Below are 287216 nucleotides of genomic sequence, written 5' to 3' on the forward strand. Positions count from 1 at the left end.
TGGGGGGAGGGAGGAGGGATAGCATTAGGAGATATGCCTAATGCTAAATGATGAGTTAATGGGTGCAGCACACCAGCATGGCACATGTATACATATGTAACTAACCTGCACATTGTGCACATGTACCCTAAAACTTAAAGTACAAAAAAAAAAAAGATTAAACTATATGCTGCCTATAAGAAACTCACTTTAGCTTTAAGAACTATTGTGTGTGTGTGTGTGTGTGTGTGTGTTTTCTTTCTAATTTGCTCTTGAGATCTCTCTCAAGAGAGTTTATACAGACTCTAGCTCTTTAATGATGGAACTCCAAAGGATTTGGTGATGGATGTTTACATTGTACCTTTCTTAGGATACTTCTTTATTCTGGCAGACAGTCTAATGCCTAAGTGTTTGACCTGTGGTCACGTGTCCCTCTCACAGGAAACTTGTTTATACTGGCAGATGCTCTTGTCTATCCTGTGTTCAGCTTATTCCTGCCAAGACAGCCACTCTCTAGGAGAGCCCTGACCAGGACAGAATTTATTTTACTGTGTGTTGGTTAGGTGAGACACAGAGGAGGCAATGCAACAAAACACAGGAAGTAACAGAAGTAGTTTATTACTTCCTGATCCCAGAGAGAAGAGGAAAGCATGCTTCATAGGACAATGGGAACTGGGGAGCCATCTGGGAGATGCATACACAACCAGTGGGTGGGGAGCAAAAGAGAGAGACATGGACCTGTGGTTTGAGGCATTTATTGGGACCCAGGGTGTTACCCAAGAAGTTTTCCCACAGAGACTTCTAACTGGTAGGTTTAGAGCAATCAGGTATGAGTTCCATGGAGGCAGGTTATCACTTAGAGGTGGTCACTGAATATCTGTATGATCCATGTGGCGTGTAGGGGTCAGTGGTACAAAGCAAGAACATTGTATCTACTGTCCCATAGGGAGGTGGTCACCAGGAGGTGGTTGTATAAGGCAGATACCTGTATCAACCATGATGAGGAACAATAAAGAGATAGATAACTAGAAACTGTTGCAGGGGTGACGGACCCCTGCTTCTAGTATGAGGAAGTACAACCTAGATTTAGAATAAATGCCAAAGAAACACAAAATTATAAGAATTCACTAGAAAGACATACATAGGCCGAAAATGAAGGGATGGAAAAAGATATTCCATGCAAATAACAACCAAAAAAGAGGAAGAGTTGCTATACTAACATCAGACAAAATAGACTTCAAGTCAAAAACTGTCACAAGAGACAAAGAAGTTCATAACATAATGGTAAAGGGATCAAGAGGACATAATAATTGTAAATATATATGTACCTAATATTGGAACACCAAAATATGTAAATCAAATATTAGTGGACATAAATAAATAGACAGTAATATAATAATAGTAGGGACTTGAATACCCTACTTTCAAAACTGGAGAGATCAACCAGACAGATGATTAACAAGGTAATATTGAACCTGAACTACACATTAGACCAAATAGACCGAACAGACATACACAGAACATTCCATCCAACAGTAGCAGAACACACACTCTTCTCAAATGAACTGAAACATTCTCCAGGATAGATCATATGTTAGGACACAAAACATGTCTGAAAAAATTTAAGAAGACTGAAATTATATCAAGTATCATTTCTAACTACCATGTTATGAAACTAGAAATAACAGGAAGAAAACTGGAAAATTAATGAATATGTGGAAATTAAACAACACACTCCCAAAAATCAATGGGTCACAGAAGAAATCAAAAGGGAAGTTAAATATATCTTGAGACAAACAAAAATGGAAATACAACATATTAAAACTTACAGAATACCACAAAAGCAGTTCTAAGCAGGAAGTTTATAGCCATAAACAGCTACATTTAAAAAGAAAGATCTCACAGAAATAGCCTAACATTACACCTTGAGGAGCTAGAAAAAGAATAACTAAAACCAAAGTTAGCAGAAGGAAAGAAATAATAAAGATCAGAGCAGAAATAAATCAAATAGGAAACAGAGAAAGTACAGAAAAAAAATTTAAAAAAACTAATAGTTGGTTTCTCTAAAAAATAAAACCAATAAATTCATAGCCAAAAAGACTCAAATAAATAAAATGAAGATATTACAACGAATGCCTCAGAAATAAAAAGGATCACAAGGTATTATTATGAGCAATTACATGCCACCCAACTGGATAAACTAGGGAAAATGGATGAATCCTAGAAAAATACAACCTACCAACATTGAATCAGAAAGAAATGAAAAGCCTGAACAGACTGATAACAAATATAGAGACTGAAGGAGACATTAAAAACCTCCTGACAAAGAAAAGCCCAGGACCAGATGCCATCATGGCTGAATTTTACCAAACATTCAAAGAAGAATTAATACCAATCCTTTTTAAACTCTTCCAAAAATATAACCAGAAGCAATACTACCAAATACATTTTTATGTTGCCAGCATTACCTTGATAATGAAACAAAAGACAGTGCAAGAAAACTATAGGCCTATATCTCTGATGGGTATAGATGCAAAAATTCTCAATAAAATACTCACATACTGAATTCAACAATAGATCAAAATGATTATACAGCATGACCAAGTTGGATTTATCTGTGGCATGCAAGGCTGATTTAACACATGCAAATCAATCGATGTGACACATCACATTAAAACAATAAAAAATAAAACCACGTGATCATCTCAATTGATGCAGAAAAAGCATGTGACAAAGTTCAATATAATTTCTTGATTATAAGCTCTCAACAATATAAGTATAGAAAGAAATTTCCTCAATATGATAAGGGAAATTTAGGAAAAGCCCATAGCCAACATCATAATCTATGGGGGAAAACAGATAGCTTTCCTCTAAGATTTAAGAAAGATTTCCTCTAAGACAAGGCAAGGATGCCCATTCTCACCACTTGTATTCAAGTAGTACTGGAAGTAACAACAAGAGCAATCAGGCAAGAAAAATAAATAAAAGGCAACTGAACATTGTCGAATTCAGTGTGTGAGTATTTTATTAAGAAGTTTTGCATCTATGCTCATCAGAGATATAAGTCAGAAAGGCAGAAGTAAAATTATTTCTATTTGCAGTTAACATGATCCTATAAGAAGAAAACTCCAAAGATTCCACCAAAAAACTGTTAGAATAAAGGAATTCAGTAAAGTTGCAGAATATAAAATCAACATACAAAAATGGGTTGCATTTTTGTATACCAATAATGACCTATCCAAAAAAAATTTGAGAACACATGATCACATAAAAAAGAAAAAAATACTTAGGAATAAATTTAACCAAGAAAGTGAAAGATTTGTACACTGAAAACTATAAAACATTAATAAAGAAATTGAACACCCAAATAAATGGAAAGATGTATTATGTTCCTGGTACACATACATACAATGGAATATTATTCAGCCTTAAAAAAGATCTTGCCATTAGCCACACATGAATAAACCTGGAGGACATTATGCTAAGTGAAATAAACCACACACAGAAAGAAAAATACAGCATGATCTCGCTTACATGTGGAATGTAAAAAAAAAAAAAAAAAAAGTTGAGTACATACAGACAGAGAATAAAATGGTTACCAGGGGGTTTCTCGGGGTAAGGAGCAAATAGGAGGTAAGTCAAAGGGTACCAAGTTGGAACAATTAATACTGTTAGAGTGTCTGTACTACTCAAAGCAATATACAGTTTTGACATAATCCTTACCAAAATTCCAATGTAATTTTTCAGAGACATGGTAAAAACAATTCTAAAATTCATTTGGAACCACAAAAGACTCCCACAGCAATTGAGAAGAAAAACAGATCCTTGTACCAGATCTTAGTGGAAAAGATTTCAGGTTTTTCCCATGGATTATTATGTTAGCTCTGGGTTTTTCATGAATGGCCTTCATTATGTTGAGCAACTTTTCTTCTGTACCTAAACTGTTGAGAGTTTTTACTAATAAAGTATGTTGGACCCTGTCAGATACATTTTCTGTATCAATAGAGATGACTATGTGGTTTTTATTTTTCATTCTGTTATTGTGATGTATCACATTGATTGATTTACATATGTTGAACATGATTGCCAGCTAGAAAGACCCTGAATAGTCAAAAAATTCTGGGAAAGAAAGACAAAGTTGGAGGCATCATACTTCCTGATTTCAAATTCTTTACAAAAGTATTGCAAGCAAAACCACATAAAAACAGAAACACTGACCAATGGAACAAAACACAGAGCCCAGAAAGAAACCCAAATATATGTGATCAACTAATTTTCAACAAAGACCCAAGAATACACAATGGGGAAAGGATAGTCTCAATAAATGGTGGCAGGAAACCTGGATATCCACATGCAAAAGAATTAAATCAAACCCTTATCATATACCATACACAAACTCAATGCAAAATGGATAAAAGACCTAAATGGGATACCCAAAACCATAAAAGTCCCAGAAGAAAACAAAGGGGGAAAGATTCTTGACAATGGCCTTGGAAATTATTCTTTGGATATCACATCAAAAGCTCAGTCTATAAAAGCAAAAATAAGCCCAAGCTTCTGCACAGCTAAACAAAACAAAACAAAAACCCAGCAAAAAAAAAAAGGCAGCCTACAGATTACAAAAAAAAAAAAAAAAATTGCAAACCATACATTTGATAAGGGGTTGATATTCAAAATATATAAAGAACTTGCAAACTCAAAATGAAAATAATATAAAGAACCCAATTAAAAACTGGGCAAAGAATCTGAATAGACATTTCTCCAAAGACATACAAACGGCTAACAAGGATACAAAAATGTGCTCAACATCGCCAATCATCAGGGAAATGAAAATCAAAACCCCAATGAGATATTGCCTCACACCTGTTGGGATGGTTATAATAAAAAAAGATGAGTAGCAAGTGTTGGTAAGGGTATAGATAAAAGGGAACTTTTGTATACTGTTAGTGGGAATGAAAACTAGTGTAGCCATTACAGAAAACAAGTATTGGAGGTTTCATTAAAAATAGAATTACCATTTGACTCAGAAATCCCTCTGCTTGGTATATACCTGAAGAACACAAAATCAGCACTTTGTAGAGATATCTGCACACCCGTGCTCAATGCAGCATTATTCACAATAGCCATAATATAGAAACAACCCAAATGTCAATGGGTAAATGGATAAACTGTGGCATGTGTATACACATACATACAATGGAATATTAGCCCAAGATGCTGCCAATTGCCACACATGAATGAACCTGGAGAACATTATGCTAAGTGATATAAGCCACACACAGAAAGAAAAATACAGCATGATCTCACTCACTTATACGTAAAATGTAAAAAAAAAAAAAAAAAAAAAGTAGAATAGAGACAGAGAATAAAATGGTCATTACCAGGGGGTTAATAGGAGTGAGGAGCAAATGAGAGGAGGTGAGTCAAAGGATACCAAGTTTGCAGGTATGTAGAATAAGTCTAGAGATTTAATGTACAGCATGAGGAGTATAGTCAATAATATTTTAATGTATTTGGAATTTTTGCTGAGAGAGTATATTTTAAGTTCTATTCCCACAAAAAGAGAGTATGTAAGATGATGGGTCTTTTAATTTGCTTGACTGTAGTAAACATTTCACTGTATATAAAAAACCAGGTTATCATACACACACACACACACACACACACACACACACACACACAAAAACTATGGGCATTTATTACAAATAGGCCTCCCTGCAAGAAATGCTAACGGGACTCTTTCAGGCTTAAATGAACCATAGTAACTCAAAGCCATATGAAGAAATAAAGATCTCTGAAAAAGGGAAATATACAATCATAAAAGTGTTACTATAACTTTGGTTTGTAACTCTTTTTGTTTTCTACATGACTTATGAGACTAATATTTAAAAAATTACTAGTCTGTTTTTAGATACAAAATGCATTAATATGTAATTGTGTGACATCAACAACTGAAAAGTAGTGAAAATAAAGCTTTATAGGGGCAAGTTTTTTGTATGTTGTTAAGCTGTTTTGTATGTATGTTAATTTACAAGTTATAACATTCTATAGAGTGTTATAAGTTGAGGAAGGTAATTGTAATGCCCATGGTAACCAGAAAGTAGGTACAGAATGTCCACAAAGGGAATGAGAAGGGAATTTAAATGTCTCACTACAAAAAAAATTAACTAAACCCAAAAGATGACTAACGTAGGAAATGAGGAACAAAAAGCTATAAGGTATATAGATAACAAGTACCAAAATAATAGAAGTTTCTCTTTATTAGTAGTTACTTTATTATTTATTATTTTTTATTATTATTGAGATGAAGTCTCACTCTGTCGCTCAGGCTGGAATGCAATGGTGCAATCTCGGCTCACTGTAACCTCTGCCTCCTGGGTTCAAGCAATTCTCCTGCCTCAGCCTCTGAGTAGCTGGGATTATAGGCGCCCACCACCACGCCTGCCTAATTTTTGTACTTTGAGTAGAGATGGGGTTTCACCATGTTGGCCAGGCTAGTCTCGAACTCCTGACCTCAAGTGATCTGCCTGCCTTGGCCTACCAAAGTGTTAGGATTACAGGTGTGAGCCACTCCGCCAGCCTATTTGTAGTTACCTTAAATATAAATGTATCAAATCCTCCAATCAAGAGACTCACAGAATGGATTGAAAAAACAAGATCCGGCCGGGCGCGGTGGCTCACGCCTGTAATCCCAGCACTTTGGGAAACCAAAGCGGGCGGATCACGAGGTCAGCACATCGAGACCATCCTGGCTAACACTGTGAAACCGTGTCTCTACTAAAAATACAAAAAATTAGCTGGGCGAGGTGGCGGGCGCCTGTAGTCCCAGCTACTGGGGAGGCTGAGACGGGAGAATGGCATGAACCCGGGAGGGGGAGCTTGCAGTGAGCCAAGATGGCGCCACTGCACTCCAGCCTGGGCGGCAGAGCGAGACTCCGTTTCAAAAACAAAAACAAAAACAAAAAAACAAGATCCAACTCTATGTTGCCTATGAGAAACTCATGTTAACTCCAAGTCACAAATTGGTTGAAAGTGAGAGGACAGAAAAATATATTTCATGCAAGTGGTAACTGAAAGATAGCAAGTAGCTATATTATCAGACAAAATAAAGTTTAAATCAGATGTTTACATGAGACAAAGGAGATTATATATTAATAAAAAGATTCAGTAGAGCAAGATGATATAAAAATTATAAACATTTATCTACCTAATAACAAACCATCAAAATATATAAAGCAAAAATGGACAAAATTGAAGGGAGAAATACAGTTGTATAATAATAGTTGGAGACTTTAGTACCTTACTGTCAGTAATGAATAGTACAACCAGGTAGAAGACAAATAAGGAAGGACCTGAACATCATGATAAGCCAACTAGAGCCGACATATACAGAACACTCTACCCAACAATAACAGAATACATATTAATCTCAAGTGCACATGGGATATTCTCCAGGATGGACTATGTGTTAGTACCCAAATGAAGCCTCAATAGATTGAAAAAAAAAATCATACAAAACCTCTTCTAAAACAAGTTAGAAGTGAATAACAGAGGAAAAATGGGAATATTCACAAATTTGTGGAAATTAAACAGATGTCCTCAAGCAAGAAACAGGTCAAAGATGAAATTACAAGGAAAAATAGAAAATACTTGAGACAAATAGGCCAGGCATGGTAGCTCATGCCTGTAATCCCAGCATGTTGGGAGGCTGAGGCAGGAGGATTGCTTGAGCACAGGAGTTCAATACGAGCCTGGGAAACAGACAGAGTACCGGTCTCTACAAAAAAACAAAAATGAGCCAGGCACAGTGGCGCACACCTGTAGTTCTAGCTACTCGTGAAGCTGAGGTGGGAGGATCACTTGAGCCTAGGAGGTCAAGGCTGCAATGAGCTGATTGTACCACCACACTCCAGCCTGGGTGAGAAGATGAGAGACGAGACCCTGTCTCAAAAAAAAAAAAAAAAAAAAAAGCAACAAATGAAGATGAAAAATAAAAATATAAACACTCATGGGATACAGAAAAAGTAGGAGTAAGGGGGAAAATTTAAAGCTAAATAATACAAAAAGATTGGAAAAACATGCCAAGGAGTCTGGCTAAGCTAGACTTAATTTAAAAAGTTGTATTCATTTCTTTCAAGAAAAAATAGAATATAAAAACAAATTACCAATGTGTTCATTAGAAATGTCATTTGCTGACTCCTTTGTTTGACCAACCTCTATTGAGCAGGTGTGATATGCCTGAGCTTAATGCAGGGTACAATTGGATGTGGTCCAGAGCTAAAGTCATACTTCGTGTCTGCAGCTGCAGCCACATTTACTCTCTTTTAGGCACAGAGGCCACTCTTGCTCTTGGACACAACACAGAAGGGAAGGCAGGTGCTGAGAAGCACTACTTAGCAACTTCAGTGGTGTATCAAGCCCACCAGCAAAAGCACCTGCTATGATCTCAGACCAATACAAGTCCCTGACTACCACAACCACCTGCAAGACGGAGCCCCCATGAGGGGTTACATAGATGCCACATCCTTCCCTGCCCTAGACCTTCTCCAAGAAATCAGGTGGTACCAGAAATCCCAGGAGCCTCAAGAGCCCTTTCCAAATATGGGTTCAGGAAGTTGCTCAAACACTGTAATCTGATCTGCTTCTTTAGATCCTGGCTATTGGGGCTTTGCTTGCTACCTGGTTGGTTTGTTTGAAGACATCAATCTTTATGTTATCCGTACCAAGCACATCTTGCCCAGGACTTTTGGCTGGCATGGTGCTTCTGGAAGACAAGCACTTGGCCTGCAGTCCCAGCATCACACATTATTCATCCTCTTATGGTGATGTGAACACTCAACTTTGCTTTTTCCAAGGACGTTACCAAAGCATATGATGCAAATGGAAAAATGAGCTGAGCCCCCTACTCCCCATTAAAAAGATGTGTATGTAAAGTATTAGTGAGGGAAAAATGTTTGGCAGTTTAAACTGATGGCAACTTAATGGTTTTGTTTTATATATAAACTTCAGTATTTGTTTTCCTATACGTTGTGACTATTGTCTGTCTTCTGTCCTGTTCCAGTAATTTTGATATAAAAAGAACTTATACTACCAAATGAAATATTGCCTATGTGTCATCACTCAGCTCAACTTCCTCACCTCACCAGTACTGTCATATCCGTATCACTGATAAAAATGTTCCCCTTCGGAATATGGAATGGCCTTTATGAGTTCAGTCTCCTCTCAGAATCCTTGTTAAAATTCTACACTAACCCGGAAGATGAGTTCTCAAAACCTGGCCCAAGTCATGCCCCCATGAACTCTACACACTGGCAGGGTTCCCTTTACTACTTGAAATGATGTTTTTTTTTTCAGGTCCTGACATGTGTGAAGATTGCTGTTTTAGTCCATTTTGTGTTGTTTTAACAGAACACCAGAAACTGGGTAGCTTATAAAGAATAAAAGTTGTTGTTGTTTTTTTTAAAACACTTTTGGAGGCTGGAAAATCCAAGATCAAGGGGCCACATGTGGTGACTTCTTGCTATGTCATAACATGGCAGAAGGCATCACATGTGAGAGTGCCCATGAGAGAGCATGAGAGGGCTGAACTTGCTTTTATAACAAAGTCACTGTCTTGATAATGAACCCACTCATGTGATAGAGAAATTAATCCATTCATGATGGCAGAGCACTCATGACCTAATCGCCTCTTTAAGGTTCCACATCTGAGCGCTGTTGCAATAGGAATTAAGTTTCCAACATACGAACTTTGGGGGGACACATTCAAACCATAGCTAATGTGAAACTTCACTCTTTTTGCCCATGATGGGGCCAACTCAACTGCCAGTCTCTGAATTCTCTTTTCTTTTAGAAGTTGTTGTGATGTGATTCTACTGCCTAGATAACTCAGAATGCAGTTCCTGTGTAAAACGCATCACGGGACCCAACTGAAATCATCTCGAGTGTAACCAGGAAACAGAACTCAGGGCAAGAGTGGCCATTATATGCTGAAAAAAGCTAAGGGGTGGGTGTGTGCTATCCTTCAATACCTGAAATGATTTTTCTCTAGAGTATTTAGATATCTGGTGTGTAACTTCTATCCTGGAATGTAACAAAAAAACCCAAGGTTGACAATACTCCAGCTTAGTTCTGGATTCTTAAAACTTCCAGGAGAGGAAGGCTGGGGGTGCATGAAGTCATGCAGGAGCTTTTTGTGGAAAAGCAATTTATTGGGAACTCAACAAACTGGGCTAAGTCATGTCAGCCAGTTGACAGAAGAATAAAAGGCTCAAGGTTTTAAAATTTTCAGAAACGGTCTCACCAGAGTGTTAAAGAAAAATTGATGTTACTATAGTATGAGGAACTCACACACCCCCATCACATCATGGCTGAATCTCCTTTAGGCCTAATTTATCTTTTTGTTTTATGAGTTATAATCTTTCTTGAGGCTCTTTTAAGGAACACAGGTCTTTGATTTTTAATAATACTGGTAAAATATATAATGGTAATAATTATTACCTACTGCTCACTTATTCTGTGCCACGTATTAAGGAACAGACACAGATGAACTGAGACAATTCTTTCAGAAAGGATTGTAGGTAATTACCATTATTATGGTAATGAGGAGACTGAGACATATTAAAGAACTGACTTTCCAAGGTCACAGCCATATGGGAAGAAAGGGAATGAATAATCTAGTGATGTCAATAAGCCATTTAGTAAATTGAGAATCTGCTGGGTCTCATAACATATTGGGGACCCTAAACTCACTTTTATTATTTTACAAGTTAGCTGTATAGAGGTATACTTTATGCAAAGTAGACAAATTTTTAGTATATTTTGATGGGTTCTAAAAACTTATACAGCTCTGTAAAGATCACCAACATTTATATATGGAACATTCCATCATAATAAAAAAATTCCCTTATTCCTCTAACCAGTGTATCCTCACACCCCGCTGCCCCCAGCCTTAGGCAATGAATGGTCCACTTTCTTTCTATCCCTCTAGACTTGATGTCTTTCGTAGAACTTTATATAAATAGGATATAATACAGCTCTACCCTCTTGTGCCTGGCTTCTTTTGCTCCGCACAATCTGAAGATTTATCAATGTTGCTGCATGCATTTGCAGTTTCTTCCTTGTACAGCTGTATTGCATTATATGGTAATATTACTGTTTACATATTTTTCTGCTGATAAATAACCCAATTATTTACAATTTGGGGTTAGTATGAGTAAAGATTCTATGAACATTTGCATATAATTCTTTGTCTTTCTCTGGGGTAAATGCCTAGAATGAAAATTGCTGGTTGTAGGTAAGGTACTGTTATCTTTATAAGGAACTATGAAATGGATTTGTATTGCTATCACACGAACATGCACTTTCTTGCTGACCAAAGCTTTGGACATTGTTTCTAGTATTTATTGGCTAACTATATATCTTTAGTGAAATATCTATTTTAATGTTTTCCTTTTTTTTTGGTCCATTATAACTGCATTTTCTGTACTATAAACATTGTTTTTTTTTCCTTTAAGAGACAGAAAGTCTTGCTCGGTCACCCAGGATGGAGTACAGTGGCATGATCACAGCTCACCACAGCCTCAAATTCCTGGGCACAAGCAATCCTCCCACCTCAGCCTCCCAAGTAGCTAGGACTAGGACTACAGGCATGTGCCACTATGCTTGGTTAATTTTATTTTTTGTAGAGATAGGCTCTTGTTATGTTGTGCAGGATGGTCCTGAACTCCTGGCTTCAAGCAATCCTCCTGCCTTGGCCTCCCAAAGTGCTGGGATTACACAGGTGAGCCACCATATCCGGTCAGTTTCTTTTGTTTTCTATCATAAATTTTGTACTTTTAGCGATTTTGTTTGGATCTGTGATTTATTTTGAGTAAGTTTTAAATCATGTTGTAAAGATCAAGTTGCATTTACAATATACAAGTATCATTATTGATACAGTTTGCCTGTGTCCCCACCTAAAATCTCATCTTGAATTGTAATCCCCATAATCCCCACGTGTTAGAGGTAGGACCAGCTGGAGGTAAATGGATCATGGGGGATAGTTTTCCCCATGCTGTTCTTGTGATAGCAACTGAGTCTCATGAGATCTGATGGTTTTATAGCATCTGGCATTTGCCCTGCTGCACTCACTCCGCTGCCCTGTAAAAAAGATGCCTGCTTCTTTGCCTTCTGCCATGATCATAAGTTTCCTGAGGCCTCCCCAGCCATGCAGAACTGAGAGTCAATTAAACCTCTTTCCTTTACAAATTACCCAGTCTTGGGGATTTCTTCACACCAGTGAGAGAATGGAGTAATACAATTATCTCAGCATCATTTTTTTTTTTTTTTTTTTGAGACGGAGTCTTGCTCTGTCACCCAGGCTGGAGTGCAGTGGCGTGATCTTGGCTCACTGCAAGCTCTCCCTCCTGGGTTCACGCCATTCTCTTGCCTCTGCCTCCTGAGCAGCTGGGACTACAGGCGCCCGCCACCACACCTGGCTAATTTTTTGTATTTTTAGTAGAGATGGGTTTTCACCGTGTTAGCCAGGATGGTCTTGATCTCCTGACCTTGTGATCCGCCTGCCTCGGCCTCCGAAAGTGCTGGGATGACAGGCGTGAGCCACTGCGCCCAGCGGCATCATTTTTGAAAACAATCATCATTTTCCCATCAAATTACCCTGGAACATTTGTCAAAAAACAACTGATGATGTTCAGTTACAACTCAGAGAAATAGCAGGCAAGAGCACTGCTTCTATTCATAAAACAAGAAAATAGTTGGGAAGACTTTAACTTTTCTTCAATGCACCAAATATCTGAAGCCACAGGGCAAAAAGCTATCTGGAAAACTAGGTGGTTGTAGAGAGAAACAAAGATCCAAGCAGTTTTTTAACTGAGAGAAAGAATGCCAAATGCCATATAAAGTGACTCCAGTGGGAAAACTAGACAACATGCAGTATCAGGTAGGTAACTGTGGCAGAGAGATAAAAACTATAATAAAATTACAATGCTAAAAATGAAAAACACAGTACCATAAATGAAGAATGCCTTCCAAAGGTCCATTATTATACTCAACACTGCTAGGAAAGAATCAGTGATGTTGAAGATATATATATATATATTTGCTTGTGTATTTGTGTGTGAGAGACACACATAGAAAAAAAGAGAGAGAGAAATATATTGGTTGACACTGGCTTCTTTGAAAAAAGGCAGTTTAGTAACAATGGCCTTTACTAGACAGACATGTTAGAAGGCAGCAGGAGAAAGGGAATGTGGTATCAGATATTTTCTGTAAAAGGTTTGTTATTAATATTCATGTGGCAAATTGTAGCTGATGTCAAAGTAGTTATAAAGCAAGGGGAACACAATTCTTTTACAGCAATGTTGAGGTCTAAGAAACATAAAACAAATACCTGGTAAGTACCATGCATATATACATACATAAACAATCAATAACTCACAAAACATTCACATATTTGCAACACTGCTTTTCAGTTTATGCAGTTTATTTTTTGTTCTTTTTAAGCTTTTTATTATAGTGAATGTCTTATATTTCATTAAAAGTTTTGATATTATATGTGAAACAACAGTTCTGATAAAGCAATATCTAGATAAAGGCTATTACTTACCTTTCTCAAATTGATAGATTTTCTCCTTGTAACAAGCTCTGATATAAAATATGATAATTTGTTGAAAACTTTTACACATTCAAAACTAAATTATCATATATTTAATGAGACTTTGGGTGTGTATGTGTGAGTGTGTGTCTGTGTGTGTGAAGAATTTCCTATATTTGTTAAAATGTCAGATTTCTTATGATATTACCTGTCTGATGAGGAAGACTTTGGGGATAAAAGCCATGGTCATTCAGGATGCTGTCCGAGATTTGTCCTATGTGACTTTTCTGACATACACTGAGTTCAGATGTCCTGAAAAATCATACTCCTAAGTTTTATTATGTGAGGGTTGTTGAGTTTCTGTCAGTATCAAGTATACCCAAACCTTTAGAAGTTCAGCAGGGAACACATTTATTTCCTCACTGCAAGAAGTCCAACTGTGTACAGGGAGGAGAAAACTCCATGCCACAGGATCCTTCTCTGACCCGGGTTCCTACCATCTTGTACTTTCCATCATCAGAGCCTGAGTCCCAAGGTTTTCCTCCATTCCATTCTAATGAGGGATAGAAGAAAATATTGAGAATTTGACTGATGTATTTAAGACCTGTCACTGACCCCATATTCCACTAGCTAGAGGGTAACAATATGACCCCGTTTAGATGAGAGAGTGGTTGAGAAATTTAGGCCAGGTGTGGCATGAGGGAGAAGTGAAAATGATTACTAGTGAACATTTCAATAGTTATTATACGACATATAGGGATTACCTCTGTGTAGGTTAAAATGAGGGTTGACATGGCAGAAGAATTTCCCACATCCATTAACTTCATTTCTTGTTTGTTTTAATATACTATGAGGTCTCTATCTTGAATGTATTTTCTGCTGTACTGACTTTTCATTAAAGTTTATCACACACTTATTATATTCTAGCTTTTGTCATTGTGTGATTTCTCTGATGGTGAATGAGTTTTGATTGTTGGCACAAAGTTTTCACATTTTTATTACTTTCTCAGAGCTTTTCTGCAGCGTGAGTTTTCTGAGGAGTGAGTTCGCAAGAGTATTTTCCATATTCATTATGTTTATAGGGTTTCTTTGCTGTGTGAGTTCTGTATATCCATAGAAGACTGGGCTCTGGCTGAAAGAATGCCCATATAAAATAGATTTCAACAATTTATCTTCTATTCTTTGATATTTGGTGGAGGCTGAAATTGTAGAGGAAATTCCAGTGCTCACTATGTTAACAGTTCTCTCCTGTGTGTTCATTTATGTATTGTGAGGTTTGATTTCCAGCTCAGAGTTTTTTCGTATTCTTTATATGCATACATTTAATCCCCTGGGTGGGCTTTCTGATGTTCTCTAAGGCTTGATTTTTGACTGAAAGTTCTCCCACATTTATCACATTTATAGGGTTTCTCCCCTGTGTGAGTTCTCTGATGTACTCTGAGATTGGATTTCTGACTGAAAGCTTCCCCACACTGATTACAATTATATGGTTTCTCCCCGGTGTGAGTTCGCTGATGTTTTCTTAGGACTGACTTCTCACTGAAAGCTTTTCCACATTCATTACATTCATAGGGCTTCTCCCCAGTGTGAGTTCTCTGATGCCCTCTGAGATTTGATTTCTGCCTGAATGTTTTTCCACACTCCTCACATTGATAGGGTTTCTCCCCAGTATGAGTTCTGTGATGTACTCTGAGGTTTGATTTCTGACTGAAAGCTTCCCCACAATGATTACATTTATAGGGTTTTTCCCCTGTGTGAATTCTATGATGTCCTCTGAGTTGTGATTTCTGACCGAAAGCTTTTCCACACTGATTACATTTGTAGGGCTTCTCCCCTGTGTGTGTTCTATGATGTTTCCTCAGGCCTGACTTCAGTTTGAAAGCTTTCCCACATTCATCACATTTATATGGTCTTTCCCCTGTGTGAGTTCTTCGGTGATTCCTTAGGCCTGACATATGGCTGAAAGATTTCCCGCATTCATTACATTCAAAAGGTTTCTCCCCTGTGTGAGTTCTCTGATGCACTATGAGGATTGACTTATAGTTAAAAGATTTCCCACATTCATGACATTCGAATGGTTTCTCCCCTGTGTGGGTTCTCTGGTGTATTCTTAGGCCTGACTTTGCACTGAAAGCTTTATCACATCCATCACATTTGTATGGTTTCTCTCCCGTGTGAGTTCTCTGATGTTTTCTTAGGCGTGACTTCTCACTGAAGGCTTTCCCGCACTCAGGACATTCATAGGGTTTCTCCCCTGTGTGACTTTTCTGAGGCCAAATCAAGTGTGAATTCATAGAGCAGGATTTCCCACATTCATTATACTCATAGGGTTTTGCCCTTATGTGAACCTTCTGATGTACACTGAAAGTTGACTGGTAGCTGAATGTCTCTGTACATGGGTGATAATCAGAGTATTTATCTGTTGCATGAGTTCTCTGATGCACTGGGAGGGTTGAATTACGGTTGAAACTTTTTCCATATTCAAAGGGTTTCACCCCTATATGAACTCTATGATGTTCTCTAATGTGTGACTTTTGGCTGAAGGATTTCCCTCCTGTGAGAGTTTTGTGAGTGATTCTACAGAAACAATTTCCAGTATCATTAAACTCATAGTGACTCTTCTCTGGATTCATGTTCTGAGGAATAATAAAGGTTGATTTATCATATTTGTTTTCCCCAAATTTATTGAAATTGTAAGATTTTCCTTTTGGGTGGGTACTGTTAGATGTAACAAGGGCAGCCTTTTCAAGAAAAGCTTTTCTACTTTCATTATATTCAAAATCTTGCCCCAGAGTCTGAATTGTCTGATGTTGAATAACTTCCTCCTTATGATGGAGGGTTTTCACAATTTTACTATAAGCGAAAGATTTCTCTTGAGTGTTAGTTCTGCCATCCTTAATACTGATGAGCCATTTGTCACAAACATTACGCTCATGAGCCTTTTCTTTTGAATACTGACAGTGTGGGGCCATCAGGCTGAGCCCCTGGCAAGCAGACCCCGCAATGTCACATTTACAAGGCATCATTCTTGCACGAAAAATGTTTATGTCTCGATTATGTGGTTTTCCTGAAATTTCTTGCTCTGTAGTCAATAATTTATTGGTGAATAAAACTTGCAACAAATGTTTGCCTTGATTTTCTGGGCTCTTCTCTGAGATTTCATCAGGTTGGGAGTCTTCTAAAAATGATAAAATTAAACAAACTTTATGATATTTAACACATTTCTTATGGAATGGGACATATATGTATATATATGCCCTATTATGTATTTGATTCCTTAGTTTCTGGCTCAGTTTCTCAACAATAAAGTAATTTCAAGTACATATTCCCCATATTCCCTTTTTAGCTTAAATTTTTTTTTGTAGTAGAAAAAGAAATGGGAAATGAATATATATACATATTTGGCATCTTAAAATAGAATTTTCAAAACTGAATAGAGAAGAGGATATAAATCAACAAAATGACTGAGAATGGTGTATACGTAAGAGCATTGGATCCTGGGAACAGGAAAATCAGAGAATGGGATGAATAAAAAAAGATTACCAACATGAAGTAGATAACAACAACAAAAATCAATGGATTAGTGGTTTTATCTGAGACAGGGTTTGCCGTAGGGAGTAACGCTAGTCTAGATTCTTATACAAATATAAATTACAATGGTAGGATAATCATTAGCCTGCAATAGTTCAGTTGGAGCTCCATTTCCATTCTACACATCACAAAAGAAATTTATAATGACACCAATTTCCTCATGTTAAAAGAAATACTACTATAGACAACATTTTAATTCTGTCTGCATTATCATCAAAGGAACACACATGTGTAAGTGGAAATGTAAAATTGATGGGAGTTAAAGTCATTTTTCCACCTAGACTGGATTCACTGCTCTGCCCTAGCTCTGGTGACTTGGTTTATTATGTCAGGGTTGTTCAATAGTGAATCTTTTTTTTTTTTTTTTCTTTTTTTTGAGATAGAGTCTTGCTCTGTCGCCCAGGCTGGAGTATAGTGGCGTGATCTTGGCTCACTGCAACTTCTGCCTCCTGGGTTCAAGTGATTCTCCTGTCTCAGCCTCCCGAGTAGCTGGGATTACAGGCATGTGCCACCATGCCCGGCTAATTTTTGTATTTTTAGTAGATACAGGGTTTTGCCATGTTGGCCAGGCTGGTCTCGAACTCCTGATCTCAGGTGATCCACCTGTCTTGGCCTCCCAAAGTGCTAGGATTACAGGCATGAGCCACCACATCCGGCCAATAGTGAATCTTTTTAGATCATCAAATCTTAACTTTTGTCTTTTCAGTTTGCTCACTCATTTCCCTAAAACCAGCTTTGTCTTTGTCCAATCCTTAATTCTGCTTTCAATCTACTTTTTAACATTGCTAGTTTTTATTGACTATGTGAACCTTACGGATCATATATTTTAACCTGGACTTAGAAACTTTACACATATCCTTTATATTTATTTATCATAGATTTCCTGTGTATATTTGACTGCTATTGCCCTACTGCTACCCGCATTCCATGCAAAAATGTCAGCCTTGTGCTAAAAATATTCCAAGGCCTTAAATATACTGCCTTAGTGCCCTAACAGATATTCAGGAAAAGAAGGTTTTACACTAACTGTAGGCTCATTACATGTTGTAGCTCTCACTGCAACAGCCCACAGTCTTTTCTGCTCTAGTCTTGACAGGATATCACCAGTAAATAGTATATTTTCAGCAATAATCTTATATTCTTTCTCTGAATCACTCTGCTTTTTAGCCTTAGACCTATGTAGACTCTAGATGTCCTTCAGGCAATGCAAAGCATTTCCCAAATTACACACACATACAAAAGGCTTCTTGTGTCTTCCCACAAATATAAGGAACATTTATTTAAAATCTGAAAGTAGTTACTGTCTATAGTATTCATTTTAACAAGGAATATATGGATAGTACTCATATATCTGACACTCATGATTTTTTAAGAAAAAATTATCATCATTCAAATTAGGAAGCATTTTAAAACTTACGGCACGTGCATGGTTAAATGGCATTTTCTCTTTCTTAGTTGTACGTCAAATAATAGTTCACTTTTTTTTTTTTTTTTCTTGAGACAGAGTCCTTGATCTGTCACCCAGGCTGGAGTGCAGTGGTGCGATCTCGGCTCACTGCAAGCTTCACCTCCCGGGTTCACACCATTCTCAGCCTCCTGAGTAGCTGGGACTACAGGTGCCCACCACCATACCCGGCTAATTTTTTGTGTTTTTAGTAGAGATGGGGTTTCACCATGTTAGCCAGGATGGTCTCGATCTTCTGACCTCGTGATCTGCCCACCTTAGCCTTCCAAAGTGCTGGGATTACAGGCGTAAGCCACCGCGCCTGGCCAATAGTTCACTTTTTAATCAACAGCATTAATTATTTTATTCAGCTTTGTTCTCCTTTCCAAAATATAACCTTCGTTCTGATATACTTTATATCTCTCTGTAATTTATATGAAGACAGTGACTGTTAAAAAGCAGTGTGCCTCAAAATTACCTCCTCTTTCCTACACAAGTGCTCAGACTCAATGCTAACCTACACCTGATTATTCAAAAGTCTCAGAAATTTGACTGGGGTGTTTGCATTTAGGGATCATGTTTTTTGAATGAATCAATATGAAACACCTCTCCCGAGTGGCTTTGAAGTTAATACACAATATTATTAAAAATACTTACATGTTATATTGCATGGACTCAATATATAGAAGAGTAAAGCAGAGACCATTCTTTTTAGTGGGTTATAATCCAGGTGGGAATGGAGCACATTCATAGCTATGTGCTCTCTGGCACAGTGTTTCATTTTCTTTTAACACATCTATCAAGTAGGTTGTGAGTTTACAAAAAGAAGAGATAAGGCATACACTAAAGTATTTCAAACTATACCACAGAAGTAGGAATTTAAATCAAAACTTTGAGTAATAGTGCTTTCCCCCTTTTTCGAATTGAGACTATTTTATTCAGTTATTTTTATTGCAAGAACCGCTTTTGGCTTTAAAATTTATACTAATATAGTCTTATTTTTATTACATCTTTTGCTTTGCTTAGTTTTCTTTGAAAACTTTTTCACTTTTAAAAACAAGTACATAAGACTAATATAAGACTAAAAGTTTTTCTAAGCACTGCTTTATCTATATCCCAAAGGTTCTAATATGCATGTTTTTTATCTTTGAAATTTTCTGGATATTAGACAATTTTGATTTTCATTTACTCTTTGATTAAATATGTTTTTAAAGATATATATTCCTTATTGAGTTTAAGATAGACTTTAATTCTTCTTACATTGTTTGCAATTTGCAGTTTTACTGGACAATAATATCTTTGTGGATTTATTCATTTTTGCACAAAATACTTTTATATTTTGTCAGGGTCCCATGGTCATTTTAAAAAGGGTTCATTCTGTTTCCAGAGCAGAGTTGTGAAAGACACATCAGATTCATTTTTATAAAATATGTTATTTATAACTTCTAGAGCAGGAGTCAGTAAACTTTTTCTGTAAAAGGCCAGAGAGTAAATGTTTTCCACTGGGCTGATCATGTGGTCTCTGTTGTAACTACTCAATTCTACCTCGTAGCATGAGCACATAAATGAATAGCTATGGCTGTGTTCTAGAAAAATATTTCCTGACCAAAATAGGCAGCAGGTAGAATTTCACCTGTGTCCTCATTTGCTGAGCACTAGTCTAGGAACTCAGTTGTGATCCACTGGCTCTGGTATGAAATCAAAGAGGTAAATTAAAGTCTATGTGACCTAATATGTTTCCATTTTTCCTCAGAACACTTGCAGTTTTTTGTTTTATGACACCTGATGAAAATTTAGTGCACAAATATTCAAAACTCTTAAATATATTTTAAAGTTCTCTACTTTTAAAATATCCTTTTAAAACTGTCTATTTTAGCATTATCAAAATGCCCTTTCTCTTCTCTGTTTTTTGACCTGAATTTAACTTTAGTGTTATTGAGTTTACAAACAGAAGAGATAAAGTATAGGGTAAAGTATTCCAAGATTACGCTATAGAGGTAGGAATTTAAAGCAAATAAACACTGAATTATTTTAGTTTATTGCCTTAGCAATTCATAACCGTATTTTGAACTTCTCAAATTATTTTTAAAATATACCTCTTTAACAAAATCTAATAGCATTTTCTCTTAATAGGTGAATTTAATCCACTTAACATTAGTTGATATGGCAAATATGTTTGTCTTACTCTACGTTATGCCAGGGATCTGCATAGCTTTTGTGTAGATAAGAGTTGATTCATAGACCAATAACAGGAGCTGAAATTGTGGCAATAATCAATAGCTTACCAACCAAAAAGAGTCCAGGACCAGACAGATTCACAGCCGAATTCTACCAGAGATACAAGGAGGAACTGGTACCATTCCTTCTGAAACTATTCCAATCAACAGAAAAAGAGGGAGTCCTCCCTAACTCATTTTATGAGGCCAGCATCATCCTGATACCAAAGCCAGGCAGAGACACAACCAAAAAAGAGAATTTTAGACCAATATCCTTGATGAACATTGATGCAAAAATCCTCAATAAAATACTGGCAAACCGAATCCAGCAGCACATCAAAAAGCTTATCCACCATGATCAAGTGGGCTTCATCCCTGGGATGCAAGGCTGGTTCAATATACGCAAATCAATAAATGTGATCCAGCATATAAACAGAACCAAAGACAAAAACCACATGATTATCTCAATAGATGCAGAAAAGGCCTTTGACAAAATTCAACAACCCTTCATGCTAAAAACTCTCAATAAATTAGGTATTGATGGGACATATCTCAAAATAATAAGAGCTATCTATGACAAACCCACAGCCAATATCATACTGAATGGGCAAAAACTGGAAGCATTCCCTTTGAAAACTGGCACAAGACAAGGATGACCTCTCTCACCACTCCTATTCAACATAGTGTTGGAAGTTCTGGCCAGGGCAATTAGGCAGGAGAAGGAAATAAAGGGTATTCAATTAGGAAAAGAGGAAGTCAAATTGTCCCTGTTTGCAGACGACATGATTGTATATCTAGAAAACCCCATTGTCTCAGCCCAAAATCTCCTTAAGCTGATAAGCAACTTCAGCAAAGTCTCAGGATACAAAATCAATGTACAAAAATCACAAGCATTCTTATACACCAATAACAGACAAACAGAGAGCCAAATCATGAGTGAACTCCCATTCACAACTGCTTCAAAGAGAATAAAATACCTAGGAATCCAACTTACAAGGGATGTGAAGGACCTCTTCAAGGAGAACTACAAACCACTGCTCAAGGAAATAAAAGAGGATACAAACAAATGGAAGAACATTCCATGCTCATGGGTAGGAAGAATCAATATGGTGAAAATGGCCATACTGCCCAAGGTCATTTATAGATTCAATGCCATCCCCATCAAGCTACCAATGACTTTCTTCACAGAATTGGAAAAAACTACTTTAAAGTTCATATGGAACCAAAAAAGAGCCCGCATCGCCAAGTCAATCCTAAGCAAAAAGAACAAAGCTGGAGGCATCACACTACCTGACTTCAAACCATACTACAAGGCTACAGTAACCAAAACAGCATGGTACTGGTACCAAAACAGAGATATAGATCAATGGAACAGAACAGAGCCCTCAGAAATAACGCCGCATATCTACAACTATCTGATCTTTGACAAACCTGAGAAAAACAAGCAATGGGGAAAGGATTCCCTATTTAATAAATGGTGCTGGGAAAACTGGCTAGCCATATGTAGAAAGCTGAAACTGGATCCCTTCCTTACACCTTATACAAAAATCAATTCAAGATGGATTAAAGACTTAAACGTTAGACCTGAAACCATCAAAACCCTAGAAGAAAACCTAGGCATTACCATTCAGGACATAGGCATGGGCAAGGATTTCATGTCTAAAACACCAAAAGCAATGGCAACAAAAGCCAAAATTGACAAATGGGATCTAATTAAACTAAAGAGCTTCTGCACAGCAAAAGAAACTACCATCAGAGTGAACAGACAACCTACAAAATGGGAGAAAATTTTCGCAACCTACTCATCTGACAAAGGGCTAATATCCAGAATCTACAAAGAACTCAAATTTACAAGAAAAAAACAACCCCATCAAAAAGTGGGCAAAGGACATGAACAGACACTTCTCAAAAGAAGACATTTATGCAGCCAAAAGACACATGAAAAAATGCTCACCATCACTGGCCATCAGAGAAATGCAAATCAAAACCACAATGAGATACCATCTCACACCAGTTAGAATGGCAATCATTAAAAAGTCAGGAAACAACAGGTGCTGGAGAGGATGTGGAGAAATAGGAACACTTTTACACTGTTGGTGGGACTGTAAACTAGTTCAACCATTGTGGAAGTCAGTGTGGCAATTCCTCAGGGATCTAGAACTAGAAATACCATTTGAGCCAGCCATCCCATTACTGGGTATATACCCAAAGGACTATAAATCATGCTGTTATAAAGACACATGCACATGTATGTTTATTGTGGCATTATTCACAATAGCAAAGACTTGGAACCAACCCAAATGTCCAACAATGATAGACTGGATTAAGAAAATGTGGCACATATACACCATGGAATACTATGCAGCCATTAAAAATGATGAGTTCATGTCCTTTGTAGGGACATGGATGAAATTGGAAATCATCATTCTCAGTAAACTATCGCAAGAACAAAAAACCAAACACCGCATATTCTCACTCATAGGTGGGAATTGAACAATGAGAACACATGGACACAGGAAGGGGAACATCACACTCTGGGGACTGTTGTGGGGTTGGGGGAGGGGGAAGGGATAGCTTTGGGAGATATACCTAATGCTAGATGATGAGTTAGTGGGTGCAGCGCACCAGCATGGCACATGTATACATATGTACTAACCTGCACATTGTGCACATGTACCCTAAAACTTAAAGTATAATAATAATAAAATAAATAAGTAAATAAATAAATAAATAAAAGAGTTGATTCAGCAGGCCTGAGACTGCTACTCTTAGAAAGGCTTTCTTGTAAGGTTTGCCCTTGGCTGGCATCTAGAAACAAGATTCTCATAACTGCCGAGGGGCTCACCGTGCCAGCCCTGCACAAACAATATGATAGGGAACACCAGTTTTCCATCTCACAGTCTGTAATTTTGGCAGATGCTAGACAGAGGGTGTCTACATGATTAGCCCACAATAAAAACCCTGGGCACCAGTTCTGGGTAGACAACATTTTACATATGTTTTCAAAATTCATTGTTTAGGAAACTGTGCTTGGGGAACTATCTGAACTCTCAGAAGCTTGTAGCTTGTTTCCTACGAACTTTGCCCCATGCACCTTTTATCTCTGCTGATTTTTGTTTGTATTTTTTCAGTGTATAAATTTTAACCATTATTATGACTATACGCTGAGTTGTGTGAGTACTCCTAGTGAATCAGAGAACCTTCTTCTTGTTGAATTCAGTAACTCACCTGGGGAGTTCCTGCTTAGAAATCCTTTCTCTTTCTCTAATAACCATGGATCTTCTCCTTGTTCCAATGTGAAGATCAGTTCTGGTTTTGTAAAGCAGTAGCCTATAAATGGGAAACAATTTAGCATTTGCATTAGTTGCATAGGTTCTACTGTTTCTGAATGTGAAGAAGGTACAGCTTCAGAAGGGGCATATTCAGGGTGCTCACTGGACCTTCCTTGGGGAAGTAACCACAAAAAACATTTTCTTTCTTTTCTTACTTTTTTTTTTAGAGACAGGGTCCCTATGTCACTCAGGCTGAAGTGCAGTGGTGCCACCATGGCTCACTGCAGCCTCAAACTCCTGGGCTCAGGTAATCCTTCTGCCTCAGCCTCCTGAGTAGCTGGGACTACAGGTGTGCACCACCATACCCGGCTAATTTTTTAAAGTTTTTTTGTAAAGATAGAGTCGAATTCCTGGCCTCAAGCAATCGTCTCACCCTGGCCTCCCAAAGTACGGTGGCATAAGCCACTGTACCTGGCCAAAAAACATTTTCTTATTCTCATAAATGATCAATCTCCTTGAACCCCTGAACTGCACACCTAAGTAACATAAAATTCTAAAATGGCCAATGTCTTGGTTATTGAGGAAGAGATTTCATAAGGACTTCCATATCTGGCTGTAACAGGGTAAAAGGAACTGATTTCCATAACAGACAACTAAAAAACCAAACAAAATATAAAAAATGGTAATTAGGTTTTAGCCAAGAGGCAGTGCAGACAGGGATCCTTGAAAGTAGAGAAACAATGAGGTGAGCCCTATGATTATCACAGGCTACTTGTGAGAGAGTTGCCAAACCAGAGCGGAAAAAGAATACCAAAACAGAGCCTGGCAGACTTGGCAAGCTGATGTGACAAAATTGGATGTTTAAGGAAGCCCTGGCAACTAGAATTTGTGGGAGTAAATGCCAGCGAAGAAAGAGCTATACTGATATAAAATGTTGGAGATCTGCAGAAGGGTCTCCTGAGTACTGACCTGTATAAGCATATAAGAGAATCACTCAAGGTTAGGAAAAGACCAGTGAAAAAGAATAGGCTGAAAAATCACTACAGCATACACAAAGGCAGGAAGTTTATATCATCACCAACCAGGGTAGAAAACCTCCTAATTAATGACCAACAGGGTAGAATAACCAGAACGGTACTGCTTTAGTAGAGGGGCCAAATTAGTTCTAAAGTGAGCTCTGAATCCAACACAACAAAGCTTAAAGTGTACCTTGAAATGATCGAACTAATTCCAAGTAACTTAACTACATCCCAGAAAAGGCTCAGAAATATGTAAAAGAATACAACAAAATCTAGCAACTCACAATGTAAAATTCACAATATCTAGCACCCAACACAAAATTACTAGGTATGAACAGAAGCAGTGATACAAGACTCTTATCAAGGAGAAAAATCAATCAGTAACAACCAAATAAGAAATGGCCCATATGGCCAGGCACAGTGACACCTGTAATCCCAGTTTTTTGGGAGGGTGGGGCAGGAGGACTGCCTGAAGCTGGGAGTTCAAGACCAGCCTGGGCAACACATAGAGAGACTGGAAAATAATAAACAGAGTTATCTGTGACCTGTGGTTAAATAAATTTGTAGTCTAACATATATGTAATCAGCATTCCAGAAGAAAAAAAGGAAAGGGAGAGAAAATTCTGATGCAACAGTGGCCAAAATTTCCTAATTTTAATGACCTATATAAACCCTCAGATCCAAGAAGCTAAATAAATGCCAAGAGGAAACATAAAATCACACCAATGTACATTATAATCAAATTGCTAAAACCTGCTGAAAAAAAGAAAATTTTATGTAGACAGAAAAAGACATAATATATGCAGAAGAACAAAGAGAATTAAAGCTGACTTCTTGTTAGAAATTTTACAGTCTGGAAGACAGTGAAGTGATACTTTTAAAGTACTTAAAGAAAAAAAATCAACTTAAAATTTTATACTTGGCAAAGATAAGATGTTTCAGACCAAAAAAAAAAAAAAAAAGCTGAAACAATTTATCAGCAACTGATGTGTATTACGAGAAATGTTAAATTTTCCAGACAGAAGAAAAATGGTACTATGAAAATTTCTGATTTATATAAAAAAATTTATAGAGATAAAGAGCACCATAAACTGGAAAAAAGAGGATGAAAACAAAATATACTTTTCTCATTCTTGGAATTCTTTTCTTTAAATAGAACATTATCTTTCAAGTTATCTTTTTAGACAATATTATTTATTATGGGTTTTATAATATATAAATAGCACATATAAAGAGAAATTCTGCATAATGATAAAGGGAATAATTAATCAAGAGGATATAACAATCACAAATGTTTTTCCATTTTATAACACTACTTCAAAATACATAAAGCAAATCCTGATGAAACTGGAAGAATAACCAAATCCACAATTGTAGCTGGACAGTAAAACTCCTTTCTCAATAATTTATAGAAGTAGATTACAAGTAAATAAGAAGAAGTACAGAAGAGTTGAAGAATATTATCAACCAACATGACCTCCATTTACAGAACACCGATCCAAAAGGAAAACACATTATTTTCAAATACATATGAAACATTTAACCAGGATAAATCATAAGATGGGCCCTGAAACAAGTTTAAATAAACTTTAAAAGGATTAAAAAATCTTGCTCTCCAAATAGGAATTGAGAAAGCAATAATAGTAAAAAAAATTTCAAAGAGCCAAAAATTTAAAATAAAAAAGCCATATTCTAGTAGAAATATGGAGTAGAGGTACTTTCTCCTATCTTTTCTGGCATGTATAGCTAAAAACTATGGATATTATATATTTAAAAACATAAGATGCTGAAAGGTAGAGAGAAGACAGCAGATTGTTCAAGGACTTCAGGACTCAAGGAATGACAATGATGAGTTCCCCGCACTTCTCTTTGGCCTCATATATTCCAAATTAGAAGCTGGAGAAGCTGGCAACAAACAACATGAATGTGGAGATGGAAAAACAAGACAAAACATAAAACCCAAAGCTTGTGCTCTCAAGCCAGAGGTTCAGGAAAGAGGCAGCCTAACAAGATTGAAAACTTTTAGACAACGACTGTTCTTAATTCAGCCAAACACAAAATAAAAAATATGTTCTCCACTTCTACTGCTGCCATGAAAGGACAAGTGGGGAACTCAAATGTCTGTGCTCACCAGGCTGTAAGAAGGCTCCCTTACTGTTCCACCAGGGTCATGTGAGAGAGGGCTGACGGGGCTGAGACATGTCTCCAAGCCAGGCAGTGACAAGGTCCCCTGCCCCCCAGTGTCAGTAGAAGCCCCATGGGGAGCAGTAATGAGGCACTCCAGATCCTACCATGCAGGGTGTTATCAGTGAAGGCATAATGGGGATGCTGAACCACCACTACCATTCAGCAGTAATGACAATCCCTCCTCCTCTAGGTGCCGACAGAGGCTGAGTAGGAAACCTGGACTTTCAGCCCACCTTTTAATAATAAGGCAGCACCCCCCAACCTCCCCTGCCACAGTGGTGTCAGAGAATGCCTGCTACATGAGAAGATTTAAATCAGACACAGATCTTATAATTTCCAAATAGGTTCAATCTAAAATCACTTGTCATACCAAGATCTAAGACAACTTCAACTTGATTGAGCAAAGACAATCAATAGATGCCAACACTGAGATGGCATGGAAGTTAAAAATATCTGATAAAGACTTTAAATAAGCCATCATATAAATGTTTAAACAAACAATAAGAAACATGAAACAAAAATAGAAAGTCTCAGCAAAGAAAGAGAAGATATATGAAGTAGGTATTTTAGAGTTGAAAAATAACTAAATACTCAGTGGATGGGTTCAACAGCAGAATGAAGAGGACAGAGGAAATAATCCATGAATTTTAATATAGAAGAGCAGAAATTACCCAATCTGAACAACAGACAGAAAACAGACTAACGCCACAGGGACCTGTGAGACTATAACATAATATCTAACAATTGTGTCATAGAAGTTTCAGAAGGAGGGGAGAAAAGGGAGAAAGGGAGGGGCTGAAAAGTCTAAAAAGAAATGATAGCTTACCAAGTTAGTGACTGCCATGAGTTAAGGGATAGTAAAAGGAGTTGGGCTGACTTTATATAAAGGGGTAGGACAAAGCTCTTTGTGGTGACTGAATAGTTCTGTTGACTTGACTGTAGTGGTGGTTACACCAATCTATATATGTGATAAATAACACAGAACTATACACTTGTTGTGCCAATGTCAACTTCCTGATACTGACATTGTACTACAGTTGCATAAGATGTATCTCTCAGAATGTTGAAACATTTAGGATTTAAAAATTGCTGTCTTTAGGCTGGGCGCCGTGGCTCACACCTGTAATCCCAGCACTTTGGGAGGCCGAGACGGGCGGATCACGAGGTCTGGAGATTGAGACCATCCTGGCTAACATGGTGAAACTCTCTCTCTACTAAAAATACAAAAAAAAAATTAGCTGGACATGGTGGCAGGCGTCTGTAGTCCCAGCTACTCAGGAGGCTGAGGCAGGAGAATGGCATGAACCCAGGAGGTGGAGGTTGCAGTGAGCTGAGATAGTGCCACTGCACTCCAGCCTGGACGACAGAGTGAGACTCTGTCTCAAAAAAAAAAAAAAAATTGCTGTCTTCTTGGCAGACTGACATGTAACATCACTCTGTTACCAATAATTTTCTGTGCTCTGAAGTCTGTTTTATCTGATATTAACATAGCCAATCCTGCTTTTTTATGATTAATGTTCCATGGTATACCTTCTTCTGTTCTTTTACTTTCAATCTACCTATTATTTTTTAAGTGAATTTCTTGTAGATGGCATACATTTAGGTGAATTTTAAAAACCAACTCTTTCAATCTGTCTTTTAATTAGTATATTTAGACCATTTAACGTAATTTTTGATAAGCTGCCATTTTATTTGTTTTTTTTGTTCCCTTGAATTTTTATTCATTTTTCCCTGATCTTCTCTCTTGAACATTTTTTTTAGAATTCCATTTTTTACTTATCTATTTTTCTGTAATATTTTTGAGTATACCATTTAATGTAGTTTTTTTAGTGGTTACTCTATATATTAAATTATACACATATTACCACAGTTCACTGTGACAAGTGTCAATATTTTGCTGGTTGAGGTGGAGTGTAAAGATGAAGGGACTCTAAGTCCCTTATCTGCTTCCTGTTTATAATATGATAATCTTAACTATTTCATCTATATACATTGAGAAGCACATCAGAGAATGTTCAATTTTTCCCTTCAACCATCAAACAAAATTAGAAAACTCAAGAGGGAAGGCAGGCATATTGTATCTACCAGCATTTTTACTCTTTGCATTGTTCTTTCTTCTTTCCTGATGCTTGAAAGATTCCTTTTATGATTTCTGTTCCAAGAACTTCCTTCCTTCCATTCTTTCGGGGTAGGTATGCTGGCAATAAACTCTTAGTTTCCCTTCATCTGAGAATGTCTCAATTTTCCCTTCATTTCCAAGAGATATTTACGCTGGATAAAGAGTTGTGATAACAATTCTTTTCTTTCAGCACTTGAAAAATGTGTTCTCTGTGGTTTCTAATAAGAAATCCACTTGTATTCAAATTCTTTTTCCCCAGAAGTAATATATTGTTTCCCTTTAGTTGCTTGTCAGATTTTTTTCTTTATCTTTAGTTGTCAGAAGTTTCATAATTATGCTTCTTGGCATGAATTCCTTTGGGTTTATCCTGTATAGAATTTACTCAGCTTCTTGAATCTCTAGGATTATGTCCTTTGCCACATTTGTGAAAATTTTAGCCATTATTTCTTTGAATTTTTTTTTTAGCCTTTTCTTATGGGATTCAAATTACACAAACGTTAGAGATTTTCTTGTAGTTTCTGGGGTTCTGTTCATTTTTATTCAGTCTAGTTTTTTCTCTGTAAAGAATGACTCATTTCTATTGTTCTGTCATAAAGTTCAGCAATTCTTCTCTCCGTCTTCTCTCTTCTGCTGCTGTGCACATGTAATGATTTTTTAAAAAGTTTTAGAGTAACTTTAGATTTACAGAAAAGTTGCAAGGATGGAAAGAATTCTTGTATACCTAGCAACCAATTTCCCTCGCTATTAACAACTGAAACTACCAGTTTTCTCATATAACATCAGAAATTCCGATGGCAGTTTTTTCATAACTAATAATACTGATACATTATGAAATAAAGTCCACACTTTATTCAGAGCTCCTTTTTACCTAATGTCTTTTTCCTGTTCTATAGCTTCATCCAAGATCCCACATTACATTCAGTCATCCTGTCTCTGTAGGCTCCTGTAAACTATAAGTGTTTTGTGGTATTTTGGGTCACCTTGACAGTTTAAAGGACATTGTAGAATGTTCTTCAGTTTTGGTTTATCTGATGTTTTCCTCATAACTAAAGTGGGGTTATGTATTCCTCAGAGAAAGACCACAGAGGTAAAGTGTCTACCATTCTCATCACATCTCATCAAGGGAATATGCCATCAACAGACTTATCACTGACGATAACTTTGATCACCTGGTGGAGGTAATGGATGCCAGGATTTTCCATTATAGTTATTCCTTTTCTCCAGTATGCATACTATACTTTTTAGAAGACTGTCACCAGGCACAGTCCACTACAGCAGAGGAGAATTATGCTCCACTTCCTTGAAGAGGAGTAACTACATAAATTATTAGGAATTTTTCTATTTGGGAGATTTTCTATTCTCTCTTATTTATTCAATTATTTATATCAATATGGACTCACGAGTTTTTCATACTTTGGGTTATGAACCAATACTATGTTGTTTATTTTATTACTCAAACTGTTGCAATTTTGGCTACTGGGAGATCTTTCAGTTGGCTCCCCTGTTCTTTGACGTATCCCCTGCTATGGTTTGGGTATGGTTTGTCCCCATCAAAATACATGTTAAAATTTGATCCTTAATGCAGTGTTGAGAGGTGGGGCATAGTGGGAGGTGTTCGGTCACGGGGCTGGATCCCTCATGAAAAGATTAATGCCCTCTGACATGGTTTGGCTGTGTCCCCACCCAAATCTCATCTTGAATTGTAGTTCCCATAATCCCCACGTCATGGGACGGACCAGGTGGAGAAAACTGAATCATAGGGACGGTTTCCCCCATCCTATTCTCGTGATAGTGAGTTAGTTCTCACGTGAGCTGATGGTTTTATAATGGGCTTCCCCCTTCACTGGGCACTCATTCTCTCTCCTGCTGCCCTGTGAAGAGGTGCCTTCCACTATAATTGCAAGTTTCCTAAGGCCTCCCCAACTATGTGAAACTGTGAGTCAATTAAACTTCTTTCCTTTATATATTACCCAGTCTCAGGTATTTCTTCATAGCAGCATAAGAATGGACTAATACACCATTCAATGGGCGTGAGTTCTTGCTCTCACAGGAATGTACTAGTTCCTGTGACAGTGAGTTATTTAGAGATTCCTCAGTTTCACACTCTTGCTTCCATGCAATTTCTTTGCACATGCTTGCTCCCCTTCCACTTTCTGCCATGAGTTGAAGCAGCATGACGTCCTCACCCGATGAAGCTGTCCAATTTGGGACTTCCCAGCCACCAGAATTGTGAGCTAAATAAATGTTTTTTCTTTAAAAATCACCTAGTCTCACTTGTTATGTTACGGCAACACAAAACAGACTAAGAGAGAAAATTGGTACCAAGGAGTGGGTTGTTGCTTTACAAACACCTGAAAATGCGGAAGTAGCTTTGGAACTGGGTAATGGGTAGTGGCTGGAAAAATTTGGAGGGGCAGGCCAGTATTGCCATGAATGGAGCGTTAAGGGTGATTCTACTGAGGCTCAGATGAAGACAGGAAAACAAAGGAAACTTTCAGACTTCTTACAAATTGGTTAAATGGTTGTGAACAAAATGCTGCTAGAAATATGACAGTAGAGACCATTCTGCTAAGATCTCAGATGGAAATGAGGAAGCATTATTAGGAACTGGAAAAAAGGCCATCCTTTTTACACAGTAGCAAAGAAGGTGGCTGTATTGTCTCCATGCCTCAGGGCTTTATGGAAGGCAGAACTTAAGAGTGGTGAACTAGTATAACTGGTGGAAGAACCTTCTAGGCAGCAAAGTGCTCAAGAAGTGGCATGGTTACTTTTAACAGCTTATGCTGGAGTTATACTAGCAAAGGGATAATCTAAAGATGGAATTTATAATTTAAAAGGAAGCAAAGTAGAAGGATTTGGAAAATTTGCAGCCTGGCCGTGTGGAAGAGAATGAAGGAGAATTTTTAGAAAAGATATCCATTGATGTGGCTGAGCAACTGCTTGCTAAAGAGATTAGAATAAGCAAAAGGTCAAAACAATGGGAAAAAGACCCTGAAGTCATTTTGAATATCTTCAAGTTGCTTCTCCCATTCCAGGCCCAGAAGCCTAAGAAGGCAGAATAGTTTCAGGGGAAAGGGCCAGGCTGCTGCACTTGGGACACCTTGAGACACAGCTTCCTGCATCCTAGCTGCTTCAGCTGAAACAGCCATGGGGTCAAGTGGCTCCAGTAAGGCTTGTGCTGCATAAGCCTTACATCCCCTGGCTTATGTCTAGAGGGCATGAGCAGTAAGCCTTGGGGTCCGTGTAGTGTTAATTTTGCAGGCTTGCAGAATGCTAGAGCCATGGAGGTGTGTGTTACTCCACTGAGATTTCAACGTATGTATGAAAAACCCTATAGGCCCAGGCAGAGACTTGTTGCAGGGGCAGAGCCACTGCAGAGACCCTCTGCTAGGGCAAGGCCAAGCAAAAATTTGGGTTAGGTCTACTGCAGAGTCTCCACTAAGGCAATGCCTAGTGGAGCTTCAGGATTAGGGCCACTGCTAGGACCCCAAAATTGTAGAGCCACCAGTAGCATGCAATCTCAGTCTTGAAAAGCTGCAGGCATTTGCCTTCAGCCTGTGAGAGCAGCAATGTAAGCTGGGCAGAGAGAAGCCATGAGAGTGGAGCTATCCAAGGGCTTGGAAGGCTACTCCTCACACCAGTGTGCTGAGGATGTGGGACATGGAGTCAAAGGAGACTATTCTGGAGCTTTCAAATTTAATGTCTGCCCTGCTGGGTTTCAGACCTTATGCCTATTCCACCATTGTATCTTGGAAGTAAAAAACTTTTTTTTTTTTTTTTTTGAGACCAAGTCTTGCTCTGTTGCCCAGGCTGGAGTGCAATGGTCTGATCTCAGCTCACTGCAATCTCCACCTCCCGGATTCAAGCGCTTCTCCTGCCTCAGCCTCCCGCGTAGCTGAGACTATAGGCGCATGCCACATCTGGCTAATTTTTGTATTTTTAGTAGAGACGGGGTTTCACTATGTTGGTCTTGAACTCCTGACCTCAGGTGATCCACCCACCTTGGCCTCCCAAAGTGCTGGGATTATAGGTGTGAGCCACCATGCCTGCCCAATAACTTATTTTTGATTTTACAGGCTTGTAGCTGGACTTTGGACTTTTAAGGTGGTGCTAGAAAAACTTAAGGCTTTTGGGACTAGTGGGATGGAATATTATATTTTGTATATGAGAAGGACATGAGTTTTGGGGAGCTAGGGGCAGAATGGTATGGTTTGGGTGTGGTTCATCCCTGCAAAAACTCAAGGTGAAATTTGATCCCCAATGTAGCAGTGTTGGGAGGTGGGGCTTAGTGGGAGATGTTTGGGTCATGGGAGTAGATCCCTCATGAACAGATTAATGCCCTCCCAAAGGGTTGAGTTCTCACTCTCATAGGAATAGATTATTTCTTGTGAGAACGGGTTGTTAAAGAGCCTGGTTTCTCTCTTGCTTCCTCTTTTGCCATGTGATCTCTTTGCACATGGCCCCTCCCCTTCCACTTCCCACCATAAGTTGAAGCAGTATGATGCCCTCATTAGATGCAGCTGCCCAATCCTGGATTTTCCAGCCACCAGAATTGTGAGCGAAACAAACTTTTCTTTATAAATTACCCAGTCTCAGGTATTCTGTTCTAGCAACACAAACTGGACTGAGACACTCCCATAGTTTTGTTTTTTGAGCAATTTCCTTACTTTCTGGTTCTACAAGATGCCCCACACTCATCTTGTACATTTCTCGCCTAGCCCTTAGAATCAACCATTTTCCCAAGGAATCTTGGTTCCTTTACTTGGTGAATGGTACTAGACACTACTTACAGGTCTATTTGAGCTTTCTATCTCTTCATGATTCAGTTTTGGTAGATTATGTACTTCAAGTAATTTGTCTCTTTCATTTAGGTTAATTTGTTGTTCACAGCATTCCTTTATAATCAGTTTTATTTCTGTAGAATTGCTAATACTGTCCCCATTTTCATTTCTGAGTTTAGTAATTTGAGTCTTCCCTTTTTTTCTGAACTGATCTAGTTAAAAGTTTATCAATTTTGTTGGTTTTTTAAAAAAGAACTTTGGTTTCATTGATTTTCTCTATTGTTTTTCTATTCTTTCATTATCTCTCTTCTAATCTCTACTATTGTTTCCTTTTGCTAGGTTTAGGTTTAGTTTGCTCTTTCTTTAGTTTCTTAAGACGTGAAGTTAGGTTATTATTTGAGATCTTTCTTCTTCCTTAATGTATGCGTTTATAGCTATACATTTCCATCTTATTGTTGGTTTTACTGCATCCAGAAGGTACGCTATGTTGTATTTTCATCTCTCTCAAGGTATTTTCTAATTTGTCTTATGATTTTTTGACCCCTTGGTAGTTAAAGAGTTTGTTAATTTTTCACATATTTGTAACATTTCTAGTCTTCCTTCTGTTATTCATTTTCACGTAGCTGGAACTACTGGCACATGCCACCATGATGCCTGGCTCATTTTTATATTTTTTTGTAGAGACAGAATCTCCCTATGTTGCCCAGGTTGGTCTTGAGCTCCTGGGTTCAAGTGATCCGTCCACCTTGGCCTTTCAAAGTGTTGGGATTATAGGTGTTAGCCTCTGTGCCCTGCCTTTTTCTTTTATGTGCACTTAACACTTAAATTAACCTCTGATTATTGCTTTAGCTGCATTTCACAAATTTCTTGTACTTTCGTTTTCAAAAAATTATACTGAGAATTTTTCTTTGACTCATGTGTTGACAAGTGTGTTGGTTATTTCCAAATATTTGGAAATGCTCCTGCTATCTTTCTGTATTTGATTTCTGGTATGGTTTGAAAGCACACTTTTTATGATTTCTGTACTTTTTCATTTGTTAAAGTGTGCTTTATGGCCTAGAATGTCTCTTTGGATGAATGTTTTACATGCACTTGAGAAGAATGTATATTTTTCTATTGCTGTAGTCTAAAAATGTCAGTAGATCCAAGTTGGCTGACACTGCTGTTCAGGTCATTTATATCCTCAGCAATTTTCTGCCTGCTTGATCTACCAATACTGACAGAGCGGTGTTTAAATCTCCCTATTTTAATTGTAGATTTGTGTATTTCTCTTTTTAGTTCTATCAGTTTTTTACCTCATATAATTTGAAGCTGTTTTTAACTGCATAAATGTCTAGGGCTGTTATGTTTTCTTAGAGAATTGAGCCATTTATTACTATGTAATATTCTTCCATCCTTGATGATCTTCCATGTTGTGAAGTCTGCTTTGTCTGAAATTAATAGTTATTTCAATTTTGATTAGTGTTAGCCTGATGTATTTTTCTTTTCTTTTTTTTTTTTTTTGAGACAGAGTCTTGCTCTTGTTGCCCAGGCTGGAGTGCAGTGGAGTGATCTTGGCTCACTGCAACCTCCGTCTCCGGGGTTCAAGTGATTCTCCTGCCTCAGCCTCCCAAGTAGCTGGAATTACAGGCACCCACCACCACGCCTGGCTAATTTTTGTATTTTTAGTAGAGATGGGGTTTCACCATGTTGGCCAGGCTGGTCTTGAACTCCTGACCTCGTGATCCACCTACCTCGGCCTCCCAAAGTGCTGGGATTACAGTCGTGAGCCACAGCGCCTGGCCTATCCAGGCAACTTTTTACTGTCAGTTGGTAGGAAGAGTCCTGGCTTACCACTAGGCCTCATCTGAAATCACCCCATTAGAGAGCTAGAGGAGTACTCTGATACTCTAGAACCAGGGTGGAAGTCAGTTTTTGGTGATGGAAGAGAGCTGCAGTTTTTTTCCATAGTGTTTAGCTAGGGTAGGGCAGTTGTCTAAAATTTTCTGTCTTTCTGGGTGGTTGCTTTCCTGTTCTTTTGTCTAGAGGAAGCAGGCTTTACTTGGGACTTTTTTTTTTTTTTTTTTTTTGTCTGTACCAATTGGTGTTTCAGGCTGATACATTAGGCAAAAATAAAACTGAGAAAGAGGTGTCATTTCTTGGGTTCCAATGTCCCTAGCTTGTCTGTGTCCTTCTCTCACTGTTCAAAGTCTTCTTATGTGTTTTGTATATAATGTCTAGTGGTTTTAGCTGTACTTAAAGGGAGGAACAGGAAGAAGTATCTGTAATCAATCTTATCTGGAACCATCAGTCTCTAAAACTTTCACATTTAAGAACTACCTTTTAAATTTAGTGTAATCTTTCAATATGCAAAACGTATGTAGTTCAAAAATCCAAATTGTATAAAAAGGTATATTAAAAGTCTCACTTCCATTCCTGCTCTAATCACTCACCCCCCCCACCTGCTAAATTTTATTACTTTCTGATTTTTCTCCCAGTGTTTCATTTTTGCAAATATCAACAGTTACGTATATTCTTCTCTCTTTCCTTACTCAAAGATGGCTTCCTATGCACACCATTCTACTGCTTCTTTTGACTTAATATTTACTGAGTATCACTCCTTATTTGTATACAGGCTCTTGTCCATTTTATAGTTGCATAGTCTTCATTTGTGTGTAGAAGTAACACACTTTTAGCCAATTAGTCAATGATGTACATTTGGGTTGTTGATATTCTATTGCTCTTACAAACAATGCTGCAATGAATAACCTTGTGTATATATCATTTTGTGTTTATGCAGGTATTGTTGCTGAGTACTGTATATGTTGCTGAGTAAAAATTAATGCACCTGTAATTTCTTTTAGTGCCAAAAAATTACATTTCTTAGCAGATATGGTTGATTACTATTTTATTTAAAGCCCTCAATGACTACTTATTGCTTTAAACCCAGAATATGGCCTCAATAATATATATTCACTTGGTCCACTTCCACATCTTGTACCATATTCCTTCTTGCTTTCTTTGTTCCAGGTGTACTGGTTCTTTTTCAGGTCTCTGTACTCACTATCTTTTCTTCTACTAGGGGTCTTTGTGCTTGTTCTTTTCTCTGCTTGGAGTGTTTATATTTCCTTATTTAGCTTATTCCTAGACATCCTTAGAGTTTTTCTCAAGCAACACTTATCTTTTCCTTTGAATTTGAAAATTTTCTTTGAAAAAGTAAAAAAGAGAGTTCAGTGAACCCCTCCCCTCATGTATCCTTCACCCAGCTTCAAAAAAATTACAATTTTTTTTAACAGAAAGGTTTTCTTAACCTCAGAAACTCTTCAAATCACCCTATGAAAATTAAGGCTGTGCTATTGAATAACTTGAGAACTGCACTGGTGTCTATCAAAAAGTGGATATTAATTAAACAGTTGTTAAGTTTTAATTGCATTTCTTCATACAGTCTCATACTATATGAATGAGTGTTCAATCAAAGAAGAAATATGTCTTCTAGACATAAATAAGAGACACGTCTTAGTAACCCGATATGCAATTTGCATGTTGCAGCTAAAGCAGTGCTGAATTTTTTATGGCACTAAATGTGTACGTTAGAAAAGAGAAAAAGTCTCAAATTAATAGTGCATGATCTCACATTAAAAAGCTAGACAAAGAGCACAATAATCCTAACAGAAGCAAAAGTAAAAAGTTAAGAGTAGAAATCAACTAAATTAAAACCAAAAAAACAAAAGAGAAAGATCAATGAGAGAAAAAGCTGGTTGGCTGAAAAGAGCAGTAACCTTGTAAAACCTGTAGGAAGAGTGAACAAAAAAATAAAAGAGCAAGAAGACAGAAATGACCAATATAAAGAATAAAACAGGTCTATAAATACAGATCCTGAAGACATCAAAATGATAATAATGGAATGGTCTGAACATCTTTACACATATGAATGTGACAACTGAGATAAAATGGACTCATTGTTAGAAAAGCAAAAATACCACAATTCACCTAATAGAAATAATTTGAATATCCATATATATGACTTAAATAAATTGATTTGTAAAACTTCCCAAAAAGAAGTCTCTAGGCCCAGATGGTTTCACTAGATAACTCTATCAAACATTTAATGAAGAATAAACACCACTTCTATACAACCTCTTCCAGAAAATTGGAAGGAACACTTTCCAACTAATTTTATGAGGCCAGACTTATGCTGATATGAAAACCAGACAAAGGCAGTACAAAACTACAGACCAATTTCTCTCATAAATGCAAAACTACTTAACAAAATATTAGCAAATAGAATCAAACAATAAATAAAAAGAATTCTATGACATTACCAAGTAAGGTTTATTCCAAGTATATAAGGCTGGTTCAATATTTGAAAACTAGTCAACAAAGTCTATTACATTAATGGAGTAATGAAGAAAAACCATGTAATCACAGCAGTATATACATAAAAAGTATTTGACAAGATTCAATATCCATTCATAATCAATATTCTCAGAAAACTAGGAATACAGAAGAAGTTCCACCATTTGATGAAGAATATCTACAAAAGATCATTTGGTGAAAGACTAGATGTTTTCCCCTTAAGGTTGGGAACAAGGCAAGGATGACTACTCTTACCACTCTTATTCTACACAGTACTAGAAGTCCTATCCAGTGTAATACAACAAGAAAAGGAAATAAAAAGCATACAGATTAGAAAGGAAAGTAGTAAACTGACCCTATACATATATGACATGATAGCTTATGTTAAAAAATGCCAAGGAATCTACAAAAAGCCTCCCTAGAAAGTTCAGCAAGATCTCAGCATAAAAGAACAAACATACAAAAATCAATTACATTTCTATAAACTAGCAACCTTTGTAAGCAAACAGAAATTTAAAACACAATGCCATTAACAATTACTCAACCAAATGAAATACTGAGGTATAAATATAACATGTACAGGACTTTTATACTGAAAATCACAAAACACTGAAGCAAGAAATCAAGATCTAAGTAAATGGAGAAATATATTGTGTTTATGGATTATAAGCCTCAAGACTCAAAACAGTAAAGATGTTAACTGTCACAAAATTGATAATTTATAGCTTTAATTCCTATCAAACACCCAGTAAGATTTTAACATAATGATATTATTACAATATGTATATGCAAAGGTGAAGTAACTAGAATAGTTAAAACAATATTGAAAAAGAAATATAATGTGGGAATATAATAGTCTCATACAAGTACAGCCAACTGATTTTTGACACAGGTGAAAAAGCTATTCAATGAAGGGTAATGGTGTTGCATGGAGCAAATGGATATCCATAGGCAAAAACAAACAAAAAAAGATCTCAACTTACACTTCATGCCCTATACAAAAATTTACTCAAAATGTACCATAATTAAAATGTAAAATATATTACACAATTTTTAAAAATAGGAGAAAACCTTTGGTCCAAAGACTTAGTGAAGAGTTCTTAGATAGGACAACATTTTTACAAAACTGATAAACTGGACTTCATCAAAATTAAAAACTTATGCTCTACAAAACACCCCATGAAGAGGATGAAAAGACAAGTTACAGACTGGTATAAAAATGTGCAAACCACACATCTGACAAAGAAACTCATATCTAGACTATCTAAATTCTCAAAAGTCAATGGTAAAACACACAAACTTCCAATTAAAAAATGGACAAAAGCCATGAACAGACATTTTACTAAGGATACACAGATGGCATGTGAACACATGAAAAGATATTTGATTATCAGTAGCCATTAGGGAAATGCAAATTAGGATCACTATGAGATATTGCTATACACCTGTTCAACGACTAATACATAAAATAGCAACAATGCCTAGTACCAGAAAGGATAGGGAATAACTGGATCCCTCATACATTGCTGGTGGAAATGCAAAATGGTACAGCAACTCTGGGAAATAGTTTGGCACTTTCTTAAAGAATAAAACATAACTTACCATACAATCCAACAATCACACTCCATGGCACTTATCCCAGAAAAACTTATGTTCACAAAAAATCTGAACATGAATGTTCACATCAACTTTATAATAGCCCCAAAATGGAAACAACCAAAATGTCCTTTAATAGGTGAATGGCTAAACAATGATATTCATACAGTGAAATACTACGTAGCTATAAAAGGAATGAACTACGGATACACTACAACTTGGATCTCAAGAGCATTACGCTGAGTGAAAAAGCCAGTCTCAACACGTCAAATACTGTATGATTCCACTTATATAACAGTCTCAAAATGACAAAATTATAGAGCTAGCAGATTAGTAGTCAGCAGAGATCAGGAACAATGTGAGAGACAGCATGGGTGTGACTATGAATGAGTAGCACCAAAGAGATCTTTGTGGTGATAGAGCAGTTCTGAATTGTAACTGTGGTGGTTACATCAATCTCCACATGTGATAAAATGGCACAGAGCTATTCACACACATTGTACCAGTGTCTATTTACTGGTGTTGATAGTGTATTATAGTTATAAAACATGTAACCTTTGGGGTAAGCTAAAGTGAGGACACAATTTTTGCTAATTCCCATAAATCTATAATTATTTCAATATAAAAAAGGTTTCTTAAAATATATGCAAAAAATCAAAAACTGAAAACATTTTCTCTTTAAAAAGAGAAGCAAGAGATGGCAAGAAAAAGTCTGTAAAACATATATCTAATAAAGGTCTGAACTTCTTCAACTAAACAAACAAAAATACTAAAAACTAAACGAAACAAAAATGAGCTAAAGATTTGACTGGTCACTTAAAGAAGATTTATGAATCGCTAAAAAGCACATAAAAAGAGGTTCAATGTTGTTAGTCATCAGGAAAATGCAAATTAAAACCCAACTAGAACTGTTAAAAACAGCAAAATTTTCCAAATAATGGTAACCAAAGAGTAATGAGAACTCACAGACACTGTTCATGAAAATGAAAAACTGTGGAGCCAGTTTGAAAACATTTGGCAGTTTCTCATAAAGTTACAGACAGATAAACTTACCAAAGACCTGGCAAGCTCACTCCTAGGTACTTATACAAGAGAAATGAAAACATATGTTGACACAAAGACTTGTATGTGAAAGTTCATAGCAGCTTTACTCAGAAAAGCACCAACTGGGAAAAAATTCCGTATGTTGACCAACTGATAAAGGATAATAAATTGCAGTATATACCCACAAAGCGGCACTACTTAGGATAAAATAATTAACCACTTATACACACATGTGCATGAGTTTCAAAAGCATTATACTAAAGAAAAGCCAGACAAAAGGGAGTATATAATTTATGATTCCATTTATATGAAATTTGAGAAAAGGCAAAATTATTGCAATAGAAAGCAGACTAGTAGTTGCCAGGGGTTGTGGAGGAAGGGATGGAGGGAGGGGACTCACTGCAAAGGGCTACAAAGAATCTTCTGGGGGGTGATAAAAATATTCCAAACCATGATTTGGATTGTGGTAATCAATGTATACATTTTTCAAAACTCATTGATTTGTACACTGAAAGGTGCTGAATTTTATTTTCTGTTAAGTATACCTCAATAAAAGTGACTAATATAAAAAAGGAAAACCAGAATTGCACTGTAGAGGGAGTCACATGGTACGGTATGGAGAGAGAGAAAGAGAGGAGAAACAGAACTGCACTCTGGAGGGAACCCCATGGTAAGCTGTGCTCACCCACTGAGACGAGGTGGCTGTAGTTCTCCAGCATCACATCTCTGTACAGGGTCCTCTCAACAGGGCCCATGTGCTGCCACTCCTCCTGGCTGAATTCCACAGTCACGTCCTGGAATGACACTGATGCCTGTAACAGCGCATTTCTAATTAATCTGAGTGTTCAGAATCAAGGAAAGGAAAACGTTTTCGGAAACTAACTCATTATGTTTACTGTTGAGAATTTAAAACAAAATGCTATAAGGGATTCTTATTAAGGCCCTAATTCTGCCTTACTTTTGAAATGCATAATTAGCACACATATTTGTTCTCATGCTCTTATTTGTATTTATTTTACAATCATACACATACATTGTTACTTAATATACTGAGGAAGCTTAGTACCCTTTTAGGTAAAATTATTATAAATAGGATTCCTGCATACGTTTCCCATGGTGCGATCTCGGCTCACTGCAACCTCCGCATTCCTGGGTTCAAGCAATTCCCCTGCCTCAGCCTCCCAAGTAGCTGGAATTACAGGTGCATGCCACCACACCTAGTTTTTTGTATTTTAGTAGAGATGGGGTTTCACCATGTTGGCCAGGATGGTCTCGATCTCCTTACCTCATGATCCGCCCACCTTGGCCTCCCAAAGTGCTGGGATTACAGGCGTGGGCCATAGTGCCCAGCTGGGAAGTGAATCTTTACAAGAATGAAAATCTGTTCATTATTATCTCGTGCAGCTGTACACAGAGATGCAGCATGATACATAACACAAAAAGCTCAGAAAAAAGAATAAAAAGAAACGAACAAAGTCTCCAAGAAATATGAAATTATGTAAAATGGCCAAACCTAAGAATAATTGATGTTTCTGAGGGAGAAAAGAAAACAAAAAGTCTAGAAAACTTATTTGAGGAAATAACTGAGGAAAACTTCACTGACCTGGCTAGATATTTACATATCCCAATCCAAGAAGGTCAAAGAACTCTTGGAAAATCCACTGCAAAAAGATCTTCACCAAAGCATATAGTCATCAGGCTGTCTAAAGCCAACATGAAGGACAAAATTCTAAGAGCACTAAGATAAAAGCATCAGGTAACCTATAAAGGAAAACTTAACAGACTAACAGCAGACTTCTCAGCAGAAACCTCACAAGAAAGAAGGGATTGGGGGTCCTATCTCCAACCTCTTTAAACAGAGTACCTGTCAGCTAAGGATTCTGCATCCAGCAAAACTAAGTTTCATCAATGAAATAAAGTTATTTCAGACAAATGCATGCTGAGGGACTTTGTCGTTACCAAACCAGCACTATGAGAAATGCTAAAAAGAGTTCTAAACCTTGAAACAAAAGTTTGATATGCACCAAAACAGAACCTCTTGAAAGCTTAAAACTCACAGGACCTATAAACCAATAATTCAATGAAAAAAGCAAACTAGGTAGCAATGTGATGAAGAGAACAGTATCTCACATCTCAATATTAACATTGAATGTAAATGGCCTAAATGCTCCACTTAAAAGATACAGAATGGCAAAACAGATTTTAAAAAAATCACAAACCAAATATCTGCTGTCTTCAACAGACTCACCAAACATAGAAGGATTCATATAAACTCAAGGTAAAGGGAAGGAAAAAAATATTCCATGCAAATGGAAACCAAAAGCAAGCAGGAGTAGCTATTCTTATATCAGACAAAACGGACTTCAAAGAAAATCAGTAAAAAAAAGACAAAGAAGGTCACCATATGATGATAAAAGGATCAATCCAACAAGAAGATATTACAATCCCAAATTTATATGCACTTAACACTGGAGGTCCCAGTTTCACAAAACAATTACTACTAACCTAAGAAATGAGATAGACAGCAATACAATAATAGTGGGAAACTTCAATAGACCACTGACAGTACTAGACAGATCAAGACAGAAAGCCAACAAAGAAACAATCGACTTAAACAACACACTAGAACAAACGAACTTAACAGATATTTACAAAATGCTCTCCAAGAACTGCAGAATATACATTCTTCTCATCAGCACACGGGACATTCTCAAAGACAGATCATATGATAGGCCACAAAACAAGTCTCAATACATTTTTAAAAATCGAAATCATATCAAGTATCTACTCAGATCACAGCAGAATAAAACTAGGGATGAACTCTAAAAGGAACCTTTAAAACTATAAAAATACATGGAAATGAAATAATCTGCTCCTGAATGATTTCTGGGTTAACAATAAAATCAAGATAGAAATTTACAAATTCAATGAATGATAATTACACAAATTATCAAAACCTCTGGGATATAGCAAAGCAGTGCTAAGAGAAAAGTTTATAGTGTTAAATGCCTATATCAAAAAGCCTGAAAGAGCACAAATTGACAACCTATTGCCATACCTCAAGGCACCAGAGAAACAGGAACTAAACCCAAAGCTAGCAGGACAAAAGAAATAAAGATCAAAGTAGAACTAAATGAAATTCAAACAAAAAAACCCCAAAATATCAATGAAACAAAAAAGCTGGTTCCTGAAAAGCTAAAACTGATAGACCTTCAGCTAGATTGACCAAGAAAAGAAAGAAGATCCAAATAAGTTCAATTAGAAATGAAACTGGAAACATTACAACCGACACCACAGAAATACAAAAGATCTTTCAAGACTACTATGAACGCCTTCATGTGCACAAACTAGAAAACCTGGAGGAAATGGATAAATTCTTGCAAACATACAACACTCCTAGATTAAATCAGGAAGAAACTGAAACCCTGAATAGACTACAAGTAGAGAGATTAAATCAGTAATTTAAAAATTTGAAAATTGCCAACAACAACAAAAAGCCTGGGACCAGATGGATTCACAGCTGAATTCTACCAGATATTTAAAGAAGAACTGGTCCCAATCCTGCAGAAACTATTCCACAAGATTGCAAAAGAGGGAATCCTCCCTAAATCATTCTATGAAGCCAGTATCACCCTGATAGCAAAACCAGGAAAGGACACAACAAAAAAGGAAACAACAGACCAATATCCCTGATGAACATAGATGCAAAAATCCTCAACAAAACACTAGCTAACTGAATACAATAGCACATTAAAAATCACATCATGATTAGGTAGGTTTCACCTCAGGGATGCAGGGATGGTTTAACATATGCAAGTAAATAAATGTGATACATCATGTAAACATAACTAAAAACAAAAATCATATAATCATCTCAGTAGATGCAGAAAAAACATTTGACAAAATCTAGTGTACCTTTATAAAAGCTCTCAACAAACTACGCATAGAGGGGACTTACCTCAAAATAATAAAAGCCATATGTGACAAGCCCACAGCCAACACCATATTGAATGGGGAAAGTTGAAAGCACTCCCCCTGAGAACAGAAACAAGACAAGGATGCCCGCTTTCACCACTCCTGTTCAACATAGTTCTGGAAGTCCTAGCCAGAGCAATTAGTCAAGAGAAAGAAATAAAGGGCATCCAAATTGGAAAAGAAAAAGTCAAACTACTGCTGTTTGTAGATGATATGATCATATACCTAGAAAATCCAAGACTCCTCCAAAAGACTCCTAGATTTGATAAATGAATTCAGTAAAGTCTCAGGGTACAAAATCAATGTAAACAAATCAGCAGCAATGCTATACCAACAACAACCAAGCTAAGAATCAAATCAAGAACTCAATTTCTTTTACAACAGCTGCAAAAACAAAATAACACCACCACCACCAAAAAAACAACCTAATAATATACTTAACCAAGGAGGTGAAAGATCTCTACAAGAACTACATAACACTGCTGAAAGAAATCACAGGTGACACAGACAAATGGAACACATCCCATGCTCATGGATTGGAAGAATCAATATTGTGAAAATGACCATTCTGCCCAAAGCAATCTACAGGTTCAATGCAATTCTCATCAAAATACCAACATCTTTTACATAATTAGAAAAAACAATCCTAAAATTCATACGGAATAAAAAAGAGCCCGAATAGTCAAAGCAATCCTGAGCAAAAAGAACAAATCTGGAGGCACCACAATACCAGACTTCAAATTATACTACAAGGCTATAATTCCCAAAACAGTATGGTACTGGTATAAAGGCAGGCACACAGACCAATGGAACAGAATAGAGAACCCAGAAATATAAAGCCAAATATGTACAGTCAACAACTGATCTTCGACAAAGCATACAAAAACACAAACGGGGGAATGGACATCCTATTTCAGCAATCCCCAACCTTTTTGGCACCAGGAACTGGTTTCCTGGAAGACAATTTTTCCATGGACCAGCGGTGGTGGGGTGGGGATGGTTTCAAGATTAAACTGATCCACTTCAGATCATCAGGCATTAGTTAGATTCTCATAAGAAGCACCCAATCTAGATCCCTTGCATGTGCAGTTCACAATAGGGTTCCCTCTCCTATGAGAATCTGATGCTGCTGATCTGACAGGAGGTAGAGCTCAGGTGGTAATGCTTACTAGCCTGCTGCTTACCTCCTGCTGTGCCCTTCCATTCCTAACAGACCACGTGGCCCTGTGGATTGGGGACTCCTGTCCTATTTAATAAATGGTGCTGGTAAAAGTGGCAAGCCACATGCAGAATAATGAAACTGGATCCTATCTCTCACTTTATACAAATATCAACTCAAGATGGATCAAAGACTTAAATCTGTGACCTGAAACCATAGAAATTCTAGAAGACAACATTTGGAAAACTCTTCTAGACATCAGCCTAGGCCACGAACTCGTGACTAATACCCCAAAAGCAAACGCTACAAAAACAAAAATAAATTAACTGGACCTAACTAAATTAAAAAGCTTCTACACAGCAAAAGAAATAATTACCAGAGTAAACAGCCAACCCACAGAATGGGAGAAAATATTTACAAACTAGACATCTGACAAAGTATCCAGAATTTACAAGGAACTCAAATAAACCAGCAAGAAAAAAAATCCCATAAAAAAGTGGACAAAGGACATGAATTGTCATTTCTCAAAAGAAGATATACAAATGTCCAATAAACACATGAAAAAAAAATGCTCAACATCGCTAATCATCAGGGAAATGCAAATTGAAACCACCATGAGATACCACTTTACTCCTGCAAGAATGGCCCTTTTTAAAAAGTCAAAACACAATGGATATTTGCATGGATGTGAAGAAAAGGGAATGCTTATACGCTGCTGGTAGGAATGTAAATTAGGACAACCTCTATGGAAAAAGTATGGAGATTCCTTAAAGAACTAAAAGTAGATCTACCATTCGATCTAGCAATCCCACTACTGGGTATCTACCCAAAGGAAAAGAAGTCATCATAAATGAAAAAGAAACCAGCACACGTTTGTAGCAGCACGATTCACAATTGCAAAGATGTGGAACCAACCTAAGTGCCCATGAACTGAGTGGATAAAGAAAATGTGGTACCTATACACCATGGAATACTACTCAGCCATAAAAAGGAATGAAATAATGTCTTTTGCAGCAACTTGGATGGAGCTGGAGGCTGTTATTCTAAGTATCACAGGAGTAGAAAACCAAACCGTACGTTCTCACTTATAAGTGGGAGCTAAGTTATGAGTATGCAAAGGCATACAGAGTGACATAATGGACTTTAGAGACCAAGAAGGGGAGGGTGGGAGGCTAGGGAAAGGTGCTAGGGATAAAAAACTACCTATAAGGCACAATGTACACTACTTGTCAGACCACGGGTGAACTAAAATCTCAGAATTCACCACTATATAATTCATCCATGTAACAAGAAACCACTTGTACCCCAAAAGCTATTGAAATAAAACATTTTAAAGAAATGTTTTAAAGTATAAAGAAAAGACAGCATTTATTATGATTATTTTAGTCTTGCTCTTTCATTTTAGTTAAGGCCTGTCTTGACTTCTTTTAGACCCTGGGTAGTAAAATACATAAAATAAAATGTAAAAGTAAAATGTTCAGAATCTTAGTTGAAAATTTCAAATACGTTTTGTATTAAAATTGAAAAATCTTTCCAGTTTTAGTAAACATACAATATTATGAAAACTTTTGCATCTTAATAAATATATCTAAGTAAAGTGCTAAGTAAGTAGGCAAGTTGCATCTTCAGTGTTAAAGTATATTAGCACAAGGATGGTAAAGCGGTGTGAAAATTATAAATTTTTATAATTTGTGTATGCAAGGTGGTTTTTAAAATAAAATATCTTAGTATCTCATTTTATTTTTCTCTTGGTTTATACCTTGTCTCTCTGTACATCTATAACTTAATGCATACTGACAAAGAAAAATCTTGTTTGATAATGGTTAACCAACAATAAACATTTACTAAATCTAAAAAAAAATAAAAAAAGTAAATGATTACAATTTTCTATGAAAATGTAATGACAAAAATTATATTGAAAAAGTACAACTCCAGTATAAGCTTATAAGAAGCTGACTAATGAACTAATACATTTATTCAATAATCAAAATCTTCACACAAAAAGTCTTCGCAAGGTCCAAATTCATAGGTGAGTTTCATAAAATCTACATATAACACAATGTTCTCATTTTTCTAAATTATTAGAAAAGAAGAAACAAGAAAAAGTGCCCCATTTCCTTTCATGAGACAACCATGATACCCTAACTGAACAGGGAAACAGGAAAGTATAGTTTAATCCAATTTGTGAACACAGAAATAAAAATCCTAAATTATTACCATAAAGTGCTAGGAAAACATGTAAGAAGCAACTTACTACACTCATTAGCAACTAGGGTCTATACAGGAATTCAAGTTACTTTTAGAAAATCCATTATATTATTCACAATATTTACAGATTCAAGGACACAGCTATAGATTTATTCTGATACATAAAAAGTATTTAATATAATTCATGTGCATTCATGACTAACATGACATCTTGGCAAACTGGTAACTGGAGGGAACCTACTAACCCTGACAAAGCTGACAGCAGAGTTCATGGTGAAACTGTATATATTTTCCCTCAAGATTTACTTATCTATTTCTCCTTTTCCATTTAATGCAAGGGCCTATCTAAACCTCATAAAATCCATTACAATACAAAGTGGGGAATGAATAAAAAGCTTACCTGAAATGTGTTCATTTTCTGTGGCTCTTGGGAGAGTATAGAGAACTGTAAAGCCTCAGCTGGGGGGACAGAAAGAGGATGTCACACGGTCTCGCCTACCTCACAGCTCCTAGATTAGCCTCCCCAAATCTCAGCAACCCAGTTGGAGAGCAGCCTTCCTAAGGTAACAGGGCCCTTCAGGCCTTGAAAAGGCATGAGAAGCACCACGTAGAGGTGGCACTGTCTACGACAACTCTGAAATAATTATGGGGCTTAAACTGCTGTTTTTTATTGAGTGAACATAAACTTTTCCCAATTGATTTAACAATGCACATGTGCTTCTAACACACACACAAAAATAAAGACAATACAGGATTAGTTGAATTAAAGTACACCACAGGGTAAGACACTATTCTTTCATTAAAATTAACCTAGCAGGTACTGTGGTTCAAGCCTGTAACCCCAGCACTTCGGGAGGCCAAAGAGGGAGGACAGCTTGAGCTCAGGAGTTCAAGACCAACCTGGGCAACATGGCATGACCTTGTCTCTACAGAAAATAAAAACTTAAAAAATTAGCCAGGTGTGGTGGCATGCGCCTGTGGTCCCTGCTACTTGGGAGGCTGAGGCAGGAGGATCACTTGAGCCCAGGAGGTAGAGGCTGCAGTGAGCCATGTTTGTGCCACTGCACTCCTGCCTGGACAACAGGATGAGACTCTGTCTCCAAAACACAAAATTAACTTAGCAGAAAAATATTCAGTGTGCATCATTTAACTATTTTTCTTAGTAATATTATTTACCCTTGGTATAGACAATCCACAGAAAGTCTTATAAAAGAGATGAGATACTTTAAGGCAAAGAGTTTTAGATGTTTTAACTGGGATGTATTTCTCAAAAGGCCCTTTGGATAAGATGCTTTTGGTGACTCACCTGTGAAAGAATGAACGGAACTGTTTTCCTCCTGGCTCTACCACAAACGAGGGATCCCCGGAAACTCACTGAACCTTTCATGCCCAATGTCTTTAAAGCTTTCAAAAGAATCAGAAGTAGATAGCCACGGAAAACCCTTCATGTATCATCATGCATGGGATTCTATGAGGTAGGGACAAAGTCTCCAGTGTCACATATGTTAACAGCAGTATGGCATCTGTAAAGAGTGGAGAACAAAGCGACTGGGGGCTACTTTGGGATCTGGGGACAGAATCTCCGGTTACCCCTACCCTCAGACCTATGCAATGATGTGGCCTTTCCTGAGCAGCCTGTCCCTGGCCACCACCTAGCCCATTTTGCTCTTCTCAAAGCTGGCCCAAACCACCCACTGTCACCCATTGTGTGGTGGCTTCTGGAGGCTTCACCAAGTCTGGCTCATTCTGGGAAGGAGGATCAAGAACTGCTTCTGACCATACACATCTAGGATCTGCTCCTCTGTGGGCTCTTCTGCCTCTGCTCTGAAGCTCGGGAGGGAGGCCTAGGTCTGAGAGGTGTTCTCTTCCAGGTAAAACTGTTCACAGAGACCCCTGCTTCCCACCTCGCAAGGGCTGCTCTGTTCAAGGAGCCTGCGACCTGACCTGAGAAACCATGTTAGTGGCAAAAATCTGACTCTTAGAATTCTTTACATCAGACTTAAAAGAGAGACACCCTGACAATGCAGAAGGGGCCAGGAACCTGTCTGACCCAAGAGATCTGAAGACACACCAGAAATCCAGACTACATTTGACACATGGTAAGATTCCATCTACATCCACTCCCTGAGTATTTGGGGACATGACATTCTGCTAAGTGCTGTGAAGGCTGCAATGCTGGTTTTAGGCAGGTGTGATATTAGCGCCTGAAACGGGAAATAAATCACACCTGCCTTTGAACCCCAGCTCCCTCACTGCTAGCTTGTGACCTGAGCCTCAGTTATATTTAATGCAGATGTGGTTGTGAGGTATACATAGGCACCCAACGAATGGAACAAAGTGTCTTCTAAATATAACAGCAGCAGTCCGCTCATGGCTTAGTAGCCTACAGTCGGCTGTTTGCTTTACAGGTGGTGACTTAAAGTTTTAAACCAACGCCATGAAGCAGTCATTATTAATACCCTCACTTTCAGATGAGAAACCTGACTCTCATCCACGTCCCTACATTCGCCTCGGCTTCCAGTTGACAGAGATGGAACTTACCCGGGTTTTTCCAGCTCCAGAGCTCGGGGTCTCGATGCAGACCCACCGTCCGGGGATTTCGGGCACGTTGTCGCCCGCGTTACAAATGCGCTTTCCCCACCCCCGCCGCCGCTCGCGCCGGGCTCCGGTCCCGCACACCGCGGCCCGCACCCGGCACCTGCTCCGGACCAACGCTCAGCCTCAGCCGCCCCGGGAGCCAGCGGCCGAAGTCCCTCTCCAGCGGCCGGGAAGGCCGAGGGCCCGCCCGGTCGCATCCACTGACACAGGGGGCGGGGATCCCACAAACTTCCCGCTTCCTCTCCCGCTTCCGGGCACAAACGCTGTCCTCCCGCCCCAGCTGCGCCCCCTCTACTTTCCGAGCCGACCCCCGAGCTTCCCAAACCGCTTCCCGGGAGTCTCGAGAACCCAAATGAGGAGGCGGGGCTCTGGCTGCACAGGCGCAGAAGGAGCCCAGGAGCCCCATCCCAGAGTGCTGCGCGGCGAACCAGACTCATTCAGGACTACATTTCCCATAAGCTCTTGCGTCCGCCTTCGACGTGACTCCTCACGTTTCGGCGATTCAGAATTGGCGGGGATGGAGTTTTTATGAAGTCTCCCGCTCAGGCTCTCCAAGAACAGGGAGAAGTTAAAGGTTAAAACTTAAACGCTACTGACAAATACAAAGAGTAGCCCTCCATTGGTTCCCGGTTGAACCAACATTTTTTTTTTCCGTAAGACTTTCGGAGACAATTGGGAAGCTGAATATGGATTGGGAATTGCAAATATTGAAAAAAAGTACCATTACTTTTGTGAACTGTGAAAAAAAATTAAGAATTTTGTAGAAATTTTTTTTTTAAAAAAAGGGATCACTACTGAAGTATTTAGCATTGAAATGATATAACTTTGAATTTACTTTACAATTTTATACATTTTCAACCTGGAACCTCCACCTTGTCTCTTTACAGCCTACCCGACCCATTGACCTGTGAGCCCTGTCCTGGCGCCCCCAGGCGTGAGGGTTCTAAGGCGGGTCGAGCCCGGTGCTGCAGGTGTTAGAGAAAAGCTTTTGGTTTTTATCCCTTAACATTGCTTCTTGCCGAATTCTCTTATTGATTCAACATATTTAAATTTAATGTTAATTATCTTAGGTTTCCATGCGCATTAACGAATTTTCTTGCTTTTTGCTGATTGTTTTTTATTTCCGTAGGTTATTGGGGAACAGATGGTGTTTGGTTACATGAGTAAGTTCTTTAGTGGCGATTTGTGAGATTTTGGTGCACCCATCACCTGAGCAGTATACACTGCACCCCATTTGTAGTCTTTTATCCCTTGCCCCGCTGCCCTCCGCCATTCCCCGCCAAGTCCCCAAAGCCCATTGTGTTATTCTTATGCCTTTGCATTCTCATAGCTTAGCTCCCACTTATGAGTGAGAACTACGATGTTTGGTTTTTCCACTCCTGAGTTACTTCACTTAGAATAATAGTCTCCAATCTCATTCAGGTCGCTGCAAATGCCATTAATTCATTCCTTTTTATGGCTAAGTAGTATATCATCAGATACATACCACAGTTTCTTTATCCAGTTGTTGATTGATGGGTATTTGGGTTGGTTCCACGTTTTTGCAATCGCAAATTGTGCTGCTATAACCATGCATGTGCAAGTATCTTTTTCATATAATGACTTCTTTTCCTCTGGGTAGATACCCAGTAGTGGGATTGCTGGATCCAATGGTAGTTCTACTTTTAGTTCTTTAAAGAATCTCCACACTGTTTTCCATTGTGGTTGTACTAGTTTACATTCCCACCGGCAGTGTAGAAGTTTTCCCTGTTCACTGCAGCCATGCCAGCATCAACTATTTTTTGATTTTTTGATTATGGCCATTCTTGCAGGAGTAAGGTGGTTTTGATTTGGATTTCTCTTATCATTAGTGATGTTGAGCATTTTTTCATATGTTTGTTGGCCATTTGTATATCTTTTTTGAGAATTGTCTATTCATGTCCTTAGCCCACTTTTTGATGGGATTGTTTGTTTTTTTTCTTTGATGAGATTGATTTGTTTGAGTTCGTAGTAGATTCTGGATATTAGTCCTTTGTCAGATATATAGATTGTGAAGATTTTCTCCCACTCTCTGGGCAAAGTGAACAGCTGAGTAAAGATTAAAGGTGAGCTGCGAGGTGTTGTTACCTCAGAGGGTGCTCTGCAGAAGAGTATATCCATGAGCTACTTGAACTCTTTAAATCAAAACAAAAGGAAAAAAGTTTATTCTAAGCAAGTTTATTTCTTGTCTGATGGTTATTAGATGGGAGAACATTGCCAGATCTAAGCTACCAACCTCAAAAATGTTTTCAAAAACAAATGGTTATTGAACATCACATTTTACAGAGATTCTGCTCCCTTTCTCCCGCCCTCCCCAGAGAGAGCAGTCCTGCATGCGAATGATCAAAGGTCAGTCTTAGGACAACAATGAGAAAACAAGCTATTTAGATAAACTCCTCTACATTCCCTTGTTATTTGCTTTTTACTATTAACTCAAGGTAAGAGGATCAGGCTGCCTTCAGCCATAACCCTTTCCTAAAGCTTTTGCAAAACCTTCTGGCCTTCCAAGAAGGTTTGCCCAGTTCTTTGTAGGACAGATGATTGATAGATGTAAAGTAATTCATGAGTAACCCTGCTTAGCAGGGTTAGAGGAATCCCAGGGATACATAGACTGGCAGCTGTTTCCACCTTAAAACCAACAGAATTGTCTAAGTTGCAGATGATGTAAGACAGAACAATTTTTATGATGTGATCATGAAGATGTGAAAAATAGGGGCTGTAAGAAGGACCATTCTTTATACACGTGCATTCCTTATCAAGCCAACAACTGACTATGGGGAATGTTTTACAACCTCAGAGACCTGCGCCTGCCATGCTGCTCTGCACAGCAGCCACTGGGGGGCTCTCTTGACCGCAGTTTTTTAAGCTAGTGCCCTATATAGAAGGGTAAGTTTTTGTGAAAAGATTAACATTTGCTCACTATCACATGGGTTTTACATATTCAAGCTTGACGTACTTGTAAAGTTCCCATCTGCCTACCAGCTAGGTGTCAGACATTACATGTGGTAGGCACTTGAGGATTTACTGAATGACTTTAAATCCACACTGGGCCTGTGTGTGTGCTGCCTTTTATGAGTGTGAAGGTGACAACACTGCCTCTTTTCATGATGCCCTTGGCTGAGATGACCATCATTCTTGTGACTAAAACTGGGCTGTACATTTCTATGGGCACAGTAGGTAGCAGAAGTATCTGACCTATGATTGTGATATGGCCTCTTGCTCTGCCTGATCAAGCAAAGTCTCTGTAGAACATAAGAATAAAAGGCACTTACTTTCTGGTCAAAACCAGAAGAAACCTGTCATTCCTAAGAGTTCTTATTACAGCACTCAAACTAAGCTAAATCAAAGGCCAGTGCTCTATTTTGCAGATTTACATAGAAAGACTTGAAAGTTATGCTGATATTGACATTTGTCCAACCAAACTAGAAGAGGATTGTCTTGTCACCCATTTATCTTGCTGTGGAGCGATGACCATGAGGTTGCAGGGAGTGTGAAAAACTGCAGGCTCTCTGAGAACATTTAATCTGATGACATGTGAGTTTGTAAGGTTTTTGTGAACTTTCTGATAATTTTTCAATATTTTTTTGCTCCCATAAACTTAACACTTTAAGAAATATTTTTAAAGGTTACATTGTGCAGATGATGGAAATGGACATGAAAACCACATCTTTCTATTAGCTTTAGAATAACAGTTCATAGTTTTCATTGTTCATTGGTAGGTCTTGGTAAATTGCTCTTGTAATAATCTGCTCATAAATTGAAAAGTATTTTTCTGGTGATTTTTGGCAGTTATCTTCCAAGTATACTACCAGAACATAATAGTACAGTAAATATCTTTATGGCTTTCTAGAGGCCGTCTGCAAGTTCCAGTCTCTCTTTAAGGTGCACATGTCTGGCCTTTGAAATAATTGGCCGCTGACAGGTCTAGGGCCTCTAGACTGTGAAAAATGTGTAGCTTCACCCTGAGTCATACATTGTGCATTTGCTCTTGCTGGTGTTTCCGCTGCCTTTATCTGAAGATCTGTTTTATAGAAACCTTGACATACAGAATAGCCACAGATCCCTGTGCCCCTATCCCCTCCCCCAGGAGTGTTGCCTGTGTTTAGAGATTGGGCTGATGAGTTAGAAGCTCTCCTCAGGCAGTCTGAGAAACATTGCATTGCTGGACATCACCCAATGCTCACCTCACTCAAGAGCTTCCTAGGGCACTCATACAACCACAACAGCACTTTGGGGTCCTTGAGTTACCTATGAGAGTGCAATAAATCTTGCTGAGTCAGGGGGTTGCTCACAGATGGCACCAACTGGACACAGAAACATGAGCTTCATGGGGTCTTTCTTCCAGTCTGGCCTCATGACTGCTGTAAAGGGAAGGGCCTTGGAGCTGGTAGGCAGGGTGAGCCAGGGAGGCATTTTTAGCAAAGGCTCTCAGAGTGCCCACTGGACAGTGAGAATGGCTTTGTGGGTGACGCTTAGGAAAATATGAAGGAACACCTCATATGAAGATCAAGATCGTGACAGGCAGTGGCGCGAGGTTTTGTTTGTTTGTTTGTTTGTTTTACATTTGCCTGTAGGTAAGACTGTCATTCAGAATGTATGCAGCCACAGAAGTGGAGCCTGATGGCTAAGTAGAAATCTCTGCCAGCTGTGCTCCCCACAGGAATAGCCTCAGCAGTGGACCTGTGGTGAGGAGAGAGTCCGTGCTTGGCGGAGGGAGAGCACAGCAGCTGTGGGACTTTGCACTGAACTCAGTGCTGCCTTGTTGTAGCAGAAAGCAAAACAAGGTTGCACTCATCTGATGCCTCCACCCACGGAGGAAACATTTACACTAGTGCCCACCCACGGAGGGAACATTTACACTAGTGCCCACCCACGGAGGGAACATTTACACTAGTGCCCACCCACAGAGGAAACATTTACACTAGTGCTAGCCAGAAGGGAATTGTTTATCCCAGTGGTTGGAACTTGAGTTGTGGAAAGCCTGGCTACTGCAGGATAAAGTACTCGGGGTCCTTAATAAACCTGAAAGGCTGTCTAAGCCACAAGGACTGCAACTCTTAGGCAAGTCCTAGTGCTGTGCCGCGCTTGGAGCCAGTGTATTTGGGGGCATGTGACCTAGAGAAACAGCAGCTAGGGCAGCTATGGAGTGCTTGCCCACCCCTCCTCCAACCCTAGACAGTGCAGCTCGCAGCTCTGACAGAGACCTCTTTCTTCCGCTTGAGGAGAGGAGAGAGGAGAGGACTTTGTCTTGCATCTTGGATACTAGCTTACAGTAGGAGGGGGCACTGGTCAGAGTCATGAGACCCCCCTTTCAGGTCTCAGCTTTGGGATAACATCTCTAGACAAACTCTGGGCTACAAGGGAACCTGCTTCCTTGAAGGGAAGGACTCAGTAATGGCAGGATTCTTCACTATCTGACTAAAGAGCCCTTGGGCCTTGAATAATCAGCAGTGGTAACCAGGTAGTACATGCCATGGGCCTCGAGTGAGACTCAGAGATGTGCTGGCATCAGGTGTGACCCCGCACATTCCCAGCTGTGGTGTCTGTGAGGAGAGACTCCCTCTGCTTGAGAAAAGCCGAAGGCAGAGTAAAGAGGATTTTTCTGGAGCTTAGACACCAGCTCAGCTACAGTGGAGAAGAGCACCCAGTGGACTGTTGGAGTCCCTGATTCAGGCCTTGGCTCTTAGATGGCATCTCTGGACTTAGCCTGGGCCAGAGGGGAGCCCACTGTCCTGAAGAGTGAGTTCCAGGCCAGACAGCATTCACCACAAGCTGACTGAGAGCCCTGAGGCATTAAGTGAACATCAGTGGTGAGCTGGCAGTAATCCGCATGAGACTGTGATGACGTCGTAGGTGGGAACAGACTACCCTGCCTGGGGAGAGGGGAGGGGAGAGTGGGAAGGGATTTGCCGGGTGGATTCAGTGCCAGCTCAGCGATGGTAGAACAGAACACCAGGTAGATTTATAAGGTTTATGACTGAGAGCCCTGGCTCTCAGACAGCACCTTTGAATGCATCTAGGGACCAGGGGAGCTTACTGCACTGAAGGGAAGGACAGAAGCCTGGCTGGCTTCACTACCTGCTAATTGGAGAGCCCTGGGGCCTTGAGTGAAATAGGTGGCAGCTGGGTTGTTGTTACAGTGGGGGTCTTGGGCAGTCACAGCGCTGTGCCGGCTTCAGGTCTGACCCAGTGCTGTCCCAGTGGTGGTGGCTACAGGGGTGTTGTATTGCTCCTCTCCCAACTCCAGGCAGCCTAGCACAAAGAGAGAGAGACTTCATTTGTGGGAAAGTAAGGGAAGAAGTCAGTCTCTGCCTGCTAATCCAGACAATTCCTCCAGGTCTGATCCAAGACCACCAATGTGGTGCCTCCACAAGTCTGCAAAAACCAATGACATTCTTCACAGAAATAGAAATTTAAAAATGAATCCTAAAATGTATATACAACTACAAAAGACTCAGAATATCCAAAGCTACCCTGAGCAAAAAACAAACAAAACTGGAGGAATCACATTATCTTATTTCAAATTATACCGTACAGCTATGGTAACCAGAACAGCATGGCACTGGCATAAAAACAGACACATAGACCAATGGAACAGAATAGAAAACCCAGAAACCGATTCATACATCTGCAGTGAACTCATTTTCAACAAAGGTGCCGAGAACATACAATGGGGAAATGACAGTCTCGCCAATAAGTGGTGCTGGGAAAACTGGATATCCATATGCAGAAGAATGAAACTAGACCTCTATTTCTCATCTTATGCAAACATAAAATCAAAGTGGATTAAAGATTTAAATCTTGGCTGGTGCAGAGGCTCACGCCTGTAATCCCAGCACTTTGGGAGGCTGAGAGAGGAGGATTGCTTGAGCCCAGAAGTTCAAGACCAGCCTGGGAAACACAGTGAGTTTCTGTCTCTATTTCTTAAAAAAAAAATTTTAAAAAAGATTTAAATCAAAGACCTCAAATATAAAACTAAAATAAAACATTGGGAAAACTCTCCAGGATATTGGACTGGGCAAATATTTCTTGAATAATATTTTATAAGCACAGGCAGCCAAAGCAAAAATGGGCAAATTGGGTCACATCAAGTTAAAAAGCTTCTGCACAGCAAAAGAAACAATCAGCAAAGTGAAGAGACAACCCACAGAATGGGGGAAGATATTTGAAAACTATCTGACAAGGGATTAATTACCAGAATGTTTAAGAAGCTTAAATAACTCAGTAGAAAAAAATCTAATCATCTGATTTTTAAAATGGGCAAAATATCTGAATACACATTTCTCAAAAGAAGACACATTAGCAAGGCATGGGGGCATGTGCCTGTAGTTTCAGCTGTTTGGGAGAATTAAGGGCAAAAATTACCTGAGCCCAGGAGGTTGAGGCTGCAATGAACTGTGATTGTGCCACTGCACTCCAACCTGAGTGACAAAGTGAGATCCTGTTTCAAAAATAAAAAAGGCATACACATGGGAAATAGGTATATGAAAAGATACTCAACATCAACATCATTGATTGTCAGAGAAATGCAAATCAAAATTACAGTGAGGGATCATCTCACCCCATTTAAAATGGCTTTTATTCAAAAGACAGGCAATAGCAAATGCTGGTGAGGATATAGAGAAGAGGTAACCATCGTACACTGTTAGTGGGAATGTAATTTAGTACAACCACTATAGAGAACAGTTTGGAGGTTCTCAAAACTAAAAATAGAGCTACCATATGATCCAGCAATCCCACTGCTGGGTATATACCTAAGAGAAAGGAAATCAGTATTATCAAAGAGATACTTGCACTCTCATGGATATTGCAGCACTGTTCACAACAGCCAAGATTTGGAAGCATCCCGAGTGTCCATCAACAGATGAGTAGCCAAAGAAAATGTACATATACACAATGGAGTACTTACTATTCAACCATAAAAGAGAATGAGATCCTGTTATTTGCAGCAACATGGATGGAAATGTTAAGTGAAATAAGCGAAGCAAGAAAGACAAACTTCACATGTTTTCACTTATTTGTGGGAGCTAAAGTAGAATTGTTGGCAGAGGCTAGTAAAGGTAGTATGGGGGATGGGGGGTAAAGAGTAATGGTTAATAGGCACACACACATAGTTAGAAAGAATAAATAAGGTCCAGTATTTGATAGCAAAACAGGTTGACTACTGTCAATAATTATTTAATCGTACATTTTATAGTGCCTAAAATAGTATAATTGAATTATTTGTAAAACAAAGGATAAATGCTTGAGGTGTGATGGATACTTCATTTACCCTACAGTTACACATTGTAGGCCTGTATCAAAATATTTTATATACCCCATAAATACATACACCTACAGTGTACCAACAAATTTTTTAGAAGACTGTCATTCAGAATTACCACACTGTATATTTACAAGTGAAGCGAGGCTTCTTGTGACTAAGAAGAGACTAGTGATGGTTTGTTTCTGTTGAAATGGCTGCTAAATTACCACTTTGCTAATAGTATATAAACTGAGTTGTCATGGTGATATTGCTAATAGCCATTTTAGCAAAGGACATAACAGCAAATGAATTTGAAACAAATAGGTGTACTTTGAAAGTTGAAGAAGCTAGTGTGCCTTTAATCACTACAGTTTTCGTCACTGTATAAACTGGTTTCTTGAAGGAAGCAAAATTCATAATTATGAACACTTAGCTCTGCTATAATGGCAGCTAAATTGTTCTCAAAACCTGCAACTAATCTGGCGGCGGTGGGTGGCTCTAGCTCTAGTTACAAGGTCAGAAAATACACAGGGAAATGTGCAGGTTTCCATAGATGTGAGCTCCAGAAGCAGTGGTGGCAGAGGCCAGCTCCAAGATGCCCAGTTCTACACAATGCTATTTGTGAACGCAGAAGCACCAGGAACTATGCTCCAAACAGTAGCAATGTTCATGATCTTTGGAAATTGAAAAACATTACAACAAAGTACTTAACATACATTTATCTTGTCCCTCTGTTGATTATTTATAATGGTCTCTTTTTGACTGTAAATTGAACCATTTAAAAATTAGCGTCTATCAGATTTTTCTTAAAACTTTTTGACATCTATTTGTCTTTTTAGAATATATTTTCTTTCAGGAACATTACTAATTATCAGGGAAATGCAAACGAAAACCACAATGTGATACGACCTTGCTCCTGCAGGAATGGCCATAATTTAAAAATAAAAAAAAAAAAATACATGTTGGCTTGGATTTGGTGAAAAGGGAACACTTTTACACTGCTGATGGGAATGTGAACTAGTACAACCACTATGGAAAACGGTGTGGGGATTCTTTGAAGAACTAAAAGTAGAACTGCTATTCAACCCAGCAATCTCTCACTACTGGGTATCTACCCAAAGGAAAATAAGTTATGAAAAAGACACATGCACAAGCATGCTAATAGCAGCACAATTTGCAATTGCAAAAATATGGAGTCAGCCTAAATGCCCATCAATTAATGGTGAGCAAAAGAAAATATAGAATATATGCACCACGGAATACTGCTGAGCCATAAAATGGAATGAAATAATGGCCTTTGCAGCAACTTGGATGGAGCTGGCGGCCATTATTCAAAGTGAAGTAACTCAGGAATGGAAAACCAAATATCATATGTTCTCACTTATAGGTGGGAGCTAAGCTATGAGGATGCAAAGGCATAAGAATGATATAGTGGACTTTGGGGACTTGGGGAGGAAGGTCGGGAGGGGGTTGAAGGATAAAAGATTACATATTGGGTACAGTGTACACTGCTCAGGTGGTAGGTGCACCAGAAGCTCCTAAATCATCCCTAAACAACTTATCCATGTAAGCAAAAACCACCTGTACCTCAAAAACTATTGAAATAAAATTAAAAACCATTATTGGTAAACAAATATATATATATGCATATGTACATATACACATACATACACACACATATATTTGTTTATATATAAATATATAAAACGTATATATATATATTTTATATATATATACACATTTAATTCAAACTGAGCAGCTCCTATTCAGAAAATTTGCTGTTCCTGTAAAGGGTATGCTATTCAGCCATTTAAAAAACAACAAAAACTGAGAAGATATATCTGTAGGCATAATGGTTTTCTTCGATAACTAAGCCTCTATTAATAAACATGATGATTCTATAAAACACTATATTTTACACAATTAAAATATGTTTTTGGAAAAACATAAAAGAGTTTATGAAGTGCATATATTCCTATAGTAAATTAAGTCCTGATTAGCTGATTATTAAAACATTATCTGACTTACATTTCTATAGCCTTATGGTTATATGAATAAGAAATTAATGCTGGAAGGAGATTTAGTCAGGTTTTCAGTTAAACAAATGAGAAAACAACATATCTGCTTATATCTTAACTACTCTTCATACCAGAGAACATCAAGCATTTGTTGACTTAGCCAGTGGATAAAACATTAAAATTTTAAAACCAAGAAACCAAATGTGTTGTTCAGGTATTGATTATTTTTATACAATTAAGTCTTTACTTAATTTCACAGTAAGGAATTACTGTGAAAGTGGTAAGATTACTCTAGTTTTATATTTATTTAAACATTTGACAAAGTGCTGGATACAGTGGCTCATGTCTGTAATACTAGCACTTTGGGAGGCCAAGGTGGGAGTATCACTTGATCACAGGAGTTTAAGGCCAGCCTGGGCAAAAAGTGAGACCCTATCTCCACAAAAAGAACTAAAAAAAAAAAAAAAAAAAAAATCCCAGCTCAGTGACATGAGCCTGTAGTCCCAGCTACTTGAAAGGCTTAGGTGAATGGATCACTTGAGGCTGGGAGTTTGAGTCTGCTGTGAGCTAGGATCATGCCACTGCACTTTAGCCTGGGTGACAGAGCAAGACCCTGTCTCTTAAAATTTAAAAAAAAAATGAGAAAACACCTTTGGCCAGGGCAGCTGAATAATCATGTGGTAGAGGGCTGCTCCCAGCCTGTTCTTCTCTCAGTGCATTCAACTCATCCCCACATTCTCTTCTGACCAGGGTGACAGATGCTGAACACCTTAGAGTTTCATTTCCAACTCGGGAGAAACATTGTGTGGTATGGTTTGGCTGTGTCCCACCCAAATCTCATCTTGAATTCCCACATGTTATGGGAGGGACCCAGTGGGAGTTAACTGAATAATGGAGACAGGTCTTTCCTGTGTTGTTCTCATGATAGTGAATAAGTCTCATGAGATCTGATGGTATTATAAGAGGGAGTTTCCCTACACAAGCTCGTCTGTTTGCCTGCTGCCATCCTTGTAAGACATGACTTGCTCCTCCTTGCCTTTTGCAGTGATTGTGAGGTCTCCCCAGCCATGTGGAACTGTAAGTCCAATAAACCTCTTTCTTTTGTAAATTGACCAGTCTTGGGTATGTCTTCATCAGCAGTGTGAAAACAGACTAATACAGTAAATTGATACCAGTAGAGTGGGGTGCTACTGAAAAGAAACCCGAAAATATGGAAGCAACTTTGGAACTGGGTAACAGGCAGAGGTTGGAACAGTTTGGAGGACTCAGAAGAAGACAGGAAAATATGGGAACGTTTGGAACTCTCTAGAGACTTCTTTAACGGCTTTGACCAAAATGTTGATAATGATATGGACAATCCAGGCTGAGGTGGTCTCAGATGGAGATGAGGAACTTGTTGGGAACTGGAGCAAAAGTGACTCTTGTTATGTTTTAGCAAAGAGACTGGCAGTATTTTCGCCCCACCCTAGAGATTTCTGGAACTTTGAACTTGAGAGAAATGATTTAGGGTATCTGGCAGAAGAAACTTCCAAGCAGCAAAGCATTCAAGATGTGTCTTGGGTGTTGCTAAAGGCATTCTGTTTTAAAAGGGACACAGAGCATAAAAGTTTGGAAAATTTGCAGCCTGACAATGTGATAGAAAAGAAAATCCCATTTTCTGAGGAGAAATTCAAGCCACCTGCAGAAATTTGCATAAGTAATGAGGAGCCAAATGTAAGTCACCAAGACAACAGGGAAAATGTCTCCAGGGCATGTCAGAGACCTTTGTGGCAGCCCCTCCCATCACAGGCCTGGAGGTTTAAGAGGAAAAATTGTTTTGTGGGCTGTGCCCGGGGTTCCTCAGCTGTGTGCAGTCTAGGAACTTGGCGCCCTGTGTCCCAGCTGCTCCTGCCATGACTAAAAGGGGCCAAAATACAGCTTGGGCTGTTGCTTCAGAGGGTGGAAGCCCCAAGCCTTGGAAGCTTTTATGTGGTGTCGAGCCTGCAGGTGCACAGAAGTCAAGAATTGAAGTTTGGGAACCTCCACCTAGATTTCAGAAGATGTATGGAAAGGCCTGGATGACCAAGCAAAAGTTTGCTGCTGGGGTGGGGCCCTCATGGAGAACCTCTGCTAGGGCAGTGTGGAAGGGAAATGTGGGGTCGGAGCCCCCATACAGAGTCGCTACCTGGGCACCGCCTTGTGGAGCTATGAGAAGAGGGCCACCATCCTTCAGACCCCAGAATGGTAGATCCACTGACAGCCTGCACCGTGTGCCTGGAAAAACCCCACTCAATGCCAGCCCATGAAGGCAGCTAGGAGGGGGGGTTATACCCTGCAAAGCCACAAGGGCAGAGCTGCCCAAACCATGGGAACCCATGTCTTGCATCAGCAAGACCTGGATGTGAGACATGGAGTCAAAGGAGATCACTCTGGAGCTTTAAGATTTGACTGCCCTGCTGGATTTCGGACTTGCCTGGGGCCTGTAGCCCCTTTGTTTTGGCCAATTTCTCCCATTTGGAATGACTGTATTTATCCAATGCCTGTACCCCCATTGTATCTAGGAAGTAACTAATTTGCTTTGGATTTTACAGGCTGATAGGCAGAAGGGACTTGCCTTGTCTCAGATGAGACTTTGGACTGTGGACTTGTGAGTTAATGCTGAAATGAGTTAAGACTTTAGGGAACTGTTGGGAAGGCATGATTGGTTTTGAAATGTGAGGACATGAGATTTGGGAGGGACCAGGACAGAATGATATGGTTTGGCTGTGTTCACACCCAAATCTCATCTTGAATTTCCACGTGTTGTGGGAGGGACCTGGTGGGAAGTAATTGAATAATAGAGGCAGGTCTTTCCCATGCTGTTCTTGTGATAGTGAATAAGTCTCATGAGATCTGACAGTATTATAAGGAGTTTCCCTATACAAGCTTTTCTCTGCCTGCTGCCATCCACATAAGACATGACTTGCTCCTTCTTGCCTTCTGCCGTGATTGTGAGGCCTCCCCAGCCATGTGGAACTGTGAATCCAGTAAACCTCTTTCTTTTGTAAATTGCCCTGTCTCGGGTATTTATGCTTTATCAGCATAAATGCTTTATCAGCAGCATGAAAACAGACTAATACACTGTGCAAGTCCAACACCCTACCAAAAGGCATATCATAAAACGGGTTTAGTCTAGCCAAGATGTCTCTCTTTGATCTTTCCGCTTTCCTAAGTTTAAAGAGTTTTACTGCCCTGTAATAGTGACGACTAGTAAATGGCATCCACCGTTTCTCTCATCTGATCACTATTGTGGTGCTCTGTGAGTGAGCATGGAGTCTGAGTTGTGCAGCTGCACTAAGGGAACTCTGAAGAATGAGCCCTATATCATCAGCATGGGTGCATTAGAGGCTGTCACCTTTCTGCTTGTCCCAAACTTGGGGTGCTGGATGCAGAATGGACTGCAAGCAGCTGTGTCCTGTTTGGACATTAGTGTAGGAATCCAACTGCATAGCCTTCATTTGTTTCAAAGCAGAATTTAGAGCCATTCTAGTAGCTCACTGTGATATTTTTAAATAAATGGAGAAAAATTTTATTAACTGACTTAACAAAAAAACACTGCCTATTAAACTCATATAGTATTGTTTAGAGAGTATCTACAAAATTCTAACCTCGATGTTTTCTTGCAAAAGAAGTGGAAATAAGTAGAGAGACTCTCTCAAAGAATCGCTGAGAAACACAAAATATTCATAAGTAGTATAAGATTTACTTATGTGCATTTTTGAAGATTATACAATAATCAATTTGCATCAGGCTTTCCAATTTAGGAATACTGATAGGATTTCCCTGTAGGGGGAGTTTTCACATAAATTTTGAAGAAATCATTAAAACTGAAAACTTTCCTGTATTTTGTAGTCTACTGGAGTTCCAATCCAGTGTGCTTTCTTATATTTATAAGGCCAGTCTACAATGTGTGTTATCATAGGTCTTGGAGCAAATATCACGTAAATGAAGGCATTTCTGCATTCTATACATTCATAGGTTTTATTTCAGAAACGAGTTCTTGTCTTCATGTGGAACTGGAACAACTGACGACCCTACCACATGTTTGTATTTATAAGGGTTTTCTCCCTTGAATCCTTTCATGTTTTCAAAGAAATGAAAAAGCTGAAGGCTTGACTATGTTTCTTAAGATTATGTAGTTTTTCTACGTATTAAAATTCAACTATGCCTTTGAAAAGATGTGGGAAAATCAAGTTCATTAACACGTTTTTTACATTCATTATTTTTTCCAATACAAGTTTTTCTAAGTTTTCAAAGAGAACTGGGAAAGTTGAATGCTTTCTTGTGTTTCTTTCATCGATAGGGTTCTGTACAGTGTGAGTTCTTTTATGTGTTCTAATAAACTAGAGCATATGACGGCTTTACCACATTTCTTACATGAGAATAATGTTTTTGAAGATAGCCCAGTTGACTAACATTGTCCTGTGTTGGTTTTGTTGTGTTTCTCCTTCCCCAGGCTTGAGTTGGGAAACCAGTTCTCCCACTTCATTAATAATGATGTCGATGTTCCTGGCAGTGTTTATACCAAATGCTACTTTGACCTTTGCGCCTTGGCACACGACAGTAGCCTATATTTGCCATTTTGTCTTCTTGACATAGAAAGAGCATGGGAACTGAAGGTAAGGCTATGAAGGTACTAAGTGGGCTTTCAGTCAAACACCAATGCCAACATCTGCAACTAGATCATATTAAGAAGTGATTAGAAAAATGAAAAGCTTCAAAATTAACATACTGAAGAGCTTATTAACCTTTTTGGCATGTAGTTTATGGTTTATACAAAGATTCACATTATTTAAAAGTTATAGATATCATCTCTTCTGTAACCATAATTCAGAATATTTTAATCAAGTTTAATTCATCCTTAATGGTTTTCCTTTTGAACTGCTACCCTTTCAAATAATCATACATAAGTGATTTCTTGCAGTTGTATTCCTAATATCTACATATATAATGCACTTAACATTCTTTACTATTTGTTATCATTTAGTTTGCAAATTTATATCATTTTCTACTGTAATATACCACAGTGCAGTGAGTCCCATGAGTTTGTTAGACAAAGCATTAGTGCCTAAGCCAAGAGACCTGCACTTAGACTGTATAAGGTATGTGTGTCTCAAGTACTGGATGCAGGAAGTACATGGGATTCTACCGGAAATGATAACTTTTATGGGGCAAAGTAATATTTATGGTTTGTGACTTTCGGTGAGTACACAGCAAAATTACTCACAACTGACATGGATGAACATTTAAAATAGGCATTTTCGGTAGTAGCTGGGAAGTATTTTGAAATAATACATTTTCTACCATAATTAATGTCCAAGTGAAGTAACACCTTTTGATGCTTTAGTCATTAGACTTATTTGACATTCCAATGCAGTCCAGCACATACCTGCTTCATTAAAATTTGCTTTGAGTATATAATAACTACTACAGATTGGGTAGAATTTGAATACATTCATAAACTAACTTTTGCAAAAGTGTGCATTCATTATGTTTAAGGAACAAGTGCACAGGTAACAGATGATACTGCTGTTAGAAGACTGTCACAATACTGTGACATCTTTAGGAGCCCAATTTTTAAATAACTTAATAAAACAAGTTCCCCCTTTGCTCCAGCAATCTAATTATAGCCCTTAAAGGAGACTACCTTAGAGAGTTGACAGAACTTGGCATTGTAAACCTCAGCCAAAATAGCTGTTACTGAACTATCTAAGGGAGTCTGCATGTGTGGCTTATCATCAATGGTGATTGTTACAGGTTGGAATCCTTTTTGAAATTGTACCTCTTTTCTATTTGATTGTCTTTCTTAGGTTGTTTCAAGGTTGGAAGACAAAGACTTCTATGGTACTGCCAACAAAAGGAAAAGGTCTTTGAGTTCTGATGATTTAATTGATCTTCAGTGCCTTAAGGCCATCCTCTCCTGAAGGAAGAAGTGAGGGGTTATATAACATCTGAACCCCTCATCAAAAAAGACAGGAAAATATCACCTTTCCTGCTGAAGAACTAGAAAAGTACTTTCAAAAGAAGAAACACCTACAATTCAAGTTAACTCAAGGACAACTAGGATTGCACTTCATAGAAAAGAATGGGACCTTGTCAATGCAACAACACACTCTTACACTCTTCTGTCCCTTTTAATGTAAAGAGAGTTATAAAAACCACTCCAAAGTGAAGGCTCCTATGTGAGCTGATAGCAGTGAACTATGTAAGGGTTTAAAACAATGGTTTAAATTTTTAGATTTTAAAGATAACTTTTCTGTTTCTTTTATATTTTTCTTTCCCCCAATATTGCTGCATATGCATTTAGCATCATATTACCATTAAAACATAGGACTCTTAACAACTCATAAAGCCACTAGGAGCAGATGCAGCATTGTCAGGTACTGAAGGGGCTCTTCCTTCCTACTCTTAGAATCGAAGCTACTAGTTACTGGCAATCATTTTAAGCAAAAGCTTCTGGATAACATTTGCCATTCATATCCTCTGTAAGCACTTCTTATTAGCAGTTAGCATGTTTGGGGTCATAAAAAGAGAAAATATTGGTTATTGATTATCTACTTTTATTAGGGTCTGTGGTGTATTTCTTGTGAACTATAATGGTTCTCATTTGCTGATAAATTTTCTTATTTTTTAAATAAAGGTATTAAAAGATGTTTTCATAGTGCCAAGCAACATGGTGATCCAGTGGTAATAAAAAATGATAAAACATGAGGTGTCCTGAAAGTTTCAGGACAGTTTTTAGCTTTAACATAGTATGCTTGTGCCCTCCAGAGCACTGAAGCATACATATGCAGGCTATAAACCTTTACAAAATATAATTTGAAATTTTAATTGTATTTCTTCTTTTTTTTTTTAAATAGATGTTGTCTCAGTATGTTACCCAATGTACAGTGCAATGATTATTCAGAGGCACAGTCATAGCATACCACAGCCTGGAAATCCTGGCCTCAAGCAATCCTCCCATGTCAGCCTACCAAGCAGCTGGGACTATAGGTGTGTACCACCACCTCTGGCTTCATTTTGCAGAATTTGAATATTAAGCATTTAACTTTTTGTCTCATCAATATCTGCTATCGTCAAGAAGGACTGAAACAAAAAATTAAAGGTTAATATTCAGGAGCTAGGCATGCCTGTAGTCCCAGCTACTCATAAGGCTTAAATGGCAGGATCACTTGAGGCCTAGCATTGGAGGCTGCAGTGCGCTGTGATTGTGCCTGGAAATAGCCATTGCACTCCAGCCTTGGCAACATACTGAGACCCTGTCACTCTAAAAAATGGCAAAACTAAATAAAGGTAAAAGAAATATAACAAACCTTTCAGTGATGCTTTGTAAATATTTGTAGCATTGATACTTCTACAAGTATCAAAGCTTAAAATTACACTAAGCCTTTTGGAATTGTTGTATTTTTATAAAGTGCCCTTTTCTCTTTTGAAGTAGTTCTTTGCAGGGCTTTCATCTGCATTGATCACCCAAAATTATTTTCTCTAGATGTGATACAGAATAGGATCAGTTTTAATGCACATGTAACAAATTTGAAGGAACTGGACCTTAATAGTAGTAGATGATCTAATACATTTTATTATCCCGCATGTTAACCTGGAGGCAGGTATCATATTTTATGTCCATAAACCTTAGGAACCTTACCTCCTAAAAAAATTATCATTTATGGAGTGCAGAGCTTAGAGATTGAAGTATTGACTGCAGTTTTATTTTCAAAAGGTAAATGCTACAATTTATGTGGTTTTTATTTCTCATGTTTACATTAAAAGAAAACCTAATAAACTTTTAATTAAAATGTGACTAGTGGGCCGAGCACAGTGGCTCACACCTGTAATCCTAGCACTTTGGGAGGCCAAGGCAGGTAGTTCAGAAGGTCGGGAGTTCAAGACCAGCCTGGTCAACGTGGTGAAACCTCATCTCTACTAAAAATACAGAAATTAGCTGGGTGTGGTGGCACACACCTGTAATCCCAGCTACTTTGGAGGCTGAGGCAGGAGAATTGCTTGAACCTGAGGGGCGGAGGTTGCAGTGAGCCAAGATCGCGCCACTGCACTCCAGCCTGGGCGACAGAGTGAGACTCTGTCTCAAAAAAAAAAAAAATTGTGACTAGTATGTTTTTAACTCTTCTATTCACATAGTGTTACATCTCTGCGTAACTTAAATGATTCAAGTCAGTCTTGATATGTCTTAAAGCATTTTTATAAGTTGCCTGGACTATTCACAAATTGGTTTAATCCATGCCTCTATGTAAGACATAATATTTGTTTTTTCTGGCTTAAGCTCTTTTCAATTTTAAGATAATTTATTACACTTAAAATCACTCTCTGGCCACAATACTTAGTGGCATAGCGTATTAGATGGCATCTTTGAATAGTTGGTTATTGTGTCTGAGAGGAAAAAGCATGTTAGAATATAAAATTAGGTCAATACACCAAAGAGAAAGGATTCCCAGGAATAGTGTAGAATTAGAACAAGGGTGTTTGAGGTTTTCAAACAGTTACACAGAAAAAAAGTGGAAGTACAGAAAGTAGAATTAAAGTTGTTGTACAGAGGGTGGCTCAGACCACATAATTTGACTTTAGCACACTGCTTTCAAGCTTACCTTTTAGTTAAAAATATATCAAATCACTGTTAGTTTTTTTTTTTTAGAACTAAGAGTCTAGCCACTTAGCTTCAGTGATTCTCACTAAATCCTAATAATATTGGTATATTTTCATCTACTTTAATTCTTTAGTACCTAAGGTAAAATCTTTAAATAACTCATCACCTCATCTTGATAAACTGCAGACTAGAATCAGTGATCTGATTTAGAAGAAAAAGTCTATCATGAATCCCTGTTTATAAGATGCTTTGCACCATGTAATATGCAATAACTAAGTAGAGATCCTGACATACATGAGTGGTCAAAGGTTTAAAAAACTAGTTTGGGAGAGGGGCACTGGACATAAATCCATGACTTCAAGAGTAAGTCAGGGCCAGGTGTGGTGGCTCATGCCTGTAATGCCAGCACTTTGGGAGGGTGAGGTGGGCAGATTACTTGAGTCCAGCAGTTCAACACCAGCCTGGCCAAGGTAGCAAAACCCCATCTCTACTAAAAATACAAAAATTAGCCAAGCTTGGTGGCATCTGCCGATGTTCCTAGCTCCTTGGGAGGCTGATTCATGAAAGTCGCTTGAGCCTGGGAGGCAGACGTTGCAGTGAGCAGTGAGCATGCCTGCGCTCCACCCTGGGTGACAGAGCGAGACCTTGTCTCACACACACACACAAAAGAGTAAGTCAGTAGAATAAGGACCACTAACATTGCTCTCCCCTTTGGCTTGAATTCTAGAAGGCAATACAGTCATTTTGATACATGGAAAATTGGGTCAATTTAGAATAAGAATATAAACGTGACTGAAAGTGGGCAGGTTCTCTGACAAATGTTTGGGGTATGGAAACTAAGTTTCTAGTAGGGTGGTAACTATGGCAGTTTTCTTAGAGTTTGATATCTGGGAAAGATTTGTTGTCTAACACAAGACTATGAAAAAGATTATCTGACTACCAAAGCTCAAATTTACTTTCATTTTTAGGGTTATTTCCACTTTTGTAATACAGACACCAGTGAAATTTTTAACTCTGGTATTGTGTGAACTAAAACTTTTACCTCTTCATTACAAGGAAAAGACAATAGATCACTACCCATCAATACAAAAGAACAAGCTACTAAAACATGGATGACCTGGACCTGTGACGGACTAAATGGCACTGTGTTTGACTCGTGGATCTGACACAAACTAAGTGGGTCTGGATAATTCATGGACACTCTGAGGTCCAATCTCTTAATGGTTTCAAATGAGTCACAAGTAGATGACCATAAACACCTTTCGTGAACCATCACGGTGGAATTCTGTGAGGTTAAGATATCAAGACTAGCGTGACTAGTGTCACGTGGTTATGGACAGGTGTGAGAGCAGTGCAGTGTCTTTCAAGAGTGGGAGTTGTTTAGAGATGGAGGAAACAGGATTTCCACCCTCTGCCTGCTTACCTCTTACCCCTAGACCTCCCCACAAGCTCTCCTTTGAAGTGGCCTCCTGTCTCCCCTTGGTCTTCTCAAAGCTGGTCCAGGCATTCCACTGTCACAGACTCTAGTGGTTTCTGGAGATAATGACATCACCAGATCCAGCTCATTCTGGCGGGTGGATCAAGCACTGTTTCTGGCTATGCTCCGTCCTGTCTGGGCTTTTCTGCCTCTGCTGGGAAGCTCTGGAGAGTGGTAAGGTCAGAGGGGTGTTCTCTTTCTAGGAAAGATTCCTGTTCCCAGTGGCCCCCTGCTTCCTAATTCACAAGAGCTGCTTTGCTCTACAGTGAAATTATTTCTTGGGAGCTGGGACCAGGGCCTGGGAAACAAATTTTAGGGACACAAACCTGGCCCTCTGGAATTCAATACATTGGACTGAAAACATAGACAGCTTGGTAGTGCCAGAGTGGCTAGGCGCCTTCGTGTGACCCAACGGATCTGACCAGACACTACCAGAAAGCCTAAAATATATCTGACACAAGGTAAGGTTCTACCCACATTCACTTCCCATTATTTCCCTGTGTATTTTGGGTCATGTCACTTTGCTCAGTGCTGTAAAGACCGCAGGGCTGGTTTTAGGCAGGTGTGATATTCGACAGCACCTGAGACCGGAAATAAATCACACCTGCCCTTGAACCTAAATTTCCTCACTGCTAGCTTGTGACGTGGGCGCACTGTTCCTCCAACCTGAACCTCGGTTGTTATTTTTAATGCAGACGGTTATGCCGGCCTCATAGAGTACTTGTGAGGTTTAGGTGAGTCATCCAATGAAAAGAACAAAGTGTCTTCTAAATACAATAGCAGCTGTCACTTACTCAGGGTTTAGTAACTGCACTTGGCTGTTTGCTTTACAGCCAAGTGTATGATTTACCTAAGTTTCAAAACAACGCCATGAAGCAGGCATTAACACCCTCATTTTCAGGCGAGAAACCTCTTACCCGGTTCCCGCCCTCGCCCCCCGCTTACAGGTAATAAAGCTGGAATTTATGCAGCTCTTTCGGTCTCCACAGCTCGGGGTCTTGCCACAGACACAGCGCCCACGAGTTCTGGCACTTTGGTCAACGTTTATAAACGGGCTCTCCTCTGCCGCCGCGGGCATGCGCTTTCCCCAAGGTTCGCACTGAACACCTGTTCCTAAAGGGGGCGCAGCTCCACCTGCGTCCCCGGGACCTCTAGCGTGAGGGGGTCGATCCTGGGGTCCCCCCGGGCTTCCCGTTCTCACCCTCTGAATCACAAGCCCCATTCTCACTAGAAGTTGACAGGCTGTGGGGAGACCTGGTTTCCCCGCGTCCCACTTCAGGTGAGCACCTTCCCCGCCCGCGACACCCAAGGGCCCCGGGACCACCTCTCAGCCTTAGCTAGGCGTGAAGCAGCGAGCTAAGCTTGCACATGCGCAGACGTCATCCAGAAGACCCTTTCCTAGAGTGTGGCGCGCGAGCCATTCGGATTTAAGACTACGTTTCCCAGAAACCTCCACGCCACGACTTACTTCGCAGCGTTTTCTCTATTGGATGATTGGAAGATGTTCCTGACTGCCTCGCCTGGCCAGGTTCTGCCAGAGCCCCTAGAGGTTATGGGTTAAATTTGAACTTTGCTGCCGAATACGGTGCGTGGTCCTCCATCAAATCCCGATTGGAAAAAACAGCTGCCAAACACGTTGGAAACAATTTGGGAAATGTGAATGTGTACTGGCAATTATAAATATTAAAGAACATTGCCGTTATTCTTAACTGTTAAGTGGAGTTATATTGGAAAATACTAGTTTTTATAAAGACATGCACAGGGAAGCATTTAACATTGAAAGGATAGTTAATTCACTTTACAATTTTTCAGCAAAAACTAACAAAGCGAATATGGCAAAAGGTTAACTTTTCTTAAATCAAGGACATGCATGGCTATAGATAGATGCTCATTTTACCGTTTCCTACGTTTCTGTGTGCTTAAACATTTTTCAATACAAAGGAAGAAAGAAAGAAAAACAAGGATCCTCCCTCCATCAGTTTGCCTTTTCAACTCAAAGCAGCCCCTAGACGTTAAGGTACATACAAATATGTCTTGGGAATAAGGCTGTGAAATGTGAATGAAATACTTGCACACGGAGCACAGCATTACTATAAAAGAATAGTACCTGTGACCCTGACCAACAGGGTTTCAGGAAAGGGGAACAAAAGAAACAAAAACCAAAAAATACGCACAACGCAAAATAAGAAAAAAATGGCTATGGCCGGGCGCTGTGGCTCACGCCTGTAATCCCAACACTTTGGGAGGCCGAGGCGGGCGGATTGCCTGAGTTCAGAAGTTCGCGACCAGCCTGTGCAACACGGTGAAACCACGTCTCTACTAAAATACAAAAAATTAGCGGGGTGTGGTGGCGGGCGCCTGCAGTCCCAGCTACTCCGGAGGCTGAGGCAGGAGAATTGCTTGAACTCGGAACTCCGACTCAAAAAAAAAAAAAAAAAAAAAAAAAAAAAAGAAGAAGAAGAAAAGAAAAAAGAAAAAAAAATGGCTATCAGGCAAATCATGGATCTCCCAGAGATGTCCCTACTTAAACTTTACATGAGCACCTGTTGATTTTTTTAACCAAACCAGGGAAATACGGTCATAATATCATAGGAACATCTTTTTACTAAATTATACATATTGAGCATGTATCTGCTCAATATTATTCCGTAACATCAATAATTTCTTCCGTGAGATGATAAATTTAAATAGTGGCACCTATTCACCCAAGGGTTGGTCACAAAGTCAGTGCGATCCCCGTGAACACACCCGTGAAGCTTTGCTTCCCAGCAACTTTCCTGGGGGCCGCGGGCGAAGGAACACCCCCAGATGCCGCTGCGCAGGGACAGGGGACGCGCCCAGACGTAGAGGCCCTGACCTCTGAATCTTGGCGGGGCACCCAGGAGCCCGGCTTCGGGGTGCTTAGCGGGGCGAAGCCGCCCCCGGACCCGCGTGGCTCCAGCCTCCTGGGGGTACCTGGCAGAGGGGGCTGCAGCGAGCGCCCTGCCGCGCCGCTTCCTCCGCGCGTCTCCCGCCTGGCTCCGCCAAGACTGGGGGCTTCCCCATAGGCCCGCGTCCGAGCGCGTCCTCAGGCTTCGCTCCGCGAGATCTGGGGGCCCCGTGGGCTGGGGTTCGGGCGGGGTCCGTTCCTTGCGGTCCGCGGTCTTGAAGCAATTTCCCGGCAAAGTCCCGGGACAGCGGGAAAGAAACTGGTCTCCCTGCCTGGGGTCGTTCCCGGTGGATGTGCCTCTTCATCAGACGGAATTTTCCGTCTGTGCAAAAATGAAGCTTACTCGGTATCATGTGTGCTTTTTGGGGGGAAGGACAAAAAAATATATTTTCTATAAACAACTTAATTGGCTTATTAATACTCAAATACCCTGCTTCTGTTTTATTAAATACAGTCTTCCATATAAAAATCCTTGAACTCGTAAAGACTAAAGGTAACAGTATAATAAACAGTCAACCCAACCATATTTGTTCGCTTTGTAGTAAGCTTGGCAACTTGGCAACTTGTTAACTTGTTATTTTATTCTCCTTAAGTTCTGTACTGAAAAAGGCTGTTAAGCCTAGTTTCGCTCTTGTTGCCCAAGCTGGAGTGCAATGCTGCGATCTCAGCTCACTGCAACCTCTGCTTCCCGGGTTCAAGAGATTCTCCTGCCTTAGCCTCCCCAGTGGCTAGGATTACAGGCGCGCGCCACCACGCCCGGCTAATTGTTTGTATTTTTAGTAGAGACAGGGTTTCACCATGTTGGCCAGTCTGGTCTCCAACTCCTGACCTCAGGTGATCCGCCTGTCTTGGCCTCCCAAAGTGCTGGGATTACAGGCGTGAGCCACCGCGTCCGGACTCCCTTGCTTATTATTTAAAGTAAATACATTTAAACGTTTCTTTAAAAAATTTAGACACTGCAAATTTGATTATAGCAGTGCATAAAGCTATAATGTAGCTCCCCCTCCTAATATCCAGCCCACCTCCCAAGTACGACCAATTGTCCACTGATGCCTAACTCTGCACTTTAGGCTACAGCAAACAATGCATTTTTAAAAACATGGTTACAACTTCTTTACAATTTTCTTTTAACATGTAAAATTGTCTCCTAATCGAGTTATCTGATCAGGCTATAGAGAAGGAAATCTTTCTGTTCCTTAACTACATTGTAGGGAATATCATGTTTATTTAATCAATTCTTTGTGATGGATGTTTGTTTCCAGTTTTCACTATTATAAATAATATGTGGCAAATAGCATTGTTCATGCATCTTTTGATATTTGTGAGATTATTTCTTTGCACAAGAGCCAAAATGATAGAATTGTGCAGTTAAAATGTGTACAAATGAACATGTAACAGATGCTAACAGGGAGTCCTCAAAGAGGCTTGTATCAGTTTATGCTGTTTCCTCACATCCACTCCAACACCAGATAGCAAGCATTTTTGGTAACCGATTTATAGAAATGCTTAAGGTTAAACATCAAATGGTGCACCATAAATTTCTTTTAAAAAAAGAAAAACACAATGCTTAAAGAATTACTATTCATGTTTTAATGGAAAGAAAGTGGTCCAAACATATATTCATTCAACAGACACTTATTGAAAACCTGCTGTGTGACAGGCATCATTGTAGATGCTGGCATAATAACAAGGAATAAAAGAGATAAAAATCCTCACTTTGGCATAGTCAATTGTTAAGAAACAATGGGATACTTAGGCCGGGCGCAGTGGCTCACGCCTATAATCCCAGCACTTTGGGAGGCTTAGGCGGGCAGATCACGAGGTCAAGAGATCGAGACCATCCTGGCTAACACGGTGAAACCCTGTCTCCACTAAAAAAACAAAAACAACAACAACAAAAAATTAGCCGTGCCTGGTGGCGGGCGCCTGTAGTCCCAGCTACTCGGGAGGCTGAGGCAGGAGAATGGCGTGAACCCAGAAGGCAGAGCTTGCGGTGAGCCCAGATCGCGCCACTGCACTCCAGCCTGGGCGACAGAGCAAGACTCCGTCTCAAAAACAAACAAAAAAAGAAACAATGGGACACTTAAAGGCATCTAATAAAAGGGACTTTTACAAAGCCTGGGCAGAGTTGGTGAGACGCCCTGTGACTAGTGACAGTGAAGTCATTATCACCGCCAGGGTTGATGTGAGGGGAAGGAAATGTTACCAGAGCCTGGCAAAAAAGACCATCCCAACAAGAGCTATGGCCTTAAAAAGAGGAACATTGTTAGATTTGTTTCGCTCTTTTGGAGCAATTGTAATAAGCTTATGTTTAATTTCAGTTTCCAACTGTTTTTAGCTAATATGTAGTATGGTTGATATTTATGTGTTGACTTTGCATTCTGTGATCTTGCTTAACTCACTTATTCGTTTTAGGATTTTTTTTTGTTTTTTGTAGATTCCTTGGGATTTTCTGTGTAGACAAACATGCAATCTGTAAATAAGGATAGACTTATTTTTTCCTTTCCAATTTGTATGCCTTTTCTTTTCTTACATTACTGTAATGGCCAGGATTCCCAGTACTATGTTGAATAGTAGTGGGGAGCTTTTTTGGAGCAACTGTAAATAACATTATGTTTTTTATTTCAGTTTCCAATTGTTTTTGGCTAATACGTAATATGGTTGATATTTATGTGTTGGCTTTGCATTTTGTGATCCTGCTAAACCCACTTATTAGTTTTAAGATTTTTTTTTTTTAGATTCCTTGGGATTTTCTATCTAGACAACCATGCAATCTGCAAATAAGGATAGATTTATTTTTTCTTTCCAATTTGTATAGCTTTTCTTTTCTTACATTATTGTAATGGCCAGGATTCCCAGTACTATGTTGAATAGCAGTGGGGAGATCAGACACACTTGCCTTGGTCCTGATTTTAGGGGAAAAGCATTGAGACTTTAGCCATCAAGTGTGATGCTAGCTTTAGTTAATTTGTGGTTCCTCGTTTTTTAGGTTGAGAAAGTTTTCTTCTAGCTCTAGTTTTCTGAGAGTTATTATTATAAATGGATGTTTGATCTGGTCAAATGCTTTTGCCGCATCAACTGATATGATCCTGTGGTGTTTTATTTTTTCTTTAGTCTGTCAAAATTGCAGATAACATTGGTTGATTTTCAAATATTGAACCAGCCTTGCATTTGCTGAATAAACCACACCTAGTTGTAGTGTATCTTTCTTTTTATGTATTAATAGCTATGATTTACTGATATTTGTTGTAAACTTTGTGTCCATGTTCAGAAGAAGAATTGGTCTATAGTTTTCCTTCTTTGTACTGTCTTTGGCTTTGATATCAGCATAATGTTGGCTTTGTAAAATAAGCTGGGAAGTGTTCTCTCCACTTTTGTTTTCTGGAATAATTTATGTAAAACTGATGTCATTTCATCTTTAAAAGTTTGGTATAATTACCCAAGGAAGACATCTATGCCTGGAGATTTCCTTTTCAGCATGTTTTAAACTATGAATTCCATTTCTTTAATATAAAACTACTTAAATTATCTATTTTATAGTTGGTGAGTCTTCTTCGTGTTTTTCAAGCAATTAGAACATTTAAGTTATTGAATTTTGGATAGACTTGTTCATATTATTCACTTATTAAGCTTTTAATGTCTGTAGGTTCTATAGTTAGAACCCCTGTTTTCTGCCTAACGTTGGTAATTTACATCTTCTCTTCATCTTTGTCAATCTTGCTAGATGTTTATCAATTTTATTTATCTCTTCCAAAACCCCCCACAACTTTTGGGTTGATTTCCTCTTTTGTTTTTATGTTTTCAATTTTCTTGATTCCTCTTATCTTTATCATTTCCTTTCTTCTTCTAGCTTTTAGTTTATTTTGCTTCCCTTTTTCTGTCTTGTGGTAGAAACTTACATTGTTAATTTGAGACTTTTCCTTTTCTAATATAAACATTTAATGTTCTAAATTTCTTATAAGCACAGCTTTAGGTGCATCCAATAGATATTATGTTGTAAATGATACAAATTGTGAATGGATGAGTGATCAACCAATAGCTCTGCTGGTAATTGATTTACTTTTCTTCAATAAAGTTGCATAAACCAATGGAAAAAAATTAAAGACTATAATCCATTTTGTGTTAATTTTTGTGTATGATATGGAACATGTAGTAAGGCTTGAACTTTTTTTCCTCTACAAATATCTAATTGTTCCATCATTATTTATGGAAAAGACTATCCTTCCCTTGCTGAGGTATCTTGGCACCTCTGTAGAAAATCAGTTGTTCAGACCATAAATGTTCATTTTCTGTTTCTGGACTTCATATTCTCCTCCATTTATTTATATGTCCATTCTTATGCCAATATCACACTATCGTAAATACTGTAGTTTTATATTAATTATTTAAATAAAATGTAAATCCTCTAGCTTTGTTTTATTTCATAAAGTTGTTTTGGTTATTTACGTCTTCTGCATTTCCACATAAATGTTAAGCCTTCCTTGTTAATTTACACAAGAGCTTGGATTGTATAAAATGAACTATTTTGGAAGTATGAGTGTGTGTGTGTGTGTGTGTGTGTGTGTGTATACTCATTGTAATAACATATAATCAGAAATCTAAAAAATAATATTAGGAAATAATATTTTTAATACAAGTGTTCAGGCTTTCAATAGTTAACTATTTAATATTTATATAGATTGAGGTGACTAAAGAATGTGTTCACCAAAAAAGGCCTAAATTCATTAAGACAGTCTCTGTGAAAAAGGGATGTTAAAGGTTATGAGAAAAGTTACTAGATCTGCATTTTTAAAATAAAAATGACTTTCTGAGATATTGGACAGAAGCAGCTTTAGTTATTTGGAGGTCGAGCATACATGTCTACTATGATTCACCATAAAGCCATATTAGCAGCCATTGGCCAGTACATTTCGCATTATTTCCTTTTGCATATTTCATATGATAAATTCCTTTTAAGTTTGAGCACCAATAAAAAATTAGGCATTTCTTTTTTAAAATAGTAGGCTTCCTTTAATCAGGTATTTTGAATTATCTTTTGATTCTCTTTTCCATTGTAAATTAGCAAATTACAGAGATTATATTAATTTATTATAAATGTACTCCCATTTTATTTAAAAAGGTGATAGTATTATACATTTTAATCTCTAATCACTGTAAACTATGGAAATATCAAGCCTCTAATTGAAAATATTCCTGAAAGCATCAGTAGGAAAGAATCAATCTCTTGGTCTCAGTCATGTAGCAAGAGCATTCCATGATTGTTTTAACTGCATGCTTACATATTTTAGTTACGTCTTATTGTAAAATGTCAATGCCATTATAGAAATTTCAAATTTAAAAAGTACATCTTGTCCTTGGACACTGTGGCCTCAAAAGACTAGCTGAAGTTTTTCTTCACCTTAATTATCATTGCTGAACTTGTAGGAGGGGTGGTTTAAATGTGTCAGTGACTTAAAACGAGAATTCTCTCTTTGATTTGGATAATCCATGAAAACTAGTGATGTTACCTTGTTCATGAAGGAACAATGCAGAGAAGACACCACACTGGCTGTCATGAGAAGAATGGACAATAGGAGATGAAGAATGAAAAGACAGAATTCTGCAAGACAACAGTTGCAGTAAAGTTGTTTAGTTTCTTTGCATTGCCACATTAAAAAAAGGAAAGACAAAGCAGCTAGACATCGAAACAAAACTAAACACGAAACACCAAGGACAATATATTTTTTAAAAACATGGTGACAGGATGTTTTCATGAATCCCAAAATATGGGGTGTGGAGACAAGCCACCTGACTACAAGTGACATCTTGTGTAGGAGGAAGCAAGGAAAGCATTGGTGGGATGATTCCAGAACAGCAGCTCTAAAAGGAGGGGTTTGTTTTCTCCAATACCAGTAGGGCTCAAGGGGCTTGTGTAAGATAAGCTGAAGGGGATGGAGCAGTGTAGCTCCTCTGAAATCACCTGCCAGGGATCCCTTTTAGGGCAGGGACCTACACTGAAGAGAGACTGCTTCTAGTGGAATGAAAATCAAGCAGGATAGGGACAACAAAGGTGACAGAGAGAGAAGGTTTAGACTAAAGGGACGGAGGAGAATAAAGGCAGAACATCTCAGAAAGCCAAGTTGACATATTTTTGAGCCCTAGACACAACCAATAGAAGGGAGCTCTGTGAAGTTTGAAAGGCTTTTCACACCTCTTTCAGAAAATTCAGAAACCTTCACATCTCTTTCTGAAAGTTCAGAAAAACTAACGACATAAAAAATAAAAGTCCTTCCTACTACACATAGAAATCTTTGGAAACAAAACAATAAACAAGCATAGCAAAACTCTGAAAAGATACATGGAAGAAGATGGGCTGTCCAGAGACATCAAGAGTTGATGAACTGCAGGGTGATGAGTTCTCTGTTTCCTTCTGCTTCTCATATGCCATGGACAGGGCACTACAGAAACCTCCAACCCAGAACTACCAATAGGCACAGACAATGAAACAAAAGCCTTAAGAAAAGTGTGTTCTCTTTAGCCAAAGGTCTTGGAATGGATGGGCTATGAATAGAAAAGCTTTTAGCAATATCAGCCCTACACCAGCCAAACACCAACAGAAAAGCTGTACTACCCTCTACCCTGTGGAAGCAAGCAAGGGAACTCTGATTTCCCAATCTGGTGGTATTGGCAGGGCCGAGCACAGAGCTAATCTTGCATCCTCTGCCTGGCAGAAGTGGGTGGCAGGAGGAGCTGAGATTCCATGCCTTGCCTGGAAGCAGACAGTGCTCTGATTCCCCCACAGGGGTAGTGTCAGTGGGGTCAAACAGTGAGCTGAGCCTTCACCCCCACCCAGCAGCAATGAAATTTGACAATGCAGTAAAAGGCAGAGCTGGTTACAATGAGGCTTCACCCCTCCAGGCCCTGTCATGAAGGTCCATTGGGTGCTGACCCTTCACCTCCACTTGGCAACAACAAGGCAGAATAGAGTGTCATAAGGAAGGGTAGCTGATGTTTTGCTTCTCCCCTTTCCTGATATCAACAATATGCAGAGCCAAGCTGACCCTCCACTCCTACTCATAGCAACAAGGTGGTGTGAGTCAGCCTTCCACCTTTCCTACCTTCCCTCCCACCCCACAACCCCGAAGGCAGTGGAGCCAGTCAGGGAGCTGGTCACATAGTCACACTCAGAGGCAACAAGGTGGTGTGAGTCAGCGTCCCACTTTGACCAGGAAGATGACTGTGGGATGAAGAAGGACTTGAACTTTCACCCCACCCATCTGCAACAATGCAGTGTGAGTCAGTGCCCCATTTTTACCAGGATGGTTTGGAGGAGTCTATTAGGAAGCTGAACAAACACACCCACCTGACCCTGGCACTATACCCACTTAAAAAAGGTTAACTAGGATTCATGGTCTCATAATATAGAAAATATCTGGGATACAATTTAAAAAATGCTTGACATGCCAAGAATCAGAAAAATCCCACAGAAATGAGAAAAAAAATAACAGACACTAACACCAAGATAAATCAGATAGGGTATTATCTAACAAGTGTTTTCAGGCAACTATCAAATGCCTCAACAAGCAATTGCAATTTTAAAAAAGATTAAATGGATTAAATTTAAAAAAGATTAAATAGAATTCACAGTCTCATAATATAGAAAATATCTGGGATACAATTAAAAAAATGCCAAGAATCGGAAAAATCCTACAGAAACAAGAAAAAAATAACAGATACTAACACCAAGAGAAATCAGATAGAGTATTATCTAACAAGGGTTTTCGGGCAGCTATCAAATGCTTCAACAAGCAATTGCGATTTTTTTGGAGTAAAAAAATAGAAAATTTCACCAAAGAAACAAAAATTACAAAAAGAAACCAAATACAAGTTAGAGAACTGAAAAATATGATAACCACAATAAAAAGCCTGCTGGATATGCTCAATAGTATAGTGGACATAAAAGAGGATAAAATCAATGAACCTGAAGACAGATCAATAAAATTTACCCAATGTGAGCAGCAGAAAAAAAGGTAAGAAAAGAGAACAATTACAGCATGTCAGGGATCTATAAGACAATAACTAAAGGGTTAACATTTGTGTTAACAGAGATCCAGTAGGAGAGAGAGGCACTGAAAAAGTGTCTGAAAAAATAAAGGCTGAAATGTCTCAAATTTGGGAAAAGACATAAATCTACAGATTGAAGAATCTGAGTGATTCCCAAACATGGTAAGCCCAAAGACATTGATGCCAAGACACATAATAATTAAGTTTCTGGAAACAAAAAAAAACAAAGAAAAAAGTCTTGAAAGCATCAGAGAGAAACAACACATTACTTGCAGAGCCTCAATTTAAATAACTTATTTTTCCTTCCTTCCTTCCTTCCCCTTCCTTCCTTCCTTCCTCTTTCTTTCTTTCTTCCTTTCTTTTCTTAGACAGAGACAGAGTCTCACTCTGTGGCCTAGTCTGGAGGGCACTGGTGCAATCATGGCTTACTTCAGCCTCAACCTCCCAGGCTCAAGTGATCCTCTAGCCTCAGCCTCCCAAGCAGCTGGGACCACAGGCACATGCCACCATGCCCAACTAAGTTTTGTATTTTTTGTAGGGACAGGGTCTCCCTATGTTGCCCAGGCTGGTCTTGAACTCCTGGGCTCAAGTGATCCTCTTGCTTCAGCCTCCCAAAGTGCTGGGATTATAGGCATCAGCTATCACACCTGGCCCAACATTTTCAATCTGAAACCCTGGAGCTGGAAGAAAGTAGAAAGCAATTTTTAAGTACAGAAAAAAAAAAAAAAAAGAACTGTCAACCCAGAATTCTACATCCAGTGAAAATATCCTTTAAGAATGAGGCCAGACACAATAGCTCACAAGTTGAAACTTAAGACAGGAAAGAGCATCAAAAATGAGTAAAAATAAGGGCAAATATGACAGACTATCCAACCTCTCATGAGTTTCTTAAATGATAATTGAGTGTTAAAGCAAAAACTCTACACCTAATATGGTGTTCAATGTATATGGAGGAAATGCCACAGAAATTTTATTTTAAAAGTGGAGAGAGTAAAGGGGTGTAAATGTAGAAAAGGTTGTTAAACCACACTAGAATTGGTTAAACATCAGTACTAGTAGACTGTGATGAGTTACATATGTGTATTGTTATACCTAGAGCAACCACTCAGAAAACTATCCAAAGCTGTATGATCAAAAACACTATAAGCCTGGGCATGGTGGCTCATGCCTGTAATCCCAGGACTTTGGGAGGCCGAGGCAGGTGGATCGCCTGAGGTCAGGAGTTGGAGACAAGCTTGGCCAACATGGAGAAACCTCATCTCTACTAAAAATACAAAAATTAGCTGGGCGTAGTGACATGTCCCTGTAATCCCAGCTACTCAGGAGGCTGAGGCAGGAGAATCGCTTGAACCTGGGAGGTGGAGGTTGCAGTGAGCCAGGATGCGTCACTGCACTCCAGCCTGGGCAACAAGAGCAAACTCCCTCTCGAAAAAAAAAAAAAAAACTATAAATAAAACAAAATAGAATCCTAATAAATATGCAAATAACCCACAGAGAGGGAAGAAATGAGACATATGAACAAGAAACACAGGAAACTGGCCGGATGCGGTGGCTCACACCTGTAATCCCAGCATTTTGGGAGGCCAAGATGGGCAGATTACCTGAGGCCAGGAGTTTGAGATCAGCCTGGCCAACATGGTGAAACCCCGTCTTTACTAAAAATACAAAAATTAGCCAGGTGTGGTGGCACACGCCTGTAATCCCAGCTACTCGGGAGGCTGAGGCAGGAGAATTGCTTGAACCCAGGTGCTCCAGCCTGGGCAACAAGAGCAAGACTCCATTGCAAAAAAGAAAGGAAGGAAGGAAGGAAGGAAGGAAGGAAGGAAGGAAGGAAGGAAGGAAGGAAGAAAGAAAGAAAGATACGAAACCAACAGCAAGCAAATAACAAAATGGCAGACTTCAGCCCTCATATATCAGAATTGCTACAAGGCAATTCTTCAAGTGGTCTACGTACAGTAATTAAAAGACAGAGATTGGCAGAGTGGACTAAAAAACAAAAAACCAAACATGATACAACATTATGCTGGATCTACAAAAACTCACTTGAAATACAATGACATAGGTAGACTGAAAATGAAAAGTAAACTAGTTCAACCATTGTGGAAGTCAGTGTGGCGATTCCTCAGGGATCTAGAACTAGAAACACCATTTGACCCAGCCATCCCATTAATGGGTATATACCCAAAGGATTATAAATCATGCTACTATAAAGACACTTGCACACGTATGTTTATTGCAGCGCTATTCACAATAGCAAAGACTTGGAACCAACCTAAATGTCCAACAATGATAGACTGGATTAAGAAAATGTGGCACATATACACCATGGAATACTATGCAGCCATAAAATATGACGAGTTCATGTCCTTTGCAGGGACATGGATGAAGCTGGAAACCATCATTCTCAGCAAACTATTGCAAAGACAAAAAACCAAACACCACATGTTCTCACTCATAGGTGGGAATTGAACAATGAGAACACATGGACACAGGAAGGGGAACATCACACACCAGGGCCTGTTGTGGGGTGGGGGGAGGGGGGAGGGATAGCATTTGGAGATATACCTAATGTTAAATGACGAGTTACTGGGTGCAGCACACCAACATGGCACATGTATATGTATGTAACTAACATGCATGTTGTGCACATGTACCCTAAAACTTACAGTATAATAAAAAAAGAAAAAAAAAAAGAAAATGAAAAGCATTAAAATAAATGTACCATGCAAATATTAACTTAAAAGTAGAAGTCGCTATATTAATACTAATACAGTAGACCTCAGAGCAAAGAATTACTGGAGCAAAGAGGGACATTACATAATGATTTTTAAAAATTAATTTACTATGAAGACAAAATGGTTTTACATGTGTACACACCAAGAGCAGAGCCTTAAAATGCATAAACCAAAACCAATAAAGCTGAAAGAAGAAATCAACAAATCCACAATTGTAAGTTGGACTTCAACACTCTTCTCAGCAATTGATAAAACTACTAGACATAATTTTAAAAGTTATAATAATCAAAAAATGGAGTGAATAATATAAAAACAAATTAAGAGTGTGTTTGATTATGAGAAATGTCATTTGCAGACTCCTTCCTTTGGCAGACCTTGATTGGGCAGGTTTGATGTGCCTGAGCTTAATGCAGGATGCACTTGGATGTGGTCAAGAGCTAGTCTGGACTTTGTGTCTGCAGCTGTGGCCACTTTGCCCTCCTTCAGACTCTGAGGCCACTTTTGCTCTCAGAGGCACACAGAAGAGACATCGGGCGCATGGTAAGCACTGCTCAGCAGCCTCAGTGGGGCACCAAGCACATTAGCAAAAGCATCTGTCATGAATTCCAGGCCTCTGAAAGTCACTGACCACCATAACCATCGGCCAGATGGATCCCACAACTGGGGAACACATAGATGCCACATAATTCCCGGCCCTGGACTGTCTCTCTCCATGAAATCAGGTGATAACAGAAATCCCAGGAGCTTCTGATCCTCAAGAGCTTTTTCCAAAACTGGTCTGGAAAGTCATCCAACATCTGCAGCCAAGCCTGTGCTTCCAGGGCTTTGCAAAACTGTGAGGCCTGCCTGGTCAGTCTGTTTGACGCAAAGCAGGAATTTCTCTACACTATGCACCGCAAAGCTTATTTCTTTCTACATTACTCCTCCTGCCATGCATCATAAGCCCACTCCCTTCACCAAGCGAAATGCTGTCTTCTCTGGACGCTCAGTAGCACCCTTCCTAAAATGCAGCTTTCAGGACTGGACATGAAATTCCAGACATGACACCAGGAAGCAGGCATTCACGCCACCATCTCTTTCTCTATCCAGCCATTTAATGCCATTATTGCAAACTTTTGGGGTGCCCAAGTCAGGTTGTTAATAATACTGAAATTACTGGTATCCCAAAACTAATTTTTTTTTTTTTTGAGATGGAGTTTTGCTCTTGTTGCCTAGGCTGGAGTGACATGGCACCATCTTGGCTCACTGCGATCTCCGCCTCCCGGGTTCAAGCGATTCTCCTGCCTCAGCCTCCCGAGTAGCTGGGATTACAGGCATGCGCCACCACGTCCGGCTAATTCTTTGTATTTTTAGTAGAGACAGGGTTTCTCCACGTTGGTCAGGCTGGTCTCGAACTACCGATCTCAGGTGATCCGCCCGCCTTGGCCTCCCAAAGTGCTTGGATTAGAGGCGTGAGCCACCGCGCCCAGCCCCAAAACTAAGATTTTTAAAGAGTACTTATTAATTTCATCTTTATCCTGTACTTGGGTCATATATATGTATGTGTGTGTGTGTATATGTGTATATATATGTTTAAATAAAATTTAACTGATACGTATATTTAATCTCAACAAAGAGCTTTACATTTATACACAATATGTTTCATTCTACTAGTTTTAAACTTTCTAGAGTTTGGAAGTCCTTTTCTTCCTGTCTCTTTTTAAAAATCCAAATTCTTTTATTCAGAGTATACACCCTCTGTCATGGGCATCTGCTGCTCTTGCCTCCCTGGTGAAGCCGTCCTGGTTTTCTTGTGGAACATCATCCTTCACATAGCAATCCATGTGCTGTGGCTGGGCTGACCATCCTCCACATCCCGAGGCAGGCGTGTGACCCAGGCAGGGCCAAGTAGCACCAGCCTGGCACTTTCCTCCAAGGAGGATACAGGGATGAGCCTGGCGGGGGGTGTGTGCAACGCAGAGGACAGCAGGTCCCGCAGGGGAAGAGATGAAGTGCTGATGACGCTCTGTGAGCCCTGCGTCCAGCCAGGCCTGTGCCACCCAGGTCTTCCTCTCATATAAGCAGTTCAACAATGGTTTCTGCCCCTTTCAGCTGACAGACTTGTCTAACAGAGCATCTCTCCAATTCTGTCACTGCAGCTTCAACCATCATTTTCTTACAGGATGGGCTGGTGGTGACAAGGGGTCCAGGGGGTTTGTTCCAGGGCTGTGTTTCCCTAGCAAGGATAGTTTTTGTGTTTCATGTGTGTTTGGGCGGCTTAGTGGGGTGCAATGGATTTGTGTGTGTTCGCGTGTTAATTAAAGTACCCTCCAGCCTCCTGCCAGTGTCACCACCACCATACTCATTCAAATGACTGAAAAGAATCATTGGGAGATCCAGTCAAGGACACGGCTAGATTATTTGCCACTAGAAACCCAATGCAAATGGGCAGTAACTAACAGTATTTTATTTAACTGTGCCTTAGCCACCTTTTATCCAGGTCCTATTGCTGGTTTGGATGTAAAATGTTACAGCTCTGTGGAAAACAGTTTGGCAGTTCCTTAAAAAGTTAAATGCAGAATTACCATATGATCCAGCAATTCCACTCAGATATTTGTATACCAGTGTTCACAGCAACATTATTCATAATAGCCCAAAGGTGGGAACAACCGAAATGTGCATCAACTGATGAATGGATAAACCAAATGTGGCATATGCACACAATAGAACATTACTCCACCTGAAAAAACAAGATTCTGATACATGTAAAACATGAATGAACCTTGAAAATATTATGCTAAGTGAAAGAAGCCAGACACAAAAGGATAAATACTGTATTCCACTTATATGAGGTACCTAGAATTGGCAAATTCATAGAGGCAGAAAGTAGAATAGAGGTTACCAGAGAGTGGGGATTGGAGGATGCGGAGTTATTGCTCTTTGGGTACAGGGCTTCTGTTTGGAATGAGAATTAAAAAATCTGTGGAAATGAATAAATGGGATGTTTGCACAACTTTCTGAGTGTATTTAATGCCACTGAATTGTACACTTAAAATAATACATTTATATTATGTATATTTTACCACAGAAAATGGAAAAAAAATTTTTGTTTTGCAGACACCAGTACTTCCTCTTAAATACTTTAGCATGCGTATATTTGTTCAATATTTGTTTACAACATTTTAATGTAACATTTACATATAATGAAATGCACAGATCTTGAGTGTACATTCTTTGAATTTTGACAGATGTATATACTTGTATAACTCAAATCCTTATCAAGATACAGAATGTTACCATCACCCAGGTGATGTTCCCTCATGGCCCTTCCCCGTGAAATGCTCTGTTAAGTCTTTTTTTTTTTTTTTTGAGATGGAGTCTTGCTCTGTCACCTGGGCTGGAGTGCAGTGGTGTGATCTCGGCTCACTGCAGTCTCTGCCTCCCGCGTTCAAGCAATTCTCTGCCTCAGCCTCCCGAGTACCTGGGATTACAGGTGCCCACCACCACGCCTGGCTAATTTTTGTATTTTTAGTGGAGACGGGGTTTCACCATCTTGGCCAGGCTGGTCTTGGTGATCCACCCGCCTCGGCCTCCCAAAATGCTGGCATTACAGGCGTGAGCCACCGTGCCCGGCCTCTGTTAAGATTTTTAAGAGCAGAATCAAGAAATTGAAGGATTTGCTGTTATTCCTACCTGCATTGGACTTGACCTGGGTGTTGGGTGAGTAGCAATCTGTTACTGTTTCTCTATGTGGACGATGAGGAAAGGGTTGAGAAATCCAGCGAAAGGACACTTCTGTTAATAGCTCAATCTGCTGCCCATGGTTGGGAAAAGGGGAGTATGCGGTGGTGGTTGTGGGGCAATCAGGGGGGCTATAGGGAACAAGTGTTCTGATTCTGAGCAGAACTACTCTGCTCTCAGTAAAGCTGTCATGATAGAACACTGCCCCTGGGTATATGCCCTTGTTGTCCATCCCTTTTTTAGTTCTTAGCAAAGCCGTCTTCCTATTTCTCTTGGGAATGTTCACAGCAGCATTATTAATAATAGCCCAAAGGTGGGAACAACCGAAATGTGCATCAACAGATGAATGGATAAACAAAATGTGGCATATGCACACAATGGAACATTACTCCACCTGCTGTGGAGTTCACGCTGCTGTGAACATTAGTATACAAATATCTGAGTGGAATTGCTGGGAATGGTAAATTGGAGCCAACAGTTCACATCCTCATGAAGGTTCGGTGTGACTGTCATGCGTGGACCACCCTGGAGTCCAGCTGGGCAGTGACCCTTCCTCACGCCTTTGCTGTGTGATGGACCGGCTGAGCAGCGTCAGTGCGGATCTTAGGAACATCAGTTCCCAAATGGGAGACATGCCTTTACCAAGTTATCTGAGGCTCCTGTTTCACACTCTCTTCCTCCTCCTCCTTCTCCTTTATGAGTTCTTTAATTTTTTTTCTTGAACTATATTCTTCTGAATCTGTTATCTTATGAGAATTATGCATCTTAATTTTTTTAAATTGAGATAATAAAGCCCAAGAAGAAATAACTTTTTTCAAGCACCTCTAAGAAATATATCTGGCTTATATCATTCGTGAACATTTAAAAATGCACATACAGGAATGTGCATGTCTGTATTTTTAACAATTGTACTAAATTATTCAAACTGTCCTACAAATTGCTTTTTTTTTTTTTAACCTGAAAAGTATAATTCATGGCAGGACTCTATTTCTTCTGCCACAATATGATCAATAGGGTTTCAGACAGTGACTCTCATAACACCCTCGGAGCGCTCACTCTCTTTTTAAAGAGTTTATTCTTTTCAAAGTCGTGTGGATTAATTCCAGTATGTCAAGTCAAACTTTGGCTATAAAATGACATGGTTGACCAAGAAAAACACTTATGTGCTCACAATTTTCCATCCAGTGGCTTCTGAACATTTAAGACTACCTGCCCCTGACCAAGTCCTGTTTTGAAAATAGCTTAAACAATCTATTCAAGAAATCATACTGAGCCTTTTCTTTACTGGGGGATGGGCAGAAAAGAATTAGAACACACAACAAAGCAAGGAAGAGAAACTTTGAACTTTCTTATCATATCAAAAGCAGCAAATTCCAACTCATAGTTAAAAAATAGGAGGCTATCTGATCATTAAAAAGTCAGGAAACAACAGGTGCTGGAGAGGATGTAGAGAAACAGGAACACTTTTACACTGTTGGTGGGACTATAAACTAGTTCAACCATTGTAGAAAACAGTGTGGCAATTCCTCAGGGATCTAGAACTAGAAATACCATCTTGACTCAGCCATCCCATTACTGGGTATATACCCAAAGGATTATAAATTATGCTGCTATAAAGACAAATGTACATGTACGTTTATTGCAGCACTATTCACAATAGCAAAGACTTGGAACCAACCCAAATGTCCATCAATGATAGACTGGATTAAGAAAATGTGGCACATATACACCATGGAATACTATGCAGCCATAAAAAATGATGAGTTCAAGGCCGGGCGCAGTGGCTCACGCCTGTAATCCCAGCACTTTGGGAGGCCGAGGTGGGTGGATCACGAGGTCAGGAGATCGAGACCATCCTGGCTAGCACGGTGAAACCCCTTCTCTACTAAAAATACAAAAAATTAGCCGGGAGCGGTGGCGGGCGCCTGTAGTCCCAGCTACTCGGGAGGCTGAGGCGGGAGAATGCCGTGAACCCGGGAGGCGGAGCTTGCAGTGAGCGGAGATCGCGCCACTGCACTCCAGCCTGGGTGACAGAGCGAGACTCCGTCTCAAAAAAAAAAAAAAAAAAAAATGATGAGTTCATGTCCTCTGTAGGGACATGGATGAAGCTGGAAACCATCATTCTGAGCAAACTATCACAAGGACAGAAAACCAAACACCGCATGTTCTCACTCATAGGTGGGAATTGAACAATGAGAACACATGGACACAGGGCGGGGAACATCACACACTGGGGCCTGTTGTGGGATGGGAAGAGGGGGGAAGGATAGCATTAGGAGAAATACCTAATGTAAATGACGAGTTGATGGGTGCAGCACACCAACATGGCACATGTATACATATGTAACAAACCTGCACGTTGTGCACATGTACCCTAGAACTTAAAGCATAAAAAAAAAAAGAACCTCCATGCTCAATATCTGATCATCCTCCATATCTGATCAGGGCTTCATCCTCCACCATCTCCCAGGTAGTGTCTCAACACCCCAGCCTGTTTTCAGCAAGAATCCTGTTAGGTCAGTTAAGCCAGAATCTTTCCTTACTCTTGAAGTTTCCTCTTAGTAATTTTCAATCCACTGACCCCCACCCTACTCCTTGGCAATAAATTCCCACTTACCCAAACTGTATTCAGAGTTGAGCCCAATCTCTCTCCCTCGCTGTAAAATGCTATTGCATTGGTCCCTGTATCTATTCTGATGATCTTGAAAAAGTCAGCCTTACCATCCTTGAACAAGTGTCATTGAAAAATCTTTAACAAGAGGACATGCTTTCTTTTTCTATTTATTATTATTTTTTAGAGTCAGGGCTCACTCTATTGCCCAGGCTGGAGTGCAGTGGTGTGACCATAGCACACTGTACCCTCAAACTCCTGGGCTCAAGAGACCCTCCTGCCTCAGCCTCCTGAGTAGCTGGGACTATATGCACCATCATACCTGGCTAATTTTAAAAATTTTTATAGAGGCAAGGTCTTGCTACGTTGCCCAAGCAGGCTTCAAACTCCTGAGCTCAAGCGATTCTCCTACCTTGGCCACCCAAGGTGCTGGGATTATAGGTGTGAGCTACCACATCTAGCTCAGGACACACTTTCTGTTATGACTATGAGAAATAAATTTGTGAGGGAGTTCCAATATTTTTAAAGAGCTCTGTGGTTGCTCTTCTGTATAGGTCAGAAATTACAGTGGGAACTGCTGCCACTGAATGGGATTCTTAAGTATAAGGAGAGTAACTGGATCCCAGGATGGCAGGGGCCAAGTGGCAGCATTTAATCACCAAAGACAAGGTGAACATGGTTACTGTAATGGACAGTAAAGTCAAAACTGTAGTTAGAAAGTCCGATTTACAGAGACTTATGGCATTAGCTAGCTGGTCATAGTATCCATAGAAATAAAAGAGATGGAAAGCCTACTAAATTCTTATCTGTTCTGTATAAAAAGAAGAATCAAGTGAATAAAAGTCTAACTCGAATCAAAAAAACGGAGTCACAGCTCCTGAATCAATTCCAAGACTTGGGCCAGTTTGCAGACCCATATCTCCTTAAATAATGAGGAGGCTGTGTCCCCACTGCATTACCAAAATTGTATACTGTTCATTTTTCTCTCAGCCTTCCCCAAAGGGACCTATAGCACTTTACCAAGTTGACTGTGCATTGGGGAAAAGGGAATAATCAGACTTTGGGGGAATTACTGGACATTGGTTCTGAACTCAGACTCAGGGTACCCCAGGAAAACTAATGCATCACTCTGGTTCACAAGTGAGAGTAGGGGCTTAGGGAGGTTAGGTGATCAATGGAGTTTTAGTTTAGGTCTGTCTTGCAGTGGGTCGTCTTGTTATCTCTGTAGCTGCAGAATAATTGGAATAGACATACTCAACAATTAGCAGAATCCCTACACTGGTTTCCTGACCTGAAGAGTGAGGGCAATTACGCTATAAAGTGGAAGCCACTTACCTGCCTCTATCTAGAAAAACAGCAAACCAAAAACAATACTGCATTCTTGTAGAGCTTGCAGAGATTAGTACCACCATCAAGGACTTGAAGGATGCAGAGGTGGTACTTTTTATCACATTCCCATTCTACTCCCCTATTTAGCCTGTGAAGAAAACAGATAGATCTTGGAGAATGAGAGTAAATTACTGGAAACTTAATCAGGTGGGGACATCAATTTCAGCTGCTGTTCCAAATGTGGTTTCATAGCTTGAGTAAATTAATACATCCCCTGGTACCTGGTATGCACTTACTGATCTGGCAGATACTTTTTTTCCTGATGTCTGTTAGTAGAGACCACCAGAAACAGTTTGGTTTCAGGTGGCAAGCTCGCAATACACCTTCGTTGTCCTACCTCAGGTGTATGCCAACTCTCCAGCCCTATGTCATAATTTAATCTGAAGGGATCTTAATTGCCTTTCCCTTCTATATCAATCGCACTGGTCCATTACATTGATGACATAATGCTGACTGGAAGCAGTAAGAAGTAGCAACTATTCTAGACTTACTACTAAGACATTTGCATGTCAGAGGGTGGAAAATAAATCCTATAAAAATTCAAGGGCCTTTCACTTCAGCGAAATTTCTAGGAGTCTAGTGGTCGAGATATCCCTTCTAAAGTGAAGAATAAGTTGTTGCATCTAGCCCCTTGTACAACCAAAAAAAGAGGCATAACACCATTAGGCCCTCTTTGGATTTTAGAGGCAACATATTCCTCAATTGAGTGTGTTACTCTCTGACCTATTTGCCAAGTGACCCAAAAAGCTGCTAGTTTTAAGCCCAGGATAAAAGCAGGCTCTGCAACAGGTCCAGGCTGCTGTGCAAGCTGCTCTCCCACTTGGGCTTTATGTTTCAGGAGATCCAATGGTGCTTGAAGTGTCAGTGGCAGATAGGGATACTATCTGAAGCCACTGGCAGGCCTCTACAGGCAAATCAGTGTGGACCCTAGAACTGTGGAGCATGCCATCTTCCGCTGATAACTACTCTCCTTTTCAGAAGCAGTTTTGGCTTGCTCCTGGGACTTAGTGGAGACTGCTCAAGCATGGGCCACCTAGCTACCCTGCAACCTGAGCTTTCCATCATACATTGGGCATTGTCTGATCCACCAAGCCATAAAGTTAGGCGTGCAGAACAGCACTCCAACATCACATGAAGTGGTATACAGTTGGTCCTCTGTATCCTCTGTGTGGAGCCTGGGCCACATGGGTCTCCCAGATGTGCTCTGAAGTCACTGTCAAAAGTCATGGGCACTGGAGAGTTTCATGTGCCTGACGCTACGGAAGATACCAAATTCTACATTTGCCTCCAATGGGCACAAATGTCAGTTTCCATCAAGCTCCACCCTGTCCAGGTGACTCCTGTTGTGGCTCTTTTCATATCATCTCCCCTTCTCCCACAAGTGCCACCAACAGGCAAAGGTGGGGAGCTGGGTTTGGAGACGCTGGTCTGACCCTTAGGTGAAATCCTCTCCCCTGATGTTGCAGGAGAATGGGTGCTCAGATGGAGAATCAGCACTCTTCTCAGGATTGGAAGGTGCTGTGGCTGGGGGAGTCTGCATTATGTTCTGGGCTGTGAGCTTTTCCAGAATTCCACTCCACAGGCACACGTCTGCTGTGTATGCATTTCTTGATATAAATCAGAAGTCCCTGAGTTCTCTGCTCTTGAATGTCTATGTAACGTGTCTAGCCCCATCTGAGGATGCTGGAAGTCGAGTCTGTTAGGAGGCCCCTGAATATGTGCTTGTCCCGGTGGTGCTCCAGGAGGTTGCCTAACCCCTCATTTCTCTTTTGTTCTGTGTTTCTTGCTCTAGGCTATTGCTCCATTTTCTGTAGGTCACCTCCTGCCACCTCTTCTCCAGGGTGATGCTGTTTGCAACACACAGTTCCTTGTCTTGGTTTCCTAAGCATCTTATTTCTGAAGGTGAGATATTGGCTGTAACAATTAAACTATTATTACAAGCTTGGGGATAACACTAGGTCCTTAAGAAAAGAATAAAATCAAACCTGAGCTTCAGATAAGGATCACAGGATTAATGCCTGCCTTGTACCGGACAATAGGGATAAAGACCAGTTGCCTCCACAAGTGACTCTCCTCAGGTCCCAGCCAGCTGACAACTGCATGCACTGATTATCTCTTTCTTTCCTTTTCTTTAACTGCATACAGGTTTCCAGGCCTTTGCTCACCCTGAAGGAGTCTCTGTTGCAAAAAATTGAGGTGAAATTCACATAATATAAAATGAGCCAATTTAAAACACACATTTCAGAGGCATTTAGTATCTTCACAAGGTTGTGACAAACATCACCTGTAGTTCTAAAATATTTTCTTCACATCAAAGGAGACCAAACCCCGTACCCATCAAGCAGTCACTCGCTGTTCCCTCCTACCCCAGCCCCTGGTACCCACCAATCTGCTTTGTGTTTCTATGAATTTACCTATCTTGGACGTTCCATATAATTGGAACCATACCACAACATATGACCTTCAATTTCTGCCTTCTTTCACTTGTCATAATGTTTTCTGGATTCATCTACATTGTCAATGAAGTATCAATACCTCATTTCTTTTTAAAAATTGTGGCAAAATATACCTAACAAAAATTTATCATTTTAACCATTTCCTTTTTTCTTTTCTTTGAGACACAGTCTCCCTCTATTGCCCAGGCTGCAGTTCAGGGGCACAATCTTGGCTCACTGCAACCTCTGCCTCCCGGGCTCAAGCGATTCTCATGCCTCAGCCTCCCGAGTAGCTGGGATTTCAGGCATGCACCACCATGCCCGGCTAATTTTTGTATTTTTAGTAGAGATGGGGTTTTACCATGTTGGCCAGGCTGGTCTCGAACTTCTGACCTCAGGTGATCCACCCACCTGGGCCTCCCAAAGTGTTCCACCCACCTGGGCCTCCCAAAGTGCTGGGATTACAGGCGTGAGCCACCGCGCCTGGCCCATTTTAATCATTTCCAAGTGTACACGGTTCTGTAATATTTAAGTACATTCTCATTTTGGGACAACCGTCACCACTGTCCATCTCCAGAACTTTTTCACCTTCCCAAACTGAAACTCCAAGTCCATTATAGACTTTCCACTCCCTGTCCCCCAAATCCCTGATAACCACCATTCTACTTTCTGTCTGCCCGATTGTGAGTATTCTAGGTACCTCCTATAAGTCGAATCATATAGTATTTTTCCTTTTATGACTGAGTTATTTAACTTACTATAATGTTTTCAAGGTTCATCCATGTGCCAAAATTTCCTTCTTTTTAAAGTGAGCTGAGATCACGCCACTGCACTCAAGCCTAGGTGACAGAGTGAGACTCCATCTCAAAAAAAAAATTATAGTTATCCTTGTAGGTATGATGTGGTACCTCACTGTGGTCTTGATTTGCATTTCCCTAATAAGTAAGGATGCTAAATATCTTTTCATGTGCTTGTTGACTATTTGTATATCTTTAGAGAAATGTCTAAGTCCTTTACCCATATTTTAATCTTTTTGTTGTTTAGTTGTAACATTTCTTCCAGATATTGGACCTAGGAGCTCTCTTTAAAGATCTTGGACCATAGGTACTATATTGGTTCATTTTCTGTTACTTATATCAGAATACCTGAAACCAGGTAATTTATAAATAAAATGAATGTATTTCTTCCAGTTATGGAGGCTGAGAAATCCAAGGTTAAGGGACTGCCTCTGGTATTCCTGTCTCTTCTCCTTTTTCCACTAAAGGCCTGGTTGCCTTGACTGCTTCCAAGAGACTGGCAGGGAAAAGCAGTCTAACCATCCACAAATGTTAGCTAGATGGTAAACCTCCAACTCTCAATAATGAACCTGCCTACTGAGGGAAACACAGCCAACTCCAAATATAATGGGATTTTCTTGTGTTGTTTGTTTGTTTGAGACAGGGTCTTCCTCTGTCTCCCAGGCTGGGGTGCAGTGGCACCGTCTTGGTTCACTGTAGCCTCAACCTCCCGGGCTGACGTGATCCTCCTACCTTAGCCTCCTGAGTAGCTGGGACTATAGGTGTGTGCCACCACATCCCGCTAATTTTTTATTTTTAGTAGAGATGAGGTTTTGCCACGTTGCCCAGGCTGGTCTCAAACTCCTGGGCTTAAGCAATCCTCTGACCTTGACCTCCCAAAGTGCTGGGATTACAGGCGTGAGCCATTGTACCAGGCCAAAATTAGTTCAGACCAGATCAGATTGTCCTATTTAATAGCCTTTACTCTGAGATATTGGTTAAGCTCACAGAGCTGGGTCCCAGGCAAACTAACTGAGTCTAAGCCCCAGGGTGGTGGCACCTGCCCCAACCTCTGCATTGCCCAACCCTCACAGAGGCAGGAAATTCCTCCTTCCTGATGCTGCAATCAGTCCTAGTCAGTTTCAGAATCGGGGGTCATATGCAGATTACAAAAGGCCATCTTCAAAGAAGCTGCTTATAGATTTCATGAAGTTTCTTAGGAAGTAAAACTTTCTGACTTATAGACAGCAAATGGCTTCCAAGAAGAATAGTACTGCTCACATAATAGTGCAGTATGAGCTGGGTGCAATGGCTCACGCCTGTAATCCCAGCACCTTGGAAGGCCGAGGCGGGGGGATCACCTGAGGTCAGGAGTTCGAGACCAGCCTGATCAACATGGAGAAACCCCATCTCTACTAAAAATACAAAAAATTAGCCAGGCATGGTGGTGCATGCCTGTCATCTCAGCTACTCGGGAGGCTGAGACAGGAGAATCACTTGAACCTGGGAGGCAGAGATTGCAGTGAGCTGAGATCGCACCATTGCACTCCAGTCTGGGCAACAAGAGCAAAACTCTGTCTCAAACAAAACAAAACAAAACAAACACTGCAGTATAACCTGAAATGGGGTATACAAGCATCTTTTCACCCATGATAGGCCACTCCTTACAAGAAATCCCATTATTCATTTTAAAAAAGAAATGGCAGCCAGGTGTGGTGGCTCATGCCTGTAATCTCAGCACTTTGGGAGGCTGAGGCAGGCAGATCATGAGGTCAGGGGTCATGAGATCAGGAGTTCAAGACCAGCCTGGCCAACCTGGTGAAACCCCGTCTTTACTAAAAATACAAAAATTAGCTGGGCATGGTGGTGTGCGCCTGTAATCCCAGCTACTCAGGAGGCTGAGGCAGGAGAACTGCTTGAACCAGGGAGGCAGAGGTTGCAGTGAGCCAAGATCAGGCCACAGCACTCCAGCCTGGGCAACAGAGCAAGACTCCGTCTCGGGGTGGAAAAAAAAAAGAAATGGCTATGTTACAGTTTTGACAGTAAATAATTTGTAAGTCATTACTCTCATATGATGAAAACATCTACTGTCCTATAATTGAAAAAAAACTTTTTTTTTTTTTTTTTTTGAGACAGAGACTCTCTCTGTTGCCCAAGCTGGAGTGCAGTGGTGCAATCTTGGCTCACTACAGCCTCTGCCTCCCAGATTCAAGCAATTCTCCTGCCTCAGCCTCCCGAGTAACTGGGACTACAGATGTGCACCACCACGCCTGGCTAATTTTTGTATTTTTAGTAGAGACGAGGTTTCATTATGTTGGCCAGGCTGGTCTCAAACTCCTGACCTAAGGAGATCCTCCCACCTCGGCCTCCCAAAGCGCTGGGATTACAGACGTGAGCCGCTGCGCCCAGCCTGATAAAAAAACTTTATGGAAGGTTTTTTAAGGTTCCTAGGGCTGGTTATTGCTGGAAATCATAAACAAAGTGACCATTTAAGTATAAGAATCATCTGTATATCTAGCCTAGCCAACGTGGTGAAACATCGTCTCTACTAAAAATACAAAAATTAGCTGGGCGTGGGGCATGGTGGCACACACCTGTAATCCCAGCTACTTGGGAGGCTGAGGCAGGAGAATGGCTTGAACCAGGGAGGTGGAGGTTGCAGTGACCAAGATCGCGCCATTGCACCCCAGCCTGGGCAAACTCTGTCTCAAAAAAAAAAAAAAAAAAAAGAAACATCTGAATTTGACTTTTAAAATTATGACTATATATCATAATTCAATCAATAAATATGTTAAATGATTTTTTTCTATGAAGGATAAAGTAATATTTTCCCTAAAACCAATCATAAGAAGAAAAGTACTTCCTTTAGTGCAAAGTTATAACATAGGCCAGTGGTTCTCAAAGTGTGGCACAGGCAACCCTGGAGAATCCCCAAATCTTTTTTTAGGAGAACGGTCTATGAGGTCAAAAGTATTCTCAAAATAATACTGGGGCCGAGCGCAGTGGCTCACACCTGTAATCCCAGCACTTTGGGAGGCCGAGGCAGGCGGATCACTGGAGGTCAGGATCCCTGACCAACTTGGTGAAGCCCTGTCTCTACTAAAAATACAAAAATTAGCCAGGTGTGGTGGCAAACACCTATAATCCCAGCTATTTGGGAGGCTGAGGCAGGAGAATTGCTTGAACCTGGGAGGTGGAAGTTGCAGTGAGCTGAGATCACGTGAGTGTGCTCCAGACTGGGCAAGAGTGAATCTCCATCTCAAAAAAAAAAAAAAAAAAAGATACTGGGAATGACTTGTCTAATTTACTTTCATTGTCTCATGAGTGTAGACAATGAGTAGAGCTTTGCTGAGCCTGTAAGATACATAGAATTACATATATACAATTGAATCCTGTGTCTTCTGTTAAGGCAGAAAAAATTCTTTGCAAAATTGTAAAACAATGTCATTCTTCTCACTATAACTTTTTTCTTTTGGAAATTCTTTTGTGAAGTTATTTTTTGCATAACTGTTATTTATGTTAACATTTTTATTGTATTCATGTAAACATTATTTTATATATTTTAATTTTAAGTTAGCCTACAGTAAAATTGACTTTTCTTGTGTACAGTTCTATCAGTTTATTATTATTATTATTATTATTATTATTATTATTATTATTTTGAAACAGGGTCTCACTGTCACCCAGGCTGAAGTACACTGGCATGATCACAGCTCACTGCAGCCTCCCCCTCCTGGGTTCCAGCGATCCTCCCACCTCAGGATCCGAAGTAGCTGCGATTACAAGCATGCACCATCACACCGGGCTAATTTTTCTATTTTTTGTAGAGATGGGGTTTTGCCATGTTGCCCACGCTGGTCTTAAAACTCCTTGGCTCAAGTGATCCTCCAGCCTCGGCCTCCCAAAGTCCTGGGATTACAGGCATAAGCCACCATGACTGGCCAGTTCCTGAAGTTTTAAAAAACACAGATTCATATAGCCACTGCTTCAATGCAGATACAAAAGAGCTCTATCACCCTAAGAAACTCCCTCATGCTGCTCCCTTAAGGCCACATTCTCCCACTAACTCCTGGCAACCACCGATTTGTTGCCTAACATTTATAGTTGCATCTTTTTGAGGTTGTCATAAATGAAATAATACAATATGTAAACCTTTGAGACGGGCTTCTTTCACTCAGAATGTTACCTTTGAGATCAATCAAGTTGCTGGGTCCCTTTTTTTGCCGGGTAGTCTTCCATTCACTGTATGGATGTACCAAAGATTACTTACTCATTTACCAGTGGGAGAAGTTTTCAGTGTTTCCAGTTTGGGGGTATTACAAACAAAGCTTTATGAAACACCGCTATACAAGTTTTCATGTGACCATAACTTTTCTTTTTTTTAATTTTATGTTGGTTTTTTTTTTTTTTTTTTTTTTTTGAGACAGAGTCTAGCTCTGTCGCCCAGGCTGGAGTGCAGTGGCGCAATCTCGGCTCACTGCAAGCTCCGCCTCCTGGGTTCATACCATTCTCCTGCCTCAGCCTCCCGAGTAGCTGTGACTACAGGCGCCCGCCACCACACCCGGCTAATTTTTTGTATTTTTAGTAGAGAGGGGGTTTCACCGTGTTCGCCAGGATGGTCTCGATCTCCTGACCTTGTGATCCACCTGCCTCGGCCTCCCAAAGTGCTGGGATTACAGGCATGAGCCTCCGCACCCGGCCATAACTTTTCATTTGCTAAGGTAAATACCTAGGAGTGGGACTGGTGGGTCATATAGTAAGTATATGTTTAACTTTATAAAAGGCTGCCAAGTGTTCTTCCAGAGTGACTGCGTCATTCTCCATTCCCACCAGAAATGTGTGCAAGTTCTAGTTACTCCACATTCTCCACATCACTTGGTCAGGTCAGTTTTTCTATTTTAGCTGATGGTGTGGTGTCTCACTATGGTTTTTTTGGTTTGTTTTTTGGGAGGCAAGGTCTCACTCTGTCACCCAGGCAGGGGTGCAGTGGTGCTATCATAGCTCACTACAACTTCAATCTCCAGGGCTCAAGTAATCCTCTCACTTCAGCCTCCCAAGTAGCTGGGACTACAGCGGTATGCCACCTATTTTTTATTTTTAGTAGAGACATGCCCAGCTATTTTTGATTTTTAGTAGAGACAGGGTCTCACTATGTTGGCCAGGCTGGTCTGGAACTCCTGAGCTCAAGCAATCCTCCTGCCTCAGCTTCCCAAAATGCTGGCATTACAGGCATGAGCCACTGTCCCCAGCCTCACTATGGTTTTAATTTGCACTTCCTGATAGCTAATGATGTTGAAAATATTTTCTTGTGCTTATTTTCCATCGATATAACTTCTTTGATGAAGTATCTGCTCAAGTCTTTTACCCATTTTTTACTTAAACTCTGTTTTCCTTCTGTTGAGTTTTGAGAGGTCTTTATATACTCTGAATACTAGTCTTTGTCAGATAAGTGATTTCTCAACATTTTCTCCAAGTCTGTGGTGTGTATTTTTATTCTCTTCACAGTGTATTTTGCAGAGCATGGGTTTTAAATTTTATGAATCCAATTTGTCATGTTTTTTAGTGGATCAGGCATTTGACATCATATCTAAGAACTTTTTGTCTAACTTCAGTTCATGAAAATTTTCTTCTGTTTTCTTTTTTAAATATTATGCTTTGAATTTTAACATTTACGTGTAAAATCAATTTTTAGTTAGTCTGTGTATAAGGTGAAATTTAGGTCAAGGTTCATTTTTTTGCAGGATGACTAATTATCCCAACACTGGTTTTGGAAAGACTGTCCTTTCTCCTTTGAATTACTTTTGCACCTCTGTCAAAAATCAATTGGTCATCACCTCATACCCATCAGAATGACTACTGTAAAACAAAACAAAAAACAGAAAATAATGAGTGTTGGTGTCAGAGGCATTTGAGCCAGAGCAACTCCATCTTGAATAGGAGCTGGGTAAAATAAGGCTGAGACCTGCTGGGCTGCATTCCCAGGAGGTTGGGCATTCTGAGTCACAGGATGAGATACAAGGTCAGCACAAGATACAAGTCACAAAGACCTTGCTGATAAAACAAGTTGCAGTAAAGAAGCCGGCCAAAACCCACCAAAACCAAGATGGTGATGACAGTGACCTCTGGTGGTCCTCACTGCTCATTTTACACTAATTATAACGCATTAGCATGCTAAGAGACACTCCCACCAGCACCATGACCATTTACAAATGCCATGGCAATGTCAGGAAGTTACTCTATATGGTCTAAAAAAGGGAGGAACTCTCATTTCTGGGAACTGCCCACCCCTTTCCCAGAAAACTCATGAATAATCCACCCCTTGTTTAGCATATCATCAAGAAATAACTATAAGTATACTCCAGTCAAGCAGCCCATGCCGCTGCTCTGCCTATGGAGTAGCCATTCTTTATTCCCTTACTTTTTTTTTTCTTTTTTGAGACTGAGTCTTGCTCTGTCACCTAGGCTGGAGTGCTGGAGTACAGTGGCGCGATCTTGGCTCACTGCAACCTCTGCCTCCTGGGTTCAAGCAATTCTCCTGCTTCAGCCTCCCAAGCAGCTGGGACTACAGACATGCGCCACTATGCCCAGCTAATTTTTGTATTTTTATGAGAGGCAGGGTTTCACCATGTTGGCCAGGCTGGTCTCGAACTCCTGACCTCATGATCCACCCGCCTCGGCCTCCCAAAGTGCTGGGATGACAGGCATGAGCCACCGTGCCCGGCCTATTCCTCTACTTTCTTAATAAACTTGCTTTCACTTTACTCTATGGACTTGTGTGAATTCTTTCTTGGGAGAGGTCCAAGAACCCTCTCTTGGGCTCTGGGTCAGGACCCCTTTTTGGTAACACTGCTGAGAATATGGAGAAACTGAAACTCTTGAGCACTGTTGTCATGAGAATGTAAAATGGTGTAGCCACTAAGGTAAACAGTATGGTGGCGCCTCAAAAAATTAAAGAGAGAATTACACTATGATCCAGCAATTCTACTTCTGGGTGTATATTAATAATAATGTATGCTAAATAACATATACTACTAATAATAACCAAACTTGATTTATCCTGCTATACTCACCAACACAGAGTACTTCAGACACCAGACGTGTATGGGGTTCTCCCCACACACCAAGTAAGTAACCACCTCTGCAGCATGGACACCAACTGGGTGTCCTCTAATTCAATTCAATTCTGACACTATCTACCTGGAGAGAGCATCAGATCCCACAGGTTGAGTGCTCAGTCCACAAGACTGCCCCCCACTTCCTATGCCAATTGCAAGCCCCAGGTTGCTTTACCTGCACTTCTTACTGACTGGCTATAAATGGGGGATCCCCACCTCTGGTCCGATTAATTTGCTAGAGTGGCTCACAGAACTCAGGAAGACACTTAACTTTTAACTTACATTTACCAGTTTATTATAAAGAATATTACAAAGGGTATTGATGAAAAGATGCCTAGGGTAAGAGATGAAAATAGACGTGGAGCTTTTATATCCTCCCAGGCATGCCACCCTCCAGGAACTTTCATGAGTTCAACTATTCAGAAACTTCCCACACCCTGTCATTTGCAGTTTTTATAGAAGCTTTGTTAGGTAGGCATAATTGATTAAACCATTGACCGCTGGTGATCAACTTAACCTTGAGCCCCTTTTTCCTCTCTAAAGGATGGGGCTAGGGCCAAAAGTCCCAACCGTCTAATCATTTCTGGTGACCAGCCCCCATCCTGAAGCTACCTAGGAGCTGCCAGCCATCTGGCAACTCATTAGCACACAAAAAGACATCACTTTGGAGATTCCAAGGATCTTAGGAGTTGTATGCCAGGAAATTGGAACAAAGACCAAATATATATTTCACAGTACAACAATACCCAAAAGAATTGAAAGCAGGGAATCGAACAGATATTTGTATACCCATGTTCATAGCAGCATTATTCACAATAGCCAAAAGGTAGAAGGAACCCAAGTGTCCATGCATGAATGAATGGATAAACAAGATGTTGTATACACAAACGAGAGAATATTATTCAGTGTTAAAAAGGAAAGAATTTCTGACAAATGGATGAACCTTGAGGACATTACATTAAGTGAAATAAGCCAGTCACAAATACTATATGATTACTTATATGAGGTACCTAACATAGTCAAGCTTATAGAAAGAGAAAGTAGAATGCGGGTTGCCAGGAGCTGGGGAAAGGAGAAAGGGGCAGTTGTTGTTTAACGGAAATCGAGTTTGTTTTGCAAGACGAAAAAGTTCTGGAAATTAGTTGCACAACAATATGAATATATTAAACCATACTGAACTGTATGCTTAAAAATGGTTACGATGGTAAATTTATGTTACATGTAGTTTACCGCAATTTAAAACAATCAATTGGCCATATTTGTGAGGATCTATGTGTGGGTCCCATTCTGTTCCATTGATCTATATGTCTAAGTCTTCTCCAATACCACACTGCCTTGATTTCTGTAACTTGATAGTGTCTTTTTGTGTGTGTGTGTGTGTAAGACAGAGTTTCACTCTTGGTCGCCCAGGCTAGAGTGCAATGGCATAATCTCAGCTCCCTGCAACCTCCATCTCCCGGGTTCAAGCGATTCTCCTGTCTCAGCCTCCCGACTAGCTGGGATTACAGGAGCCTGCCACCACACCCGGCTAATTTTTGTATTTTTAGTAGAGATGGGGTTTCACCATGTTGGCCAGGCTGGTCTCGAACTCTTGACCTCAGGTGATCTGCCCACCTTGGCCTCCCAAAGTGCTGGGATTACAGGTGTGAGCCACCGTGCCCGGCCTTGATAGTGTCTTAAAATTGAACATTGCTTATTTTTTATCTGGGGGAAGGGGGTGAGGTAAGATGGATAGCTATAAACAGAACTACTAGTATTGGAAATATATTCTTAAATAAACACAATGGACACAGTCTGATAAGCTTTATGCTGAGAAAGATGGGGACATGTTATATTTCTCTGTTTTCCAGTGCCCAGGCCAGTGCCTAACTACCATTGAGTAAGCACTCAATAAATGGTTTTTTTTGTTTTTGAGACAGGGTATTGCTGCGTTGCCCATGCTGGAGTGCAGTGGTGCAATCATGGCTCGCTGCAGCCTCCAGTTCCTGGGCTCAAGTGATCCTCCTGTCCAGGCTGGTCTTGAACTCCTGGGTTCAAGCTATCCTCCTGCTTCAGCCTCCCAAAGTGCTGGGATTACAGCACTTGAGTGCCCAGGCACTCAGTAAATTTTTGACAAAGGAATGAAGATATAACTTTCTTCACCCATTGCAGCCTAAAATGCAAGAGAAGCTCTGGGATATTAAAATGAGAAACAGTCTTGGAAAAAAATTAATTTGAGCACACAGAATATTTTCCAGTGTGCACTACAAAAAACATGTAGTCAAAAATATCCATAGAAGTGTTGCTTAGAATGGGGCAAAAGCCCAAGGGAAAACCCACCCTCACAGGGTTAATGAGAATTACAAGCCAGGCTTTAGGCTTGTATTGTAGTCAGGCATCAACCAGCATGCACTGGTGTGCTCTGACTCATTTCCCTGCAGCTGCTAACTAATCGAGGGTCATGCAGCACACTGACCACCTGCTCCCCCATTGCTCCCATAGATAGAATCTGACACTGGACATTTTACCCAAGAATTGCTTAAGGTGTTTTTCAGATCCTGAATTCCAGCAGAATGGCTGATGCCAACCGTCTGAAAACCCCTACCAAGAAAACGACTCAGCATCTCCTGGTCCCATGACTTCACTCCCCACTTCTCAACCAGTCAGCAATCCCCATACTTTAGCCCATCACCTGTCCAGACCCCTTAAAATCCCCATCCCCAAACCTCTCAGGGAGGCAGATTTGAAGTTTCCTCTCGTCTTGTCTTCTCATTCGGCTGCCCTACAGTTATTCAACTCTTTCTCTGCTGCAATCTCCACTGTTCTGGTGCATTGGTTTGTTACCATGCAACAGGCAATCGAACCTGGTGGTCCTATAACCATATTAAAATGAAACTGAGAAATAAATAAATAAATGTGAAACAGAGAGGTGTGACTTAGAAATTGTACACATTGGGTGTCACAACTTCCCTATACTTTGTGTTTTCATACTGACCTTGTTCACACTAATAAAGTGCCAACCTTGACTGACTGACTGTGATTCTGATGATGAGGAGGAAGAGGAGGAGAATAGGGATATGGTAAGAAGATTTTAAACCATTCTCTTTTCTCATCTTCCAAGTATTTACAAGTGGCTCAATTTTTCCAAGTATTCCTTTCTTTCTACAGAACTTCCATTAAAATAAAAAACAATTCTAAATCAAGCCTTATGGACAAGAATTAATGGTTCTCCCTAATATATCCCAAATCGGTGTGTCACTTGGGCAAGTCACCTCTCTCCCAGATTCTTATTTGTCCTACACGTAACTGGGGTTTTGCAACAGATGTTACTCTTCCTTCTCCTTTCCAGGTCTGTTAGAAACTTTATTAGGAAAGCCTGAAAGTAAAATCTGTACTGTTTACATCCAGAGAAAAGTTTATACTGACTAAATAATTTCCTCAAATCTGGTCACCTTTCTATGGGAAAATTCCTCATCTTAACAATGTTTCATGCATAAAGTCATCTGGCCTCTTAACTGCATTGTTGGATATTTTTAAGACCAAAAGCTTGCTAAACCCAAAACAGCAAAAGCATTCAGCTGAAAATAAAGTGAAAAGCCACATATGTCTTAGAGGGAGAAAACAGTGCTAATGATTTTAGGCCTTAATAGTTTCAAGATCCCGATTGGCTGCTCTGAAAAGCCATCTTTGCATTGTTCCTTGTCCAGCTCCTTGCTCGCCGCGGCTGCCTCCACCGCAGACTCTGGCAGCTTTATCGCCAGAGTCCCTGAACTCTCGTTTTCTTTTTAATCCCCTGCATCAGATCACCGGCGTGCCCCACCATGTCAGATGCAGCTGTAGACACCAGCTCTGAAATCATTGCCAAGGACTTAAAGGAGAAGAAGGAAGTTGTGAAAGAGGCGGAAAATGGAAGAGACGCCCCTGCTAACGGGAATGCTAATGAGGAAAATGGGGAGCAGGAGGCTGACAAGGAGGTAGATGAAGAAGGGGAAGAAAGTGGGGAGGAAGAGGAGGAGGAAAAAGAAGGTGATGGTGAGGAAGAGGATGGAGATGAAGAGGAAGCTGAGTCTGCTACAGGCAAGCGGGCAGCTGAAGATGATGAGGATGATGATGTCGATACCAAGAAGCAGAAGACCGACAAGGATGACTAGACAGCAAAAAAGGAAAAGTTAAACTAAAAAAAAAAGGCCGCCATGACCTATTCACCCTCCATTTCCTGTCTCAGAATCTAAACGTAGTCACCTTCCAGTATAGCTCGGTACCCCCCCACCATGGGCAGTGCCACCCACAGATGACACACACTCTCCACCACCCAACCTAAACCGTAAGAATTTGCAACAGGGGAGGAAAAAACAACCAAAACTTCCAAGGCCCTGCTTTTTTTCTTTTTTCTTTTTTTTGAGGCAGAGTCTTGCTCTGTCACCCAGGCTGGAGTGCAGTGGTGCGATCTCGGCTCACTGCAAGTTCCTCCTCCCGGGTTCATGCCATTCTCCTGCCTCAGCCTCCCGAGTAGCTGGGACTACAGGCGCCCGCCACGACACCCGGCTGATTTTTTGTATTTTTAGCAGAGATGGGGTTTCACAGTGTTAGCCAGTATGGTCTCGATCTCCTGACCTCGTGATCCACCCACCTCGGCCTCCCAAAGTGCTGGGATTACAGGCGTGAGCCATCGCGCCCGGCCTGCTTTTTTTCTTAAAAGTACTTTAAAAAAAGAAATTTGCTTGTATTTTTAATTTACATTTTATATTTTTGTACATATTGTTAGGGTCAGCCACCTTTAATGATCTCGGATGACCAAACCAGCCTTCGGACCGTTCTCCGTCCTACTTCTGACTTTACTTGTGGTGTGACCATGTTCATTATAATCTCAAAGGAGGAAAAAAAAAAAAACTTGTAAAAAAAGGGCCAGGCGCGGTGGCTCACGCCTGTAATCCCAGCACTTTGGGAGGCCGAGGCGGGCGGATCACGAGGTCAGGAGATGGAGACCATCCTGGCTAACACGGTGAAACCCCATCTATACTAAAAATACAAAAAATTAGCTGGGCGCGGTGGCGGGCGCCTGTAGTCCCAGCTACTCGGCAGGCTGAGGCAGGAGAATGGCATGAACCCGGGAGGCGGAGCTTGCAGTGAGCCGAGATCGCGCCACTGCACTCCGGCCTGGGCAACAGAGCAAGACTCTGTCTCAAAAAAAAAAAAAAAAAAAAAAAGATTGTTTTTCTGTTGTCATTTTTGCTTTTCTTACAAGTTTTTTTTTTGTTTTTGTTTTGTTTTGTTTTTTTTTTTTGAGAGTTAGTCTCGCTCTTTCTCCCAGGCGGGAGTGCAGTGGCGCGATCTCGGCTCACTGCAAGCTCTGCCTCCCGGGTTCAAGCCATTATCCTGCCTCAGCCTCCCCAGTAGCTGGGACTACAGGCGCCCGCCACTACACCCGGCTAATTTTTTGTATTTTTAGTAGAGACGGGGTTTCACCGTGTTAGCGAGGATGGTCTCCATCTCCTGACCTCGTGATCCGCCCACCTCAGCCTCCCAAAGTGCTGGGATTACAGGTGTGACCCACCACGCCCAGCCCTGAAAAACAATCTTATTCCCACCATTGCAGTAACTTTTTTGTGTATGTACTTAGCTGTACTATAAGTAGTTGGTTTATATGATTTGGTTAAAAAGGCCGGCTGGCATGGCGGCTCACGCCTGTAATCCCAGCACTTTGAGAGGCCGAGGCGGGCAGATCATCTGAGGTTGGGAGTTCAAGACCAGCCTGACCAACATGGGGAAACCCTATCACTACTAAAAATACAAAAAATCAGCCGGGCGTGGTGGCTCATGCCTGTAATCCCAGCTACTGGAGAGGCTGAGGCAGGAGAATCGCTTCAACCCGGGAGTCGGAGGTTGTGGTGAGCCAGGATCCGCCATCGCACTGCAGCTTGGGCAAGAGTGAAACTCCGTCTCGAAAAAAAAAAAAAAAAAAAAAAACTAACTAAAAAACAGGCCAGGCGCAGTGGCTCACACCTGTAATCTCAGGCCTTTTTTTTTTCTGGGAGGCTAAGGCGGGCAGATCATGAGGTCGGGAGTTCGAGACCAGCCTGGCCAACATGGCGAAACCCCGTCTCTACTAAAAATACAAAAAATTGGCTGGGCGTAGTGGCGGGCGCCTGTAATCCCAGCTACTCGGGAGGCGGACATTGCAGTGAGCCGAGATCGTGCCACTGCACTCCAGCCCGGGCGACAGAGTGAGTTTCCATCTCAAAAACAAAAAGGCCAGAGATAAAAGGCTTCTTTTTTTTCCTTTTATTTTTTTGAGATGGAGTCTCGCTCTGTTGCCCAGGCTGGAGTGCAGTGGCACGATCTTGGCTCACTGCAACCTCCACTTCCCGGGTTCAAGCGATTCTCCTGCCTCAGCCTCTGGAGTAGCTGGAATTACAGGCGTATGCCATCACGCCTGGCTAATTTTTGTATTTTTAGTAGAGACGGGGTTTCACCATGTTGGCCAGGCTGGTCTCAAACTCCTGACCTCATGATCTGCCCACCTCAGCCTCCCAATGTGCTGGGGTTACAGGCGTGAGCCACTGCGCCCGGCCTTTTTTTTCCGTTTTTTTGTTTATAAAGTTGCTGGGGTTTTTTTTGGCCTGTTTGATATATGCATGAAACAATGTTGTCCAACAATAAACAGGAATTTTATTTTGCTGAGTTGTTCTTAAAAAAATAGTTGCAATATACCAGAGAGAAAATAAACAAGTAGGCTTTCAAAAATATCAAGGTTATTGGTATTTAAAATCAAACTATGGCTAGGCACGGTGGCTCACACCTGTAATCCCAGCTCTCTTGGGAGGCTGAGAAGGGAGGATCACTTCAGGCCAGAAGTTCGAGACCAGCCTGGCCAACATGGTGAAACCCCGTCTCTACTAAAAATACAAAAACTAGCCAGGTGTGGTGGTGCACATCTGTAATCCCAGCTACTTGGGAGGCTGAGGCAGGAGAACCACTTGAACCTGGGAGGCGGAGGTTGCAGTGAGCCGAGATCACACCACTGCACTACAGTCTGGGTGACAGAGTGAGACTCCATTTCAAAAAATTTTAAAAATAAAATCAAACCATTAGAGTAGTTCAGACCTTCCCCTAACACTTGCAGGGCCCAGACTAAGAATGCAAAAGAAGGCCCAAATATCCTATATCCAGGTATTTAAGTTGCAAATCGAATTAAACTGTCAGAGAAAACATGCTCTATCTTCCTAGCTTGACAAATGCGCCCTTCTAAAACATTAAGCTTTTTTTTTTGGCGGGGGGTTGGAGGGGACGGAGCCTTGCTCTGATGATGCCCAAGCTGGAGTGCAGTGGCATGTTCTTGGCTCGCTGCAACCTCCACCCCCGCAATTCAAGCAATTCTCCTGCCTCCGCCTCCCAAGTAGCAGGATTACAGGCATGGGCCACCACACCTAGCTAATTTTTGTAATTTTTTAGTAGAGACAGAGTTTCACCATTTTGACCAGGCTGGTGTCAGACTCGCAACCTCAGGTGATCTGCCCACCTCAGCTTCCCAAAGTGCGGGGATTACAGAACATTAAACTTTTAAAATTGGTTTAAAGCTCTATTTCTCCTAAGGTAAAAAAATGGAGCTAGTGCAATGGTGTGCACCTATAAACTCAGCTACCCAAGAGGCTGAGGCAGAAGGATTGCTTGGCTCAAGAGTTTGAGACCAGCCTGGGCAACACAGCGAGACCTTGTCTCAAAAAAAAAAAAAAGGCAAAATGTCAAGATAATTGAGTGTGATTATGGTTGAATGTGTCCGGATGCTCTGATGATAAGCTGGTGATTAGGGGACGAGTAATAAAATAAAATACATATTGCATTATTATTATTTTTTTGGGCCTTCACTTATGTTATTTTATTTTCCAAGACGGAGTCTCACGCTGTCACCCAGGCTGGAGTGCAGTGGCGCGATCTCGGCTCACTGCAACCTCCGCCTCCTGGGTTCAGGCAATTCTCCTGCCTCAGTCTCCTGATTATCTGGGATTACAGGCATGCATCACCATGCCAGGCTAATTTTTGTATTTTTAGTAGAGACGGGGTTTCACCATGTTGGCCAGGCTGGTGTCCAACTCCTGACCTCATGATCTGCCCGCCTTGGCCTCCCAAGGTGCTGGGATTACAGGCGTGAGCCACCGCGCCCGGCCCACTTATGTTATTATAATTGAAATCCGCACATAATTTATGCTCTACTGACGGTATAGATGCTTGTTACATCTAGTCCTACATACATACAAATGTAAGAATAGCATGCATCATTCAGTGTTAGAAAATGTTTCTCAGGTGCTATACGCAACTGTGGTGAATACCAAAGTGATTTAAGTACCTCAGGAATCAGAATTGGAATGTGAAAAGAACACGAATGCTCAGCATACCAATATTTCAATTAGGCAAGAGCTAATTGCTTTCATGCTAACCACGTGTAAGGATTTGGCAGGCAATTATGTTTTTTTCTTTCTTAAGTGCTTCCTCCTCTGGAATCCTTCCTCTAATTGGAACAGTATCTGCTTTGACATCAGTGGCATACAACCCACAAACTCTCATGACCTTTGTATGCAGGTGCCTTGTGTGTTGGGAGCATAGGTCAAGAGATATCCCTTGGTGAGCAGTGTTGCACATAAGCGTTGGTGTTTAGGGCTTTAGGTCATGCTGTGCCAGCACAGGGCATGGGGTCCTGAGAGACGAAAGCACCATTTGCCTGTAACAAAGCAACATAGGTATTGGGGTGCATAAAATGTGTCGGGGTGCCAGGGTTCACAGCAGGGTCCCTCTTGCCTGGGTCTAAAGGAGATATTGCTGCACTTCATAAACAAAACATTTGTACTAATTATGCCAAGAAAATTCTTTGTTCAACCTGATTCTACCCCTTTTAGGTATCCAATATAATAAATTACAACTCCATAGTATTAAATTAATGTCTTCTTAAAGTAGAATCATAAGAACAGTAGAGAAATATAGTAATAAGGGAAACAATAAATTGGGGTCCTGTTCACTAGCAAATCGTGCCTGCTCTTTGTTGAAAATGTGAAAATTAAGGTAAATAGCATTATTTTCTAAAGCACGTACACAGGGTAGAGCTGTTGTAATTGTGTTTTTGTTTTTTTGCATTTCAAAAAGTCTCCTAGGCCGGGCACCGTGGCTCATACCTGTAATCCCAGCACTCTGGGAGGCCAAGGCGGGCAGATCACCTGAGGTCAAGAGTTCGAGACCAGCCTGGCCAACATGGTGAAACCCCGTCTCTACTAAAAATCACCCATTTTCCTTAGTTCATTCAACAGTGGGATTCCTGTGGACTTATGTTTTCTAGTTTTGTGGGGGAAAATCAGAACTACTTTCCCAGAGGAAGTGAAAGTTAAGCTGAGACTTAAGGAGGTGGCATTCAGCCAGGTGAAGGGCAGTAATCCAGGTAAAGTATCGAACCATATATCCCCCCAGTTCTCAGTAGTGCTCAGGGGACATTCCCATTAGTGATGATTCATGTGGCAGTGAGCAGGAGAAGCAGCTGACTGCCACGTAGGACAACTGCTGTTTTACTCCTAGCTATCTCTCTTGCCCAAGCAGTAGTATACAAGTGGGCATGTCATATATTAAAAAATATATATTCAATATATACAAATATGTATCATATATTATTTATATTATATATATCTATAGGTATCCATCTATCTATCTAGGAAACAACATAAGAAATGTAAGAGCTGGTCCCTTGCATTGGAGAAGTTTATACAGCAGTGAAGGATATAAACAGGAGAATCAGACTTAGGGAAAGTGAATAAGGAAAAAACATCACGAAATGCCAGGTAAGTGAGTGACCTGCATCATACTTGCACTTAAAGCTTCGTCTCTTCACTCCCTGAACAACCAGTGAAACAGAAAGCAAGGATAGGGGAACTGGCTAACAGCTGGTTTTGATGTCTTGTCCCAAGAACTCCTTTCTGGCCTGGCGCAATGGCTCACGCCTGTAATCCCAGCACTTTGGAGACTAAGGCGGGCGGATCACTTGAGGCCAGGAGTTCGAGACCAGTCTGGCCAACATGGTGAACCCTGTCTCCACAAAAAGTACAAAAATTAGCCAGGCATGATGGCGCACACCTGTAGTCCCAACTACTCAGGAGGCTAAGGCATAAGAATCACTTGAACCTGGAAGGCGGATTTGCAGTGAGCTGAGATTGTGCCACTGTACTCCAGCCTGGATGGCAGAGTAAGACTCTGTCTCTGGGAAAAAAAAAAAGAAGTTCTTTCTGATATCCGGAACGCCTTCCGTCAAAAAGAAAAACACCACCAAAAGAAACCAGTCACCCCATTACAGTGTGCAGGTAAAGAGCACTGAGTTAGACTTCTTCCTCCAAGGGCTGGTCCCAAGCTGCAACCTGGACACTCCTATAGCTAGATGCCTGCGGTGTGCAGCGGCTCCCCAGCCCGAGGCCTTTGCGGAGGCTGGGCTCATCCCACTCACCTAGACCTGGTGAAGGGGGAAGGGAGGAGGGCCAAAGGTGTGGGGCAAGGGAGGGTGAGGAGAAAGAAGGAAGACAGAGACTACAGCACTCCATGGTCAATGGCATAAAAGAGGGCCGGCTACCTGTTGTCAGGGCCACTATCACAACCTCCTGCTACTCCCATGCATGGGAGGGGCAGGGCTGGGCCTGGGTGCTACCTGGGAGGGGCATCCATCCATAATCTGGATCCAGGCCCCACCTGTGCCCCTTCCCTTCTGGAACTCCCACCCTCACCCGCTTCTCTCTGCTGGGTTCAGTCTTTCCGTCGGGGAAACCTGTGGCACTGTTTGTCTAGGTAAAATCAGGGCCCCGGCTTTATTCTGGGAAGCTCTGAATAATAATTACTAGGGAGAAGAGGGAGGAAGCAACGCGGTAAATCAAGAAAGGACTGGGCGCTGATGAGGTCCCCGCCACTGTGTTGTCACTGAGCTGTTGTGGTGCTGCTGTCAGCGCACCCGGGCCCACCTAAACCTTTCCATTTCTTACCTACATTTGGTCTCATTCATTCGCATCTAGAAATGTATTCAAATGAAAAACAATCCAGGATATATGCATACGTTAATTTTCAGGGATGTTTAGCAAGGCTATTTGTGGTAGAAAAATTGGAAGCTACATAAATAACTAACAATAGGCGACTGATTCTAAATCATGGAAATTCGTTTAGTAAAACTTTTTTTTTTTGAGACAGAGTCTAGCTCTGTGACCTGGGCTGGAGTGCAGTGGTGCAATCTCGGCTCACTGCAACCTCTGCCTCCCGGGTTCAAGTGATTCTCCTACCTTAGCCTCCCAAGTAGCTGGGATTACAGGCGCCCACCACCACGCCCAGCTATTTTTTGTATTTTTAGTAGAGACGGAGTTTCACTGTGTTGGCCAGGCTGGTCTCAAACTCCTGACCTCATGATCCACCCGCCTCAGCCTCCCAAAGTGCTGGGATCACAAGCATGAGCCACCGTGCCCGACCAGAAATTTTTTTTTAGACAGGGTCTCACTCTTTGCCCAGAATGCAGCACAGTGGCATGATCATGACTCACTACAGTCTCCAGTTCCTGGAATCAACCAATCCTCCTGCCTCAGCTTCCTGAGTAGCTGGGATTACAGATTCATACCACCACCCTTGGCGTGTGTGTGTGTGTGTGTGTGTGTGTGTGTGTGTGTGTGTGTAGATGGGGGTCTGTGTTGCCCAGGCTGGTCTTGAACTCCTGGGCTGAAGCCACCCTTGCGCCTCGGTCTCCTGAAGTGCTGGGATTGTACGTATGGGCCACCACACCCAGCCTTTTGGTAGAATTTATTGCGCACATTTAAAGTCATTTTATGGGAGAATATTTATGATTGACAGAAAATGCTCACTATAGGCCAGGTGCGGTGGCTCACGCTTATAATCCCAGCACTTTGGGAGGCCGAGGCAGGTGGATAACTTGAGTCAGGAGTTCAACGCCAGCCTGGCCAACATGGTGAAAGCCTGTCTGTACTAAAGATACAAAAATTAGCTGGGCGAGGTGGCCTGTGCCTGTAGTCCCAGCTACTTGGGAAGCTTGGGAAGCTGAGGGGGGAGAATTGCTTCAACTCCGGAGGCGGAGGTTGCAGTCAGCTGGGATCATACCACTGCACTCCAGCTGGGCAACAGAGGGAGGCTCCATCTCAAAAAAAAAAAAAAAGCCCACTATATATTGAGTAAGGAGAAAGCAGTTTACAAAACAGGTTTTGGCGGGCTTCAGAAGAAAACAGGGAGACATAATATGGATGGGCAGAGACAGGAAAGTGGTATCTCTAGGTAGCTGGCTGCTAGGAATAAATTTTATGCCGTGTTATTTTTGCAAAGATAAGAGACAAAAGGATATGTTTTAAATTGCGGGGGTGGTCAGCAGTTCACTCACCGGTGCTGTGGGCTTTGTTCCCTCCCTGGAAAGGGACGGAGAATTCCACATCCAGAGGGAGCCCTGCCGTCCATGGTTCTGAGCTTGAAGTCACCAGGACTTCTTTCAAACTTGTGTGCCGAGGAGACTCCCTTGTTGGCCTCAGTTCCCAGGCTGAACTCAGCAGCTCAGCCCATGAAAACTTCTGTATTGAGACAAAGGAAAGGATCTGTCAGAAAGCAACACCTATTGTCCTGAACTTGACACTAAGAAAGAGGACAAGTGATAAAGAAACTGAAGACAAGTGGTAGAGAGAGGTGTAACATTCCAGCCCCTCAACCTAGAAATGTTAGTAGAATCAACAACAGCTTAACAGACCAAGAGTCAGAATCCCCCAATGAAGATTCTTCATAAGAAAAAAGAAAGAAGACAGGGATATAACTCATCAGCAGCTGCAGGGCAGGCCATGCAAGACGGGGGAAAGAACAAAAATTTTCCAAAAAATCAAAATTGGAACTCTGAACTTTTCAGGTCCCAGCTTACTTTTTAAATCTCAAGCTAATCAGAACTTTGCCAGGGCCAAATGTAGTGAACCTCCATCACCAAGTGTTCTTCCCAAACCACCAAGCTGTTTCCTTTAATTCTTCCGATAAGGCAATAATGACATTTTAACTTAAAACCTTACTTAAAGTACAGGTACAAAATAAGATAAAGTACTAATGTTTACATTTAGCTATGTTTACAGATAGTTGTCAACTGGTCTAAAACAAATACACCAAGGGATTAATGTATTAGTGTAGAACTGTTAATTAGTATAAAAAATAAAATTGACTTCATCTCATTTGTTTTATGTGTTGGGTGCACTGTGATGTAATGATAGCATCAGTGCAACTTAAAGTAACTAAATTAATAATTGTACTAATTATTAAGGGTTCTCAAATGAGTTTTTTTTTTTTTTTTGAGACAGAGTCTTGCTCTGTCACCCAGGCAGAAGTGCAGTGGTGCAATCTTGGCTCACTGCAACCTCTGCCTCCTGGGTTCAGGCGATTCTCCTGCCTCAGCCTCCTGAGTCGCTGGGATTAAAGGCGTGTACCACTACGCCCAGCTAATTTTTATATTTTTTGTAGAGACGGGGTTTCACCATGTTGGCCTGGTCTCAAACTCCTGACCTCAAGTGATCCGCCTGCCTTGGCCTCCCAGAGTGCTGAGATCACAGGCATGCGCCACTACACCCAGCCTCAAATGAGTAACTTTTAAGTGAAACCATTCAAGTTTAGATTTGGGGACTAGCAAGGGCATCAACTTTTTCTACTGAATGTTGGGGGAAAATAGTAATATAAGATTATTATTCATGGATAATAGATTGCTGAAAGTGAATCAGATTGTAAACATCTAGCTAAGACACAGGATTAAGAAGTAGGTAAACTTCTGAAAGTTCAGTATACTAGAAGCACTCAAACCAGTAATATGCCAACAACCTGATGCACTGCCAAAAGAAAATGTGAAGTTTTCCTAATAGTTGTATTTTAGTACAGTGGTGAAACTGGAAAGGGCACTTGGGGTTTATTAGAACGAGGCAGAGTATACCCCAATGTCCCTTTCTCTAAATGCAGTGGATAGGTGTCTGCCAACAAATACACCAAAACCTTTTTTTTTTTTTTTTGAGATGGAGTCTCCCTCTGTTGCCCAGGCTGGAGTGCAGGGGCACGATCTCTGCTCTCTGCAAGCTCTGCCTCCTGGGTTCATGCCATTCTCCTGCCTCAGCCTCCCGAGTAGCTGGGACTACAGGCGCCCACCACCATGCCCGGCTAATTTTTTGTATTTTTAGTAGAGACGGGGTTTCACCATGTTAGCCAGGATGGTTTCGATCTCCTGACCTCATGATCCGCCCGCCTCGGCCTCCCAAAATGCTGGGATTACAGGCGTGAGCCACCGCGCCCAGCCCAAAACCATTTTTAAAAAAATAAAACATCATTTAACGGTCACTCAATAGCTTTCAAAATACATTTTTATGGCTGGGCACAGTGGCTCACGCCTGTAATCCCAGCACTTTGGGAGGCCGAGGCAGGCGGATCCAGGGTCAGGAGTTCGAGACCAGCCTGACCAACATGATGAAACCCCATCTCTACTAAAAATACAAAAATTAGCCAGGCACAGTGGCACATGCCTGTAATCCCAGCTTACTCAGGAGGCTGAGGGAGGAGAATCGCTTGAACCCAGGAGGCAGAGATTGCAGTGAGCCAAGATCTCGCTACTGCACTCCAGCCCAGGCAACAGAGCGAGACTCCATCTCAAAAACAAAACATTTTTATATTATGGCACTGCCTAAGCTATTCTGATAGTAATACGACCTCATCATTTCTGCAAAGCTTGCCTTGGGGAGAGGAAGCTTGCTTTGGAGAGTTGTATAATGTGAAAGTTTTAAGTAACTAGGGAAGAAAGAGCCATGTAAATACATGTAATAAACTTGTAGCATATGTAAAGTTTTCTTGGCCTTTATCCTACAAAAACAGAATATTTTAGTATGAATTTGCTGAACATAAAAGAGTGTGGACTTTTTTTTTTTATAGTATGGTCTAATTTTAAAGGTCCAAAATAATTTTTTTTTTTTTAAATCACTTTATTCTGGCCGAGTGTGGTGGCTCACGCCTGTATGTAATCCCAGCACTTTGGGAGGCTGAGGCGGGCAGATCACGAGGTCAGGAGATCGAGACCATCCTGGCTAACACGGTGAAAGCCTGTCTCTACTAAAAATACAAAAATTAGCCAGACATGGTGGCACATGCCTATAGTCCCAGCTACTCGGGAGGCTGAGGCAGGAGAATTGCTTGAACCCGGGAGGCAGAGGTTGCAGAGAGCCGAGATCACGCCACTACACTCTAGCATGGGCAACAGAGCCAGACTCCGTCTCAAAAACACAAACAAAAAAAAGAACTTTATCTTAAACTAAAGTCTGTTGCCAGGCACAGTGGCTCACACCTCTAATCCCAGCACTTTGGGAGGCCAAGGCGGGCAGATCACTTGAGGTCAGGAGTTTGAGACCAGCCTTGCCAACATAGTGAAACCCCATCTCTATTTTTTTTTTTAGATGGAGTCTCGCTCTGTCACCCAGGCTGGATTGGAGTGCAGTGGCACAATCTTGGCTCACTGCAACCTCTGCCTCCCAGGTTCAAGCAATTCTCCTGCCTCAGCCTCCCAACTAGCTGGGATCACAGGCGCCCACAACCACGCCCAGCTAATTTTCGTATTTTTAGTAGAGACGGGGTTTCACCATGTTGGCTAGGCTGGTCTCAAACTCCTGACCTCATGATCCACCCGCCTTGGCCTCCCAAAGTGCTGGGATTACAGGTGTGAGCCACTGCACCCGGCTGATAATTTGCATTTTTAACTGCTTCCCAGGTGATGCTGATGCTGATGGTCCAGGAACCACACTTCCAAGAATCACGGAAACAAAGCCTATATTCAACAACAAAATTTGCATAATTCTGTCTCCCTTTTATCTCAAACAACAGCTTAAAGGAAAGAAAATAGATTAAGTATCATCCAGAATACATATAATGTCATTTTATTTAATTCTCACAACACTCTACAACATAATTGTTACATCATTTTGTGGAGGAGGATGTTACATCTCAGAAATTAAGCAACTCCTCAACATTATACAGTAAGGAAGGGGTGAACAAATGTGTTTGACTTCAAAATCTACATTCTCTGTTATACCTTGTTGCTTCTAACGATGTTTAGCCAGCATAATTGTATTAGCCCAGAATTTTAACTTCATTCTACTTTCTATGTCGTGGTCTGTCTTCTACTTAGTTGTAGTCTATTTTAAAATTTTTGTTATAAACTGGTTCAAATTATCTAAAGAAGGCCAGGCACGGTGGCTCACGCCTGTAATCCCAGCACTTTGGGAGGCCGAGGCAGGCGGATCACGAGGTCAGGAGATCGAGACCATCCTGGATAACACGGTGAAACCTCGTCTCTACTAAAAAAATCCAAAAAAATAGCCGGGCCTGGTGGCAGGTGCCTGTAGTCCCAGCTACTCGGGAGGCTGAGGCAGGAGAATGGCGTGAACCCGGGAGGCGGAGTTTGCAGTGAGCCGAGATCACGCCACTGCACTCCAGCCTGGGCGACAGAGCGAGACTCCGTCTCAAAAAAAAAAAAAAATTATAACTTGGGGGAAGTGTAAACCACACTAACCACATGACAAAAGACATTACGAAGAAACACATCTTACTGCTCACCGGTAGCACAGGTCACTGTTCCTTAGGAACCGGTCCACCATATTCTCCACTCGCACAAACCAGCTGGGCACTGCTTTGTAAACGAGGGGAGTGTCTCTCACATCGCCAAGTACTAACCAATAACCATATCACATACCTCTAATACATATAAATTCAATTCTCTCACTCTCCTGTATAAACACAGAACCCCATCTCTCTATCAGAGACACATATACTACATTCCCAGAATATATAACCCTAATAACCACTCACTGAAAAATACAAGCACATAGCTCCACAAAACATTCATCCAAACTGCCATGCCCTTGAACACACACACACACTCAATACTCATGGAGTTCCCTGCATGCCCTAAGTATACCTGCGATTAGCTAACACGCCACAAATATGCAAACATGCCACCTCATATCCCCAAATACACATCCAGTCCCACAATACCTGCACATATGTAATCACACCTCTAAATGCTCACACAGAAGTAACTCCTCCATTTTCCAAGACACAGAATCATACAAAGTCCACCTCACAACTGCACACATTCATTCTACCAGTCCCCCAATAGTCATGGATCTGCCCTCACACATTGAAATGGCCATACACAACCCCTGAAAATCGTGAAAAGAAACACACACAATGATGCAACATATCCTAAGCACACAAATGGTCTTCCTACATTCCCCAAATATGTAAACCACAGTGTACATCCACAAAAATAGACACAAGCACTTTCTCTATTATTGCCCACATGCACAACAAGGTAATTCTTCCAGATCTGCCAAACATTAGACAAATACAAATCCCCAACATTCATTTCAGAAAACTTATGGAAAATACATCTTCACAACCCAAATCACAAATATCGAACCCCAATTCTTCTTGTATACACATATTACACCTCATATCCTCCAAATATAAACACTCACACCTACACACTCTCACAAAAGCAGTTATGAATAGTTATGAATGACCTTCTTTACTTTTCCTTTTTTTTTTTGAGATGGAGTCTCGCTCCTGCCTTGAAGTGCAGTGGCGTGATCTCCTCTCACTGCAGCCTCTGCCTCCTGGGTTCAAGCAATTCTCCTGTCTCATCCTCCCGAGTAGCTGGGACTACAAGTGCATGCCACCACGCCTGGCTAATTTTTGTATTTTTAGTACAGATGGCGTTTCGCCAAGTTGGCCAGGCTGGTCTTGAACTCCTGACCTGAAGTGATCCGCCCACCTCAGCCTCCCAAAGTGCTGGGATTACAGGCATGAGCCACCATGCCCAGCCCAATTATGACCTTCTTTAATCTGCAATCTCCACACAGACACCACCAACCCACACAGGTGAATACATATTAGATTCTCACGAATTAAATACGCAACAAATTCCAAACTAAGCATTCATATAAACACATTTTCACATACACACAGCCACCCCCACAAATCTCACACCCCCCAAAATGCAAAACAAATCTTTCTCACATTCTCAAGTACACACACTGACCAACTGCCCAGGACACACACGTGTGTGCAGTAAATTTTAGATATAATACATGTGTAGTCTACAATTTACAAATAATAATATACACTACTTTTTATTTAAATTCCACATAAGTAAGCGATTCTCATAGAAGCTTTTCTTGACTTTGGCCACACTCTTGCTTCCACAACCAACTTGTGCTACCAAGTGAACAGACTATGAGTAAAGGCCTCTTCTTCCACTTTGCAGCTGCTCATATCATTGACAAACGAGCATATTAGAGCATGCATGCTGGCTGATCATTCTGATTAAGGCAACAAGCTTCACAACTCACTCAATGAGGTCGTCCGTGAGAACTTCACTGATTTTACGAGGACAGGAGCTACTTCTTTGCTGAAATGCATCACGGTTTCAACTGCTGAGGTTTTCCGCAACCTTTTGCATTGTTTGGAATGTGAGCAGCACGGCCGAGACAAACTTTGGGGTTCCCACTGCATTGTTAAACCTCCCCCTTCACTTCAAGGCCAGGTGAGCAAGGGAAAGGAGCGCGGCCTGGGCGTCCCGCAGGGCCCCGCTAAGGACCGCTCCCGCCTTGAGCGCAGCCACAGGCCCTCTCTGGCCACAAGGATGGGGTCGCCCCGCAGACACTGGTGACCAGCGGAAGCATGACCAGGAGGCGATTACCTTCTAATCACAAATAACTTTATTTTTAGGTAACACCACGGAGGACGCCATGAGAGCTAAGGCCGTTGGGTAACCGCCCTTTCCGCTCGCGCTGCGTCGTCTCCCTGCCCCGAACCACCGGCAACCGATGCTGGGAGCGGTTGAGGGCGGCCGGCTGCGCGCTGGAACCCCGCCCGCCTCGAGGCTCCTACACAGGCGCGCGGGGCAGGCGTGGAGCCCGCCCTGGGAGGGCCCCGCAGGAGATGGGGAAATGGAGGGACGCCTCACCAGGGCGCTTCCTGGGGCCAGGCGACGCCTTCTCCTTGGAGCCTCCAAGACCGTCCCTCCTAGAAACGAGAGAGTCTGACCGGGCGCGGTGGCTCACGCCTGTAATCCCAGCACTTTTGGAGGCCGAGGCGGGTGGATCACCTGAGGTCGGGGGTTCGAGACCAGCCTGGCCAATATGGTGCAATCCCGTCTCTACCAAAAATACAAAAATTAGCCAGGCGTGGTGGCGCGCACTTGTAGTCCCAGTTACTTGGGAGGCTGAGGCAGAATTGCTTGAACCCAGGAGGCGGAGGCTGCAGTGAGAGGAGATCACACCACTGCACTTCAAGGTGGGAGCAAGACTCTATCTCAAAAAAAAAAAAAAAAAAAAACTGGTACAGAAGCAACTCACTGACTTGAGTTTGTAGTAGCTTCAGAACAAACTTTCATCATCAGATCCTTTCTGCTCATTTGCAGGATTCCTACCGTCTGTCTCCACATGATGACGCTGAAGAGCCTTCACGTCTATGACGGCCTAGGGCCTCAAGTGCAGAGACTGACAGCTCTGCCAGACACAGCATGGAGCCGCCATTCCTCTACTGTTCAGTGATTGGGTGGAAGAGCATCTGTCCTCTGAACAGGGGATCCAAGCCCTGAGATGATGTTTCTCAGCAGTCAGTGTGGCCCAGGACTTTCTGTGGGCATGCTCAGAGAGCAGGGGCCAGAGGACTTTTAGCCACCACCTTCTATGGCCAGTCTTCACAAATTACCTTTGGCTAATTTGATTGTCTCTCCTCCTGGGGTCTAGGACTTCAAACACATACAGAAGCGATTGCAGAATTGAAACAAGACACTTCCACAATATACTTTTTGTATCAGTGGCTCAGAAAAAGACTCATTCAAATCCTGTATCAAAGCCATGTGTGAGCATCTTGAGAAAGCATTGACTGACTAACTTGACAAGGGAGGAAGCAAACAAGAATTCTGCCCTTCTTCAGTGCCTGAGTGTGATATTTTGCCTCAACATCCCTCTTAGATGAAGTTACTGATTGAAAATCATTTAAGTTTTTGCCCCGTGATAAAAGATCGCGTCCTCAGAAAGATCTCCAAAGCATTTACTGTTTGTTTGGTTTGGTTTTGGTAAGTTTACCATGATTTTGCTTGAATTGCTCTCCGTTGATCTTCTCAGCTAAGATCGAGGTAGAGTTGCACAGCAGAAGAGGGCTGCATGTAAGGAGGCAGCTCTGTCTCGGAGGACAAAAGGCCTGGGAGCATCCAGACAGGCAGTCACTGTGTGGAGGACACTCCCCTCCCAGTGGCCACTGTGGAGGCATTTCATAGAAATGCTCGCTGGACCATTCAGTTTTAGAGTTGGGACAAAACCGAGAACTCATGAGGATATTGGATAGGAGTTAGGAAATGACTTTTTCCCACAACCCAGGCAAGGAGGGGAGAACCCTGGGCTTGAGACTTGCAATCCACTGCCTGCCCCTGCAGTGTGGCCTGTTACGTTTTCTGCAACTCTGCCTTCTTGAGTCCAAATGTCTTCGAAAGGGGCAAATGCTTCTTAAGTGCCAACAGGGTGTGTTTCAGTGAATGTTCACAGTGTGCACTGGTCCGGCTGAAGGCCTCTTCCCTTCCCCAACACCCACCCATCAGTGCAAAAGACTGCTGCCCAGCAGGGAGTGACATCTGTGTCTCAGATTTTCTTGCTGTGCTCTGAGTACTCACTCCTCATCTCCTTTGGCCAGTTTCCTAACACTCCCCTTGTTCACAACACAGAACATGAGTGCTCTTTCCTGTCATTCTGACGCTGATAAACAGCAATTCTGTGTGAAAATGAGAATGAAGATTTTTTTAAAGACAGGCTACAATAATTCCCATGCTGAGAACCACATGTGATGACACTTGTGATGAAGATGAGGACAGCAATGAGCTGAGAGACTCCAGCCAGGATTCACACATGCGAGGGGATGCATGAGAATGGGGATGGGACATTGGTGGTTAGCATCCTTGCTTGTCTCAGAATGGACGTGGGTTGTGGATTTCTAACTCCTGGAGAAACCAGAGTTCTAGGAATTGTAAGCCACTTTATGTTAGGAAAGAAAAAGACGGTGTTCTGCTCTCCTGTCCCTTAAAACTGTGCGTACTGCCACTAAACCTGGAAGCTGAGAACAGTATAATGGCTACTCCTGACTTCCTTTCATCAAATCAGCCTGCTATTGTTTTCTGCAATGGTTGTGGTGCAGAATCTTTTTGTGGTGCAGCCAAGATTCACACTTGAGTCTCCTTACTGCAAGTTTGCACTCTCACAGTGGAGAGTTAACAATAATTGCCTAATATGTTACACTTTTTTGGGAAGAGTTACCAGATAAAGTGCAAGATCCCAGTGAAATGTGAATAGCACAGATAAAGGACAGATTTTTTTTGTAAAAGTGTACTGTAAATGTCATATGGATCATAATTATAGTAAAAACTAATTCACTGTTTATCTTCAATTCAAATTCCACTTGGTATTCTTTATTCATACTTGCTAAATCTGGCCACTATGTTCTTTCATGTATTTTTAATTTTAAAAAACAGTCCAACATCTCATTCTAGCAATTTACCTACAGAAATAAAGAGAGGAACCACATTACTGGGACAAATACAGTCACTGCAAATATCAGAAGAATACTAGAACATATTAATATATTAATTTTTACCCCCAAAAAACTGAAAATATTTTTAGACAGCAAAAATAGCTTCATTATGCTTTTGATTGCATAATATATCTCTGGAAAGATGAAAAAGAATCAGGTAACACCTATTTCCTCCAGGAAAGAAAATGTGGTGGCCAGAGAAAAGAGGTGGGAGGAAGGCTGGTCATTGCCTATTCCACTGTGCACAATTTGAATTTGGAACCATGCAAAAGTATTGCTTAGTTAAGTTAAAATCATGTAAAAGATACAAAATAAACATTTAACACCAGCACAATATGCTGGGAAACAAAATGAAAGGATTTCTGGTCTCGGTGCTGTAGGTCACATAGCCACTCTTTCCTGGACTGAGTCTTCCTAAGAAAGGGGACGGGAAGTAAGGCTGGCCTACTGGTGTGGACAGATTCCAGCAACATACATGACCTGGGGGCACAAGGACTGCTTCCTAAACAATGATGAGCACACAGCCACCTAATAGCCTGGATCAGCTGAGGCCATTCTGATTTCAAACACTCAGTCCCCTTGCCTTCCTAAGAACCCCTGTGTTTCTCAGACTGAAAACGTGTTCTGAATTTTGTTAAGTAAGTGTGGCCCCTGTTGAAATTCATCAAGAGTGGGAAAGAGCCAAAGTGGGAAGGAGCATGGGTTGATTGGCACAAAAGTAGGTCTGTTGATAAAGAATGGAAGTAAAGGGGACATCAGGTAGAAGCTTTTGCTGTGAGTCAGAAGGACAATTTAAAAGTTGCCTAAAGAGGCGCACACTGTCTGTGTTGCTGCCATCCAGTTGGATGGCAACCAACTGAACCAAGGGAACCTCAGGTTCTTGCCTACTGGCCAGAGCCCTTCACAGAATGTCCCCCACCCCCGCCAAGCCCGGCTGCCCACTGCCCCTCCCCCTCTGCAGAATGTCTGGGGTCCTGTGTTCCAAACCTGTTTATATGCAAATTATCCCTGCTCCACTTGGACTCAGGAGGATCTGCTGAGTCAGGTCACTCTCTGGGTCCTGCCCTTGACTTTTTTCATTGCGGAAGCTGCCAGACAGTGGTGGTCAGTGCCCAGCCTGAGGGGATGGCTTCAAATGGAGGTGAGCCTGTAGGGATGGGGCATTATCCTAGTCTGCCTTGCCTCAACTCCTTGGGAATTCAAATTTGAACTGTCCCTGGGGACAGCTTATAGGGCTGATGTTGAGGGAGCACTGGATGTCCCCAAGGACATCACACCTGGGGATGGCCATGGCACCCTGAGTCTGTGGTTAGGGAGGAGGGCTCCTTAGAGGCGGACCAAGATGCCTGGGGGAATACACCGTGTAGTGGAAAGGATGGAGAGGATGGCTTGATCCTTTCTAGAGGGGGACAGGTCACGTCATTGTGTTTGTAGGGAGTGGTGGGATCGTGTTGTGCTGGTGGCCCAGGGAGAATGACGGGCAAGCCTGAGCCCTGTGCCGTGTCTTCAGGCACCTGGAAGGTGCCCTTCCATAGTGTTTAGAGGGATTTGGACTGGAGTTTTCTAGTTCTTAGAGAGGAGTGGGGAGAAGTGGTCTCAGCCAGAAAACTGTTGGGTGGGTTGGCTGTGACAGAGCATGTAGTGACAGCCTCTGGGTGGGCAAGGCTGGGGGCCACTGTAACTGCCACAGCCCAGAGCCTCTCAGCTTCCTCCCCAGAGATGGCTTCTCCGTCAGTTCAGGTAGCTGTTGGCTTTGATTTAACAGGGGTGGGGGCAGAATGGGGAAGTTCAGGCAACACAGGGCCTGGGTTTCCTGAGTTGTTCTGAATTGTTTGCCCTTTGGTGGAAGCTCAGGTCTTCAGACCCACTTCCTCTCGTCAGCTAGCTCGTGGCCCGTCCTCTGTACTTTGTGTTACTGTGGAGGTGAAGAATTTGCTCCTGTTCCATTTATACTACCTCATGAACGGGCGACAGGTGTGGATTCTTGCTGGTTCTCAGTGGAAGGCTCTGAAAAGGCTGGTTTCCTTTTCAGTAGAGGAAGGAGAGTAGCGCACAAATAGGAAGACAGTCCTATTATTATTATTATTCAAACTAGGATGTGTGTCCTGACTGATGAGGTGCATGCGCTGTATCCCTTATTCCCCTTGGCTAGAGACTGCATGAGGTCCTAGTGAACAGGGATGAGTTCCAGACAACTCTGCCTCACCTGGCCTGTGGCCCAAGAACCCCTGGTTCTTCGTTGGTCCCTATGTTCAGTTACTGGGAGCTCAAAGGAGAAGGACCAGAGATGGGCTCCCTGTCCCACTATTTAGTGTAACATGACTAGCAGCTGTGAAAATCCCTGGCCGGGCGCGGTGGCTCACGCCTGTAATCCCAGCACTTTGGGAGACCAAGGCATGTGGATCACGAGGTCAAGGAGTTCAAGACCAGCCTGACCAATATGGTGAAACCCCGTCTCTACTAAAAATACAAAAATTGGCTGGGCATGGTGGCGGGAGCCTGTAATCCCAGCTACTCAGGAGGCTGAGGCAGGAGAAGTGCTTGAACCTGGGAGGCAGAGGTTGCAGTGAGCTGAGATCGCACCACTGCACTCCAGCCTGGGTGACAGAGCGAGACTCCGTCTCAAAAAAAAAAAAAAAGAAAAAAAAGAAAATCCCTAGACACCTCCCCTGATAGCCCTGCTGCTCACCATTTGCTGGCTGTGTTCTAGTCATGTGCAGCTGTTGCTGGCTACACAATGACAATATCTCAGGGGACTCCACCACTGCTTCTCAGATCTGCTCCCTGGGAACTGAGCTTCCTGAGTGGCAGCTGGGACCACTGAGCACTGAGGAATGGGTGGCCTGAATCTGACCCCTATTTAACACTTGTGTGGGTGGTGCCAGGACAATCACTTGCATGCTGGGCGTTATGTGTTATGGGTTATCTTCAGGGTTCCTAGGGCGCTGGCTTGGGCGAGTTTCCATCCAGTGGTTTTTTTTTTTTTTTTTTTTTTTTTTTTTTTTTTTTTTTTGAGACGGAGTCTCGCTCTGTCACCCGGGCTGGAATGAAGTGGCACGATCTCGGCTCACTGCAGCCTCTGCCTCCTCGGTTCAAGCAATTCTCCTGTCTCAGCCTCCTGAGTAGCTGCGATTACAGGCACGCATCATCAGCTAATTTTTGTATTTTAGTAGAGATGGGGTTTCACCACGTTGGCCAGACTGGTCTTCAACTCCTGACCTCAGGTGATCCACCCGCCTGGGCCTCCCAAAGTGCTGGGATGACAGGCATGAACCAGCATGCCCGGCCTATCCAGTGGTTTTCTTTTGTTGTGTTGAGCTAGGAAAGAAAGGGGTTTACAAGAGCTTCAGGGAAAGGAAGACTGAAGAGGAGATGGGGCCATAATATTCGGAAACTTCTGGTTTCCTGTCGGCCTTCTGAATGCCGAGCACTGCCCTGGGGTAGGCCCCTCACCTGCTGCTGAGCACACTGAGAGCCACCAAGCCACCGAGAGACTCATCCCTGACCCACGGCTTGGGAGATGCCTGTGAGGCTGGTGCAGTCTGCCAGGGACACCCGAGGGAGACCCTCAGAGACAGCAAAGGCTTGGCTGTTTCTTCTTGGCAGACAAGGGTCAGGGAGTCTTGGTGACTGGCGCCAGGCTCTCTAGTGGAGCGACTCTGCCGTGGAGGAACAGAGCATCTGATGCACACTCAGGGACACTTGCAAGCTGCAGAGTTTCCCTGTCACATGCCCTCAGCTGTTGGGACTCCCCTGATTCCCCAGTGACTAGAGTGGACCTGGAGACGCCAGCTCATTCACCTCTTTCCTTTGTCTCCACAGCATACCCAGTGCTGGGACCCGGCGTGACCGTGAACCCTGGCACCTCCCTGTCTGTGTTCACGGCTCTGCCCTTTGCCACACCCTCTCCCGGCCCAACACACAGGCCGCCCCTCGTGACTGCAGTGGTTCCTCCAGCCGGCCCTCTGGTGCTCTCTGCCTTCCCCAGCACCCCTCTAGTGGCAGGACAGGATGGCCGCGGCCCAAGTGGGGCTGGGGCTTCCAACGTCTTTGTCCAGATGAGGACAGAAGTGGGGCCTGTGAAGCCCCCTCAGGCACAGACCTTGATCCTAACTCAGGCCCCCCTCGTCTGGCAGGCTCCAGGCACCCTCTGTGGAGGTGTCATGTGTCCACCTCCCCTACTCCTGGCAGCTGCTCCTGGGGTGCCCGTTACCTCTGCCCAGGTGGTTGGGGGCACCCAGGCCTGTGAGGGAGGCTGGTCCCATGGCCTTCCTCTTCCACCACCACCACCGGCTGCCCAGGTGGCCCCCATCGTGTCCCCAGGGAACGCTGGGCCATGGCCACAAGGGGCTCATGGAGAGGGCAGCCTGGCTCCCTCCCAGGCCAAGGCCCGGCCGGACGACTCCTGTAAACCCAAGAGTGTCTATGAGAACTTCCGACTCTGGCAGCACTACAAGCCCCTGGCCCGGAGGCACCTTCCCCAGAGTCCTGACACTGAAGCGCTTTCCTGCTTCCTCATGTGAGTGTCCTCGGGGCGCCGGAGCTTGTCCTGCAGCTCACTCATAAAGAGGCTGCTGGATGGACAGGAGGTCACACTGTTCAGGGGAGCTTGCAGGGCGGTTGTGAGGGTGATGGGTTGTGCTATGGGAAGGTACATTTTCAGCAACATTAATCTGGCTGTGGCTCAGGACAGACTGTCAGGGGCCTCATGTCAACTGCCTGTCACTGTCCCGTGAGTCCAGCCAATCCTTAATTTTTTTTTTTTTTTTTGAGATGGACTTTCACTCTTGTTGCCCAGGCTGGAGTGCAATGGCGCGATCTCAGCTCATCACAACCTCCGCCTCCTGGGTTCAAGTGATTCTGCTGCCTCAGCTTCCTGAGTAGTTGGGATTACAGGCATGTGCCACCATGCCTGGCTAATTTTGTATTCGTAGAGATGGGGTTTCTCCATGTTGGTCAGGCTGGTCTTGAACTCCCGACCTCAGTTGATCTGCCCGCCTCAGCCTCTCAAAGTGCTGAGATTACAGGCATGAGCCATCATGCCCCGCCCCAATACTTACTTTCTTTTCTTTTCTTTTCTTTTTTTTTTTTTTTTTGAGATGGAGTCTCACTCTGTCGCCCAGGGTGGAGAGCAGTGGCGTGATCTCGGCTCACTGCAAGCTCTACCTCCCAGGTTCACGTCATTCTCCTGCCTCAGGCTCCCGAGTAGCTGGGACTACAGGTGCCCGCCACCATGCCCGGCTAATTTTTTTGTATTTTTAGTAGAGACGGGGTTTCACCATGTTAGCCAGGATGCTCTCAATCTCCTGCCCTGGTGATTCTCCCGCCTCGGCCTCCCAAAGTGCTGCGATTGCAGGCATGACCCACCGTGCCCGGCTTTTACTTTCAATAATTTTCACAACCATGTTTACAGAAGACCCAGGTCAGAGAGGGTTCTTGGTGTGACGTGAGCCACGGTTTGGGTTTAGGTCTTTTTTGTTTGTTTGTTTGAGATGGAGTCTCGCACTGTCACCCAGGCTGGAGTGCAATGGTGCGATCTTGGCTCACCGCAACCTCTGCCTCCTGGGTTCAAGCAATTCTCCTGCCTCAGCCTCCCAAGTACCTGGGATTACAGGTGCCCGCCACCATGCCCGGCTAATTTTTTTGTATTTTTTAGTAGAGACGGGGTTTCACTATGTTAAGCAGGCTGGTCTTGAACTCCTGGCCTTGTGATCCACCCGCCTCAGCCTCCCAAAGTGCTGGGATTGCAGACGTGAGCCACCGCACCCACCCTGGGTTTAGGTCTTTGAGTGTACACCCCAGTGCCTTCCCTCGAACTGAGTGTCAATGGCCAGGGGCACATCACATGGGGCTGGGGGGAGGAGCTGCAGGGCCCAGCAGAAACCTGGCACACACCCACTCTTCTGCCGCGGTCCAGTTAGCACAGCGGTGGTGGAGCCTGCACAGGGGGATGGTCTTGGGACCCGCACTAGGGTCGATGCTGGGCAGGTATTAGCATCTTCACCGTCAATCCCCCCTAGAAAAAAGGACAATGGTGCTTCATTCAGAGGATGGCAAAGAGATGACTTGAACTCACATATGACATACGTAGCACAGTGCCTGGCACATACTATGACACATTACATGACAGCAATTAGGATTACTGTCCCCATTACTACCATTATCAGGACTAGGCCATCTAGGAGAGTGCTCCCCAAAGCCACGGGCTCCAGTGATAGCTCTGAGTGCACCACGAGCCCAGCAGCCCAGAGCCGTGGACTGTGGTGACTGTGAGGCAGCAACATCAGCATCTGGGAGAGTTTGTGGTTTCATTCCCAGTCCCTGCCTCTCTCCACCCCACGGCACCTCTGTGACCCTTTGTTTCCCGCTGATGAGCAAACAGGAGCTTGAGCATATCCACCGTGCAACACACTGGCCGTTCCCCTAGGGGAGTCCCCTGCCTGGGGTGTAGGTGAAGGCGGTCCCGTCTTCCTCCCCAACAGTCTCGCTGCCCCCACACCCTGGAACTGGTTGCATCCCCCCTTGGAGCGGAGTCCCGGTGCACTGGGGACCCTGATTCTTGGAGTGTAGCCGCCCCGGGCTCACAGGCCTTTGCCTTGGCTCCTGTGGGAATGTGGGAAGCTGTGCCTGGCTGCTTGCAGTGGCTTGGACACCGCTCTGCTTTGGTTCTGGACATGTGCTCCTGCTCCTCAAGCTCCAGGACCCTGAGGCTGTGTCCCCAGGGGCTGCCTTGCTCCAGAGTCCCCAGGAAGCTGGTTAAATGCTCAGTCCTGTGGCCCAGGAACCTGCACTTTAACCCTCGCTCCCAGGTCATTCTGTGTGCATGGTGTCTCAGTCAGCTCAGGCTCTGCCGTAACGAATCCCATAGACTGGGTGCTTTATCAAGACACATTCATGTCTCCCAGTTCCAGAGGCCAGAAGTCCCAGATCAAGGTGACAGCGGATTGGGTGTCTGGTCAGGGCCCTCTTCCTGGCTGGAGAGAGCTGCCTCTGGCTGTGTGCTCTTGTGGCTGAGAGCAAGAGCCCTGGTGTCTCCTCCTGCCCTTATCAGAGCTCGGATTCCATGACTGGGACCCACGCTCATGACCTGCTCTAACCCTGATTGCCTCCAAATACTGACACACTGGCACTGAGGGCTTCAACACAGGAATGTTGGGGACACACATGTTCCACCCATAGCACTGAGTTCACTTGTCAACATCATAACACCGAGGACTTGAGGGGCAGTCGGAGAGGCCACTCAGTGGCTTCTGTTGATGTTGGATCTTGGGGGTGTGTCCTGGAGGCTGAGGAGCCCACATGGGGGAGAACAGGACAGGGACAGATGGCAGGACAGGTGTGGGGAGGACAGGAGCCAGGTGTTGGGACCAGGTGGGCCCGGGATGGAGGGTGGGCTTACAGACTGGGACTGACTGCACTGGTTTACAGCCCAGTTCTCCGATCCCTGGCCCGGCGGAAGCCCACCATGACGCTGGAGGAGGGACTGTGGCGGGCCATGCGGGAATGGCAGCACACGAGCAACTTTGACCGGATGATTTTCTACGAGATGGCGGCAAAGTGAGTCTGGGGTCCTGGGGGCAGGGCCCGTGTGGCGGGGTGAGAGTGAATGACAGAGGCCCGGTGGCCGTGGTGGCTTCTCAGCGTGGAGCATGAGGAGGGTGTGGACAAACACAGGACGCCCTGGGCCCCTGGCTCCCTCAGGAAGCTGCTCCTGCCACCTAGAGTGCTCTGGGGTCTCTGTCCCGCCCTCTTGGGAAGCACCCCCTGCCTGGCCTGGGGCCAACCGCTGCCTTGACACTGGGGGTCATGGCGGGAGCAGCCAGCATCGCAGCCCAAAGGGGGTCTCCTCCAGCTGTGGGGATGGGAAGAAGGGGCGCTAGTGACTAAAGACAGAGTGGGGGGCAGGCTCCTCACAGCAGTGGCCGGAAGTCGGTTTTCTCCCATCCCAGCCTGGCCAGGGAGTTGGGTCAGGGGAGACCTGTACCTGGGACACCATGAGACCCCTCTCTGGCCTGACTGCCTTTGCTCCTGGGCAGAACCGTCCGTGAAGACAGACAGACAGCAGCCTCAGGGGAAACGGGCCCTGTCCTCTGGGCTCAGCTTTTGCTTCCTCCTGACCAGGGGTCTCCCGGGCCTCGTGTCCCTGGGTTATCCTTCAGGGGCCCACAGTCCCAGCCTCAGGACTCCTGCATCTGGGCATCATCCCTGACGCCTTCTGCCATCAACCCCACCCCCGGCCAGCTGATACCTGGAGGAGGGGTTCCCGGGACCCTCCTGGACCTCGTGGCCCTGACTTGAGTCAGGAAGCCCCATTGATGCCATGGGCTCTGCAGGGGCCGGGTGAGGGAGGGTGAGCCCAGAACTCTGGGAGCAGCTCCCTCCTGGGACTGGGGGATGGGTCCCAGTGAGGGCCTAGACAGCCCGCCGGAGGCACTCCCTCCCATCCCTGCCCTCGGCTGCTGCCTGGTCCTGGGGGGAGGGGGCCTGGACCCTCTCAGCACAGCCTGGGCCTCCTTCACCCCCAGGTTCCTGGAGTTTGAGGCTGAGGAGGAGATGCAGATTCAGAAATCGCAGTGGATGAAGGGGCCCCAGAGCCTGCCTCCTCCAGCCCCGCCGAGGCTTGAACCTCGAGGACCCCCTGCCCCTGAGGTGGTCAAGCAGCCAGGTACAGCTTCCCACATTCCCACAGGAGCCATGGCAAAGGCCAAAGGGGCCAAGGGAGGCCACTGTCCCCACATCCCATGCTTCCCTTCAAGAGGGGGATTTGCTCCCTCCAACAGGACAGCTTCCGGGACTGTATGTTGGGTATTGACCAGGTCAATACCTACTTCATGGGTGGCCCGTGATCACGAAGCAGGGTATTGACCGGGCCAAGTTTCCTACTTTCTCTCTCCCCTTGCCTGTCCAAAACTCCACATATGCTCTGCCCAGGAAGCAGAGATGAGCCGGGAGAGTACACGGCATATCGGTGGCTCCAAACTTCCTCCCAAGCGATGCTGTCTCAGATGTGCCCCTCCTGCGGCGTCTCCTCCGGGGCGCTGTGGTTCAGGTGGTCCTGACCCAGCTGGGACCCACTTCACATCCCCAAGCCCTGCCCTCCCCTGTGTGGTGCAGGCAGGAGGAGCGGCCCTCACCACACCCATCCTCCTCCCTCTCTGCCTCAGTGTACCTTCCCAGCAAGGATGGCCCCAAGGCCCCGACTGCCTGCCTGCCACCACCCAGGCCCCAGAGGCCAGCGGAGACCAAGGCCCACCTGCCACCACCCAGGCCCCCGAGGCCAGCAGAGACCAAGGTCCCTGAGGAGATCCCCCCTGAAGTGGTGCAGGAGTATGTGGACATCATGGAGGAGCTGCTGGGGTCTCACCCTGGGGACACAGGGGAGCCTGAGGGACAACGGGAAAAGGGCAAAGTGGAGCAGCCGCAGGAAGAGGACGGGATGACCTCAGACCCGGGCCTCCTGAGCTACATTGACAAGCTGTGTTCCCAGGAAGACTTTGTCACCAAGGTGGGCTTGCCTGGAGTGCTGTGGTCTGTAGGATTCCAGGGGGTGGCACTTCCAGGTCCTTGGAATTAAGCTCTGTTCCTTAGCTACTCAGTAGTATGTGTATTTCCATGGATTTGAGTGTCTGTGTATGTGACTGTGTGTGTCTGTGTGTTGCTGTGTGTTTGTGTCTGTGATTTGTTACTGTGTCTTTGTGTGTCTGTGTGGGTGTGGGTGTGAGTCTGGAGTGTGTATGTTACCTGTGTCTGTCTTTTCCTGTGTTGTACATGGGTCTGTGTGTCTGTGTGTGGTTTGTGTGTCTCTGTATGTGTGTATGCTATGAGGTCTGTGGTCTGTGCGTGTAGCTGGTGGTCGCCATGATATGAAACAGCCCCAGGAGGGTGGGAATGGGGCCCTCCCTGCTTTCTGCATCTCCTCCGGGTGTCCTTGGCTCCAGGTTACTCCCTCCCCAGGAAGTTCACACCTTCTTCCTTCTGTTTCCAGGTGGAGGCCGTCATTCACCCCCGATTCCTGGAAGAATTGCTTTCCCCAGATCCACAGATGGATTTCTTGGCCCTAAGCCAGGAGCTGGAGCAGGAGGAAGGACTCACCCTTGCCCAGGTAGAGCAGCAGAGGGAGGGGAACCCAGGTACTCCAGGGGCAGGAGGGACCCGGCACACAAGGCCCACCCGACTGTCTAAGCCCACCCTGCTGGGGATGTTCAGCTTCTTGGGGAGCCACTCCGGGGTGGGAAGATGCAGGTTCAGAGGGAGTAGGATGGAGAGGAGCCAGGGAGGGGAGTCAGGATGCAAGCTGCAGTGAGGCCCAACGGGATGCCCGGCAGAGCCACACCCTCTCTCTTTGACATGAAGCCCAGCTGCCTCAGGCTTCCCTGCCTCCCACCCAAGTGCCCTGGTCTCCACCATTCTGGGCCCTGCTCACACCTGGGGCAGCGCCAGTAAGTGCCCCCTTTCCTTCCGCAGCTAGTGGAGAAGCGCCTCCTGTCCTTGAAGGAGAAAGGGTGCGGGAGGGCAGCCCCTCGACATGGCACGGCCAGGTTGGACTCAAGTCCTTCTGAGTTTGCAGCTGGCCAAGAAGCAGCGAGAGAGGTCCCTGACCCCCAACAAAGGGTCAGCGTGGAAACCTCCCCACCCCAGACGGCTGCCCAGGACCCTCAGGGACAGGGCAGAGTGCGCACTGGCATGGCCAGGTCCGAAGACCCTGCTGTGCTTTTGGGATGTCAGGACTCCCCCAGGCTGAAGGCTGTCCGGCCAACCTCTCCTCCCCAGGACCACAGACCCACCTGCCCCGGCCTGGGGACCAAGGACGCCTTGGGTCTCCCTGGAGAGTCTCCTGTCAAGGAGTCACATGGGCTGGCTAAGGGGTCAAGTGAGGAGACGGAACTCCCTGGCATGGTCTATGTCGTGGGTTCCCACCACAGGCTGAGGCCCTGGAGGCTGTCCCAGAGCCCTGTCCCTTCCTCGGGCCTTCTCAGCCCAGGAGGGAGAGGACCCCAGGGAGCTCTTCAATCTCCATCTGCTCAGAAAAGAGGCCTCAGCCCATCACCTTCTCCTGCCAGCAAGTCCAAGAAGCGACCTCTCTTTGGAAGCCCATCCCCTGCTGAAAAGACACCGCACCCAGGGCCTGGGCTCAGGGTCTCTGGGGAGCAATCCCTGGCTTGGGGGCTGGGTGGCCCCTCACAGTCTCAAAAGAGAAAGGGTGACCCCTTGGCCTCCAGGAGGAAGAAGAAGCGGCATTGTAGCCAGTAGGGGCCGCCATGGGGCAGACTCTCTGATGCCAGTCCCCAAAAGTGGGGCTCTGAAGTCTCGGACCCTCATGGCACCCGGTGCCCCAAAGCAAAGGCTGCTTCTCCTCCAGTGCTGATCTTGCTGGGCCTTAGCTTTGGAGGGTAGGGGAAGGAGGGGAGGGAGAAGGTGGCTGAACGGGGAGGGCAGGAAGGGAGGGCCTGGGGGGTGGGAAGCAGTGCCTTGGGGGCCTTGTGTGTAAATGTGAATAAATGTAGTTGTTTTGGAAAATGCTCTCAGGGCTGCTGCCTCTGCCCTTGGCGTTGTGCTGCTTTGTGGAGGGTGTCTGTGAGGCCTCAGGGCTGAGGAACTGGGAGAGGCCAGGCACTGGGAACCCACAGGGGCTGGCCCCACTCTTTTCTCCTGTTATAGGGGGCCCCTTCAGATGCTCTGGGGACTGACAGATGCTGAGGAAGCCCTGATCCCTCCCACCATCCACTCACAAGGCCCCGCCTGCTTTAGGGAGGCTTCTCGGGGCCTCCCATCATTATCAGTATCCCTGGAAAATCCTGGGATGGAGAGAGCTGGCTGGCTTTTTTTCTGCTCGGTGGGAGCTGAGGAGAAGGCAGCTGCCTGCAACATGGACATGGGGAGAGGCGGCTGCTCCTGCTTAACCCTCATCAGGAAGAGCACGGGCACTGGGCTGAGGGGAGACGTTGAGGTGACCGTCCACATGGGTGTGTTTGGGATATGATGAGGGGCGCAGAGCAGGGGCCTGTTTCTGGGCAGGAGAGAGTCTTGTCCAACTGGCTGAAGCAGATGCTCCTTGCTGTGGCCACATGGAATGGCCTCAGGGGCCCTCAGGGTCTTGCATGGAGCTCCCCCAACAGCTATGATTCCCTTCCCATATGATGACTGAACTCGTGTGGAATTGATGTAGACACAGATTTACATTGGCATCTAAAACAGTTCCCTCCCAACACACCATCACCAACGGGAACAAGCATGACCAGCCTGCCAGGCGCAAGGTGGGTGTGTCTGCTGGTCCCAGGGCCAGGAGAAGCTGGGGCCCAGGCCGAGAGGGGCCGAGGGTCAGTCGCCCTTCTGCCAGGCACAGACCCCAAGGGCAGAGCAGGGGCTGCCTGGGATGTGGCACTGGCTGTCTGGAAGTGCCCTGAGAGTCGGGGGCCAGGTGTTCACTGAAGGGAGACTTCTGGAGTCTATGAGTGAGATGAGGACTGCATCAGGAGAGGGACTGAGGCTGGGGAGGATACTCTGCTTTTTCCCAGGTTGTCCTGTCCTCCCCATCTCTGCTGAACTCCCCTCACCCCATGTGGCCGACCTCTGCCCCCCTTACCCCTAACCCACCTCTCAGAATCTCAGATCCCAGCATGGACAGGACCCAGCACCTGCCCTGGTTCCCTCCTGGCCAACACCTTCTTCTCCACAGTCTGAGTTCTGATTCCTCTCCAGGGCCCTTGTTGGCTCAGGACCGCTGTGACTGCCAGAGCACTGGTCCCAGCACTGCCTGCATGCAGAGCTGTGGTCATGGTGCTGGGAGTTGGCCCAGCAGCAGAAGCTGATGGGGCAAAGCTCTCTGGTATATGGCGGCCTGGTCCCTCTGCCAAGTGACAAAGGGAGCCATGTTTGGGTTCTCTCTGGCCCCATCTGCCCACAGAACACAGCAGTCAGCCAGACAGATGCCTCTCTGCCCCATCCCTTCTGCTGCATGTGGGCAGTGTCGGAGGCCTGCCACCCGCTTTCGCCTTTGGGAAGGAGAGTTTATCTTGGCAGGGCTTCCCCAGCTGAGGGCACAACAGGCCCTTGGGGAAAATGTGGGGAGTGAAGAGTCACTGGTGGGTGATGTGGGCAGCTCCCGTGACTCCTCTACATTCAGGGCCATCCTCAGGAGACAAGGTAACACCTCCCCTTTGCAGGGTTTAGGAATGTTAAGTGAGCCGTGTTTGAAGGGAATGTGGTCCGTACTCTGGCGTGTGTGGGTGCTCAGCCAACTTCCTCACCTAAGTGTGAAAGTGATACCTTGGTTTAGTGACACCTCGGGGCTTCTGCTGGTTTACCCCACTAGCTGTTTCCTGCCCCACTGTCCCTGTCCTTGTTTTGGCTGAGCCATTTCCAAGAGGCAGAACCTATGCTTCCTTCACCTCTGTGTCCCGCCTGAGCCCTACAATCTGCCCCTAAATGGGCACAGTGGGGCTGACTGGGGGACTCTGATGGACTTAACATGTGTCCCCCCCGCCCAGTTCCTGTGGTGAAGCCCTAACTCCTAACGTGATGGTATTTGGAGATGGGGCCTTTGGGAGTTATTCAGGGTTAGAAGAGAACATGAGGGTGGGGCCCTAATGATGGGATTAGGGCCATGGTAAGAAGCAGAGATCCCAGCACTCTCTCTCTCTCCCTGACATGAGGACACAGTGAGAAGGCAGCCGTCTGCAAGCCAGGAAGAGAGCCCTCACCAGAACCTCACCTTGCTGTGACCCTAACGTCAGACTTCCAGCCTCCAGACTGACAAATACATTTTGTTTCTTAATACGCACCGCCTCCCCCACCCACCAAGTCTAGGACACTTTGTCCTAGCAGCCCTATGTGACTAGGACAAGGTCCATCATCTCAGGAACTTCCTTCCTGACTGGTATCTGGAAACTGTATCAGAGCCATGGGAAAGAATGAAGAAAGGCTCGGCTCTTTACGACTGTCAGCACACCTCCACCCCAAGTGCAGTGTATCACACGTGAACCAGTACTGCTGTGGGACACAGTGCAAGGGAATCTGTAAACACCCATGACATCGTCATATCCACACTTGGGGAAGCCAAGCAGCTTGCTCACAGCAGGTGCTGGGGGTATGCTGAGGCTCTCGGTGGGTTTGGCCTCCCTGCTCACGCAGCCAGGTCACTCTCTGGGAGCCAGTGCAGTTGGGGCGGCCCCGGGCAGGTTTGCCTCCAGAAACCACTCCCTTCACCACTGGACGACAGATCCCTGAAGAAGCCATGGCCTCCTGAGAAACTCCATCTGACAATGTGAGCAAGGCCGGCCCCCGTTAGTAAACATGCAGTGCTTTCTGACAGCTACCAGGATGGACTTGCTCCAGGTGGCTGCCCTTTTGTAGCTGCACTTTGATTCTAACTTCAGCATCCCATGATGTCCTTCAGGTCTTGGTGCCCTGGGCAATGTTAGTGAGAGTCACCTGGTTTGGGGGATCTGGGCCAGGCTGCCCCCTCCTGGCCAATCGGCTGATACCCGGCCAGGGCTGCCAGAGTCATTGTCACTGAGTCCCTGACCATTACTGGGTGCAGACTCTCAACAGTGGCCCCCACCCTGGCACATCCCCTGTGAGGGAGCTGATACGCTGGGTTTTACTGAATTCTGAGTTATGATGTCATTGAGCATGCTTTGTCTGCACACTTGTGCCCTTTGAGCTCATTTTAGGCAAATGTATCCGGACTAAGGTTGTATTTACCGATGGTTCATTTTCCGTCCTCATCTCAGTCCTCGGAAGGATGAATTCCACCTCTCAGGCCATGGTCCTTCCTCAGAGTTTCCTTTGTCTTAGTTCATTCCAAAGATCATGTTGTAGGGACGTTTATCACGTATACGGTATTTGCATAAACTGTATGAGCGATTAAAAGATATTCTCTGACATTAAACACAAACAACACAGAAATCTCACGGGTGACGATAGGATCACAAGATTCCTAATAAATGTAAGTGGATGGTTACTCAAGGTAAATCCCTTCATCCCCTTGCCCTTCATTAGAATAGACAGAAACTGACTGTATACAGGCTTTATTTACTCCTTTATAATGTGCCAAAATAAAACCCCAAGGCACAAATCACACAAACCAAGTCATGCCACTGGGACCATCGTGTGTCATCTGAGCTAGCTGGGCCATGCCAACTCCTACTCCATCTTCTGCTTTTCCCTGCATTCCTCACGAATGGGAGCTTCTGTGTGAGCATTCATAAGACATCCTGCATTCACGTCCACTGATGTGTTTTCTTTTTTAAAAAACTATGCACATTTTATTAGGAATGTTTCAACCACATAGAAAACATATAATAGAAACCAATATAGACACCACATAGACGTGGGCCATGTTAACATTCTACCGTTTGCTCATTTTTTAAATAAAACCTTTATGAAGACATTCACATAGCATGCTTTCACTCATTGAAATTGTACAATTTGGGTTTTTCATAGAATTTGCAACCATCACCACATTAAATATATTTATAGAATTTGCAACCATCACTGCATTAAGTCTACTTATAGAAATTGCAAGCATCATCACTATAAACTTTAGAACATTTTTATCACCTCAAAAAGAAAACCCCTAGGCTGGGTGCAGTGGCTCACGCCTGTAATCCCAACACTTTGGGAGGCCGAGGTGAGTGAATCACTTGAGGTGAAGAGTTCGAGACCAGCCTGGCCAACATGGTGAAACCCCGCCTCTACTAAAAATACAAAAATCAGCTGGGCATGGTGGCACACATGTGATCCCAGCTACATGAGAGGCTGAAGCAGGAGAATCGCTTGAACCGGAGAGGCGGAGGTTGCAGTGAGCCAAGATTGTGCCGCTGCACTCCAGCCTGGGTGACAGAGTGAGACTCCATCTCAAAAAATGAAGAAGAAAAAAAACCCCTTGTCCTTTAGCTATCACTCCCTGCCCCCCACCGATCTACATCCTAGGCCTACATAACCACGAACTGACTTTCTATATAGCTTTACATGCTCTGGACTTGCATATGAATGGAATCATACAATGTATGTCTTTCACACCTGTCTTATTTTACTTTAAATATTTCCAAGGTTCATCCATGTTTTTAGCATCTATCATTACATCAAACCTTTTTATTGCTGAATAATATTCCATTGGTGGATATCCTGAAACTTATTCATTCATCAGGTGATGAACATTTGGGTTGTTTTCACTTTTTGGCTACTGTGAATTATATATATATGTAATATATATATAATTACATATATATTATATATATTATATATATAATATATATAAAATAAAGAAAAAGAAAAAAGAAAAAAATATATATATTATATATAAAATAAAAAGAAAATATATATTTTATTTATATATATATATTTTTAAATCCTTTACAGGATATAATTTGCAGAAATAGTCTCCCGTTAAGTATATTCTTACTTCTTAATCTTTAGAAATTTTTCATCTTCCAAAACTAAAGTTCTGTACATATTAAACACTAATCCCACCACCACCACTCCCACTCCCAGCTCTTGGCAACCACTACTGTGATTTTGACTACTTTAAATACTTCATATGAAAAAAAAAAATCTGTCTTTTTGTGATTGGCTTATTTCACTTAGCATAATGTTCTTGAGGTTCACCCATGTTCTATCTAGCATGTGACATGGTTTCCTTCTTTCTGAAGGCTGCTTAGTCTTTATATATATTTACACAAATACACATATATACACCATATTTTATCCTTTCATCCACCAAAGTTATTTCGATTGCTTTTATCTCTTGGCTATTGTGAATAATGCTGCAATAAACATGGGTGTGCAAATATCTTTTTGAGATCCTGCCTTTAATTCTTTAGGTTATATACTGAGAAGTAAGATTGTTGAATAGTATGGTAATTCTATTTTTCGTTTTTAAACAACCTTCATACTATTTTTCATCACTGGGCACAGAGTCTCAAGAGTGGCCACCACCCTAGCACATCCCCTGTGAGGGACCTGATGAGCTGTTTTACTGAATTCTGAGTTATGATGTCATCAAGGATACTTTGTGCACACAACTGTGCCCTTTGAACTTATGTTAGGCAAATGTATTGAGACTAAGGCTGTCCTAATGCTGGTTCATTTCTCATCTTCATCCCAGTCCTCTGAAGGACCAATTCCATCTCTCCTGCCATAGTCCTTCCTTCTAATGTTCTTTGAAATGTATTACTTCATTCCAAAGATCACGACTAGGGACTTGTATTGGATGTATCTGTAGAAGTGTATTTGGGATTAAAAGACATTCTGTGACAGCAAATACAACAGACAAATGCCCAAGATGAATACAGGATCAGTAAGTTCCTAAAACCAGTCCTAAAGGGATTGCTCATGGTAAATTTATCGTCTCTTCCAATCTGTTCATGTGAACATGTTCAAATACAGATTCACTCATTAATGCACAGAAGGAGTCTTGAACGAGTTATGTTACAAGCCAGCTTATACCATGGGATCCTGCATGGGTCATTAGAACCAGCTAGGTGATACCAGGGCATTCTCCATCCTTCTATCCCACTGCCCTTTAATGAACACTAACTCTGGCTTTGTTGGATCCCTGTGTGCTGGCCTAGAAAGTAATGAGCACTGAGGACTCAGAAAATTCCCACTATTTCTGTCTCTGTGAGCTTCTCCAGCGGCCTGAGGGCCATATTTTCAGGGTATTTTTTACTTGCCACTCTACAAGTGCAAAAGACTGACAACCACTACATAAAGTTAATATTTGAAAAGTTTGCTCCAATGATACTTGAACAACCTATACAATGTAACTAAACAAGTGTAATTGAATTTTAATCTAATGTGTCTATAGTATAAGCTTTAATTACATAAAAATGGGAAGGAAAGGAAAGTTCTCAAACATTTGGAAATTGAAGTGCATTCTTCTAAATAGCTCATGAGTTATAATCTTGGGGGAAATTAAAAATAATAAAGACCTAAATATAAATAAAACATATAAAACATGGTAAGATACAGATAAAGCATTGTGAAGAGGGAAATAATCAGCGTTAGAAGCATATATTAGAAAAGAAGAAAAGTCTCACATCAATAATTTAAGCTTTCACCTAAAGAAACCAGAAAAAGAGCAAAATAAAATCAGAGCACGCAGAGGACAGGAAATAATAGGTAAAAGATGAAATCAATAAAATTGAAAAGAGAAAATCAATACAATTTAATTTTTTTTTTTTTTTGAGATGGAGTCTCACCATGCCTAGGCTGGAGTGCAATGGTGTGATCTTGGCTCACTGCAACCTCCGCTTCCTGGGTTCAAGCCATTCTCCTGCCACAGGTAGCTGGGACTACAGGTGCACGCCACCACACCCGGCTAATTTTTGGATTTTTAGAAGAGATGAGGTTTCACCATGTTGGCCAGGCTGGTCTCAAACTTCTGACCTCAAGGGATCCACCTGCTTTGGCCTCCCAGAGTGCTGGGATTACAGGCTTGAGCTACCGCATCTGGCTTAAAATTGTTTTTTAATACAATCAGTAAAATTCATAATCTTCTGATGCTAAAATAATAGAGTAGATTCAAGTTAAGAACGCCAGCAATGTGCGGTGGCTCACGCCTGTAATCCCAGCATTTTGGGAGGCCGAGGCGGGTGGATCACGAGGTCAGGAGATCGAAACCATCCTGGCTGACATGGTGAAACCCCGTTTCTACTAGAAATACAAAAAAAATTAGCCGGACGTGGTAGTGGGCTCCTATAGTCCCAGCTACTCGGGAGGCTGAGGCCAGAGAATGGTATGAACCCAGGACGCTGAGCTTGCAGTGAGCAGAGATCGCGCCACTGCACTCCAGCCTGGGCAACAGAGCGAGACTCCGTCTCAAAAAAAAAAAAAACAAAAAAACAAAAAAATGATGCCAGCAATGAAAGAGGAGATATAACCACAGATCCCGTAGTCATTTAAGAGATAATAAAATAACATACTAACAACTATATGCACACTCATATTAAAAAATATTAAAAACTAACATGGGCCTGGCACGGTGGCTCACGCCTGTAATCCCAGCACTTTGGGAGGCCGAGGTGGGTGGATCACTTGAGGTCGGGAGTTCGAGACCAGCCTGACCAACATGGAGAAACCGTCCCTACTAAAAATACAATATTAGCTGGGTGTGGTGGTGCAAGCCTGTAATCCCAGCTAATCGGGAGACTGAGGCAGGAGAATCGCTTGAACCCAGGAGGCGGAGGTTGCAGTGAGCTGAGATTGCGCCATTGCACTCCAGCCAGACTATGACTATAGTCCTAGCTACTTGGGAGGCTGAGGTGGGAAAATGGCTACAGCCCGGGAGGTAGAGGCTGCAGTGAGCCATGATTGTTCCACTGCTCTCCAGCCTTGGTAACAGAGCAAGACCCTACCCTGTCAAAAAAAAAAAAAAAGGTTATTTACATATCTTAAAATTATCTTCTAAAACATTTGTTTTTTTTTTTTTTTTTTTTTTTTTTTTTTTTTTTTTTGAAACAAACACTCTCTCTGTTACCCAGGCTGTAGTGCAGTGGTGTGATCTCAGCTCACTGCAACCTCCGCCTCCTGGGGTCAAGCAATTCTCCTGCCTCAGCCTCCTGAGTAGCTGGGATTACAGGCATGTGCCACTACGTCTGGCTAATTTTTGTATTTTTAGTAGTGACAGAGTTTCACCGTGTTAGCCAGGATGGTCTCGATCTCCTGACCTTGTGATCCGCCGTCTTGGCCTCCCAAAGTGCTGGGATTACAGGTGTGAGCCACCGCGACCAGCCTTCTTCATTCTTTTCACGGTTATATTTGACTCCATCATGTGTTATTCAATCCATTTCCTATGCTTGAATGTCCAAGCAACTTCCAATATTTTGCAACTATAAATAACGCTGACAAGTAATCATGTGCACCTGTAATTCGTATCACTGGAGGTGACTCTTTTTTTTCCTTCTTGAGATGGAGTTTCGCTGTTGTTGCCCAGGCTGGAGTGCAATGGCATGATCTCGGCTCACCGCAGCCTCCGCCTCCTGGGTTCAGGACCTCAGCATCCCGAGTAGCTGGGATTACAGGCATGCGACACCACGCCTGGCTAATTTTGTATTTTTAGTAGAGATGGGGTTTCTCCATGTTGGTCAGGCTGGTCTTGAACTGCCGACCTCGTGTTGGCCTCCCAAAGTGCTGGGATTACAGGCATGAGCCACAGCTCCCGGCCCAGTTTCCCTTTGTTGCCCAGGCTGGAATGTAGTGACATGATCTCAGCTCACTGCAACCTCTGCCTCCCAGGTTCAAGCAATTCTCATACCTCAGCCTCCTGAGTAGCTGGGAATACAGGCAACTGCCACCACACCTGGCTCATTTTTTGTATTTTAGTTGAGACAGGGTTTCACTATGTTGCCCAAGCTGGTCTCGAACTCCTGAGCTCAGGCAATCCGCCCATCTGGGCCTGCCAAAGTGCTAGGATTACAGACGTGGGCCACTGCATGCGGCCTGGAGGTGACTCTTAAGGGATAAATTCTTATTTATCCCTGCGCTTGCTTGCTGTGTCAACAGGTATGTGTATATATAATTTAATTAAATACTGCCAACTTCCCTCTATAGGACTTAAAACATTTTGCATTCCCACCAACAATGTATGAAAATGCCTGTTTCTCCACAGTCTTATCCGTAGAGAGTACGGTTAAGCTTTTAAGTTTTTGACAATCTGATGGGTGAGAAATGGTATCTCAGTGTAGTTGTAATTTACGTTTCTCTTACCATGAGTGAAGTTGAACGAACATCTTTTCATATGTTTATACATCTTTTGGTAAAGAGTCTGTGCATGACTTTTGCCCACTTTTCTATAGGATTTCTAATCTTTTCCCCTCAATTTTTAAAACATTTACAAAGTAAGGATTAACCCCTTTTTTTTTCTTTTTTTTTGGAGACGGAGTTTCACTCTTGTTGCCCAGGCTGGAGTGCAATGGCACGACCTGAGCTCACTGCAACCTCCGCCTCCCTGGTTCAAGCAATTCTCCTGCCTCGGACTCCCGAGTAGCTGGGATTACAGATGTGGACCATCACGCCTGGCTGATTTTCGTATTTTTTGTAAAGATAGGGTTTCACCATGTTTGTCAGGCAAGTCTCAAATTCCTGACCTCAGGTGATCCGCCCTCCTCAGCCTCCCAAAGTGCTGGGATTACAGGCGTGAGCCACCATGCCCGGCCTCAGGATTAACCCTTTATCAGTGAAGTATGGTGATTTACATGTTGATAAAGATTTTTTGTAGTCATTTGTCTTTTGATGTTACGGTACACTTTGTCCATGCAAACGTTTTTTGGTATTTGTAGACATTATTTATTAATCCTTTACTGGCTCTGGATTTAGAATTAGAAAGCCTCTCCCTATACCAGGTTAAAGATTATTTCATCCAAGTTTTCTTCTAGCATGTTTCTAGTATCTAGCATGTTTCTTCTAGCAATGTGAAAAAATAAAATTTCTTCACCTAAGTAACTTATCTCAGACTTAATTCTAGAATGTCTTCACTACCCCATTTATAAAATGGATATAATGACAACTGTCCAAACTGGTTTTCAGTATTACCAGAGAGATCAAATGAAAACACAAGCACAACTGCTTTGTAATAGTTAAGAAGTGCTCTGCAAATATAATTTACATGTGACTCAAAACAAGCAGTCAGGAGGTGAAGGGCCAAGTCACTCACCATGGGCTGATCCTCATCAGTGGGATTGGGAAGCAGGTAAAGAATACAGTGCCGAGGAGAAAGGGCTTCCTCCCCCACACATCAGACAGGGCACCAATGAGTGGGGCACTCAAAAAAGAGAGCAGGCCCTGGAGAAGAAACCAAAGCAAAGGTTAGTTTTATAATCTGATCCCTCAATTACCTGTAATTCATATTTTCTAAATGCATTAGCTCTAATTCATTGTACTGCCCCCAAAACAGAATAATACTTTGAAACATTAAATACAAACTACAACTAAAAAAATAAAATTAGGCCTGGCGTGGTGGCTCATGCCTGTAATCCCAGCACTTTGGAAGGCCAAGGTGGGTGGATCACTTGAGGTCAGGAGTTCAAGACCAGTCTGGCCAACATGGTGAAACCTCGTCTCTACTAAAAATACAAAATTACAAAAAATTAGCCGGGCGTGGCGGCAGACGCCTGTAATCCCAGCTACTCAGGTGGCTGAGGCAGGAGAATCACTTGAACCCGAGAGGCAGAGGCTGCAGTGAACCAAGATCACGCCTTTGTACTCTAGGCTGGGCAACAAGAGCAAAACTGTTGTCTAATTAAAATAAAATCTAAAATAAAATTATAACCAAAAATGTAAATGTTCTATCAGAAAGGGAAGGAAGAAGTAAAAAAGCTTGTTTTCCAGAAGAAATTAGAAAAGAGCGATGACATGATATATATATACCCACATTTGACCCTTAAGACGAACACACACCAAGCATACGGGAAGAAGCTAGAAATTTGAATCACTTTAATAAATATATATGGCATATCAATTCTGCACAAAACTGCATTAACTGGTACAATGACACCCAAATGAATGTACACCATATACTATCCCCAGGGCCTCACAGGGATAAAGAAGAGGAGTGTACATATGCTTAATGATCAAAAGAAAACTAGATTCTTTGTCAACTTTGTCAAAGTAAAGTTCTGCCTGATGAGTTTAGGAAGAAGGAGATAATCCAACCTGAACAACAACTACAGTTGAAACTAAGGGGAAGAGAATCTGACATAGATAACACCACACAGAAGCAAAGGAAGTCAAGGAACTCACATTCACTGCTTGCCCACTATTTGCCAGTCACTCTGTTGGCTGGCCACCTTCATTTCAATGCTACAGATAAGCAGCAGGGTGGGGAGAGCAGGGATGGACAAGAGTAGAAAAATGCTGATGAATAATGAAATAGGTGATGAGTACACAGGTATTCATCACACTATTCTTTTGTGTATCTGAATTTTCATGATACATCTTAAAAATTCCTCAGCACATCACATAAATAGGACACTCCAAAACCCGGCTCCTGACACACATCCTCTGCTGTGGCTGCATGCGATACTTCCAGTTTTCTGGACATACAATGTTCCTGCGTGCCAACAGGCCTTTGCACGCACATCCATCCCACACTTGGAGCCTGGAAACTGCTAGTGATTCTTCCCAACCCTGGGAGAGAAGCACCTCCTCCTCTATCTAGTCTCTTAGCTCTTCTATTATAATTTCAGCACTCCATTAAATCACTTGTTATTTGTCTACCTTCTCTGCTGGATTCGAAATTGAGAATAAGGTCAGAAGGATGACATTTCTTCTTATCTCTGTACCCGTGGTGCCTATCACAGGGCCTGGTAAACACTGGTTTTCAAATACGTTTGGTGAATTGAATAGAACTTTTCAGAGAAAATCAACTTACAGAAGTCTCCAAGTTCACATAATTGGAAAGAAAAAGGAACAGATTCCAATCCCCTATCAGCCACCAACTGATTAACCCAGGACAGCAGACATAGGTAAACTGATAAGAGGAGGGACTCAAAGTGAAGCAGCTTCATTGTCTGGGGAAATACCTGCAGTTCATCATCTTGCACCAAGAAGATTAAGGACATGGGCACACATGGGTGGGTGAAGGAGGGGAAAGTTTAATAGGCAAATGAAAGAAGAGAGCTTCCTCGTACAAAAGAATGATTATTATTAATACTTTATATAAAAGAAGCTGTGGGTAAGTTTAGCTTCAGGCATAGCTAGATGGACACAGGGAAGGACTTGTTCATATAGTGTCATCTGGGTTCTCTCACCAATTCTTAGTAAGGTGTCTCAATGTAGTAAGCAGGACAGTTTTTGCAATCGTAGGCTTACTACAAGTTAAGTAACCCCAGTAGACTGAGAAAATCGCAATACCTCTAGCAGAAAATTCCTCTGGAGAAATATCACTGATCTAGTTTGGATCATTTGCCCATTGTCCATGCAACTAGTTTAAATCTCTACACAGCCAACCCTCTGTATATGGAGGCTCCGTATCTGTAGATTCATCCATCATGGATGAAAAATATTTGGAAGAAAACAATTAAAAATAAGAACACAACAATAAAAAATACAAATTAAAAAATACAGTTTAACAACTATTTACACAGTATTAGGTATTATAAGTCATCTAGAGATGAATTAAGAGTATAAGAAGACTGAGAATGAGTGGCCTAACAGGTAGAAAGAAAACTATGCTAGGTCAAGTGAAGAAAGCAAGTAAAGAAAGCCTTTTAAGAATGAAAAAGGGGCCAGGCATGGTGGCTCACGCCTGTAATCCCAGCACGCTGGGAGGTTGAGGCGGGCGGATCACCTGAGGTCAGGAGTTCAAGACCAGCCTGGCCATGGTGAAACCCCGTCTCTACTAAAAATACAAAATTAGCCGGGCATGGTGGTGCGCACCTCTAATCCCAGCTACTCGGGAGGCTAAGGCAGGAGAATCGCTTGAACCCAGGAGGCGGAGGTTGCAGTGAGCTGAGATCGTGCCATTGCACTCCAGCCTGGGCAACAAGAGCAAAACTCCATCTCAAAAAAAAAAAAAAAAAAAAAAAAAAAAAAAAAAAAAAAAGAAGGAAAAAGGTTCGGAATAATTCTGGTGGAAAAGTGAGTGTGGAAGTCTACTTGTAATGAATGTAAGATAGCATGGCAAAGAAAGAAATGGGGTAGTAGCCTGAGGAGAAAAGGAAAAGAGGTTTTGTTTTTAGATTGGAGAACTAGAATGCTTGTATGCTGGTAGGAATAATTTAGAGGGAAAGTTTAAAATACTGGGGAAAAAAGGCATAACTGCTGAATTCTTGAGAATGGATGAGATATGTGAAGAAGCTGGCTTTAGCAAGGAACAAGGACAGTTCATCCTTAGAAACAGGAGAGGAAGTAGAGTATATGAGAACAGATACATGTAGGTGGATAGTAGATGTGGTGATGGGAGACTGAAATTTCTCTTTGCATTGCTTCTATTTATTTAGTGACACAGTTAAGGTCATTAGATGGTGGAAAAGGTATTGCCTACAGACAGAGTAGCTGGAGAATTAAATTTTCAAGCGTTGGGGTTTAGCCAACCAAGTGTGACAGAGTAAAAAGAGGGCATGCTTTATATGCAAAGCAGTAATTATAATGATTGACCACAGAATTTAAGCCAAGAAAGATGCAAGTGAGGATACAGGGGTAGGGGTGACAGTGAAAGGCAGGTAGGATGGGTTTTCAGTGCTGATATACTGAGCTGTAGTAAAAAATAGAGTAAGCTAGAATGGTAAGGAGGTAGTGGTTGAATACTAGGATATATAGAGAAACAATATGTATAATGGTTAGAGTTTGGATGCTGGAAGCAATACTTTTTGGGATAAAATTCTGGTTTGAGCAATTGCAGCTGTGAAACAATGGGCAAATTATCTTTCTCTCTCAATTTACTTACCTATGAAAGGGAATAATGAGTACCTATCCCTTAGAAAGTTTGCCATTATTAATACTGTGTAATGGTTAGAGTTATTGTAAGTGAATGGCTAACAGGGTGGAGTGAAATAGATCAAGGAACTGAAAGACCACTATTATTGGAAGGATAATCTGTGTGGATACTGAAACCACCAAGAAATAAGACAGGTCTTTGCCAGACACAGTGGCTCACGCCTGTAATCCCAGCACTTTGGGAGGCCGAGGTGGGAGGATCACGAGGTCAAGAGTTTGAGACCAGCCTGGCCAACATGGTGAAACCCCGTCTCTACTAAAAATACAAAAATTAGCCAGGTGTGGTGGTGTGTGCCTGTAATCTCAGCTACTTGGGAGTCTGAGGCAGGAGAATCACTTGAACCCGGACAGCGGGGAGTTGCAGCAAGCCGAGATCGCACCACTGCACCCCAGCCTAGGCGACAGGGTGGGACTCCGTCTCAAAAAAAAAAAAAAGACAAGTCTTGAATATTGCTAAAATTTCCTATTCAGCCACTGGTAGGATTATATTGTTGCACATTAGTGGTAAACACAAATTACCTAAATTTGGTCATAATAGTTGTTAAAAACAAAATTTTTAAAGTATTGATTTTAAAACTATTTAAGTTTAATGTAGAATATTTTTTGCCAAATTTAAAATTTTACCCTAATTGTTATTTCACAATTTTTTCTTTTATATTTGTAGAATATACTTCAACAACAGCAACAAAAGGTTTCTCAACAATCTAGAATTGTTCAGAGTGAGACTGAAAAGTTGTATTAGCAGTTCATAAAGGTCTGTTGTATGTGGCAACACAATACATTGTTATAAAGCATAATGTATTTATGGAAGTAGAAGGTAGTTCTTTCCAAGTTTATGAGAAAAAACATTTCAGATTTTTAACTACTTTCCATTTTGAATTCATTGTTTCTTTCCAAGTTTATGAGAAAAAACATTTCAGATTTTTAACTACTTTCCATTCTGAATTCGTTGTTTCTGATGTAAGTAATAAATGTATTTTTACTTTAGGATTCTAATGGTTTTGTGAGGATTATTCCAAACTAAAGAGTGGCAAATTGGGAATTTTATTTAGAGATGTACTTATGCATAAACTCTGTATGCTACTAATACTTTAGTCATAGTTCTCTGTTTTAACTGGAAACAGAAAGTCTGTAAATCATGTCCAGGTTGTGTTTCACTTGTTTATGTATCCAGTGTTTGTTAAATAATAAAAAGTACCCAAATGGGAGGATGTCTCTGGCACACCCAGCTAATTTTGCATTTTTAGTAAAGACAGGGTTTCTCGATGTTGGTCAGGCTGGTCTCAAACTCCCAACCTCAGGTGATCCGCCCACCTCGGCCTCCCAAAGTGCTGGGATTACAGGCATGAGCCACCGTGCCCGACCTACCCTGACTTTTTTTTTACGCAATGTGTCCTTCTGAACACTGTAGACCAAGCCCCAGAAGCTGCACCTGTGGGAAAGGCTGTATTTGTTATCTGTAGTCAGTCCAGGGGGATCCGAGGGCCACAGTGGCTGCCAGTGTGGGACAGAGCGAGGGGGCAAGCCCAGAGTGTTCAGCCATGGCTGAGCTGCACACCAGCACCATGGTAGCCATCCCACCAATATGCCACATGGCCTGGCCTGCCCGGCAAGCTGCTCAGTGGCCCTGCGCATTGTGTACCGTCTCAAGGGCTGCAGGAAGGCCAAGTTACTGGCTGTATGAGAGTAGTACCCCAGGAGCTCCTCAAAGACCTAGTGCCAGGACGAGTGTCCCTGGTGATGGAACGTTCAGAGGAGCTCAACAACGACCTAAACCCCTTTACTCCTCTTACAAGGTATCCGGATTCCTGATTATGCCTTTATGCAAGACTTGGCCAAGATGTATGAGCATCCTCTTGCTCTCACTAGTGCCAACCTCAGCTCCCAGGACAGTTCTCTGAATGCCATGGAGTTATAAGACCTCTGGCCTCAGTTGTCCTTGGTCATTGATGGGGGACAAGCTAGGGATAGCCAGATCCCTGAGTGTTACCTTGGCTCAACTGTGGTTGACTTATCTGTGCATAGAAAGTTTGGCATCATTCGTCCAGGCTGTGTCCTGGAAAGTACTACAGCCTTTCTTCAACAGAGGTATGGGTTGCACCCCTCATGTGCATCCTACTTGTGAAACTCAGGAAGCAGGAAGGCCCATGGCCTGGTGCTGGACACTCTGTGTCCGTCCACTGATAATTGCCAAGCCCTCATTTGCAGAAGCCACTGGAGCTCCTGCAGTAGTCTGACTTTTTTTCTTTTTTCTGAGACAGAGTTTCGTTCTTGTTGCCCAGGCTGGAGTGCAATGGCACGATCTCGGCTCACTGCAACCTCCGTCTCCCAGGTTCAAGCAATTCTCCTGCCTCAGCCTCCCAAGTAGCTGGGGTTACAGGCATGCACCACCACAACCGGCTAATTTTGCATTTTTAGTAGAGACAGGGTTTCTCCATGTTGGTCAGGCTGGTCTCAAACTCCCAACCTCAGGTGATCAGCCCACCTCGGCCTCCCAAAGTGCTGGGATTACAGGCATGAGCCACTGCGTCTGACCTAGCCTGACTTTTTTTTAATGCAATGTGTCTTTCTGAACACTGTAGACCAATCCCCAGAAGCTGCACCTGTGGGAAAGGCTATATTTAATATTTGTAGTCTCATATATCAGCCAAAAGCTGAACGGAGAGATTAACAACATTCCTAGGTGGCATTATTCTAATAAGTTTATTTTTTTAATTGAAAAGTAATTTAAATAGCAGATGTAGAATCTAATGAGAGCCTCCTCTCTGCTGGGTGGTAGCATTCAAAATGGTTCAGACCAGCTACAAGTGCCAACGCTGTTTAAAAAGTCTCAGGTGACCAAAGGCATGGGTTGGCCTCCTGAAGCTGGAACCAGGTAGAGCCACGGGCCAAACACTCTCTCCTCTGAACCAGTGGAGCTAGTGGTATCAAATACTGTAATTGCTGGTGGGGAGAGCAGTCATTTTGATCTAACGCTGGGACGTCGGCTCAGTTGGTGGGGGTGGTCCAAATTAAAGAATATTGAGAAATAAATCTCCACTATCCTTTTCAGCCAGGGACTTTTTTCTTATTTATTCATAAATTAAGTTGTAGTTATACCTATAACACTTTTATCTAAGTCCAGTGTTCTCAGTAGCCTTTGGTCTATTTATGTGTACTAAGTGTTCAACATAATTACTGTTGGGCATTTGAACTCGGCTTTAGTAAAAAGACATACAGCTATAAAAAAAAAAGTACCCAAATGATAAAAAATAAATAAAATGCCGTTTTACATATAAATATCCTCAAATTATTTTTGAAAACAGGCAAATAATAAATATGATTTATTAATATTTAACATTATTTATTATATGAATGTTTTTTAAGAGCTATGAAAATAACGAATTACAATGGCTAAATTCAGCACATTACTAGGGCATAATTTTTTTTTTTTTTTTTGAGACGGAGTCTCGCTCCGTCGCCCAGGCTGGAGTGCAGTGGCGCAATCTCAGCTCACTGCAACCTCCATCTCCCAGGTTCAAGTGATTCTCTTTCCTCAGCCTCCCCAGTAGCTGGGACTACAGGGGACTGCCACCACGCCCAGCTAATTTTTTGTATTTTTGGTAGAGATGGGGTTTCACCATGTTAAGCCAGGATGGTCTCGATCTCCTGATCTCGTGATCCGCCTGCCTTGGCCTCCCAAAGTGCTGGGATTACAGGCGTGAGCCACCGCATGCAGCCTTGGGAATAATTTTAAGTATGTTGTTCAGTACAATGTATAATTATGCATAGATTGACATTATCTAAACTGGAAAGCACAAATTAGACCCTATACTCATATGCTTTACTATAAGAGACTAAAAAATACTATTATACTTTAAACCCCTATTTAACTCTTTTCCTATTTAGAGAAAACAAGTGCAGCTCACTGCCAGCATTCATATGATTTTACATACACACACTCTTTGAGGCTGAAGCAAATATGATTGATTTTTCAATGTGAAAATAAAATATAAAAAGTGTTCTTGGAGTTATTTCTAAACAGAACTAACATCAGAATCACCTGAATCATCAGAATTGTCTATTTCAAAAAACTGGATTCATCAAATGAATCTTCAGCCGGTAACTGTTCGAGAACAATGTTAACATCACAGGTAGAAGTGCTGCGTTTTCTAGGATTTGACATTTTCAGTGATAGAGTGTTACTATAGTTTGTAACTGGAAACACCACTACTAAAAACAGAATACAGGCCAGGCGCAGTGGCTCATGCCTGTGATTGCAAGACTGTGGGAGGCCAAGGCGGGCAGATCACTTGAGGTCAGCAGTTCGAGACCAGCCTGGCCAACATGGTGAAACCCCATCTCTACTAAAATTACAAAAATGAGCTGAGCGTAGTGGTGGGCACCTGAAATCCCAGCTACTCAGAAAACTAAGGCAGGAGAATCGCTCGAACCCGGGAGATGGAGGTTGCAGTAGGCTGAGATCGCACCACTGCACTCCAGCCTGGGCAACAGAGTGAGACTCCATCTCAAAAAAAAAAAAATTATTTAAAAGAATGAGGAACAGTCAGGCGCGGTGGTTCACGCCTGTAATCCCAGCACTTTGGGAGGCCAAGGCAGGCAGATCACGAGGTCAAGAGATCGAGACCATCCTGACCAACATGGTGAAATCCTGTCTCTACTAAAAATACAAAAATCAGTTGGGCGTGGTGGTGCATGCCTGTAGTCCCAGCTACTGGGGAGGCTGAGGCAGGAGAATTGCTTGAACCCAGGAGGCGGATGCTGCAGTGAGCCGAGATCTCACCACACTGCACTCCAGCCTGGTGACAGAGCGAGACTCCATCTCAAAAAAAATAAATAAATAAATAAAGAATGAGGAAAAAGAATGCTATCAATAGAATGATGTCTTTTGTTTCCAAAGTCTATATACTAAAGCAATGCAAAAATAATAATAAAAGCAACATGTTTTGTGGCAAAGTTATCTTGGAGTAAATGCAGCACCGCTGGTGAGTATTCTCGGTGCAAACAGGAAAACGGTTTAAAGCCGTTTTTATATATATCATATTAAAATCGACATAATGAATTAAGACTAATTAAATCAAGTGGCTGAGTTATTACAAAGCCATGGCCAGTGTTACCAGCTTGGCTTCCTTCTTCCTCAGATATACTTCTTTTTAGTACACCTAAAAAGAAGATGGTAGCAATTGCCCACTTTATTCTGTTGATAGGCAGAGAAGTTAAAAGTTACATAATAATTAAGCCCTTTTGTGTACACAATAATAAAAATGAAGTTAGGCCTATAGAGTATTCACACTGCTATTTGCCAGTAAACCATTCTATGCCTTATGTATTTGTGTAGTATTTTAAAGTGACTTTTAATAACCCAGCTAAAAATTTAGATTTCAGTCTCCAGAACAAATAGTATTTGTTTCCCAAAGTCCCACTAAAACTTCCAGAGTTAAACTACCAAGGATTCCTGACTTTGGTTCATTACAAACCACATAAAAATTTTTTCTTACCTTTACACCTTGAATGAGACCATTCATGAGGAATGTGTGTTGAGAAAATGTTTCATGTAGAACCTACAAAAAGCAAACAAACATCAAGACAAATTCAAATTTCAGTTAAAGGAAAAATTTTCTGCCTCTCTTAATGGCATGCTACATAAATGAGCCCTGCAATGAAACATTATAAAATATCAATTAAAAAAAAATAAAAATAAACAAACTGTGGTACATCCAGACTATCACTAAAAAGAAATGAGCTACCAAGCCACTAAAAAACATGGAGGAACCTCAAATGCACATAGTTAAGTGAAACAAACCAATCTGAAAAGGCTACATATTGTATTGTATAATTCCAAGTATATGACATTCTGGAAAAGGTAAAACTATGGAAACGATAAAAAGATCAGTGGTGGCCAGGGACTGTGAAGGAGGGAGGGATGAATAGGCAGAGCACAGGGGATTTTTAGGGCAATGAAAATGCTTTGTATGATACTATGATGGTGGATACATGCATTATATATTTATCAAAACTCAGCATATAGAATACCAAGAGTGAAACCTAAACTACAGAATTTGGGTGATAACAGTATGTCAATGTAAGTTCATCAAATAAAACAAATGTACCCCTTTAGAAAGGAATGTCCATAGTAAAAAAATAAAAAGGGGGGGGGTATGCATATGTAGGGGAAGGGATACAGGGGAAATCTCTGTACCTTCCTCTCAATTTTGCTGTGAACCTTAAATGACTCTTTAAAAAATTAAGTCTTTAAAAAACGGAAATTAAAATCTACTCACAAATTATTTCCAACCTTTCCTCTAACAACATTATTTTTAAGGTTTAGAAAAAGTTTGTCATCTCAGCTACTGACATTTGAACTCTACTTGCCTGTACTGAAGAAAAAGAAAAGCAAATGAAGGACACCAAATATTTCAAGTGAAATACCAAAGTTATAAGAAAAAATCTTCCAAAAATAATAAATGTAAGTCACAGAGATACAGAAATTTTCTTTAAAGAATATAAAGACTAGAACTGTTGAATAACTTGATTTGTCACATGCATCACAAAAACATGGTAAAATGCAAAACAAAAACGTATTTTTAAAAAATGCTTATCGGATCATGTCAACTTTTTTTTTCTTTTGGAGATGGAGTCTCACTCTGTCGCCCAGGCTGGAGTGCAGTGGTGCAATCTCAGCTCACTGCAACCCCCGCCTCTCAGGTTCAAGCGATTCTCCTGCCTCATCCTCCCGAGTAGCTGGGACTACAGGAACCTGCCACCACGCCCAGCTAATTTTTGTATTTTTGGTAGAGGTGGAGTTTCACCATATTGGCCAGGCTGGTCTTGAACTCCTGACCTTGTGATCCATCCACCTTGGCCTCCCAAAGTGTTGGGATTACAGGCGTGAGCCACCGCTCCCGGCCTGATCATGTCCATTATTAACCCATTGTCTCTCAGTCCCACATTCTCCCTTCTATACTCTATCAGATCAGAGATAAGAGACTATGGACATTCCTCTGACTCCCTTTCCCGACAGGCTTCCTCTTAGTTTCTTTCAGTGGGAAATACAGGGTGGAGTGAGTGCTGGTCAACACTGCACCAACACCTCCAGGGTTCTCTCATGCTGTCAAAGGAGCAGCAGTGCTGATCCTTCCCTGCCCCCACCTCAAACCTCACCCTCTCGACCTCAGACCACTGCTAGAATTCTACATGGAAAATGATGCAAACCTGCATTCCCTTTGTACAGGTGATGCAGTTTAGGAATAAGAGATCATCATTTTAATTTGGCAAAACCGTATCTATGGATGAATGACAAAATACATACTTAATGAGTTGCACACTAAATAGATCTCATGTAATTTCTGACCACATGGGCCCATTTCTGAGCAATCAAGCTACCATGCAGGCAATTCCTCTAAAAATGTTCAATCCATGCTTTTAAAAACTTTTCTACTGTTTTCTACCCACCCTCCCCCAAAAAAGGAAACAGTGAAATCTTACTAAAGAAAAAAGTAAAACAAGTCAGTAATAATTTTAAAAGGCTAACCTTCATAAAATAAAGCAGTTGTAAATAAAACAGATATATTCTACTCAGGCTTATGATAAAGTTTAAAAACCAAAATAAAGTCTGTAAATAATTTAGCTACAAAAGGCAACAAATGTTATCAGAATAAAGTAAACCTAATAATAAAAGGTGTATTAAATATCTCAGAGAAGATCAAAGCTTTCATTTTTAACATCTCTATATGAAAAAAAACTCAAGCTTAGCCAGGCACAGTGGCATACACCTGTAATCCTAGCTACTGAGGAAGCTGAAGTGGGAAGATTGCCTTGAGCCCGGAAGATCAAGTCTACAGTGAGCTATGATTGCACCACTGCACTCTAGCCTGGGCAACAGAGCAAGACCTTGTATCTATCTATCTATGTAAATAAATAAATAAAAATAACTCAAGGAAAATATCCCCTTTAAGTATTCTTGAGAAGGACTACAGTAAACATAAAATAAAATGGCGTTTTCCTGAAAAAAATAGGAAACATTTTACAAGAAAAAAAATGACACTTGCTTATCACTTTTAAAACAGTAACTATAAAGTTTTAAGAAATGAACTGTCTTCCAGTACAACAAAGCTTAGAAATATCTACATGTAATAAACATACACAGAGCTGTGTTTCTCCACTTGCACAGATATAACAGAAAAAACATGAAATTAAATTTACAGCATTCCTAGAAAGCCAAGAATCATAAGGCGCTTCTGGATGATACAGAACAGATGAGAAAAGACTGACAACAAAAAAAGAGCTGAAGAAAAGTAGCACTTGAAGGTGAAATAGAAGACCTTGAAGAAGTTCATTTTCCAGAACCCAGAAAGAAACCTCCCAAATCAGAGGAGTAGGAAAAAATAGCCATAAATGAAAGGGTACTAAAAGGTCACAAAGTAAGCTCCCTGGTGTCTTCCTCTCAAAGCTGCTGACCTACAGATATGGCACCAGGATAACAATCACAAGCATAGTTCTCTGAAAACTGTGGGACTTCTAAGTGGGATACTTGCAGGATTGAATGGAATGAGATTCAAAAAGGACGGTGCCCCAGATCTCTTATGGCTGCCAAAAGTGCACAAAGTCCTATGACCACATAATCCTATAGAGTACTTCAGTACTCTAGAATATCCACACTTTCACAGAGCAAGAGTGCCTATAACCAGTCCCTGCATTAAATTTTAGGGAATAAGGCTTTCCACCTGGGCTGAAGAACTACACTCTAGTAACCACAGGTATCTAGACTACAGGTGGAAAACTGGCTACAGCCTGACTGTAAACTTGAAACAGCCTTTGCAAAATTATGACTGAGACAGTGAAAGATCTAACTTAACCGACTCCATCTTACTTCTAACCTCCAAGCTGTCCTTGCTCATTCCTGGGCATAGCATGAACTTTGGGAGAAACTTAGTTTATAGTTTTTTAAAACAAAGACAGTAATAGCCCTTTCCCAAAGCAGACCTCCTTCTTGCCTGGAGACTAGACTGCCTTTGTAGGACCAACATTAGCCACAAGATTAGAAATTATGGTTTACGAATCAGGTAGCTAGAGGCTACAGGATTCTGACCCTCCCCAAACTGCTCCTAATATCACTGCTTGAGATATTTTGCAGACCCTGCACGTAATGGATCAGCTGGCACCACCCAGATCGATAAACTGGCTCATCTGATCTTGTGGCCCCAACTCAAGAACTGACTCAACTCAAGAAGACAGCTTCAACGCCCCATGATTTCATCCATGACCAATTCTGTAGTGTGGCTCATTTTCCTCAAGATTGCCTTAGTCTAAGCCTTTTTTATGTCTCCATATATTTTATAATCAGCTCTTCAATAGCCACAAAATAACTTGCGAAGAATTTTGATTATGATTGCATTGACCACAGAATAATTGGGAAAGAACAGACATACTGTCTTTTTGTTGTTGTTTGATTCAAAGTCTCACTCTGTCACCAGGCTCAGGTGCAGTGGCACGATCTCGGCTCACCACAACCTCCACCTCCCGGGTTCAAGCGATTCTCCTGCCTCAGCCTCCCGAGTAGCTGGGATTACAGGAGTGAGTCACCATGCCTGGTTAATTTAGTAGAGATGGGGTTTCGCCGAGGTTGATCTTGAACAAAATAGGGAAACAGATGTCATTAGACAAATACCACAGTAAAAACTGTTGCAGACAAGCATTTATGGATGCTAAAATTAGTAGGACAACAGAAAAGGAACAAGATATCTGGATAGTCTCAAAGTATTTCTCCACAACATACTCACTTGAGACCAGGAGTTCAAGACCAGCCTCGCTGAAACCCCGTATTTATTATTTAAAAAAAAAAAAAAAAAGCCAGTTGTGGTGGCACACGCCTGTAGTCCCAGCTACTCAGGAGGTCGGGGCAGGAGAATCACTTGAACCCAGGAGGCAGAGGTTGCAGTGAGCTGAGATCTAGCCACTGCACCCCAGCCTGGGCAACAGAGTGAGACTCTCAATCAAAGAATAAAAAAAAAAAAAAAAAAAAAGCAGAAAACAATATGTCCATTCTTCCACAATCAATCTATAGTCAATGCAATCATAATCAAAATTCTTAGCAGATTATTTTGTGGGTATTGAAGAGCTGATTATAAAATATATATATACAGACATAAAAAAGGCTTAGACCAAGGCAATCTTGAGGAAAATGAACCACACTAAGGAATTTATACAAGATATTATGGCTGGGCACAGTGGCTCACACCTGCAATCCCAGCACTTTGGGAAACTGAGGCAGGCAGATAACCTGAGGTCAGGAGTTCGAGACCAGCCTGGCCAACATGGTGAAACCCAGTATCTACTAAAAATACAAAAATTAGCCAGGCATGGTGGTGCATGCCTGTTATTCCAGCTACTCAGGAGGCTAAAGCAGGAGAATCACTTGAACCCAGAAGGCAGAGGTTGCAGTGAGCCGAGATCGCACCACTGCACTCCAGCCTGGGTGATAGAGTGAGACTCCATTGCTCCCCCCCCGGCCAAAAAAAACATATTACTATAGAAGTTAACACAGGATGGTGTTGGCACAAGGAAATATAGCTCAACAGAATACTAAAAAATTTAGAAACAAACCCATATATGGACGGTTGTCTCATTTATGACAAAAGTGACACAGTACAGTGGGGAAAGAAGAATTTTTTCAATAAATGATGCTGGTTCAACTATATATTCTTCTGCAACCAAAGTGAATACTGACCCCCTACCAAACACAGTGATCTTTTTGGATGATAGGACTACATGAGAACAATAAACCAATTAAGGTTTGTGGTAGAAAAAGTTGTCTTAAACAGGATTTTTTAAAAACACTAACCATAAGCAAAAATAAATTCAACTACATAAAAACTTAAATTCAATTAAAATTAGTGTCATCCAAAGGCATTAAGAGAACAGAAAGGCCCTGGCATTGAAGAATTCAGGTGAAGATGCTGCCATTCTTGAACTCTGAAAGCCAAACTAGAATCTTCAGAGCAGCCTCAGTCTTAAAATTCAAGCTTCTTTTTCCTACTTTTTATTTCAGTGATATTTAGGACACTCTATATTTCATAAGAGTTATGATCTAACTGGCTCTATAAGCCCAAGTATAAAAATCCTTACCACCTAGCAAGAGACCCACAGAACTAGTCAGTAGTAAGACTGAGGTCACATATTGGAAAAAATATACTAGACCAGGGTTATACACAGGGACCATCCAGCGATAGAGATGTTGCTGGCAAGTAACCATAGTGGTGGGTGACCACTAGCGAAAAGGGCTGAAGAGACCTCAGAAGGTTATCCGGGTTATCTGGGTAGACCTGTGTCTTTTTCCATGCCCGAGGGTCACGACGTCACTATGCAGGGCACACGTGGCTTGGTTTAAAAAGGTCACCTTAATCTTAGCAAATGTAATAAATCATTTTTTAGATCCTGAAATTTATAATAAAAATACTTTACCTACCCTGAAAAAAAAAAAAAAAGAGAGAGAGAGAACAGAAAGGCAATCCCAGGCTGGGCATTCTGGCTCACATCTGTAATCCCAGCACTTTGGGAAGTCAAGGCAGGCAGATCACTTGAGGTCAGGAGTTCAAGATCAGCCTGCCCAACATGGTGAAACCCCATCTCTACTAAAAATACAAAAATTAGCCAGGCTTGGTGGCACGCGCCTGTATTCCAAACTACTTGGGAGGCTGAGGCAGGGGAACTGCTTGAACCCGGGAGGCAGAGGTTGCAGTGAACCGATATCGCACCACTGCACACTCCAGCCTAGGCAACAAGAGCAAGACTCCATCTCGAAAAAAAAAAAAAAAAAGGAAGAAAGACAATCCAAGAATAAGGAAAAGATATCAATAATAAGTATATGTGTGCGTATAGAGACGAACGTACACATGAAAAAAATTGTACCTAGAATATATAAAGAACTCCTACAAATAAGAAAAAGGGACACAACCCAATTTTTTAAAAACTGATGAAACACATGAACTGACACTTAACAAAAAGATATTCACACGGCCAATAAATATATGTTATACGTAAAGGGGGTTAACTTCATTGGTCGTTAGGAATATGCAAATTAAGACCATAATGTACCTACCAGAATTCAAATTGCTGGTGAAGACATGGAGTCTGCCTGGCTGAAGAGTAAATTGTTCACCCACTCTGGAAAACTTTTAGCACTACATAGTGATGCTGAACACAACCATGCAATTTTACTCCCAGATATATACTCCAAGAAACACGTATACATGTTCACCAAAAGATATATACAAGAAATATTACAACAGCAATATTTGTAATAGGCAAAAACCGGAAACCCAAATGTCCAACACCAGAATGGATTTGTGTCAATAGACTCCAGGACCATCTCTAAGTTCAGCAATTTGCTAAGAGGATTCCAGGACTCTGAAACTGTTATACTTACAGTTTATTACAGCAAAAGGACACAAAGCAAAATCAGCAAAGGCAAAAGGGACATCAGGCAAAGTCTGGAGGAAGCCAGGTGCATGCTTCTAAGAGTCCTCTCCCAGTGGAGTCACACATAAAGCATTTAATCCCTCCAGCAATAAACTGTAACAATGGCCAGGCACAGTGGCTCAAGCACTTTGGGAGTCCGAAGCGGGTGAATCACTTGAGGCCAGGAGTTTGAGACCAGTCTGGCCAACATGGCGAAACCCCATCTCTACTAAAAATACAAAAACTAGCCGGGACTCGGGAGGCTGAGGCAGGAGAATCACTTGAACCCAGGAGGCGGAGCTGCTGTGAGCCGAGATAGCGCAACTACACTCCAGCCTGGGCAACAGAGCCAGGCTCTGTCTCGGAGGAAAAGAAAAGAAAAAGAGAAACTATAACAACATTATGTGAAGTGTTGTCGGCTATGGAAGCTCACAAAAGCCTAGGAGTCCAGGGTTTTTCTTGGTGGGTGATCTTCAAGGCACACAATGAATGACCAGCTACCAAAGCTCTCTAGTTCACGAGAAGGAAAGGTGTTCACCATAAATAATGCTGTTTGCACAAACTGGAACAGTCAAGTTCAAAGATTCAATCACACAAAACGCAAAATATTCCAAGAGCTCAATTCTGGCCTGTCAAGGAACAGTCACAGAAAATGGTCCTCTTGGGAACATGAAAGACTTGAGCAACTTGGGCCTGCTGAATTAATCCTTTCCTGCCCAAGATAACAGAAAATCATATGTGGTTATGTAAGAATACACTATACAACAATGAAATGTTGCTACATACAACATGGATTACTCTCATAAACGTACTAAGCCAAAAAAGCCAGACAACAAAGAGTATACATTGTATGATTCCACTTATATAATATTAAACACACAAACACAAAGGCCAAACTGTCATATTAGAAATGTGACAAGGACAGAAATTACTTAGGATTGTTTCTGGGAGTGTAGCATAGTACTGGATATATAAGTGTACTTACTGTACAAAAATTCATCAAGCTGTGTATTTATCATTTGTACATCTTTCTGTACACATTATACTTCCATTAAAAGCTTACACAAAAAGGTATCTGGTTCCTATTTTATTTTAGCCATGAGGAAACTTTAGGAAAATATATCATTCTATAGAATCATATTTTCCTCAGATCAAACTCCTAACACAGCTCAAAATCCTATAATTTTATATTGCGAGGGTAGGAGAACAGCTTTCCTATTTTCTGGTTTTTAGGACAATCAGGGAAATACAGAAATTGAAAAGTGCATAAAGTATTGAGATATCAGCTAATCCACTGGTTTTTCTAACTATATTACTCAGAAATATTATAGGAACCCTCTAATGGTTTGATTTGAATTTCTTTCATTTATTTATTTTTTAATTTTAACTTTAATTTTTTTGAGACAGAGTCTCACTCTGCTGCCCAGGCTGGAGTGCAATGGCATGATATCGGCTCACCACAATCACTGCTTCCTGGGTTCAAGCGATTCTCCTTTCTCAGCCTCCCAAGTAGCTGGGACTACAGGCACATGCCACCATGCCTGGCTACTTTTTATATCTTTAGTAGAGACAGGGATTCACTATGTTGGCCAGGCTAATCTCGAACTCCTGACCTCGTGATCTGCCCACCTCAGCCTCCCAAAGTGCTGAGATTACAGGCGTGAGCCACCACGCCTGGCCTTGAATTTATTTAAAAAAAAAAAAAGTATTATAAACCCAGTATCTACAAGAAAAAAAAAATTGTCAGACTTCTCACATTTGACATGACAGTATAAAAAGATTAACAAATTATCTTTCAGTACAGCTGTATAAACCTATTTCAGTGCTCTGGAATTCAACCAAAGGCATAAAACAAACTGGGAGCATTTATTTATTAAGTTACTGAACTTCAGGCAGAAATGGTGGTTTTCAGTTTTGAGCTGCTACCAGACTCCTGCCCTTCCCCCAACGCCAGCTCTGTGGGTATTAGTTTAAGCAGGGCATGCTGCTGCCTGAGAGGACTCGTTGGATTTGGAGTGTTGTCAAGTTAACGGGGCAAACACGGAAGACTAGTGGCAGACTGGTGGATTAGGCCAGGGATGTAACAGGTAGTTGTAGGAGGTGAGACAGCCACAAGAAGCTTGAAAAGCTCTCCCCAAATTGGTTGACTCTAGACGATACACACACATATAAGAGACTGGAACACACTCAAGCCACTCATACATCCTTGGCCATCAGAAGCTGCACATACAGAGATTTCAAGAGAATCTGGCAGAGAGCAAAAGCCAGGGAAGAATTGAAAATGGCCTGAAGTAAGAATGCACTTCCAGCTCACATACAGATCCATTAGCAGAGAGCTGAAAGTTTACTGGCTCGAGGTGTTTAACTATAATCTCTTACCAATCTGACTGATCCCTAAATAATGGAGACAGAGAACCCAAGGAAGCCAAGCTTAAAAATAAAAATAAAAACTGAAAAGAGACATCAGCAGCTGCATACTGTAGAGACTTCACAGATTTAGTCCAAGCAAGTTACTAAACAAGCAAAACAAAAACAACCTTCAAGGTGAGAAAAAAATCAAAATCCATGGCCAAGTGTAGTGGCACATGCCTGTAATCCCAATGCTTTGGGAAGCTGAGGTGAGAAGACTGTCTGAGGCGAGGAGGAGTTCAAGACCAGCCTGGACAACATAGCAAGGCCCCATCCCTAAAATAAAAACAAAAGGCCGGGTGCAGTGGCTCACGCCAGTAATCCCAGCACTTTGGGAGGCTGAGGCGGGCGGATCACGAGGTCAGGAGATCGAGACCATCCTGGCTAACACGGTGAAACCCTGTCTCTACTAAAAATACAAAAAAAAAAAAAAAAAAGAGCCAGGCATGGTGGCGGGCGCCTATAATCCCAGCTACTCGGGAGGCTGAGGCAGGAGAATCGCTCGAATCCAGGAGGCGGAAGTTGCAGTGAGCCAAGATCGCGCCACTGCACTCCAGCCTGGGCAACAGAGAGAGACTGTCTCAAAAAAAAAAAGAAAAAGAAAAAAAAGTTAAAGCTTTAGCCAAGCGTGGTGGTGCACAACTGTAGTCTTAGCTACTCAGGAGGCTGAAGCAGGACAATTGCTTGAGCCCAGAAGTTTGAGGTTGCAGTGAGCTATTATTGTGCCACTATATTTCAGCCTAGGCAACAGGGCAAGACCCTGTCTCTTAAAAAAAAAAATCCAAAATTGCAAAACTATATTATCTAAATATACAGGTTTTAACAAAAAATGATTGCAATATGCAAAGAAACAAGAACATATAACTCACTCAGGTAAAAAAAGGGAGTCAACAGGAGGAGTCTCTGAGTGTTCCCAGATGTTGAATATTGCAGATGAAAACTTCAAAGCAGATACTATAAATATGTTCAAAGAACTAAACGAACCCATGTTTAAAGAATTAGAAGAGACCAGGTGTGGTGGCTCACACCTGTAATCCCAGCACTTTTGGAGACTGAGGCAAGAGGACTGCCTGAGCCCAGGAGTTTGAGACCAGCCTAGACAACATAGTGAGACCCCACTCGTAAAAAAAAAAAAAAAAAAAAGAATTAAAGGAAAGTATGGGACAGGTGTGGTGGCTTACGCCTATAATCTCAGCACTTTGGGAGGCCAGCCGAGGCAGGCAGATCACTTGAGGTGAGGAGTTCGAGACCAGCCTGGCCAATATGGTGAAACCCTGTCTCTACTAAAAATACAAAAATTAGTCGGACGTGGTGGCACACACCTATAGTCCCAGCTACTCGGGAGGCTGAGAATCGCCTGAAACCAGGAGGTGGAGGTTGCAGTGAGCCGAGATCATGCCACTGCACTCCAGCCTGAGTGACAGAGAAAGACTGCGTCTCCAAAAAAAAAAAAGTATGTGAATCACTCAGTGAATAGGAAATTTCAAATAGAATATAAAAATTATAAAAAAGAAATGTGGAAATGCTGCAGTTAAAAATTTGGTAATCAAAATCAACAATCCACTAAAGTGACAACACAGACAATTTAAGATGAACAAAGAAAGAAACAGTAACCTTGAAGACAAATAAATAGAAATTATTCAAACAAAAGCTTAGAAAACAATTGGCAAAAAAATAAAAATAAATAAACAGCTCCTCAGAGATGTATGAGACATTATCAAGTGTGAAACACTTACCTATGACCAGGCACGGTGGCTCATGCCTGTAATCCCAGCACTCTGGGAGGCCGAGGCGGGCGGATCAGGAGGTCAGGAGTTCGAGACCAGCCTGGCCAACATGGTGAAACCCCCTGTCTCTACTAAAAATACAAAAATTAGCCGGGCGTGGTGGCACACGCCTGTAATTCCAGCTACTCGGGAGACTGAGGCAGGAGAATTGCTTGAACCCAGGAGGCGGAGGATGCAGGGAGCTGAGATCACGCCACTGAACTCTAGCCTGGGTGACAGAGCAAGACTCTGTCGGGGGGGTGGGGTGGGAACTTACCTATAAGGAGAGTCTCAAAAGGAGTAAAGAGACAGTAAAAATATTTGAAGAAATAATGGTCAAAAACTTCCCAAACGTGATGAAAAGCATTAATCTACAGAAACAAGAAGCTCAACAAACCCCAAGTAAAATAAACAAAAAAGACATTCACACCTACACACATTATAGCATAGTCAAACTATCACAGAGTTGGGTTTTTTTGTTTGTTTGTTTGTTTGTTTTTGAGAAAGAGTTTTGCACTCGTTGCCCAGGCTGGAGTGCAATGACACGATCTTGGCTCACTGCAACCTCCATCCCCCAGGTTCAAGCAATTCTCCTGCCTCAGCCTTCCGAGTAGCTGGGATTACAGGCGTGCACCACCATGCCCAGTTAATTTTGTATTTTTAGTACAGACGGGGTTTCACCATGTTGGTCAGGGTGGTCTCGAACTCCCATCCTCAAGCGATCCACCTGCCTCAGCCTCCCAAAGTGCTGGGATTACAGGCGTGAGCCTCCGCGCCCAGCCTAAAGTTTCACTTTTAAAAGATGAAATGAGTTTTAGAGATGGATGGTGGTGACAGATACCCAACATAATGAAATGTATCTAATACTACTGAACTGTATACTTCAAAACAGTGAAAATGGTAAGTTTGTTATGTGTATTTTACCATAATTTTTTTAAATGGGAAAAAAAGTGATTTGGTTTATCTATATTCATATTAAAAATGTGTCCTGAAAAAACACATGTATTTGTTCAAAGAATATATTTATTAAGCACCGACTATATCCCAGGCAGCACTATGCAAACAGTGAGGAAAATTAGAATCTCATGAAACTCAAAATGGGACTAATTATCCTCATTAACTAATAACTAATAACCTACTATAGGTTTCCTACTATGAAGGAAAAACTACTGTAATAAGAAAAAAAGGATTAAGGATGCAGGCAATTTTTAAGTCCCGTGTTCCACCCAAGTTATACTTTTAATGAATAAAACTGTATTTTTTTTTTTTTTTTTGAGATGGAGTTTTGCTTTGGTTGTCCAGGCTGGAATGCAATGGCACGATCTCAGCTCACTGCAACCTCCACCTTCTGGGTTCAAGCAATTCTCCTGCCTCAGAATCCTGAGTAGCTGGGATTACAGGCATGCGCCACCATGCCCAGCTAATTTTGTATTTTTAGTAGAGACAGGGTTTCTCCATGTTGGTCAGGCTGGTCTCGAACTCCCGACCTCAGGTGATCCACCAGCCTTGGCCTCCAAAAGTGCTGGGATTACAGGCGTGAGCCACCGCATCAGGCCTCAAACTGTATTTTAACTGTGCCAGAAGAATTAAAAACTTTAAAAGGTTCACAACAAAGTCTTATGTAAGGCTAACAGGCTAACAGCCACCCTCTAAAGTTCTCTGCTGTCTAAACCTTATTTAAGAACAAAGATTATCCGTACCCAGAGGGATTCTTTAGTAAGGCAAAATGATGATTAGGAAGAGTTAAGCTCCAATTTTTTTTTTTAATTTTTGTTTTTTTAGAGATGGGGTCTTGCTATGTTGCCCAGGCTAGACTTGAACTCCTGAGCTCAAGCAATCCTCCTGCCTCAGCTTACTGAATAGCTGGGCCTAAAGGCATATGCTACTGTACCCCGCCCATCAATAATTTTTAAAGAATAATTAAGACAACTGAAACTTAACTCCAGTTTAAAATATTTTATTAAAATTAAGTGTTAAATAGTTGTAAGCCACCTAAGATCTGCCCCCGCCATCTTTTCTTTGGCATCTCTCTTCCTTCTAACTACATCATAGATGAAACGTACAAGTTCTTGCTAAGATATTCAATACCACCTCTGAAGAAATGGCTATAGATAAGCTACGAAAAACTGAAATTTAGACATTCCTACAATTATTACTCATTGTTACAAAGTACTCACCAATCTGCTATTTACTATGTTCTTAAGTCAAAGACCATTAACATCCTCCTAAAGAAGTTACAGACTTCAACAATGCTCTGCAATTTCCTGTAGGACAGGACCCTATGAGTCCATGGCCTGTTATGAACCCAGCCACACAGAGCAGCAGGCGAGCGAGCATTACCACCTGAGTTCTGCCTCCTGTCAGATCAGCAGCGGCATTAGATTCTCATAGGGGTGCAAACCCTACTCTGAACTGCGCATGTGAGGGGTCTAAGTTGCGCTCATTATGAGAATCTAACTAATAATGCCTGATGGTCTGAGGTGGAACAGTTTCATCCTGAAACCATCCCCCAACCAACCCAATTCTGTGGAAACATTGTCTTCCACGAAACCAGTCCCTAGTGCTAAAAAAGTTTGGGAGTTGCTGCTGTAGAGTATCTTAAAGATCTTCCTAAACATATACAGTTCATTTGTATAACAGCACCCCCAAGTTTACTTCAATAGGAGTGCAGTGCTACCCAGGAATATTTAAAGAGGTGTTTTGTGTTACATGTGGTTCAGAAACCACAATGGAAAAAAAAAAAAAAAAAAAACCAATGAAACAAGCTGTTTTAAATCACTATCAAGAGCTACTCCCAAACACGTATCTAGACATACACAGTGATACATGCCTAAGAACTTATCTCTTTCTCTTACAAAACACAAACCCAGTTCAGCAATACTTACAGTCAACATTGGAGTTGTCAAAAGGCCCCACGCAAAGAATTCAAGGAAGATGACAATAGCAGCATGGTACACACTTGGTGGGCCAAAGCCTTGTAGCTAAAAAAGAAAGTTATTATGAAAATTAGCAAAGAAATATAAGAAATCTATTATCTTAAAATGGTATAGAAAAAAATGTGTAAAAATGTGTAAAAAAATTTAGGGCCTACCTCTGTCATTTAAAATAAAACTTCATTCTGTGTTATCCTTGATGCCTTCACTTTCCCTAATAAGGGAAGATGCTAAGATTATAGACTTTCGCTTGGGCGCGGTGGCTCAAGCTTGTAATCTCAGCACTTTGGGAGGCCAAGGCGGGCAGATCACAAGGTCAGGAGTTCAAGACCAGCATGGTTAACATAGTGAAACCCCACCTCTACTAAAAAATACAAAAATTAGCCAGGCATGGTGGCGGGCTACTTGGTCCCAGCTACTCGGGAGGCTGAGGCAGGAGAATTGCTTGAACCCGGGTGCCGGAGCTTGCAGTGAGCCGAAATCCCGCCACTGCACTCCAACCTGGGCGACATAGCAAGATTCCATCTTGAAAGAAAAAAAGATTATAGACTTTCGATCTATCCCATCGACGCAAATCACTGGAGCTTTAGTAGAAAATCAACTGGATCTTCAAGAAACTAAGTTTCCAAGATCTGACTGCTCTGTCCCTTACGAATTACGTGTTCCTTAGCAACTTAACTTCTCTAGGGCTGAAGTTTCTTTACCGACATAATAAGAGAGATGGGTATGGGCATCACATGCTCAAAGGCCTGAGGGGCAGCTCGGATGACTTTAAATCAGTATGGAATATCTTGAGATATCCCAATTCTAGAGATGTTTAGAAGCAGAGGATGAAAAGTGTGCAATAATGTCTTTGCACGCTCTTATTTATCATCTCTCCCACAGATTACTGCAATGACCTGTTAACCCTGCCTTGACTCGTTTTCCCTGTCCCCTCCAAACTTGTGGTGACATTACACTCAGAGTGAACTTTTTAAAAATACAAATCTTATTCCATCACTCCTGTGGAAAACTGCGAAAACAAGGAACTGCAAAAACAAAGAGCTACAAATTGCTCTCATTCCTGTACACACACATTTTCACAATATGACTTTGCTGCCAATTCCATCAAAAGGTTCAATCTGTTTCTCCATGTCCCTAGATCAAAGCTGGTTTGACAACTTCCTCTAACCAACAGTCAGGTGAAGACAAAACATGGATTTCTGAACCTAGATTGCCAAAGATCAAGACTACCACAAGGAGAAATATCTTCCTGCCACAGGCATATGAGAGGATAAGAAACTCTCCCTATCAAGGCCTCACAGACAAACCAGTTAACAGCCATCACCAACTGTCAGACATAGGAGCCAGGCCATCTTAGACGACCCAATTACAATCAGGCCTGCAGGTCACTGCAGAAGCATGAGACACACCGAGAGAAATCAGTGAAGAACTCTCGCTGAGTTCCACTCAAACCCCTAACCCAAAGAATAGTAATAAATGGTTGTTGTTTTAAGCCATTAAGTATAAGGGTTGTTTCTTAATTAGTTTTTTTTTTTTTTTTTTTTTTTTTTTTGAGATGAAGTCTCGCTTTGTTGCCCAGGCTGGAGTGCAGTGGCGTGATCTCAGCTTACCGCAAAGTGCTGGGATTACAGGTATGAGCCCCCATACCCGGCCCACATTCTTTTTAATAGCTAACTACTCAGTATCTCATTGTATGAATGTGCCATAATTTTAACCAATCGAATATTGATAGGAGTACATGGAATTTTCACTTATTTAAAACTGCTGCAATTAACTTTTTAAATTTTGGAATATTAAACCTACAGAAAAGTTGCAAAAACCAAGAGTTCCTGTATATCCTTCACCCAGCTTCCCCAAATGTTAAAATCTTCTATAACCATGGCATAATTATCTAAACCAGGAAATTAGCATTGCTACAAAACTTTAATCTACATATCTTATTTGAATTTTGCCATTTTTCCCATTTTCTTTTTCTGGTTCAGAATCTAATCAAAGATTTAACACTGCATTTAGTTCTCACATTTCTTTAGGCTCTTCCAATCTAAGTCAGTTCCCAAGACTTTTATTTTTTTACTTTCATGATCTTGATACTTTCAGGGAATACTAGTATACTCTTCACCAATAATTTTATAGAGTGTCCCTCAATTTGAATTAATCTAATATTCTCTCATGATTAGATTGAGGTTATACATTTTATTTTATAAAAATATGTCACATCTCATAAAATTCACCATTTTCAAGTGCACACAAGTCAGCGGTTTTTGGAATATTCACAAGATTATACAACCATCACCACTATCTAACTCCAGAACATGTTTATCACCCCCCAAAAGAAGCCCTACACCTATTAGGAGACATTCTTCATTTCCTTCTCCCCCTACTTCCCCTCAGAACCACTAATCTACTTTCTGTCTCTATGGATTTGCCTATTCTGGGATCATACATAAATAGAATCCATAAATGGAATCACACAACATGTAGCCTTTTGTGTCTAGCTTCTTCCAATCAGCATATTTTCAAGGTTCATCCATGTTGTAGCATGTGTCAGTATTTCATTCAATTTTATAGCTAAATGATATTCCACTGCATCGATATACTGCATTTTGTTTATCCATTCATCAGTTCATAGACACTTGGGTTGTTTCCATCTTTGGCTATTATGAATAATGCTGCTATAAACATTGATGTACAAGTTTTTGTATGAACATGTTTCCAGTTCCCCTGGCTATACACATAAGGGTGAAAATGGTGGGACTATTAATATCCTTTTATTAGCATTCTAGGATAAATTTCTAGAAGTGAAGTTGCAGGGCCAAAGAATATACACATTCTAATTTAGAATCCAATTATAATTTTAAGGTTTCACTAATTAGGAGTCAAAAAAATACTTCATCTTATGTCACCTAATCAACTATCTCTAACATATAAAAGGCTTCTAAAAATGTTAAGAAAAAGACTAACAGCCCAATAAAAAGATTGGCAAGAAATATGAACCAGTTCACTGAAATCAAATGTCCCTTAGTAGCCTCACTTGTATTAAGAAACATGCAAAATTAAGCTAAATTCAAACACAAGTTCTCAGTATCAGACATTAAAAATTCAAAAATTCAAACGTTTGTAAACTATTGATGAAGCAACTGAAAAGAAACACAAACTGCAAATAGGAATGAAAAATGGTACACCACTATGGAAGAAAATTCAGCAACATCTAGACAAATTATATATTTACCCTTTGAAGCAACAATTCTACTTTATCCTTAAACTATGAGGTGCCATATGCACAAAGCTAAAACACTGTAACAGCAAAACTTAACTCTGGGCCAGGGGAAGTGGCTCACACCTATAATCACAGCACTTTGGGAGGCTGAGGCAGGCGGATCACTTGAGGTCAGGAGTTCATGACAAGCCTGGCCATCATGGTGAAACCCCATCTCTACTAAAAATACAAAAATTAGCAAGGCTTGGTGGTGGGTGCCTGTAATCCCAGCTACTAGGGAGGCTGAGGTAGGAGAATGGCTTGAACCTGGGAGGAGGAGGTTGCAGTGAGCCAAGATCACGCCATTGCACTCCAGCCTGGGCAACAAGCACGAAACTCTGTCTCAAAAAAAAAAAAACATCGGCTAACGAATGAAGAAAGGAATAATTAACTTAGAATCCTGCCACTTCACAGCCTTACTGAAATAGTGAATCTAGGCCATGACCATTAACGGCCACTGAAATCACTGGGTAAAAGCTGACAAGGTACAAGGGAATAATCAAACTGATAACACCTGAAACCTGATCAATCATAACATCACAGACAGAGATCATTTGCCACATGATGTAATACAACAAAAAAATACCACCACTTAAGAAGTATTCTTTGAAAAAACAAAGTGAAACAAAAAACCTGGATTCAATGCAGTCAAGACATAAACCAGTATACAGAAAATGCAGGTAAAACAAGATTGGCCTTGTTGCAGTAGGGTGATGAATATGGGGAGGTATTCCTAATAATATGTAAAGGTAACCACAAAAAAAGCTTTAAACAGATTGCTAAAAAGAAAAGAACTTACAGTCTCATTAACAATTTAAAAAAAGAACAACTTACAGTCTCCTTAACAATTCTGGAGGATACCTGTCCTGCCATATCCTAAGACTGCATAATAATTTTTTAATTTTTTGCCAGGTGCGGTGGCTCATGCCTGTAATCCCAGCACTTTGGGAGGCCGAGGCAGGCATTTCAGGACCAGCCTGGCCAACATGGCAAAACCCCATCTCTACTAAAAATACAAAAATTAGCCAGGCGTGACGGCAAGTGCCTGTAATCCTAGCTGCTCAGGAGGCTGAGGCAGGAGAACCACTGGAACCCAGGAGGCGGAGGCTGCAGTGAGCCAAGATCACACCACTGCACTCCAGCCTGGGGGACAGAGTGAGACTCCATCTCAAATAATAATAATTTTAAAATTTTTGCTAATTTGATTTTTTTAATGGTTATCTAATTTTATTTTGTATTTCCCTTACTCCCAATGAAGCTGAGCTTCTTTCCCATGATTAGGAATTTGCATTTCTTTTTCTGTGAACTGCCTATTCATCTTCTGTCAATTTTTTATTGGTGACTTTAATCTTTCATATTGATTTATAGGACCCCTTTAGAATCAATATTAAAAACATTTATACAATGCAACATCAAATTATCATTCTCAGCCAGGAGCGGTGGTGTGCACCTGTAGTCCCAGCTATTTGGAAGGATCACCTGAGCCTAGGAGTTCAAGTCCAGCCTGGGCAACACAGCAAGAACCCCATCTCTTAGGGGGGAAAAAAAATAGGCCCAGTGCAGTAGCTCATGCCAGTAATCCTGGCACTCTGTGAGGCTCAGGCGGCAGGTGGGAGATTTACTTGAGGCTAGGAGTTCAAGACCAGTATAGACAACACAGTGAGACTCGATCTCTCCAAAAAATTTAAAAATTAACCAGGCATGGTGACATGTGTCTGTAGTACCACCTCCTCAGGAGACTGAGGCAGGAAGATCGCTGGAGCGCAGGAGTTTAAGGCTACAATGAGCTATGACTGCACCACTGCACTCTAGCCTGGGCCACAAAGTGAGACTCCAGTCTCGTTTAGGAAAAAAAAAAAAGCCATCGTCCTCACCTACCGGCATCAATACTCTCTAAAAATAAAAGGCACAAATACACAAATCAACAATAGCTGGAGACTTCAATACCCATTTTCAGTAACTGATAGAACAATTAGAAGATCAGCAAGAAATAGAAGACTTCAGTAACACTGTACACTAACTAAACCTAACAGACATTTATTGAACACTCTTCCCAACAAGATATAAATCCTCAAGTGCACATGAGAAGACTGTAAAACAAGTTTGAATAAATTTAAAAGGAGTTAATTTATACAAACTATGTTCTTGACCACACAGAATGAAATTAGATATCATTAACTTAAGAAAATTTGGAAAATTCATGAATATTAAAATATTTAAACATACTCCTAAATAACAGATAAAAGAAATCACAAGGAAAGTTACAAAACTTTCATTTGAACAAAAATGAAAATGTAACACCCCAGTTGAATGCAGCTTAAAGCAGCGCTTAACAGAAAGTGTACAGCTATAGATGTGTGGTTATAAAAGATCTCAAATCAATAATTTAACTTTCCACCGTAAGAAACTAGAAGAGAGCAAACTAAACTCAAAGCAAGGAAAGAAAGATCAGAGCAGATACAAACGTGATACAGAATAGAAAAGCAATGCAGAAAAATCAACAAAATCAGGCCGGGTGCAGTGTGAGCCTAGCACTTTGGGGGGTCAAGGCGGGCAGAACACTTGAACCCAGGAGTTAAGACCAGCTTGGGCAACATGGTGAAACCCTGTCTCTACTAAAAATACAAAAAAGAAAAAGTTTACCCAAGCATGGTGGCACATACACCTATAGTCCCAGCTATTTGGGAGGCTGCAGTGGGAGAATCGCCTGAGTCCAGGAAGTTGAGGGTGCAATGAGCCATCATCATACCACTGTACTCCAGTCTGGGAGAAGGGAGTGAAACCTTGCCTTAAAAAACAAAAGGAGGCCGGGCGCAGTGGCCTGTAATCCCAGCACTTTGGGAGGCTGAGGCAGGTGGATCACGAGGTCAGGAGGTCGAGACCATCCTGGCTAACAGGGTAAAACCCCATCTCTACTAAAAATTAAAAATAAAAAAAATTAGCCAGGCGTGGTGGCGGATGCCTGTAGTCCCAGCTACTTGGGAGGCTGAGGCAGGAGAATCGCTTGAACCCAGGAGGCAGGGGAGCTTGCAGTGAGCAGAGATCGTGCCACTGCAATCCAGCCTGGGTGACAGAGCGAGACTCCGTCTCAAAAAACAAAAAACAAAAAAAAAAAACAGAAAAAGGAAAGGGAAGAGAAAATCAACAAAACCAAAATTGATTTAATGAAAATATCAAACTAATGGACAAACCAAGAAAACAGAAGACCTGAATTACTAATACCAGAAATGAAACAGAAGATAATAATGGTCAACCTTACAGAAACAGGATTATAAGGGAGTCTCATAGACAATTAGCCAACAAACTGGATAAATGAAACAAAATGGACAAACTCCTAGAAACACATAACCTACTAAAAATGAATCATGAAGAAACAGAAAATATAAATAGACCTATAACTAGTAAGGAGACTGAATCAGTAATCAAAAACCTCCCAGAATTCCAGCAGAGTTAAAGAATTAAACCTCTTCCCAAGACATGAAGAGGAGAGAGCACTTTCTAACTCACTCTCTGAAGCCAGCATTACAGTAGTTGCCCCCTTATCCAAGGGGGATACATTCCAAGATCCCTAGTGGATGCCTCGAAAAGTACCAAACCCTATACAGCTGTTCCTCGACTTACAAAGGGGTTACGTCTCAATAAACCGACTGTAAGTTGAAAATATACTAACTTGAAAGTCGCTTTAGACTTATGATATATTCAACCTACGATGGGCTTATCCAGACAACCCAATCGTAAGTAGAGGTGCATACTCAATGCATATTGCTTTTGCATGAAGGTAAAGTTGAAAAATCTGAAGTCCAACCATCAAATTTGGGACCATCTGTATATACTGTTTTTTCCTACACACACCTATGATTGAGTTTAATTTTTAATTAGGCACAGTCCTCTTGTGCTTTTGGTCATTATTAAATAAAATAAGGGCTACTTGAACACAAGCACTGTGATACTGCAGTCCATCCGATAACTGATGGCTGACTGACTAACAGATGGGCAGCATATAGAGTGTAAATGCTGGACGAAGGAATGGAGCAAGATGGCAAAATATTTCATCACACTACTCAGAATGTGACGTGTAACTTAAAACTTACGAATTTTTATTTCTGGAATTTTCCATTTAGGATTATCAAACCTCAGCCCACTTCGGGTAACTGAAACCATGGAAAGCAAAACCACAGAGAGCAAAATCACAGATCAGGGAGTACTGCCATACTCTAAAAAAGCCAGACAAAGACACTACAAGAAAACTATAGAGCCAGGCACAGTGGCTCATGCCTGTAATCCCAGCACTTTGGGAGGCCGAGGCGGGTGGATCACAAGGTCAAGAGTTCGACACCAGCCTGGCCAACATAGTGAAACCACGCCTCTTCCAAGAATACAAAAATTAGCTGGGTGTGGTAGTGCGTGCCTGTAATCTCAGCTACTCAGGTGATGGAGGCCAGAAAATTGCTTGAATCTGGGAGGCGGAGGTTGCAGTGAGCTGAGATCATGCCACTGCACTCTAGCCTGGGTGACAGAGCAAGACTCCATCTCAAAAAAAAAAAAAAAAGAAAACTACAGACCAATTTTCCTTATGCACATTGATGCAAAAATCCTTAACAAAATATTGGCAAACCAAATTCAACAGTTTATTAAGCAGTTTATTATGGTTATACACCATAACCAAGGACTTATTCTAAGAATGTAATAACAGTTCACCTATGAAAACCAATCAATGTAATACAACACATTAAAATAAAGAGGAAAAACCCACATAATCATCTTAATTGATGCAGTAAAAGCATCTGACAAAATTCAACACACTTTCATAATAAAAACACTTAGAAAGCTAAGAAAAGAATAAAATTATCTCAAATAATAAAGGCCAAATATGAAAAACCCATACTTCACATCATATTCAATGGGGAAAGGCTGGAAAAAGGCTGGAAACTTTTCCTCTAAGATCAGAAACAAGACAAAGATGCATACTTTCCCCACTTCTATTCAGTATAATACAATACTGGAAATTCTAGCCAGAGTAATACGGCAAGAAAAAGAAAGAAAAGGCATCCAAACTGGAAATGAAGAAGTAAAATTATCTCTGTTCGCTGATGACAAGATCTCATAAGACCCTAAAAATTCCACACACAAAAAACCTGTTACAACTAATAAATGAATTTAACAAAGTTACAAGATACAAAATCAACATTAAAAATCAGCTGCATTTCTATACACTAAAGATTAACAATGTTAAAATGAAACTTAAAAAATTCAAATTGGGCTGAGTGCAGTGGCTCACACCTGTAATCCTAATGTTTTGGGAGGCCAAGGCAGGAAGACAGCATGAGCTCAGGAATTTGAGGCCCTCCCAGGCGACATAGTGAGACTTTGTCTCTACTAATAATCAAAAAACGGCTGGGCGCAGTGGCTCACTCCTGTAATCCCAGCATTTTGGGAAGCCGAGGCAGGCAGATCATGTGAGGTTGGGAGTTTGAGGTCAGCCTGACCAACATGGTGAAAACCTGTCTCTACTAACAATACAAAATTAGCTGGGTGTGGTGGTGCCTGCCTGTAATCCCAGCTACATGGGAGTCTGAGGCAGAAGAATCGCTTGAACCCAGGAGGTGGGGGTTGTGGTGAGCCGAGATTGTGCCACTGCACTCCAGCCTGCAACGACAGTGAAACTGTGTTTCAAAAAATAATAATAATCAAAAAACTTAGCCAGACGTGCTGGCGCACACCTGTGGTCCCATCTACTCAGGAGGCTGAGGTGGGAGGATCACTTGAAACTGGGAGTTCAAGTTTGCAGTGAGCTATGATCACCCCACTACACTCCAGCCTGGGCAAGAGTGACACCCAGCCTCAAAAAAAAAAAAAAAAAAAATTCAAGTTGCAATAGCATCATAAAGAATAAGATACTTAGGAATAAATTTAACCAAGAAGGTGAATGACCTCTATGCTTAAAACTGTAAGACACTGCTGAAAGAAATTAAAGAAGGTATAAATAAACATAAAGACATCCCATGTTCATGGATTTAAAGATTTAATATAGTTAAGGTATCACTGTTACCAAAAGTGATCTGCAGATTCAATGCCAGTCCTATCAAAATCCCAATGATGCTTTTTGCAAGAAGAGAAAACTCCATCCTAAAATTTATATAGAATCTTAAGGGACCCCCAATAGCCAAAACAATCTTGAAAAAGAAAAAAAATTATCTCACACTTTCTGAATTCAGAACTTACTATAAACATATGGCAATCAAAACAGTGTGGTTCTGGCATAAAAACAGACATGTAGACCAACAGAATAAAAAGCCCAAGTGGGCATGGTGGTGTGTGCCTGTATTTCTACCCACTGAGGAAGCTTAGACAGGAGAATCACTTGAGCCCAGGAGTTCAAGTCCAGTCTGGGCAACATGGCAAAGCCCAGTCTTTTTTTTTTTTTTTTTTTTTGAGACGGAGTCTCGCTCTGTCGCCCAGGCTGGAGTGCAGTGGCGTGATTTCCGCTCACTGCAAGCGTGGTCCACCTCCCGGGTTCATGCCATTCTCCTGCCTCAGCCTCCCGAGTATCTGGGACTACAGACGCCCGCCACCATGCCCGGCTAATTTTTTGTATTTTTAGTAGAGACGGGGTTTCACCATGTTAGCCAGGATAGTCTCGATCTCCTGACCTCGTGATCTGCCCGCCTCAGCCTTCCAAAGTCCTGGGATTACAGGCATGAGCCACTGCGCCCGGCCTAGTCTTTTAAAAAAATAAATTAAAAGCCTGGAAATAAAAAGCCCAGAAGTAAATACATATATGTCACAAATGATAATGCAACAAGGGTACCAAGGCCATTTAATAAGAAAGGAAGGACAGTCTTTCAGCAAATGGTGATGGAAAAACTGGATATCCACATTAAAAAGAACGAAGTTGGATCGCTACCCTAAACCATATATAAAAGTTAATTCAAAATGGACCAAAAATCTAAACATAAAAGCAAAACCTATGAAACCCTTAGAAGAAAACATGGAGGAAGGCTTCCTGGTATTGGATTTGACAATGACTTCTTGGATATGGCACCAAAAGAACAGCCAACAAAAGAAAAAATACATAAAAATCAAACTTCATCAAAATGAAAAACCTTCATATATCAAAGGATACTATCAAGACAGTGAAAAGGCAATCTACAGAATGGCACAAAATGCATGCAAATCACATATCTGATAAGAGATTAATACCTAGAATATATAATAAACTTTTTCAACTCACAGACAAAATAACAACTCAATTAAAAACAGGCAAGGAAACTGAATAGACCTCTCTAAAAGAGATACACAAATGGCCAAGAAGCACATGAAAAGATACACATAGGCCGGGCGCGGTGGCTCATGTATGTATGTAACCCCAGCACTTTGGGAGGCTGAGGCAGACAGATCACTTGAGATCAGGAATTTGAAACCACCCTGGCCAACATGGTGAAACCCTGTCTCTAGTAAAAATACAAAAATTAGCCAGGCATGGTGGCGCATGCCTGTGTTCCTAGCTACTCTGGGGGCTGAAGCAGGAGAACTGCTTGAATCCGGGAGGCGGAGTTTGCAGTGAGCCAAGATTGCACCACTGCACTCCTGCCTAAGAGACAGACCAAAAATCTGTCCCCCAAAAAAACAAAAAAGAGAAAGAAAAAAGAAAAGATACACATCACTTATCATTAGGGAAATGCAAATCAAAACCATGAGGTATCACCATATACTCATTAGGATGGCTACTGTCTTAATCTGTTTTGTGCTGCTGTAACAGGATACTTGAGACTGGGTAGTTTATAAATAACAGACATTTATTTTCCCACAGTTTTGGACGCAGGGAAGTCCAAAACAAGGTATTAGCATCTGGGGTGGACAGTCTTACAGCATCCTCACAAAGCAGAAGGTGGAAGGGCAAAAGCGGGTGAGCCCTCTCCCACAAGCCTTTTTAATAGCAGCATTAATCCATTGATAATGGTGTAGCCCTCATGACATAAACCCTTCCCAAAAGGCGCCACCTCCCAATTACTCCTGCACTGGGAATTAAGTTCCCAACACATGAATTTTGGGAGACACATTCAGACTACAGTAGCTGTGATTTTTTTCTTAAATAAGAAATTAAGTGCTGGCAAGGACATGAAGAAATTAGAAGCCTTGCACACTGTTGGTAGGAATGTAAAATGGTGCAGCCCCTATGGAAAACGGTTTGGCAGGTACTCAAAAAATTAAAAATAGAATTACTCCATGACCCAGCAATTCCACTTTTGGCTATCTATTCAAAAGAAACAACAGCAGGGACTTGAACAGATTTTTATATACCCAAATTCACAGAATTCTCTCACAACAGCCAAACCGTAGAAGCAACCCAAGTGTTCAACTTATGAATGTTTAAACAAAATATGGTACATGTATACAATGGAATATCATTCAACCTTAAAAAAAAAAAGGAGACTGACTGTCACAACATGGATGAACATTAAGGACGTTGTAGTAAGTGAAATAAGCCAGTCACGGCTGGTAACGGTGGCTCATGCCTGTAATCCCAGCACTTTGGGAGGCCGAGGTGGGTGGATCACCTTAGGTCAGGAGTTTGAGACCAGCGTGGCCAACATGGTGCAAACCCGTCTCTACTAAAATACAAAAAAATTAGCCAGGCGTGGTGGCGGGTGCCTGTAATCCCAGCTACTTGGGAGGCTGAGTCAAGAGAATCACTTGAACCCGGCAGGCGGAGGTTGCAGTGAGCCGAGATCGCGCCACTGCACTCCAGCCTGGGCAACAAGAGTGAAATGGAAATGGAAAGGAAAAGAAAGGAGCCAGTCACAAAAAATCAAATATGGCATAATTTCACTTATATGAGGTACCCACAGTAATTAAATTCATAGACAGTAAGTAGAATAGTGACTACCAGGGGCTAGGGAGTTATTGCTTAATGGGCACAGAGTTCAGTTTGGGATGATGAAAAAATTCTAGAGACAGACAGTGGTAATGAGTACACAACAATGTGAATGTACTTAATGCTATTGAACTGAAACTTTAAAAACTATGTTATGCATATAAACTAAAATAAAAATAAGTAACTCAAACTACATCATGCATTAAAAATAAAATGCAAAACTATTAGCTTCTAGAGGATTATTAGGAGAAAATATAAGTGAACTTGGTCACATGGTTTCAAGATGAGTCTGTAGGTACAAGACTAAAGTCATGCCACATGCAAGAAAAAGTTGATATATTGGACTTCACTAAAATTAAAAACCTCTGCTCTGCAAAAGACACTGGTAAGTGAATGAAAAGATAAGCCACAGATTGGAAGAAAGTATCTGCAACAATCTTATCTGATAAAGAACTTAAGAACATAGAAAGCGCCCTTACAAGTCACTAATACAACAAACCAATTAAAAAATGGGCAAATGATCTGAGAAAAGGGAGAGATGGAGAGTGACATTAATGGATAGATATAGGGACTCTTTTTGGGGAGATGAAAATGTTCTAGAATTAGATAGTGATAGTTCTACAACACCGTGAATATATATTAAAAAACCAAACTGTATACTTTTAAAATGATGAACTGTATGGTACGTGAATGTATCTCAATTTTTAAAATGCAATAGAGAGAAAAGAGAGCAGAGATTCTTTTTCTGCCTCTGGAATACTTTAACTGTATGTGAAGCCTAGAACTGTCAGAGGCATGTGAACCAGAGCGACTCCATCTTGAATAGGAGCTGGGTAAATGAGACTGAAACCTACTGGGCTGTATTCCCAGACAGTTAAGGAATTCTAACTCAAAGGATGAAGATAGGGAGGACAAGATACAGGTCATAAAGACCTTGCTGATAAAGCAGGTTACAGTAAAGAAGCTGGCTAAAACCCACCAAAAACAAGACAGAAATGAGAGTGATCTCTGGTCATCGTCACTGCTATACTCCCACCAGTGCCATGACAGTTTACAAATGTCATGGCAACGTCAGGAAGTTACCCTATAGGTCTAAAAAGGGGAGGCATGAATAATCCACCCCTTGTTTAGCATATAATCAAGAAATAGCCATAAAAATGGGCACCAGCAGCCCTCGGGGCTGCTCTGTCTATGGAGTAGCCATTCTTTTGTTCCTCTACTTTCCTAATAAACTTGCTTTCACTTTAGGGACTTGCCCTGAATTCTTTCTTGTTCGAGGTCTATCCAGGAATCCTCTCTTGGAGTCTGGATTGGGACCCCTTTCCTGTAACTGAACTATGGCAGCCATCTTGAGACCATGAGAGCCAGACAAATCAACACACCGAAGATGGAAAGAACCTGGTCCTTGACGCAAAATCAAGGACCAATCCTGGAACTGTCTTTCCATCAGATTTCTTGTTAAATGAGGTAATAAATCCCGATCGTCAACAAGAAAAAGGGGGAGGGGTGACAGGACCGCAACAGTCTCCTCAAAGATGATATACAGATGGCAAATATGCCTATAAAAAGATGTTCATTGCTGGGCGCAGTGGCTCACGCCTGTAATCCCAGGACTTTGGGAGGCCCAGGTCTTGATCACCTGAGGTCAGGAGTTCAAGACCAGCCTGGCCAACACAGTGAAACCCCATCTCTACTAAAAATACAAAAAAATTTGCTGGTTGTGGTGGCGGACGCCTGTAATCCCAGCTACTTGGGAGGCTGAGGCAGGAGAAAATGCTTGAAATTGGAAGGCGGAGGTTGCAGTGAGCCAAGATCACGCCACTGCACTCCACCCTGGGTGACAGAGTGAGACTCTGTTTCAAAAACAACAACAAAAAAATTAGCCTGTGTTTGAGGGTCCTCTTTTCTATTGCAGTTGACCCCACATGAAAGAGCGAAACTCCGTCTCAAAAAAAAAAAAAAAAAAAAAAGAAAAAGATGTTCATTATGTGTCACTGTCATTTTAAAATGCAAATTAAAACAACAAGAGTGTTAGAATGATGGATCTGAAATGCATATTGCTAAATGAAAGAAGCAAGTCTGAAAGGCTACAAACTGTAAGATACCATTTAAAGGGCATTCCGGAAAAAGCAAACCTATAGATAGTACCAGATCAGTGGTAGCTGGAGTTGGAGGGTAGGGTTAAATGGATGAAGCAGAGGACACTTTCAGGTAGTAAAATTGTTCTGTATGATATTTTAATGATAGGTAAACGGCACCACGCATTTTTCAAAACCAGCAGAACTTCAGAGAACAAGAGTGAGCCTCAGTACATGTTAACTTTTAGAAAACATTTCAGAGGTGGAGAATCCCAGGATGGAATGCAGAATGTAGCAAAAGAATCTAATTGCAGTACAAACACATGAAACAACCTCACTAAAGGGGGTATGGGGAAAGGCAGTGATCCAAGTAACTCTGGGAAATAGTGGAGTCTTTTTTTTTTTTTTTTTTTTTCATTTGGAAGCTGGAATTTTATCATAGGCAACAAATATTATCAGTTGTTTTTTTTTTTTCCTTTAAGACTGGAGGCAAAAAAAGTTGCGCATAAATGAAACTGGCTCAATTTCCCCATAGAAATTATGTGTACAGGTCTTTGAATAAACATAGAAACTGACCCTTCCAGTTTTAAAACCTAAAACTTATATTTGTCTCCAATGAGTTCTTTCCTCAGGCAACGGACTGAAACTCACCAAATCACCATTTGACAATGAGACCCCAGACACCTCTTTCCCCTCATAGGTCAGGACTGCTTCCTTATCCTTTTTCTAATTGCTGTTTTCCTCACACATAGTTACATTCCTTTTTTCGGTACATAAACTCCCCAGTTTTAGTTGGTCGAGGAGGCAGATTCGAAACTGATCTCCCATTCTCTTCAGTAGGCAACACCTAAATAAAAAGGCAAAATTTTTCTCTGGCCGGGCGCAGTGGCTCTGGGTGTAATCCCAGAACTTTGGGAGGCCTAGACGGGCGGATCACTTGAGGTCATGAGTTTGAGACCAGCCTGGCCAACATGGGGAAACCCCCCATCTCTACTAAAAATACAAAATTAGCCAGGCATGGTGGCACACACCTGTAATCCCAGCTACTCGGGAGGCTGAGGCAGGAGAATCGCATGAACCCAGGAGACAGAGGTTGTAGTGAGCTGAGATCGCACCATTGCACTCCAGCCTGGGCAACAAAAGCGAAACTCCATCTCAAAAAAAAAAAAAAAAAAAAAAAAAAAAAAAAAAGGCTTTTTCCCTGGCAATACTCAACTCAGTGATTGGCTTTCTGTGTGGCGAGAAACAGGACCTAGATCGACCACCTGGCATTTCTGTAACTTAAACACTGTTATGCTATAGTTGAAAGTTGTACCCCATGGAAATAAAGATTAACAATTCTGGAACCATGTATGCTGTGATTGACCAATTAAATAAACTGGATGGCAGATGGTGGGAGCCAGGTTTCTCACTGCTGGAGTGGAAGGTTACAAATAAACAAGAGAAGGAAGCAAGAATGATCCATGTAATCATGGATTAGAGTTGGGCACATCATTATGAACTCATTTTTAACTTCATATAGATACAGATGGTCACAAATGGAAATACTTACAAATGTGTGTATTATATACACCTGTTTCCTCACTGTATCAGCTGAAAGAGCCTGAAAGAAACTACACCCTAGAAACTCAACAGCAATAAGCGTATCTAGTGTGACACATCTTGGTTTCAAATGCCATTCTCAAATAAAAGAAACCAGGGCTCCTTGGAGAAACAGCTAATTCTGGGACTAGAGTGGGAAATATGTAAGAGGAGCGTGGAGTATCTTGTAATCCCAGAATATAAGCATGGCAGGCCAGGTCTCACTAACTCAGGCCCCCAAAACAACTGTTTCTGTACAGACTGAGTAGTTAAGTTAAATGTTAAAAGCTGAAAGAGCCGGCCGGGCACAATGGCTCACATCTGTAATCCTAGCCACTCTGGGAGGCCAAGGTGGGCGGATCACCTGAAGTCAGGAGTTCGAAACCAGCCTGGCCAAAATGGTGAAACCCCATCTCTACTAAAAATACAAAAATATTAGCTGGGTGTGGTGGCAGGTGCCTGTAATCCCAGCTACTTTGGAGGCTGAGGCAGGAAAATCGCTTGAACGCAGGAGGCGGAGGTTGCAGTGAGCCAAGACTGCCCCACTGCACTCCAGCCTCAGTGACAGAGCAGAGCAAGACTCCATCTCGGAGGGCGCGACGGGGGGGAGGGGAAGAGCCAGTACCCTTATGCAAAGGCTGGAATTTAACAAAAGCCCACCAAGAGTTTTGCCTAGGCCTTTCCTGGGCCTTAAAGCATGACAAAATAATGAAGGAATTCTTAAGGCCCATTTAGGATTAAACAAGTTTTACTGTGGGTCTAAAGAAACTTCCCAGGCCTCCACAAACAAGTTTATTGGGGTGTGAAGGAACTCCCAAACCTCCGTGATTTAGCAGGAGACAAGATAACGGTAATCACTCCAGCACCTGGACCCATTTAGATTAAGTAAATTTACTGAGGCTCCAGAGGAAGGTCTTCAAGACTCAGACCTTAGTTATGGACCAAAAGAAGTTAATCATTAAGATGAATGCACACTTACAGGTAGACATATAACTTAGAAGGTATATAAGCTACGGAAACTTTGTAATATTGAGTTGGCCTGGTGATAATTTCCAGGTATTATCCCTGTAACCCATTGCAGAAATAAAAACTTTCTTCCTCCCCAGTTCATCTGCATCTCATTATTGGGCCTTAAGAAGTAGCAGCCCAACTCTCAGTTTGGTCCAGGAACATAAGTGTTTTAAAAAAAAAACAAAGATAGGGTTATATATGTCAAAGCACTCCCAATGGCCAAAGCTAGAACAATTTGAACAAGAAAATAAAGCAATATTGGATTTGGGGATAATCCAAAGTACAAAATAAATATCTATGAGTTCATACTGATAAAATGATTAAATAGAAAAGAACAAGCAAATCTCCCATGCAGAGGAATTCCAAATAATTTATGCAGACACTCTGCCCCCAAGTAGGTGGAATATAACTACTCATTCTGAAAGTGTGGGCTGCACATAGTGACTTCCTTCCAAAGTGTACAGTATAGAAACGGGTAAAAGAGCAACTTTACAGTGGAGAAATATGATAAACAGTATCTCAGCCAGGTGATCAAGCTTAACATCAACAGTGGCACATACTGTTGATATGATATAATGAAAATGGTACTTCATCTCTATGGGCTTCTTCCCAAACACCCATAATTCCACTCTAATCATGAGAAAAACATCAAGATTAATCTCAATTGAGAGACATTCTACAAAACACCTGATGAGTCCTCCTCAAGACTGTCCAGGACATCAGAAACAAGGAGCGCCTAGGAAACTGTCACAGTCCACAGGAGCCCAAGAAGACACAACAACTAAATGTAATGTAGTAGCATGAGATACTGGAACAGAAAAAGAACATTCAGTAAAATACAAGAAATCTCAGTAAAGTATGTATGGACTTTAGGGTTTTTTTCTTTGGCAGTGGATTTTTTTTTTCTTTTTTTTTCCAAACACTCTCCCAAGTAGCTGGGACTACAGGCACACACCACCATGCCTGGTAATTTTTGCTTGTTTGAAGAGCGATGCCCAAGCTAGTCTTGAACTCCTGGTCTCAAGTGATCCTCTGGCCTCACCGTCCCAAAGTAGTGGGATTACAGGTGTGAGCCACCATGCCTGGCTGCTTTTAGCTGATAATAGTGCATGGACATTGGCTCATTAATTTTGACAAATGTACCATGCCAATGTAAAATGTTAATAATAAGGGAATATGGGTATGGAGTATAGGAAAACTCTATGCTATCTGCAATTTTTCTGTGGATATAAAACTATTCTATAAAAAAGTTTTATTTTAAAAAATAAATGGACAAGAATATAAAAACATCCTGAAGGAGAAAAAGAAAGGGACAGAGGAAAAATTAGTACTATTAAATGTTAGAGGCCAGGCACGGTGGCTCACGCCTATAATCCCAGCACTTTGAGAGGCCGAGGCAGGTGGATCACCTGAGGTCAGGAGTTCAAAACCAGCCTGACCAACATGGAGAAACCCCATCTCTACTAAAAATACAAAATTAGCTGGGCGTGGTGGCGCATGCCTGTAATCCTGGCTACTTGGGAGTCTGAGGCAGGAGAACTGCTTGAACCTGGGAGGCAGAGGTTGTGGTAAGACGAGTTCCTGCCAGTGCACTCCAGCCTGGGCAAGGAGAGCGAAACTCCGTCTCAAAAAAGAAAAAAAATACATTAGAGCAGGGGTTAGCTAACTACAGCCCACAGTCCAAATCTAGTCCACTGCTTATTTTTTATAAAGTTTCACTGATACTTAGCAATGCTCGTTCATTTACATATTGTCTGTCTATGGCTGCTTTTGTGCTATACTGGCATAGCTGAGTAACATATGGCCAAAAAAACCCTATAACATTTATTACCAGGTCCTTTACAAAAAAAAGTTTGCCAACCCCACCCCACTTTGTTTTCATTTTACTTTAATTTTTTGGAGACAGAGTCTCCCCATCTGTTGCCCAGGCTGGAGTGCAATGGTGCAATCTCACCTCACTGCAACCTCCGCCTCCCGGGTTCAAGACATTTTCATGCCTCAGCCTTCCCAGTAGCTGAAACTACAGGTGCGTGCCACCACAGCTGGCTAATTTTTGTATTTTAGTAGAGATGGGGTTTCAGTATTTTGCCTAGGCTGGTCTCAAACTCCTGAGCTCAGGCAATCCGTCTGCCTCGGCCTCCCAAAATGCTAGGATTACAGGTGTGAGCCACTGCGCCTGGCGCCAACTCCACTTTGAATAAATAGAACCCAATGCAGAGTTCACAAATACCAATTATATGGGTATATCACAAATATACTCATATAATTTATTATCTGAGCAGCTGCTGATATCCCATGACTTGCCTGAGCAGAGGCAGGTACTTCACTGCCATATCCCTATAGCTTCTTTTCCATTTAGCACACATCCTCCTCCTATAATACACAACTCTTTCAAAGACAGGCTCTAGTAATATTTCTCTAAACGTATCCTGAACTCAGAGATAACAGACATTTGTTGTGGCAGAAAAGGCTGGCTTCCTACACTGCCCACTCCTCAGCTACTCAGGAGGCTGAGGAGGATCGCTTGCTAACATCTTCTCAGTTTTGTTCATGTTCCATTAACTGCATGCTTAAGCTGACCATGGTCACCATCTTGAGACTGCAGGCCAGAGAGCTCACTAGGTCCTGGAGATGAATCTAATTCAACCATAATAATTCCATGATTTAAGACAGGAATGAGCTACATGGCCCAACTGTGGTCAATGAGATATAAGGGAAGACATGTGGGAGGGCTTGTGAACGGCTTTTCACTCTCTAAGGGACGCATAACAAAACAGTTTACTTCCAATTTGGGGGCACTGCTGTGTAATGATATGCTACAGTTGCTCAGTCATCTTGAGACCACAAGGGGTCAATCCTGAAGATCAAAAGCCAGCACACTGGGGAGAGCAAATAAGAATATAATGAGTCCAGGTCCTCAGCAATATCATTAAGCTGCTGTGCTAAGCACTCTATTCCTGGAGTTCTTATGTGCAATAATAAATCCCCTTATTATCAAATACATCATGTATAGGCATTTTGCACAATGCTAACTTATTTAAAATGAAATATTCAAGTTTTATTTTTATGAGCAAGTTAAGAAATCAAGAATATAACTGTCTAAACTGTTGACTCTACTGTACTTCTAAACAACAAAAAAAATTATTCTAAAATATATTCAAATTGAAAACTAGTGCTCCCTAATTTGAACATACTGCCACAAGGCCAAGCATGGTGGTTCATCCCCGTAATCCCAGCACTTTGGGAGGCTGAGGCGGGTGGATTACTTGAGGTCAGGAATTCAAGACCAGCCTGGCCAACATGGTGAAACCCCCTCTCTACTAAAAATATAAAAATTAGCCAGGTGTGGTGGTGCACGCCTGTAGTCCCAGCTACTCGGGAGGCTGAGGCAGCAGAATCACCTGAACCCAGGAGGTGGAAGTTGCAGTGAGCCAAGATCACGCCACTGCACTCCAGCCTAGGCGACAGAGCAAGACACCGTCTCAAAAAAAAAAAAAAAAACAAAAAAAGTACTGCCACAAGACTCATAGTCATTTCTGTATTAGTAATGAAGACATATATTAAAAAGTATGTTTCACTGTAAGCTGCCAATATCTTCATAATTCACATATTTGCTATTTTTTGCCTATATCACTTATAGCTATCTGGTTAGTAAAATGTTCCATCTAAAAAATTACTTATCTGGGCCAGACACAGTGGCTCACACCTGTAATCCCAGCACTTTGGGAGGCAAAGGAGCTCAGGACTTCAAGACCAGCCTCGGAAATGTAGTAAAACCCCATCTCTACTAAAAATACAAAAATTAGCTGGGCCTGGTGGCACATGCCTGTGGTCCCAGCTATTCAGGAGGCTGAGGTGAGAGGAACACTTGAGCCTGGGAGGTGGAGACTGCAGTGAGCCGAAATCCTGCCACCACACGCTAACCTGGGTGACAGAGCGAGACTTCATCTTGAAAAAAAAAAAAATTCTTTATCTGAAAGTTTTTACATAAACATAAGGATGTAGAAGATGAACCATTTTAAAAACCAAACAAATGACTATATACTTGAAGACTTTGCAATTTCTCCCCCTACCTAATAATAATATTGGAATACAAGCAGAAAAAAGAATTTTACTGGTTATCTCTCCAGATAAAATAACTTTTCTATAAAAATTATAAAAATTTTCTCAGCACTGTATTAAATGGTTGAATAAATGGCATGCCTATCTCATTGGACAGACCAAGCAGCATTCATTAAATATTTACAAAATAACTGCTTTTCACAACTTTTCAAACAATTTATTAACCACAACCCAAATTAATGCAAACTAAGAGGCCAAGAACTGTTTTTGTAAATATTCTTATCTCTACCAAGATTTTTTTTTATTTTTTTGTGGGTACATAGTAGGTGTATATGTCCAACATTCTATAAGAGTGAAAATACTCAACTCCAAACGATTCATTCACTCAACAAACATTTGTTAACCTTGACTATACCAGCTAGGTGTTGGGGACAATGGTGAGAAACAGGATACAGTCCTTGCTCTCATTTCACGGAATGTAAAATTATAAATGGAAATATACGCTCTGAAGGAAAAGGACAGAGGTTATTGAGTATATTACAAAGACCCCTGAGCAATATCTGGGCAAAAAGTATAATTATCCTATAACAGCAGCAACAATAGCAGCAACAGATATTATGCGGGGCCCTAACCAAAGCACATTATATATACATACCTTCATTTTATCCTCACTACAACCTTTGAGATAGGAACTATTATTATCCCGATTTCATAGATGACAAACTCAGATGCAGAGAATTTAAGCAACTTTCCCAACTCACATAGTAAGTGCATGAACTGGTATTCCACCAAGATAGTCACACACCTCCAGAGTATGTGCTACTAACCACTGTAATACATTACTTTTCTTATACAGCCCAAATGTTTCCACAAATAGAATCAGTACATACATATGGCAGCCAGCCTGCATTGCAGCAACCTGAGTAAGTGACAGGAGTCAAATGTAGCTAGTTCCTCAGGCAAAGCAAAGCGTAGACCTTCACTTGACCACTAACCCTGTTCCCCACACTAAGGAGTTCTAACCTGCTACTGTGTACTTGAGCAAAAGGGCAGTCTCTACCAACCCCTTCGCCTACTTTCTCAATATGACCCAAAAAGTTCAGATGAACTAGGCACCTGGCTTTTCTCAATCAATCAGGTCATCTGCTGTCCATCAAAAAAAGATAAGGTTGGAAGCTGTTCCCACACATGATGGCCAACTCAAAGATCACAATACACAGTAAATATCAGCAACTTGAAAGCAAAAGGAGATAGACTGTCATTTCCCCTGGACATGCAGTGTCATGGCTGTTCCTCCTCCTTGGCTCTGCCTGCTTTCTAATTCCACATGGATGGCCAAGAAGAGTTCAGAGGTTAATGGACAGACAAGATAACCACCTCAGTAAGAGAATTAATCACTAGCTTTTCATGAGATAATTTTTAGAAGGGGGTGGTAGCAGCATGTTATTAGTCCCAGACACAAAATGTGACCATTCCTATAAAGTAAAATCTAGATAAGATGCCTTAATTGGGAGGAAATACTAAAGATGATCATTGTGTAATCTTAACTTAAAATTGCTTTTAAGCCGGGTGTGGTGGCTCATGCCTGTGATCCCAGCACTTTGGGAGGCAGATCACAAGGTCAAGAGATCGGGATCATCCTGGCCAACATGGTGAAACCCCGTCTCTACTAAAAATACAAAAATTAGCTGGGCATGGTGGCGGGCGCCTGTAGTCCCAGCTACTTGGGAGACTGAGGCAGGAGAATCACTTGAACCCAGGAGGCGGAGGTTGCAGTAAGCCGAGATCACACCACTGCACTCCAGCCTGGCAACAGAGTGAGACTCCATCTCAAAAAAAAAAAAAAAATGCTTTTAAATACAAAGAAAATACCCCCACTACACTGCAATCTTTCAGTTCAACTGAAGATCTTGGGACAGATATCACACATTTAACAACAGCTATAATCTTCCTCAAAGGCAGTCTAAGGAGTCATGAGAAGTCAGGGTGGAGCCACAGTTAAGAGAAGGTACAAGGCATGTATAGTCTGAATGCTGAAAATAGGAAGCCCACCACTAGGAAGGATCAAGAACAAGTATCAATAATAAGGATGAACAGCATGTATCACGAGAGCAAAATATCAGAAATGTCAGCATTCCCAAGAGTTTCTTTAGAGTATCACTTCTCCCACCCCTCAATCTCCTGCTCTCTTTCAATCTTATGGGCTCAGTTGACACTACAACTTTGATACAAATAACCAGTGTCTCTACCTCCAACATCTCTCCCTGATTCCTCTCTCTAGATTTTCTCACCATCCAGCCTCAAAAACACATGTCAGGAAAAAATAAAGGGGGTGAGGGGGAGGCGCAATGGTTCATGCCTGTAATCCCAACACGTTGGGAAGCCAAGGCAGGAGGATCATTGGAGCCCAGGGGTTCAAGACCAGCCTGGGCAATTTAGTGAGACCTTGTCTCTACAAAAAAAAAAAAATTTTTTTTGACATAGGGTCTCGCTCTGTTGCCCAGGCTGGAGTGCAGTGGCGCAATCTCGGCTCACTGCAACCTCGTTCAAGGGATTTTCTGCCTCAGCCTCCCAAGTAGCTGGGACTACACGTGCCCACTACCACACCTGGCTAATTTTTTGTATATTTAGTAGAGACGGAGTTTCACTATGTTGGCCAGGCTGGTCTCAAACTCCTGAACAGAGGCAATCCGCCCGCCTCAGCCTCCCAAAGTGCTAGGATTACAGGCCTGAGCCCCGACACCTGGCCAAAATATTTTTTAAAGAGTTCACATCCAAGTGCAGTTAGCACTCTCAAAATCAACAAAACCAAAAGAAAACTAATCATAGTAATTAATTTCTCCTCCTGACTTCTCTAGTGATAGTACTGTACTGATTTTTTACCTGATTACATTTTCTCATTCCCCAAAATTCAATCTGCTTCTAGCTCCTCTACTAGTTCCTTAACATCTCTCACATTAATCACTTTCCTTTTTCCTTTTTTTTTTTTTTTTTTTAAGACAGAGTCTCGCTCTGTTGCACAGGCTGGAGTGCAGTGGCCTGATCACAGCTCACTGCAGCCTCAACCTCCCAGGCTCAAGTGATCCTTCTGCCTCCCAAGCAGCTGGGACTACAGACACACACCACCAAGCTCAGCCTCTTTTTTTTTTTTGGTAGAGACATTAGGCTGGTATCAAATTCTGGGGCTCCAGCAATCCTCCTGCATCTGCCTCCCAAAGTACTGGAATTATAGGTGTGAGCTACCACATCCAGCCAATCTTTTTCCACTAGGTCAAGACCCTGGTCCAGAAGCTCTTTTCTCCCAAGGTTTTGCCTCCTTATCAATCACTTAACTCTTGTGTCTCTCCACACTCAGGCACTGCATCAGATAAATCTTCCTGAAGAACAATCATGAGCATAGTTTCTCATTGTTCCCATGATCAAACTTGTCTAAACTTGTGAAGAAAGGAAGTAATAAGCTATGCATAGTTACACAGGCAGCCTTTGAATTGAGGTACTCCTAATTCCTAGAGACCGTGCTCTTCATCAACCAGCCTTGCATGTATCAGTACTACCCGACACTTTCCAGCCACTATCAAAAAAAGTTGTTTCATGGTCTGTGACATAAAGGAGAAGGAAAGAAAAGAAATTTAACAAAGTATTACATATTTCAAAACATAAATGTTCAGGCATGTCTACATTAGACAAAAATCAAAGCAGTCACATGTGCACATCCATATATGGGATCAACATGTGTCCTCAGGCACGCATATCATACTGGGTAGCCCGTTCTTTCATCTTCCTAAGCTGAGCTCACTAATCCTCCCCCAATAAGATTAAAAATGAATGGACTGTCTTGATGCAGCTTCAACTATCATCTCCAAACAAAAAATGCTCACAAACATATCCCTCTCTAAATGACGTCTCAGCTACTTTTACCGACTAGAAAATAATGACTTAGATGTCCTGGCAACACCTTCAATTCAACATATGAAAAGCACCTTACTCTACAAACAGCCTTTCCTTCCAACCATTCCAATTTCTATTCATGGATCCTGGTTACAGGGTTAGTCTGTATGACACTTTCCATTATGCCTGTTTCCCTTATGAGCGGGGTAAACATTTATCACACAAACGAGAACCTTTTTTTTTCTTTGAGATGGAGTCTTGCTCTGTTGCCCAGGCTGGAGTGCAGTGGCGCGATCTCGGCTCACTGCAAGCTCCGCCTCCTGGGTTCACACCATTCTCCTGCCTCAGCCTTTTGAGTAGCTGGGACTACAGGTGCCTGCCAACGCGCCCGGCTAATTTTTTGTATTTTTAGTAGAGATGGGGTTTCACTGTGTTAGCCAGGATGGTCTCAATCTCTTGACCTCGTGATCCACCCACCTCGGCCTCCCAAAGTGCTGGGATTACAGGCATGAGCCCCTGCACCCAGCCAAGACACTTTTAAGAGTAAAAGAGGGGTCAGGCATGGTGGCTAATGCCTGTAATCCCAGCACTTTGGGAGGCCGAGGTGGGAGCACTGCCTAAGGCCAAGAGTTTGAGACTAGCCTGGGCAACATAGTGAGACCCCATCTCTGCAAAAAAAACAACAAATTAGCCAGGCATGGTGGTGCACACCTATAGTCCTAGCTACTCCAGAGGCTGAGGTGAGAGAATCACTTAAGCCCAGGAGTTTGAGGCTAAAGTGAGCCATTATCGTACCACTGCACTCCAGCCTGGGCAACAGGGCAAGACCTTGTCTCAAGTAAATAAGGAATAAAAGGGGGTCCTTTTTAAGAATTAAGCACAGGCTGGGCACGGAGGTTCACACCTGTAATCCCAGCACTTTGGGAGGCCAAGGTGGGCAGAACACTTGAGGTCAGGAGTTTAAGACCAGCCTGGCCAACACGGTGAAGCCTCGTCCCTACTGAAAAAAATATATATATACACAAAAATTAGCTAGGGGTGATGGTGTATGCTTGTAGTCCCAGCTACTTGGGAGGCTGAGGCAAGAGAATCACTTGAACACGGGAGGCGGAGGTTGCAGCGAGCTGAGATCCCGCCACTGCACTCCAGCCTGGGCAACAGAATGAGACTCTGTATCAAAAAAAAAAAACCAGAATTAAGTGCAGACAAAAGGCATAAATTGAGATGTCTGATCACCCTACTTATGAAGAGCACACATAATATGGAAAAAATTCTCAAGTAGAAGCAAGGAAACCTGAGTTCTATTCCTGGCTCTGCTGCTAACTATTAATAGCTTCCTGTCTTTAACCAATTTTCTGGCCTTTAGTGCTCTCATACATATACTGAGAAAACTAGGACTGGCGTCTAAGGCCCCTTATAGCCTCTAGTGCATATATATCTGAAAGCAGGATCAACTCACACAAAAGGGGGATCCTTAGACAGGCAATGAGGAAGGACGGAAGATAGGTCAGAAAACAAGAAAGAGCTTGAGGCAACCCAAACACTCAGGACCAGGAAGTCTGTGAGGCAACGGTGTGTCTAACTTCCAGTAGTCATGTATCCTTTCCACTGGTCTTTTTATTTTTTTTCTTTTGGCTTTGTAACTCATACATGTTTAGTAGAAAACGTATAAATGAAAATAAAGAAACAGGCAAGAAATTATATTAAAATCAACAAAAATCTCAATATCAGCAATGATCACTAGTGTTTTAAAGTTTGGTATAAACCCTTCCAGACATTTTTCCATGCAAATATATAAATGTATTTTTAATGTGATAAAAGTTGTGTAGCCGATTTACATAAAAATAAATTCACCATATTCATATCAATAGGCATATAGTCATTTCATCACTTTTAACGGCAGCTTAGTACTCCACCTAATGTATGTGCCACAACTGTTTCACCAAGTCCCTTTTAAATTACAATCTTTCATGAATATATACAATTAGTACATACATATTTTACAAATATACCTCTGTGGTCTTGTCCCAATAGTGCCTTACAGTAAGTTCCTTGAAGAGTGACTGCCAGGTCAATGGGTATGGGCTTTTTTTTAGTGTACATTAACTGGCCTCCATAAGCTTCCCACCCAAGGAGTATATAACAAAAGAATGGTAATTTAAGAACTGAAGATTTCTCCAAAGCAGTATTCAAGATGCCTAAAGCTAAAAATAATCTTCACATTTCACCACACAACATTTTATGACTCTTTTTTCATGACCCATGATACTCACATGTATCTGGCTGACTAATAATTTAAAATATAAAGCCACTATTTTTCTTCAGGGAACATATTACCATGCTACAGATCTTAAATGAAGTTTCTGTACTTCTATTGCATCACAGTATAAAGAGATATTCTACATTACGTGCAAAAGATACTTTCATTAATTACTTAAGTACTTCAAAGATCTATGCACAAAGAACTACTAATATATAAAATTCATACTTTTGCTATTTTTAAATTGAAGCAATTAGTCAGATGAATAGTAATTACCAAGAAGCACATTATCCACAGAATTTTAAGTTTTTCTTCAGATCTCCTCGTGGCTTGACCTAATTTAACAATAGACAATGTAGAGCAGGGGAGCTATTTAGGCACGGAGTGACTACATGACAATGCCTAACTCTGTGACAGTACACAAATGACAACAAAAAACAATGCTCAGACAACTCAGGAGTCTTCTTCCTACCTCTACTCTTGAATACGAAAAACAAAATTGCCTATATAGGCAACATAAGGAACTAAGCTGTCAAATAAAAATTAGATTTGAGAACAGAGATGAGGAAAGTCCCAGCTCCATTGTTCAGTCAGCCTGGTCACTTTCAGCAAGTCAATTTATCTCCATGCACTGATGTTTCTCACCATTAAATCATGCACTGCTCTATCACCTACTTCAAAACTATCATGAGAATTGATGAGTCATAGTCAATAAAAGAGTATCACATTCCTTAGAACATTCATTAGAATATTCATGAATTCTAAAAAAAAAAATAGCAAAACCAGGTGAGATACACTCAATTAAGAAGATTAAATTTAAAAGGCAGGAAAACATCCAGGTTTTTAGGTGCTTAGTTATTCTGCCTCATTGGAAAGGTCTAATACTGTATATAAACAATATTAATATGATTTCTAGTAGAACAGTACATTTCAAAAGAAGTAAGTGCAGAAAGGGACGTGGGAAGCATAGGAAAATGAAGATGGTGAGGGAAAAAACTTTTTTACATCATACATAGTGCCTTTCCTAGGAAGTGCCCCTTCCCACCCACCTTAATGAATGTCACAGTAGACATGAGAGTGTTCTCCACAAAAATATTAAAAGGATGGCCCAGGGCTGATGCGAAAGGAAAGAAAAGGTAGAAAACCACCGAATATGGGGCAAAATAGTAATATTCATATTGAAATACTGATTTTGTAAGAGGAAGAAACTTTTAAGCCAGAGAGAAGACAACTGTTAATGTAAAATTAATATAAATGGATAGTAGAAAAAAAAGTCTGAAAAGCTAAGTTTTTCATCCATCTCAAGAAAGAGCCACAAAATCAATCTTTAACAAAGTGGAAAAAAAAATAGTTAACAGTAATCAAAATTACCCTTCTGCTTTATACAACCAAGACACACTGGATGCCAGGCAATGAAGGACAGAGATCCCTGAAAATCAGGAAAGAAAAGATGTGCTGTACTATTATCCCAGCTTACTGCCTGATACAGATTCTAGGCCTCTGCTCTGGTAGGAAGAACCCAGACAAAGCCTGGAGGACAACTTTCTGAGTTGACATGAAAGTGAGAGCTAATGGAGATCAAGGCAGAACAGAGTAATGGAGGGAAGAGAGACAGAGGGAAGCCCAGAGATCTGCAGAAGATCCACTTCAAGAATTCAGCAGGGTACTGATAAGCACATGCATGTGACGTAACTATCAAAAACCAGGGAAAAAACATCTGAACAGTATACAGATCTGGCCAGATGTCACTCTGAGCCTATGCATGTTTCCACCATCTAACCTTAAAAAACTTTTTTCACTCACATAGTGCTGAGTACAAAATCAGGAAAACCTTGCCTGAGTAGTGGAGAATAATTAGTCCTACAATGAGCACTGCTCCAAATGTGCCTAATAAGATAACTGCAGATTAGACAATGCAGAAAAACGATACAAACACATGATATGTTCTATACATACATGCAATTAAGAAAGTGATTTCATTTATAACAGCATCTAAAAGAAAAAAAAATACCTAAAAATAAATTTAACCCAGGAGGTGAAAGACTCATACACTGAAAACTACAAATCGTTACCGAAAACAAATTTCACCTAAATAAAGACATTTATGTCCACAGGAAGGAAGACTTACTATCACTAAGCTATCAATACTATTCAATGTGATTTACAGATTCAATACAATCCCTATCAAATTCCCAAAGACTTTCCTGCAGAAATGGAAAAGCCCAGGAGTTTAAGATTACAGTGAGCCATGACTACACCACTGCACCCCAGCCTGGGCAACACAGCAAGACCTTCTCTCAAAAAAATAAGTAAAGAAAAACAAGGAGGTCCTTATTCAGAATTCAGGATCACCTCAAATTCATATGGAATTGCAAAGAACACCAAACAGCCAAAACAGTCTTGAAAAATTACAAAATTGGAAAACACACACTTCCTGATTTCAAAACTACAAAGCTACAGTGATCAAAACAGTGTGGGACTTGCTTAAAGATAGACATACACCAATGGAACAGAATGGAAACTCCAGAAATAAGCCATGTATGGCCAACTGATTTTGAGCAAGGGTGCCATAAAAGAATGGTCTCTTGAACAAATGCTGTTAGAGCAACTAATTTTTGGCATGTGAAAGAGTAAAGCTGGACCCCTACTTCACACCATATATTAAAATTAACTCAAAGGGATTAATGGCCTACACATAAGAGCTAAAAACATAAAAGAGATAAATCTTGGATTTGGTAATAGATTCTTATATATGACACTAAAAATACTAGAAAAGAGAGAGAGAGAAGTTGGGCTTTCTCAAACCACAAACTTTTAAAATGAACCAAAGACCTATCATTAGGCTTAAAACTATAAAACTTAGAAGAAAACACAGGGCAAAAGCTTCATAGTATGAATTTGGCAATGACTTCTTGGATATGACAACAAAAACCCAGGCAACAAAGTCAAAATAGATACACTGGACTTTATCAGAATTTAAAACTTATGTGCATCAAAGGACGCAATCAGCAGAGTCAAAAGGTAACCTACGGAATGGGAGAAAATTTGCAAATCAACTACCTGCAAGGGAGTGTCTCAGTCTATTTTGTGCTGCTATAATAGAATACCACAGACTGAGTAATTTATAATGAAATGAAATTTACTGGCTCACAGTTCTGGAGGAGGAGAAGTTCAAGAGAGAGGGAACAGCATCTGGCCAGTGCCTTCTCACTGCGTTATCCCAAGGGAGAAGGCAGAAAGACAAAAAAGAGACAAAGGGGAGCCAAACTCATTATTTTATAAGGAACCTACTACCAGGATAACAAAACTCACTGCATTAATCCATTAATTAAGGGCAGGGCCCTCACAGCCTAATCACTTCTTAAAGTTCCCACTATTTTTTTTTTTTTAACCATTTTCTTCAATAGCCCTGACAGTCCCACCTCTTAATACTATTACAATGGCAATTAAGTTTCAAAGTGAGACATTCCCACCATAGCAGGGAGTTAATATCCAGAATATATGTATAAAGAATTTTACAACTCAACAATAAAACAAAACGCAAATAACCCAATTTAAAAATGGGCAAAGAGGCCAGGAATGGTGGCTCATGCCTGTAATCCCCGCACTTTGGGAGGCCAAGGCGGGTATATCACTTGAGCCCAGGAGTTTGAGACCACCCTGGGTAACATGACAAAACTGCAGCTCTACAAAAAATACAAAAATTAGCTGGGCCTGCTCGTGTGCGCCTGTACTCTCAGCTACTCGGGAGGCTGAGGTGGGAGGATCGCCTGAGCCTGGGGAGGTCGAGGCTCCACTGAGCCGTGATCATGCCACTGCACTCCAGCCTGAGCAACAGAGAGAGAGAGACCATGTCTCCAAAAAAAAAAAAGGAAAATTTGACACACGGCACACATGGACAAACCTGGAGGACATTATGCAAGATGAAATAAGTCAATCACAAAAAGATAAGGATGAATATGGTATGATTCCATGTATATGAGGTATCTAAAGTAAGTCAAACACATAGAAACAAAGGAGAATGGTGGTTGTCAGGGAATGGGAGGGTGGCAAAAAATGGAAAGTTGTTGTTTCATGGGTATAGAATTTGTTTTGAAAGAAGAAGTTCTGGAAATTGGCTGCAGAACAATGTGAATATACTTACACTACTGAAGTCTACACTTAAGAATGGTTAAGATGGTAACTTCTTTGCTATGTGTATTTTACCACAATTAAACAATTTTTAAAAAATCAACCGTATTTCTATATGCTGGCAACAAACAATTGTGAATTTAAATTTTAAAAAATTACATTTATGTAATGATACCATTTACAATAACGTCAAGAAATATGAAACGGAATAATCTGACAAAAGATGGGAAAGACATGTCAACTGAAAACTACAAAACTCAGCTGAAAGAAATTACAGATCTAAAATAAATGGAGAGATACTACATTCATGCATCAGAAGACTTGATCAATTCTTTCCAAACAGATCTTCACGGCAAAAGAATACCAATAACAATCCCAAAAGGCTTTCTTGTGGAAACTGCCAGGCTAATTCTAAAATGCAAAGACCCAGAATCACTAAAACAACTTTAAAAAATAACAAGATTGGGGGACTGTTAGTTTTCAAGTCTTATGAACCTCCAGTAATCAAGACTGCAGGGTACTGATGTAAAGACAAATAGATCAAAGGAACAGAATAAAGAGTTCAGAGACTGACTAATATATGGACAATTGATTTTTGACAAAGATGCAAAAGTAGACCAAGCACGGTGGCTCACACCCTTAATCCCAGCACTCTGGGAGGCCAAGATGGGTGGATAACGAGGTCAGGAGTTCGAGACCAGCCTGGCCAACATGGTAAAACCCTGTCTCTATTAAAAATACAAAAATTAGCCAGGTGTGGTGGCATGCGCCTGTAATCCCAGCTACTCAGGAGGCTGAGGCAGGAGAATCGCTTGAACCTGGGAAGTGGAGGTTGCAGTGAGCCGAGATTGCGCCACTGCACTCCAGCATGGGCGATGGGACAAGACGCCATCTCAAAAAAAAAAAAAAAAAAGATGTAAAAGCTATTCAATGAATAAAAACATATTTTTCAGCAAATGAACAACTGTTCATAAACAAATAATTTCCATCCTTATTTTGCACCATATAAAAATGTAATCAAAATTAAACACAAACCCAATTGTAAAATCTAAAACTATAAAGCTTCCATAAACATAGAAGGAAGGCCAAGCACAATGACTCACACCTGTAATCCCAGACTTTGGGAGGCCGAGGTGGATGGATATTAAGGTCAGGAGACTGAACTCATGCCTGTAATCCCAGCACTTTGGTAGGCCGAGGCAGGTGGATCACGAGGTCAGGAGATTGAAACCATCCTGGCTAGCGCGGTGAAACCCCGCCTCTACTAAAACTGCAACTCTACTAAAAATACAAAAAATTAGCCAGGCATGGTGGCGGATGCCTGTAGTCCCAGCTACTCGGGAGGCTGAGGCAGGAGAATCGCTGGAACCCGGGAGGCAGAGATTGCAGTGAGCTGGAGATTGCAGTGGGCAGAGATTGTGCTACTACACTCCAGCCTGGGCGACAGAGAAAGAGACTCCGTCTAAAAAAAAAGAAAAAATAGAAGGAAATTCCTATGATTTGGGATTAGGCAACAATTTCTTAAATATGAAACCAAAACCCTGATCTATAAAAGAGCAAATTGATAAATTTCATCAAAATTTAAAATTCCTGTTCTTCAAGACACTGCTGAGAGAATGAAAAGATGGACCACGGCCTAGAGAGAATGTATTTGCAAATCATTTGACGAGGGACTTGCATCCCAAATATATAACGAATTCTCAAAACTCAATTACAAGAAAACAACCAACCAACAACAACAACAAAAAATAGGCAAAAGACAAGAACAGACACTTTGCCAAAAGGGATATACAGAAGACATATAAGCTTAGGGAAGTTGGGCACATGGCTCACACCTGTAATCCCAGCACTTTGGGAGGCTGAGGCAGGCGGACGACTTGAATCCAGGAGTTCAAGACCAGTCTGGGCAACATAGTAAGACCCCATCTCTATAAAAAATTAAAAAATTAGCTGGGTATGGTGGCATACGCCTGTAGTCCCAGTTACTCGAGAGGCTGAGGTGGGAGAATTACCTGCTCCCAGGAGGTCAAGGCTGCAATGAGCCAAGATCACGCCACCGCACTCCAGCCTGGGCAACCAAAGTGAGACTCTGCCGGAGGAGGAAAAAAAAAAAAAACTTATGGAAAGATACTGAATGCCACTAGCCATAGGGAAGCACAAATTAAAAGAACAATGAGACATCACTAAAGACCAATTGGAAGGGCTAAAATTGGTCAGGTGTTGGTAAGGATATGGATGAACTAGAATTATCATACAGTGCTAGCTGCAATGTACAACTGTACAATTACTTTTAAAATAATTAGTTTGGCAATTTATTTTATTTTATTATTTTTTTAAAGACAGAGTCTTACCATGTTGCCCAGGCTGGTCTCAAATCCCTGGGCTCAGGCAATCCTCCTGCCTCGGCCTCCCAAAGTGCTGGGATTACAGGTGTGAGCCACCATGCCCAGCCAACAGTTTCTTAAAAAGTTAAATACATCTACCATATGACCCAGCCATTTCACTCCTATTTACTTTTAAAAAAGTGTATTCTGTACAAAGATTGGCACACAGATGTTCACAGCAGCTTTATTTGTAATAGCCAATAACTGGTGAGAAGCCGAAAGTCCATCAACAAGGGAATGTACAAATCGTGGTTCATCCACAAATGGACTACTACTCAGTAATTAAAAAGAATGAACTACCGATTTACATAACACTGATAAATCTCAAAATAATTTATGCTGAACTTTTTAAAAGCCAAAGAGGAGAATATGCTGTATTTATAAAATAACAACAACAAAAAAAAGCTAGAAAATTCAAACCAGCTGGGGGCAGTGGCTCACACCTGTAATCCCAGCACTTTGGGAGGCCGAGGCGGGCGGATGGTCTGAGGTCGGGAGTTTGAGACCAGCCTGACCAACATGGAGAAACCCCGTCTCTACTAAAAATACAAAATTAGCCTGGCATGGTGGCGCATGCCTGTAATCCCAACTACTTGGGAGGCTGAGGCAGGAGAATCACTTGAACCCAGGAGGCGGAGATTGTGGTGAGCCGTTATCACGCCATTGCACTCCAGCCTGGGCAACAAGAGTGAAACTCCATCTCAAAAAAAAAAAAAGGGGGAAGAAAATTCAAGCCAATATATAGTGACAGAGTAGATAAATTATCGCCTGGAAATGGAGGTGTAGAGGGAGGTAAAAAGAAACATTTGAGGGTGATGAATATGTTTACTATCTTGATTATGATAATGGTTTCACAGGTGTATAGACATGTCACAACACAAAACTGTGCACTCCAAACACATACAGTTTATTTTATGTCAATTAAACTGAATAAGGTTGTTTAAAAAAGACAAGCAAATACAAAGCTAACTATAAAAAAGTCAGACTAATGCTGGGCACAGTGGCTCACACCTGCAATCCCAATGCTTTGGGAGGCCAAGGCAGGAGGATTCTTTGAAGCCAGGAGTTCGAGACCAGCCTGGACAACAAAGCAAGAGCACATCTCTACAAATAAAAATTTAAAAATTAGCCAGGCATGATGGGACGTACGTGTAGTCCCAGCTACCAGGAGGCTGAGGCAGGAAGATCACTTGAGCCCTGGAGTTCCCGGGTGCACTGAGCCATAATCACACCACTGCACTCCAGCCTGGATGAAACAGTAAGACTCTTGTCTCAAAAATAAATAAATAAATACACATTAAGAATAGATTTCTCTCCAATTCTCACAGAACAATGCTCTTGCTATGCCATAACCTCTTTCTCCATAGCATATCTAAGATTTCATAACCACTTGTGAAAGTTCTATGACATGCTGAACTGGAGGAAGGGAAGAGGAAAAGGGGAAGAGAGAACACATGTAAGAAACTGAGAAATTTCTTTTTTTTTTTTTTTGAGAAAGAGTCTCGCTCTGTCGCCCAGGCTGGAGTGCAGTGGCACGATCTCCGCTCACTGCAAGCGTGGTCCACCTCCCAGATTCACGCCATTCTCCTGCCTCAGCCTCCCAAGTAGCTGGGACTACAGGCACCCACCACCACGCCTGGCTAATTTTTTTGTATTTTTAGTAGAGACAGGGTTTCACCGCGTCAGCCAGGATGGTCTCAATCTCCTGACCTCGTGATCCGCCTGCCTCAGCCTCCATAAGTGCTGGGATTATAGGCGTAAGCCACCGCGTCCAGCTGAAACTGAGAAATTTCAAAAATGCTTCCATAGGGTAATAAAGCATGTTTACGTGTATACAGCCAAAAGGATACCTAACAGTAAGAAAAAATTAATGTATTCCTGTTACGTAGAGGAGGTTGTATGCACTTTTACCATTACCATTGAATACTTTTCTGGATATTCTAGTTCATTTAACATCAAAATAAGATATAAAATTATCAACACATGCAATATTTGTGAATATTTATCCAGAAGATCCTGCAAAATTAAATATTTTTTGAAAGACAAAGCACAAGTTATCAATGCAGAGTACCAGCCAGGCATGGTGGCTCATGCCTATAATCCCAGCACTCTTGAGAGGCTGAGGCTGGAGGATTACTTGAGGCCAGGAGTTCAAGACAAGCCTGGACAACACAGTGAGACCCAATCTCTACAAAAAAATTTAAAAACTAGCCAGGCATAGTGCCACGTGCCTATAGTCCTTGCTACTAGGGAGGCTGAGGCAGGAGGATCATTTGAACCCAGGAGTTTAAGGTTACAGCAAGCTATGATTGTGCGCCACTGCACTCCAGCCTGGATGACAGAGTGAGGCCTCACCTCTTAAAAAAAAAAAAAAAAAAAAAAAGGGCCAGGCGCAGTGGCTCACGCCTGTAATTCCAGCACTTTGGGAGGCCAAGGCAGGTGGATCGCCTGAGGTCAGGAGTTCAAGACCAGCCTGGCCAACATGGTGCAACCCCATCTCTACTAAAAATACAAAATTATCCGGGCATGGTGGCACATGCCTGTAATCCCAGCTACATGGGAGGCTGAGGCAGGAGAATCACTTGAACCCGGCAGGCAGAGGCTGTAGTGAGCCAAGATCACACCATTGCACTCCAGCCTGGGCAACAACAGTGAAACTCCGTCTCAAAAAAAAAAGGAAATGCACACCAAGAATCCCTACAGAAGGTGAAAAGAGCCTACGAGGTCATTATTCACAGCTTTATGCCAACTAATTTGACATTTTAGATAAAATGGGCAAATTCCCAACAAAACACAACTTACTGAAACTGACAGAACTAAAAATCAAACAGAAAACCTACGCTGTTCTAGAATTAATCTCCAAAAGGCCAAGAACTATAAAGTTCTAGAACTGTATTACCAATCTTACACAAATTCTTCCACAGAATAGAAAACCAAACTATCCAATTTGTTTTTAAGGCAGATAGCATTTGGATATCTGTCTCCTCCAAATCTCATGTTGAAATGTGACCCCCAGTGTTGGAGGTGGGGCCTAGTGGCAGCTGTTTGGGTCATGGGGGCTGATCTCTTCTCAGTTGTTTGGTGTCCTTCTCACAGTAATGAGTGAGTCCTCGCTCCATTAGTTACCACAAGATGTGATTGGTTTTGTTTATTGTTTGTTTTTGAGACAGAGTCTCACTCTGTCACCCAGGGTGGAGTGCAGTGGTGCCTCCCAGTTTCAAACAATTCTCCTGTCTCAGCCTCCCAGGTAGCTAGGACTACAGGCATGCACCATCACACCCGGCTAATTTTTGTATTTTTAGTAGAGACGGGGTTTCACTATGTTGGCCACGCTGGTCTCCAGCTGACCTTAAGTGATCCACCGCACGCGGCCAAGATCTCATTGCTAAAAGGAGCCTGGCACCTCCTCCCCTCTCTCTCTTGCTCCCTCCCCCACACTTGATAAGCTGCTTCCCCTTCGCCTTCTGTCCTGATTGCAAGCTTTCTGAGGCCCTCACCAGAAGCAGATGCTGGTGCTAAGCTTCCTGTACAGCCTAAAGAACCACTTTTCTTGATAAATTCCCCAGTCTCAGGTATTCTCAGGTATTCCTTTACAGCAACGCAAACAGCTAACACACACCTCCTTTTTTTTTTTTTTTTGGAGATGGAGTCTCGCTCTGTCGCCAGGCTGGAGTGCAGTCTGTCGCCAGGCTGGAGTGCAGTGGCACGATCTCGGCTCACTGCAACCTCCGCCTCCCAGGTTCAAGCGATTCTCCTGCCTCAGCCTCCTGAGTAGCTGGGACTACAGGCGCCTGCCACCATGCCCAGCTAACTTTTGTATTTTTATAGAGACAGGATTTCACCATGTTGGCCAGGATGGTCTTGATCTCTTGACCTTGTGATCCGCCCACGTCGGCCTCCCAAAGTGCTGGGATTACAGGTGTGAGCCACCGTGCCCGGCGACACACCTCCCTTTTCTAGAAGGAAATGATCTCTTGGAGTAAATACTTGATTCTCTTTTATTTTTCAGATTATGACATCTCTCTGCCAGTATCTTTTTCTGGTCAATATATCTCTTTGCCAAATAAGGTAGAAAAAAGTTGTCAGGCCAAGCATCATGGCTCTAACCTATAATCCCAAAACTGGGAGGCTGAGACAGGAGGATCATTTGAGCCCAGGAGTTTGAGACCAGCTTGGGAAACAGAGGAAGACTCCATCTCTACAAAAAATAAATTAAAAAAAAAAAAAAAGCCAGGCATGGTGGCACATATCTGTTGTCCCAGCTACTCAGGAGGCTGAGGTGAGAGGACTGCTTGAGCCCAAGAATTTAAGGCTGCAGTGAGCCATGACTGGCCATTGCAGCCTGGATGACAGCAAGACCCTATCTCAAAAAAAAAAACACAGAAAACAAAAAAGAAAAAAGTTATCAGCTGGACAATCTTCCCTGTGATTACTAGTAGCATCTAAGAACCTGAAATCATGAGTGTCATTGAAACCAAGCTGTAAGGAAATTCCAACACATTAAAATGAAATCAATTCATATAGGGGCTATAGGACACAGCACCCGGAGGTGACATTAGAAACTGCAAACAGGAAAAACACATAATTCAGGGGTACTAGCATATGATACAAACATATATGATTAAAAGCATTCACTGTTCTCCCAACGTCCACACACTCAGAAAAACACTGCTACCTGCTCATGCTAGCCTTCTCACTATCTACAGCAAACACCAAGAAAACTCAGTATTCATCACAATTAACATCAACTCCATGCGTTCTCAGAGAGGAGGAAAGACCAGGCAGGAATCTACCTGTGCCCAAAATTAGGTTACCATCAGGATCCAACGGAGAAAGAACTGGGGAATAAACTGAGTCTAGGTTTCTTTGAGTAAACATCCCTCACAAGTTTCTGCTCTTAAGCACACAAATTTAGCAACTTTAATTTCTAGGTTGGGGTCTAGTTCCTGTCAACACTAGGAAATGGGAGACAACTACTTTTATCACGGTCAGATCACCTATAGATTGTGATCATTCAATCATACATGCAAAGAATATTACAAAATACTAACAACATTAGTATGTATTAAGGGGCTTACTAGATGCCAAGTTGCAGCAACCCTCACAACCCTCTGAGGTAAATGCCATTATTAATCAGGAGTTACGTTAACTTATCGAACTGTGGAAACTGGGATTTCAAGCATGCTCGTCTAATCACTATACTAATAATGCTTCAACCTGCCAATTTATTTTTTATTCTGTAAGCCATAAGGAGCCAATGAAAAAAATTAAGGACAGCAGTAATGATCATCTTTACATGCTAGAACACACTACTCAGCCACGTGCAAGGTGGACTGACGCTGGGGTGAACAAGGGTCTTGAAAGAGATAGTCAAAGTCTGGGTCAAAAATGCTGAGGAAATTCTGAGCATAAGAATGCATAGGAGAGGATAAAAACCTAAAATCTGTATCTAATAAACTTAGCTAGACTTTCTGATTGTTTTAAGTATGGGAAGGGATGAAGGAAGCTACCTCGCAGGTTACTAGCTGGGCCACTGGTTAGTAATTACTGTCCATCAATTCATGAGACAGGAGGAGGAACTGGTGCTTTAGTTTTGTGTAGCAAGCAGGAAGAGGACAAGTCTACTTAACGCGAATCAAAATGAGAGCAAGCAATTATACAGAATTTCTCTCCCTCGACAAGATAAGCTTCTCATATTACAGAGATCTTAACTTTGAAATGCTTTTCAAAATAGGGAGTCACTTGGGCTGGGAGGGGACTTCAACTAAGTCCTCATTTTACAGAGGAGGCACTGAGGGGCAAGGCTGTTTCAATACCCTGTCCAGAGTGCGCACTGTTCAGGCAAAACCAGGACTAAAAACCAGCTCTGCCGGATCCGTTCTACCTACTGCTCCTTCTGCTTCAGCTGCCCTCCCAACCTACTAATAGGGATTTACATCCCCAAATACGTTCATGTAAACACTTAGCATTCTTCAACTAAACACAAAATCAGATATGTAAGCTAAAAATCTAAAGCCAAAAACATGTATTTAATTTCCATAAAATTTCTACTTTTCTTTGGAAAAACTTTCCCATTGTGTCAGTTTCTATTCACTGTAACATTCCCTATATTTCAGGTCCTAAGACCAAAAAAAAAAAATCCTTTTTAAACTTAGGCCTTGAAGAAACGACAAACCCTCTAGGCTTAATATTCCACCACATGAAACCACTGACACAGACAAGGCCTGTTCTGCCGAAACCAGGCCAGTTAAGTCAGGGCTCAATTGCTTCTGTATTATTGTCAGAAGCCATCTCCACCTCAAGCAAAAGTAAAACTGGAGAAAGAGGCCAGCCTAACTTGCTCCTCGGCTGGTCCCCAGCAACGCCCCTGGAAACTCTGCTCCCCATCGCTAGGACCGCCCCTCCGACGCCGGGAGAACACGGAAGGAGCAGCAAGGCGCTGCCCGGCATCTGCCGCCAACTTCCCCGTCGACGGTCTGATTCAAATGCTCCCTGTTTTCCATGTAGACTTGGAGAGAAACTGCGCCAGGAAAACTGTTATCAACTGTTACAGGGACGGAGAACTCCGAAATAACCAAATTACTACTTATATTCACTGTCCCATGTCTAGCGCCTTTTGAAACAATAACCAAATCCTGTAAAGTTTTGTCTGCGATGAGCAGTCACTAGGAAAAACCTGTATTCGTGATGAATTCGCCTCCCCCCCAGAAAAGGACCGACTTTCCAAGAGCCGAAGCCCCTGCCCGGAGCGGCGGGCTCGCGGGCCCTGGGTGCGACCCCACCCAGCCTCCCCGGCATTCAGGCCGCCGGGCCCCGCGCCCGCGCTCACCCAGGTGCTCCCCGCGGCCTGCGCGCCCGCGCGCTTCTCCGGCATGGCTCCCGCCTCGGGCTCCGACGCCGCCTTCTCCTCCAGCTCCGGCGGCGGCTCCACGCTCATGCCGCGGCCATGCCCGCGCCAGCTCGGGGCGCTCCGGGACGACGGCGACGCCGCGGAGGCGGCGGCGGTGCCCGCGCCCTCATGGGCTCTGCGGCCCGCGGCGGCCTGCGGGTCAGGCGGCGGCGCCGAGGGCTGAGGAGGCGGCGGAGGCTGAAGCTGCGGATCAGGCTAGCAGAAGACCGCAGCTCCAGGAACCGACCACTTAGCAAACCGCACCGACCCCGACTGTCGCAGTTACCGGCGGCGTCAGGGGCGGGCTGCACGGTTGGAGGCCCCACCCCGCACCTCAGCTCCCGCCTCGAGAACGAGTCCCGCGCCTGAGTAGCCTCCAGCGACGCCACGCCCACTTCAGAGACCCCTCCTTTACCTCGCGACTGGCCCCTTGGCATCAGGACTTCGCGGCGCGCGGGAAGTACGTCATTTCGAGAGCCCGTACGACTAATTTCTTTTTCCGGAGAATCTGGACTGAGGCTAGCAAGCGAGGAGGGGCAAACTCGTGGGGGTTTGGTAGTGATTGCAGTTCAGTTTTGGTCTTGGTTTGCTCCAACCCGCCAACCTCTCAAGTTTTTCTATGGTTCTCCAAGAAGAAAATAATATAATAGCAATGTTTCCCAAACGTACTTGAACACAACACTTTTTATTCTTGACACATGATTAATATCTTGCAGAATGTGTAGGACACAGTTGGAAAAGCCTGGCTTTTTATGTTTATTTATTTTGAAAGATATGCACCTAATACTGAAATATAAAAAAGCCTACAGGCCTGGCGCGGTGGCCCACACGTATAATCCCAGCACTTTGGGAGGCCGAGGCGGCTGGTTCACCTGAGGTCAGGAGTTAGAGACCAGCCTGGCCAACGCGGTGAAACCCTGTCTCTACTAAAAAACAAAAACAAAAACAAAAAACACCAAAAAAATTAGCCGGGCTTGGTGGCGCACGCCTGTAATCCAAGCTACTCGGGAGGCTGAGGCAGGAGAATAGCTTGAACCTGGGAGCCGGAGGTTGCAGTGAGCCGAGATAGCGTCACTGCACTCCATCCTGGGCGACAGAGTGAGGCTCTGTCTCACAAAAAAAAAAAAAAAAAAAAAAAACTTTTTACAAACATCAATAGAAAAAAGAATAAAATTATTTCTATTAACAGGATTAGTAATTTTAATTGAATTAAAGTCATTTCATTTAAGAATTTTTTCAGGTTGGGCGTGGTGGCTCACGCCTGTAATCCCAGGACTTTGGCAGGCAGAGGTGGGCGGATCGCCTGAGGTCAAGAGTTCCAGACCAGCCTGGCCAACATGGTGAAACCCCGTCTCTACTAAAAATACAGAAGTTAGCCGGGCATGGTGGCGGATGCCTGTAATCCCAGCTACTTGGGAGGCTGAGGCAAGAGAATCGCTTGAACCCAGGAGGCGGAGGTTGCAGTGAGCCGAGATGGTGCACTGCACTCCACCCTGGGTGACAAGAGTGAGACTTCGTCTCCAAAAAAAAAAAAAAAGCTTCTTTTTCGCTTCCCACCCACCACCCCCAAACACACACACACACACACACACACACACACAGACACACACACACACTTTGCAGAAGTCTTTACTTTTATTTATTTATTTATTTATTTATTTTTGAGACAGAGTCTTGCTCTGTCACCCAAGCTACAGTCACCCAGCCTAGATCAGTGGCGTGATCTAGGTTCACTGCAACCTCTACCTCCCGCATTCAAGCGACTCTCCTGCCTGAGCCTGCGGAGTAGCTGGGATTACAGGTGCGCGTCACCATGCCCGGCTAATTTTTGTATTTTTAGTAGAGACGGGGTTTCACCATGTTGGCTGGGCTGGTCTTGAACTACTGACTTCAAGTGATCCGCCCCCCTCGGCTCACCAAGCCGGCCTGGTCTTTTTTTTTTTTTTTTTTTTGAGACGAAATTTCGCTTTTGTCGCCCAGCCTAGATCAGTGGCTGGATCTCGGCTCACTGCAACCTGTGCCTCCTGGGTTCAAGCAATTCTCCTGCCTCAGACTCTCGAGTAGCTGGGATTACAGGTGCATGCCACGACCTGGCTATCTTCTGTATGTTTGGTAGAGACAAGTTCACCATGTTGGCCAGGCTGTTCTTGAATTCCTGATCTCAGGTGATCCACCCGCCTCGACCTCCCATAGTGCTGGGATTACAGGCCTGAGCCACTACACCCAGCCTGATTTGTCTACTTTTCTGAATGATTGTTTTAACAAATAGTTTTCAAAACACAAAGGGAATATATGTATTATGTTATGCTGTTTGAGTATTATGTTTATGCCACTTATGAGCTTGGGTATCAGTTTCTGATTCCTGTATCCATGAAACAGAAAATTTTGTAGACTGTTTGTTTTGTTTTGAGACAGTCTCGCTCTGTTGCCCAGTCTGGAGTACAGTGGCGCTATCTCAGCTCACTGCAACCTCTGCCTCCCCAGTTCAAACGATTGTGGTGCCTCAGCCTCCTGAGTAGCTGGGACTACAGGCACCTGCCACCACACCCAGCCAATTTTTGTATTTTTAGTAGAGACAGGGTTTCACCATGTTGGCTGGGCTGGTCTCCAACTCCTGACCTCAAGTGATCCGCCTGCCTCAACATCCCAAAGTGCTGGGTGAGCCACCATGCCCAGCCTGGACTGTTTTCTTAAATAGACTTACAATAAAGTTATCCTAGAGGGAATAATGGAGTTTTTTGAAGTTTATTTTCTTTATCACAAAAGCCACTAAAGTTTGCTATAATACTAGCAGTGTATATTTTTAACTATGGAATAGGCTGTGATTCTACTGAGGCAAACTTATAAATTATACCAGATAAGTATACCATTATATCTTTGATGGTTGATATTGCCATATCAGCTATATCAGAGTAATATATTCTAATACAGTTCTTTTTCCTAAGAGGAGAAATTCAAACAATTTGCTGATCTTTTTGTTTTTTTTTTTGATACAGAGTCTTGCTCTGTCGCCTAGGCTGGAGTTCAGTGACGCGATCACAGCTCACTGCAGCCTTGACCTCCTGGGCTCAAGTGATCCTCCCACCTCAGCCTCCTGGGTAGCTGGGACCACAGGTGCATAAAACCATGCCTGGCTACCTTTTTAATTTTTGGTAGAGACAGTGTCTCACTGTGTTGCCCAGCCTGTTCTCCAACTCCTGGGCTCAAGCAATCTTCCTACCTCAGCCTCCTAAAGTACTGGAATTATAGGCATGAGCCACCGTGCCTAGCCTTGCTGATTTCTATTTAATACTTTTGTTGAGATTTTTCGCTTTAAATAAATTAATCATCTGGTCTTAAAGCTGGATTTTAAGATTGGGTTAAACATAATGCTAAAATAGGGTATCTAATAACTGAGAGTCTTTAATCCCCAAGACTATCCTCTGGTTTAATGATTCACTAGAAGAACCCCAAAAAGCTATTTTACTCATAGTTAGTTTATTATAGTGAAAGGATACAGATGAAAATAGCAAAGGTAAGAGGCAGCAGAGTCCACGAGAGACCACGCACAAGCTTCCAGTTGTCCTTTCTGAGTAGAGTCTATGGGCAGCACCTAATTCTCCCAGCAATGATATGGATCTGGGTGCTGTGCTCTCTCTCTCTCTACTTATGTGTGTGTTAACAATACATGTAGTTTCAGAATTTCTAACTCCGTGGAAGCAAGTTTTCCAACTATAGTGTTTATGTACGGTTCTTTTTGTTTTTATCCTGAAAGTAGCCAGTCAAAACAGTTTTCCAAATCAATTCAATTTCTTTCTTGTTTACTCAAATCAATTCTTTTTTGATTGAGTAATCAATCAAAATTTTATTTATTTATTTACTCAATTTATTTTTTCCCCACTCACTTTGGTGAGGTTATGCCATACCTTTGTAATATAATTAAGTTCATTTGTCATGCCGGCCATTCTATCCTAAGATCCCACATTAATTTGCATAAAGTTAACTCTCTGCAGTGTATTGTTCTGTGGATTTTGACAAATGGATGGGCCAGGTGCAGTGGCTCAGGCCTGTAATCCCAGCACTTTGGGAGGTCGAGGTGGGAGGATCACTTGAGACCAGGACTTCAAGAGAAATAGGTAGTTATGCATCTACTGCCACAAGACCCTAAATATTCCCTTGTGTGGTCAATTTGTAATCAACAGAAAGGGGTAAGTGGTATTGAATTCATCACTTTTTATATATAATTTGAATCTTTTTTAAAGTATGATGCAATTGGGTTGTTCAATAATGTCTGTGAGTCTCCTTGTACTGGCAGTTGTCTGCTGGGAAGGAAATCCAGAGCCCAGATCCAAGCCAAGGTGTATAAAGCAATACCTTCACATGGTATCTTTGTTGCTCTGTTTCTCCACCCATCTACTGTTCCCTGTGTGAAAGGATAACAAACTGTCCTACGATAATTGTCTAAATGTTTAAAACACACTTCACTTAATTTTGTTTGTTCCGAGCACTACTTTGTAACTGCAATTATAACAATGTGTTAAGATAAACTTATTTTCACAGATTTTTTTTTCTTTGAGACGCAATATCGCTCTCTCACCCAGGCTGGAGTGTGGGGTGCAGTGGTGCAATTTTGGCTCACTGCAACCTCTGCCTCCCAGGCTCAAGCGATTCTCCTGTCTCAGCTTCCCAAGTAGCTGGGATTACAGGTGCATACAACCACACCCAGATAATTTTTTTTTTTTTTTTTGAGATGGATTCTTGCTCTGTCGCCCAGACTGGAGCGCAGTGGTGCAATTTTGGCTCACTGCAACCTCCGCCTCCCGGGCTCAAGCGATTCTCCTGTCTCAGCCTCCCAAGTAGCTGGATCACAGGCACATACTACCACACCCAGATATTTTTTTTGTTTTTTCAGACGGTGTCTCGCTCTGTCACTCTAGAGTATAGTGGCACAATCTCAGCTCACTGCAACCTCCGCCTCCCAGGTTCAAGCAATTCTCATGCCTCAGCCTCCTGAGTAGCTGGGATCACAGGTGCCCACCACCACGCCCTGCTAACTTTTGTATTTTTAGTAGAGATGGGGTTTCACCATGTTGGCCAGGCTGGTCTCGAACTCCTGAACTCAGGTGATCTGCTCGCCTTGGCCTCCCAAAGTGGTGGGATTACAAGGGTAAGCCACTGCGACTGGCAACAGATTTTAGTTTAAGATAATGTTCTAATCAAAACTTGTTTTCAGTATTTGCAATGCATTATCAGTCCTATTTGAGAGTATTCAGTTAGGTTGGTGCTTTTTTTTCTCTTTTTTTTTCTTTTTTTTTTTAATGGAGAACTATCCTTACTGAACCTCCTCAATTATTTGCCTTCAGCACTAAGCTAAAAGGCAGATGTGAATTGCCATCTGGAAAAAAAGTATATTTGGTAATTATACATACCAAGGTGATTCAGAGTCAAATGGACCGGGCAAATGTTTTATACAAAGGGTGGAATTTTAGTTAGAATGGCGATCATTAAAAAGTCAGGAAACAACAGGTGCTGGAGAGGATGTGGAGAAATAGGAACGCTTTTACACTGTTGGTAGTGTAAACTAGTTCAACCATTGTAGAAGACAGTGTGGCAATTCCTCGAGGATCTAGAACTAGAAATACCATTTGGCCCAATGATCCCATTACTGGGTATATACTCAAAGGATTATAAATCATGCTACTATAAAGACACATGCACACATATGTTTATTGTGGCACTATTCACAATAGCAAAAACTTGGAACCAACCCAAATGTCCATCAATGATATACTGGATTAAGAGAATGTGGCACATATACACCATGGAATATTATGCAGCCATAAAAAAGGATGAGTTCATGTCCTTTGTAGGGACATGGATGAAGCTGGAAACCATCATTCTGAGCAGACTATCACAAGGACAGAAAACCTTGACACAGGGCAGGAAACATCACACATGGGGGCCTGTTGTGGGTTGGGGGGCAGGGGGAGGGATAGCATTAGGAGAAATACCTGATGTACATGATGAGTTAATGGGTGCAGCAAACCAACATGGCACATGTATACCTATGTAACAAACCTGCACGCTGTGCTCATGTACCCTAGAACTTAAAGTATAATAATAATAATAAAAAGGTAGAATTTTACGTGACCCAGGCAAAGGGTTTATTCTACAATGTGTGTGAACCATGTAAAAAGTAGGAACGTAAGGACTTTTTTCCTTGCCCTACTTCCGTTTCACATGCTAGAAATATATACAGCCTGCTGCCTGCTGTCCCTGTAGTCTTCGCAACAGAAGTGATACCATCTCTATGCCAGAAGCAGGAATTGCTAATGTAGGTCAGCCCCTCTTTTTCCTTGTCACCCTCGCATAGTCAATGATCAAATCTTGCTTATGCCCTTTCTCACCTCCTATCTCTTTCACCACTCCATCAAAGCAACTGTTGTGCCCTATTTATTTTATATGTCAGATTGTTCTGTGCCTGCTTACTGCCTTAGTTCATACCCTTCCCATTTCTCAGCAGTTTGCTGTACATCTTTGGGTTCACTTCCACTTATGCATGTACTCTTCACACAAAATTAGTCTTTCTCACCAAAAGCAATTGTAACAAAAGCAAAAATTGACAAATGGGATCTAATTAAATGTAGGAGCTTCTACATAGTTAAGAAACTGTCAACAGAGTAAACAGCCTACAAAATGGGAGAAAGTTTTTGCAAACTATGCATCTGACAAAAGTCTCACATCCAGGCTCTATTAATATAAGGAACTTAAACAAATCAACAAGAAAAAAAAGCCAACCCCATTAAAAAGTAGGCAAAGGACATGAGCAGACACTTTTCAAAAGAAAACATACATGTGGCCAATGAACATATGAAAAAAAGCTCAATATCACTTATCATTAGAGAAATGCAAATCAAAACCACAATGAGATACCATCTCACACCAGTCAGGATGGCTATTATTAAAAAGTCAAAAAATAACAGATTCTGACAAGGTTGCAGAGAGAAGGGAATGCTTTTACACTGTTGGCGGGAGTGTAAATTAGTGCAAACCATTGTGGAAAGCACTGTGACGATTACTCGAAGAGCTAAAAACAGAACTATCATTCAACGTAGCAGTCCCATCTCTGAGTATATTACCCAGAGGAATATAAATCATTCTATCATACAGACACATGCATGTGAATGTTCACTGCAGCACTAGTCACAATAGCAAAGACATGGAATCAACCTAAATGCCCATCAATGACAGATTGGATAAAGAAAATGTGGTACATACATGCCATGGAATAGTATGCAGCCATAGAAAAGAATGAGATGATATATTTTGCTGGATCACTCATGGAGCTGAAGGCTATTATCCTTAGCAAACTAGCACAGGAACAGAAAACCAAATACCACATGTTCTCACTTATAGGTGGGAGCTAATTGATAAGAACTCAATGACACAAATAGGCGAACAACAGACAGTGGGGACTACTTGAGGGTGGAGGGTGGGAGGAGGGAGAGGATTCAAAAAAATAACTATTGGGTACTAGGCTTAGTACCTGGGCGACAAAATAATCTGTACAACAAACCCCCATGACACTAGGTTACCTATATAACAAACCTGCACATGTACCCCTGAACCTAAAAGTTTGGGGAAAAAAATGTTCTTTCTAAAATACAAATCTATCTTACTACATCACGTTCTTGCTAAAAATTCTTCAAGATATCCCGTTTTCATGAAGGAAAAGGCTCTGGTGCGTTAGCATGACATGAATGCCTCAGGCTCTGGCCTCTCCCCACCTGTCAGCCTTATCTCCTGGCATTTTTCTACACCCATATCATTGGGCTCCCATCATCTGTCAGGCTCCCTCAGTCTGAAATAGCCTCTTTCTCCTTCTCCTCCAGCCATTTATCTAATTCCTGTTTATAGGTATTCTAATTCCTGTTAAGACTCAGCTCAGGTATGGTCTCCACCAGGTTTTCCCCAAGTTTCCTTTCCATATTGCAAAACCTTTCCTTGCACCTTCTGTACACTTTGTTTAGATTTCTGTCAACATATAGTTCTCTGAATGTTTAAAAAAAAAAACAAAAAACAAGCAAAAAACAAAAAAACACATAATCTTGCCGGGCACAGTGGCTCACGCCTGTAATCCCAGTACTTTGGGAGGCCAAGGCGGGTGGATCACTTGAGGTCAGGGGTTCGAGACCAGCCTGGCCAAAATGGAGAAACCTCGTCTCTACTAAAATACAAAAATTAGCTGGGCCTGGTGGTGGGTGCCTGTAATCCCAGCTACTCAGGAGGCTGAGGCAGGAGAATTGCTCGAACCCGGGAGGCAGAGGTTGCATGAGCCAAGATTGCGCCATTGCACTCCAGCCAGGCGACAGAGCAAGACTCCGTCTCAAAAAACAAAAACAAACAAACAAACAAAAAACATAATCTTATCCAAAGAGATAGTGAGCACATGCCAACATTTTATTTATCTCGGTAATAAGGGAACCCATAAAGTCGGTTCAAAAGAGAATTTGAAAGACGAGGATTATTACAGTCAATGTGAACAAAATGGAAGGATGAATTAATATTGGCACATTAGATGCAGCCCTAGTTAATGTCCTATTGGGCAATTAAACTGTAGCAGTTGGGGTGATCTCATTTTTCCACCATGGAAAAGAAAACCAACTCATCAGTTTCTTAGGAGATAATTTCTAACTTTACAGGGCTGTAAAATATCTGAGCCTATCAGTAATAATGTCAAAAATAAATAGTCAAAACCCTTTGAGAGTCAGAAGACCCTTGGATGGGTTTGTCAGACAATCGTCTTATAGCATGACATTGATGGAAGTGGAATCTCTTTACTTTGTTTCCACGTTTTGAGTAATTTTGCCTAGCACTATCATTGTTTACCCTGATGCTGTACTTTTTAATTCACTCAATCCTGGCATATACTGTGAACTTGAGAGAACTTAAGCGTTGGTGTTCAAACTGGGGTATGTATACCCCTTGTAATATGGAAAGACTTTTCAGGGGTTACGTGGCCATGGATAGCTTTTAGATGACCAATTTCCAGGCCCTCGTCCTAGGTGTGTACTCTTTCCTACAGCTAACCTGCTCCCTGAAGTGTCTCTGTTTTGCAAGTTCCTCTTTTCTTCCCAGTCCAATCACCCTTCTGCCACTTCACCAAAGCCTCCCACCCATCCCAGCCTGCTCATGAGCACACCCTGAGACCTAAACACTCCCATTTTCCATTAAGCAAAAGAGCCAAATTGGCCTCAAAAGTCTGACAAAAATATACTGAAAGCCAGTCTACAATATCCTGGAAAATACATTCTTTATCACAAACTAATGATAAATGTAAATGTCAACTTAAAAGTGTAGGGGGGGGGACGTTAAACAGTTTATTAACATTTTTTTTTCCTTAGGAGACAGGGTCTCACTCTATCACCCAGGCTGGAGTACAGTGACATGATCATACTTCACTGCAGCCTCAAATTCCTGGGCTCAAGCAATCTTCCCAGCTCAGCCTCCAGAGTAACTGAGACTACAGGCGTGCACCACCATGCCCAGCTAGTTTGTTGTTGTTGTTGTTGTTGTCATTGTAGAGCCAAGGTTGGTTTCACTATGTTGCTCAGTCTGGTCTCAAACTCCTGGCCTCAAGGATTCTCCTGCCTTGGCCTCCCCAAGTGCTGGGGTTTAAGGGACGAGCCACCGCACCTGATCAACATTCTTTTAAGGATCGACAAGCACAACACTGAAGGCCACTGCATAGGAGGAAAATTCCGTACCTCCAAACTCCAGTGGAAGCCACAGCCGAGACCCTTGTCTTTTTGCTGTTGACTCGCTGAGCAATGTGGTACCTCATTTGGTTAGTTTACCTCTCCCTTCAGCCTGGTCAGCTGATCCTTTTCCACTGGTTTGATTTTAACACTTTGAGTGTTGGCTTAAACCATCCCTTTCTGTCTGTTCCCATTCCTCACTGCCTTTAGTTGGATGAGTGAGAAGGTCTTAGGGTTGATCCCATCCTGGTTCCCCTGTGGAGAGTGTTTGGGAAATGCCAGTGAATGTAGCCTGGATCACATTACTATAATTTTAAAGTTTCCTGGTCACTCTCCCTGTTACTTTTTACCCTGTGCACATTTTTTTGTTGTATTTATCACAATTATTTGTATACCAGACAGACTCTTTCTTTCTGGACGTTCATCTTTTTTACAAGCAATACTTTTTATTGTTCATCTGTTAACCAATAGTTGAACTGAAATAAATCCAACTGGCCCACTAGACTGCAAGCATCCCCAAGACAAGTGTGTGTTTTATTTGCAATTGTACATCCAGTGTCAACACAGAGAAAGAACAGTAACACATTTATTGAGACATGACAGGCCAATAGTAAGCCCTTTAATACAGAGTCATTGAGTCATTAGGGCAAACCATGGGCATTGCCTGCATTTTAAATGCAGGGAAATAGAATTAGAGAGATTAGTTATGGCATCTGAGATCATATAGCAGTAAGTGGTGCCAGGATTCAAGTTGGGGCAGAATGACCCTGGAGTTTTTGGCCTCAGGTCAATTCTGTCTCGCAAATTGGATTTCTTGAATTACAGGGGTAATGAACAAAACAGCCTTGTGTTACTTACTTGTATTCAATAGGCTTTCAGAGGACCAGGGCCCAGGTGATCTATTGAGACCCAGAATGGGAGGTGCATACCTCCCATCTAGGGGGTGGGGAACTCAGCAGCAACTAGGAAGCTGTGGGGGCACCTTGGCCTTGCACTCAGGGCTCAAAGGGCATGGAAGCATCACAGTGAAAGCCACCATCATGAGAGAGAGGCCCAAGAATACAGATGGACTTGCACTTGAGTCCACTGGGCTTGTCCTCGTGGACAAGACGAGGTGACACTCAGGTAGGGACTAAACACCGGTATGAGCAGATGTGGATGGTGAGGAGGTGCTCGGAGGTGTGAGGCTACAGCCTCACATTCATGTGGTAGACTGTTTCAGGCTGGGGAAGCTTGGGATACTCTGGCTTCACTACAGTTGTTCAAGAAATTATGGAAGTATTGCATTGTTCTCTTAGCATACAAACTTTGTTTTCTTTATTCTTATTATAAATCTTTTACAAAAAAGATAGTGCTAAATAAAATTGTCTTATCTCTTAGGACATGTTTGCTATCGAGTTTGTGAAGTTAATATCTTCATACTTGACTCATTAGCTTGAAGTCAAATTTCAATATTATTGTAATCTCTAACAATACTCCCATTATTTTCCAGTTCCTGTGTTTAGCCATGAAAACCAATGTCACTTCGACTGAGTTACTTCATTTCTATGAGCTCATCTATTAAATAAGGCAGTTGGACAAGCTGTTTTCTACTATGCTCTCATAATCTCAAAGACAGTGACTGAGAGCCTGACTCTTTAAATGCTCAAAGTGAATTACTATTGATTTTTGCCTTTAAGACATTACTTAATGTGGTTATGACTTGTTTGATGTTAGTGAGTCTTTGATTAGAGTCCATTTCCAAGGTTAGCTTTGTTTCCATAGAAATGCAACTGCTATGCCATGACCTGAGTTAAAACCAATGGCCAAACTGTACCCTGTATGGAAGATTGGGGTTTCTTATCATCCAACTTAAGAACCACTGACCCTAGTGAAGTCCATGAAACAGAGAAGATAAACTCAGAGGAAAATACAATGTAAACTGCCAAACCAGACTGATGTACAGTCCATCAATTGATGAAGACACTTCAACCAAATAGATGTCTTGAAAAATTATAGATGATAAAGTATCGAATGGCCAGATAAATTGACAGGGATTTTATTGATTTTACAAAGGATGACATAGTTTCACTGACACTGCACTATAAGAAATATAATAGCAAAAAGATATTGCCTCCCACCTCCCCCAACCCCCGAGAACTTTCGGTAACGGAATTTCAAACTAAACATTTCCTTTTCATCTTTTCTCTTCTCTTTTCTTTCTTTTTGAAACAGAGTCTCACCCTGTCTCCTGGGCTGGAATGCAGTGGCGTGATCTTGGGTCACTGCAACCTCTGCCTCCCAGATTCAAGTGATTCTGCTGCCTCAGCCTCCCAAGTAGCTAGGACTACATGTGTACGCCACCACACCGGGCTAATTTTTGTATTTTTAGTAGAGACGGGGTTTCACCATGTTGGCCAGGCTGGTCTCGAACTCCTAACCTAAGGTGATCCACCTGCCTTGGCCTCCCAAAGTGCTGGGATTACAGGAGTGAGCCACTGTACCCAGCCAGACTAAACTTTTCTAAATGTCATGTGGAGGATGAAATTATTTGTATAAATGTTTTCGTAAGTATATTATAAAGAATTTCAACACCTAGTAATCCACCACTAAAAACATTAATTTTTGAAAATCATTGTGATATTTGGTACCATTACATAATGGAAAATAAGGTAAACGTGCAGACTGTATACAGTCCAATTCAATTACCAAATATGAGCAAAACCTATTAGATCAATTTCTGGCTTTTTTTGAAGAAACCGAATCAAGTTTATTCAATAGCACCCCATGGTCTCAATGTAACAGGAAAGGAAAGAGGATGCTAAAACCCACCTCCTTTGATAACCTCCAATTAGATGACCAACTGGCCTGATTTGCCTGGGAGTAAGGGTTATCAGGATGTCGGACATTTAGTGTTAAAACCAGGGCAGTCCGGGGCCTACTGGGACAGCTTGTCCTCTTCATCCCTCCAGGTCTTTTTAAAATATGTGGAATATCCACATTTCTTTATCCTGGGACCTTTCTGTTTGCATGTAGGCTCTCCAGGAAGTCACAAAGCTGCACAACGGTGGGGCTGAGGAAATTAGCCAAGGAATCAGCCACGTCTCCGGGGCATCCGCCTCTTGTATTAGAGGTGTCTTCAGCTCTATCTTTGCGTGTCCAGGCTGCCACCAGGTAGCTAACACAGAACTGTCCTGGGCAACTTTTGTCTTTGGTACTCTGTGCTTTCCCTGTTGACATCCTCAGCTGCCACCTCCACAGGCCTCACATTGTATTCCCTGTGGCTCATGCCCGTGAACACTCTCTACAGGGACTTGCTTTCAGCACACTGTTAACTAATTGACAAAAATGCTAGCTATTGAAGCTCGAAGTGTGACCTCTTCCAGAAGTGCTGAGGTCTTAAAAGGTCATTCTCAGAGCTCAAAAATCTTTCAAAGACACAAAGCTAGACAGTAAAAATTGTTAGCTCTGTGAAAACCAAAGTGCAAAGCACTTAATAGCAATAGTTGTTTCTTACTGAGTACCATGTGTCGGGCACCATGCTAAATATTTCACAAACATTAATTCATACATACTACAGCAGCCCTGTGTGGTAGATACTGAATCAAGCCCATTTCACAGGTAGAGATGCTGAGGCTGAGCTTGGTAATATGCCCTGCCCCATATCACAGAGCCAGAAAGATCAGAGCCTGATTTGAACCCGACTCCATGCTTATACACCTCAAAAGTCAGGCTCTTTTTTCCCCCACCATGAATACGTTATTTTTTTCTGATATCATACACATACATACACACACATACACCACCCAAGTAGCTAGGACTGTAACTATACCCAGGTAATTTTTTTTTTTCCCAGAGACAGGGTCTCGCTATGTTGCCCAGGTTGGTCTTGAACTCCTGGGCTCAAGCAATCTTCCAGCCTCAGCCTCCCAGAATCCTGGGATTACAGGTCTGAGCCACTATGCTGGGCCTCACATGTTAGGTGTTTTTTGTTTTTTTGTTTTTTGTTTTGAGACGGACTTTTGCTCTTATTGCCAGGCTGGAGTATAGTGGTGCAATCTCGGCTCACTGCAACCTCCGCCTCCTGGGTTCAAGTGTTTCTCCTGCCTCAGCCTCCCAAGTAGCTGGGATTACAGGCACCCGCCACCATGCCCAGCCAATTTTTTGTATATTTAGTAGGGATGGGTTTTCACCATGTTGGCCAGGCTTGTCTCGAACTCCTGACCTCAGGTGATCCACCCCTCGGCCTCCCAAAGTGCTGGGCTTACAGGCGTGAGCCACCACACCCAGCCACATGTTAGGTTTTAATGAGGTCTCTTAGTTTGCAGCTAGGATCAAGTCCTCTCTCTTACCTCTCACTGATTCAGCCACATACAATTATTTTGATCACCTGCTATGCACCTATGGTGTTCTTGGCACTAGGAATCCTGCTGTGAGTGAAGCTGAGCTCCTGCCTTTGCATCTGTGAGTCCTTACAGTTCAAACTGTGTGGGATGCAACCAACCTCGGGTAGAAATTTTTTCTTTTTTTTTTGGAGACGGAATCTCGCTCTGTCGCCCATGTTGGAGTGCAGTGGCGCGATCTCAGGTCACTGCAAGCTCCACCTCCCGGGTTCACACCATTCTCCTGCCTCAGCTTCCCGAGTAGCTGGGACTACAGGTGCCCACCACCACACCCGGCTAATTTTTTGTATTTTTAGTAGAGATGGGGTTTCACTGTGCGAGCCAGAATGGTCTCAATCTCTGACCTCATGATCTGCCCGCCTTGGCCTCCCAAAGTGCTGGGATTACAGGCGTGAGCCACTGCGCACAGCCCAATTTTTTTTTTTTTTTTTTAAAAGGATAGTCTGTGCTGAACATGTACAGACTTCTTTATCTTGTCATTATTCCCTAAAAAAAAAAAATACAGTATAACAACTACTTACATAACATTTACAATGTTGCTAGGTATCATAAGGAATCTAAAGTATAAGGGAGGATGTATGTAAGTTATATGTAAATACTACACCATTTTATATGAGGAACTTGAGCATCTGTGGATTTTGGTATCTGCAGGGGGTTGTGGAACCAATCCCCCATGGATATCAAGGGATGACTGTATGTGTGATGGGGCATGAGGAGGCCCTGAAGGCACAGGTAAGTTACAGGAAGAAGTGGTCCCAACACTGACAGTCCTAACTCCTGCTACATCATGTTTTCTTTCCCAGCCCACACCTATGTCCTCAGAGTTCCCTATCATCAACTGGGTGAGGAAGAGAAAACTTGGGCCTGATTTATAGATGGTTCTGTACAATATCCAGGCACCAACCAATGGATGCTGCGGGATTACAGCACGTTTCTGAGACATCCTTCAAGAACAGAGGTGAAGGGAAACAAAACTTTCAGCAGTGTACTTGGTTGTTCATTTTGCTTGGAAGAAGAAATAGCCAGGCGTATGATTATATACCATTCTATGGGCTACGGTTAATGATTTGGCTGGGTGACCACAGACTTGTAATGAACATGATTGGCAAATTGGTGATAAAGGGGTCTGGGGAACGCCTATCTGAACAGATATCTCTGAATGGGTAAAAAAAAAAAACAAAAAACAAGTGAAGATATTTGTATCCCATGTGAATTCTCACAAAAGGGTGACCTCAGCAGAGGAGGATTTTAATAACTGAGTGAATAGGATGACCTTTCTCTGGATACCAGTCAGCCTCTTTCCCCAGCCACCCTGGGGTTCACGAACGAAGTGGCCATGGTGGCAAGAATAGAGGTTATGCATGGGCTCAGCAACATAAGGATGTAAGCAAGGGAGGGAGTGTGACTATTTGCTTCACTCGTGTCCCCAGAGCCTAGCACAGTGCTATTGCATAGGAGCCCAATAAATAGTAGATCCTTGAACAACATGGGTTTGAACTGACGGTCCACTTACTTATACACAGATTTTCTTCCGCCTTTGCAACCCAAGACAGCAACTCCAACCCTGCTTCTTACTCCTCCTCCTCAGCCTATTCAATGTGAAGACAACAGCGATAAAGACCTTTATGATGATCTACTTTCACTTAGTAAATATAATTTATCTTCCTTGTGATTGCCTTTTTTTTTTTTTTGAGACGGAGTCTCGCTCTGTTGCCCAGGCTGGAGTGCAGTGGCGCGATCTTGGCTCACCGCAAGCTCCGCCTCCCGGGTTCACGCCATTCTCCCGCCTCAGTCTCCTGAGTAGCTGCGAATACAGGTGTCGGCCACAACGCCCGGCTAATTTTGTTTTTGTATTTTTATTAGAGATGGGGTTTCACCATGTTAGGCAGGATGGTCTTGATCTCATGACCTCGTGATCTGCCTGCCTCGGCCTCTCAAAGCACTGGGATTACAAGTGTGAGCCACCGTGCCTGGCCATGATTTTCTTAATGACATTTTTTCCTCTAGCTTACTGTAAGCATACAGTATTTTACAATACATACACAAAATATGTGTTAATTGGCTGTTTATGTTATCAGCAAGGCTTCCAGTCAACAGTAGGCTATTAGTAGAAAAGTTCTGGAGGAATTAAAGTTATATGCAAATATTTGGCTGCACAAGGGTTGGTGCCCCTAACCTCTGCATTGTTCAAGAATCAACTGTATCCAAATGAATAAATACACTGCAGAACAAGAACACGTTGCAGCTTAGTAATAGTTTTACTTATTAACTTACTTAAAAAGAGATAATGAACATTTGTGAAATTGTTTACAATTGAGATATCCATACACACAAGTCATGTGCTGTGTGATGTTTTGGTCAGTGACTGCATATATGATAGTGGTCCCATAAAATTATGATCCTATATTTTTACTGTACTTTTCTGTTCAGATACACGAATACTTACCACTGTGTTACAACTGTGTACAGTACTCAGCACAGTGATGTGTTGCACAGGTGCGTAGCTTAGGAGCAACAGGCTGTACCATATAGCCTAGGTGTGTAATAGGCTATACCATCTAGGTTTGTGTCAGTGTACTCTATGATGTTCACGTCACGATGAAATCACCCAAGACACATTTCTCAGAATGTATCCCCATCATTAAGCAACACATGACTGTATATATACATTTACTAATGTTTGTTATTTTTAATACAGAAAAGTTTCTTCTTTGCTTTTTAGAAATTTTATCAGTTACAAAAGGAAATAACATTTAGAAAACAGTTTCAACTTTCATAGGCAAAACATACACATGAACCACACATAGGGCTGAGTGGATGTTTCCTTATTGCTAAGTCCATAGCCTCTAGTATGATGCCCAAGTGTCATAACTACACTCCCACATCAGCAAACTCCTCCCTCTTAATATGCTCAGTGATTTCTATCTCACCCTTCCTTACTTCCTTTGCAATTCAAGTAAGAAAACAAACAATTTAGATGTTCGAGTATAGGAAATATTTGCCGAGACCAGCTTGGTCATGGAGACCCTAACCCAGAGGCGCTAGAGAAATTAAAGACACACACCCAGAAATATAGCATGCAGAGTGGGAAATCAGGGGACTCACAGCTTTCAGAGCTGAGAGCCCCGAACAGAGATTTACCCATGTTTATTGACAGCAAGCCAGTGATAAACATTGTTTCTATAGATTATAGATTAACTAAAAGTATTCCTTCCCAAACGAAACAAAGGCATGGGGTCTGGCTAGTTATCTGCAGCAGGAACATGTCCTTAAGGCACAGATCGCTCATGCTATTGTTTGTAGTTTAGGAACGCCTTTAAGCCGTTTTCCCGCCCTGGGTGGTCCAGGTGTTCCTTGCTCTCATTCCGGTAAACCTTCAGCATGGCGTCATGGCCATCATGAACCTGTCACAGTACTGCAGAGATTTTGTTTATGGCCAGATTTGGGGGCATATCCCCAGCAAATATTGGTTAAGTCTGTGCTTCAGACTAGATTTTTCAAGTCTACTGGCTTGTTTGAAAAACGCTTTTAGACAACACATCAGGTTTGTAACTTTTCACAAGTTTAAAATATTTCAAAGGTCTTTGAAAATTATAAAATCTTGAAATATCTCTATTTTAGTTTTCCGAGGGGTGCTGTTTTGACAGATTTGAAATTTTTTTATTTGAATAAAAAGCCATCACTCTTTCATTCAATTTAGTGCCTAGATGTTTCCTTAGAGCCTGGGTTGTTGTTCCAAGAATCTGTGGAGAGTACCAACTTAGCCTGCTGCTGCAAAGACGAAGGAATCCTTTCTCAGAGAAAACTCAAGACTGAATATGGTAGACTGGATTTTCCAGAGATGGCTGTGGACATAGGCTATCAAAGGGTTTTTGGGATACACAGTCCCACATGCCCCTTCCCTCCCATTGCATTCACAATGGATCACCTTTCGATTAAATTTCACCAGCTCATCCCCGGTAATTTTTTATTTGACTGGAAACATGGGCTTTTAAAACACACACAGGGCTCTCCTTTAGCCTGCAGAATGTGGGTATATCTTTACTATTTTCTCCTGCTCATAAAAATACATGCTTTTCACTAAACGAGTTAAATAACCACCCATAATTCACCCACAAGTTTGGTGTACTTTCTTCCAGTATTTTAAATATGCAAAAATATCGTTTTATTTGTATTTACTACCTGTGTAACTATATGCTTAGCCTTTTTCCCCCCATTTTGAGTTTATTTTTAATTCAGGGATTAGGTAGCCAGAGTCTGGCCTAGTGACTTCTGACCTTTCACTTGTGATCTCTTATCCATCTTCGGCCAGAGGCCTCTTTTTGTAGCCCAGCCTCATCTCTTGTGGACCTTGAACAAATTTCTCCAGCTACTGTCAAATGCCTGAGATTTGTTAACCACACCATTTATTTTTGCTAACACTAGTTAACAAATAAGCTTTTCTAGAAGAGCTAGGTGGAATATGTCATCAGAGACTTGGAATGAAAACAAAATACCCTTGGTAACTTACTTGCACCTGCGTCTTCCTCAGACTGCAAAGTGGTCACCAGCAATTCAGAGAGGCTCCAGTAACAAGCAGCTTCACTTTTTATCACGTAACCTAACCATCTTGAGGTTATGTGTCAAAGGAAGAAGACATTTCCTTTTCTAAAAAGTCAACTGCTTTCTTCTTTACTAAAACAATTTAGGGGCTGGGCGCAGTGGCTCACATCTGTAATCCCAACACTTTGGGAGGCTGAGGCAGGTGGATCACGAGGTCGAGAGTTCAAGACCAGCCTGGCCAAGATGGTGAAACCCTCTCTCTACTAAAAATACACTAGGCGTGGTGGCACGCGCCTGTAATCCCAGCTACTCGGGAGGCTGAGGCAGAGAATTGCTTAAACCCGGGAGGCAGAGGTTGCAGTGAGCTGAGATCACACTACTGCACTCCAGCCTTGGTGACAGAGTGAGAGAGACTCCGTCTCATAAAAAAAAAAAATGTAGGTTTGTCCTTCCAAATTGTTTATCAAATTTTGGTAGATTCAGGAGTTGGGTAACACACAGTAACTGGGCAGCTGATATAAAGTCTGTATTTTTATAACTACTCAAGAGCCAGGAAGCCAGCTTTCTGCTAGCATCTTTCTCCTAACATACCATTGGCACATGAAGTTATTATTTCAGAGCTTAATTATATTTCCTGACTACACAAAAAGCCAATGCATTAAAAAAAGGCCCACCTTTATATACGAATTAAAATTTATTTCAAACTGTTTTGTACATCTTTTTAAAAAATGAAAATTCAAAAGTCTTAGAATTAAGCAATGAGTCTTTGATATCATAAAGCTGTGTATAACAATAATTAAAGTAGTGGTAACATTTTACCCTTGTAAAAATGTCACAGAATTAAAATCTCAACTTGGATCCTCAATGATTCAACTGGTTTATCTTACACAATAAGCGTTTGGTCAGTTTCAAGATAAAATTTCCCCAGACATGCTGTCCTTAAGTCCTTCCTCCTCACCATCCATCAGCTCACACATTGGGGTAGCTGGCTGCTGTGGCGATTCCACAGTGGTTGTTCTTGTCTTTGGCTATTTTTACATAGCCATTCGAGCCCCATTCTGGACCCCAGCTGAAAGAGGAGCAGGTTTTCCATTTTATACAAGGAATCAAGGGAAAATTGGCTCCATTAATAATAATAGCTAATACTTAAACAGTGCTTCCCATGTGTCAGGCACTATTCTAAATGCTGTTAATATCCATTTATAAATGTCCTGAGGCTGGGCACAGTGGCTCACGCCTGCAATCCCAGCACTTTGGGAGGCCGAGGTGGGCAGATCACTTGAGGTCAGGAGTTTGAGACCAGCTTGGCCAATCTGGTGAAACCTCGTCTCTATTAAAAATACAAAAATTGGCCAGGTGCGGTGCATGCCTGTAATCCCAGCACTTTGGGAGGCTGAGGCGGGTGGATCACCTGAGGTTTCAGGAGTTTGAGACCAGCTTGACCAACATGGTGAAACCCTGCCTCTACTAAATTAAAAAAAAAAAAAAAAAAAATTAACCGGGCATGTAATCCCAGCTACTTGGGAGGCTGAGGCAGGAGAATCATCATTTGAACCCAGGAGGCAGAGGTTCCAGTGAGCCAAGATTGCACCACTGCACTTCAGCCTGGGCAAGAAGAGCAAAACTCCATCTCAAAAGAAAAAAACAAACAAAAAAACCCCCATAAAAATTGGCCAGGCGTGGTGGCGCATGCCTATAGTCCCAGCTACTTGGGAGGCTGAGGCAGGAGAATCACTTGAACCCGAGAGGTGGAGGCTGCAGTGAGCCGAGATTGCACCACTGCACTCTTGCCTGAGTGACAGAGCAAGACTCCATCTCAGAATAAAATAAAACTGGCTGGGCACGGTGGCTCATGTCTGTAATACCAGTGCTTTGGGAGGCCAAGGCAGGCGGATCACATGAGGTCAGTTCGACAGCAGCCTGGCATACATGGTGAAACCCCGTCTCTACTAAAAAATACAAAAAAAATTAGCTGGGTATGGTAGCACATCCCTGTAGTCCCAGCTACTTGGGAGGCTGAGGCAGGAGAATCACTTGAACTCAGGAGGCAGAGGTTGCAGTGAGCTGAGATCGTGCCACTGCACTCCAGCCTGGGTGACAGAGCGACACTCTGTCTCAAAAAATAAATAAACAAATGAATGAATGAATATATTGATTCTTGTGGGTCCTTAACTATTTAAGATACTGAGGCAGAACTGGAATTCCACTGTAGCAGTCTGTCCCCACATACTACCTTATGTCACATCTCAATTAAAGAATGCTAATTGTGAGAAAATAGATTCTGACAACCTTCAAAGCCTGAGAGCTGGGGAGTGAAATTCGATGACAGGGCATCCAATGACAATAGAAGGATGCACACAGACCACTGGACTCCCGGATGATCTCTCAGACTTAACAAAGAACCAGCAGAGGCAGATGTTTCTGCTTACTATTCCTTGTTGAAAAATTAGACAGAAAAAAGCAATCAGCTCTCAAACCTACAGGTCCACAGTCCTTTGTCTGAAACCCTTGAGGACTAATGTGTTTCAGAATTTAAAAATTTTCAAAACTTAGTAATAAAATATTACAAATACATAGCAATAACTCCAAAAAGCTTGGTACGGAATCTTATAATCAAACATTAATATTTCTGTGTTCACTCTAAGTAGAAGAAAGACTTTCGGAATTTTGAAATTGAGCTTTTGTGAACTTGTATCCAAATACTGATTTGGAACAAAAATTCCCTTTTCAATTTTGAGTTTTATACCTGTTTTTGACGAGCCAATACTTGCTGTTATTCGAATTTGCTCCTTCAAAGCCGTAGCCAACCACCAGAACACCATGATCCAGGTTTTTGCTGCTGCAGTCTGGTTCAAAATAAATGCCTGGGAGAGTAAAATTAATGCTGGGGTGAGAAGCTCCAAGCGACATGTGACAGTAACCCACCCTACCACCCTCCATAAGGGAGGCATCTCTAAATTCAGTAAAATGTCATAAACAAATGCCAAATAAGGACCCAAACAATATTGGCCGGAAAACAGTAATGGCTGATAAAGGAAAAAAGTCAACCTCAACTCACTAGAAATCAACTAACTTCAACTAAGTTCAAGATATTTTCTACCAAAAAAAATGAAAATCCAAAAGATAAAACCTATTGTTTACAGCTAAGGTGATTTAGATATCTCTGAGCCCAAATACCAACTCGCATAATCCCTTTCTGTTCCTAGGATGTCAGTCTAAAATAGCACCAAAATAAACAAACAAAAACTTGAAGGGGATTCTTTACAGTCCTAATTACAGTAGTAAAAAACTTTGAGAAAAAAAGGCCCAACAACTGGAAAATAGTTTGGAAAATTAGGTTGTCTCTATACAATTACATAGCCATTTAAAAATATTTATGAGAAGTTTAACATAACTAAGTATTTTCTCATGTCAAATGCAAACATCACTATGTTAAATGCTCACTCTCAAAATACTACATTCCTGCAAAGCAGGATGTCATATCCAAGAATCAATCACAGTGATGCTTCCCAATTCTGCCTAAATTTCTATAATAAAATGACACTTACCTGATTTGTAGAACTGGAAGGACGAATGGCCTGCATCCATAGCAACGGAGATGGGCCCCACAGTTGCGACTGCTTTCATCAGGGCCTTCTCCTTTCCAGGTGCGACCACTGTGAAGCCAGTGTCATTAGCAACAGAATTCTCAGGTCTGTACTTACAGATTTCATCCTTTTAAAGTTAAAGGGGGAGAGACTTGATCACTACCATCTACCTCCTGGGGAACATTAGTTCTAGAACCGAAACACTCAGCAATTTGCAACCTAGGATTTCCAAATCAACACCCTTATAAATCGTCCCATGAAATAAAATGCTATTTGTTGATTTGAAAATGAAAAATTAGTTGACATTTCTTCAATGAGAACCCCTAGGTCAATCTGTCCATAAAAAATTTTTCACAATGGATAAAGTTCTATTATATGTAGAATGGTTTGCTTATTCTCCATGTTATGTAAAAGCAAGAACAGCTGTGTGTTAACCATCTAATGGTACTTATATGGTAACCATTAGCTGTTGACCATCTCACCAGAGAACTGTGCAAAGGCTAATAATTTTTTTTTTTTTTTGAGATGGAGTCTCGCTCTGCGGCCCAGGCTGGAGTGTAGTGGTGCGATCTTGGCTCACTGCAAGCTCCGCCTCCCGGGTTCACGTCATTCTCCTGCCTCAGTCTCCTGAGTAGCTGGGACTACGGGCACCCGCCACCAGGCCGGGCTAATTTTTTTGTATTTTTAGTAGAGACGGGGTTTCACTGTGTTAGCCAGGATTGTCTTGATCTCCTGACCTCGTGATCCGCCTGTCTCGGCCTCCCAAACTGCTGGGATTACAGGTGATCCACCACGCCTGGCCAAAGGCTAATAATTTATAATGACAATACTCACGGTTTGCAGATGTAGATTCTACCATATAAAATGTGAATTCTGAAAAAAGTATCTGTTATCTCTGAAAGTGTTCCACTTTCCAAAAGCAGAGCACGAATGACAAGATAAGGAGCTCCATTTACCACTGCTACATATGGATAGGATTCCTCAGAGTCCAGGCCTCCGTTCTCCTTGACATACTGGAAGGCCCTAGCCATGAAGCCACCATTGCAGCCCTGATTGCCTTGAGGACGCGAACAGTCCACCAGATTCTGCTCGCTCAGTGAGACAAGTTTCCCAGTTTTCCGGAACATCTGTCCTTCAAGAGCACCAGTCGCACTAAAAGCCCAACAAGAACCACACTGTTTCTAAAAAGGGAGAAAAAAAAAGCTGTAAATTTACAAGACCAATACAAATACAGTACCCCATAATTGAATTACCTTAATATTCTTTAAAAAAAAAAAAAACCCATCGCCACACTTTGGGAGGCCGAGGCGGGCAGATCACTTGAGGAGAGGAGTTTGAAATCCGCCTGGCCAACATGGTGAAACCCTGTCGCTACTAAAAATACACAAAAATTAGCTGGGCATGGTGGTGAGCACTTGCAATCCCAGCTACTCGGGAGGTGGAGGCAGGAGAATCTCTTGAACCCAGGAGGCAGAGGTTGCAGTGAGACGAGATCACGCCATTGCAATCCAGCCTGGGCAACAAGAGCTAAACTCCGTCTCAAACAAGCAAACAAAAAAAACACCAAAAACCAAAAATACAAAAAACCCATCACCATATGTTGTGCCACCATCTACCACAGCAATGACACCAATTCCTTCTTGGCTTTCCTGTGGAGACAGGGTCTGAATCTGACGCTGTCTCACCTGATTCTTCACTGGCGTCACGTAGCCTTTCTTTCTCCAATCCACAGATTTGGGAAGATCAAGAAACAGAGGCTCACGGAACACTTTCCCCTTCCTGAATTTCTGGTTTCGAAAGCAACCCATCATCTGCCTGAATTCTTCATTGGTCTTCAAGGAGAAGTAAATAAAATGTTAAAAGCAAGACTATTTTGGTGAAGAACTGAGAAGCAGCACAGAGTTCAGCAATCCTTGCCACACTCACCATGTCACCAAAAGCATTCATGGCCATTGTGAAGCCATGTTTCCCTTGGCTGTATTCCCCATTGTGCAGTTCAATCATTTTCATATTCTTTTCCCACACTGCTCTCCTCCATCCTTCTTCATTCTAGAGGCAAACATATAGCTGGTGGACTTTATGTCTACTTACCCAACCCATGTTCACCAAGCCGATTTGCGGGCAGAAATGGAAGAGAAACCATGGCCAGGGATGGGTTGATACTTCTCTGGGAGCTGTTCTCCAAGCCAAGACACAATGGAGATATATGCCCATATTGCACCTATAATGGGTGCTGTTAGGTTATTGCCTGGTAAGGTCTGGTGTCTAGAAGCTACTCTCTGGCTATCAACTCCCAACAGCGAGGACCATTCTCTCCAGAGTCCCTCTGGACAGTTTCAGATGTTACCAACCGCGCCATATAATCTTCTGTGTGTTGCCTTCCACTGGTACCACTTTGTATCCAAATTTTGGTCAAATTTTGGAACAGCGGAGGCTATTCCCAAGCAAAAGGCAGCCAGGACGAGCGAAAGATTCATGTTTCAAAACCTAGAAAGAGAAAAGAAATGAGTATCTGATTAGACCAATCCTAAAAAGCCATCTTACAGCCCCCGTGGAATAGAAATATTTCAATTATTCTCCCTAGCATTTCCCCAAGGACTGTGGAAGAGGCTGAAACAGGCCAAGTGGAGGTATTTGATGGGCCCACCAAAATTAAAAGCAGCCTGCAGAGTTGGAGGCGTTGAAACAGCATATGCGATAATTTAGGGTATGAGAAGGGTGTGAAAGATACCTGACGGGTGAGAAGCTTAAGGCAACAACTAGAAAACTAGGAAAGAGTTGGTCCAGGTTTTGCACCAATTGTACTGAGGTCATCCAGGCAAAACCTCACTAATGAAGACGTACCATCCCAAGTAGATGCAAGCGGATCCCCAAGGAACACCACCTCACACCTTCTTGGCTGATACACAGCAGGAGATGAGCTATGTCTTCCAACCTCTCCTTTTGGAATAAAACCTTTCGGGAATCCCTTTCCAGGAGACACTGGGAAGGAGAGCACCCACTATTCCCGCCGTCCCACACTTGGGTCTGTGCTACTCGCTCCCCTAAACCGGGGCAGGGTCACAAGGCCGCGCCGCTGGAAGCCAGGGGCCCCAGGGCCAGGGCCCGGACCGAGGCAGGCAGCTCCCGGAGCTCCGGGCGGGCCAGGACCGGGGCCGCACCGCCTGCTCTCGCCCTCTGCACGCGCCGCCGCGCCCCGAGAATGTTTGCGGCGGTGCAGGGAGCGGGGGCTCCGCGGCCAGGCTGGGGGCATGAAGCCGCCCGGTCCGGTCCGGCTTCAGCCCACAGGATGACTGACCTGCCCCGCCCGGGCCCTCCCAGTGGTGCCGGCGCCTCCCTGGGGTCTCCAACCGCCCTCCCCCGTTCCCCACCTCGAGGCTGGCAGAGCTCCGGGCAGAAGCTCTCACTCCCAGAAGCGCCCGCCTCCTCTCAGTGTCCCTAAAGGGGGGTTCCCTCCTCCAGTCCCCCTTCGCCCTGTCCCTCGGTCTGGTCGGGGGCGCTCACCAGCAGCCGTCGCAGCTGCGCAGGCACCCTCAGCAAACAAGCCTCTGAGATTACAGACGTCCGCGGTCTGGTGCAGGTTCGCCCGCCTCGGGATTTAAGTTTCCAGGCGGCCTTCCCCGCCCCCACCGCCTTCCCGCGCTGCGATTGGCTGTGCCGGCCACTGGGCGGGGCCCCGGGCGCTTAGAGCCCGCGCGTGACGCAGCCCAGTCCCAACCCGTCTCAGGTCTGGGCGCGCCTACCTCAATACACCCTGGCTGCGGGAAGCTGGGCCGGGCGCCCGGGGGCTGCGCGGAGGAGGGGGAGGCGCCTCCCTCAAGGGCTCAGATCTACTGACTATCCCGACTTACTGCGCTGAGCGGGTGGTTTACAGCGAGCTCTGTGTGGTATTTCAGTCCCTACTTTAACTTAGTCCTAGAGTTTTTGGTGAAAATCTGCAGGGCCGGGAGCCAGGGTACTCTCGTTCAGTGGCTCCTGTTTAGTCCACGGCAAAGGTGGGACGGAGTGGAAGAACGCACAGCCCCCAGCAGAAGCATTACCTTCCACTTAAGGGTGGGTGCATCAGGGCTTTAGAAGAATCTGGTAAGGAAAGGCACTCCCAAAACACGGGATGGATGGTCGAGACCGGACACCAGGAGGGACGGGACTAGCTGATAGGGTGTCCAGAGACCGCGGAGCGTTTTGTGGTGCGTCCTTCCCAGTCTGTTGCATTCAGGAATTCTTCCTTCTCCCATGTCTTTCAATACCAAAAAAAAAAAAAAAAAAAAAAAAAAGAGTTACAGAAATATTTGGTTAATAAAAAAGAGAAAAGCGTTGAGAATGGTGAAATAAATTGCTTTAAAAATTTTTCTTTTGTAGAAATGGAGTTTGGCTAAGTTTCCTTAGGCTGCTCTTGAATTCCTGGCCTCAAGCGATCCTCCCCTCTCAGCCTCCCAAAAGTGGTGGGATTACAGGCGTGAGCCACTACGCCCAGTCTGAGAGTGGTGGAAATTGCTTTTACTTACCTACTCTCTGCTTATGGGTTACAACGTCTCTTCCTCAGTATTCAAAGTGTGCTTCTTTTGAGATTTAATAAATTTACTTTAAAAATGTTTAATACCGGCCGGGCGCGGTGGCTTACACCTGTAATCCCAGCACTTTGGGAGGCCGAGGCGGGCGGATCACGAGGTCATGATATCGAGACCATCCTGGCCAACATGGTGAAACCCTGTCTCTACTAAAAATGCAAAAATTAGCTGGGCGTGGTGGCGGGCGCCTGTAGTCCCAGCTACTCAGGAGGCTGAGGCAGGAGAATTGCTTGAACCCGAGAGGCGGAGGTTGCAGTGAGCTGAGATCGTGCCACTGCACTCCAGACTGGTGACAGAGCGAAACTCTGTCTCAAAAAATAAAAATAAAAATAAAAATATATAATATCAGGGTTGAGGTGATGCAGTTTGAGGAACTGCTCTTTATGGAGAAATATATGTAGCTAAAGATTTAAGGAAATCATTAATAATTCAGAAACGTTTCTAATTCTTTTTAAAGTTATATAAAAAAATCCATTATAAAAAATATGTTTTAGAAAATAAACGTCCCTTGTGCCCTCTCCATAACCCTTTTCTAGGCATATCTTTTTTTGTTTTTACAAAAATGAAGTTATAATGCATATTGATTAATAAACTCTTAAAGATTAAATTGAATAATATCCACAGTTTTTACTTGTTAATTTGAAAATTTGTGAAATCAAGTTTAGCCTAAAGCTGCCTCCCCATGTGATTTAAGTTTGGCCTAAAGGTTTCTCTGTACATAGCGAATTGTAATCTAAATGGAGGTGTAAACAGACTGTAGCCTGCTCTTGTGCCTATCCCCGAATTTCTGTAAATCAAAGAGGTTCAGTTGTTCAAACCATGTTCAAATAAGGCAAACATGGAGCTGTATCCAATCCTGCAGTTTCTGTGCCTCACTTGCCCTTTTCTGTCTATAAATCTTCCCCCATGTGGCTGCACTGGAGTCTCTCTGAGCCTACTCTGGCACTGGAGGCTGCCAGATTCACGAATTGTTTTTTGCTCAATTAAATTCTCTTAAATTTAATTTGGCTATGGATTTTCTTTTAACAAATTAAAAACAATTAAACTGACAACTTTTCAGAAGCACCATCAGGCAAATACATCTTTTTAAAAATCAATTTATTAATAATTATATGTCCTTCCTTTAAATAAATAGCAGCTTTTCCCTCTCAAATACAACTAGGGGCCAAAGCTGTCAGGTGGTTATATAAAAAATACAAAAGTATATTGTATTGCAGGCCAAGGTAGGTGGATCTCCTGAGCCTGGGAGTTTGAGACCAGCCTGGGCAACATGGCGAAATCACACCTCTACCAAAAATACAAAACAAACAAACAAAAATTAGCCAGGCATGGTGATGCATGCCTGTAGTCCCAACTACTTGGGAGACTGAGGTTGTAGTGAGCGGAGCAGAGCATGCGCCACTGCACTCCAACCTGGGTGACAGAGCGAGATGCCGTCCCAAAAAAAAAAAAAAAAAAAAAAAAGCATCTTGTACTTGTACTGCAAATTTGCCGTCTCAAAAAAAAAAAAAAAGCATCTTGTACTGCAAATAGCTGTTTTTTTTCTTTTTTAAAAATTAATCATTGTGTTGAACACAATCATCATTCACATGTGGAAATAAATGAAGACCACCACCTAAGAACAAACAGAGGCCATATATTCAGAACTTGCTATAACAAAGGAGATAATTCAAAGACGAGGGAGAAGAAAAGCTTTAGGGGAAAAAGGGGGCAACTTCAGCTATGTCCTCTTTGCAGAGTGTCGTCATGGAGAAGCTGAAGGAGGGATAACTAGAGATGGAGCGTCTTATGTGATTTGTTTGTGGAGTATATTTGGTTTTTCTGGTTTGTCCTGGGTTGGAAGCAGAGGCAAAAATGAGGAAGCTGTCAGCCACTGAGTAAGTCCTGACTGTTCTGAGTTGGTCTCTGCAGATATTATGCTTCATTTCTTCTGTGGGTCAGAGTTCTATTGCCATATACTATGGCCATTGTCTATTTGTTTACTCAGTCTATCACAAGAAAGCTAAGTTATTCTAACACGTGGGTTTTACAGTTGCCCTTGGGCCACAGCTCCCTAAGATTGTAGGGTGGAGAAACCTGCCAGGCCATTAAGATCTGTGCCTTAAGCAATAGCCTGACAGCAGATGAGTGGCAGGTGCTGCCCTGAAGAATGGCATCCCCTTTGTTTTTTGGAATGTGAGACAAAAGTAGTGGAGAAAACATAGACCCTTTTCAAACCAAGTGTGCCCCAAATCTAAAATTATACCAGAAATATGTAAATGCAGAAGAAATATGGGAGAAAGCCAATAAGCAAGAGGGTGGAAGACGTTATTGCTCCAACTTAGGACACCTATTTATATCTATTTATACACATCTGTAAAAAAATGCATTACAGAAATGTGGTATTACTAGCCAGGACAGTTGTATTTAAATATTTGTTTCTTTCCCTACTCTTCTATTCCTATTTCTTTGCAAAATAATTTTGATGAGTGATAATTTTTAGAACAGTCACATGTTAGTGAAGCAACCAAGCCTTGGTTATGCCTTTAATAAAATGGAGTTGGCAGAACTTCCTGATTCCTATTTAAAACGCAGTGCCTGTGAAAGTATATTCTCACGTGCATCTGTGTAGCTTTCTTTTACTCACTATTAAAAGAGGATATAGGCCAGCCATGGTGGCTCACGTCTGTAATCCTAGCACTTTGGGAGGCTGAAGTGGGTGGATTACTTGAGGTCAGGAGTTTGAAACAAGCCTGGCCAACATAGTGAAACCCTGTCTCTACTAAAAATACAAAAAAAGTTAGGCAGGTGTGGTGGTGCATGCCTGTAGTCCCAGCTACTTGGGAGGCTGAGGCAGGAGAATCGCGGAGAGGTGGAGGTTGCAGTGAGCCGAGATTGCGCCATTGCACTCTAGCCTGGGCAACAGAGTGAGACTCTGTCTCAAAAATAAATAAATAAATAAAAGAGGATGTGATTCTTTACCCAGTCTCCGGAAATTTTAAACCATAGGGGAACTGGCAAACTTAGTGTGGTGGCATTCAAGACCCTGACATCACTTAACACCTCTCCCCAGTATAATAACCCCCTCCGATTTGTTTAAATTCACTGAGCCAAGAATTACTCTTAAGAAGCATTATCCAGCAAACTGTCCACTTGCAAAATGGTTTGTCACCATTGATAATCGTATAGCAAACAGCCTGTTTATGATTTGAGGTTCATATAAAACCACTTATGAAATAACTACTTTTCTTGGTTACTGTAACTGTGCTTTTCCTGTAGAGTTAAACTATCAGCCAATTCATCAAGCACGTAAATCAATCAATGAGAATTCAGCTCTTACTCGGTACCAGTTCTCCTCTTCTGGTGTAGCATGAGCATTCACTTCCACATTCTTAGCTTTCCTAACAGCTTTCTGAGGTTCAGCCTTTCCATATTTAAATATGTGGTTCACTACAGTAATTTCAGTTCTATAGCAAATTGAACAGGACAGATATATTTAAATGGAACTATGGTGAAGCATCTTTGTATAGCAAGTAACAAGGAAACCAATTCACAAGAGAAATGGTGGAATTTCTCCCCTCCTCTAAAACAGTAATCCACAAACTCTCAGCCAAATCTGAAAAATTCTTCAAACCTCAAAAAGTCCTTTCAAGAAACAAGGTGTATTCGTTTCCTGTGTCTGCTATAACAAATCCCCACAAACTTGGTGGCTTGAAACAGGAGTCCTTTATTCCCTCACAGTTATGGAGGCCAGAAGTCCTAAACAGGCATCATTGGGCTAAAGACCAGGTGTGATAGGGCTCCCTCCCTTCCTCCCTCCTGAGGTTCTAGGGGAGAATCTGTGCCTTGCCTGTCCCAGCACTGGTGGTTGCTCGCATTCCTTGACTTGTGGCCACATCACTCTAATCTCTGTGACTACATTGCTATCTCTTCTGTCTGTGTCTAATCTCCCTCCCTCTTATAAAGACCCTGTGATTGCATTTAGGGCTTATTCAGGTAACCCAGGATAACCGTTCCATTTCAGAACTATTCATGGAATCACATTTACAAAGTCTTTGCTGTTTAAGATAACAGCTTCAGGGGCCAGGAATTAAGACCTGTTGTCAGTGGGGGCTATAAACATCCTGGTACACGTGGCAAAATTAAAATCAGTTTCTTGACAATGCTGATAAAAACTTTGTGTTTATTATAACTTGAGGCTGGCCAGGCGCGATGGCTCATGCCTGTAATCCCAACACTTTGGGAGGCTGACGCAGGCAGATCACTTGAGGTCAGGAGTTTGAGACCAGCCTGGCCAACATGGTGAAAACCCATCTCTACTCAAAACACAAAAATTAGCTGGGCTTAGTGGCGGGCGCCTGTAATCCCAGCTACTTGGGAGGCTGAGGTAGGAGGATTGCTTGAACCCTGGAGGCGGAGGTTGCAGTGAGCCGAGATCATGCCACTGCACTCCAGCCTGGGTAACAGAGTGAGACTCTGTCTCAAAAAATAAAATAAAATTAAATTAAAAAATAAAAATAAAATAAAATAAAATAAAATAACTTAAGGCTGGCTTGACTAAGAGAGTTGGACCCTACACTCCCTGGGAACTTCCCACACTGTGACTTTTTTGCTCCATCTCAGCCTCAGATCCCTGCCTCATGTACCTGAGTACTGGCAACATTTTCTGCCTTGTGTTTCCCTTGCAATGCTTGACACGGCCTTTTAAGTTTCAAGACCCTGGCCAGGCCTAGTGATTGGCTCATGTCTCTAATCCCAGCGCTTTGGAAGGCGGAGGCGGGAGGATTGCTTGAGCTCAGGAGTTCGAGATCAGCCTGGGCAACATAGGGAGAACTTGTCTCTACAAAAAATAAATAAAAATAGCCCAAGCTTGGCGGTGCGTGCGTATAGTCCCACCAACTCAGGAGGCTGAAGTGGGAGGATGGCTTGAGCCCAGGAGGTTGAGGGTGCAGTGAGCTATGACTGTACCACTGCACTCCAGCCTGGGCAACAGAGGGAGACCCTGTCTCAAAAAACAAAAAAGTTTCAAGATCCCCACACAGCAGCTTTTACAACCCCTCCTTATTCTTTTCACAGCCAGCTGTCCCATGGTCTCTGCATAAAAAAGCATTGCTTACCCACCCTTTTCCTGAGACACTTCTGGTTTCGGCTTTGAGCATCTCCTTGTTGCAATATCTTGTATTAATAAAGTCTTTCCTTACTAATGTAGGAACTTGCATTTTTTCCCCTTGACACCCCGTGTCACTTTAGTGAGTGGTGAAGACAGAGAAGGCTCTGTGCTGTGAGAGGCTCAGCTTGCAGATGCACCTGTCCTGGGGTTGCTCCAGAGGAAGAGCGTCTCTATCTGTGACTTCCTGGGTTTCCAATAGCTAAAGAATTCTTAGGTGTGAGCACTGTTCTGAGCATTTCACACGTGCTCCTGAGGTCATCTTCCCAACAACCCTATGATGCTCGTTCTCAAACACCAGCTTTATCAGAATCACCCAGAGGCTCCTGAAAGCTCAGGTTGCTGAACATATCCCCCAGTTTCTGATTCAGTAGGTCTGGGACGGGGTTCCAGAATTTGCTTTCTAAAAACTTGCCAAGGTGGGCTGGGCGCAGTGACTCATGCCTGTAATCCCAGCACTTTGGGAGCCCGAGGTGGGCGGATCACTGAGGTCAGGAGCTCCAGACCAGCCTGGCCAACATGGCAAAACCCTGTCTCTGCTAAAGACACAAAAATTAGCCAGTGTGGTGGTGCACGCCTGTAATCCCAGCTACTCAGGAGGCTGAGGCAGGAGAATTGTTTGAACCCGGGAGGCGGAGGTTGCAGTGAGCTGAGATAGCACCACTTCACTCCAGCCTGGGCGACAGAGCAAGACTCCGTCCCCCACCCTCCCCAAACAACAACAACAACAACAACAACCACCACGCACACAAAAAAACAAAAAAAACAAAACTTCACAAGGGATGCAGGGGAACCCACTTTGAAAACCACTGCCCTAAGAGATGCGGGCTCTTCTATGCCCCATTTTAGGTCAGGGCATAGATGAGGGTGGTCAGGGCAGTGGGAGATACAGAATCAAGGGTGGGGACAGGCTCTTTTCTAAAGTGAATAAATAACTTAATGCACGTTAGGCCATCAGGGCTTAGACAAGGAAGCTGAGCTTTTGGGCTCTTGCCTGGTCCCTCCACCAGTGCCCATCACTTGCTTGGCAAACTGGACTCTGGGAGCCAGAGGATACTAAGAGAGCTGGAATGTGAGCACCAAGGCCGTGCAGGTAAAGCCCCGAGGCTCCCCAGGGCAGTCTCTCCACTTCAGTGTGAATGAGGCTCAGCTGGATTCACACTGAAAGGAATAGAAGACAGGTGAGTCATGCAGCAGGCAGGCTGCCCAGGCAGGACTGGGCCTCCACACCTTCCTACCCCACCAGCTTCCAGGAGGGCGTTTTTGCCCGGTTCTTCGTGGGTGTTTTTGTGCTTGATCATTTCTAGGAGACAAAGGCTCTGCCTCTTACCTGTGCTAATTAAATGTCAGATTTTAAGCCTGGCTCCAATGATAATACGTCAATGACTCATGGTTCTGAGAAGCCCAGGTATTATAAAAAGTGAGGTCTATTCATTCACCAATTTTAAAAACAAACACATAAAATATTCTTTTAAAAAAATTTGAGACCACAGAAAGGAAATAGAACCAGATAATCAAGCATCCGTGATTCTCTGTATGATCCCCTTATAAATCAAAACAGGGAAATCTTCTCCGTATAAGCTTGAAAGTTTTTCTGAGCTACAAACTCCACATTGGTGGTTTTGTTTTTTATGTTCCTTGTTTTCTCCTTCCCACCTCCCCACACCAGTGCTGCCCCCTTGTTTTGGTTTTCTTGTCCTCAAATCAGACCCACAGCTGTGGTCCCAAGCACTTCTAAACTTCATCCTCAAATCCAGAGGATCCACTGAGGACCCAGCTTCTCCTTAGGAGAACTAGCCCACCCTCTGCAAAAGGAATCTGATCTTTTTTTGATCATTGCTAAGATAGAAAGAGGAAACAACATGTAACAGTTCAGTATAAAACTCACAGTTCTGATCCGAGGAGGAACAATTGCTTTATTGATTGATTGAGATGGAGTCTGGCTCTGTCGCCCAGGGTGGAGTGCAGTGGCGCTATCTCGGTTCACTGCAACCTCTGCCTCCCGGGTTCAAGCGAGATTCTTCTGCCTCAGCCTCCAGAGGAGCTGGGATTACAGGCACCTGGTACCACACCTGGCTAACTTTTGTATTTTTAGTAGAGACGGGGTTTCACCATGTTGGTCAGGCTGGTCTCGAATTCCTGACCTCAGGTGATTCGCCCACCTTGGCCTCCCAAAGTGCTAGGATTACAGGCATGAGCCACTGCACCCAGCCTCAATTGCTTGTTTTAAATGCATTTTCTGTTCATAAGATCCTCTGCCCAGATACTTATCTCCCACTCTAGGAGGAAGAGTCGGGCGATGGCAGAAGGCACAGGTGATTTGGCAAGGCTTGGAGTCGGGTGGTTCTGCCTGTGTTCCCTCGGCCAGCACCTCAGGTTTGCTATCAATGGAGCAAAGACTATACAAGCTGACCTTTCCCAGGCTAATTAGCTTCTATACTGCGGATATGGCCTGCGTGTCCTCTCAACCCACCCACACCTCTGCACAGCACCCTTCTCCTCATGCACACTTCCTCAGCTTCTAAATTTCCATGCACTCTGTGTAGAAAGTTGCTGATACGCAACATTCATGAGTTAGCATCTGGTGATGGTTGCATGGCTCTGAGGAAACTGAGAGAAATTTGACCAAGAAAAATTAGATAGTGGTAAAAAGAGTTTTTCTCCAAGTTCAAAGAGAGAAATGGAACTAAATGATAATTTGAATGATATAAGGAAAGTGTTTTAGTTACACTGGGAGGGCAAGCAAAACTAAGTTGCATATTCTTTCTCCTTAACCAAGTGAATTGAGGACAAAGACTTTGTTTTATAGCACTGGGGACCCCAGTGTATGATAGATGCCCAGTAAATAGCATCGCAGAATGGCAATTTTTAGGCTAAGAGAGGAATTGTTGCTAATTTGGCTACAACTTTATGGAAACTGGCACTTGGCCTAGAGCTCAGTGGGCCTCAGGTGAACTTGGGAAACTTCCTCTGCCCCCACAACACACAAATCCTAGATCCTCCTTGCTGTCCTTTAGATGCTTAGAAATGCCTCAGGGAGCTTAGAAGTCTCTGTTGCTTTCTTTTTTTTTTTTTTTGGATGGAGTTTCTCTCTTGTTGCCCAGGCTGGAATGCAATGGCACGATCTCGGCTCACTGCAACCTCTGCCTCCCATGTTCAAGCGATTCTTCTCCTGCCTCAGCCTCCCAAGTAGCTGGGATTATAGGTGCCCTCCACCATGCCCAGCTAATTTTTGTATTTTTAGTAGAGGTGGGGTTTCACCATGTTGTCCAGCCTGGTCTTGAACTCCTGACCTCAGGTGATGTGCCCGCCTTGGCCTCCCAAAGTGCTGGGATTACAAGTGTGAGCCATGCATCAGGCCGATGTCCTCTGTTTCTTAGAGAGTCCCCACAACCAGGAGCCAGCCAGCATCTTCAGCAAGGGTCCTGTACAGCCTCAGCACCCCATCCACAGGAATGCTAGAACTCTGCCAGAGTCCACTAGGGCAATGCAAGAGGCCTGTAGAGGTGACTTCTCAGGATGGCCGGCCAGGTGGCTCCCACTCCTGCCTGATCCCAGTAGTTTTCACACCCAGGGAGGTGGGGCCCTCTTCTGCTGCTCCTACCCCAGAGAGCCCTGGAGGGACATTGAGAAGAAAACAGTTTAGGATGCATGAAGTTAATGGTACAAATGAGCACAGAGGCTACTTAAGGTAAGACGCATCTTAACCTAGTATCTGATCTAGAGATATCCAAGAATATGCAGCATAATAAATCCATTTGAGATAATAATGTTCCATTTCCCCTAGGATCTAGGAGATCCTAGGGCATTATACCCTAGGTAACAGAGATAGAAGCTTTGCACCCAACAGGCAACAAAGCCTTTCTGTAAGCACAAAGGGGAGTTGCCATCTGAAAATGAACATTTTGTTATTTTGCCCAACTGATGAAAGAGAAGAAAATTGGGGACTTCTGTGATCTTTCATTTGTTTTTATACTTTTGTTTTTTTCTTTTGGATTGGAGAAGCGCTGAAAAATAAATCATGTATGCTATCCCTTCTTACTATTTATTATTTTGATTGTGGTAATAAAAGAGTGAGTTGATAAATAAGTGTTTGCTGGAAATACCAAACTTTGACAACCAAACTGACAGACTATCCAAAAGCTTTCATTTTAAAAGCTCTCTATGTTACAGCTATGTCTGCACTGAAACAGTGACATCACATTGTACACCTTGAATAGATACAATCTTTATCAATTAAATATTTTTAAATGAAAAAAGCTCAGTGGTTAGTCTGAAACATGTAAAGCAATTAAGCTTCAGAATCTCCTGCAAAGATGAGGATCGAGCCAGGAACTAGGTGCTTTTGGAATGCAAACTTATAATTTTGTGAAATGAAATCACAAGATAATAATAAAAGTAATAATAGTAAGTGAAAAAAGAAGCTCAGTAGAAAATGAACCAATAGGAGCAACAATTATCAGTACTCCTTGACCCAAATTATCACTGGCTTTGGAATGTAGCTATTTCCAATCCCATTTCTGGTAGGCATAAATTTTGTACAACTGACTTACTTTCTCAGAGCTTTGGTTTCATCCACTACAAAATGTGGACAATATCAACTACCCCATAAGGTAGTATTAAAAATTAAATGAGAGGCTGGGCATGGTGGCTCACACCTGTAATCCCAGCACTTTGGGGGCTCGAGACAGGTGGATCACCTGAGGTCAGGAGATCGAGACCAGCCTGGCCAACATGGTGAAACCCTGTCTCTACTAAAAAAACAAAAATTAGCCAGGCATAGTGGCATGTGCCTGTAGGCCCAGCTATAGGGAGGCTGAGGCAGGAGAATTGCTTGAACCTGGCAGGCAGAGGTTGCAGTGAGCTGAGATTGCACCACTGCATTCCAGCCTGGGTGACAGAGTGAGATTCTTGTCTAAATAAATAAATAAATAAAAATTAAACGAGCGAACACAAGTGTTGATATAGTCAGCCATCTATAGAAATTTCTCCCATGAAAATTGGCATATCTTTGAGAAGTGACATTCAATCCAAAGGCAGAGTAACTTTTCTGTGAAAATTGTTGCCATTGAAATTCTATATACTGACCATGTTTATTGCTTTAACCATTCTTGCCCACCTGCTATCCCACTTGTGAAACTGTGAAATATATATTTGGTTTCGACCCTGTTTCCTGACATATGACTCCTAAAATCCTTAGAAACACCAAAATGGTGTCTTTCTGTTTGCTAATGATTGACTGGTGGCTGGCAGCCCTTCAATAGCTTCAGCATGGGGCTGGTAACAGGAAAGAACAAGGCAGGATTAGAGGGGTAGGACTTGCAGCCTCACCCCCGAAACCTCTAGGGAGGGGAGAGGGACTCACAGTTCAATTGATTACCAATGGCCAGTGGTTTAATCAATCATGCTGACATAATGAGGCCTCCATAAAAATCCAAAAAGGACAGGATTCAGAGAGCTTCCAGATGGCTGAACACACGGAGGTTCCTGGTGGGTAATACATGGAAAAGGCGTGGAAACTCTGCACCTCTTCCCCCGTACCTTGGCCTGCGCGTCTCTTCAACTGGATCCTTTATAATAACCTAGTAAATGTAAGTAAGTTTTTCTGAGTTCTGTGAGCCACTCTAGTAAATTAATCAAACCCAAAAAGGGCATTGTGGGAACATGCACTTGAAGCCAGTCGGGCAGACGTTCCAGAGGGCAAGCTTTTGGCTGGGTTCAGGGGTGGGGGTTTGGTCTTGGCCCTCAACCTGTGGGATCTGATGTTGTCTCCAGGTAGATAGTGTCAGAATTAAATTGAAGAACACCCTGCTGGTGTCCACTGCAAAACTGATTGCTCATTTGCTGGTGGGGACCACCTATTTAGTCACAGAAGTCTTCTGTGTTGATTGTTTTGGTGTGAAAGCAGAGAAAAACACAGTTTGAGTTTTTCCAGTTTCACATCTGGTGTCAGAGGAGTGGGATTTGTTAGACTGGCTCTGGCTCATGGAAACACATGGTTTGGTGAAAGAAAGGATGCAAGGGTAGGGATAAGACCAGAATCCTTTGATTCCTGGGTGGCCACATGGTCATGCACAGTGTGGAGCTGTTGAGTTACTAAAGGTAAAAATTACTGGTGTAAGAATTAACAAAAGAAGAAAGAAACACAAAAGGTGGCTTGATATTTTAGAGAAAATAAACCTGAGAGGTGATTCTGGCCGTTAGGTCAAAGGACTTTTTTTTTTTTTTTTTTAGATGGAGTCTTGCTCTGTCCCCCAGGCTGGAGTGCAATGGCATGATCTCGGCTCACTGCAACTTTTGCCTTCCAGGTTCAAGGGATTCTCCCTGCCTCAGCCTCCCAATTAACTGGGATTACAGGCACCCACCATCACACCTGGCTAATTTTTGTATTTTTAGTAGAGATGGGGTTTCACCACATTGGCCAGGCTGGTCTCGAACTCCTGACCTCAGGTGATCCACCTGCCTCGGCCTCCCAAAGTGCTGGGATTACAGGCGTGAGCCACTGTGCCTGGCCCCTACTCTCTTACAGACTAAGAGTTTTTAAGGATTCAAGATGGGAGAGTTTATCAGAGGCTTGGACTGCTTCTATATCTCTTTGTTGTGCTTATCTGGGAGGGAGAGTTGTGTGTCTGTTCCCATACATCTTCCTGCAGCTGCAGGCGTATCCCCCGAGTCTGCTTTTAGCTTTCCTATCTTAGTGCCCCTGCAGGGAAAGGAATGTGCTAATCAAGACCCACTGTTTTACTGGGGCCCATTGTATGAGGGTGAAGTTTGGCAGTTACCCAAGAGACTTCCCCCACTCCCCGCTCTGTGCCAGAGCTGTCTTATCTGTGTTTCATTGTCTGCTTTTCTGGCTGCTTGTTGTTAGAAGTGATTTTCTTGAAATGCATGAGGCTAGAAAGGGAGCTGGAACTTAAAGAGGCAGTGTTTGTCTGAGATGATGGTGCTCCTGCTCTGTCAACCAGAATTTTTTTTTTTTTTTTTTTTTTTAAAGACAAGATCTCTGGCTCTGTCGCCCAGGCTGGAGTTCAGTGGTGCCACTGTGGTTCACGGCAGCTGACTTCTTGGCTTCAAACAGTTCTCTTGCTTTGGCCTCCCAAAGTGCTGGGATTACAGGCATGAGCCACCACATTTGGCCACCGGTGGAATTTAGAGATGGATCCAACTCTCAGGGGGTTGGTTCCCCGGATGCATAAGAAAATGCAAACTGATAAGTAAAAAGCAAAATATTCAATCCCTTGGTTATTGTTATCTGTAATAGCTATGCAGACCAAAAGTTGAAATAACACGCACTATAAACTTAAAGAAACTTACTTTTATCCTGAGCCAAGTTTGAGGACTAATAGCCAAGAAACAGAAACTCAGTGCAAACTGAGAATGTGTCCCGTGCACTATTTACATGTTGGGAATGGGAGGAGGGGGCAAAGGCGACATTGTTCCAATTCTATTTACGTGTTCTTTTATATAGAAGACGGGAAGAGTAAGGCAAAGGTGACATTGTTCCAATTCTACTGGTGCTCAGTTGCTTTGTACCTAAGATAAAGCAAATGAGCAGTTAATGTTTATGGGTTGAAAGGCTTAGGAAGTATGCAGGCATCTTAGGGTCTGGAGAGGGGTGATTGATTCTATCCTGCCTTTGGGCTTCATCTGATAGGCAATGTTGTCATCAGTACCTGCCAGTGAAATATTTGAGACTCCAGCCTTGCAGGGGAGGGTTGAGCTTTAGCTTACAGGTCTAGTATCTATTGCCTGTATGTCCAACCTGCAGCCATCTTGAATCGCCTAAACATTTTTTTCTGGGCTGGCTGCAGTGGCTCACATCTATAATCCCAGCACTTTGGAAGGCTGAGGTGGGAGAATTGCTTGAGCCCAGGAGTTTGAGACCAGCCTGGGCAATGTAGCGAAACCCTGTCTCTACAAAAACTGTTCAAAAAAAAAAATAGCCAGGTGTGGCAGCATGCACCTATGGTCCCAGCTACTCGAGAGGCTGAGGTGGAGGCCCTGGAGGTGGAGGCCTTGGAGGCTGAGGCTGCAGTGAGCCATGATAGTGCCACTGCACTCTAGCCTGGACAGCAGAGTGAGACCCTGTCTCAAAAAAATTTTTTTTCATATTTTTCTTTTTCTGACGGCTGAAATGAAAATAAAAGAGAGTGCTGGGTCAGAGCTTGATGCTAGACCAAGCTCAGATTTCAGTGAGTCTGAGCTTTGGCCACTAGCCTCAAAGCTACGCACAAAGGAGAAAATTATGCAGGGACAACAGAAATACCTCTGAGACCCATGATTACCAAGAAAGTAGTCAGTGCGGGGGGAGGACAAAACCAAGTAACTGTTGAAACCAGAGGGTATGGTGGAAGGAATTGTTCATTTTGGAGACCAGTATCATTAGCTTTTACTAAAGCGGATTCTGAAGTAACTGACTTAGGAGCAGGGTCTTTGGTTTTGTATGCTACAGGGTGCAAGAGCATGTTTGGGTCGATGAGGGACCCACAGTTCACTATTGAACATCACAGATGGCTATGTATGATGCAGACACAGAGGAGGTTATTTCCGAGGAAACAGCCAACCTGGTGGATTGGAAAAAAGCCACTGTAAGGTCTGTTTACCCTGAGAAGGGAAACTGTCCCTCTCCCCCTGTAAATGCCAAGTGGAGCAACCCAGATGAAGCAATTGATATCCTTCATATGTAAGCCATGTGGGACTGGTTTTCTGATGAATGAATATTCACCTGCTGAATGTGCCTGTTACCCAGGTCATGGTAAATGCTGTGGTTAAGGGGACCCCTTCTGCATGGGCACCTCGTGTAACTTTATTGCTGTAAAATCCAGCTATGGTCAGAGAAGCCTTACGTAATTTACAGCTTTCCCTCATGGGGCTTACAGATGCTAATAAAACATTAGGGTAATTAACAAGAGAACGGGGAAAGGCAAAAGGGAGAGTCAGAGGTTCATCCCAGGAAGTGGAAATGTTTAAATTTAAAAAATAAAAACATTTTTATATGTTATTAAGAAATAAGGTGAATGTTTTTAAAAACTGATAAAGGTGAAACACAGGGGAAAAGGAAAGGAGAGAGTCATGGGACTCATCCCAGCAGGGTGGAAATCTTTAGACGGTTATTTAAAAATGGAATGAATAAATAACTTGATGGAGTTGAAAGAAAGGTCTTAACACAATACTATCAAAGGTTGGATGGACCAAAGGGAGTCCGGCCCCCATTCCCCCATATTAAAGGATCGCAAACCAGTTTTCTGTATTTTCCCCAGTTTGGAGGAATTTTAAAAGGCAAAAAGATTACTATGAGAAATCCCACCTGGAATTGCCTGGGGCAATAGACTGGCTAATCAAGGTAAGCAGAGACCAGAGTCACTTGGCCAGACCCTTGCTGGAGACCAAAAGCCTTTTATATAAGAGAGGGTGAAAGTGGTCTGGGGATGGAGAGCGAAGTTCCTGGGACTAGAACATAAAAATGTAAGCATTGATAAGATTAAGAAAGTTGGAATGTTTACACCGCCTTCATGTAAAGTAGTTGTGTTTCCTTTACTTAAATGTTTTATAGGAACAGACATTGTATGTGAGTGGGGAATATTCTCCCTACTTATTTCTGGAAAACAGAAGGCATGTGAACCATCCTAAAAACAATATTAATTAGACATGCTAAAGGGGAACCAGTAAGATTACCTGAGCCCACACAGAAGACAGCAGAAGCTGGAGTGCCTGGAGAGACAGATTCTCCACTTGAGTACCCAGTACCCAGAAGAGCTCCATCATCATGAAAAGAAAATGGTTGGCCCAGCGTGGTGGCTCACACCTGTAATCCTAGTACTTTGGGAGGCTGAGACAGGCGGATCACGAGGACAAGAGATGGAGACCATCCTGGCCAACATGGTGAAACCCTGTCTCTACTAAAAATACAAAAATTAGCTGGCTTGCGCCTGTAGTCCCAGCTACTTGGGAGGCTGAGGCAGGAGAATCGCTTGAACCCGGGAGGTGAAGGTTGCAGTGAGCCGAGATTGCGCCACTGCACTCCATCCTGGTGACAGAGTGAGACTTGGTGTAAAAAAAAAAAAAAGAAAATAGTTGATACAGGGACATGCTACTGGGGGAATGCAGGGAGGCACCCACCATCCCCACAAGCAGGTGGCCTCTTTTCCTCCAAGATTGACTTTGAAACCATCTGAAGAGCTGCTGGTACCGATTTCCACTTGCCCTACAAATACCTCTTAACTGAATGATAAACAACTGCTTGGTTTGTGGACGGCAGTTCCAGGCAAGGGGACAACATTCTGTTTGGAAGCTGCCACTCTGATCAAGGAAGTCAAAAGCAAATCAGCTCGGTGGCCGACCTGCATGCTGCTTTCCTAGCAGTGACTGAGCGGTGGCGAAGCCTCTGTGTCTGGTTTTCACTGACTCATGGGCAGTGGCCAATGGCCTGGCGACATGGTCAGGCAGAGGGGCAATGGAAACCTGGTCTATTAAAGGGATGCCCGTATGGGGCCCGGCCCTGTGGAAATCTGAGGGTTGCATGAAAGCAACACATCAAACGCCCATCAGAAAATCTCCCTTCCAGGTTGGAAAGTCGCCTGGAATTGGCAGATATCCCTGTTTGCTGTTCTCACTCAGGGTGGCCACCTGGCTCCGTGAAATGAGTGGCTATGGGAACTACAGCAGCGCAGAGATGGGCTGAGTCTAGACACGTTCCTCTTGCACCCTCTCAGGCACAAGATGCCAGTAAGAACTGTTCTGTCTGCCCGCAAGACAGACAGACACTGCCGATGGCTCCGGGATAGGTTCGGTGGTGGGAAGGCCCTGAACACAGCTGGCAAGTGAGACTGATGGGGTGGCCCTGGGGGCAACACACGGGTTCTGACGGGAATGGACGCTGGCTCGGGACTGGGCTTGGCTTACCTGGTGGGAGATGCAAGGACTCAGGGTGATCTCCAGAGCAGGAGATACTACACAGATGTGGAAGCCTACCATCATTTCTCCAGAGGAAGGAACACACGGTACAGCCCGTGCTGTCTGACAGTGGGAAGGAGAGGTCCCCCTCAGAGTTATAGTTTGAGAGGGAAGTGGAGTGGGCCTTGGTTATCTGAACCAGGGAGAGATAAGACCATGAAGGGTTGGCTGACCTGCCTTCACAAGTGTGTGCTTTTATGTACCAGGAGTGGGGCTAAAGAAGGGTCCCCATTCAGTTTTCCTCTATTTTTCTAGTGGACCTGGGAAAGGAGGGGCAGGGAGGATGCTGGTATGACTGCAATTCTTGACAAGGGAAGAGTACACTAGTATAATGACTATGATTTTTTCCTTTTTCTCCACATCACCTCAGGTTTCTTTTTCCCCTACCTGATGCAGTGGTCCTAGGATGAGGGCTACAAGTACAAGTGCAGGAAGCAGGGATGACTCCTAAGCAACAAACTGTAGCTGTGTTTCTCAACTTTATGCCGGCATTTCTAAGGGCCTGATAGAAGTGGGTTGTACAAAATTTGGGTTCATTAGTTTATACCTATGTAACCTTACCTCATCTGAGTGGGAGTGGGAGTGGACTGGGGGGAAGCACTCACTAGGCTAATATTGCTGCCTGCAATCTAGACCACCACTGTGGTGAGATATATATATATATATATGCCTGTGTGACAGAGACCCCTGTCTCAAAAACATAATACATAATTTTTTATATAATTTTTTATTTTTTGAGACAGAGTTTTGCTCTTTCACCCAGGCTAGAGTGCAGTGGTGTGATCTTGGCTCACTGCAACCTCCACTTCCCGGGTTCAAGCGATTCTCCTGCCTCAGCCTTCCAAGTAGCTGGGCCAGAATGCCTGGTTAATTTTTGTATTTTTAGTAGAGATGGGGTTTCATCATGTTGGCTAGGCTGGTCTCGAACTCCTGACCTCAAGTGATCTGCCCACCTCAGCCTCCCAAACTGCTGGCATTACAGGTGTGAGCCTCTGTGCCTGGACTTTATATAATTTTTTTTTTAGACAGAGTCTTGCTCTGTCGCCTAGGATGGAGCAATCCCATCAGGAAAAAGAGAAGTCCTGAATGATGTTATGTAAAAGTACACCATGCTACCCATTGTCTCAGAAGACATTCTGACCAAGGCTACTGGTGCCTTTTTTTTTTTTCTTGAGATGGAATCTTGCCCTGTCGCCCAGGCTGGAGTGCAGCGGCACAATCTTGGCTCACTGCAACCTCCGCCTCCCAGGTTCAAGCGATTCTTCTGTCTCAGCCTCCTGAGTAGCTGGGACTACAGGCGTGCACTACCACACCTGGCTAATGTTTGTACTTTTAGTAGAGACGGGGTTTTACCATGTTGGCCAGGCTGGTCTTGAACTCCTGACCTCAAGTGATCCGCTCACCTTGGCCTCCCAAAGTGCTGGGATTACAAGCATGAGCCACTGCGCTTGGCCATCCTGGCACCTTTCATCATGAATGGAATGTGCCTTGCCAATTCAGGTTTTCAGCCCTAACCATTTGTCAGGTAGCTCTGCTCTAGCTTACCCTATTGTGACCTGGTATCTGGTCTCCATTTTCAAGGAGTTGCGTTGCTGCACCGTGGAACCCCAGGCTCCTGCACAGCGACTCCTGTTGGTGATTTCCAAATAATGGCTGAGGTTCCCACTCGGGGAGAACAGGTCATGGTGTGGATGGGGCAGCTATTGGAGGCCTGCAGCCTTGGAAGTTTCAACTCAAACACCCCCACCACCTTAGAGTTCCTCCTCAGGGACAAAGCATCCATTTTAATGATGAGAAAGGACCCATCTGCTGCCCACCACCAAAGGCAGCAGAAAAATGTCTAACATCATAAAGAGCATCAAATAACACACACTCTTCTATTTAGATCTAATAGACTTAACAGATCTTCTATTGAGATCTTTTATTTTAGATCTAATATACCATGGACACCTTTCTTTGTCGATATATATAGAGCATTCTACTGTTAGACCACATCAAATTCATTTAACAATCTCTTTTTCTCCTGTTGATGGACATTTAAATTTTTTTCACTTACAAACAACACTGCAATGAATATCTTTGTGCACGTGTTTTTATAGATGTTTAAAAATATTGTTATAAAACTGATATCTGGGCCGGGCATGGTGGCTCACGCCTGTAATTCCAACACTTTGGGAGGCCAAGGCAGGCAGATCACCTGAGGTCAGGAGCTTGAGACCATCCTGGCCAACATGGTGAAACCCCGTCTCTACTGAAAATACGAAAATTAGCCGGGCGTGGTGGGGCATGCCTGTAATCCCAGTTACTCGGGAGACTGAGGCAGGAGAATCACTTGAACCCGGGAGGTGGGGGTTGCAGTGAGTTGAGAATGCACCATTGCACTCCAGCCTGGGCAACAAGAGCAAAACTCCATCTAAAAAAAGTAAATAAATAAAAATAGAAATAAAACTAATCTCTGGAAATGGAACTACTTGCTGAAAAAAGTTATTTTAATGTGTACTCCCTCTGTAGTTAAAGAGAATGTCTATAACCCTCACAACTCATAAATCAGCTCACTTTATAGGTAGAACATGACCTAATAGCTGGATTTTTTTTTTTTTTTTTGAGATGGAGTCTCCCTCTGTCGCCTAGGCTGGAGTGCACTGCAATCTCCGCCTCCTGGGTTCAAGTGATTCTTCTGCCTCAGCCTCCCCAAGTAGCTGGGACTACAGGCATGTGCCATCACACACAGCTAATTTTTTTTTTTGTATTTTTAGTAGAGACGAAGTTTCACCATGTTGGTCAGGCTGGTCTCGAACACTTGACCTCAGGTGATCTGCCCACATCGGTCTTCCAAAGTGCTGGGATTACAGGCATGAGCCACTGCACCTGGCTGATGTTTTTTATACAAAATTGAGGGTCTGTACATACACAACTGGAATGGATTTAACTCCTCACAACATCACACCAAGTAGGAATTGCTAATCCATTCTCCAACTGAAAAACAAAAAGTGAGTTAGCTGTGTGTCCTTAGGCAAATAATTTCAGTTCTCTCTGCTTCTAGTTCCCCAGTAGAAAAAAGTAAATGGCAATATCTTCCTTCTCTACTACATAGGCGTGATGATCAGTTTTGCTTGTTAATTTGGGTGGTTACAGTTCCCAGTTATTCAGTCAAACATGAATCTAGGTGGTATGCATGGATTTTGTGGATATGAAGAAAGTCCATATTAGTTAGGTTTAAATAAAGGAGATCATCCCAGATAATCTGAGTGGGCCTGATCCAATCAGTTGAAATATTTTAAGAGCAAAGCTGATGCTTCCCTGGGGAAGAAGAAATTCCACTCATGGGCTTGGCTATACTGGACAGTCCTAGCATGGTTTTCGTGAGAGCCCACCCTACAGATTTTGAACTTGCCCGGCCAGGCCCCACAATTACATAAACCAATTCCCTGCAATAAATCTTGTCATGTGTATCTCCCACTGGCTCTGCCTCTTTGAGCACAATGGGCGTGTGTTAGAAACTAAAGTACTATATATCTGCAAGGTATTTCACAGTGCCTCTGGATTGTGTGAGAACACAGTTTATAGTTTCAATGTGCTAGGGAGGATGACAAAAGAGAAAGACTGAAAAGATCTCTTGTTGCACACTGCACCTGGGTGAGTCTCATCTGAAGAATGAGTCATGGTGGTCACTGCAGGAAGGACTCTGCAGATCCAGAGTGAAGCTGGCATCAGGCCCTGCGTCATGGTCCAGGTTCTCTGGAAAGAAAGAAAGGAAGGGAACAAATGAATGAGAAAGAAAGAAAAAAGAAGGAAAGAAAGAAAGAAAGAAAAAGAAAGAAAGAGAAAGAGAGGAAAAGAAAGAGAAAGACAAGACAAGACTGAAAAAACACAGGTCTGAGTGCTGGAATGTGGCTTTACCTCTAGCAGGCTGTGTGATATTTAATATAATAATAATAATAATAATCTCTTTGGAACTCCATTTTCTTATTTATAAAATATAACAGGTAGGAGTTGGGTCTTTTTTTAGACCTAAAAAGGACCTTTTTTTTTAGAGCTAACCAGGTTAAACTATGTGTTTGCTTAATATCCATGATTAGGCTTTAAAATCTTTTTTTAATTAACAGCTTTATTGAGGTATAGTTTACGTACAATGAAATTCACCAAATTTAAGTATACATGTTGATAGTTTTGAATACATACGTACAAAATGCATACAATTGTGTCACCACCACCACCATCACAATAATTATTTAGAATATGAAGAAGAACAGAAGCCTGGACCCTGCCAGACACTGATCAGCTCTGTCCCTATGGCTTTGCCTTTATTAGAATCTCATAGAATAGATGTGTGTATGTTTCTGTGTCTGGCTTCCTTCACTTAGCACAATGCTTCTGAGATTCAGGTTTGATCATTAGTGCGTTTTGTTCTAATTTCACACTGGCTATTTGTATATCTTCTAAAATAGACAGTTTATATCCTTTGCCCATTTTTATTGGGTCATTGATTTTTTTCATCAGAGATGTATAGAAGCATAGTTTTTGAAAGGCAATGAATAATATGAAAGTTGATTTTATTTTTCTTAAAGCTTCTTGAGTGCATCTTGTCCCACCAAATTCCCCATTTGGAGCCACCAATGGCTGGAGACACCATTCTTCGTTCTCTACCACCCTGGAGGTGCTTGCTCCCTTCCACCGCCCAGGTTGCCACAGAGGAGCACACCCTGGTGCACCCACACTGGCCTGATTCTCACCAGTGCCCAGGCTGGACAGGGGCTGGATCCTTGGAGGGGAAAGGAGAGGACAGAGCACCAGCTTCCACCCCTGCTCCTTGGCTCCCATCTTTGGGTGGCTTCCCCAGCTGCAGAGTTGTAGACTCTGGCCTTTGTCATTGTCCCTGAGTGTGTGCACCTGGTCCTGGGACCAGAAACCCCACATCGCCAAATGGGCAGGAGAGGCTCTCCATCTCATTACATTCTGCTTCCTTACTGGCTATAAACATTCAGAAAACCTCACAGGGCTGGGCATTCTCCACCAAGGCTACTTTCAAATCCTTAGCAAAGAAAGAATGCTAGACAAATCTGTTAGGCTGGAGGAATGGAAAACCTACTTGGACAGACAAGAAGATTACTCCAGCCCCGCTCACCACCAGAGGCTAACTGAACCCCCCAATCTCATTTCTCTTCTTTCCCAGCCTGCACCGTTAGGACATGGTGCTGAGAAGAGCTCATCATCTCTCAATGCCCTGCACTGGGCAGCAGGGAGGGAGGGAGGCCTTGATCCTACTGCACTGGGACAGGTGTGTGCCTGGCTACCTAGGGAAATACTGTGGCCCACAAGGGCTAGGCTGCATTGTATGTCATTGACAGGGCACCACCCTTCAGGTGCGCGCCCAGTTAAGCAGGTTGTCATGTACAAGCCTCAGTACCCAACCACTAAGTGCACCATCTTTGGGGGAAAATACATCTTGTTTTCCACACAGCTGACTGACCACACACCAAAGACACACAACCTGCTTATAAACTGGGACTCCCCTGTTGGAATCTTCTGGAAAACTTGAGTGTGCTTCTCAGGCAGATGTTTACCCTTTAAGCAGGGAAAAATGGAATTTGTGGCTCAGTTTTTCTTTCTATTCTATCTCTAACTAGTCCAAAATGGAATTGAGGAGGAATAAAACAGCAAGGAACTCTGAAATTAGAATGGCAACAATGGAAGAAGATTGTCTTGGTTCAACTCCAATGGCCACCTTAGATCTCTTATTAAGAGCTATTAACTGGAAAATAATTGCATAATAGCCTTCCTATGATAATTCCAAATTTGTTTGTATTCCAGAATTTTTCTAGAATGCTCCAAAATTCCCATCTCTGAACCTATGAAGTCTTCCCTAGAATCTGCAAATTCTCAAAGTCTTTAGAGACTCACTGGTCACTTGCTGGACAGGGGTTCTGTAAAAGGATTCTGGGGAGTTTGACTCAGTGTTCAACAAAGGCCCTTCCAAAGTTTTAGGGTCTATTCTGGGATTCCCAAGGGGACCTGGAGCCTTTCTCACATCTTCCTTGTGGAAGAGCACCTGCTTCATCCTCTGTTGCAACACAAAGAACCATTGTGAAGCTCCATGGTGAGTTTCCGTGAGTTTATTCCACCACGTGTGGCTCAGGCAGGCATGGATTTACAGGTATGCCTGTGCTTTGTTTCATATTCAGATGTATAGTTCCAACAGTTTACTTTATCAGCTGTACTCTTTGTCTTCCTTGTGTTCTGTCAAGCATCAAATCCAGTGTCATCTCTGTGTGGGTACCCTGCAAATGCTAATTGGTGGTGACAAAATAATGATGTTGACTGATGAATCATTTGGCCCCATAAAACTGATGAATCATTTGGTTGGAGAGTCCCAGGTTCAGCAGTTATGTAATGTGGCTTCACCAAACAGGTAATGTTTCATACCTCAGAGCAACATGGAACATTTTGCCTGCCAGGGCCTAGTCATTTCTATTCACAGCTGAAAAGCCTTCTCTGAAGAGTACAACTTGTTTTTTTTTAAAAAAATCAACCCTGTAGGCAGACGTTTCATGTAAGAGATACAGCTGTTTGCTTTGATTTAGGCTTCTACCAAAACTACTACCCAAACTCCCACACTGATTGGCAATTAGCTGAACAAACAGATGGAGCAAGAGCCTGAATCAGATCATAAAACAAATAAACGAATTCATGTGAGTCTTAACACTTCAATGGTATTGTTCCCACCTTCCTGTGGAAAGGTATGGACATCTTAAAATAAACAGGCTATGGAGGCCTGGTGCAGTGGCTCATGCCTGTAATCCCAGCACTTTGGGAGGCCGAGGTGGGCGGATCATGAGGTCAGGGGATCGAGACCAACCTGGCTAACACGGTGAAACCCCGTCTCTACTAAAAATACAAAAAGTTAGCCGGGTGTGGTGGTAGGCACTTGTAGTCCCAGCTAGTCGGGAGGCTGAGGCAGGAGAAAGGCGTGAACCCGGGAGGTGGAACTTGCAGTGAGCCGAGATCACACCACTGCACTCCAGCCTGGGTGACAGAGTGAGACTCCGTCTCAAAAAAAAAGAAAAAAATAGGTAAGTTTTTGGTTTACCAAAAATTTGAAAATTTTCGACCTCCAAAAGTGCAATTTTACATGGTTCAACCTAATGAAAGGTTTAAGAATTCTCAGAATGTATATGTTTCAGTATAGGTATCTGTTAATATAAAAATTAGCACACTCCTAATACTTGCTTCTGGACAAATTCATGCTTGTTCTTACTTGGTATCCCTTTTCAGGTAATGAAGAAAATGTATTTCACATGTTTTCTAAAAATTAAAAGTCAAAAATTTTAATTGAAAATTAGAATTTTAAACAGAAATTTTTTCATTTGCTACAGAATCCAAAATCCAGTACATTTTGCAAATTGGTGCAAGTTGTGCAGATCTGACCCACTGACCTGTAAGAGTCTACACAATCATGAACAATTTTTTTTTTTTTGAGACGGAGTCTCATTCTGTCACCCAGGCTGGAGTGCAGTGGCATGATCTCAGCTCTCTGCAACCTCCGCCTCCCGGGTTTAAGTGATTCTCCTGCCTCAGCCTCCTGAGTCGCTGGGATTACATGTGCGCGCCACCACACTCAGCTAATTTTTATATTTTTAATAGAGATGGGATTTCACCATGTTGGTCAGACTGGTATCGATCTCCTGACCTCATGGTCCACCTGCCTAAGCCTCCCAAAGTGCTGGGATTACAGGCAGGAGCCACCGTGCCCAACCATGAACAATTTTTAAAACACGAATTCTTTTTTTTATTATTTTTTGAGACAGGGTCTTACTCTGTCACCCAGGATGGAGTGCAATGGCATGATCTCAGTTCACTGTAGCCTTGACCTCCTGGGCTCCAGCGATCCTTCTACCTCAGCCTCCTGAGGAGCTGGGACTACAGGTGTGTGCTACCACGCTTGGCTAATTTTTATATTTTTGTAGAAGTGAGGTTTGCCATGTTGCCCAGGCTGGTCTGGAACTCCTGGGCTCAAGCAATTTGCCCACCTCAGCTTCCCAAAGTGCTGAGATTACAGACGTGAGCCACCACACCCAGCTGTGAATTCCTTTTGATAAGACATGCTCCCTCCAGTTGCCAAAGTCCTCTATGCTATCTACAGGTTTGCTTGAACATTTGTATTTTCCTATAGGGCCCTCCAGCACTTCAATTTTCCACCTCTGTCTTAGATGACACTGACATCTCATTGCTCCTCCTCCGATGTGATGAAACTTTGATGAAGTCAGGGTGTTAGGAGGGGAAGCCATACTTCCTCCAGGGATTCCACCTTATGGCCACTATTTTTCTCACAGTGAAAACAAAAGGAGACAAGATTCCAGGAGAAGATGCTCAGCTTCTCTCAAATCCAAAAGATGCAAATTAAAGTAAGATAACTTCTTATTTTTAACCTCTAAGTTTTATAAAATTAAATAGATTAAATAATATTTAGGGTTGGTGTGAGTGTGGAGAAGTGGGTCCCCTCATTTACTGGTAAGTTGATGTAATTTTGTTGACCAAAAAATTGGGAATATTTATGCTTTGTAAAAAAGTACATACTGTTTGCCTCAATAAATCCACTTATAGTCTATAAAAGTAGTCACACAAGCATGGATATTATATTCACATATTCAAAGATTTTTCTGTAGCATAGTTTATAATATAAAAAACTGAAAAGAATCTATAAGTTTATCAATAATGAGATTTTAAATTATGGTTACATGTGATGGTTAAGCAGAATGAGTTGTATCTGTGTGTATAGTTGTATCTGTGTGTAATGAAAAGGTGTGCAGGATAACTGTAAGTACAAAAAAAACAAACTTCAGAACAATGTTTATAGTATGATCCTATTAAAAAACCAAAATAATAATACATTATTTGGCAAAACTCTCTTTCATAAATAAGGGAGGGATAAAGACTTCTTCACACAAACAGAGGGAGGGAGTCCATTACCACTAAACTTGCCTTACAAGAAATACCAAAAGGAGTTCTTCAAACTGAAAATGAAAGGCTGCTAATTAATCATATGAAAACATATGAAAGTATAAAATTCACTGGTAAAGGTACATATATAGTCAAAAGTATTAAGAGTAACTTTACAATAACTCATTAAGTGATACACAACATAAAAGATGTAAAGTGTGATATCAAAAACAGAATGTGTATGTGTGTGTGCAGAGCTTTTATACAGGATCAAAGTTAAGTTGTTATCAGCTTAAAATGGACTATTATAACTATAAGATGTTTTAATATGCCTCATAGCAATCAGGAAGCAAAAACTTAGCAGATACACTAAGATGAAGAGAAAGGAATCAAAGCATACCACTACTGAAAATCCTCAAATCACAAATAAAGATAGCAAGAGAGGAAAAAAATCATGAAAGAGCTGCAAACAACCAGAAAACAATGAACAAAATGACAATAATCAATCCTTCTCTATCAATAATTACTTTAAATGTAAATGAACTAAATTTGCTGATCAAAAGACACAGGGTGGCTTTATGGATTTAAAAAATACAAAAACAAGGCCAGGCCCAGTGGTTCACACCTGTAATCCCAGCACTTTGGGAGGCAGATGTGGGTGGATTGCTTGAGGCTGGGAGTTCGAGACCAGCCTGGCCAACATGGTAAAACCCCGTCTCTACTAAAAATACAAAAATTAGCCGGGTGTCGTGGCGAATGCCTGTGGTTGCAGCTACTAGGGAGGCTGAGGCAGGGGAATTGCTTGAACCTGGGAGGCAGAGTTGCAGTGAGTCAAGATTGTGCCACTGCACTCTAGTCTGGGAGACAGAGTGAGACTGAGTCTCAAAAAAAAAAAGAAAAAACAAGACCCAACTATATGTTGCTACAAGAGACTGAGACTGACTTCACCTTTAAAGCTACACACAGATTGAAAGTGAAGGGATGAAAAAAGATATTCCATTCAAATGGAAAGCAAAGAGCACAGGGGTAGTTATACTAGACAAAATAGGCTTTAAGTCAAAAACTAACAAGACAAAGATGGTTATTATATAATGATAGAGGAGTCAATTCATAAAGAGGACAGAACAGTTGTAAATAATATGCACCCAACATCGGGTACACTTAAATATATAAGGCAAATATTCACAGATCTAAAGGGAGGAATAGACAGCAATACAATAATAGCAAGAGACTTTAATACTCCACTTTCAACAATAGATAGAACATTCAGACAGGAAAACAGTAAGAAAGAAAACATTACACTTGAATTAACTTTAGACCAAATGGACTTAACAGACATAAATAGAACATTCCATCCAACAACAACAGAATGCACATCTTCTCAAGCACACGTGGAACACTGTCCAGGACAGAGCAAATGTTGGGCCACAAATCAAATCTTAATAAATTTGAGAAGATATAGATCATATCAAGTATCTTTTTGGACCACAATGTTATGAAACTAGAAATCAATAACGGGAGAAAAACGGGAAAGTTCACAGATACATGGAAATCAAACATGCTTCTAAGCAATCAATGGGTGAAAGAAGAAATCAAAGGGGAAAATGAAACATTTTGAGACAAAGAAAAATGGAAACAAAACATACCAAAACTTATGGGATGCAGCAAAAGCAGTTCTAAGAGGGAAATTTATAGCAAGAAATGCCTGCATTAAAAAAGAAGAGGCCAGGCATGGTGGCTCACCCCTGTAATCCTAGCACTTTGGGAGGCCAAGGTGGGTGGATCACTAAAGCCCAAGAGTTTGAGACCAGCCTGGGCAACATAGGGGATCCCTATCTCCACACACACACACACACAAAAATAATAAAACATAAAATTAGCTGGATGTTGTGGTACGAGCCTGTCATCCTAGTTACTCAGGAGGCTGAGGTGGGAGGATCACTTGAGCCTGGGAGGTCAGGGCTGCAGTGAGCCGAGATTGTGTCCCTGCACTCCAGCCTGGGCAGCAGAGCGAGACCCTGTCTCAAAAAAAAAAAAAAAAAAAAAAAAAAAAAAAAAAAAAAAAAGAGAGAGAGAGAGATTTGGACTTTATGGTTCTGTGGTAAGCAAAAGAAGTGAGGTGATGGATAGGTTAATTAGCTTGATTTAATCATCCTATATATACACACATCACATTGTACCCCATAAATGTTTATGATTTGTCAATCAAAAGTAAAGAAAAGCAATGTTGAAAGCATTGACAGAAAAGTTAGGCATTCAAAATGCAATATTTCTCTGAACTGCAGTTTTCTTATTTGTATAAAACACAACAAAACAAAAAATCATGTTGCATATCCTAAATATATACAATTTTTATTTGTCAGTCATACTTGAATGAAGCTGGAAAGGTGCGGAGCTGGGATGGCGCTGCCTGGGAAGGAAGAGCCGCGGCGGGATTGGTCTAGGAGGAGGCCTAGGCCCGACCTGCGGTGGTGGGTCTTGCCTCGACGGGGCTGCTTCGCGCCCTCTCCTCTGCTCCAGCTTCGCCCACTTCCCCTTGCCAGCGGGCTAGGCACAGGGGAGACCTGCCGGAGCCACGGAAGATGAGGTGGCCCGCAGTGCCAAGAAGATGGACAAGATGGTGCAGGAGAAGAACACGGCCGGAGCACTGGGTTTGTTAACAGAGCTTCAGAATGTTCTGGAATTACTGCGGTCCACAGGAACTGGAATGTTACTTAATGTTAGTCTCAAGCAGAGTGCAGATGAAGAAGTTACATCTTTAGCAAAGTCTCTCGTCAAATCCTGGAAAAAGTTACCAGATAAGCCATCAAGTGAGAAAGACCCTAAAGAAAAGCAAATAGAACCTGCAATGACATCGCAGAATAGCAAAAGAAAGTAGCTCCGGCGGCAATGTAAGCGGCAGAAAGGATAAGACAAATGCTTGAGATACTTGTTTCATCTGTTCCTTGGCACGAAGCACTTCTGATTCTGTGCGGATGAAGTACAGGGAGATGCTTCCTGCAGCCCTTCGAACAGGAGATGACTGCATTGAAATGGGAACTGATGAGGAAGAATTAGGATCTCGAACTGAGGAAGCAATAGATCCAGAAAGAGGGAATACAGGCATGAAGTACAAAAATAGAGTCCAAAGTAAGATATCAAATCTTACAGATGCAAAGAATCCAGATTTAAGGAAAAATGCACCGTGTGGGAATATTCCTCCTGACTTACTTGCTAGAATGACAGCAGAAGAAATGGCTAGTGATGAGCTCAAAGAGATGCACAAAAACTTGACGAAAGAAGCCATCAGAGAGCATCAGATGGCCAAGACAGGTGGAACCCAGCCTGATTCGCTCACATGTGCCAAATGTAAAAAGAAGAATTGCACTTCCACACAGGTACAAGCCTGCAGTGCTGGTGAACCAATGACAACGTTTGTTGACTGTAATGAATGTGGAAATCAACAGAAGTTCTGTTGAGATGCAAAAATTGGCAAAATATCTGGACCACTAAGAAAACGGATTTTGTAATTAGCTTAAACCTAGGACAAGCAACTAGTTTTCCTGCAAATCAGATTTTTAGAGCAACATACATCCCGCGGGTTAGGCTTTGTTTTTGACCCAGCATCCCTTCCTTAATTGTCTTCTGTAGTTCCTGATCAGTAGGGAGACCACAGGATAATTGTATGGGATCTGTTTTAAAACTTTTTTTCATTTTTATAAATAAGTCGATATTAAACTTTTATAAATTAAACTTCTGGCAATTTATTTTTTTTCTTTCTTAAAGGAAAATATACCCTAATTTTTTTTTTTTTTTTTTTGAGACAGAGTCTCACTCTGTCACCAGGCTGGAGTGCAGTGGCACGGCTCACTGCAACCTCCACCTTCCAGGTTCAAGCTATTCTCCTGCTCAGCCTCACGAGTAGCTGGAACTACAGGTGCACACCACCACACCCAGCAAATTTTTGTATTTTTAGTACAGACGGGGTTTTACCATGTTGGCCAGGATGGTCTCGATCTCTTGATCTTGTGATCCGCCTGCCTTAGCCTCCCAAAGTGCTAGGATTACAGGCATGCGCCACCGTGCCTGGCCATTTATTTATTTATTTATTTGTTTGTTTGTTTGTTTGTTTGTTTATTTATTTATTTATTTATTTATCGAGATGGAGTCTCACTCTGTTGCCCAGGCTGGAGTGCAGTGGCACAATCTTGGCTCACTACAACCTCTGCCTCCTGGGTTCAAGGGATTCTCCTGCCTCAGCCTCCTGAGTAGCCAGGTCTACAGGTGTGCACCACCATGCCCTGCTAATTTTTGTATTTTTAGTAGAGACAGTGTTTCACTGTGTTGGCCAGGCTGGTCTCTAACTCCTGACCTTATGATCTGCCCGCCTCAGCCTCCCAAAGTGCTGGGATTACAGGCATGAGCCACTGCACCCGGCCAACTTTTTTTTTAACAGTGTGAAATATACACAGTAGAAATTCTGTTATTCTCTGTTATTAGTACATAAATGGAAATAAATTTTTTCCCATATTGGCATGTATCTACAAATATTAAAGGAGGAGAAAAGGTAATATACTTTTAGGTTTACCACATATGGTGTGTATTCAAATAACACGTGACCAGCTTATCAAAATTGTACATAATATTTGAACTAACTTATTAATTTGATTTTAATTATTATGTCCAAAAGCTTGGGATGCTAGATACTACTTTGCATCTGTAACCAACTGTGATCCTCATTTCTTGTAATTTCTTGTGCTTATATATTACTTGTTCTTAATAGATTTTACTTTGGAAACAAGACTGTTGAGATCAGTTTGGTTTTGTTGTTAATTTACCTGTTTGACTTCATAATGTATTTTAGTTTTGCAGAAGAACACTTGTAGATTAGAAGGCTTTTCATAAATCCCCTCACAGGCAAAGAGGAAAACTTCCCGCTATTTTATTTCCCTCATAGGAAGACATACTGGAAAGAAAACGTTTAGCATCTTAGTATAGAATAGCTATTGTGAACAGCTCATGACTTGATCTTGATATGGAAATCTGGACTGACCAGTGGTTAAGCTTAAGGATTGTAAAATCATTAAAGCTGTGGTCTTTTCACGTGGAGGTTGATAGAAAACATTTTTGTCCTAAGTCTTATTTGCTGACTTTTTCTGTCAATGAGGGAGGTTGTTGAACAAACTGAATCTGTGGGCTATAGCAAGTAGCTTTACAGCAGATCTTACCATGAAGTTTTACTTTGTGTTTAAGTGGGTACCACTTTTTCTGTTTAGAATAATTAAAAAATGATTTTCACAGGTTCCTTGGGGTACGCTTGCTCTAGCACACTTTGAAGGCCACTGTTGCAAAGTACATTTTATCATGCTGAATCAGCGTTCTATCACTTACCTGTAGAAAGACCTCAGTACATGCTTTGCACCCTCCTTTGCGCCCCCTTTCAATTTCTTATTGCAAATCATTTTAATGTAATATGGAACAGAGCATTTTAAAATGTCCATGTTAAGAATTGGCCCACCGGTACCAACTCACCTCTATTTTGTCAGTTCATAGTTGAAGCTTTTGTTTTATCATTTTCAAAAATAAAGTATATTTTTAGAACAATGAATTTAAGAATGAAGAAAAGCTGTGAAAAATGCCACAAATTACCATATGTGTATTTTGATATGCAGATGTAGCAATATGCATAGAGAGAGTCTAGTAAAGTGGTCTTCAACTCGGGGAGATTTCGGACCAGGGGACATTGACAAATGTCAATAGATATTTTTGATTTTCATGCCTAGATGAATAGGCCAGGGATGCTGATAAACAACTCGTAGCAAAGAATTAATTGGCTTCAAAATCAACAGGACTGAGGTTGAGAAGCCCTGGTTGAAAGTTGCTATAAGAATATTGGCAATTATCTCTAGCATTGATAGGGACATTAGGATGCTGTGTAGGGAACAATTTTTTAATTTTAAAAATTATTTATTATTTATTTTTAAAATTTGAGACAGGGTCTCACTGCGTTGCTCAGGCTGGAGTGCGTGGTGCGATCTTGACTCACTGCATCCTCTGCCTCCCAGGCTGAAGCGATCCTTCTGCCCCAGCCTCCTGAGTAGCTGGGACTATAGGCATACACCACCACATCTGGCTAATTTTTGTTGCCTGAGGCTCCCACAGCGCTGGGATTACGGGAGTGAGTTGCTGTGCCAGGCCTTTTTGTCATAATTTAAACAAAGTACTTTTTTTCAACAGGTAAGTTGCTGGTTCCACACCTCTTCCAAAAAATATAACAAATGAAAGGTTTGAAAATATATGGGTCGCTTCTCCACCCTCATCCCTATCCCTATAATATGCATTGTTGGTTTCTTTATGAACCTTTCCAGACATATTTATGCATATCAGACCAAGTAGAAATAGAGCTTCTTATTCTCTCTTTTTCTTTCCCACCATAAAGTATATATTATATTTGGTTTAGCACTTTTTTCTTTAACAATATGCCTTACACTGTTGTACTGAAGTCATTTTACAATCATATATATATTTTTTGAGACAGAGTCTCACTCTGTTCCTTAGGCTGGAGTGTAGTGGCACAACATTGACTCACTGTAACCTGTGTCCCCGGGGTTCAAGTGATTCTTCTGCCTCAGCCTCTTGGGTAGCTGGGATTACAGGTACATACCACCACACCCGGCTAATTTTTTGTATTTTTAGTAGAGATGAGGTTTCACTCTGTCGGCTAGGCTGGTCTCGAACTCTTGACCTCAGGTGATCTCCTGCCTCAGCCTTCCAAAGTGCTGGGATTACAGGTGTGAGCCACAGGTGCCTGGTCTTACAATCATATATGTTCCTTTGAAATTAAAACAAATGAGAAATATTGAGCCTTGTTTGGGAGGGAGTTGGAATTGTCGGGAAGGGTTAGTCATTTTCATTCACAAAGATGACTATTCCACTTCTAGCAGCTGGGAAGCTGAAGAATAATTTAAAAATTGAGACAAAAATAGCTATTGCAGGCATAGAAGTAGGTACCAGTAGATGATGAATTTGTCTTCTCAGTACTGATGTTGCTCTACTGAGAACGATAATTCCATGTCTTTAGACATCAGTGCTTTTTATCCAGGAATACCTCTCTAAAGCACTCTAGTGCTCACATGTCTGCTCCTACCCACTGCACTGAACTTAGAGGGTCCATGTGCCTAACGGGCAGGGCACCGAGGGCAGCCTCTTGTCAAGAGACAGTGGAAACTGAGGCCCTCAGTCCTTCAGCCCGTGGAACTGAAATTCTGCCAACAACAGACTCTTTCCTCGTGCAGCTTATCAGACACCTGGATTACAGCCTCAGGGGGGCCCCTGAGCAGAGGACCTGCTAAGCTGTGCCTGGACTCCTCAATCGTAAACACTGTGTGATAAGAAATTGTGTATTTTTATGCAGCAATAGATAACTATCACAGTTGTGAAATCACCACTTTTCACAGTGACTAAGAGCCAAAGCAGGTGCCAATCACTAAAATTTCCTTGTCAAGGAGGGCACTGTAATGTCATTCCACTGGTGAAGAGAACTTGGAGCAGACTTCGTGAGTTTCAAGGAATCACAGGAAACAAAATCACCTCCACTACAAGCTGGGACCTGCAGTGTGTGTGTACGTGAGCGATGGAAGCTGGGGTCTGCAGGGTTGTGTGTATGTGAGCAGTGTGAACTGGGGGGGTCTGCAGGGTGTGTGTATGTGAGAGATGTGAGCTGGGACCTGCAGGGTGTGTAAATGTGAGAGATGTGAGCTGGGGTCTGCAGGGTGCGTGTGTGTGAGCGATGTGAGCTGGGGTCTGCACAGTGTGTGTATGTGAGCTATGGAAACTGGAGTCTGCAGGGTGTGTGTATATGAACAATGGAAGCTGGGGTCTGCAGGGTGTGTTTATGTGAGTGATGAAAGTGCCACCCTGATGTGTGTTTCTGCTCTAGAATAGCTTCAGATCTGGAGTGTAGCCATTCTTGAAAAAATTTTGGAAATAGCAGTGATGACTGTACAACATTGTAAATGTCGTTAATGCCACTGAATTGTAACTCAAAATACTTATAATGGCAAATTTTATGTTACATATATTTATTAAGAAAAGATAAATACAAAACAGCGTAGAGTCAAATTCTCAGCTGTGCACAGCACATTCTCCAACCTCTAAAGAGAAACTTGGGTGGAAAGCCTGTGTTCTTTCAAATCCTGGCAGTAGAAGAGTAAATTGGTAAACACCTGCCAGTTGGGCAAAAAACAAAAAGCCCAGGTGTTGCCTTAGGTTTTTGTTTTTCCCTCTAGGTAGGAAAAGAAGGGGCCCAAGCATTCCCAAAGGTGAATTTCAGGTGGACCTAAAATGCTAAAAGTTTGTGTTGTTCTCTTCTACAAAAAGCTAAATTAGGTACTAGGGCTGGGGCAAAGCATTAGATAAACTGGAAAAAAGAAAAGAAAAACTCCTAAAAACAAAGAAAAAAAAAAGAAGAAGAAAGAAAAGAAAAACCCATTTCAGATGTTGCGAGAGTCTCCTATCCCCCATTCTAGGCATTTCTTGGCAGCTGTAATGTTAACTCTCAAATGCCAATTGCACTGTTGAAGGTTTGAGTAAACTTGGAAAGGAAAATTTAAAAAACTTGAAATGAAAGAGAGTTTTTAAAAGCTGGCTTTGTGTCTTATGGCTACTGCATCTAGATATATGATAAAAACCATATTCTATGCTTGTAATTTCATAAACATTGGAGGAATCATCCTCATCAGGGAAGCTGCCAAAAGCAAACAAAACCCAGGATGGTATACAACTGCCTTGCTTGTTGCAGCTGGTGAGGGAATTGAAATGCAAGTTTTTGAATATGAAAAGGAAAATAATTTCCATAACTGACAATTTTTAGTATGATTTTCACCTATGGGAGCCTCTGAAAAAGGGGAGACAATATGAAAAGACAGGCACTCTCTAATTGGAGATACACTTTTAGAATTTTAAATATTAGTTTTTAGTTCCTAATGAGCTCTTGTAAGATCAGATGCCTGCGCCTTAGAGGCTGATAATTTTCTGGCCTCTGAGCATATTTTTGAGTGGGTCCATTTGGACTCAGCAAATAACAAGCCAAACAGGGCTTAGGAAAGCCTTGCCCGTCACTGGGACCAGCAACACCGCTTTCCCACTCTGCAGGGCTTTGGCTTTGCTACAGCGGAACAAAATCTGTTGGCTTTTTGTGGGGTATCCTAACTCACAGATCCTAATTGCCTGGACCTGACTCTGAGATGAAACCTTACACTATCTGCTGCTGGCTCTTTCAGCCTCAGCACAAACTGTGCTGGACAAAAAACTCTATAAGCACAATAAACAGAACTCAGACTCTGGTATCACTGCAGATTAGGACATGCCTGCATGGGATCCCAAACTAAGAAAACATCATGGATGCTGGCTGGACTGTGTGCATCACACACAAATGCCCACAAGAAAGGGCTTGTTCTCTTACAGGACCATCTGCAATCAGGCTTCTGATCAGCCTCATATGTCTGACCCAAAAACTAATTGCATTCCTAAACTTGTGATTTCTGCCCCAAACAAGTTTGGGGTGAACACATCACAGGGACTCTGAACTCCCTGCCCACTCCTGGCAGATTGGACTCTTGACCCCCTTTGGGGGTCTTGCTGCTGTCTGTTGATTATTTTATTTGGCTTTCTGGATTACTTGCAGCTTGCAACAACAGCCTTCCTTATGTTTCTCCTGGTGTACGCACTTCAGTAAAGCAAGGTGATCTGTGTAAACCCATTTTGATTTTTTTTTTTTTTTTTTTGAGATGGAGTCTCCCTCTGTCGCCCAGGCTGGATTGCAGTGGCGCCATCTCTGCTCACTGCAAACTCCGCCTCCCGGGTTCACGCCATTCTCCTGCCTCAGCCTCCCAAGTAGCTGGTACTACATGTAGGTGCCCGCCACCATGCCCGGCTAATTTTTTGTATTTTTAGTAGAGACGGGGTTTCACCATATTAGCCAGAATGGTCTCGATCTCGTGACCTCGTGATCCGCCTTGGCCTCCCAAAGTGCTGGGATTACAGGCGTGAGCCACCGCACCCGGCCTTGAATTTTTTTTTAAATTCAAGATTTCGTCCTAATTTCTGAATGTGGCATGTCTTTTTACTTAAATTGCATAATAATGTTTTCCTGCGACAATGTTTTTATTCCTCTTCCAGACAATCCTTCCTGACGACATGTCTGAATGAAAGTCAGGTATGATTTCAAAAATGTAAAGTAATGATTGCTGAAAAGGACACACTGATTTTGCAATAATGAGAGAAAAAACAAAATCCTAGTAACTGGAAGGTCCAGGAAGGGGGAAGGCATTCATGATCTCTGTTGTTCAAGGCCATTCCTGAAAGCTCTCTCCTCCTCCGGAAGAAAACCCCCCTGTGCTGCCTTTCCTAGCTGCGGAGAATGTTTTGAATTCAGACTGATGGCCGAGGCAAGATCATGGGGCAGGGCAGACTATTGTCAAAAAAAAAAAAAAAAAAGCAAAAACCAGTGTCAGATAGAAGTTAAAGCAGCAAAGGCAAATTTTATTTAGAAACTATCTCAGTTGGGGAAAAGAGACATCAGTACAGAACTGGGCTCTATTCCAAATAGAACAAGCACAAGTAGGAATTTATGGCCAAGGGACAGGGGTCACTGGATACAAAATTACTAACAGGAAGCATCAGGGATAAGGGGGGTTCTGGTTAAACTAACTTAATAGATTCTCTCTCTCTCTCATTTTGGCTGGAGCAAAACTTTACTGTTCAGAGGCTCTGCTGGGCCACGTGTCCTCAGGATACCAGGCTGCTCTGGCCTCCTCTAAGGCATTCAATAATATTAGTAATTAAATAGCAAAGCTCATCCCCCAACTGTAATGTACAATAGAGGTCCCATTGTGACATTCCTGAGGAGTCTGGTCCCATGAGGTCAGGAACGCAAGAGGCAGAGGGGGCCCCCTGATGCAAAGAGGGTTAAGGCCACAAACGAAAAGGAGAAGGGACAGGGTTTGGGGGCAGCTGGTCTGGTCCAGGAACCTGGCTGGAGGCATGCAAGCTCCCTTCCCCTTCCCCCCGCACCCCCCAACTCTGTGGGTCTGGAGGAACCCGGGGGAGACCCTAGGCATGGGGATGCCCGAGGGTTTGCAGTCTGGCTGTGTGTCCATCCTACCCAGTGCTCAGGTCCTCGAGTGTTCTGGACCAGTCAGGGGGCTCCCAGGTGCATCTAGTAGCCCCTCCCATGCTAGGGCAGGGCTTTCCTTCATTGGAGGAGGAGCTGGGAAGGGCTTGACAGCGGGCCGGGCAGCCCATTGGTCTTAAGGCCAGAGTCCCCACGTTGGCCACGTTTGCCATACAAGAGAATGAGGGATGAAGAGGAGGAACTAGAGGATCTGTAGGCCGAGTCAGGAGCTAGAGGGTCTGGGGCTGGAGCCCGGTTAGGGGCTGGTCTAGTGGAGGTCCCGCTAGCAACAGCCTTATGGGTCCCGGCATTGGCCAGAAACTCCTCGTCCAGGCGTCAGAGCAGCTGCTCTGGTGTGTGCGGAAGACGCTGGCGCGTGTGGTGCTAAACTCTACACTGGGTTTGGACTGGGAAAGCCAGGGTGCTTCAGGGTGGTGGGCACGGAGAGCCCAGGAGTGCTCCTGCCCGAGCCCCGCTGCCCCTGCCCTGTGGCTCCCACGAGTGCTGCCCATCTCCATCCTTGCGCCCAACCTGCTCCTGCGCCCACGGGGCAGGGCTGAGGGCCCGCAGCTGGGCTCCCCTCCTCTCTCTTCTGGAGCTCCCCGGGGCTGACCCGGATCCAGCCGGTCCCGGGACTGGCTGCGCGGGGCAGGGGGCCGTCTCGGAGAGGCCAGGTGGTGGTGGTCAGCCCCCGTCTGGATCGCTTCCTCCGGGCCTAGTGCCTCATCCTCGCTGCGGGCACCAAGGGGGCGGCTCTGGGCTGAGAAAGCTGAGGAGTCACTGTCCTCGGAGTAGGAGCGGGGATGCGGCGGGCAGCTGATCCCAGGGCCTGGGAGCCTCGGCACCTGCTTTATGCTTTGTAAGCGAATAGGGGTCACCTAGGGCCCGGAGCGCCGGCGCTCTCTCGAGGGGACCAGGCTACCAGGGCAGGGGCTAGGGGTGGGCGACACCCTCTGCGGGGACAGGGTGCGGACCCTCGACGGGGGCGGGCAGTGGGTAGTGGAGGAGCGGCAGCGCGGGTCCTGACGGTCCAGGTAGCGCTCCAGCGGGTCGCCACACCCACGCGCGCCGTCACGCGGCTCCCCCGCACCAGCACAGAGACCAACAGGCCGGAGTCTCCCACGCGGAACTTCCCCTCCGAGGCCTTTATCTTGGGGAGCTGAGCGGGTGCAGAGTCCCAGTGTCTCCCTTGCCAGCTCGCGGAGCACTTCGGAGTCGCCCAGATCCGTGCGCCACTGGCCGATGAAGGTGGCCGGACTGTCGCGGGCCACGAAGAAGCCCAGCGCCAGCCACCCTGTGGGCCTGGAAGGTCACACTTCGGGATGCGCGGACAGCCTCATGGGTTCCCATACACGGGCCAGCCGAGCCACTGTGGGCGGGGGTACAAACCAGGATCGCTGTGAGGACCCGGCAGGCGCTCAGTGCAGACTAAGCCGCAGAGCACTGCACCGGCCTGTCACTCAGGCCAAATGTCTGGTTTACCTGCTGGCGCTGAGAAACCTCAGTGCCTCAGTTTCCTCATCTGCGAAATGGGTACAGTAAATTACCTGCTTGGTAGGATTCAATGGGATAATTTTTAATAAGCAACTTAGCGTCCATAAATACTGGCTACACAGCCTTTTTTTTTTTTTTTTGGAGATGGCTGGGGCCTCCGTCACAGGCAGGGAAGTGCCCACTGTGAAGGGCTGGGACCTGGAGAGATGAAGACAACGGCTGGGACCCCCAGTGGATAGGAAGGGAACCCAGGTCCCGACCTCAGGGTGGGTGACCTCCATGGTTCAGGGCTGTGCCCAGCCCACCTCCTGCGGGAAGGTCCGGGCTTCTCCCTTGATCCCCCTTCCCTAAGGGCTGAGCCATCAAAAAAACGACGTAGCAGCAGTAATGGTATCAGTAACAGCAATGCAGTGGCTAGGGCTGAGTGCATGGTGATATTATCTCCATTTTACAGATGAGGAAACTGAGGCGCGGAAAGGGTAAGAGCTCGCTGGAGGTCTCAGAGCTGTGGGTGGAGCCAGGGCGTCCAGGCTGCGCCGCGCGGCCTATCTCGGCGATCCAGCAGCCGAGCCGCGAAAGCCAGAACCCCCTCAGCCAAGAAGCTCCCCAGAACCCCAGGCCGTCGTTTGTGGGTCAGAACTGATGGCCCAGGCCCAGAGGGGGTGCAGAGCCGCTCAAGGTCACACAGCTCCAGGTAACAGAGGCTGCTAACGCTGCTGTCTGGCCCCGGGCAGGGAGTACTGGGGGTCTCCCCGCTTTCCTGGCTCATCCACCGGCCGCGGGAAGCATCGCCCCTGCAGAGGCAGGAGCCAGGCCTAGCCCGCAGCAGGGAGGCGCCTGCAAGCCACAGCTGGATCTGCCGGGCCGCTGCGGCCTCCTAACGGCGGGCCGGGATGATAACGATATTGACGGTAGGGGCTGAGGAATTTGATCAGGTATCAAGGATGATCAGAGACCTTGGTAGTGGTGGGAATTTTGCCTAATTTGACTCAACAGAGTCTTGAATAAGCAGGCCAAGGTCAGAGCCCCAGGTTGGTACCTTAAGGGCTTAGAGGGGCCTGACTAGCGTGAGCTTAGCACCGTTGCAGGCTTGACATCAGGGAGTCCTGTCATCAGGGCTGACTCCATACTGAACTGCTAGGGAACTCTGAGACCCACAAAGGAACTATGAGAAACACTTTCTTCACCAGCAGCCATGCTCTTAACAGTATACAACACATTATACAAGGCCTCCAAAGGGCCACTGTAACTCCAAGCTCTGGTTAGTGAAATTGTGTCATTTAGATAAAAAGAACAAGAAGAGGGCCATCATGTTTAAACATGTAACCAGCTGGAGTCCCTGGAGAGAGGGGACTTTCAATTTGCTTAGAAGCAGAGGCTCCCATTCTCACCTTGTCCGAACTTAAAACAAAGCAAGAGCAAGCAAAAAGATGGAGAGCAGTACCAAGAAACTCAAACAAAGGCAAATACCTCCACCAAGACAGGAGTTCTTTAGCATGAATGAAGACTTGTGGCTCCAGGTTCCAGCAGGCGCCCAGATCTCAAAGCGCAACCAGCTTTTAGTGAGTATCTCACAGATGTCGAAGAGACCACCAGAGCCACGGAGGATGAAGTCACATGGCTTCCCTAGTAATAAAAAGGAGGAATTAGCCGGTCAGGCCAATAAGTGTTTACTCAGGAATGTGGGTTGCAACCTGGGTACCAATGAGAGACTGTACCACCCAAGAGAGCAAGGGCTCACATCGATAGAAACTTATTTAGATTACATAAATTGTTTGCCAGATTATTTCATAAATAAAGAATTCTTTAATTGTTAGCAGAAGAGTCCTTTTGCATCAGTGGGTCAGGAAAAACCTATTCACAGTTTGTAAAGACAAGGACCAGAGTTTGGAGTTACAGTGGCCCCTTGGAGGCTCATTTGAACTTTTCAAACATATATATATATTTAAAGATAACATCTTGGAAATAAAAAGGTTTGCACTTCTCAGAATGTATGGGAAGCATACTTTAATTAGCATTCAGAAGGGATACACATAAAAAAGACCATGAAATCTAAAAGAGTTTTCCCAAGACACTGTTTCTAAGTTAGTAAAAGAAAACAAGCATTTAAATAAAAATCTTCAGGAGATAAAAATCTTCAGGAGGCTGGGCACGCATGTTCCTGTAGTCCCAGCAACTCAGGAGACTGAGGCGGGGGGATCACTGAGCCTAGGAGTTCAAGTCTAGCCTGGGCTAAATATAGTAAGACACTGTCACAAAAAATAATAATCAAATCTTCAGGAGAATGTTCATGCTCAGCCTTATCATATGCCCCGCCGGCAGAACTCCAACATTCCTATTCCCTCCCCTTTACAGCCACCTAAAACAGCTGAACCAAAACTTAGACTAGCAATCCCTATGATGACCTTCCCTACCCCTGTCCCAATTCCTACATACCCCTTCCAATACTCCCCAAATAAAGAGAATTTACTGGTGGCATCTTACACTCTGGTCCAGTTCTGAGTTGCCTGTGATACGACAGCCAAATAATTTGCCAAGGTGACTGAGGACCTCTCAGATTTGCCGAGGAATTCTCGACAGTCTGTACAAGTTATGTCCTAGAGTTTTCAATTTCTATCAGCTGATACATTTGCTGGTGGGACCAGGAGGAGGGAGACATTGGGCAAAAATTGGCAGGATGGGAAAATCCTTCTGATGATTGATTGATTGATTGCTTTAGATATGGAGACTCACTATGTTACTCAGGCTGGTTTTGAACTCCTGAGTTCAATGATCCTCCCACCTCAGTCCCCTGAGTAGCTGGGACTATAGGCACCCACCACTCACATTTGGCCTCTTATGATGATTTAAATCAAGATTTGCTCCAAGATATAGAAAAAGCCAAAGAATTGGTTGACACATTAATTAAAGTTATTCTCATGGCTTTTCCAAAGCCAGTAGATTGGAATAAAATTTTGGCTTGTGCTCAACGAGAAGGCAGACTAGTTCATGGTTATTCCAACAAACTAGAAAGTAATATTTAAATAAAATTCTGGTCTCTCAAAAGAACAGACTGATGCCACTTAAGTAGCACTTAACTCCATGTTTGTCAATGGTCTCAATGAAGATTTAACCGTATTAGTTAAGAGAGCATAGAAAATTAACAAAGATATTCAGGACCTGAACTCAGCTTTGGATCAAGTGGACCTGATAGATATTTACAGAACTCTTCACCCTGAAACAACAGAATATACATTATTCTCATTGCCACATGGCATTTACTCTAAAATTGACCACATAATCAGGAGTAAAACACTCCTCAGCAAATGTGAAAGGAATGAAATCATAACAAACATTCTCTCAGACCACAGTGCAATCAAATTAGAATTCAAGATTAAGAAATTTACTCAAAATCACACAACTACCTGGAAATCGAACAACCCGCTCCTGAATGACTCTTGTTGATTAATTAAGGCAGAAATCAAGAAGTTCTTTAAAACTATTGAGAACTAAGATACAATGTACCAGAATCTCTGGGATGCAGCTAAAGCAGTGTCAAGGGAAAATTTATACACTAAATGCCCACATCAAAAAGCTAGAAAGATCTTAAGCTAACAACCTAACATCACAACAAAAAGAACTAGAGAACCAAGAGCAAACAAACCCCAAAGCTAGCAAAAGACAAGAAATAACCAAGATCCAAGCTGAACTGAAGGAGATAGAGACACACAAAAAAAATCCTTCAAAAAAAAAATCAATGAATCCACGAGCTGGATTTTTTAAAGAAATTAATAAAATAGACCACTAGCTAGACTAATGAAGAAATGAAAGAAGATTCAAATAAATATAATCAGAAATGATAAGAAGAATATCATCACTGACCCCACGGAAATACAACCATCAGAGAATCCTATAAACACCTCTATGTGCATAAACTAGAAAATCTAGAAGAAATGGATAAATTCCTGGACACATACACCCTCCCAAGTCTGAACTAGGAAGAAATTGAAACCCTGAATAAACCAATAATGAGTTCTAAAATTGAGGCAGTAATAAATAGCCTACCAATCAAAAAAAGCCCAGGACCAGATGGAGTCACAGTTGAATTCTACCAGAGGTACAAAAAAAGCTGGTATCATTTCTCCTGAAACTATTCCAAATGGTTGAAAAGGAGGGATTCCTCCCTAATGCATTCCATGAGGCCAGCATCATCCTGATACCAAAACTTAGCAGAGATACAACAGAAAAAGAAAACTTCAGGTCAGTATCTTCAATGAACATTGGTGCAATAATCCTCAATAAAATATTGGCAAACCAAATCCAGAAGCACATCAAAAACCTTATCCACCACAATCAAGATGGCCTCATCCCCAGGATGCAAGAGTGGTTCAACATACACAAATCCATAAATGTGATTCATCACATAAACAGAACTAAAGACAAAAACCACATGATTATCTCAATAGATGCAGAAAAGGCCTTTGAAAAAATTCAACATCCCTTCATGTTAAAAACTTTCAGTGAACTAGGTACTGAAAGAACATACTTCAAAATAATAAGAGCCATATATGACAAACCCACAGCCAATATCATACTGAATGGGCAAAAGCTGGAAGCATTCCCCTTGAAAACTGGCACAAAACAAGGATACTCTCTCTCACCACTCCTATTCAACATAGTGTTGGAAGTTCTGGCCAGGGCAATCAGGCAAGAGAAAGAAATAAAGGTATTCGAATAGGAAGAGAGGAAGTAAAACTATCTTTCCTTGCAGATGATATGATCCTATATATAGAAAACCCCAATTGTCTCAGCCCAAAAGCTTCTTAAGCTGATAAGCAACTTCAGCAAAGTCTCAGGATATAAAATCAATGTGCAAAAGTCACAATTATTCCTGTACACCAAAAACAGGCAAGCAGAGAGCCAAATCATGAATAAACTCCCATTCACAATTGCCACAAAAAGAATAAAATACCTAGGAAGACAGCTAACAGGGGAAGAGAAGGACCTCTTCAAGGAGAAGTACAAACCACTGCTCCAGGAAACCAGAAATGACAAAAAGAAATGGAAAAAAAATCCATGCTCCTGGATAGGAAGAATCAATATCTTGAAAATGGTCATACTGCCCAAAGCAATGTATAGATTCAATACTATTCCCATTAAACTACCATTGAAATTCTTCATAGAATTATAAAAAAACTATTTTAAAATTCATATGGAACCAAAAAAGGGCCCCAATAGCCAAGACAATCCTAAGCAAAAAGAACAAAGCTGAAGGCATCATGCTACCTGACTTCAAACTATACTACAAGGCTACAGTAACCAAAACAGCATGGTACTGGTGTAAGAACAGACACATAGACCAATGGAATAGAGACCACAGAAAGAAGACTGCACACCTACAACCATCTGATCTTTGACAAACCTGACCAAAACGAGCAATGGGAAAAGGATTCCTTATTTAATAAATAGTGCTAGGAGAACTGGCTAGTCATATGCAGAAAATTGAAACTGGACCTCTTCCTTACAAAATCAACTCAAGATGGATTAAAGACTTAAATGTAAAACTCAAAACTATAAAACCCTGGAAGAAAAATCTAGGCAATACCATTCAGGACATTTTGTGACAAAGATGCAAAAAGCAATTGCAACAAAACCAAAAATTGACAAATGGGATCTAATTAAACTAAAGAGCCTCTGCACAGCAAAAGAAACTATCATCAGAGTGAACAGACAACCTATAGAATGGGAGAAATTTTTTGCAATCTATCCATCTGTAGTGAACCTCCTCATGGGTCACCCTTTGTACTGAATCCCTGAGTTCATCCTTTTCTTTCCCCAATGCAATTAGAAGCAATTAGCAAATTTTATTCTATTCATTAGTTTGAAAAAATATTATAACATATTAAATATATGGTCACCCAGTAGCTTGTCTTTTATGAGCTTTTGATTAAGAGTATCTAATGGTGACATTGTGTGTGTCTCTATTGCCAGATCATGCCAGTGCTCTCTTCACTAATGGAAATAGAGTAATTGATGTCTTTAAATCTAATCAGATTAGAGAACCAATTCCAGAAACCTCAGAGCCAATCCAGAAAATTTATTCTTAAGATTTTTTTCCTGTAGAGCTATTCTTGGTAGCAAACTTTGGATTAGCATTGTTAGGCGAAATAGAACCATTATGATGTGTGTGTATATGTTGCAGTCTTGAATCTGAAGGTAGTCTGGAGGCAGAACTCCTTTCTCCTCGGGGGGACCTCAATCTTTTCTCTTGAGGCTTCCCACTGATTGGATGAGGCCTGCCCATACTATGGAGGGTGGAATGTAATGGACTTTACTCAAAGCCTCAAACTATGTTTATCACATCTAAAAAATACCTTCCCCACAACATCTAGGCTGGTGTTTGCTGAAGCAACTGGGCATGTGTTAGTCAGGGTTCTCTAGAAAAGCACAATAGGGTATGTGTGTATGTAGGTGTGTTTGTGTGTCTGTGATTTCTGTATATGTGTGTGTACATGTATATTTACTTAATTGATATTTGTTTAATTTTTGGTTACTTATCTATTATCTATTTACTTATTTGGAGTTGGCTCATGCAATTATGGAAACTGGAGAGTCCCAAGATCTGCAGGGTGAGTTGGCAGGCTGGAGACCTAGAAGACCTGATGGTGTAGTTCCAGTGTGAGTCTTAAGGCCCAAGAACCAGAAGAGCCAATGGTATAGTTCCAGTCTACAGGCCAGCAGCCTCGATATCCTAAGAGCCAATGTTTCAGTTTGAGTCTAAAGGCAGGAAATAAAGAAAGCCACTGTCCTTCTTTGAAGGTCATTAGATAGCAGAAATCTTCCCTTACTTGGGGGCGGGTCAGCCTTCTGCTTCTCCTCAGGCCTCTCACTGATTGGATGGGGCCCAGCAACATCAGGAAGGGCAATCTGCTTTACTCAGTCAACCGATTTAAATGTTTATCTCACCCAAAAACACCCTTGCAGAAACACCCAGAATAGCGTTTGACCAAACAACTGGCCACATTGTGGCCCAGTTAAGTTGACAGATAAAATTAACCAACACAGGGCACTATAGTTTACTCTAGTTGACAGATGTCGCTATGACACTTGTTAAATCTCCAAGCAACATTGTGGATTTGTCTATTTTTTCTTTTCGTTCTCTCAGTTTTTGTATCGTGTATTTTGAAGTTCTCTTATTAGGTATAAACATCTTTATGATGATTGTGTTTCCTGGAGAAATTAACCTGTATTAAGATTGTGATATATCACCTTTTATCTCTTGAAATAACCAGTTGTTAATGCCCACTGTCCCCACTTCAGTATGAATACAATTCTTGAAATGATTAAGTGTAAGATTACCACCTAAAAACTCATTTTCTAGTTGCCCGCTGTGTTTTGTTTGTTTTTCATTTGGGCCTCTGTTTCACTTTTCTTGCCATCTTTTGGATTAATCAAATATTTTTAAATATTCCATTTTTATTATTTTATTGGATATTTATTATATTTCATTGCATTTTTTAGTGGCTATGCTAGGGATTACAATATGTATCCTCAGTTTATCGCAATCTATTTAGAGTTAAAATTGGACCACTTCACTTTAAGAGCCTTTCAACAATAGAATTCCACTTATTTACTGTCCTTTTTGTCATTGTTGTGATATATTTTATAGCTACATATTAATAAATCCCATATGATGGATATAATCCTGTCATTTGTGCCTTAAACTTTCAAAAAAGCTAAGAAAAATGTAGTCTTAAAAAAAATCTATCCATATATTCACCATTTCTAATGCTCTTCATTCATTTCTATGTATCCAAGTTGCTGTGTGATATGATTTCTCTTCAGATTGAAAAACTATCTCAGTTTTTTGTTTTTAGTGCAAATCTGCTGGCAATGAAATATCTTCATTTATTTAAATGTTTTTATTTCATCCTAACTTTTGAGATATAATTTCCTTGATAGAGAATTCTGGGTTTATACTTTTAAAAAATTTCATCATTTGAAGACATCATTCCCTCATAGCCGGGCATCCACTGTTTCTGATGAGAAGCCTGCTGTCATTTGTTTGGTGTTCTCCATGGTGTAACTTGCCTTTTTATTCCTTCTTTCAGTATTTAAGGTTTTCTTTTTCTTTCTGGTTTTCAAAAGTTTTTCTATGTTCTGCCTAGATATGGTTTTCCTCATATTTACTTTCTTTGGGTTTTACTGAGCTTCTTGGGTCTATAAGGTGGTATTTCCCACTGTATTTTGAGAATCTTTAGCCGTTATTTTTTTTAAAGATTTTGCCATTAGTCCTTCCCCTGTGTCTCATTACACAGAGGTTTCATAATTTATGAAATTAGTGCTTCTGAGGCTCTGTTCACATTTGTCCAATCTATTCTTTTCTCCAATTTTCAGTTTGGATACTTTCTATGGATTTATCTTCAAGTTCATAAATAAGCCATTCAGTAATGTTTCATTCCAAATACTCAGCTTTAAAGTTCAAGGATTTCCTTTTTTTTTTTTTTTTGAGACGGAGTCTCGCTCTGTCGTCCAGGCTGGAGCACAGTGGCGCGATCTCGGCTCACTGCAAGCTCCGCCTCCTGGGTTCACACCATTCTTCTGCCTCAGCCTCCTGAGTAGCTGTGACTACAGGCGCCCGCTACCGCACCCGGCTAATTTTTTGTATTTTTAGTAGAGATGGGGTTTCACTGTGTTAGCTAGGATGGTCTTGATCTCTGGACCTCATGATCTGCCCGCCTCGGCCTCCCAAAGTGCTGGGATTACAGGCGTGAGCGACTGCGCCCAGCCAAGGATTTCCTTTTTTAAAAAAACAGTTTTTAGTTTACTGAAATTTCCCATCTGCTCACTCCTTATGATAATATTTAAGTCCATAAACTCAAAATAGCTCCTTCAAAATCTGTCTGCTAATTCCAAGATCTGTATCCTCTCAGGTATTTTTATGGGTACTTCTTCCCAGGATTTTGGATTCCATTGTCCAGGTTCCCAGGTCTACTGGTTCATGACCGTGTGCTGGACAGTGGGGATGCGATGTTATGTGGTTTCTGGATTGTGTTTTTATTCATCTCTAGGACCTTGAGTTTTGTTCAGGCAGTCAGTTGAGTTACTGGAAACCCTTTTTGTCTGGCTTTGTTCATACTTTGATAGGCTGGGTTTATGATGGCATTGAGCTTAATCTTAGGGCATGGTCCTTTTGCTAAGATGTAGTCTTCACTCTTCTATAGTTTCATTGAAATGCCAAGGTGTTCCTTAAGGTCTCTCCTCTCTGAGTAGCCAGAAGTGCTCACATACCTCTCAGCCCAAGCAGATGACCTCTGCTGGGCTCAGGAAGCCTCAGCCTGTGTAATTAGACTTGCTCTTGCTCACTATTACATGTTGAAAACTGTGGTATAATACAAAAAAAAATCTGCTCTTTCTCCCCAGTTCTTGACACCGTGCTCCTAAACTCTTGGAATATCCCGAGTGACAGGAGCATCTTATGTCATTCATAACAAACCCCTTTTCATCACACCTGAGCTTATGGTAACGGGGTGACTTAGGGTGAACCCCAAGACAGCCTTAGCATGGGACTAGTTAGTAGAAAGACCAAGTTGTTAGAGAGTTGGAACTTTCTGCCCTAATATCCAACCTCCAGGGAAGGGATAAGGGGTGCTAAAGATTGAACCCTCTATAAATGCTCAAACAATGATATTCAGAGAGCTTCTGGGGTGACACACACCCTGAGCTGCTGAGAGGGTGGCATGCCTGGGAGGCATGGAAGCTCCACAGAACCCCCCATACCTTGCCCTATGCATCTCTTCCATCTGGCTGTTCCTGAGTTGCATCTTTTAGAATAAACCAGTAAGCCTTAAGTAAAGTGTTTTCCTGAGTTCTGTGAACCATTCCAGCAAGTTATCACACCTGAAAGGGTGCAGTGCTTTGGGAATCCCCTGACTTTGTAGCCACGCTGGACAGAAATGTGGGTTACCTGGGGACTCAATACTTGCAACTGGCATCTGAAGTGAGGGGGCACTTGTGGGACTGAGTTTGTTTCCTGTGGAGTCTGACGCTGACTCTGGGAGCTTAGTGTCAGAAGTGAACTGAGTCACTGGACAGGTGTTTGGTGTCTGGAGAGTTGGATAATTGGTTGGTGTGAGAAAACCCCCCACACATTTGGTGTCCAAAGTGTTGTGAGTAAAAACAGCACAAATTCCAGACAAGCTTTTGCCACACCTCTCCTTCCCACATACTGGAGATTCCATTTCTTAATCCTGACCCAGATTCAAATTCCTTCAGCAGCTCAGCAAGACCATTGCTCCATTTGAACTTAATCTCATTGTGCCACAGCAGGAAAGTGTCCACAAAGCAAAGAGACAGAGGATAGAGGGACTGAAATCATGCATTTCTCTTCCCTCAAGGATCACTGTCCCCAAACGCCTGCTGTGTGCAATGCTTGAAAACAATTGTGTCGTATATTGTCAATTTTGATAGTTGTTTTTGAGTGCAAGTAGCTCGGTATGATACTGTCATCAGCAGAGTGGTAGTCACAGGTATTGAGCCTTTTAGAATCACTGTGGCTGTTGTGCAAACAGTGGACTGAAAGAATTAAGATTAGAAGCAGTTAAGAGGCTTCTGAAATAAGTCCTGAGGTTGCTGGAATAAGATGATGGCCTCAGGGATAAAGAGAAGAAAGGAAAAATGTTAGGTACCTAAGAGGCAAAAATGGAAAGGAATCAGTTTTTGTTTTGGGGGGTTAGGAGAAGAAAGAGGTAAAGGATTCCTTCTACAGCTCCTGTGTGAGCACCCTGAGTTGGTGCTATCCAGTGAAACAGGTCAAGTTGATACTCATATTCATACTTGCTTCTTACAAAAAATATTATATTTAAAAAAGAGTAACAAGTTTCATAAGTAAAGATTAAATGTTATTAAGTCATACTCTGAGTTTACTCAGTGTCTATGTGTCAGACATTACACTCTATGTTTTTACAGACACATACACTTCTGTGCAAAGACTATAGGATGCACACACTGCTATGCAGAGCACAAACACACGAGTGTAATTCTACAACACAATGAACGGACATTTTCAGAGACAGAAATCTATCTAAATTACCTTCTCAATGATCATTCTCAAAGGTGCACATCTGTTAGCTCCAACAGGAGGGTGTCCTGTCAGGGTCCTTTTCCCTGAGTTGAGAGTGAAGAGTATCTGTCATGAAGGGAGAAGTCACAGTCAGCTGGAATAAGGAGGCCGTCAGCAAGACAGGCTGTCAGGCTCTCCTGGGTTTTCTCTGGAAGACTTCAGCCCACACCTCCCCTCCTGGACACTGAGTGGGAATAACGAGAATCAGAGGCCACCCCGAACAACAGAGCTCCAAGTGGAGCTTGGGGGTCAACTCAGAGTCCTGCTCTTTCTCCCCCTCATTTGACCCCAAAGAGCAGCAGAGTACAGTGCAGTGGCAATGTAGATATTCACGAGCATTTTTTTGGCAGGAGTCTCTTTTGAGTAGTGTTTTTTTTTTGACATTTTTGGGACATTTAAGTTAGCAATGACATCAAGAATCTGATGGAAACCATAAGCTCTCACCACAGCAACATGCGCAAACTCAGTGGCTCATGGACTCTCTGCAGGTCACTGATGGTTCTTAGGTTAGGAAGGGGCTGGAGGCATCTCAGAATATTTATTTGCTGGTTACCTGATCCTAGCATCTGTAAGTGTGCTCAAGCGAGCGGATAGGCATGGATCTGGAATGCAGAGGAGCCCAGGCATGAAGCAGCAGCACAGGCAGCAACTTGCTCTGACAACACCCCCTGACTTCTCTGACTGGGTGGGTTACACAACCCAGCAGGCTGTCATCCTGACCATCAGGTCAGAAATGATTGGTGATAAAGTTAGTCACTCAGTCAGTTAAGTGGGCAGGCAGTGAAGTCAGCTTCATAGACTACTTATTAAGTTTAGTTCCAGTGTCAGGCAAGCAGCTGAGATTCAACATCATTCATTTAAACATTTTCGTTTATCTTGAGATATTTTTAAAGTTCCCTTTTCATGTTCTCTTTGACCCACTGGTAGCTCAAGAGTGTATTATTTAGTTTCCATCTATTTGTGAATTTTCCTGTTTTCTAACCATTATTGGTTTCTAATTTTCTTCCATTGCGGTAGGAAAAGATACTCGGTATGATTTTCAACCTTTTTTTTTTTTTTGAGACGGAGTCTTACTCTGTTGTCCAGGCTAGAGTGCAGTGGCACAATGTTGGCTCACTGCAACCTCTGCCTCCCAGGTTCAAGCGATTCTCCTGCCTCAGCCTCCCAAGGAGCTGGGACTACAGGCGCACGCCACCATGCCCAGCTAATTTTTGCATTTTTTAGTAGAGACGGGGTTTCACCATATTAGCCAGGCTGGACTCGAACTCCTGACCTTGTGATCCACCTGCCTCAGCCTCCCAAAGTGCTGGGATTATGAGCATGAGCCAC

At 42.3% G+C, this 287216-nt stretch overlaps 3 protein-coding genes and 7 pseudogenes across 29 annotated transcripts, besides 23 other annotated features; 6 read left to right on the forward strand and 4 right to left on the reverse strand.

Annotated features, from left to right (window-relative positions):
• Positions 1-13133: 13133 nt before the first annotated feature.
• On the reverse strand, positions 13134-130776 carry ZNF782 (zinc finger protein 782). Of its 19 annotated transcripts, XM_047422870.1 has the most exons (8): positions 72438-72556; positions 58498-58573; positions 57211-57384; positions 49823-50039; positions 48917-48975; positions 41860-41986; positions 24050-24151; positions 13239-16748 (listed from the first exon to the last, which is right to left on the reverse strand). In XM_047422870.1, exons 5-8 carry the CDS (start codon positions 48929-48931, stop codon positions 14893-14895), a joined length of 2100 nt encoding a protein of 699 aa, XP_047278826.1. In that variant the 5' UTR covers positions 48932-48975; positions 49823-50039; positions 57211-57384; positions 58498-58573; positions 72438-72556; the 3' UTR covers positions 13239-14892. The 19 variants fall into 19 exon arrangements, 14 of the variants coding, with proteins under 14 accessions (XP_047278826.1, XP_011516617.1, XP_047278828.1 ...); XR_007061254.1 differs by lacking the exons at positions 57211-57384; positions 58498-58573; positions 72438-72556 and adding an exon at positions 51058-51484 and having other exon boundaries at positions 13134-14123; positions 14335-16748; positions 49823-49984; XR_007061253.1 differs by lacking the exons at positions 57211-57384; positions 58498-58573; positions 72438-72556 and adding an exon at positions 51058-51484 and having other exon boundaries at positions 13134-14123; positions 14335-16748.
• Positions 50817-50906: a silencer, noted in NCBI's record as "silent region_20092". NCBI's record gives its function as "represses an Ori minimal core promoter by ATAC-STARR-seq in GM12878 lymphoblastoid cells {active_cell/tissue: GM12878}" and the evidence as "EXISTENCE:reporter gene assay evidence [ECO:0000049][PMID:35858748]".
• Positions 51187-51256: a silencer, noted in NCBI's record as "silent region_20093". NCBI's record gives its function as "represses an Ori minimal core promoter by ATAC-STARR-seq in GM12878 lymphoblastoid cells {active_cell/tissue: GM12878}" and the evidence as "EXISTENCE:reporter gene assay evidence [ECO:0000049][PMID:35858748]".
• Positions 56837-57131: a silencer, noted in NCBI's record as "tiled region #3853; K562 Repressive non-DNase unmatched - State 23:Low". NCBI's record gives its function as "represses a minimal TATA promoter and a strong SV40 promoter by Sharpr-MPRA in K562 cells {active_cell/tissue: K562}" and the evidence as "EXISTENCE:reporter gene assay evidence [ECO:0000049][PMID:27701403]".
• Positions 56837-57131: an enhancer, noted in NCBI's record as "tiled region #3853; HepG2 Activating DNase matched - State 22:ReprW". NCBI's record gives its function as "activates a minimal TATA promoter and a strong SV40 promoter by Sharpr-MPRA in HepG2 cells {active_cell/tissue: HepG2}" and the evidence as "EXISTENCE:reporter gene assay evidence [ECO:0000049][PMID:27701403]".
• On the forward strand, positions 65870-69198 carry LOC100132781 (cyclin Y like 1 pseudogene; annotated as a pseudogene). Its single transcript, NR_038890.1, has 2 exons — positions 65870-66032; positions 67224-69198. The product of NR_038890.1 is annotated as a cyclin Y like 1 pseudogene (transcript).
• Positions 70479-70548: an enhancer, noted in NCBI's record as "active region_28655". NCBI's record gives its function as "activates an Ori minimal core promoter by ATAC-STARR-seq in GM12878 lymphoblastoid cells {active_cell/tissue: GM12878}" and the evidence as "EXISTENCE:reporter gene assay evidence [ECO:0000049][PMID:35858748]".
• Positions 70904-72103: an enhancer, noted in NCBI's record as "P300/CBP strongly-dependent group 1 enhancer chr9:99636216-99637415 (GRCh37/hg19 assembly coordinates)". NCBI's record gives its function as "activates an origin of replication core promoter dependent on BRD2, BRD4, P300/CBP, MED14 and CDK7 cofactors, with strong dependence on P300/CBP, by STARR-seq in HCT116 cells {active_cell/tissue: HCT116}" and the evidence as "EXISTENCE:reporter gene assay evidence [ECO:0000049][PMID:35650434]".
• Positions 80940-82139: an enhancer, noted in NCBI's record as "CDK7 strongly-dependent group 2 enhancer chr9:99646252-99647451 (GRCh37/hg19 assembly coordinates)". NCBI's record gives its function as "activates an origin of replication core promoter dependent on BRD2, BRD4, P300/CBP, MED14 and CDK7 cofactors, with strong dependence on CDK7, by STARR-seq in HCT116 cells {active_cell/tissue: HCT116}" and the evidence as "EXISTENCE:reporter gene assay evidence [ECO:0000049][PMID:35650434]".
• On the forward strand, positions 106045-107425 carry PTMAP11 (prothymosin alpha pseudogene 11; annotated as a pseudogene). The gene has a single exon (NR_028350.1). The product of NR_028350.1 is annotated as a prothymosin alpha pseudogene 11 (transcript).
• On the forward strand, positions 113036-116361 carry PNRC2P3 (PNRC2 pseudogene 3; annotated as a pseudogene).
• Positions 114783-115282: an enhancer, noted in NCBI's record as "H3K27ac hESC enhancer chr9:99680095-99680594 (GRCh37/hg19 assembly coordinates)". NCBI's record gives its function as "activates a minimal SCP1, AML or CMV promoter by ChIP-STARR-seq in primed H9 embryonic stem cells {active_cell/tissue: H9 hESC(primed)}" and the evidence as "EXISTENCE:reporter gene assay evidence [ECO:0000049][PMID:30033119]".
• Positions 115570-116088: an enhancer, noted in NCBI's record as "NANOG hESC enhancer chr9:99680882-99681400 (GRCh37/hg19 assembly coordinates)". NCBI's record gives its function as "activates a minimal SCP1, AML or CMV promoter by ChIP-STARR-seq in naive H9 embryonic stem cells {active_cell/tissue: H9 hESC(naive)}" and the evidence as "EXISTENCE:reporter gene assay evidence [ECO:0000049][PMID:30033119]".
• Positions 121521-122064: an enhancer, noted in NCBI's record as "H3K27ac-H3K4me1 hESC enhancer chr9:99686833-99687376 (GRCh37/hg19 assembly coordinates)". NCBI's record gives its function as "activates a minimal SCP1, AML or CMV promoter by ChIP-STARR-seq in primed H9 embryonic stem cells {active_cell/tissue: H9 hESC(primed)}" and the evidence as "EXISTENCE:reporter gene assay evidence [ECO:0000049][PMID:30033119]".
• NUTM2G (NUT family member 2G) lies at positions 125813-139941 on the forward strand. Of its 2 annotated transcripts, none has more exons than NM_001045477.4 (7): positions 125813-126010; positions 128692-129388; positions 132298-132426; positions 133395-133534; positions 134034-134374; positions 134855-134971; positions 136528-139941. In NM_001045477.4, the coding sequence occupies exons 1-7, from the start codon at positions 125995-125997 to the stop codon at positions 136564-136566; spliced, it is 1479 nt and encodes a 492-aa protein (NP_001038942.1). In that variant the 5' UTR covers positions 125813-125994; the 3' UTR covers positions 136567-139941. The 2 variants fall into 2 exon arrangements, with proteins under 2 accessions (NP_001038942.1, NP_001164212.1); NM_001170741.3 differs by lacking the exon at positions 136528-139941 and adding an exon at positions 135334-136386.
• Positions 127907-128792: an enhancer, noted in NCBI's record as "H3K27ac-H3K4me1 hESC enhancer chr9:99693219-99694104 (GRCh37/hg19 assembly coordinates)". NCBI's record gives its function as "activates a minimal SCP1, AML or CMV promoter by ChIP-STARR-seq in primed H9 embryonic stem cells {active_cell/tissue: H9 hESC(primed)}" and the evidence as "EXISTENCE:reporter gene assay evidence [ECO:0000049][PMID:30033119]".
• Positions 128793-129678: an enhancer, noted in NCBI's record as "H3K27ac-H3K4me1 hESC enhancer chr9:99694105-99694990 (GRCh37/hg19 assembly coordinates)". NCBI's record gives its function as "activates a minimal SCP1, AML or CMV promoter by ChIP-STARR-seq in primed H9 embryonic stem cells {active_cell/tissue: H9 hESC(primed)}" and the evidence as "EXISTENCE:reporter gene assay evidence [ECO:0000049][PMID:30033119]".
• Positions 132657-133285: an enhancer, noted in NCBI's record as "H3K4me1 hESC enhancer chr9:99697969-99698597 (GRCh37/hg19 assembly coordinates)". NCBI's record gives its function as "activates a minimal SCP1, AML or CMV promoter by ChIP-STARR-seq in naive H9 embryonic stem cells {active_cell/tissue: H9 hESC(naive)}" and the evidence as "EXISTENCE:reporter gene assay evidence [ECO:0000049][PMID:30033119]".
• Positions 133286-133914: an enhancer, noted in NCBI's record as "H3K4me1 hESC enhancer chr9:99698598-99699226 (GRCh37/hg19 assembly coordinates)". NCBI's record gives its function as "activates a minimal SCP1, AML or CMV promoter by ChIP-STARR-seq in naive H9 embryonic stem cells {active_cell/tissue: H9 hESC(naive)}" and the evidence as "EXISTENCE:reporter gene assay evidence [ECO:0000049][PMID:30033119]".
• Positions 136041-136541: an enhancer, noted in NCBI's record as "H3K4me1 hESC enhancer chr9:99701353-99701853 (GRCh37/hg19 assembly coordinates)". NCBI's record gives its function as "activates a minimal SCP1, AML or CMV promoter by ChIP-STARR-seq in naive H9 embryonic stem cells {active_cell/tissue: H9 hESC(naive)}" and the evidence as "EXISTENCE:reporter gene assay evidence [ECO:0000049][PMID:30033119]".
• SLC71A3P (solute carrier family 71 member 3, pseudogene) lies at positions 139883-210575 on the reverse strand (annotated as a pseudogene). 3 transcript variants are annotated; one of them, NR_172875.1, is made up of 5 exons: positions 210229-210575; positions 169823-169918; positions 155805-155867; positions 146525-146652; positions 139883-140124 (listed from the first exon to the last, which is right to left on the reverse strand). The product of NR_172875.1 is annotated as a solute carrier family 71 member 3, pseudogene, transcript variant 2 (transcript). The 3 variants fall into 3 exon arrangements; NR_172876.1 differs by having other exon boundaries at positions 140108-141055; NR_172874.1 differs by lacking the exon at positions 139883-140124 and adding an exon at positions 143015-143191.
• On the forward strand, positions 151769-152548 carry YRDCP2 (yrdC N(6)-threonylcarbamoyltransferase domain containing pseudogene 2; annotated as a pseudogene).
• Positions 174148-174356: a silencer, noted in NCBI's record as "fragment chr9:99739460-99739668 (GRCh37/hg19 assembly coordinates)". NCBI's record gives its function as "represses an EF-1alpha promoter that drives an FKBP-Casp9 reporter gene in an ReSE screen in K562 erythroleukemia cells {active_cell/tissue: K562}" and the evidence as "EXISTENCE:reporter gene assay evidence [ECO:0000049][PMID:32094911]".
• Positions 185680-186180: an enhancer, noted in NCBI's record as "H3K4me1 hESC enhancer chr9:99750992-99751492 (GRCh37/hg19 assembly coordinates)". NCBI's record gives its function as "activates a minimal SCP1, AML or CMV promoter by ChIP-STARR-seq in naive H9 embryonic stem cells {active_cell/tissue: H9 hESC(naive)}" and the evidence as "EXISTENCE:reporter gene assay evidence [ECO:0000049][PMID:30033119]".
• Positions 209600-209739: a silencer, noted in NCBI's record as "silent region_20094". NCBI's record gives its function as "represses an Ori minimal core promoter by ATAC-STARR-seq in GM12878 lymphoblastoid cells {active_cell/tissue: GM12878}" and the evidence as "EXISTENCE:reporter gene assay evidence [ECO:0000049][PMID:35858748]".
• Positions 210400-210459: a silencer, noted in NCBI's record as "silent region_20095". NCBI's record gives its function as "represses an Ori minimal core promoter by ATAC-STARR-seq in GM12878 lymphoblastoid cells {active_cell/tissue: GM12878}" and the evidence as "EXISTENCE:reporter gene assay evidence [ECO:0000049][PMID:35858748]".
• Positions 210500-210599: a silencer, noted in NCBI's record as "silent region_20096". NCBI's record gives its function as "represses an Ori minimal core promoter by ATAC-STARR-seq in GM12878 lymphoblastoid cells {active_cell/tissue: GM12878}" and the evidence as "EXISTENCE:reporter gene assay evidence [ECO:0000049][PMID:35858748]".
• Positions 226647-236613, reverse strand: CTSV (cathepsin V). 2 transcript variants are annotated; one of them, NM_001201575.2, is made up of 8 exons: positions 236577-236613; positions 234888-235023; positions 234463-234585; positions 234222-234368; positions 233493-233717; positions 232498-232663; positions 231696-231813; positions 226647-230018 (listed from the first exon to the last, which is right to left on the reverse strand). In NM_001201575.2, exons 2-8 carry the CDS (start codon positions 235011-235013, stop codon positions 229919-229921), a joined length of 1005 nt encoding a protein of 334 aa, NP_001188504.1. In that variant the 5' UTR covers positions 235014-235023; positions 236577-236613; the 3' UTR covers positions 226647-229918. The 2 variants fall into 2 exon arrangements, with proteins under 2 accessions (NP_001188504.1, NP_001324.2); NM_001333.4 differs by lacking the exon at positions 236577-236613 and adding an exon at positions 236041-236112.
• Positions 236147-236456: a silencer, noted in NCBI's record as "silent region_20097". NCBI's record gives its function as "represses an Ori minimal core promoter by ATAC-STARR-seq in GM12878 lymphoblastoid cells {active_cell/tissue: GM12878}" and the evidence as "EXISTENCE:reporter gene assay evidence [ECO:0000049][PMID:35858748]".
• Positions 252628-253128: an enhancer, noted in NCBI's record as "H3K4me1 hESC enhancer chr9:99817940-99818440 (GRCh37/hg19 assembly coordinates)". NCBI's record gives its function as "activates a minimal SCP1, AML or CMV promoter by ChIP-STARR-seq in naive H9 embryonic stem cells {active_cell/tissue: H9 hESC(naive)}" and the evidence as "EXISTENCE:reporter gene assay evidence [ECO:0000049][PMID:30033119]".
• Positions 253129-253629: an enhancer, noted in NCBI's record as "H3K4me1 hESC enhancer chr9:99818441-99818941 (GRCh37/hg19 assembly coordinates)". NCBI's record gives its function as "activates a minimal SCP1, AML or CMV promoter by ChIP-STARR-seq in naive H9 embryonic stem cells {active_cell/tissue: H9 hESC(naive)}" and the evidence as "EXISTENCE:reporter gene assay evidence [ECO:0000049][PMID:30033119]".
• TCEA1P1 (transcription elongation factor A1 pseudogene 1) lies at positions 264564-267739 on the forward strand (annotated as a pseudogene).
• Positions 272641-278915, reverse strand: GAS2L1P2 (growth arrest specific 2 like 1 pseudogene 2; annotated as a pseudogene). Its single transcript, NR_002942.1, is given in 3 exon segments — positions 272641-274661; positions 276257-276412; positions 278831-278915. The product of NR_002942.1 is annotated as a growth arrest specific 2 like 1 pseudogene 2 (transcript).
• Between the last annotated feature and the right edge of the window lie 8301 nt (positions 278916-287216).

The sequence above is a fragment of the Homo sapiens genome, chromosome 9 (genome assembly GCF_000001405.40).
Source record: "Homo sapiens chromosome 9, GRCh38.p14 Primary Assembly".
Classification (NCBI taxonomy): domain Eukaryota; kingdom Metazoa; phylum Chordata; class Mammalia; order Primates; family Hominidae; genus Homo; species Homo sapiens.

What these genes read in the sequence shown, in the direction of transcription:
- NUTM2G (NM_001170741.3), top strand. An exon ending in AGGAAGACTTTGTCACCAAG is followed by an intron (nt 134,375 to 134,854) that starts GTGGGCTTGCCT and finishes TTCTGTTTCCAG; the next exon opens with GTGGAGGCCGTCATTCACCC. An exon ending in AAGGACTCACCCTTGCCCAG is followed by an intron (nt 134,972 to 135,333) that starts GTAGAGCAGCAG and finishes TTCCTTCCGCAG; the next exon opens with CTAGTGGAGAAGCGCCTCCT.
- ZNF782 (XM_011518315.3), bottom strand. An exon ending in CAGCCACCTCGTCTCAGTGG is followed by an intron (nt 24,152 to 41,859) that starts GTGAGCACAGCT and finishes TCCCATTTATAG; the next exon opens with GCTACTGCTTTACAAAACCA. An exon ending in TCTAAGCAGGAACTCCCCAG is followed by an intron (nt 16,749 to 24,049) that starts GTGAGTTACTGA and finishes TATCATTTTTAG; the next exon opens with AAGACTCCCAACCTGATGAA.
- CTSV (NM_001201575.2), bottom strand. Translation starts at nt 235,013, where the DNA reads ATGAATCTTTCGCTCGTCCTGGCTGCCTTTTGCTTGGGAATAGCCTCC. An exon ending in CCTATCCATATGTAGCAGTG is followed by an intron (nt 232,664 to 233,492) that starts GTAAATGGAGCT and finishes TAACTTTAAAAG; the next exon opens with GATGAAATCTGTAAGTACAG. An exon ending in CTTCCAGTTCTACAAATCAG is followed by an intron (nt 231,814 to 232,497) that starts GTAAGTGTCATT and finishes TTACTCTCCCAG; the next exon opens with GCATTTATTTTGAACCAGAC.